The sequence below is a fragment of the Jaculus jaculus genome, chromosome 2 (genome assembly GCF_020740685.1).
Source record: "Jaculus jaculus isolate mJacJac1 chromosome 2, mJacJac1.mat.Y.cur, whole genome shotgun sequence".
In the NCBI taxonomy this organism is placed as follows: Eukaryota; Metazoa; Chordata; class Mammalia; order Rodentia; family Dipodidae; genus Jaculus; species Jaculus jaculus.
The window spans coordinates 31,799,011-32,027,695 of NC_059103.1; the positions used below are offsets into that span (position 1 = coordinate 31,799,011).

At 45.5% G+C, this 228,685-nt stretch overlaps 3 protein-coding genes, 4 non-coding genes and 1 pseudogene across 9 annotated transcripts; 3 read left to right on the forward strand and 5 right to left on the reverse strand.

Annotated features, from left to right (window-relative positions):
* The first annotated feature begins 4,638 nt into the window (after positions 1–4,638).
* Positions 4,639–4,745, forward strand: LOC123458996. The gene has a single exon (XR_006635928.1). It is a non-coding gene; the product is annotated as a U6 spliceosomal RNA (small nuclear RNA).
* Positions 4,746–5,528: 783 nt separating this feature from the next.
* Ubl5 (ubiquitin like 5) lies at positions 5,529–7,828 on the forward strand. Its single transcript, XM_004667439.2, has 5 exons — positions 5,529–5,675; positions 5,951–6,017; positions 6,196–6,279; positions 6,378–6,415; positions 7,679–7,828. Exons 2-5 carry the CDS (start codon positions 5,962–5,964, stop codon positions 7,720–7,722), a joined length of 222 nt encoding a protein of 73 aa, XP_004667496.1. The 5' UTR covers positions 5,529–5,675; positions 5,951–5,961; the 3' UTR covers positions 7,723–7,828.
* A 32,341-nt stretch (positions 7,829–40,169) lies between these two features.
* LOC101614911 lies at positions 40,170–41,236 on the reverse strand (annotated as a pseudogene).
* A 28,337-nt stretch (positions 41,237–69,573) lies between these two features.
* On the forward strand, positions 69,574–82,703 carry Pin1 (peptidylprolyl cis/trans isomerase, NIMA-interacting 1). The gene is made up of 4 exons (XM_004667440.2): positions 69,574–69,780; positions 73,124–73,336; positions 81,237–81,347; positions 82,164–82,703. Exons 1-4 carry the CDS (start codon positions 69,723–69,725, stop codon positions 82,271–82,273), a joined length of 492 nt encoding a protein of 163 aa, XP_004667497.2. The 5' UTR covers positions 69,574–69,722; the 3' UTR covers positions 82,274–82,703.
* Positions 82,704–86,914: 4,211 nt separating this feature from the next.
* Olfm2 (olfactomedin 2) lies at positions 86,915–199,392 on the reverse strand. Of its 3 annotated transcripts, XM_045144383.1 has the most exons (7): positions 199,274–199,342; positions 194,650–194,722; positions 94,769–94,918; positions 91,368–91,514; positions 90,636–90,855; positions 90,201–90,307; positions 86,915–87,963 (listed from the first exon to the last, which is right to left on the reverse strand). In XM_045144383.1, exons 3-7 carry the CDS (start codon positions 94,775–94,777, stop codon positions 87,286–87,288), a joined length of 1,161 nt encoding a protein of 386 aa, XP_045000318.1. In that variant the 5' UTR covers positions 94,778–94,918; positions 194,650–194,722; positions 199,274–199,342; the 3' UTR covers positions 86,915–87,285. The 3 variants fall into 3 exon arrangements, with proteins under 3 accessions (XP_045000318.1, XP_045000317.1, XP_004667498.1); XM_045144382.1 differs by lacking the exon at positions 194,650–194,722 and having other exon boundaries at positions 199,274–199,392; XM_004667441.3 differs by lacking the exons at positions 194,650–194,722; positions 199,274–199,342 and adding an exon at positions 178,367–178,603.
* LOC123459009 lies at positions 88,565–88,668 on the reverse strand. Its single transcript, XR_006635941.1, has one exon. It is a non-coding gene; the product is annotated as a U6 spliceosomal RNA (small nuclear RNA).
* Positions 182,706–182,832, reverse strand: LOC123459127. Its single transcript, XR_006636038.1, has one exon. It is a non-coding gene; the product is annotated as a small nucleolar RNA SNORA31 (small nucleolar RNA).
* On the reverse strand, positions 183,206–183,382 carry Trnaa-agc. Its single transcript has 2 exons — positions 183,347–183,382; positions 183,206–183,241 (listed from the first exon to the last, which is right to left on the reverse strand). It is a non-coding gene; the product is annotated as a tRNA-Ala (tRNA).
* Positions 199,393–228,685: the final 29,293 nt, after the last annotated feature.

Genomic DNA, 228,685 nt, shown 5'->3' on the forward strand with positions numbered 1-228,685 from the left:
CTATAGCTCCCCATAGTTTTCTATTGATAAATCTTAATAAAAGCTACGAGTAGGCTGGGCATGGTGGTGCATGCCTTTAGTCCCACCACTTGGGAAGCAGAGGTAAGGAGCATCACCATGCGTTTGAGGCCACCCTGAGACTGCATAGGACAGCCTGGACTAGAGTGAGATACTACCTCAAAAAACAAAACTAACAACAACAACAAAAGCTACAAGTACAGTTAGTACAGGGTTCTCTCTCCAGGGAACTCCCTCACCCTCCTGTAAATCATTTTGTGTGTTGCATGTTTGCTTCTTGTTTATCCAAACACCACTGGACAGTGTAGACAATGGAAGCTCCATCATGGAGGCCCCTAAACAGCCACATCACTGACAAGCCTCATCCCAGCCTAGTCAATGACCTCACCACAGCCACTTGGTGGAGCTCCCCAGGTCGGAATTACCCACACCCCATGCTCTTCCTTCAGCATCAGTGTGAGGGCTTGCTTACAGAGCATGAAAACCCCCAAAGCAGCCACACCATAGAGAAATTTCATCCCATCCTAGATGATGATCTCATGGAAGCTGCCTCATGGAGTCCCACTTTCTAGTTAAACTTCTACATCCTATATAATCTATCTTTCCCCAAGTCACTTGCAGGTGGGGGGAGGGCAGGTAAGGAACAGTTTTGATACCTACAGATGAAGGTCTTGTAATCTCCCCTTCCTCCATCTACCAGGGAGTTGTCAAGAGCTCCATTACCATTATCACAGACATTGAATCACAGGGTTATTCTGCTCCAAAGTTGTCATAGCCATCTGGCCAAACCATTCTTTACCTCAAGATGGCTTCATGCTATGCCATACAACATGCACAAAGTGGCAAATGTGTCTGAAGTTCCTCTGCAGGGGCAAAAGGCCCCATGTGCCCATTCTCTCACTCAAATTAAAAAATAAAAAAAAATTAAATAATAATTGATGAGCAGCTACAGGGCTAAAGAGGTGGTTCATTTGTTAAAGGTGCTTATTTGCAAAACCTGATGGCCTGGGCTTAATATGTGGGTACTGGGGAATCAAACATTAGGCATTGTAGGCAAGTGCCTTAACTGCTGAGCCATCTCTCCAGCACAGAAGACTCTGTTTTTTGAAAATGTTTTTTTTTTGGCAGGGTGTGGTGGCACACGCCTTTAATCCCAGAACTCAGGAGGCAGAGGTAGGAGGATCTCCATGAGTTTTGAGGCCACCCTGACACTACATAGTGAATTCCAGGTCAGCCTGGGCTAGAGCAAGACCATACCTCAAAACCTTGAAAGAAATTTTTATTTGCAAGCAGAGTGAAAATAAATATATATTTCTTGTTTTTTAATATTTAATTAATTTATTTAAGAGAGAGGAAGAGGCAGAAAGAGAGAGAAGAGAATGGATACGCCAGGGCCTCCAGCCACTGCAAACTAACTCCAGACCATGCGCCTCCTTGTGCATCTAGCTTACGTGGGTCCTGGGAAATCGAACCAGGGTGCTTAGACTTCTCAGGCAAATGCCTTAACTGCTAAGCCAGTTCCCCAGCCCTAAATAAAATATTTTTACTAAGGAGTAGTTACAGTTTGTTTAAGCATTTCCATACTGATGGGCATTCAAGTTGCTTCCAGATTTGCTACCAAAAACAATATTGCAGCTTTCTTATATATGTGTGTGTGCATGCATTTTTATTTTATCTTAAACTTTTTCTTGACAGTTTACATAATTATAGACAATAAACTATGATAATTTTCTTCCCTTCCCCACCCTCCCCCTCACAAATCCACCATCCATCATATTCCCTCCCCCTCTCAATTAATTTATCTTTAATATCAATGTTGTCATCTTTTTCTCCTATTATGAGGGTTATGTAGGTAGTCCTGGGTATGGCGACGTCATGGACATCCAGGCCATTTTTTATTTGCATAGGTTTAAACAGTGGTCTTTAAAAAAATTATTTTATTTATTTGATAGAAAGAGAAAAGAGCGAGAGAATGGGCATGACAGGGCCTTTAGCTGCTGCAAATGAACTCAACACATATGCCACCTTGTGCATCTGGCTTACATGGATCCTCGGGAGTCAAATCTGGGTCCTCTGGCTTTGTAGACAAATGCCTTAACCACTAAGCCATCTCTCCAGCTCCTATTTGTATAGGTTTAATTTGATGAGAAGCCAAAAGATGTGGAAAGCTTAATCTCAAATCAGTTCTAAGTCACTCCCCCCAGAAATTATAACAGCAATAAATTATTTTTAATACACAAACACAAAGGGAAAATCAGATACTGAAACTTAAAAAAAAGAAAAAAGCTGACAGAAAGCTGGAAGAAGCCATTCTGCATGTAGTTCAATGGGAGAAAGAGAAATCACCAGTAAAGATACTCAACAGTGGACACTGCAATCCTTATAATTGGCCAGCCAGGCCAAATGAGCCAATGGGTGCAATAGTGGCACATCTGTTATGGGGAAAACCAACTGCCCTCTAATTGGACTGGAGGACTGCTCCATGGGAGGAATATATCCCTGATACTGAAAACTTAAAACAGGGGTAGTCATGAGCCCTAGGGGTGTAACATCTGCTGTTGTCTGGACAAATGTATATACTATGCTTATCAAACTGCCCAGTAAGCACTTCTGTTAATGTTCACACCCTTATATTAATGCTACTCTCATTTGTGGTTGAGAATCTTCTCTTTTCAGATGGCAGTGACCTTGGGACAACTCAGAAGTTATCATGGTAATGGAAAGAAATGACCGTAGTGCTCAGTACTGCAATATCTGTATCACACCTTCCAAGGCTCAGGGTCTAATGCGGAAGAGGTGGCGGAAAGAATGTAAGAGCCAAAGGAAGGGCAGGACTCCATACAACATGCTCCCTCACAAAACAGCCTGGATATCCATGGCCTCACAATGCCTGACACTACCTGCACAAGACCATTATAAGAGCAGGAAAAGATCAAGACATCAAAAGTAAAAGAGAGACTGATTGAGATAGGGAGGGGGTATGATGGAGAGTGGAGTTTCAAAGAGGTAACTGGGGGGGGAGGGAGGGTATTACCATGGGGTATTTTTTATAATCATGGAAGTTGTTAATAAAAAAATAATAATAATAAAAATAAAATTTTAAAAAGCCTGGAAGCAGGGACTGATGGCACAGACTTGTAATCTCAGCTACTCAGGAGGCTGAGTCAGGAGGATTGCAATTTCAGGACCAGCCTGGGCAATTTTAAGTGACACTCTGTCTTGAAAAAGAAAAAGAAAAGACAGGCGTGGTGGTGCATGCCTTTAATTCCAGCACTTGGGAGTTAGAGGTAGGTGGACTGCTGTGAGTTCAAGGCCACCCTGAGACTACACAGTGAATTCCAGGTCAGCCTGGGCTACAGTGAGACCCTACCTTGAAAAAAAAAAAAAAAGGATCAGGAGTTCAAGTTCATCCTCAACTACATAGCAAGTTTGAAACCAACTTGAGCTACAAAAGACTATTTTATTGCTGGGAATGGTGGCACAGGCCTTTAATCCTAGCACTTGGGAGGCAGAGGTAGGAGAATTGCCAAGAGTTTGAGACCACCCTGAGACTACATCGTGAATTCCAGGTCAGCCTAAGCTAGAATGAGACCCTACCTCGAAAAACAAACAAACAAACAATTTATTGATTGATGAATAAGCGAAAGAGGCAGACAGATAAAAAATAGACACACCAGGGCCTCTAGCCACCGCAAACAAACTCCAGATGCATGTGCCACTCTGTGCTTTACGTGGGTACTATGAAATCAAACCCAGGTCATCAGGCTTTGCAAGCATGCAGCTTAACCACCCAGCCATCACTCCAGCCCCTACAGAAGACTCTTAAAAAAGGGGGGCTGGGCTTAGCAGTTAAGGTGTTTACTTGCAAAGCCAAAGGACCCAGGTTCAATTTCCCAGGACCCATGTAAGCTGGATGCACAAGGTGGCATATGAGTCTGGAGTTCATTTTCAGTGGCTGGAGACCCTGGTGTGCTCATTCTCTCTCTCCCTCTGCCTTTCCATCTGTCTTTCTTTTTTTTTTTTTTAATTAATTAATTTATTTATTTGAGAGCGACAGACACAGAGAGAAAGAGAGAGGGAGAGAGAGAGAATGGGCGCGCCAGGGCTTCCAGCCTCTGCAAACGAACTCCAGACGCGTGCGCCCCCTTGTGCATCTGGCTAACGTGGGACCTGGGGAACCGAGCCTCGAACCGGGGTCCTTAGGCTTCACAGGCAAGCGCTTAACCACTAAGCCATCTCTCCAGCCCCCATCTGTCTTTCAAATAAACAAAATAAAATTAAAATTAAAAAAAAGTAAGTGGGCTGGCGGGATGGCTTAGTGGTTAAGGCACTTGCCTACAAAGCCAAAGGGCCCAGGTTCAACTCCCCAGGACCCACGTAAGCCAGAAGCACAAGGTGGCGCATCATCTTGAGTTCAATTGCAGCAGCTGGACACCTTAGCCTGCCCATTCTTTCTGTCTCTCTCTCTCAAATAAATAAAAATTAAGCCTGGCGTGGTGAAGCATGCCTTTAATCCCAGCACTCAGGAGGCAGAGGTAGAAGGATCACTGTGAGTTGGAGGCCACCCTGAGACTACATAGTGAATTCCAGGCTAGAGACCCTACCTTGAAAAAAAAAAAAGTTCTCACTTCTGCAGCACAAATAATAAAATTGGAACAATACAGAGAAGATTAGCATGGCTCCTGCGGAATGATGACACACAAATTTGTGAAGCAGTCCATATTTAAAAAAAAAAAAAAAGCAACATCAGTTGTAGAGTATTTGCCTAGCACATGGGAGGCCCTGGATTCAATCCTCCATATCACAACTGATTTATTTTCTTAAAGCATTTTTTTTGTTTTTTGAGGTATAGTTTCACTCTAGCCTAGGCTGACCTGGAATTCACTAAGTCTCAGGCTGGCTTCAAACTCACAGTGATCCTCTAACTTCTCTGCCTCTGGAGTTCAGCCTGGGGGGTGGGGGTAAAAAAGTTAAGGCTTCTTTTCCGAATAAATCAATTTGCGCTCACCGAAGTGGAGGAATCCTGTCTGACAAGAACACATTGTTCAACACATCCTTTATCCTTTAGCAGAAGCTGCGGGTCTTAATTTAGAAAAGAGGACTTGTTCCATCAGCTCTCAGGAATGTGGATTCTGGTACACAGGGTTTTTGAAAATAAAGAAGTAAGTAACTTCTTTTGCCACTGTGCGGCTCCCGGCCCGCAGGCGGTGCGTTACGTGACCTCCGGGCCAGGACCGGACTTCGCCTGGGGTCGCATGCATACGCGACGCTCCAGGTAGAGATGCAAGCAAAGGTTCCGAGGCCCCGCGGTCAACGGCGGGACTCTGCACCAGGAGACTGTCGGGCTCCGGAATGGCATATCGTCCTCGCCCGTAGGACCTAGGGTCCTACGACAGCCTGCCCGTCGCTTCGGAGCCCACGGGACCCTCTCTCCACTCTGGCGTAAAGCAGGCATATCCTGCTTCACCTCATGATATCAAGCTTGTGCCTGCCCGGAACCCTGGATAACGTAACCCGGAACGACAGGCAGCCCGGACCTAAGGGCAGAGCCTTCCGGCCTCGCACTTCCGCTTCCTGTTTCTAGCTGTGTATTTCAGCCCTGGTCTTAACTCTCGACGTAGGAGGTTGTGGCCTTAGCAGTTTCGAGGAGATTCGAGGTGAGGAGTCATTCGGGAAGCGTCCTAGGTCATCTGCGCAGGGAGGGTAATCTGGGGAGCCCTGAGGCCGGCCTCGGGCGCCACAGGGCTGGGATGCTGCTGCCCGGGGTTCCCGCGACTGGGACAGGGGACTCGGGCCTGGTGAAGACTCGTGTTCGCTGTTTAGAGGAAGTTAACAGGGTCTGGGACCTGGGAGCAATTGTATCTGGGAATTCTGGTGCCTGGGGACACCCAGGAAACCCTGATTCTGTTGCCTTCCATCCCCTACTCTGTAGCTCCAGTCAGAATGATCGAGGTTGTTTGCAACGACCGTCTGGGAAAGAAAGTCCGCGTGAAGTGCAAGTATCCACCAAGGATTGACAGCCAGTGGTTTCTGCTTGGGTGCTTAGTAGGAGGCAGATAGTGTTGTTGAGTAATACTAGTTAAACGGACAGGGCAGATGCGGGCCTGTTAGAGTGTAAATAAGTTCAGCACTGGGATGTCATCTCCCTTCCATTTGCCTTAACTCCTCTGCCACCAGCACCGATGACACCATTGGGGACCTTAAGAAACTGATCGCGGCTCAAACTGGCACCCGTTGGAACAAGATTGTCCTTAAGAAGTGGTGAGTCTATTCATGATTGCGGGTTAGCTGAGGGTTCACCCTACTTTCAGAGGGAAAACCCTTCACCGGCCTCGTTCTGAAAGGTCTTTGTTTCATAGGTACACGATTTTTAAGGACCACGTGTCACTGGGAGACTGTATCCTTTGCTTGCATACCCAGCTTGGGTTCTGTGGTTCTATACTGAAGCCTGCAGGAAATTATGTATGTGAGGTGTTTGCCTTAGAATGTGGCGCGGAATAGGTGGTGGGAAAAAGACAGCCGTGTTTTGGTAAGGAAGGTGGTTGGTGAAAAACTTGGACTTGGTTTAGAAAGACTTAGACCTTTGGGTTCAAAATACTTATTAGGGCTGGGGAGGTAACCCACTTGGTACAGTACTTGCCACACAAGATTGAGGACCTGAACTTGATCTCCAATACCCACATAAAAATGCCAGGTATGGTGGTTACCTATAATCCCAGAGCTAAGGAGTTCACTGACCAGGCAGTCTAACCTAATTGATGAGCTTCACTCTGGTGAAAGACCCTGTCTCAAAGGGAAGTGGAGGGTGTTCTGATGATGACTCCTGAGCTTGTCCTCTGGCTTCCAATGCAAGTATACATGTGCCCCCACACACATACATACATGGTATTACAACTAAGTTCCACCTGAGTGTTGGGTAAGCAGTATGGATAGAGTGGGACTTAGGCATGACCGTGGTTCAAGGTTCATAAAGAGTATGAACAGGTGGGCTTGGTGGAGCACACCTTTAATCCCAGCACTTGAGGGGCAGAGGTAGAAGGATCACCATGAGTGCAAGGCCACCCTGAGACTACATAGTGAATTGTAGATCAGCATGGGCTAAAGTGAGACCCTACTTTGAAAAAAAAAATTCTGAACAAGTTTTTAAAAAATTTATTTATTGGTGCTGGGCATGATGGCTCATGCCTTTAATCCCAGCACTTGGGAGGAAGAGGTAGGAGGATTACCATGAGTTCGAGGCCACCCTGAGACTCCATAGTGAATTCCAGTTCAACCTAGGCTAGAGCAAGACCCTAAGTTGAAAAACAAAACAAAAAAAAAAAAAATTGAGAGAGTTAGAGAGAGACAGAATGGGCATGCCAGGGCCTCTTGCCACTGCAAATAAACTCCAGACACATGTGCCACCTTGTGCATCTGGCTTATGTTGGTCCTAGGGAATCGAACCTGGATCCTTTGGCTTTACAGGCAAGCATCTTAACTACTAAGGCATCCCTCCAGGCCCTGAAAATTTTTTGTACTTTGGGTTCACTCAGATCAAAATGGCCCAGTCCAAAATTGCTTTAGTCCAGGGCTAGGTCTTCAGCCACTAGGATACAGATATGAGTGGATGAGGGGTAGAGCTGGAGCCTTTAGTGATGATTCCTTAACACCTTTCCTTCAGATGAAATTCATGATGGAATGAACCTGGAGCTTTATTACCAATAGAGCAGAATTCTTTCTCCTGCCCTGCTTCCCACCCCCAGTCACACTGGTATGGATGCTTTTAACAGTCCACATGAATAAAAACTTAGATGCTGTTTTGTTGATGTCACCTCTGTGTGAGAGCTGTCAGAAGAGGAGAGTTGGTAGCTCGTTGTTACCTTGCTTCAGTACACAATTGCTAAGGGGGGACTCAAGATCTTCTGTAGGCTGGGTGTATGGCAGTCACATTTGTAATGCAGCACTTGGGAGGTGGAGGCAGGAGGATAAGATCAAAGTCATCTTCAGCTACACAGTTCCAAGCTAGCCTGAGCTATGTGAGACCACTGTTTTTTCCTCTTTCCTTTTTTGATATCTTTTCCTTCCATTCTTGCTTTCATTTGTTTGTTTGTTCTTTCTTTCTTTCCTTCCTTTTTTTTTTTTTTAAATTAGAGAGAAAGAGAATGGGCATGCCAGGGTCTCCAGCCACTGCAAACAAATTCCAGATGCATGTGCCATCTTGTGCGTCTGTCTTATGTGGGACTTGGAGAATCGAACCTGTATCCTTAGGTTTTGCAGGCAAGTGCCTTAACTGCTAAGCCATCTCTCCAGCCCTGGCTTCTTTTTTTGTTTTAGAGGTAGGGCTCACTCTGTCCTGGCTTGACTTGAACTCATGGTGATCTTCCTACCTCAGCCTCTCAAGTGCTGGGATTAAAGATGTGTATCACCATACCTGGCCCTTTTAGTTTTTAGTTTTTTTAAAAAATTTTATTTATTTATTTGAGAGTGACAGACAGACAGAGAGGGAGAATGGGTGCGCCAGGGCCTCCAACCACTGCAAATGAACTGCAGATGCGTGCACCCCCTTGTGCATTTGGCTAACGTCGGTCCTGGGGAATCGAGCCTTGAACCGGGGTCCTCAGGCTTCACAGGCAAACACTTAACTGCTAAGCCATCTCTCCAGCCTTTTTTTTTTTTTTTTTTTTAGGTAGGATGATACCCTCCAGGCTAGAAGGAGCTGGCCTCTTACTCTAACTCAGGCTGGCTTCAAACTCACATGGTGATTATGGTGGTTTGAATTAAGTGTCCCAGTAAACTCATGTATTCCGAATGCTAGGTCCCCAGCTGGGGGAAATTAGGGAATTGGAGCCTCCTGGAGGTGGTGTATTGTTGGAGGTGGGCTTTATGGGTGTTATACCCAGCTTCCCCTTGCCAGTGTTTGGCACACTTTCCTTCTGTTGTTGTCCACCCTCTGCTCATACCATGTTTTCCCCTGCTATCATGGAGCCTCACCTCAAGTTTGTAAACCAAAATAAACCCTTTTCTCCTCTAAGCTGCTTTTGGTCAGGTGCTTTGTGCCAGCAACATGAAGCTAACTGCAACAATGATCCTCCTATCTCAGTCTCCTAATTTCTGGGATTATAGGTGGTAAGGCACTGTGGTAGTTTGGATATCCCCCAATAGATACAGTTTTATTAAAGCTTCTTGGATTTCCAGCTTCCTGGCTGGAAGAGGTTCACTGTGGGTAGATCCAAGGGTCTGGCTCTAAGGTGTGTTGGATGAAGATCTGGAATTCCAGCCTAAGATATGCAGAGTGGTCAGAGTTCTGCCTGGGTTCCCTGCTGTTTGGCAGCAGGTGTTTGCTGTTGGTTTTGTTATTGGGTTTTCTCTTTTTTGCCTTCATGATACTTCTGCTGGATCTGTAAGCTTCAAGTAAATCCTATTCCTGCAATAAACTGGCTTGGAGGTTTATCCAAGCAATGTAAAGCTGACAACTACAGACACCATGCCTGTCTCATGAGACTGTATCTTTTGTTTTTATTATTGTTATCTTACTATTTATTTAATTTTTTATTAAAAACTCTCATGATTATAAACAATATCCCATGGTAATGCCCTCCCCCCCCACTTTGCCCTTTGAAACTCCATTCTCCATCATATCCCCTCCTCCTCTCAATCAGTCTCTCTTTTGTTTTGATGTCATGATCTTTTCCTCCTATATGATGGTCTTGTGTAGATAGTGTCAGGCACTGTGAAGTCATGAATATCCAGGCCATTTTGTGTCTGGAAGATCATGTTGTAAGGAGTCCTACCCTTCCTTTGACTCTTAAAATCTTTCTGCCACCTCTCCTGCAATGGACCATGAGCCTTGGAAGGTGTGATAGAGATATTGCAGTGCTGAGCACACCTCTGTCACTTCTTCCCAGCACTATGATGCCTTCTGAGTCATCCCAGGGTCACTGCCATCTGAAAAGAGAAGATTCTCTACCAAAAGTGAGAGTAGCATTAGTATATGGGTATAAACATTAAGAGAAGTGATTACTGGGCAGTTTGATGAGCATAGTATATACATTTAGCCAGACAGCAGCAGATGTTACACCCCTAGGACATATGACTACCTCTGTTGTAGGTTTTCAGTATCAGGGATGTATTCCCTCCCATGGAGTGAGCCTCCAGTCCAATTAGAGGGCAATTGGTGACAGGTGAGCCACTATCGCACCAGTTGGCTCATTTGGTCTAGCTGGCCAAATATAAGGCTTTGCAGTGTCCGCTGTTGAGTATCTTCACTGGTGATTTCTCTCTCCTACTGAACTGCATGCAGAATGGTTTCTTCCAGGTTTTTGTCAGCTGGTCTACATGGAGGAGGTTGTCAGCTCAATTCCAGCAGGATTTCTCAGTGACCTTGCAGCCCAAGTATGTGGAGTCTGCAGCAATAGGGTCTTACCATCTATTACTGCTGGGAAACCAAGGACCTTGGCAATGGCTTATAATGTTTTGGGGATATATACACACACATACACACACATACACACATATATATACATTTTGCCAGGTGTGGTGGTGCATGCCTTTAATTCCAGCACTTGAGAGGCAGACATAGGAGGATTACCATGAGTTTGAGGCCACCTTGAGGCTATATAGTGAATTCCAGGTCAGTCTGGGCTAGAGTGAGACCCTACCTTGGAAAAACAAAAACAAAAACAAAATTTTTTTTTAAATTCATTTACTTGAGGGAGGGGGGAGACAGAGTGTGGGCATGCCAAGGTCTCTTGCCACTGCAGACAAACTCCAGATACAAGTTCTACTTTGTGCATCTGGTTTTATGTAGATGCTGGGAATCAAACCTGGTCTGGCAGGCTTTGTAAGCAAGTTCCTTTAACTGCTGAGCCATCTCCCCCAGCCCCATGAAATATGAATTCTTCTTCTTTTTTTAAAAAATTTAATTTATTAGTTTTCTTTTCAGCAAATACAGGCAGTTTGGTACCATTGTTTAGGCTCATCCATGATCTACCCCCTCCCAATAGACCCTCCTTGTTGATGTAAATGGGTCGTGCATTGTGGAGTTAGTCCACAGTTATTGGTATGATAAATGTCTCTGCATATCGTGACTCTGACATTCTTCCCGCCCCCTCTTTTGCAAAATTTCCCTGAACCATGTTGGGTTCATTTTTGGTCTGCTTCATTGCTGAGGTTTTGGGGGCCTCTGAGGCTCTGGCTCTCTGATTTGGTAGGAGTTGATTTTTCTCTCTGTTGGTCTCCTTCCCCTTTGTGCTGGTATCCGGTTCATCAGGAAAACAGCACCCTTGCTTGTTTCGCCAATTTTCTTTAGTTTCAGTCGGGCCCCTTTTGAGGTATGTTGGGGCAGCTCTCTCCTTAGGATCTGCATCTATCTGAAAAAGAGAAGCAGATTCTCCCATGGAGAGTAAGTTAGCACCCATAAAATTGAGATAACACTTACTTTTTTTAAAAAAATTTTTATTTATTTGAGAGGGACAGACACAGAGAAATACAGATAGAGGGAGAGAGAATGGGTGCGCCAGGGCTTCCAGTCTCTGCAAACGAACTCCAGATGCATGCGCCCCCTTGTGCATCTGGCTAACGTGGGACCTGGGAGCCGAGCCTTGAACCGGGGTCCTTAGGCTTCACAGGCAAGTGCTTAACAGCTAAGCCATCTCTCCAGCCCAACACTTACTTTTTTGAAAGAGAGTTTAATAGGTGTAGGCCCTCTTGTAGCCCATGACTGATGGTAGCTTGATATTGGAGAGTGGGCTTATGTTTGGATATGGTTCTGACTTGTTTCCCAGCTCCAGCTATGGGTCTCATACCACTGAGGGGATCAGTTAGCCAAATCAAGAGCAGTTGGTTCCCAACCATGGCTGTGCGCCACCATTACACTTGTGTGAACATCACACCAGGTTATTTGTTGCTAATTAGGTTAGACCATGAGTTGCTTGGACAGATATTGGTCATTTTCCCCAGTCTCCCATGTAGCACCTTCTAGCACTAGACACGCTGACTGACTGGGGACTGACTCTCTACTGGCTTCCAACCATGCCGTTCCATTTTACGCGTCAGCTGCATATGGAGTCTTCAGCAATAGGGTCTTACCAGTGACCTTTGGTGGGTCATCAAGTACTCTGACAGAAGTCTGTCATTGTTTTAGGAAACCTTGTAGGTTTCTCTGATAAAAAGCTCATTGTGGATGATAGCCCCATGCTGGGAAGTGGGGGTTACAGGTCATTGCCCACAAAGAAAATGAGAAAAAACATAACTAATACACAAGAGTTAGAGAGGAGAGAGAGAGAAGGGGGAAGGGGAGAGGAAGGGAGGGAAGATGTAGAAGATTTAGGTTAGTCTTGATCCTACCCTCTCCAGTGTCTTGTGGTTCAGGTGTTTCCTATAAGGGTCTAGTGAAGGTTCAGCCATTTGGTCTGCCTTTTAGGAAGTAGAATTTTATGGGACCATTGCTGTTTGGGTTCAGATTAGTGTTTCCCACCCCTTTGATGCCCTCCTCTCCCTCCCCATTCATCCTAGTGTCTAGTCCAAGAGGTGCTTGCTGGGTATGTAAGGTATCTTGGGTAGATTCAGGATAGGTGTTGTAGATGAGTGAGACTATGTGTCGATTTTTTTTCTATGATTGGGTAAGTTCACTGAGAATGATCTGTTCCAGGTTCAACCATTTTTCCTCAAATTTCTTCGTGTCGTTTTTTCTTACTGCTGTATAGAATTCCATTGTATAGATATACCACATCTTAGTTATCCATTCTTCTAGTGATGGACATCTGGGTTGATTCCAGCTTTTAGCTATTACGAATTGAGCCACTACAAACATGGTTGAGCAAATCTCTGTGGCCTGTGGTTTGAAGGTTTTAGGGTAGATGCCCAGTAAGGGAATAACTGGGTCTGTTGGTATCTCTACAGTCAGTTTTCTCAGGAGTCTCCATATTGCTTTCCAAAGTGGTTGTACCATCCTACATTCCCACCAACAGTGGATGAGTGCTCCTACTTCTCCACATCCTCGCCAGCATTTATTTTCATTTGATTTCTTAATTTTTTTTTTAATTTTATATTTATTTATTTGAGAGCGACAGACACAGAGAGAAAGACAGAGGGAGAGAGAGAATGGGCGCGCCAGGGCTTCCAGCCTCTGCAAACGAACTCCAGATGCGTGCGCCCCCTTGTGCATCTGGCGTGCGCCCCCTTGTGCATCTGGCTAACGTGGGACCTGGGGAACCAAGCCTCAAACTGGGGTCCTTAGGCTTCACAAGCAAGCGCTTAACCGCTAAGCCATCTCTCCAGCCCTCATTTGATTTTTTGATGTTGGCTATCCTTATTGGGGTAAGGTGGAATCTCATACTTGTTTTAATTTGCATTTCTCTGATGATTAGGGATGATGAACATTTTCTTAAGTGTGTTTTTGCCATTTGTATATCTTCCTCTGTAAACTGCCTGTTCAACTCTGTGCCCCATTTTGTGAGTGGGGTGTTTGTCTTCTTATTGTTTAGAATTTCGACTTCTTTGTAGATTCTAGAGATTAGGCCTCTATCAGTTAGATAACCCACAAATATTTTCTCCCATTCTGTGGGTATTCTATTGGCTTTGCTTATTATATGCTTGTCTGTAAAGAAACTCTTCAGCTTCATATGATCCCATTGGTTGAGTGACTGTTTGAGAACATGAGCCACTGGGGTTTTGTTCAGGAAGTCTTTTTCCATTCCTATATCATCGAAAGTACTTCCTAAATTTTCTTCCAGTAGTCTTCGAGTTTCTGGTCTTATGTTGAGGTCTTTGATCCATTTGGATTTGAGTGTAGCGCATGGTGAAATGTTTGGATCAAGTTTTAGTTTCCTGCATGTGGTTATGTACTTTGTCCAGCACCATTTGTTGAAGTTGCTATCTTTTTTCCATCCTATATTGTTCAGGTCTTTGTCAAATATCAAGTAGCTATAGTTGCTTGACCCAAAATCCGGGTCCTCAAGTCTATTCCATTTGTCTATACTCCTGTTTTTATGCCAGTACCATGCTGTTTTTATTACTATGGCTTTGTCGTATAGCTTTGGATCAAGTATGGTGATGCCACCAGAGGTATTTCTTTTGCTGAGGATATGTTTGGATATGCGAGGCCTTCTGTTTTTCCATATGAAATTTGAGATCATTTTATCTATCTCTGTGAAGAACACTGTAGGGATTTTAATTGGAATTGCATTAAATCTATATACTGCCTTTGGTAGGATTGTCATCTTCACAATGTTAATTCTGCCTATCCAGGAGCATGGGAGGTCTTTCCATCTTCTCAAGTCCTCCTCAATTTCTTTTTTGAGAGTTTTTATATTTTCGTTGTATAGATCTTTTTCTTTCTTGGTTAACATTATTCCAAGGTATTTTTTTGTTGTTGTTGCTATTGAAAATGGGACTATGTCCCTTATTTCTTTTTCGGTGCCTTTGTCATTTGCATAAAGAAATACTACCATTTTTGTGCATTGATTTTGTATCCTGCTACTTTGCTATAGGAGTTAATCACCTTCAGGAGTTTTGGGATGGAGTCTGTCGGGTCTCTTACATATATAATCATGTCATCAGCGAATAGAGCTAACTTAATTTCTTCCTTTCCAAATTGCATCTCTTTTATTTCCTTCTTCTGTCTTATTGCTTGAGCTAGGACTTCCAGTACTATATTGAAAAGCAGAGGTGAGAGAGGACATCCCTGTCTTGTTCCTGATCTTAATGGGAATTCCTCCAGTCTCTCTCCATTAAGTATTATTTGGGCCTTTGGAGCTTTGTATATTGCCTTTATTATGTTAAGATGTGAACTGGCCATTCCGATTCTCTCCAATGTTTTGATCATGACGTGATGTTGTATCTTGTCAAAGGCCTTTTCTGCAACTATCGAAATGATCCTGTGGTTTTTATGTTTAAGCTTGTTTATGTGGTGTATTTCATTGACAGATTTTCACATGTTGAACCACTCTTGTGTTCCTGGGATAAATCCCACTTGGTCAAGGTGGATAATGCTTTTGATGTGTTGTTGGATTCAGTTTGCAAGTATTTTGTTCAGGATCTTTGCATTCTATGTTCGTTAGGGAAATAGGCTGGTAGTTTTTTGTTTTTTTTTTTTTTTTCTTGTGGCATCTCTACCTGGTTTTGGGGTTAGGGTGATACTAGCTTCATAGAAGGAGTTGGGTAGCTTTCCCTGTTCTTCAATTGTGTGGCACAGTTTTAGAAAGATTGGTTTGAGTTCTTCCATGAAAGTTTGATAAAATTCGGCTGGGAATCCATCTGGTCCTGGACTCTTTTTTTTGGGAAGTTTTTTTTACTTTTTCAATCTCCATGAGTGTGATGGGTTCATTGAGGTGATTAATCTGCTCTGAGTTTAACTTTGGTAGATGATATGCATCCAGGAATTTATCCATCTCCTCCACATTATCCAGTTTTGTGGAGTACAAGTTTTTGAAATAAGTCATGATGATTCTCCCCATTTCACTTATGTCTGTTGTGATCTCTCCTTTTTCATTTTGAATTTTGTTAATTTGGAGCCTCTCCTTTTTTTGCATGATCAAATTGGCCAGAGATTTGTCAATCTTGTTTATTTTTGAAAGAACCAGCTTTTTGTTTTGTCAATTGCCTTATTGTTTCCTTGGTTTCCAATTCATTAATTTCTGCTCTGATTTTAATTATTTCTTTCCTTCTGGAGCTCTTTGGGTTGGATTTTTCTTGTTTTTCCAGTGCCTTTAGGTGGATGGTTAGGCTATTTATTTGGGGTCTTTCTGTGTTTTTTATGAACGCATTGAGTGCTATGAATTTTTCCCTGAGGACTGCCGTCATTGTGTCCCATAAGTTTTGGTATGATGTGTTCTCATTGTCATTCAATTCCAGGAATTTTGCAATTTCATTTTTTATTTCATCCACTATCCATTGATTGTTTAAGAGTATGCTGTTCAGTTTCCAGGTGCTGTTGGGATTCTTGGTGGGTCTTTTGTTGTTGATTTCTAGCAATATAGCATTGTGACCTGATATCATGCAGGGAATTATGTCAATCTTCCTAAATATGTGGAGGCAGTCTTTGTGACCCAGTATATGCTCTATTTTAGAGAATGTTCCATGGGCTGCTGAGAAGAATGTGTAGTCTGTGGATTTGGGATGGAAAGTTCTGTAGATGTCCGTTAGGTCTAAGTTTTCTATGGTTTTGTCCAGCTCTCTTCCCTGTTGAGCTTCTGTTTGGATGATCTGTCTATTACTGATAATGGTGTGTTGAAGTCCCCAGTTATGATGGTGTTGGTGGTTATTTCAGTTTTATTGTCAAGTAGGTTTTGTTTTATGAACTGTGGTGCCCCTGTGTTGGGTGCATACAGATTTATGATTGTAATATCCTCTTGATGAATTGTTTCCTTGATAAGTAGGAAGTATCCTTCTTTGTCTTTTTTGATTGTTTTTGGTTTGAAGTCAATTTTATCTGATATTAATATAGCTACACCTGCTTGTTTCTTATTCCCTTTTGCTTGGAATATTGTTTTCCACCCTTTCACCCTAAGGAGGTTTTTGTCTTTAGTGGTAAGGTGGGTTTCTTGAAGGCAGCAGATTGAGGGGTCTAATATTTTGATCCACCCTGTTAGCTTGTGTCTCTTGATGGGTGAATTAAGGCCATTAATATTTAGGGTAATGACTGAGATTTGATTTGATCCCTGCCATGTTGTGGTGGTAGAGGTGTGTTGGTGTTTTCATAGAATTTGAAATCTTTTGTGTCTACAATGGGTTTGGTTGTTGTGATCTGCTTCTTGTAGGCATTTGTGTTTGGTTATTTGTTTCTTCTCTGTGGAGAATTTCCTGGAATACTTCCTGTGGGTTTTGTTTTGTGTTCATATAATTGTAAAGCTGAGTTTTGTCATGGAAAGTTTTTCTTTCACCATCTATTATGAGGGAGACTTTTGCTGGGTAGAGTAGTTTGGGTTGGAAGCCATAGTTTTTTAGAGTTTGGAGAGTTTCATTCCAGGCCCTTCTAGCTTTCAGGGTTTCCATTGAGAAGTCTGAAGTAATTCTGATGGGGTTTCCTTTGAAAGTGGTGTGCTATTTTTTCCCTTCTGCTTTTAGGATTTTCTCTTTGGTGTCAATGTTTAGAGTCTTAATGATAATGTCTTGGGGAGTTTCTCCTTTGGTCCAGTCTGTTTGGAGTTCTGTTCACTTCTTGTATCTTGATGGGCCTTTCTTTTAAGAGACTGGGGAAGTTTTCTTCAATTATTTTGTTAAATAAGTTCTCCATGCCTTTGGTCTGAACTACTACTTCTGGTATTCCAATGATTCTGATAATAGGATGTTTAAGTGTATCCCACAATTCCCTCATGTTCTGCTCACTGGAACTTTTAAACTACTGAAATTTTTGAACTCTCGAACTGTTTCTTCCATCCTGTCTTCCAGATCAGAATTTCTATCCTCCACTTCGCTGACTCTATTCTTGAGAGCCTCTAGAGAGTTTTGGGGTTGTTCAATTAAGTTTGCATTTCCTCCTACTTTCCTATGTATCACTTCCATCACTCTGTCCAGCTCCCTTTTTACCCCATTTTCTGATTTTCTTGATGATTCTTGGAATTCATCCTTGCATTTCTTTATGTTTTCATTTAGTGTGGCCAGCTGATTTTTAAGGTCCTCTTTTTTTCACTCTCTCTCAACTCTCTTAGCTCTCTTTCAATTCCTTCTAATGTCTTATATTGCTCTAGCTTAGTGATGGTAGCATCCACACAATTATCGGTCCTTTGTAGCTTTCCTGCAAGTTCTAGCAGTAGATTGGTCATTGTTGCATTGCTCATTGCTTCCACTTGAATGTTCTGATCCTAAACACTCTTCTATGTTTTAGTTAAATGTAATCCTTGTTGGACTGGGTGATCTATCTGTATTTTCTTGCTTTTTTTTTTTTTAATTTTTCATGTTATTTCTTTTGTGCTTGGTCTACCCATGTCAGTGTATGGGCAGGTAGGTGGGTGGAGCAGCCTGGGCTCTAGCTCAGTGGGAATCCAAGGCAGCCTGGGGCAGTTGCCTAGCATCCTGGGATTTTGCTCTCTCTTGCCAAAGCCACCTATCTACTGCCTGACAGGGGCGCCAAAGTTGCCTGAATTCTCACCCAGTAATGCACCAAAGCTGCCTGCCTTCGAGTTTGGAAGGGGACTGAGGTAGCAAGCCCTGAAGCTGCCCGAACTCTGGCTGGGAACACTGAGACCTGCAAACAGTGTGCGCTCTCCTGCCACAGGAGTGGAGGATGGGCAGCAACAGACAGGTAGGGGATGGCACCTGAGCTGGCTCTAGCGACTCAGTGTGGGCTTGTTTGGCCTTTGCTGTGGGACTGGGCCCACTGCACTAGCAATTGTAGTGCAGAGGCAACTTATGGCGGGCACGGGATCAGGGCACAGCGGAGGCTGGCCGGAGTGCACGCAGTCGGAGCACAGCAGCTGGGGGTCTGGCGGCCGCCTGATCACCGGGTCGGCGGTCCCCGCAGGTGTGCGAACCAAGTGCAGCGGGCTGGCACGTGTGATCAGAGCACAACAGCAGAGGTCCCCGTGGGTATGGAGATTCCCACGGGTGTGCAAACGGAGCACAGCAGTGGAGGTTCCAGCGGGTGTGCAAACAGAGCACAGCCGTGGAGGTCCCCGTGGGTGTGCGATCAGAGTACAGCGGGCTGGCAGGCACACGATTGGAGCACAGCCGCTTGGAGCGCAGGGTGCGGTGGCTGTATGGGGGGGTAGCCTACCCACCCGAGAGAGGATCTATGATTCCCTGTTTTTCCCCACTCTGTGCCCTCCCACTGGCAAGAAGACCCTGATAACCCTTAATTTCTTGCCTTTCTTTCCCTGGTATTTGCAGCACAGCTAGACAGTTGCCATCTTGGCCTTTTTTTTTTTTTTTTTTTTTTTTTTTTTTGAGGTAGGGTCTCACTCTACCTCAGGCTGACTTGGAATTCACTGTGTAGTCTCAGGGTGGCCTCGAACTCATGGTGATCCTCCTACCTCTGCCTCCTGAGTGCTGGGATTAAAGGCGTGCGCCACCATGCCCAGCTGAAATGAATTCTTAAGGCTGGGTGATAGCTCAATCCTACGGTCCTCAAAATTTACATAAACAAAAACTAGGTGTAATGGTAAACACTTGTAATCCCAGCACTGGGGAGAAGCTGGCTATAACACCTATAAGCCTGCAGCGAACAACATGGCTTCTCTAGCAAGGCTTCAGTTCCCAAACTGCCACCAGCTGAGGTCCTGGCATTCAAAACACATAAGTTTATGGGGGATGCCTAATTCATACATCACATTCTGCCCCTGCCCCATATTAGAAAAAGTGGGAAAGAAGCCAGAGAGAAGACTTAGATCAACAGCAGACACAGGCTTTATTTGGGTAAAGACAGAAGGGCTCTGACCAGTCATGTCAACAGCTCCTTCCCTTATGAAATATGGGGTTCTTATAGGGTGGTGGTGGGATCATATTAATTCTTTGGTTGCCGGCTGGTCCACCTTGCCTTAGGGCTTGAGGGAAGTGATATTCAGGTGGTTTGGGTCATTCCAGGAAAATGATAGTTGGGATGGATAGTATGGGTCACTCATGGGAAATAGAAAGTTACAATGAAATGGCAGTCACAGACCAGAAATGGGAGACATTCTAGTTCTAACAGCCCTCACAAACTGATGACCATCCATGATGCAAAATGTAATGCATTTGGTTCAATGTTAAAAGTCTCTATAGGGGACTGGAGAGATGGCTTAGCAGTTAAGCGCTTGCCTGTGAAGCCTACGGACCCCGGTTCGAGGCTCGATTCCCCAGGACCCACATTAGCCAGATGCACAAGGGGGCGCATACGTCTGGTGTGTGTTTGCAGTGGCTTGAGACCCTGGCACTTTCATTCTCCCTCTTTCTCTGTCAAATAAATAAATAAAAATAAAATATTAAAAGTCTCTGTAGTTTTTTGTTTGTTTTGTTTTGTTTTTGCTTTTTCAAGGTTGGGTCTCTAGCTCAGGCTGACCTGGAATTTACTATGTAGTCTCAGATTGGCCTCATACTCACAGGGATCCTCGTATCTCTGCCTCCCAAGAGCTGGGATTAAAGGTATGCACCACCATGCCTGGCTGTTTTTTTCTGAGGTAGGGTTTCGCTGTAGCCCAGGCTGACCAACAATTCACTATGTAGTCTCAGGGTAGACTCAAACTCATGGCAGTCGTCCTACCTCTTTCTTCTGAGTGCTGGGATTAAAGGCGTGCACTACCACTCCCAGCTCTCCATAGTATTTTCAATCCCAACACTGTTCAAATAGCCCCATAATCCAAGGTGTCTTAACTGTGAACTGTAAAACCAAAAATCGTAATGGCACAGAATAAACACATTATGAAAGATAGCCTTGGGTGTAGCAAGGAAAGATTGTGCCATTGCATGATCTAAAACAAACGTGGCAAACATCAAAACCTTAGCTCCAAGTCCAACATCTATAGCCAATGACAAAGTCTCTAAGGTTCCAATTCTGCCCCTCCAGCTGGCTGCTCACAGCTCAGAAAAACTCTGTTCCAAGCCAGCAGCTCTCCTTGGCAGTCATCCCACAGTCTTGGCATTCTAAACAACTTGGATCTCCATCGTAACCTACAGTTCATCTTCATAGCTCCATTCAGTGGCCTTCATGGGTCTCCATACAGGAATTTCAATCCTGCTTCACATTGCCACATCTCAGCGGCTCCTGGAACTATGCACACTTCATGACCTGCTGTGCAGGTAAGCACATTGACCACTAAGCCATCTCTCCAGCCCTGGTGTGTTACTTTTTTAAATTAATTTGAGAGAGAGACATATAGAGAGAATGGGCATGCTGGGGCCTCTAGCCACTGCAAACAAACTCCAGACGCATGTGTCACCTTGTGCATCCGGCTTTATGTGGGTACTGGGGAATCAAACCTAGGTCCTTAGGCTTTGCAGGCAAGTGCCTTAACCACTAAGCAATTTCTCCAGCCCTAGTCCATTACTTTTTCCCCCCTTTTAGTTTCTAACTAAATGTTGCTAAATTCTCAGGCCATAGGTAGGTAGAATGCAGTCAACCTTTATGCCAGTATCCCAGGGTTTTTTTGTTTTCCTTTTTGTGTTTTTGTTTTGTTTTGTTTTGTTTTGTTTTTTAGGTAGAGTTTCACTGTTGCCCAGGCAGACCTGATATTCACTATGTAGTCTCAAGGTAGCCTTGAACTCACGGTGATCCTCCTACTTCTTATTTCCCAAGTGCTGGGATTAAAGGCATGGGCCACCATGTTGGCCAGTATCCCAGTTCGAAAAAGTCCTCTCCTTCCCATTTGAAAATTTATAAGCCAGGCTTGAGAAATGGCTTAGTGGTTAAGGCACTTGACTATGAAACTTAAGGGCCCAGGTTCGACATCCCAGAACCCATGTAAGCCAGATGCACATGCATCTGGAGTTTGTTTGCATTCTCTCTCACTCTTTCTCCCTCCCTCCCTCCCTCCCTCCCCCCCCCCCCTCTCTCTCTCTCTCTCAGATAAATAAATGAATAAAAATAAAATTCTTTTAAGAGCTGGCTGTGGTGGTACATTCCTTTACTCCCAGCACTAGGGAGGCTGAGGTAGGAGGATCGCTGTGAGTTGGAGGCCACCCTGAGACTACATAATGAATACCAGGTCAGCCTGGGCTAGAGTGAAACCCTACCTAAAAAAAATAAATAAAAAATAAAAAAATTTTTAAGAAGGTTCATATCCAAGCTTTCACAGTCCACAATTATTTTATTTTTGGAGGGGGGTGGTCTTGAGGTAGGGTCTCACTCGAGTTCAGGCTGATCTGGAATAAACTATGTAGTCTCAGGGTGACCTCGAACTCATAGTGTTCTCCTACCTCTACTTCTCAAGTGCTGGTATTAAAGGTGTGCACTACCACACCTGGCCACATTCTTTATGTATTTAGCACTTTCAAAATAGCCCATTGAGCTCTGCTTACAGCACTGCAAGTCTTCTGCAGTCAAAAGTACCAAATCCTTCCATATTCTTCCCACAAACAAGTTCCAGAAGACCAAAAACTAGATGGTCAGACTCACTGCAGCAAAGGCACCACTCTTCATACCATAATCTGTATTAGGGTTCTCTAGGGGAACAGAACTGATAGAATGAATTAATAGTGGGCTAGAGAGATGCATTAGTGGTCAAGGCACTTGTCTACAAAGCCAAAGGTCTCGGGTTCGATTCCCCAGTATCCACATAAGTCAGATGTACAAGGTGGCACATATCTCTAGTTCATTTGCAGTGGTCGGAGGCCCTGGCATGCCCTTTCTCTATCTGCCCCTCCCCACCTCTCTCTCTCACACACACACATAAATAAATAAATACTTTAAAAGAAAAAGAATGAGGGGCTGGAGAGATGGCTTAGCAGTTAAGTGCTTGCCTATGAAGCCTAAGGACCCCAGTTCAAGGCTTGATTCCCTAGAACCCATGTTAGCCAGATGCACAAGGGGGCGCATGCATCTGGAGTTCATTTGCAGTGGCTGGAAGCCCTGGCGTGCCCATTTTCTCTCTATCTGCCTGCCTGCCCCCCCCTCTCTCTCTGTCACTCTTAAATAAATAAATAAAAATTGAACAAAAAATTATTTAAAAAAAGAAAGAAAAAGGGAATTTAGGCATGGTGGCAAATGACTTTACACCCAGCACTAGGGTGGCTGAGGTAGTAGAAGTCTGTCAGTTTGACGCCAGCCAGAGACTACATAGTGAATTCCAGTTCAGCCTGGGCTAGAGCGAAACCATACCTGAAAAAAAAGGGGGGGCGGAATTTATTGGGTTAGCTTCAGGCAGTCCAACAATACAACAATAGCCGTCTTCAGGCTTGAGAGTCAAGTAGCTGCTCAGTCCACATGGACGGATGCCTCAGCAGTCTAAATCCAACATTGAAGGTCTGAAGGATTCCTGGAGAGCCACTGGTCTTCAGTCCTTGTTGGAAGATTGAAGCAACTTGGTTCCACTGCCAATGAAGGATAGCCAAACAGGATAGATACAGATAGACACTAAGCAGCAAATAGCACAGGCAGCTAGGTGGGGAAAGAGGAACTGTTTCAGAGATTCCTTATATGTAGCCTACCACCAGGAGGGCTGTCCATTCTGGAGTAAGGACTTCTTCCTTCAGTTATTTCTGGAAGTAACCTCAGTGGCTTGCCCAAGAGGAATGTCTATGAATTCCTAATCTGATTTAGTTGACAACAGAACTTAACCATCACTAACCCTTGTATATCATACTTAATTTCCAATTGAAGATAGTAACAAGATCATAATTCAACTTAACATGCCATATACAACTGGAAACACACAATCCTCCCCAACCAATACATGACAAGGTCACTTGAAGGATGCTTTTTCTCTAATATCTAATAATTTAAATATAAATTCAGTATTGTCAATGTGTGATTTGCATTTTTGTTTTATAGATCATCTAGTGTGATATACCAGTTTTTATAATATTTAGATAATACTAATAACTATATTTAACCACCTATTAAAATATTTTACATTGGAAAAAAGTTTAAAAATACATAAATTCAACAGTTAACTACTTATATAATACTAATTGATATTAATTACATATTAGAGAAAAAGATAAAAATGTGTTTTTAAAAAAAATTTTTAAAAAATTTATGTATTTGAGAGCAACAGACACAGAGAGAAAGACAGATAGTGGGAGAGAGAGAGAATGGGCGCGCCGGGGCTTCTAGCCTGCAAACAAACTCCAGACACGTGCGCCCCCTTGTGCATCTGTCTAACGTGGGACCTGGGGAATCGAGCCTCAAACCGGGGTCCTTAGGCTTCACAGGCAAGCACTTAACCGCTAAGCCATCTCTCCAGCCCAAATAAAAACATCTTAATGTTGGTGTACATATGCAAACACTTTTAATACATGTTCTTTTATTTTTATTTAAATCATTTTTTAATTTACGTTTTGGGTTGTTTTGAGGTAGGCTCTCACTCTGGCCCAGGCTGATCTGGAATTAACTATGTAGTCTCAGGGTGGCCTTGAACTCATGGTGATCCTCCTACCTCTGCCTCCAGAGTACTGGGATTAAAGGTGCACACCACCATGCCCGCCTTTGTTCTTTGTTTTAAATTGGGAACATACTTTGTATGGACACATCATGTGTTGGTACCATCATTCCCCTCATCCCTGTCCCGAGTCCACCAAGGGCACACCTCAATGGGGTTGCTGGTACTCACCCTGGGCTTGTGGATTAAGCATTGCACAAGCACTCTTAATCAAGTAGGGCAGAAACACTCATGGGAATTCAGTCCTCATTTCTGTAACTGGTCATGTGGCCTTAGCTGTTATGTGTAACCAACTTCTATCCATTCTGTACTTCCTCCACCTTCAGCAAGCACCTCAGCAGGTCTTGGTTCTTTGCCTGGAGGAGTGACCCATGCCTTCATTCCTGAAGGATCTGGGCCATTTATAACAGTGCCTTGATTGGGTTGTTGCAATTGTCCATTGACTTGGATAATGGCATAGTAACACCAAGAGACTCTTCCTTAACATCATTGTGGAGGAGCAGTCAGATTTCTCCCTGGTAGTCTGGATCAATCACCCCTACTAACACTGTAACTCCTTTCTTAGCCTGTTCACTCAAGGGCATCAGGATCCCAAAGTGACCAGGAGGAGGTCTTAGCTTCAAGTTCAATGGAATGTGTTTTGTGCCTCCTGGCAAAAGCAGCTCCCCCCACCCCACCCCACCGAACCAAGACCTCTAGGCCAGCAGAGCATAATGTTGTGGGAACAGGAGCTAAAATGGGCTAATGGGTCATTTATTGTGATGGTAAGTGGAACCATTCCCATTTCCACCCCTTGATTCCTGGACTTGTGAATCCAGGCTATAGGAGAAACTAACCATATATAAGATGCCGATGCAGAACATATGCAGCCTGCTGGAGGACACTGCCCCAGCCCTCCAGACTATTGCCACCTAGTTGGTGCTATAACTATTCCTTTTTAAAAAAATATATTTATTTGAGAGAGAAAGAGGCAGAAAGAGAGAGAATGGATGTGCCAGGGCTTCCAGCCTCTGCAAACGAATTCCACATACATGTGTCCCCTTGTGCATCTGGCTTATGTGGGTCCTGGAGAGTTGAACCAGGATCCTTTGGCATTGCTGGCAAATGCCTTAACCACTAAGCCATCTCTCCAGCTCCTGTAATTTTCTTTAAAGGGCCATTTTACCCTTCTATCAAGCCAGCTGCTTCAGGATGGTGGGGCATGTGGTAAAACCAATAAATTTCATGATCATGAGCCCACTGCCACACTACCTTGGTTGTCAAGTGAGTTCTTTTCTCAGAAGCAATGTTTTGTGGAATACTGTGATGGCAGATAAGGCATTTTGTAAGCCCACAAATGATAGAGTTTTGTTGTTGTTGTTGTTTGTTTTGGTTTTTCAAGGTAGGGTCTCACTCTAGCCTAGGCTGACCTGGAATTCACTCTGTATTCTCAGGGTGATCTCAAACTCACGGTGATCCTCCTACCTCTGCCTCCCGAGTGCTGGGATTAAAGGCGTGTGCCACCATCCATAGCTCACAAATGGTAGTTTTGTCAGAAGTACTAGATACAGGAAAAGCAAATCCACTGTACCTGTCAGTCTCAGAGCTTTCAACCTCTTCCAAACAGATATTTCTTCAAAGGGGCTGTCAAGCCTCTCGTGTGGCTCAGACAACCTGGCTCCATGAGATGACACTTCCCACTGGCCAGCCCCCTGTGCCACAGAGGATATAAAACCCTTCCACCAGCAGCTTCTGTTTTCCTTCTGCCCCACTTCACCACAGGTGCATACATTCCCTTTAGTTTCCTGCTTCACTCCTAACTTGCAGATGTCTGTCTACCCCTACTTGTGCCCACTCAAATATATGTCTTCTGTCTGCCTCTTCCCCTTTCTCATCCCTTAGCCTGTAACATGTGGACCCACAGCCCTGGGTTGTCCTCTCTGTGGCTCCCTGGGGCCAATTTCCCGCAGGAACTCTACCATCGCTCAGCATCTCACCTCTCAACATCTCACCTCAATTGCAGGTATCCACCTCCCACTGAAGCACAAACATGTGGTCTACAACATCGGGCGCAATTTTGCTAGCACCAGCTGTACTTCCCTTGCAGGCTCCCACCCCAAAGTCAGAGCACCACTCTAATGTGGGGCCGATTAATAAAGTCCTTTGATTCATAACACCTATGTTTATGGTCTCTAACCCTCCTCTTTTTTTGTTTGTTTTTTGATGTAGGTTCTTGTTTTTTAAATTTTTTTATTGACAACATCCATAATTATAGACAATAAACCATGATAATTCCCTCTTCCTCTCACTTTCCCCTTCACAATTCCTTTTGCCATCATATACACTCCCCCTCTCAATCAGTGGCTTTTTTATTCTGGTGTCATCATCTTTTCCTCCTATACTGGTCTTGTATAAATAGTGTCAGGGACTGCAAGGTCATAGATATCCAGGCCAATTTCTGTCTGGAAGAGTGCATTATAAGGAGTCCTAGCCTTCCTTTGGCTCTTACATTCTTCCCACAACCTCTTCCAGAATGGATCCTGAGTCTTGGAAGATATGATAGAGATGTTTCAGTGCTGAGCACTCTTCTGTCACTTCTTAGCTCTATGGTGCCTTTTGAGGCATTCCAAAAGTCAAGGCCATCTGAAAAAAGAAGCTTTTCTAACCAGAAGTGAGAGTAGTATATAGGTATGAACATTAAGAAAAGTGCTTACCAAGCAGTTTGGTGAGCATGATAATGCATTTAGACAGACACCAGCAAATGTTTCACCACTAGGGTTCATGACTTTGCCCATCATAGGTTTTTCAGTATCAGGTATTACTATAATCCTTTCTAGATCCATCCATTTCCCTGAAAATTTCATAATTTCATTTTTCTTTACAGCTAAATAGAACTCTATTGTGTAAATGTACCACATCTTCATTTTCCATTCATCAGTTGAGAGACATCTAGGCTGGTTCCATTGCCTACCTACTGTGAATAAAGGGGCAATATACATGGTTGTACAAGTATCTCTAAGGTAGTGAGAAGAGTCCTTAGGATATATGCCTAGGAGTGATATAGCAGATTACATTCCCACCAACATTGTAGAAGGGTTCCTCTTTTTCAACATCCGTACCAACATTTATTTTCTTAATGATAGCCATTCTGACAGGAATGAGATGGAATATCAAGGGTTGTTTTTTTTTTTTTTAATTTGCACTTTTCTGATGGCTAAGGACATAGAACCCTTTTTTAGAACTTTATATGCCATCTGTATTTCTTCTTTTGAGAACTCTTTATTTAGTTCCATAGCTCATTTTTTAATTGGGATGTTTGATTTCTTATTAGTTTTTTGAGTTATTTGTATATACTGGATATTAATCCTCTGTCAGATGTATACCTGGCAAAGATTTTCACCCATTGTATAGGTTGTCTCTTTGCTCTATTCACAGTGTCCTTTACTGTATAAAGGCTTTGTAATTTCATGATTTCCCAGTGGTTGATTAGTGGTTTTATTTCCTGAGCAACTGGGGTTATATGTAGAAAGTCATTGCTTATGCTAATATGTTGAAGAGTTTCCCCTACTTTTACCTCTAGCAGTTTCAGAGTTTCAGGTCATATATTAAGATCCATGATCCATTTAGACTTGATTCTTATCAAGTTCTTGGAACTTTCAGGTTAATATGGTGTTGTAGGAACCATACCAAAGCAGTCTAGGGGAGAAAAAGAAAAAAGAAAAAAAAAAGCAAAATACAATCTTCTACTAAAAAGTGAGCTATAAAAGAAATTACCAATGACAGCAGAGAAGTAGGAGAGATCCAGATCGTCTAAAAGCAGGCAAAAGCGGCTCAAGCAGCAGTGACACCAGGTCCACAGGACCACAGACACCAGACTCGGCCTGAGCTGTAGGAAAAGCCAGGTGAGGGGATTCTACACTCACACCAGCCTGCTCACAAACTCAAGAAACGTGAAGAGAGGACTGCAGCAACCAACGGAGGAACAGCTCATGAAGAAGAGGATCATGTGGACCAGCAAGAGAACTAGAGCCACCATCCACAGCCTCCCCTCCCCAACTGCCAGTGCAAGTGCCAGCAAGTACGAGAGACCTCAGGAAAGGAGCGCACCTACACAGCACCCAGCACCAGTGACAGAGCAGTGACCCAGCCAGCCTACCTGAACACACAACACGGCAAAGAGGGACCCAAGCAGGAGCATGGCATAACTCAGATCAAAACAATCCCAGAACTTCTGGTTAAGATGGCGGCGTAGGTACCACGCCAAAGCAGCCTAGGGGGGGGAAAGACCAAAAAAACTCAGCAAAATACACACTTTTACTAAAAAGTGAGGTGTATAGGAAATTGAGGCGGCAGCGGAGAAGTAGAAGAGTTCCAGAGCATCCAGAGCCTGCACAGGCGGGAACAGCGGCTCCGGGGCGGCTCGGCCACCTGCCGCAGCCGCGGAGCAGCAGAAAGCCGCCGGACTCTCGGCTCGAGCCGCAGGACAAGCCAGGTGCGGGATTTTCCCCTCACACCGCGCTCTCCGCAACTCGGGAAACGTGACGGGAGAGCGGCAGCGAGCAACGGAGGGAAGAGCAGACCGCGAGGTAGAAGCACATGTGGAGAAGCGATACAACCAGAGCAGCCGCGGCTCCCTCCCCTCCCCCACCACCTGAACCCAGCTCCAGCGAACACAGCAGCGGCCCGGGACCGGCCACGCCAACTTGGGCTGACAGCAGGACCCAAGCAGGAGCAGAGTTCGGCAGCAACTTCAGCGGCTCCAGCACCGGTACCAGTGGCCCCAGCAGCAGCGGACCCAGGAGCGGCAGCGGCGGCAGATCCCGCAGCAGCGGCTTCGGGGTGAGCAGCGGCAGTGGACACGGCAGCGGCAGCGGCAGCTTCAGCAGCGGTGGTGGCTCCGGTGGTGGCAGCTACAACAGCAGCAGAGGCAGCAGCAGCGGCTCAGTTTGCCCCGTAGGAAAAGCAAGTGCCCAGCTCCAGAAATCAGAACAGCAGCCCGACGACCCAGGCAGCAACTTGACTGAGACCACAATCACCCAAGGTAACTGGGATTGCACCAGGGAAGGGTCTCACTTGGTCACAAGCTGACTTGGATACCTCAACAGACCAGAAATCTAAACCTCTTTGTTGATAGAGGATCTGGTCATTATAAGAACTACTCTTGCATACATACTCGGGGCTGTTTTTGATTGAATGTGTACAATGTTTAGTTAAATTTTAGAATCTACCAGTATTTTATTCCACTCAGCCTGCTTGAATACTCCTATAGCAGGGAAACTCAACCCCTAAGAACATCTTTGTAGATACTCTGAGAGTCTTAAGAGCCACACCTAATACCTTAAGGTCCTACCCTGAAAATATATTACATCAAATCAATTGATACAGCTAAGAATACACAGCTAGCTAGAAAATCCAAGCATTAACTTAATCCAAGATGCAAAAATATATACATTATAACACAAGAAACACTAAAAAGCAAGACGATATAAATCCACCTAAAAGTATTAATGCATCAGAAATGTCCTCCAGTGAGAAAGAGTTAGAGGAAATGCCTGAGAAAGAGTTCAAAAGAATAATTATAAATATGTTCAAAGAGGTCAAAGAACACATGAAAACAATCAAAGAGGAAATCAAAGAGGAAATCAAAGGAATCAAAGAAGAGGCAGGACACCAATTTAATGAAATAAAGAAGGCAATACAAGACATAAATAGGGAAATAGAAATAATAAAGAAAAACCAGTCAGAATTACTAGCAATGAAGAACACAGTTAATGAAATAAAAAACTCTGTAGAAAATCTCACCAGTAGGATGGATGAGGGAGAGGACAGAATATCTAAGCTAGAAGATCAGGTGGCAGACCTAATGCAGTCCAACAAAGAGAAAGACAAACTTATAGAAAAGTATGAGTGGGAATTTCAAGATATTCGGGACACTATGAAAAGATCCAATATAAGAATTCAGGGCATAGTAGAAGGAGAAGAACTCCACTCCAGAGGCATAGTAGGCATCTTCAACAAAATCATAGAGGAAAATTTTCCCCAAATTGGGAAAGAGGTGCCAATACAGATACAGGAAGCCTTTAGAACCCCAGCCAGACAAAACCCAGAAAGAAACTCTCCTCGCCACATTATACTCAAACTTCCAAACACACAAACCAAAGAAAAAATATTGAAAGCAGTTAGAGAGAAAAATCAAGTTACTTACAAAAGCAAGCCCATCAGGATTACAGCAGATTATTCAACACAAACTTTTAAAGCCAGAAGGGCTTGGAGTGATATATTCCAAGTTCTGAAAGATAACAACTGTCAACCAAGGTTACTTTATCCTGCAAAGTTATCCATCCAAATAGATGGAGAAATAAAGACATTCCATGACAAAAGCAGGTTAAAGGAGTATCTGAAGACAAAACCAGCTCTACAGAAAATACTTGATAGAATCCTCCATGCTGAACAAAAGGAAAAGCACACATATAAGGAACCTAGAAAAAACCAGCTATACTCAAATACCAGTTAACAGAAGAGAGCACAGGTAGAACAAGTAACACACACACACACACACACAAATGGCAAACATAAATACACACCTTTCAATAATATCTCTTAATATCAACGGTCTCAATGTCCCAACGAAAAGACATAGATTTGCAGACTGGGTTAAAAAGCAGGATCCTACAATTTGTTGTCTCCAAGAAACTCACCTTTCTACAAAGGATAGACATTATCTTAGGGTGAAAGGATGGAAGATGGTGTTTCAAGCAAATGGGCCTAGAAAACAAGCAGGGGTTGCTATCCTAATATCAGACAGGGTAGACTTTAGTCCGACGTTAGTCAAAAAAGATAAGGAAGGCCACTTTATATTGATTAAGGGCACACTCCAACAGGAGGACATTACAATCCTAAACATATATGCACCTAACATGGGGGCTCCCAAATTCGTCAAACAAACACTATTAGAACTAAGGTCACAGATAACACCAAACACAGTGGTGGTGGGTGACTTTAACACCCCACTCTCATCAATTGACAGGTCATCCAGGGAAAGAATAAACAGAGAGGCATCTGGACTAAATGAGGTCATAGAAGGAATGGACCTAACAGATATATACAGGACATTTCATCCAAAGGCTGCAGAATATACATTCTTTTCAGCAGCATATGGAACATTCTCTAAAATAGACCATATATTAGGACACAAAGCAAATCTTAACAAATTCAGGAAAATTGAAATAATTCCTTGCATTCTATCTGACCACAATGGAATTAAACTACAAATCAGTAGCAAGAAAGGCTATAGAGCATACACAAAATCATGGAAACTAAACAATACACTACTAAATGATGAGTGGGTCAATGAAGAAATCAAAAAGGAAATCAAAAAATTTATAGAGTCAAATGATAATGAGAACACAACATACCAAAATCTCTGGGACACAATGAAGGCAGTTCTAAGAGGGAAATTTATAGCCTTAAGTGCCTATATTAAGAAATTAGAAAGGTCGCAAGTAAACGACCTAATGCTTTGCCTTAAAGCCTTGGAAAAAGAAGAACAAGGCAAACCAAAAAGTAGTAGACGGGAAGAAATAATAAAGATTAGGGCAGAAATTAATGAAATAGAAACAAAAAGAACAATCCAAAGAATTAATGAAACAAAGAGTTGGTTCTTTGAAAGGATAAACAAGATTGATAAACCCTTAGCAAATCTGACCAAAAGAAAGAGAGAAGAGACACAAATTAATAAAATCAGAGATGAACAAGGTAACATCACAACAGATTCCAGAGAAATTCAAAAAATTATAGGGACATACTATAAAAGCATATACTCCACAAAGTATGAAAATCTGAAAGAAATGGATGATTTCCTTGATCTATATTACCTACCTAAATTAAATCAAAATGAGATTAATCACTTAAATAGACCTATAACAAACATGGAGATCCGAGCAGTTATCAATAATCTCCCAACTAAAAAAAGCCCAGGCCCGGATGGATTCACTGCTGAATTTTACCAGACTTTTAAGGAAGACCTAACACCATTGCTTCTTAAGCTTTTCCAGGAAATAGAAAAAGAAGGAATCCTACCAAACTCCTTCTATGAGGCCAGCATCACCCTGATACCAAAACCAGGCAAAGATAGAACAAAAAAAGAAAATTACAGACCAATCTCCCTCATGAACATAGATGCAAAAATTCTCAACAAAATATTGGCAATCAGAATACAAGAGTATATCAAAAACATCATTCACCCTGACCAAGTAGGCTTTATCTCAGAGATGCAGGGATGGTTCAACATACGCAAATCTATAAATGTAATGCATTACATAAATGGGTTGAAGGACAAAAATCACATGATCATCTCATTAGATGCAGAGAAAGCATTTGACAAAATCCAACATCCCTTCATGATAAAAGTCCTACAGAGACTGGGAATAGAAGGAACATATCTCAATATAATAAAGGCTATTTATGACAAGCCTACAGCCAACATATTACTAAATGGGGAAAAACTGGAAGCTTTTCAACTAAAATCAGGAACAAGACAAGGGTGTCCACTGTCTCCACTTCTATTTAATATAGTTTTGGAAGTCTTAGCCATAGCAATAAGGCAAGAGACACACATAAAAGGGATACAAATTGGAAAGGAAGAAATCAAGTTATCATTATTTGCAGATGACATGATTCTATACATAAAGGACCCTAAAGACTACTAGCAAGCTGTTAGAGCTGATCAAAACCTACAGCAATGTAGCAGGATACAAAATAAATACACAGAAATCAGTAGCCTTCGTATATGCTAACAACAAACACACAGAGGATGAAATCAGAGAATCACTCCCATTCACAATTGCATCAAAAAAAAATAAAATACCTTGGAATAAACCTAACCAAGGAAGTAAAGAATCTATACAATGAGAACTTTAAAACACTCAAGCGAGAAATTGCAGAAGACACTAGAAAGTGGAGAAACATCCCTTGTTCCTGGCTTGGAAGAATCAATATCGTGAAAATGGCAATCTTACCTAAAGCAATCTACACATTTAATGCAATACCTATCAAAATTCCAAAGGCTTTCTTCATGGAAATAGAAAAAACAATCCAAAAATTCATTTGGAATCACAAAAAACCTCGAATATCTAAAATAATACTGAGCAACAAAAAAGAGGCTGGTGGTATCACCATACCTGATTTTAACCTATACTACAGAGCCATAGTAACAAAAACAGCATGGTACTGGCACAAAAACAGACATGTAGATCAGTGGAACAGAATAGAGGACCCAGATGTAAGCCCAAGTAGCTATAGCCACCTGATATTCGATAAAAACGCCAAAAATACTCATTGGAGAAGAGACAGCCTTTTCAGCAAATGGTGTTTTGAAAACTGGATAAATATCTGCAGAAGGATAAAAATAGATTCTTCTCTCTCGCCATGCACAAGAATTAAGTCCAAATGGATTAAAGACCTTAACATCAGACCGGAAACTTTGAAACTGCTAGAGGAAAAAGTAGGGGAAACCCTTCAACATATTGGTCTTGGCAAAGACTTTCTGAATACAACCCCAATTGCTCAGGCAATAAAACCACAGATTAACCACTGGGACCTAATGAAATTACAAAGATTTTGCACTGCAAAGGACACAGTGAAAAAAGCAAAGAGGCAACCTACAGAATGGGAAAAAATCTTCGCCAGCTATATATCTGATAGAGGATTAATATCTAGGATATACAAAGAACTCAAAAAGTTAACCAATAAGGAATCAAACAAGCCAATCAAAAAATGGGTTAAGGAGCTAAATAGAGAGTTCTCAAAGGAAGAAATACGAATGGCATATAAGCATCTAAAAAAATGTTCTACGTCACTAGTCATCAGGGAAATGCAGATTAAAACTACATTGAGATTCCATCTCACTCCTGTCAGATTGGCCAACCATCATGAAAACAAATGATCATAAATGTTGGCGGGGATGTGGAAAAAAAGGAACCCTTCTGCACTGCTGGTGGGAATGCAATCTGGTCCAGCCATTGTGGAAAACAGTGTGGAGGTTCCTAAAGCAGCTAGAGATTGATCTACCATATGACCCAGCTATAGCACTCCTAGGCATATATCCAAAGGACTCATCTCATTTCCTTAGAAGTACATGCTCAACCATGTTTATTGCTGCTCAATTTATAATAGCTGGGAAATGGAACCAGCCTAGATGTCCCTCAACAGATGAGTGGATAATGAAGATGTGGTACATTTATACAATGGAGTTCTACTCAGCGGTAAAGAAAAATGAAGTTATGAAATTTGCAGAAAAATGGATGGACCTGGAAAGTATTATACTAAGTCAGGTAACCCAGACCCAGAAAGCCAAGCGCCACATGTTCTCTCTCATATGGGGATCCTAGCTACAGATGACTGGGCTTCTGTGTGAGAATGAAAATACTTAGTAGCAGAGGCCAGTAAGTTGAAAAGGAGACATAAAGGGTGGAGAAAGGAAGGGAGGAGGATACTTAATAGGTTGATATTGTATATATGTAATTACAATGATTGTAATGGGGAGGTAATATGATGGAGAATGGAATTTCAAACGGGAAAGTGTGGGGGTGGGGAGGGAGGGAATTACCATGGGATATATTTTATAATCATGGAAAATGTTAATAAAAATTTAAAAAAAAAAAAAAAAAAACAATCCCAAAAGGTAGCTGGGATTACACCAGGTCAGTACCCGCCAAATAAACCTGGTATATAGGCTTGAATCAAAGTACTAATTGCACCTTCCATGTCAGGATAAATTATATGTTAAATTGTTTTAGATAGTCAATTTTTTTATGTGTGTGTTTCCATATGAATTTTAGGATTTTTTTTTCCAATTTCTCTGAAGAATACCATTGGAATTTTAATGGGGATTTCATTAAATATGTAGATTGCTTTTGGTAAGATTGACATTTTCACAATACAGATTCTTCCAATCCAAGAACTTGAAATGTCTTCTTTGCAGTTTCTCACTTGAGTGTTTTATAGTTTTCATTGTAGGGATCCTTCACATCCTTGGCTAGGATTATTTCAATGTCCTTTTTTTTTTTTTTTTTTTTTTTTGGTTCTTTGAGGTAGGATCTCACTCTAGCCCAGGCTGACCTGGAATTCACTATGTAATCTCAGGTGGCCTCGAAGTCATGGCAGTCCTCCTACCTCTGCCTCCTAAATGCTGGGATTAAGTGTGTGCACCACCATGCCCAACAATTTTTTTTTTTTTTTGAGGCAATTGTGAATGGGAGAGAGTCTCTGATTTCATCTTCCACATGTTAATGTTGGTATATAGGAAAGCTACTGATCTCTGTGTGTCTATTTTGTATCCTGCTACATTGCTAAAATTGTTTATCACCTCTAACAGTATCCTGGTAGAGTCTTTATGGTCATTTATCTATAGAATCATATCATCTGCAAATAATGATAATTTGATTTCTTCCTTTCTAATTTGTATCCTGTTTATGAGTGCCTTTTGCCTTATTGCTATAGTTAAGACTTCAAGTACTATATCAAATAAAAATGGGGACAGTGGACACCTTTGTCTTGGTCCTGAATTTAGTGGAAAAGCTTCCAATTTTTCCCCATTTAGTATTATGTTGGCTGTAGGTTTGTCATAAATAGTTGATATATGTTCTTTCTATTCCCAGTTTCTGTAGCACTTTTACTATGAAAGGATGTTGGATTTTCTTGAGTGCTTTTTCTCCATCCATTGAGATACATATGAGTTTTGTCCCTCAGTCCATTTATATATTGTATTACATTTATCAATTTGCTTATGTTGACCATTCCTGCATCTCTGGGATAATGTCTACTTTGTCAGGGTGAATGATCTTTCTGATATATTCTTATATTCTGTGTGTCAATATTTTGTTGAAAATTTCTGGATCTGTGTTCAGGAGGGAGATTTTTCTGTAATTTTCTTTTTGTTGTTGTTCTTTTTGTGTAGTTTTTGGTATCTGGGTGATGCTGGCTTCATAGAGGGAGTTCTGTAGTATTCCTTCCTTTTCCATTTTATGGGAAAGTTTGAGAAGCACTGGTATTAGTTCTTCCATGAAAGTCTGGTAAAATTCACTTCTGAATCCATCAGGGCCTTTTTAGAAATATTTTTTGTTTATTTTTATTTATTTGTTTGAGAATGATAGAGAAAGAGACAGATAGAGAGAGAGAGAGAGAATGGGTGCGCCAGGGCCTCCAGCCACTGCAAACGAACTCCAGATACCTATGCCACCTTGTGCATCTGGCTTATGTGGGTCCTGAAGAATTGAGCCTTGAACCAGGGTCCTTAGACTTCACAGGCAAGTGCTTAACCACTAAGCCATCTCCCCAGCCCAGGGCCTTCTTTTTTTTTTTTTTTTTTTTTTTTGTAGTTGGAAGATTTTTTTTATAACTGTCTGGATCTCTGTACCTGTTATAGGTCTATTTACATGGCTTATCTCATCTTGATTTAATTTTCATAGGTCATATAAATCTAGGAAACCATCCATTTCCATAAGATTTTATATATTTGTTTATTTATTTTATTTTATTTATTTATTTATTTGAGAGCAACAGACACAGAGAGAAAGATAGAGGAAGAGAGAGAATGGGCACGCCAGGGCTTCCAGCCTCTGCAAACGAACTCCAGATGCGTGCGCCCCCTTGTGCATCTGGCTACCGTGGGACCTGGGGAACCGAGCCTCGAACCGGGGTCCTTAGGCTTCACAGGCAAGTGCTTAACCGCTAAGCCATCTCTCCAGCCCTCCATAAGATTTTCTAACATAGTAGAGTATATGTTCTTAAAGTATGTCCTTATGATTTTCTAGTATCTGTTGTAGTGGTGCCTTTTTCATCTCTAATTTTATTAATTTGTATCTCTTCTCTCTTTCTCTTTTTTTATTGAGAACTCCTGTAATTGTAAACATCTCATGGTAATTCCTTTCCTCCACCTCCTTTCCTCTTTGAAACTCCATTCTCCATCAAATTCCCTCCTCCTCTCAATCAGTCTCTCTTTTATTTTGATGTCATGATCTTTTTTTTTCTGCTATGATGGTCTTGTGTAGGTAGTGTCAGGCACTGTGAGGTCATGGATTTCCAGGCTATTTGGTGACTGGGGGAAGCACGTTGTAAGGAGTCCTACCCTTCCTTTGGCTCTTACAGTCTTTCCACCACCTCTTCCACAATGGATCTGAGCCTTGGAAGGTGTGATAGAGATATTTCAGTGCTGAGCACTCCTCTGTCACTTCTTCTCAGCACCATAGTGCCTTTTGAGTCATCTCAAGGTCATCTGAAAAGAGAAGGTTCTCTAACCAAAAGTGAGAGTAGCATTAATATATGGGTATGAACATTAAGAAAAGTTCTTATTGGTCAGCTTGGTGAGCATAGTATTTTAGCCAGACACCAGCTTTAGGGCTCATGACAGGCGTCTGTTGTAGGTTGTCAGTATCAGGGATGTATTCCCTCCCATGGAGCAGGCCTCTAGTCAAATTAGAGGGCAGTTTTGGTTTCCCCCTTCACAGACATGCCACTATTGAACCTGCTGATTCATTTGTCCTTGCAGTTGAGTATCTTCACTGGTGATTTCCCTCTCTCTGCCATTGAACTGCATGCAATGTGGCTTTTTCCAGCTTTCTGTTAGCTGGTCTACATGGAGGAGGTTTTCAGCTTAGTCCCAGCAGGATTTCTCAGTGGCCTTGCAGCCCAAGTATGTGGAGTCTTCAGCAATAGGGTCTTACCATGTATTCCTGGTGGGAAACCAAGGGCCTTGGCACCAGCCTGTAACATTTTGGGGTATAAGGGACCTCCCTGGCCAACAACTCACTGGAAGGTATCCCATGTCTGACACTGAAGTTTCTAGTAACAATCTGTGGCTCCTGGGTGTTACATTGTCCAAAAATGTAGGTTTCCATATGACTTATTTATGTCCTCTGATAATTTATTTACTTAATTAGTTTGTTTGTTTGTTTGTTTTTTTCCAAGATAGGGTTTTTCTCTAGCCTAGGCTGACCTGGAATTCACTATGTAGTATCAGGCTGGCCTCATGGCGATCCTTCTACCACTGCCTCCTGAGTGCTGGTATTAAAGGCATGTGTCACCATACCTGGCTTCTAATTTCTTAATATAGGCCCTTAAAGCTATAAATTTTCCTCTTAGGACTGGTTTCATTATGTTCCCAAATTTTTGGTATATTGTGTTTTCATTATTATTTGATCCTATGAATTTTTTGATTTCCTGGTTGATTTCTTAATGACCCAAGTGTCATTCCATAGTGTATTGTTTAGTCTCCATGATTTTGTGTATATGCTCTGTAGTTTTTCTTATTGCTGATTTGTAACTTAATCCCATTGCGATCAGATAGAGTACATGGAATTATTTCAGTTTTCCTGCTTTGTTTCCTAATATATGGTCTATTTTAGAGAATGTTCCATGTGCTGCTGAGAAAAAAAACGTATTCTGTAGCATTTTGGTGGAATGTTCTGTAGCTATATGTTAGGTCCATTTTTGTTGAGGAATGTCCTTATTTTTCTGTGTATTTGAATGGATAACTTTGCAGGATAAAGTAACCTTGGTTGACAGTTGTTATCTTTCAGAACTGGGAATATATCATTCCAAGCTCTTCTGGCTTTTAAAGTTTGTCTTGAGTAATTTGTTGTTATCCTGAATGGCTTGCCTTTATAAGTTACTTGTTTTTTTCTAAAACTGCATTCAATATATTTTCTTTGGTTTGTGTTTTTGGTAGTTTAATTGTAATATGGTGAGATGTTCTTTTCAGGTTTTGTCTCTTTGGTGTTCTAAAGGATTCCTGTATCTGCATTGGCATTTCTTTCCCAATTTGGGAGCAGTTTTTTTTCTGTGATTTTGTTGAAAATGCCTGCTAAACCTTGGGACTAAAATTCTTCTCCTTCTACAATACTCTGAATTCTTATGTTTGATCTTTTCATAGTGTTCCAAATATCTTGAAATTCCCCATCATACTTTCCCATTAGCTTGTCTTTCTCTTCCTGTACCAGATCTGCCACCTGGTGTTCCAGTTTAGATATTCTGTCCTCTCCTTCATCCATTCCACTGGTGAGACTTTCTACAGAGTTTTTTTTATTTGACTTACTGGGGTTTTTTGTTTGTTTATTTGTTTGTTTTGTTTTGGTTTTTGGTTTTCTGAGGTAGGGTCTCACTTGAGCTCAGGCTGACCGGAAATTCATTGTGTATATTCAGGGTGGCCTCAAACCCATGATAATCCTCCTACCTCTACCTCCCGAGTGCTAGCATTAAAGGCATGCTCCACCACACTGTTTTTCATTGCTAGTATTTCTGACGGGTTTTTCTTTATTATTTCTATTTCCTTATTCATGTATTATATTGACCTTCTTATTTCATTAAATTGGTTTCCTGTGTCTTTGATTCCTTTGATTTCTTTGAGCATAGTTTATAATCATTCTTTTGAAATCTTTCTGGGACATTTACTCTAAATCTGTCTGATGGGTGTATAATTTTTGATGGAATTATATTGTCTTGACTTTTTGTTTCTTATATTATAATGTAGATATTTTTGCATTTTGGATTAATTTGATGCCTGGGTTTTCTAATTATCTGCAGTATTCTTAGATGTATCAATCAATCAATCTGATGTTATATATATATTTAGAGTAGGAGCTTAAGATGCTAGGTTTCACTCTTTTTTTTTTTGCATTCTAATCCTATGTTTATTCAACAGTTTCTTTACACGAAGTACAAACTCAACCTCATCTAAAACGCTACAGAGTTACAAAACTCAAATTTATAGTACTGACTGTACAATGAAAGAAAGCAATGTACATGTTGCCAAGGTAACCTGCAAGGCCATCATGAATGGCAGGTGAAATGGGGGTGGAATAGGTTATCTTGTGGAGCTGGCTCACCAATTTCAAGGGGAAGGGAGACACAGGGCAGGGGTGTATGCATGAGTGCATGGACAGACAGAACCATTTATGGGACTTTCCAAGGTTGAACCCTAGAGGTTGAAGAAAGCTCAGCAGGGGCACAAGCAGGCCTAACAGAACAGCAGCTTGGTCCCTTTCCGCAGATGGTGCTTAGCAAGGGCTTGACCGGGTGGTCTGCGGAAAGACTGCTATCCTATGGAGGCTTGCTTAGCTCTGCCATTGAACGGACTCAGGGATCAGGATGGGAGAACTTTCTAGCCAGTGAACTATAGGGCATCTTTATGGGCACAGTCCTGAATCAAAAGTACTTCTGCAGCCAGAATCTACCCACAGAAAAAGAGGTCTGAACGGCTGCCTTTCAAGCCTCACAGGTGAGGGATCCTTCTCTACTGATCCACCTTTGGCCAGAGAAGGGACAAACTGGGATGGGTGGGACATAAGTTATGGCAGTGAGGGTCAATGGCCCTGTTTATTGAGAGGAGTTGGAGCTGGATCGGCTTCTGTGGTGGGCGGCCAGGAGAGCGGGACCGCCTGCGCACAGGGGACCTGCGCCTCGGGGAGTGGGACCTTCTCCTCATCCGAGGTGGTGACCTGCGCCACATAGGAGGTGATGGCAGCATTCTCCTGGGAGGGCTGAATCGCCGAGGGGGTGGCCTAGGCCAAGGGGCCAACACAGCAGTAGCAGTTATCTCCTGGCCATCAATTTGTCCTCCATCCATGTGTTTCAATGCCTTCTCGGCTTCATCTGGATTCTCAAATTCCACAAACGCATAGCCTTTGGACAGATGAGGATGCGTCCTTTCTACAGGCATGTCAATCATTTTAGTTTTCCCATACGTGGAAAGTACCTCCATAATGTGATCCTTTGTCACATTCCTGGTAAGCCTCCCTATGTGCACTTTGGTGGGTTTAGGGGACGGACTTCGCCTTTTCCTCTCTTTTTCATCTCTTTTGGGTGGTTTGGATTTAGAGCGGGAACGGCACAGGTTGTCATGCCTGCGACGAGAAGGGCGTGGGGAGCCAGAGGAGCTGCTGGGACTGGAGCTGCGGGATGTGCTGGAGCTTCCTGAGCGGCTGGATGCGGAGGAGGAGCTGGAGCCACTGCTTGAGCCAGTACTAGTGCTGGAGCTTGAGCTGGAGGTGGAGCTGGACCGAGACCTAGTGCTGGACTTTTTATTATTTTCTTTGACTCCTAGCAAGCTCTTCGTTTTCACTCCTGATAAATCCATTCTCCCCTTCTGAGGTGTTCAAAGCAGCAATGGCGGCCTCACTTATCTGAACTCTCACTTCTAACTTGAGCCTGAGAAAGGATCCCTAAGCGATTGCAATTTACACCAAAGAGCAGCTACGCCTAACGCAGGGCCCGCGGGCCGACCTGGGTCTCCGTTCGGCGATGGGACCAAGGGAAGAGACTGCGCTCCCAGCCGCCGAGTCCTGCAGGCCTGGGTCGCCCTTTCCGTCTGCCGGCCGCCGACACGACCACTTCCGGGCCGTGGTCTCCACGCCTCCCACTCCGCCCGCCCCGGGCCACACTCTTTCTTCTTGAAGCCTTTGCGACTTCTCCGGTGGGCCTCTGGTCATGCTGCGGGGCTGAGGAACCGACCAGCTCCACGATGCGCCCCGCCAGGCCGGGCACACTGTCCCCGGAGCTCGGATGCGGCCGGATTCCCTAGGTTTCACTCTTAAAAGACTCTCAGAGTAACCACAAAGTGACCCTAGGTGGTATGTTTGCCTGCTATTCTAGTAGGCTGGGTGGAACAAAATACAGGCAAATTCTAAAATTTAACTGAATGATATACACACCGAGTGAAAACTGGGACAGAGTATTTATACAAGAATAGATATTAAAACAAACAGATCCTCTAACACAGTCAAGTTCCCTAAGGATGTTTGTTGCCCCACACCCTTAATCTATCAACTGTGAGGCTGAGATTTCTGGTCTCTGGAGGGTTCCAAGGTCAACTTGTTACTGAGTGAGATCCTGCCCCAACAAACAACAGAAGAGGAGATAAAGGCTGTGTAAATCAGAAACCAACATGAAATTCCAGAATATAATATTTTTAGGCATGGAAAATCTGATCCATCAGATTCAACACAAATGTTACCCTGACATGGAAGGTACAATTAGCACTTTTGATGCAAGCCTATATACCAAGCTTTTTTGGTGGGTACTGACCTGGTGTAAGTATGTCCTGTTACCTGTTGGGATGGCTGTGGTCTCAGCTATGCTGTGCACACACTTGAGACCCTCTTTCCTGCGCTGTGGGCTCAGGTATGCTGGCTGGGTCAGTGGGTCTCTGCTCTGATCCCTGGTGCTGTGAGCTGGATAGGTGAGTTCTCTTCCCGGGTCTTTAGTGGTCACTGGCGTTTGTGCTGGCAGTGGGGGAAGGGAGGCTGTGGATGGTGACTGAAGTTGTACCACTGACTCCCACAATCTTCTTCAGGAGCAGCTGTTCAGCTGGTCCCTGCTTCATTCCCCTTCAAGTTTCTTGAGTTTGTAAGGAGGCTGGTATGAGTGGAAAATCCCCTCATCTGGCTTTTCCTGCTGCTCAGGCAGAACCTGGCGACCACAGACACATAACCCTGGTGCTCCTGTCTCTAGACACTCTGAATATCTCCTACTTCTCTGCTGTGGTTGGTAATTTCTTGTACCTCTTCACTTTTTAGTAAGAGTGTGTTTTTCTGGCTTTGTTTTGTTTTATTTTGTTTTGCTCCCCCCCCCCCCCCAGGCTGCTGTGGCATGGTTCCTATGCCACCATCTTAACCAGATGTCTGTTTTTTCTATTTCTGTGAAGAATCGCATTGGAATTTTGATGGGGATTGCATTAAATGTGTAGATTGCTTTTGGTAAGATTGACATTTTCACTATATTGATTCTCCCAATCCAAGAGCATGAAATATCTTTCCATTTCCTGGTGTCTTCTGCAGTTCCTGTCTTGAGTGTTTTGACATTTTCATTGTAGAGATCCTTCACTTATTAGGTTTATTCCAAGATACTTTATTTATTTATAGATTTTTTTTTTTTTACTTATTTATTAGAGATGGAGAGAGAGAGAGAATGGGCATTCTAGGGTCTCCAAACCACTGCAAATGAACTCCAGACACATGTGCCACCATGTGCATTTGGCTTAAGTAGGACCTGGAGAATCTAACCTGGGTCCTTAGGGTTCAAAGGCATGCACCCACCTTAACCGCTAAGCCATCTCTATAGCCCCTCCCCCTTTTTGAGGCATTGGTGAATGAGTGACTCTCCGATTTCATCCTTACCATGTTTGTTGTTAGTATATGGGTAAGCTACTGATTTCTGTGTGATTTTGTATCCCGCAATGTTGCTAAAAGTGTTTATCAGCTCTAATAGTTTGTTGGTACAGTCTTTAGGGTCCCTTATGTATAGAATCATATCATCTGCAAATAAGAATAATTTGATCTCTTCCTTTCCAATTTTTATCCCTTTTATGTGTGTTTCTTGCCTTATTGCTATAGCTAAAATTTCCAGTACTATATTAACTAAAAGTGGTGCTGGGCATGGTGACACACACCTTTAATCCTAGTACTTGGGAGGCAGAGATAGGAGGATCACCATGACTTCAAGGCCACCCCAAGACTACATAGTGAATTCCAGATCAGCCTGGGCTAGAGTGAAACCCTACCTCAAAAAACCAAAAATAAAAAAAATACAATATAACAAAAAATAGAAAAATAAAAGTGGTGACAATGGACTCCCTTGTCTTGTTCCTGATTTTAGTGGAAAAGCTTCAAGTTTTTCTCCACTAAGTATTATGTTGGCTGAAGGTTTGTCATAAATAGCGTTTATTATGTTGATATATGTTCCTTCTGTTCCCACTGTAGGATTTTATAATGAAGAAATGGTCAATTTTGTCAAATGCACTTTATGCATCTATTAGATGATTACATGATTTTTGTCCTTCAGTCGATTTATATAATGTTTTACTTTTATCAATGTGCATGTGTTGAATCATTCCTGCATCTGTGGGATAAAGCCTACTTGATCAGCATGAATGATCTTTCTGATATGTCCTTGTATTCTGTTTGCCAATATTTTGTTTTTATTTTTATTTATTTATTTGGCAGTGACAAAGAAAGAGTCAGAGAGAAATAGAGAGAATGGAAATGCCTAGGCCTCCAGAAACGTGCACCCCCTTGTGCAACTGGATAACATGGGTCCTGGGGAAATGAGCCTCAAACCAGTGTCCTTAGGCTTCACAGGCAAGCGCTTAACCACTAAGCCATCTCTCCAGCCCGTTTGCCAATATTTTGAGAATTTTTGCATCTGTGTGCATGAGGGAGATTTGTTTGTAATTTTCTTTTTTTGTTCTATCTTTGTCTGGTTTTGGTATCAGTGTGATGCTATCTTCATAGAAGAGTTGGGTAGGATTACTTCCTTTTGTACTTTATGGAAAAGTTTGAGAAGCATTGGTGTTAGTTCTTCCATAAAGGTTGGTAAAATTCAGCAGTGAATCCATCTGGACCTGGACTTATTTTAGTTGGGAGTTTTCTTTGATAACTGCTTGGATCTCCATACTTGTTATAGGTCTATTTAAGTGACTAATCTCATCTTGATTTAATTTAGGTAGATCATATAAATCAAGGAAATCATTCATTTCTTTAAGATTTTCAAACCTAGTGGAGTATATGTTCTTAAAGTATGTCCTTATGATTTTCTGAATTTCTCTGGTATCTGTTGTAATGGTGCTTTTTTCATCTGTAATTTTATTAATTTGTGTGTCTTCTCTTTTTCTTTTGGTCAGATTTGCTAAGGATTTATCAATCTTATTTATCCTTTCAAAGAACCAGCTCTTTGTTTCATTGATTCTTTGGAATTTTTTTGTTTCTATTTCATTAATTTCTGCCCTAATGTTTATTATTTCTTCCCATCTACTGATTTTTAGTTTGCCTTGTTTTTTTTCCAAGCCCTTTAAGATGAAGCATTAAGTTGTGTACTTGTGACTTTTCTAATTTCTTAATATAGGCACTTAAATCTATAAATTTCCCTCTTAGGATTGCCTTCATGTCCCAAAGGTTTTGGTATGTTGTGTGATTTGATTCTATGAATTTTTTTTTTTGTTGTTGTTGTTTTCAAGGTAGGGTCTCACTGTAGCCCAGGCTGACCTGGAATTCACTCTGTATTCTTAGGTTGGCCTTGAACTCATGATGATCCTCTTACCTCTGCATCCCGAGTGTTGGGATTAAAGGCATATGCCAACCACGCCTGGCTGATTCTATGAATTTTTTGATTTCCTTCTTGATTTCTTCATTGACACACTCATCATTTAGTAGTTTATTGTTTAGTTTCCATGATTTTGTGTGTGATCTATAGCTTTTCTTGCTGTTGCCTTCTAGTTTAATCTCATTGTGATCAGATAAAGTGCAAGGAATTATTTCAATTTTCCTGTATTTGTTAAGGTTTCCTTAGTGTTCTAATATATGAACTATTTTAGGGAATGTTCCACATGCTGCTAAAAAGAATGTGTATTCTGTAGCATTTAGGTAAAATGTTCTGTAGATATCTGTTAGGTCCATTTAGTCTATGACCTCATTTAATCCAGATGTTTCTTTATTATTTTCTGGGATAACCTGTCAACTGATGATAGTGGGGTGTTGAAGTCACTTACTAAAACTGTGTTTGGTGTTATGTGTGACCTTAATTCTAATAGTGTTTGTTTGATGAAATTGGGAACCCCCATGTTAGGTGCTTGTATGGATTGTAATATCCTCCAATTGGAGTGTTCCTTTAAGTAATGTAAAGTGGCCTTCTTTATCTTTCCTATCTAATGTTGGTATGAAACAACCCTCCTTCTTGTACCTGCCCACAAAACACTTGACAATAGTCAGAATATGTATCTATTCCAGTAAGGACAAAATGTTGCCCTTGTCATGGTGGAAGTGACCCAGTATAGTCAACCTGACACCAAGTTGATGGCTGGGCACCCCAATGAATGCTACCATATTTTGGACTCTGCCTTGGTCTCTGCTGCTGGCCAATTTAGCAGTCAGCAGCAGCCATAGCCAGGTCAGCCTGAGTTAATGGAAGTCCATGTTGTTGGACCCATGTATAACCTATATCCCTGACACCATGGCCACTTTGTTCATGGTTCTATTGAGCAATGACAGGGAAGGCTGAGGAAAAAGGTTGACCACTATCCACAGAATAGGACATCTTATCTACTTGATTATTAAAGTTGTTGACATCGATGAGGTCACCTTCTGATGGCATTCAGAGAGTTCTATCCACATACACCTTCCCCCAATGTCCTCACCAATTTTCTTTTTTTTTTAATCGTTTTTTTAAATTTTATTTACTTATTTATTGGAGAGAGAGAGAGAGAGAGAGAGGCAGATATATGTAGAGAGAATGGGTGTACCAGGGCCTCTAGCCACTGCAAATGAATGCACTACCTTGTAAAGCTGGCTTACATGGGTCCTTGAAACTAGGTCCTTTGGCTTTCCAGACAAGTGCCTTACGAGCTAAGCCATTTCTCCAGCCCTCACCAATTTTCTAATTGTGCTCCTTCCAAATCCTGGACCATCTAGCCAATCCATTGGCCACAGTCCATGAATCAGCATAACTACACATTTTGCAATTTTTCCTTCCAAGCAAATTGCACAAACATGTGTTGGAGACTGTTGCAGTCAGGTTCACATTGTTGGTAGAAATCACCCAACCAAGAGCAGCTTGTGAGGCTTACAGGCTCAAGGGGGAAGCTCCACGATGGCAGGGAAAATGACGGCATGAGCAGAGGGTGGACATCACCCCCTGGCCAACATAAGGTAGACAATAGCAACAGGAGAGTGTGCCAAACTTTGGCAAGGGGAAACTGGCTATAATACCTATAAACCTGCCCCCAACAATACACTCCCTCCAGGAGGTGTTAATTCCCTAATCTCCATCAGCTGGGAACCTAGCATTCAGATCACCTAAGTTTATGGGGGACACCTGAGACAAACCACCATATTCTGCTCCTAGCCCCCATTCTGCTTCTAACCCTCATAAATTTAGGACTCTGAGTAGCCTAGCTGGAGGGGCAGAATTGGGATGCCAGAGACTGATTGCTGGTTAGAATTATCAACTTGGAGATTTTTTACTGGCTGGAATTGTTGGACTTAAAGCTACAGAGTTTGATGTTTTCCTTGGTTGTTTTCAATCTTGTTGTGGTTGACTATTTCTTTGCTATGCCCAATGTCATCTTTTGCAGTGTGAATGCAGTGTGTTTATTCTGTGTCATTTTTTTTAGGTTATTTTTTGGTATTATGGCTCACTTAAAAGACCATGGATAATGGGATGTATGAATCTCATTGGGACTGATTAAAAAAAAATGGGGACTTTTAAAGTTGGACTGAATGCATTGTATTTTATATCATGGATGGTTATCAGCTTAGGGGGACCAAGGGTGGAATGCTAGGTTCCCAGATGATAGAGATTTGGGAATTAACACTGTAGGAGGCAGTTTATTGTTGGGGACGAGCCTATGGGTGGTATAGCCAGTTTCCTCTTGCCAGTGTTTGGCACACTGTGCTATTGCTATGGTCCACCTTATGTTGGCCAGGGGGTGATGTCTACCCTCTGCTCATGCCATCATTTTCCCTGCCATCATGGAGCTTCCCCTCCAGCCTGTAAGCCAAAATAAGCCTCTTTATTCCCCCAACAAGCTGCTCTTGGTTGGGTGATTTCTACCAGCAATGTGAACCTGACTGCAACAGAGACTGATTTCAAAGCAGGAGTTGGCCATTTGGACTATGCCTTTTTGTCCTGCATAGCTGGAGGAAGGGAGAAAGTGTTCCCAAGCAAACACTTCCAAGTATTCACAGGTGAACTGCTGACCCCACGTGATGGGTAGAGTCCAAAAGTTCCTCAACATATTGCCCATACAAGTCACACCATTTTCTGTTTCCTAAGTTCTTGTTTTGCTCTTGTTTTTAGGTCCTAATACTCTTATTTTTGCTCTTTAAATTCTTAATAAATCCCCAATGTATACTAACATAAGACATGGGCAAAAAAGTTATTGTATCTTAATAAGCCTTTCACATGTAAGCTTGTTAGTCATTTCCTTATATGTCTTTTTATAAAAGCACTGTGCAGGGCCTGAGAGGCAGAGTCATTACCCAGTAATGTCCTCTCCCCAGTGGCCTTTGTGCTCTAAGTCTGATGTGTCTCAATTAATTGGAGCCAATTCTCTTTCTCTGCATGCTGTCTGAGGCAAGTGTGTTGTCTAAAGTTCTTACCATTGTGAAATTTTTTCCTTCCCCACAGTCCTTCAGAGTTGTTCCAGAAAGGGGCTGTAATGCTGCGGCTGTCCAGTTCTGGGAGGTGCCCGTTTAACATGCTGAACCATCTGTAAACCATGCCCTAGTCCTCTCCTCCTCAGTCAGTTGAGCATAGGCCACCCCCCCCCCCGCCATGATGCTATAGGCACATGCTTGGGGACAGAAGTCATTGTCACTGGAGTAAGAAACACAGGCATTTGGGCAACTTCTTCATGTAACTTACCTGTGCCTTCAGCGCCTGCTTAAGCCCTATCACATATATGCCACTTCCACTTGATGATGGGCTGCCTCTGTGCACATCCAACTTTATGCCCATATGGGCCAGAGAATACCCAGGTCATAAGGGCAGCTCAGTAATTTGATGGCCCATTGTCAAGCATTCAGTTTCCACTAAGGCCCAATAGCAGGCCAAGATCTGTCTCTCAAAGAGAGAATAATTGTCTGCAGATGATAGCAGGGCCCTGCTCTAGAATTCCAAGGGCCTCTGCTGTAATTCACCTATGGTGGCCTTTCAAAGCTCCAAAAAGCTTTCCTGTCTTCCACCAACACCTCAAGTACAATGGGATCTGCCTAAACATCTGGCCCAAGTGGAAAAGTGGCCTATACATCATCCTGGACCTGTTGAAGCTTGTTCTGGACCCCATTGAAATCTAGCAGCTTTCCAAGTCACTTGGTGTATGGGATGGAATAACACACCCACATGAGGAATGTGCTGTCTCCAAAATCCAAATAGGCCCACTAGGCATTGTGCTTCTTTCTTGCTAGTAAGAGGGGCCAGCTGTAACAATGTATCTTTCACCTTAGAAGGAATAGCTCTGCAAGCCCCCCACCACTGAACTCTTAGAATTTTTTTTTAATTATTTATGAGACAGAGAAAGGAACACAGAGAAAATGGGCATGCCACAGCTTCTAGCCAATGCAAACAAGCTCCAGATGCATGTGCATCTGGCTTTGGGTGGGTACTGGGGACTTGAACCTGGGTCCTTTGGCTTTGTAGACAAGTACCTTATCTACTGAGCCATCTTCCCAACCATTCTAGAAAATTCACTGAAGTAGAAAGTCCTTGAATTTTGTTAGGCTTTAGTCCCCATCCCTTAATGTGAACTTAATCCAAACAGCATACTATCATCCATATAATGGACATACCCGACTGACACCGAGTGGAAGGGACAGGCGATCCAGATCCCTGCGAACTAAGCTATGACACAGGGCTGGAGAATTAATATAACCTTGAGGTAAAACAGTAAAGGTGTACTGCTGCTTTGCTGTCTGAAAGCAAATTGCTTCTGGTGGTCCTTATGGACAGATATGGAAAAGAAAGCATTTGCAAGATCAATAGCTGCATAATGGGTACTAGGAGATGTATTAGTCTGCTCAAGTAAGGAAACCACATCTGGTACAGTAGCTGCAATTGAAGTCAACACTTGATTGTTTCCAACCAAGAATTCAAAACATGAATTAATGAGGACACCTAATTCAAATCACCACATAGAGCCTCTCTAATCTTCAAGTGCCTTTATATAGGGGGCATTGTAATAATACCCACAATGCGAGAGAATGCAACTCAAACAGGAGGATATCTGGCAAATACTTCTTTCTCTCCCTCTCCCTCCCTCTCTCTCTCTCTCTCTTTATATAATTTTTTGACAACTTCCATAATTGTAAACAATATCCCATGGTAATTCCCTCCCTCCCCCCACTTTCCTCTTTGAACCTCCACTCTCCATCATATCCCCTCCCCCTCTCAATCAGTCTGTCTCTTTTTTTGATGTCATGGTCTTTTCCTCCTATTATGATGGTCTTGTGTAGGTTGTGTCAGGCACTGTGAGGTCATGGATATCCAGGACATTTTGTGTCTGGAGGAGCATGTTGTAAGCAGTCCTACCCTTCCTTTGGCTCTTACATTCTTTCCACCACTTATTTTGCAATGGACTCTGAGCCTTTGAAGGTGTAATAGAGATATTTCAGTGCTGAGCACTCCTCTGTCACTTCTTCTCAGCACCATGGTGCCTTCTGAGTCATTCCAAGGTCACTGCTATCTGAAAAGAGAAGCTTCTCTAACCAAAAGTGAGAATAGCATTAATACATGGGTATAAACATTAAGAGAAGTGCTTACTGGTCAGTTTGGTGAGCATAGTATATACATTTAGTCAGACAGCAGCAGATGTTACACCCCTAGGGCTCATGACTACCCCTGTTTTCAGTATCAGGGATGTATTCCCTCCCATGGAGCGAGCCTCCAAATTAGAGGGCAGTTGGTTTCCCCCATAACAGACATGCCACTATTGCACCTGCTGGCTCATTTGGCCTGGCTGGCCAAATATAAGGCTTTCAGTGTCCACTGTTGAGTATCTTCGCTGGTGATTTCTCTCTTCCATTGAACTGCATGCTGACATGGAGGAGGTTATCAGCTCAGCTCCAGCAGGATTTCTCAGTGCCTTTCAGCCCAAGTATGTGGAGTCTTCAGCACTAGGGTCTTGCCATCTATTCCTGGTGGAAAACCAAGGGCCTCAGAAATGGCCTGTAATGTTTTGGGGGTATCAGGGACCTCCCTGGCCAACAACTCACTGGTTATCTCATTTTTTTAACTCTACTTTATAAATAGACAGGAGGCCAAATGTCCCTACCTCTTTTCCCTTGGCTCTAAACACTGATGCTGGCCAGGCATGGTGGTTCTCACCTTTAATCCCAGCACTTGGCACTTGAGGCCATCTCAGACTACAGAGTGAATTCCAGATTAGCCTGGGCTAGAGTGAAACTCTACCTTGAAAAACCAAAACAAACAAAAAGCACTGATGCTGAATTTGGCTTTGTCTTCTTTAGTCTGGGCCCCAACTCACACTGAAGCCTTTTTCAGAGCCTGTCTATGATCATTTCCCTTCTCTGTGGACTCAGCTGTTCCTCAGTGCAGAAACACAGTGAAATTGAAGCCACTCCCAAAATCTTGAAAGGTAGAGACAGAAGGATTAGAAGTTCATGGTATAATCCCAGCACTCAGGAGGCAAAGGTAGGAGGATCACAATGAGTTCAAGGCCACCCTGAGACTACATAGTGAATTCCAGGTCAGCCTGGGTGAAAGACTGTACCTTTAAAAAAAAAAACAAAAACAGAACCACAAACATATTTGAGTGAATCTAGGAATTTTCTGAAATAGCAATCTGGAGTTTTCAGACAATGTAGATAATTACATGGTATACACAATATGCAGTTTGTTTTTTGTGCTTTATGTCCTGTACTGCTGTACAAATCTATCTCATTCACTTTTTAAAGAAAATATTTTATTATTTATTTATTTGATATGGAAAGACGGGAGAGGGAAAGAGAGAATGGCACCCCAGGGCCTCCAGCCACTGAAAATGAACTCCAGACATGTGCGCACCCTTGTGCGTCTGGCTAACGTGGGTCCTTTGGCTTTGCAGGCAAACACCTTAACTGCTAAGCTATCCTTCCAGCCCTCATTCACCTTTTAGCTTAAAATTTTATTAGCATCCTTATCTGGAATAATAGTTTTCATCATAACACACACACACACACATATATAGAATGTAATCTTTATCTATAATGTATTTTGATCATTTTTACCTACCCATTTATCTTTAATCCACATCCTCACTCCTGCTGATCCTCTTACAAATGTCTCCTTTCTACTTTTGTGTGTGTGTGTGTGTGTGTGTGTGTGTGTGTATTCTACTGAGTTTAATTAGGGTTGCTTACAGGAGAATGGGCATGGAGTTATTTCCTGGAGCACGCAACTTACCAGTGGCTTCACTACTCAATAAAGTGTTTCTCCATGATGTTGCACTTCTTTATTTCCAGCACTTTTGAGGCAGATGTAGGAAGATCCCCTGAGTCCAAGGCTATCCTGAGACCACATAGTGAATTCCAGGTCAGCCTAGGTAAAAGAAGAAGAAGAGGAGGAAGAAGAAGAAGAGGAAGAAGGAAGAAGAAAGAAGAAGGAGAAAAAGAAAGAAAAAATTTCTACTGAGCATGGTGGCACACACCTTTAATCCCCACACTTGGGAGGTAGAGGTAGGAGAATTGCCATGAGTTTGAGACCAGCCTGAGACTACACAGTGAATCTCAGGTCAGCAAGGGCTAAAGTGAAACCCTACTGTGTCTGGAGTGGAATGTGGGGTATCCTGCCACTCATTGCTATTTGATGAGCCAGAGTTTCTTTCTGATCCCTGAGCTTGCTGTTTGTTTGGTTTTTAATATTTTTATTTTTTATTTTATTTTTTTTTTCGAGTTATGGTCTCACTGTAGCCCAGGCTGACCTGGAACTCACTATGTGTGATCCTCCGAGTTCTGGGATTAAAGGCGTGCACTACCACGCCCGGCAATATTTTTATTTATTTGCAAAGAAATAGAGAATGAGAATGGGCACACTAGGGCCTCCTGCCACTGCAAAAGAACTCCAGATGCATGTGCCACTTTGTGTATCTGGCTTTACATTTGTACTGGGGAATTGAACTCAAGCCATCAGGCTTTGCAAGCAAGTGCCTTCAACCTTTTTGTTTTGTTTTTGTTTTGTTTTGTTTTGTTTTGTTTTGTTTTGTTTTGTGAAGTAGGGTCTCACTGTAGCCCAGGCTGACCTGGAATTCACTATGGAGTCTCAGGGTGACCTTGAACTCCTAGTGTTCCTCCTTCCTCTGCCTCCCAGTGCTGGGATTAAAGGTGTGTGCTACCACACCCAGCTTGCCTTTAACCATTTTTAAGAGCTCCAGAGATTCTTGTGTCTCTGCTCCCTTATAAGACTGCAGTTACAGATGCATGTGGTCATATCCAGCTATTTATGTGTATCCTAGGTATTGAACTCAAAGCTGTTTTTCAAGCTCCTCAGCCCCTCATGCTTGCATAGAAAGTGCTCTTAACTGCTGAGCCATCTATACAGCCCCCACCCTTTCTTTGAAAAGACTAAGTTTCCTCTTTAGCCTGGCTACCCTGTACTCATTATTTAGACCAGGCTGTCCTTGAACTCATAGCAGTCCTCCTGCCTCAGCCTCCATGAACTGGGATTATGGATGTGAACCACTGTGACCAGATGTGCTTGCTCTCTTGCCTTCTCATTTGCTTGGTGAAAGGTAGCCATCAAGATGTGAGCTAAATCATGGAGAGGCTACCAGCCCATACTAGTGAGGAACAGTTAAGCCTCATCCAACATGTCTTCTGTGACTGAATCCATACAGCAGCCCCGGTCACCAAGCTTATTCCACCCAAGCCTTCAAATGAGGTCACAACCACCCTTGTGACATCAGCCTGACTGCCTGGATTCTCAACCTATGTAAACCAGGAGAGTAAATGTCAACCCTATAACTTGTGGGGCAATTTGTTATGCAGCAGCATATAAGCCTTACTTCAACCAGTAACATATTCAGCATCATCCACTACCTGGTATGCTGCACTGAGGCTGAGGTGGGCGGAGGGCCTCTCTGCCTTATCCATCCCAATAATGCAAAACTATGACATAATTATGGTGCAGTAGAAAAGCACATCCTAGAACACAGCAAGAATGCTAGTAGGAAGCAATGTGGAACCAAAATTCTGAAGGTTTGTACTTAATGGCATTGTGCTAATGTACATTTCTTACTGTTTAATATGGGTATGTGTATGTATATGTATAGACCAGAGGACAACTGGGGGTGTCATCCTTAGGAATGTCATCCACTACCTTTGAGACAGGGTCTCTCATTAGCCTAGAGCTCACCAGTTACACTAGGCTGCCTGGCCAGCAAGCCCCAGGAATCCTCCTGCCTCTGCCTCCCCAGTACTGGGGTTATAGACTTGTGCCACCATGCCCAACACTTTAACTTAGGCTCTGGGGATTGAATTAAGGTCCTCATGTTTGTAAGGCAAACACTGACCTATCTCCCTGGGCTTGTTTATACCTGGAATTCACTGTAGTCCCAGACTAGCCTCCAACTCTCATCATTCTACCTCAACCTCCCAAATACTAAGACTGTAGGCATCAGCCCCTATGGCTGGTCCTTATATATGTTTTGGAGACAGGATCTTGTTATTTTACTTAGTCTGGCCTTGAATGTGAAATGTTCTGCCTCAGCCTCTGGACTACTGGGAATGCAGGTGGACTCCACTATGCCCATCTCTAATTTTTATTTTATTTTATTGGTTTTTCCATGTAGGGTCTCACATTAGGCCAGAATGACCTGAAATTCAGTATGTAATCTCAGGCTGCCCTCAGACTCACAGTGATCCTCCCACCTCTGCCTCCCTTCTCCTGAGTGCTGCAATCAAGCCATGCCAAGATGGGTTTATCAGTTTTGCCAGTGTTGACATTTTGAGTAAGGCAATTCATTTTTTCCTGTATGCTGCGGATTTGGGTTAATTTTTTTCACACTTTTTAAAATTGACAGCTTCCATAATTATAGACAATAAACCATGATAATTCCCTTCCCATCCCTTCCTCCCTTTCCCAAATCCACCCTCCATCATGTCCCCTCCCATTCACAATTAGTCTGTCTTTTATTTTTTTAAATATTTTATTTATTTATTTATATATTTGAGAAAGAGAAAGAGGCAAAGAAAGAGAGAAAGGGCATATCATGGCCTCTAGCCATTGTAAACAAACCAGCTGTTTGCAACACCTTGGGCATCTGGCTTTACATGGGTACTGGGGAATTGAACCTGGGTCCTTAGGTTTTGCAACTGCCTTAACCATTAAGCCATCACTCCAGCCATGTCCTTTTTATTTATATATTTATTTTGATTTTTCGAGGTAGGGTCTCACTCTGGTCCAGGCTGATCTAGGATTAACTATGTAGTCTTAGGGTGGCCTTGAACTCATGATGATCCTCCTACCTCTGCCTCCTCAGTGCTGGGATTAAAGGTGTGCGCAACCACGCCCAGCCTTCTCTTTCATTTTTATGCCATCTTTTCCTCCTATTATGAAGACCTCATAGTGTGAGGTCATGGATATCCAGGTCATTTTATGTCTGGAAGAATGCATTGTAAGCAGTCCTACCCTTCCTTTGGCTCTTATATTCTTTCCTCCACCTCTTCTGCAATGGACCCTGAACCTTGGAAGGTGTGACAGAGATGTATTGGTTCTAAACACTCCACTGTCACTTCTCAGCACTATGCTGCCTTTTGGGTCATCCCAATGGTTACCACCATCTGCAAAGAGAAACGTCTCTACCCAAAAGTGAGAGTAACCTTAATATATGGTTATGACCATTAAGAAAACTGCTTATTGGGCAGTTTGGTAACCATTGTGTATGCATTTATCCAGATACCAGCAGGCACCCCTAGGGCTTATGACCTCTCCAGCCACTGGCTTTTGACTAGGTTTTCAGTACCAAGCATGTATTCCCTCCCATGGAGCAAGCCTCCAGTCCAATTAGAGAGCAGCTGGTTTCTCCCATAACAGACATACCACTATTACACCAATTGGAACATTTGGCCTGGCTGGACATTCTTAAGGCTTGCAAAGTCCAATGCTATTTACTACTATTTATGCCTACTCTCTCCCATAGGGCTGCATGCAGTGTAGCTTTTTCCAGCTTTCTGTCAGCTGGTCTGCCTGAAGGAGGTTTTCAGCTCAGCTCCAGCTTGGTTTCTCAGGGACCTGCAACCCAAGCATGTGGACTCTTCAGCAATAGGGTCTTACCATATAATTCTGGTGGGAAACCAAGAGCCGTGGCAGTGGCCTGTGATGTTTTGGGGGCATCAGGGACTTCCCTGATCAACAGCTCTCTGGAAGGTATCCCATTCCTGGTACTGATTTTTTTTTTTTTTTTTTTTTACTAAAATCTCTGGTTTCTGGGTGTGCCATTATCCAAAAAGGTAGGTTTCCATACGGCTTATTTATAACATATTAATTTTGGGGTTTTTTTGAGGTAGGGTCTTGCTCTAGTCCAGGCTGACCTGGAATTCATGCCTGGCTTTAATGATCTTTTTGATGTATTCTTTTTTTAAAAAAATATTTTTATTTTTAAGCCATGTGTGGTGGCACATGCCTTTAATCCCAGCACTTGGGAGGCAGATTTAGGAGTTTCACCATGATTTCAAGGCCACCCTGAGACCACATAGTGAATTCCAGGTCAGCCTGAAATAGAGTAAGACCTTACCTTGAAAACAAAAACAAAAATTATTTATTTATTTATGAGTAGGAGAGAATGGGCATGCCAGGGCCTCTAGACAGTGCAGAGAAACTCCAGATGTAGGTGCCACCATATACATCTGGATTATGTGGGTTCTGGGAAATAAAACCTGAGTCCTTATGGTTCACAGGCAAGTGCCTTAACTGCTAAGCCATCTCTCTAGCCCTTGATGTATTCTTGTACTCCATTTAGCAATATTTTGTTGAAAAATTTTTCATCTATGTTCATGAGGAAGATCTGTAAATTTTCTTTTCCCTCCCTCCTTCCTTCCTTCCTTCCTTCAGGTCCTTCCTTCCTTTCTGTCTTTCTCTGTTCTGTCTTTGTCTGGTTTTGGTATCAGAGTATTGCTGGCTTCATAGAAGGACTTTGGAAGATGGAATCTTCTTTTTCTATTTTATGGAAAAGTTTGAGAAGTATTGATGTTAGTTCTACCGTGAAGGTCTGGTAGAATTCACTTATGAATCCATCTGGCACTGGAAATTTTTTAGTTGGGAGACTGTGTGTGGGTGGGACGCGGGGGGGGGGGGTATGGTTTTGCTGTAGCCCAGGCTGACCTGGAATTCACTATGTGGTTTCAGGGTGGCCTTGAACTCATTGTGATCCTCCTACCTCTGCCTCCCAAGTGCTGGGATTAAATGTGTGCACCACCATGTTCCAGCATGGTATCTGTTTTTTTTGTTTTTTTTTTAAATTTTTTATTTATTTATTTGAGAGCGACAGACACAGAGAGAAAGACAGATAGAGGGAGAGAGAGAGAATGGGCGCGCCAGGGCTTCCAGCCACTGCAAACGAACTCCAGACGCGTGCGCCCCATTGTGCATCTGGCTAACGTGGGACCTGGGGAACCGAGCCTCGAACCGGGGTCCTTAGGCTTCACAGGCAAGCGCTTAACCGCTAAGCCATCTCTCCAGCCCATTGTATCTGTTTTAATGGTGCCCTTTTTACCTCTAATTTTATTAATCTGTGTCTCTTATATATATATTTTTTTTCTTTTTGGCTTTTTGGGGTAGGATCTTGCTCTAGCCCAGGCTGATCTGGATTCTCAGGGTAGTCTCCATCTCATGTCAGTCATCCTACCTCTGCCTCCCAAGTGGTAGGATTAAAGATGTGTGCCACCTTGCCTGGCCTGTTCTCTTTTTCTTTTGGTCACATTTTCAAAGGGTTTATCAATCTTGTTTATCCTTTTAAAGAAAGAACTGGTTCCTTGTTTCATTGATTCTTTGTATTTGGGGGGTGTTATTCCATTAATTTCCACCCTAATCTTTATTATTTCTTTCCATCTACTGATTTTACTGATTTTTGGTTTGCCTTGTTCTTCTTTTTCCAAGACCTTAAGATGAAGCATTACATTGTTTACTTGTGACCTTTCTAATTTATTCTTTTTAATTTTTTTGTTTATTTTTATTTATTTATTTGAGAGCGACAGACAGAGAGAGAAAGAGGCAGAGAGAGAGAGGAGAGTGGGTGTGCCAGGGCTTCTAGCCACTGCAAATGAACTCCAGACACGTGCGCCCCCTTGTGCATCTGGCTAATGTGGGTCCTGGGGAATCGAGCATTGAACCAGGATCCTTAGGCTTCACAGGCAAGCGCTTAACCACTAAGCCATCTCTCCAGCCCTCTAATTTATTTTTTAAATATTTTATTTATTTACTTATTTTGGGGGGGGGCAGAGAGAGAGAGAGAATTGGCATGCCAGGACCTTCAGCCATTGAAACCAAACTCTAGACACATGTGCATCTGACTTACATGGTTACTGGGGAATCAAACCTGAGTTCTTATACTTCACAGGCAAGCACCTGAACTGCTAAGACACCTCTTCAGCCCTCTAATCTCTTAATATGGCTTCAAGCTAATAAATTTCCTTCTTAGGACTGCCTTCATTGTGTCCCATAGGTTTTTGGTATGTTGTGTTTTCATTATCATTTGATTCTATGAATTAATTTATATCATTTTGATTGCTTTAATGACCCAATCATCATTCAGTAGTGTACTTTTTCATTTCCATGCTCTATATTTTTTCTTGCTGTTTATTTGTAGTTTAATCCCATTGTGATCAGACAGAGTACAGGAATTATTTCAGTTTTCCTGTGTTTGTTAAGATTTGCTTTGTGTCCTAATATATGGCCTATTTTAGAGAATGTTCCACATGCTGCCAAGAAGAATGTGTATTCTGCATCATTTGGATGGAATGTTCTGTATATATCTGTTAGGTCCATTTGTTCTGTGGCCTCATTTAATCCAGATGCATCTCTCTTTATTTATTTATTTATTTTGCCAGGATTTCCTATCAATTGATGGGTGAGATACTGAAGTCATCCACTACAATTGTGCTTGATGGTTTTTGTGACCTTAAGTCTAGTAGTATTTGTTAGTGAAATTGGGAGCACCCATGTAGGTGCATATATGTTTAGAATTGTAATGTCCTATTAAACTGTTCCTTTAATCAATACAAAGTGACCTTCTTTATCTTTTCTAACTAATGTTGGTTTGAAGTCTATCCTGTCTGATATTAGGATAGGAACACCTGCTTGTTTCCTAGGCCTATTTGCTTGAAATACCATTTTCCATCCTTCCACCCAAAGATAGTATGTCCTTTATAGAGGGGTGAATTTTTGAGAGAGACAGAGAGAGTTGAAGAGAAAGAGAGAAAGAATTGGCATGTCAGGGCCTCTAGCCACTGCAGTCGAACTCCAGACATGTGTGCCGTCTTGTGTGCATGCACGATCTTGTGGGCATGTGTCAATTTGTGTCTCACATGGGTTCTGGGAAGTTGAACCTGGCTCCTTAGGCTTTGCAGGCAAGTGCCTTAACCACTAAGTCATCTCTCCAGCCCTGATTCTGCCTCTTGATCCAGTCTTCAAACCTATGTCTGTTGGTTGGGGCATTAAGGCCATTGATATTAAGAGTTATTATTAGGTCAAGCATGGTGGCACATGCTTTTACTCCCAGCACTTTGGAGGCAGAGGTAGCAAATCACTGTGAGTCTGAGGCCACCCTGAGAATATCTAGTGAATTCCAGGTCAGCCTGGGCTAGAGTGAGACCCTACCTTGAAAAACCACAAAAAAAAAAGAAGAAAGTTGTTATGGGGCTGGAGAAATGGCTTAGCAGTTAAGGCGCTTGCCTGTGAAGGCTAATGACCAAGGTTCAATTCCCCAATACCCAAGTAAGCCAGATAGATGCACAAATTAGCTCATGCATCTGGAGTTCATTTGCAGTGGTTGGAGGCCATGGAGAGCCCATTTTCTCTATTTGTCTATTTCTCTCCTCTTTCTCAAGTAAATAAATAATAATAAAGCTTTATTGAAAGATGTGTTCTTTCTTGCCATTTTCTTTTTTTGTAGTTCTTCCTGTGTTTCCTTTATCTCCTCTCTCTCTCTCTCTCTCTCTCTCTCTCTCTCTCTCTCCCTCTCTCTCTCTCTTTGTTTTTTTTGAGGTAGGGTCTCACTCTAGCCCAGGCTATCGTGGAATTCACTATGTAATCTCAAGATGGGCTTGAACTCATGGCAGTGCTCTTACTTCTGCTTCTCTAGTGCTGGGATTAAAGGCATGCAACACCACACCTGGCCCTTCTCTCTCCTCACTTCCCATCTCTTTTTGCTTCTTTCCCAGGCCAACCTGGAATTCACTATGTAGTCTCAGGGTGGCCTTGAATTCATGGTGATACTCCTACCTCTGCCTCCCTATTGTTGGGACTGGATTAAACATATGCACCACCAAGATCAGCTACTCTCTTTTATTAAGTATTATTTGAATATGGTTTGTTTTTTCCTCTTTTTTTTCATGTGTAGACTTTTATTTCTCTTCAGCATGAAGGACCCCGGGGCTGGAGAGATGGCTTAGCGGTTAAGGTGCGTGCCTGCGAAGCCTAAGGACCCAGGTTCAATTCTCCAGGTCCCACGTAGGCCAGATGCAGAAGGTGGTACATGTGTCTGTAGTTCGTTTGCAGTGGCTAGAGGCCCTGGTGTGCCCCTTCTCACCCTCTACCTCTTCCTCTCTCAAATAAATAAATAAATAAATAAATAAATAAATAAATAAATAAATAAATGTTAGAAAAAAAAACTAGGATCCCTTCAAGTATTTTCTGTAGAGCTGGTTTAGAGGTCATATATTCCTTTACCCTGTTATTTTTCTTTTCTTTTTTTGGGAAAGTCCTTATTTCTCTGTCAATTAATATGGATAGCTTTGCTGGATATAGTAATCTTGATTGACAATTGTTATCTTTCAGAGCTTGAAATGCAGTTTTTAATGTTTGTGTTGATGGCTGGAGAGATGGCTTATTGATTAAGGAGTTTGCCTGTGAGGCCTAAGGACCTAGGTTTGATTCCCCAGTACATGCATGAGCCAGATGCACATGGTGACACATGTACTTGGAATTTGTTTACACTGGCTCGAGGCTCTGGGGTACCCATTCTCTCTCGCTCGCATAAATATTTTGTTTTTTCGAGGTAGAGTTTCACACTAGTCCAGGCTGACCTGGAACTCACTATGTAGTCTCAGGGTGGCCTGGAACTCATGGTAGTCCTCCTACCTCTGCCTCCCGAGTGCTAGAATTAAAGGCATGCACCTCCATGCCTGGCTTAATAAATAATTTTTTAAAATAAAGTTTGTGTTGAATAATCTGCTATTATCCTGATGGGCTTGCCTATAAGGATGATTTGATAACTCTCTCTTACTGTTTTCAATTTATTTATTTAAAGAGAGAGAGAGGGCTGGAGAGATGGCTTAGCGGTTAAGTGCTTGCCTGTGAAGCCTCAGGGCCCCGGTTCGAGGCTCAATTTCCCAGGTCCCACGTTAGCCAGATGCACAAGGGGGCGCATGCGTCTGGAGTTCGTTTGCAGTGGCTAGAAGCCCTGGCGTGCCCATTCTCTCTCTCTCTCTCTCTCAAATAAATAAATAAAAGTAAACAAAAAAAAAAAAGAGAAAATGGGCATGCCAGAGACTGGCCACTGCAAATGAACTCCAGATGCATGTGCCATCATGTGCATCTGGCTTACATGGGTTCTGGGGGGTTGAACCTGGGTCCTTAAAGGCTTCACAGGTAAGTGTCTTAACCACTAAGCCATCTCTCCAGCCCTCAATATATTTTCTTTGATTTGTGGATTTAGTAGTGTTGCAGTCAGGTTCACATTGCTGATAGAAATCACCCAACCAGGAGCAGCCTGTGGGATAAAAGAGGTTTATTTTAGGTTACAGCCTCAAGGGGGAAGCTCCATGATAGCAGGGAATATGATGGCATGAGCAGAGGGTGGACATCACCCCCTGGCCAACATCAGGTGTACAATACCAACAGGAGAGTGTGCCAAACACTGGCAAGGGGAAATTGGCTATAACACCCATAAGCCTGCCTCCAAAAATATGCTCCTGCCAGGAGGCATTAATTTCCTAACCTCCATCAGCTGGGAACCTAGCATTCCAAACCACTAAGTTTATGGGGGACACCTGAATCAAACTAACACAAGTAGTTTAATTATAATTGGTGAGGAGATCTTTTTTCCTGGTTTTGTGTGCTTGGTGTTCTAAATGCTTCCTGTATCTGTACTGGAAACTCCCTTTGGGGGGAGAATTTTCTTTTATGATTTTGTTGAGAATATCTACTATGCCTTTGGAGTGAAATTCTTCTCCTTCAACTATACTCTAAATTATGTTTGATCTCTTCATAGTGTCCTGAACATCTATCTACCTATCTATCTTTCTTTCTTTCTTTCTTTCTTTCTTTCTTTCTTTCTTTCTTTCTTTCTTTCTTTCTTCCTTTCTTTTTTTTCGAGGTAGGGTCTCACTGTAGCCCAGGCTGACCTGGAATTCACTATGGAGTCTCAGGGTGGCCTCAAACTCAAGGCAATCCTCCCACCTCTGCCTCCTGAGTGCTGGGATTAAAGGCGTAAGCCACTACGCCCAGCAAACATCTTGAAATTTCCATTCTTATCTTCCTATTAGTTTGTTTTTCTCTCTGTTGGACTTGTCTTCTAGTTTAGATATTTTTTCCTCTCCTTGTTCCATTCTGTTGGTGAAACTTTCTACAGAGTGGCATTGAACTCATGGCAATCCTCATACCTCTGCCTCCTAATTGCTGGGATTAAAGGCATGTGCATCACACCCAGCTCTTTGATTTACTGTGTTTTTCCTTTTTAGTATTTCTGATTGGTATTTCTTCATTAGTTGTATTTCCTTTCTCATGTCTTTTATTGACCTCCTTATTTAATTAGGTTAGTTTCTTATATTCTCCTTCAAACATTCGTTTTCCTGTTTGATTCCTTTGAATATAGTTTTAATCATTATTTTCACTTTTTTTGGGGGGGGAGGGATGTTGAGGTAGGGCTTTACTCTAGTCCAGGCTGACCTGGAATTCACTACATAGTCTTGTGGAGGCCTCCAACTCATGGTGATCCTCCTACCTGTGCTACCAAAGTGCTAGGATTAAAGGCATGCATCACTACACCCAGCTATAAGCATGCTTTTGAGTTCTTTGTCAGGCATATCATCTAAATCAATCTCACTGGAGGTCATTTCTGATGGATTAACAATTTTTGATGAAATTATATTCTCTTGATTTTTTAAATATTTTATTTTTATTTATTTGTTTGACAGCAAAAAAGGGAGGGAGAGAGAGAGCCCACCAGGGCCTCCAGCCACTGTAAATGAACTCCAGACACATGTGCCCCTTTGTGCATCTGGCTAACATGGGTCCTGGGGAATTGAACCTGGGTCCTTTGGCTTTGCAGGCAAGCACCTTAACCACTAAGCCATCCCTCCCTGTCTTGATTTTTTTGTGTTTCTTGTACTATAATGTAGAAATTTTTGCATCGTGAGTTAATTGTATGCTTGATTTTTTTCTAATTATCTGCAGTATTCTTAGATATATAAATCATAAATTATTTACCATGGTAGGAGCCTAAGGTACCAGGTGTGCGACCCCCACCCCCACCCTGCCCGAGTAACAGCAAAAGTGCCTCTAGGTGTTGGATTTGCTTGCTATGCAAATACTCTTAGGCTGAGTGGAGAAAATAGAAACAATTGTAAAATTCAACAGTGTAATATATACAGTCAATGAAAACCAGCACAGAGTATTTGTACAAGAGTGGAGATTAAAGGCCAGGTATGGTGGTGCATGCCTCTAATCCCAGAATTCATGAAGTAAAGGTAGGAGGATTGAAGTGAGTTTGAGGCCACCCTCACACTACAAAGTGAATTTCAGGTCAGCCTGAGCTACAGTGAAACCCTACCTGGAAAAAAAAAAAAAGTAGAGATTAAAACAAACAGATAATCTAACAAAGCCAAAGTCCCTAAGGGTGTGTGTTGATTCACACCCTAATCTTGTTGAATGAGATGTGGAGATTTCTGGTCTGTAATGGGCTCCAGATCATCCTGGACTCAAGTGAGAACCTGCCCCCAAGAAAGACAGAAATAAGGCAAAAAGGCACTATAAATCAGCAAATATAAAAGCAACAAATGTCAACCCCAAAACACAATGCATTTAAGAATGGCAGAGCTGGGGCTGGAGAGATGGCTCAGCAGTGAAGGTGCTTGCCTGCAAAGCCTAATGACCTGGGTTCAATTCCTCATTGCCCATGTAAAGCCAGAGGCACAGTAGTGCATGCTTCTGGAGACCCTGACAAGCACATTCTCTTTCTCTCTTCTAACTCTCTGCTTGCAATTAAATAAAATAAAATAGAATGGCAAAGCTACAAAAGTACATCAGTCAAATCTAACACATAACCTGCCCTGACAGGAAGATACAATTAGCACTTCCAGTGCTGGCTTTGGAGCAGGTATTGACCCAGTACAAGTAGGCCCTGTTATCTTTTGGGATGGTTTCTGGCCTCATCTATGCTGAATACCTTCCTAGTTCCCTCCTTGTTGTGCTGAGGGCTCAGTTAGGCTGTTGGGTCAATAGATCTGCTGTTTAGATTGGCTGTGTTGAATGCTTTGTGGCTGAGGGGTTAGCTGTGATGCCTTAGTTCTGAATTCTCCATTTGTCCTGGTGCTGGAAGTTAGGGGAGAGAGGCTGTGAAGAGTGCCTTAAATTGCTCTGGAGCTGCTCAACTGGTCCTTGTTGTCTTCTCCTTCAAAAGCTGCTTAGCTGGTCCCTGCTGTCTTCTACTTCAGGCTTTTGGGGGGAAAAAAATTATTTTTTTATTTTATTTTTTTGGGGGGTGGCTGGTGTGAGTGCAGAGTCCCTTCAGTGAAGTTCTGCTCCTGCCAGCTCGGGCAGGACCAGGCTTGTAGCTCTTCCCAGTGAACTGCTGGAGCCAATTCTGGCTGGTGGTGTGGTTGCTAGAAGCTCTGGCTCTATCATACTTCTCTGCTGGGGTCAATAATTCTCACCATCAAGTTTCAGTAGAAGAGTGTATTGTGGTAATTTTTTTTTTTTTTTTTTTTTTTTTTTTTTTGCTTTCCCCCTACATTGCAAGCTGCTTCGGCATGGCTACTATGCCACCAACTTAACTGAAAGTCCTCTAGTTTTATTTTTAATGAGGCAGTGTCTCACTCTAGCCTGGACTGGCCTGCAGCTCACCCTGTAGCCCCAGGCTGGCATTAAACTCATGATGATCCTCCTTCCTTAGGATCCAGAGTGCTGGCATCAAATGTGTATACCACTATGCCTGGATCTTTGTTTTGTTTTGTGGTTGTTGTAGGCCTGGCTGGCCTTGAATATGCTGTGTACTCAGGTATAACCTTGAACTTCTGATTCTCTTGTCTCTACCTCTCAAGTGATGGGAATAAAGGTGTGTGCCACCACACACATAGCTAAATATAGGACTCTGCTCATAGTAGGCAAACACTCTACCACTATGCCACATCCCTAGGCCTCTGTGGAACAATTATTTTGAGGGATGCGCTATGCATTGACCAATATCAAGCAGCATCCATAGCTTCTATGGATCTAACTACCAGCAGCTTATCCCTCCACCAGTGTGTGACAGCCAAAAATATCGGTCCTATTGGGATCAAAACTGATCCTGATTGAGAAGTTCTCTTTTCTTTCTTTCTTTTTTCTCTCTCTCTCCTTTTTTAATTTTTCAACTAGGGTCTCACTCTAGCCCAGAGTGACCTGGAACTCTCTCTGTAGTTCCAGGCTGTGCCACCACACCTAGCTGCTCTTCTCTTATGTGAGATGCTAATATAAGAGGAGGCTGGGGCGTGGTAGTATTTACTCATCTGTAACCCACCACTAGGGAGTCTGGGCTGTATAGCAAGTTCCAAGTTAACCTACACTAAATTTTGAGACTATGATACCAGCAGTAGGTCCAGTGGGGCACAGGGGCAGGAGGATCTGCAAGTTCCAAGCCAACCTGGTCTACATATTGAGTTCCAGGACATCCAGGGATCTTTATCAAGACCTTGTCTCAAAAGACCAAAGCAAAACAAATACAAAATGAAGATAGGTAGGCTGAGGCAGGAGGATCAATACTTCTAGGACATCTTGGTATACTTTGTGAGTTCCAGGCTACCTGAACTACAACGGAAATTATGCTCAATCAGAAAAAAAAAATTATGTTGCCCCTGCTGTGGGATCAGCTCCTGGCGGAGCACCAGACCAGTGGACAGCTACCTGCTCTGCCCTTCATGACCACCCTATGCCCATTCCCAGGGTAATGGGATGTGCTCCTGCCCAGGCTGCTGCCTCCTTCTCCTCTTCCTCCTCTCCCTCTGGTGCCTCCAAAGCCCCTGACTCTGGACAAGAAGATCTTACACAAGTTTTATAAGAGACAAGAAATTCAGAAACTGAATGCTGATTATGGACTTGATGCCTGTCTCTACAACTAAGCTTTCATAAGCTTTACATCATGACCCAAAATCTATCACTATGATAAGAAAAAAGAGCCAACCACCTACCATGAGCTGCATCATCTCTGTCACATCTGTTGAAACCCAGAAGACATTGCAAAGGGATCAGCCATATGAGTACTGCTCTCACCACTAGCTTGACAGCCAGCTTGAAGGAGATGGTGATAGACACTGTGGTCACTCATCAAAGCAGAAATCCAGAGGCAGCAGAGAATTCAACCCCAAATCACATTGCCAACATGTATGCCAAGGCCCAAGGGACATGGTGGAAGAGGAATATCCTGGGGCATCCCCACCCCCCACAGAGACTGACTGAAGCCTTCATTACCCAACCCAAGTGGCTACCAATAACTCCACTGAGGAGGGACCTCAGTGGAATGGGGACAGGGAGAGAGGATTTAAGATATAACCTTTTAAAAAAATTTTTTTTAATTAACAACTTCCATGATTATAAAAAAATGCCCCATGGTAATACCCTCCCACCCCAGGTACCCCATTGAAACTCTACTCTCCATCATACCCCCTCCTTATCTCAATCAGTCTCTCTTTTACTTTTGATATCTTGATCTTTTCCTCCTCTTATAATGGTCTTATTATGCAGGAAGTATCAGGCACTGTGAGACCATGGATATCCAGGCCATTTTGTGTCTGGAGGGAGCATGTTGTATGGAGTCCTGCCCTTCCTTTGGCTCTTACATTCTTTCCGCCACCTCTTCCACATTAGACCCTGAGCCTTGGAAGGTTTGATACAGATATTGCAGTACTGAGCACTGCGGTCATTTCTTTCCATCACCATGATAACTTCTGAGTCATCCCAAGGTCACTGCCATCTGAAAAGATTCTCAACCAAAAGTGAGAGTAGCATTAATATAAGGGAGTGAACATTAACAGAAGTGCTTACTGGGCAGTTTGATAAGCATAGTATATACATTTGTCCAGACATCAACAGATGTTACACCCCTAGGGCTCATGACTACCCCTGTTTTAAGTTATCAGTATCAGGGTTGTATTCCCTTCCCATGGAGCAGGCCTCCAGTCCAATTAGAGGGCCAGTTGGTTTCCTCCATAACAGACATGCCACTATTGCACCCATTGGCTCATTTGGCCTGGCTGGCCAATTATAAGGATTGCAGTATCCACTGAAGAGTGTCTTCACTGGTGATTTCTCTTTCTCCTATTGAACTGCATGCAGAATGGCTTCTTCCAGCTTTCTGTCAGCTGGTCTACATGGAGGAGGTTATCAGCTCAGATCCAGCAAGATTTCTCAGTGGCCTTGCAGCCCAAGTGTGTGGAGTCTTCAGCACTAGGGTCTTACCATCTATTCCTGGTGGGAAACCAAGGGCCTCGACAATGGCCTATAATGTTTTGAGGGCATCAGGGATCTCCCTGGCCAACAACTCACTGGAAGATATCCCATCCCTGGTACTGAAAATTTTCTAGCAGCAATCTATGGCTCCTGAGTATTGCATTGTCCAAAAAAGTAGATTACATATGTTTTATTTATATCCTCTTAGATTATGATTACCTGTCCCTCCACCTTTCCTTTACTCAGTCTCTTCCCCAGACCTCATTTTGGGCCTTTTCATCCCCATTAATCTATTCTTCTACTTACATATATACAATACCATCCTATTAAGTAACTCCCTCCCTTCCTTTCTCTTCCCTTTCTATCTCTGTTCTAGCTTACTGGCCTCTGCTACTGAGTTTTTTCCTTCTCACACAGAAGCCCAGTCATCTGTAGCTAGGATCCACATATGAGAGAGAACATGCAACACTTGGCTTTCTGGGCCTGGGTTTCCTCACTTATTATAATCCTATCCAGATCCATCCCTTTTCCTACAATGTTGGGTTGGGGGCTGGAGATATGGCTTAGCAGTTAAGCGCTTGCCTGTGAAGCCTTAGGACCCAGGTTTGAGGCTGGATTCCCCAGGACCCAGGTAAGCCAGATGCACAAGGGGGCGCACGCATCTGGAGTTCGTTTGCAATGGGTGGAGGCCCTGGCGCCCATTCTCTCTCTCTCTCTCTGCCTCTTTCTCTCTCTGCCTCTTTCTAAAACAAAATTTAAAAAAATGTTGGGTTGGGGAGATACATCAGTGACTAAAGGTGCTTATTCTGCAAGTCTACTGACTGTAGTTCCGGTCCCCATGTAACGCAGCATGCACAGTGGTCCGTATGTCTGTAAACTCAACAGTGGGAGCAAGACAGCAGTGGGAGGCAGAGTCAGGAAAATGCCAAAGCTTGCAGGCCTTTTCAGTGGCAAAACAAAAGCAATTCTGTCTCAAGAGAGATGGAAATGGAGCACACACCTCTCTCTGTGGGTCTGTCCCCCCCCCCCCACACACACACAGTATGTGTTGTCATTTGTCTCCACTTTGCATCTGGATAAACTGAAGCATGGAGGCTAAGCAATTTCTTCATAGCAAGAGGTGGAGCTGGTCTTTGAACCCCAGCAGCCTGGGTCCAGGATGTGTTTCATACACCTCATGGTGCTTCTCCCATCCAAGTACTAAACAGGCCTGACTCTGTTTAACTCCCGAGATTGGGCGTGTTCAGGCTGGTGTGGCCATAGACTTATCATGCTTCTGAGCACGTTTCTTTTTATTTTATTTTATTTTATTTTTAATTTTTATTAGCATTTTCCATGGTTATAAAAAAATATTCCATGGTAATTCCCTCCCTCCCCCCCCCACACTTTCCCCTAAATTCCATTCTCCATCATATTACCTCCTCTGAGCACATTTCTTGAGTTCATGTCACTGAGCCTCGTTCTTTTTTAAACAGTCTCATTAAGGGTCCATACTATAGGTGAACTGTATCCCCGTTCAGTCTTGTCAACCATATTTATTTCATTTTTCCAGCTGTAGGCGCCCAGCCATCTCTTCACTGTGCCATGGGCTCCACAGACTTTAGTCCTCCTTGGTCCACCCCCACCACTTCCATTTCTTCATCTGAGTGGCATTGCTGTTCACTCAGGAGTGAGGAAGGAGCCAGATTGAGGAAAAATAAGTAGGTTCTAAAACATGAAAGTTCCCTATGCTTTGCAAATAATAAAAGGGACTGGGTTCGCGTGGAACATCTGGAGAAAACAGGTCGGAAAGGGAGCTTGGAGGAGCCAAATTTAGTCTTTGGGCATTTAGCTACTCATCACCATGGGAACTGCATTGCTATGGCAACAGCAAAGTGCAGTACTTGAGCACCAAGTCTGTTGCTGCTATTGCTTTTCCACACCAGCGAGTCGCTTCCGCCGGGCTTGGGGGACTCGGCGAACATCTCCAGAAGGCGAGATTGGCTGCCGCAGTAGCCAATCCGTAGACTCCACTGTGTCGCTGAAGAGCGCCGACTAGGTCGGGACCTTCTTGGCGCTCCGTAAAGGGCGTTTGAAAGGGCAAGTTGGCGTCCCTTCCCCTCCACTGCGGAACCTCGGGACGGAGGGCGTGGCTAGCGCGAGGCCGTTCGTGGGAGGCCCAGGTCAACCGTCGTGGTTCTACCTCCTCGCTTCTGCCCAATAGGAAGCCAGAGAGCCAACAGCCGACGGTTGAGTCGCCCAGTGAATGCCATCGCCAAGCCCTGTGGAGCCAATCAGCAGAGGCATTGGGAGGGCGCGTTCCGGCGCCCGCGGAGGCGAGCGGGCGCTGCGGCAGGAGCGAAGATGGCTGACGAGGAGAAGCTGCCGCCGGGCTGGGAGAAGCGCATGAGCCGCAGCTCAGGTGCGGCTGGGGGTCAGGGGCCGGAGGAGGGCGCGAGCTCGCCGCTTGGATGCGGTCCGGCTTCGCCACCCGCTCGGGTGGAGTCTCGGCACCCCCGGGTGGTCTCCCTCGGGGTGACGGCCCGCCCTGCGCGGGGACCGAAGGGCACTGAGGCAGGAGCCCGGGTGGTGGAGGCGCTGGGGCCTTCGCGGCACTGTCCTGGGGGCGGGGAGCGCGCTGCACGTGCGGCGGAAGTTCCCACTTCGGGGTTCGCCGCGGTGAAGATGCGGGAAAGGACCCGGCGGTCCCTCGGTCACGCCATGGTGCCGGCGCTCCGGGTGCTGCAGCCTTCTCTGAAGGCTGTAACTCTGGGAGCTACGTCGGTATCGCTTTCATTTCACAGCGAGGAAACTGAGGCCGGGGCACGTGGAACTCGTCCAAGATGGGGCATTTTGGGGACTGAAGGATGTTAGAGAACCCAGTGCGTGTCTACCATCCCCCACCTCCTTCCTGGCGTCACTGACAACGCCCAAGGAGCGTGCCTGTCATCTCTGATGACCGTGGTCACTCTCCAGAGCTAAGACTTATCACCGGCTCTGTTTTTACTTTTGGAACACAAACTAACCCGGCGTAGTGGCACGCGCCTTTAACACTCAGGAGGCTGAGGTAGGAGGATCTCTGTGAGTTCGAGGCCAGCCTCAGACCACATAATGAGTTAGTTCCAGGTCAGCCTGGAGCCTGGGCTGGAGCTAGACCCATCCTCAGACAAAAACAAAACTAAAGCCAAGCGTGATGGTGTACACCTTTCTTTAATCCCAGCACTCAAGGAGGATGAAGTAGGATTGCCAAGAGCTTGACGCCAGCCTGGGCTAGAGTGAGAACATGCTTCAAGACAACAAAAACCAGAGACGGTGTGGCCCAGGTTAGCCTTGAACTTAGGTGTAGGCAAGGCTGCCTTTGAACTCCCAATCTTAGTTTTCTGCCTCCATACTCCTCACTGCCTCAGTGATGTCATGCTCCCAGTAAATGCACCTTTCTACTTCTGCGACTTAGACAACTGAGGTAGAGGTTAAGAGCAGAGCATTGAGGTGCCTGCCATCATATGAGCCTGGAGCAGAGTAACCATGCACACAGGCAGCATTTCCTCTTGCTGCTATAAGTAGGCGGGGCCTCAGTTTTGTTGTCTGTACAGTGGAACAATGTAATAAAAAGCTGTCATATTCTGTCTTGTTTTTGAGATCGAGACAGGGTTCTGAGATTGTAGCACAAGCCGGTTTTAACTTGGTAGGTGGCAAAGGATGATCTTGAACTTTTGGTTTTGCTTGATGATGAAATAGGTAAGCCACCATGTCTGGTGCTGGGATGGAACCCATAGTTTCATGCATGCCCCCCCTTTTGAAAATTATTTATTTATTTGAGAACTGACGGGGGTGGGGGAGAGAATGGGTGCACCAGGGCTTCGGGCCACTGAAAATGAACTCCAGATACATGTGCCACTTGTGCATCTGGCTTATGTGGGGGAGTTGAGTTTTGAATCAGGGTCCTTAGGCTTCACAGGCAAGCACTTAACCACTAAGCCATCTCTCCAGCCCTGCCCCCTCCTTATTTTAAATTTTTTTTTGACATTTTTCTAGGCAGGGTCTCACTCTAGGCACAGTTGACCTGGAACTCACTCTGCAGTCTCAGGCTGGCCTTCAATTCACAGAGATCCTCCTATCTCTGCCTCCCAGGTGCTGGAGTTAAAGGTGTGTGCCATGCCCAGCTGCTGCCTTCCCTCCCCCCTTTAAAAACTATTTTCATTTATTTGAGAGTGTGTGTGTGTGAAAGCGCACATGTGTGCACAAGAGAAAGAGCACCAAAGAGCCTCTAGCCACTGCAGACAAACTCGAAATGTATGTGCTATATTTCTTTAAAATATTTTATTTTTATTTATTTATTTGAAAGAGAGAATGGGCACACCAGGGCCTCCAGCCACTGCAAACGAACCCCAGATGCATGTGCCCCCATGTGCATCTGGCTCACGTGGGTCCTGGAGAATGGAACCTGGGTCCTTCAGCTTTGCAGGCAAGCACCTTAACCACTAAGCCATTTCTCCAGCCCATATGTGCTACTATTTGCATCTGGCTTTATGTGTGTACTGGGGAATTGAACCCAAGTCAGTGGGCTTTGCAAGCAAGTGTGCCATTTCCTTATCCCTTTTGTTGTTGCTGCTGTTTTTCATTCGGAGTTTTACTCTACAGCCCAGGCTGGTCTGAAACTTGCTTTGTTGCCCAGATTGTTCTCAAACAATCTTTCTACCTAAGTCTCCTGAGATTACAGGTGTGTACCACCATGCCCGGCTGTCATGCTCTTAATGGAAACCAGGTTCATGTGTGGATTTATTCAGTCCTTACAGCAGCCCTACAGCAGGTATTACACCCCCATTGTGCCTGCTCAGGGAAGGTAATTCATAGAATAGGTAACTTAGCCAGTTTGAACCTAGGAGGCCTAGTATGCCTTGAGCCATTCCCTGCTCTCAACTGCTCCTGCTCTGTCACAGGGATTGAAGTTGTCTTGTTATTGCTGCTTTAGTGCCTGTTTGGCTCCACCTAGAGTATTAGCTGTCAGGGACTGTCTATTTGCTGTGACCAAGTGCAACTTAAGGAAGGAAAGGGTCAGGCTGGAAAGATGGCTTAGCAGTAAGGGGCTTGCCTGTGAATCCTAAGGACCCATGTTCAACTCTCCAGATCCCATGTAAGCTTGACACACAAAGGTGAGGCAAGCACAAGGTTGCACATGCCCACTAGGTGGTGCAAACATCTGGAGTTTGATTGCAATGGCCGAGGCCCTGGCATGCCAATTCTTTCTCTTTCTCAAATAAAAAACATAAAATAATTTAAAAAAAAGAAAGTAAGTAAAGGGTCAAATTTGATTTACAGTTCAAAGGCATATTTTCCATCATGGTGGGAAAGGCATGGCAGCAGGAGCCAGACCCCAGTTGGTCACATTACACCCATTGTCAGGAAGCAGAAGGTGAACAGGAAGTGGGGCCAGGCTATAAAACCTCAAGGGCTGCCCTCAGTGGCCCACTTACTCTAGCAAGGCTCTATCTGCTAAAGGTTCCACAACCTTCTCAAACAGTGCCACCAGTTGGGGACCAAGTGTTCAAACACATGAGCCTGTGAGGACATTTCACATTTAAACCACGGCATCCTTGTTGGCCCGTGTCTCCAGAGCCTGTGGCACAGAGTGGATGGGAAGTAGGTTTGCTGAGTGAAGGCATCTTTGCAGCCAGTCCTTTATCCTGACTTCTGGTCTAGTCAGGCCTCAGGTTGGTATCCCCTAGCACAGCCCTATCTGAATTTTTTCCTGTTCTCCCTTCCAGGCCGGGTGTACTATTTCAATCACATCACTAATGCCAGCCAGTGGGAGCGGCCCAGTGGCAACAGTAGCATTGGCAGCAAAAACGGGCAGGGAGAGCCTACTAGGGTACGCTGCTCACACCTGCTGGTGAAACACAGCCAGTCAAGGCGGCCCTCATCCTGGCGGCAGGAGAAGATCACTCGGACCAAGGAGGAGGCCTTGGAGTTGATAAATGGTGAGTAGAGTAGAGTAGGGGACAGGGGCTTGCGAAGGGGTTCCCTCCCAGATTGCAAGAGAGGGCCTTGTAGAACTAAAACCAGACCCTCTATCCCAGGTGTTCAATTGTCAGGTGTGGAATTGAGTTATACATAGAAGTCCTGTGTTTGGGCTGGGGATGTTTGGGTAGCATGCATGAAGTCCTAGCTAGGTTTAATCTCCAGCGTCACAAGAAACCAGGCGGGTATAGTGGGCATGTGCCTATAATTCCAGCACTTGGGAAATTCAAGGATACATGGTGATTTGGGGGCCAGTCTGGGCTATCTATGTCCCTGTCTCCAACCAGGGGCTAGAGAGATGACTTGCCATACAATCATGTGGACCTGAGTCCAGATCCCCAGCACCCACATAAAAATTGAGCATGACAATATGTACCTGTCATCCCATCTCTGAGGAGGTGGAGATAGGAAGATCCCTAGGGCTTGCTGGCTAGCTAATCTAGCTAAATTGGCAAGTTCTAGGCTCCGTGTGAGACCCTATCTAAAGAGTGGAGACTGACTGAGGAAGATACTCAGTGACCTCCACACACAAGCATACTCATATGCACATGTGTAGCCACATGCATACACACATGCATACAAAAGTGTCTCAACTGTTGTGGTGGCACACACCTTTAATCCCAGCACTTGGGAGGCAAGAGGTAGGAGGATTGCTGTGAGTTCAAGGCCAATGTGAAATTACATAGTGAATTCTAAGTCAGTTAGAGTGAGACCCTACCCCCAAAAAACAAAGTAACAAAAAGATTTCAAGACAGGGCTCCTTTACCTGTTCTTTCTGCTTGCCATTTGTTTTGAGCCAGGTGGGAGCAGAGGATTGGCACACCTTAGTTTAGATAGTAGCAGTGTCTTGTGAGCTCTGTCACCTTGAAATTCATGTCACCTCCCTGAGACTTTGTTTTCTCCACTACAAAATGGGCATCATGATATTCCTGCCTCTGAGGGCTGTTGTAGATATTCATTTAGGTGAGACAGTGCATGACTCAGTAACCTCAGACAGTGGGAGCAGTTCTGAACTATACTGTCATCAAGGGCCTGAGGCATATGTGAGTGAATCTGGAGGAAGGCCAGAGACTGTCAAGTATACGACCAGCCAGCAGAGTGGGTGAGTTAACTGTCTCCTACTCTCTTCTGTGTTTCTTTTATAATGTAGAGCAGGGTTTGCACATTTTCTTCCTTTTGTGTTTTGCTTTTTGTGACACATCCCGCCCCCCCCCCCCTTGCTGAAGAATGAATCCTAGGCAAGCGCTCATCCACTAAGCTAAATCCCCAACCCCATATTTGAGACAGGATTTCATGTAGCCTAGGCTGGCCTCAAACTCCCACTGTAACCAAGGATGATGTTGAACTCCTTGTCTTTTTACCTTCACCTCCTGAGTGCTGCACTTACAGTGTATCTGCCACCAGTGCCTGGTTTATGTGGTACTGGGGAATCAAACTCAGGGCTTTATGCATGCTAGGGAAGCAGTCTGTCCACTGAGCTATATCCTCAGCCTTTTGTTGCTGTTCTGTTTTATTTTTTGTTGTTGCTTGGGTTTGGTTTTTCAAAGTAGTCTTACTCTGACTTAAGCTGACTTAAAATTTACTATGTAGTCTCAGGGTGGCCTTGAACTCACAACTAACCTAACTCTGCCTCCCAAGTGCTGAGTAAAGGTGTGTGCCACCACACCTGTCTCCCCCTGCCCCCCCCTTTTTTTTTTAAATGTTGTAGTGCTTGGCAATGAAACCCAGGCTTTGTACATGCTAGGTGAGTATTTTGCAGCTGAGCTACATCCCCAGAGCTTGTTTATTTGTTTTGGGGTTTTTTTTTGAGGTGGTTTCATAAACTCCTTATTAATATGCCACAAGGTGCCAGAGACCATATATAAGTGTGGTCAGGGCTTTGTGATGGTACAACTTTACTAAATGAAGATGGCATGGTGGTGGACATCTTTAGTCCTAGCATTTGGGAGGCTAAAGTAGGAAGATTGCCATGAGTTCAAGGCCAGACTGGGACTACAGAGTGAGTTCCAGGTAAGCCTGGGCTAGTGTGAGACCCTATCTCAAAAAGCCAACAACAAAGTTGGGTGTGGTATTGCCCACTTGTAATCCTTGCTGAGAAGATGGCAACAGACAGATTCCTAGGCTTGCTTGCTAGCATTCTAGCCTAATTGGTGAGCTCTAGGTTCAGGTTCAGCCCTGTCTCTTTAAAAAAAAAAAAAAAAACAGAGTTGATGGTGCCTGGGGAACAACACCTGAGATTGTCCTCTGGCCTCCACATGCATGCACACATGTGTACTCACACACACACAAATTGGTTTCTCAGTCTCCCTGGTCATACCTAAGATGTTCTGAAGCAACATTTGGGCTGGTTGCTACCATCTTAGCAGGGATAGGAAGCATTTCCATACTTCCAGGAAGTTTTTAATCATACATGTGGTTCTTTCTTCTGTCAGAGTCCTCCTGGATTGCTCCTTCCCCATGCAAGCAATGACCAGGCAGTTGGGTCCTGTTTGACTCTTCCAGGACTTGGCTGTGTGTTCTTGGACAAATCACTTAATGTCTCAGAGCTCCAGTCTTTTTCTTGTAAAGATGAGCGTTACAGTAATAGGACCCAGCTCATAGAATAGTCAAGATTCTGGTCTGAAGTCCTAAGACTGAGCAAGAGTGCTGGTCATGGTGGCACAGTCTTGCTGAGCCATCTCCCTAGCCCGTGTCTTTCTTTTTTCATGTGGGTCATGGGGAATCGAACCTAGGTCCTTTGGCTTTGCAGACAAGTGTCTTAATCGCTAAGCCATCCTCCATCCTGATGTCTTTTTTTTGTTTGTTTTTGAGATGAGGTCCTATGTTGCATAGGCTGGTCTTGAATTCCCTTAGCTTTCTGAGTACTTGAAGCTACAGGCAGACACCATTCTTCTTGGTCATGTCTCTTAGTTTTTTGAGGTAGGGTCTCATTATAGCTAGCCCAGGGTAACCTGGTATTCACTATGTAGTCTCAGGCTGGTCATGAATTCATAGTGATCCTCCTACCTCAGCCTTCCAAGTGCTGGGATTAAAGGCATGTGCCACCATGCCCAGCTTACATGTCTCTTTTTAAAAAAATATTTCACCTATTTTATTTTTTTGAGAGAGAGAGAAAGAATGAGTGCACCAGGGCCTCTAGCCACTGCAAACGAGCTCCAGAAGCATGTGCCACCTTGTGCATCTGGCTTACATGGGTCCTTGGGAAGCAAGCCTGGGTCCTTAGGCTTTGTAGGCAAGTGCCTTAACTGCCAAGCCATTTCCAGCCCATGTCTCTTTTTCTAAATTTAGGGTTTTTTTTTGTTTTTCTTGAGCTAGGGTCTCATGTAGTCCAGTCTGGCCTTGAACTAGCTATGCTCTAATCCTCCTACCTCCATCTCCCAAGAGCAGGATTACATGTGTGGGCCATGTGGGATTGAACCCAGGGCTTTGTGCATGCTAGGCAAGCACTCTACCAATTGAGTCACAGCCCTAGCCCTGTGTCTCTTCTTATAAGGACACTAATCCTATAATTTCATTGCCCCACTCTTCATGACTTCATTCAACCTTAATTGGTTCTAGTGTTCCCATCTAGTTACCTGTAGTCATACTCGGAACGAGGGCTTCAATATAATGCTTTTGGGATAATAGCATAGAGCTTTAGCAAAACAGTGCTGAGGTGGAGGATTCTATTACCCCATCTTTTTTTTTCTGTTTTATTTATTTGAGAGGGACAGAGAGAGAATGAGGCTGAGAGAGAGAGAATGGGCGCATCAGGACCTGATGCCACTGCAAACGGACTCCAGACGCTTGCACCCCCTTGTCCATCTGGCTAACGTGGGTCCTGGGGAATTGAGCCTCAAACCGGGGTCCTTAGGCTGCACAGGCAAGCGCTTAACCACTAAGCCATCTCTCCAGCCTTCTATTACCCCATCTTATAGGTCAGGCCAGTGAGGCTCCTAGTGGTAAAATGACCTGTCTAGACATCAGGAAATTGGCAGGGTTCAGGGAAGGTCAAATGGGTCAGAACCCAGTAGTTGGAGTTCAGGGATACGCTAAGGCCAGCCTCAAGCTACTAGAGACAGGCACTTGCCTGCTGAGATGGCCATCTTGAGGGCTCCTAAACACCCTGAAATGGGAGGACCCTGCTCCAGGCCAGGAGCTCTGGAGAAGCTGCCCGTCTCCTGGCTGCAGTACTGTTGGCCAAGTTGACAGGTGCCATCTTGGGGAGGACATAGTCACCATTGCTGAGGCCTCAGTTCCTCCTGAAGGAGACCCAGAAAGTCTGGTCTCAGGTCTGAGCCCTGAGGTTCAGATTAAAAAAGTAAGAGAAGAGAAAGTTCAGTCATGAAAGTGCTTGCCTCAGAATCATGAGGACCTGAGTTCAATCCTCAGAACACAGACAAGAAAAGCAGGGTATGGTGATGTGTACTTTTAACCCCAGCAATGGGGAGGTGGAGACAAGAGGGTCCCTAAGACTTTCTGGCTAGCTAGCCTAGCCTAATTAGGGTGAGCTCCAGGCCAGTGGGAGATCTTGTCTCAAAAAAGGTGGACAAGCAGGGCGTGGTGGCGCACACCTTTAATCCCAGCACTCGGGAGGCAGAGGTAGGAGGATTGCCATGAGTTCATGGCTACCCTGAGATGACAGAGCTAATTCCAGGTCAGCCTGGACCAGAGTGAGACCCTACCTCGAAAAACCAAAAAAAAAAAAAAAAAAAACAGTGGACAGATGGTGGAGCACACCTTTAATCCCAGTCCCCGGGAGGCAAAGGTGAAGGATCCTGTGAGTTTGAGGCCACCTCTGAGATTACATAGTGGTCAGCCTGGGCTAGAGAGCCTACCTCAAAAAAAAAATGTGGGCAGCACCTGAAGGACAATACCCGAGGGTTGTCCTCTGGCCTCTACACACTTGTGCATATGTGTACACATGCATTTGTATGCACACACACCCACACAAGGCAAGAGATATCAGTGTCTCTACCTAAAGACTAGTGAGGCGCCCCCTTCCCCTCCTACCCCACTGCCTGTTTCTGTCTCATTCATTCATGAATTCTTTGAGCACAAGAAACACCTGTCTTGTGCACAGTTACAAGTGTTGGGGGACTGTGATGAACAAGGGTACCTTGATCCCTGTCCTCGACAGATGCACAAACAGGACAATGGTTATTGTAGGGCTTAGGGAGGCAAGGTGGGGATGGGCATGCCAGGGCCTTTTGCCACTGCAAATGAACTCCAGACACTGTGGACCCCTTTGTGCATCTGGCTTTATATGGCTACTGGAGAATCAAACCTGTGCAGGCAGGCTTTGCAAACAAGCATGTTTAACCATTGAGCAATCTCTCCAGCCCCATTTTGGTTTTTGAGACAGGGTCTTACTAGGTTGTTCTGGCTGGCCTCAGACTTGTGGCAGTGTTGCTTCTGCTTTCCAGTACTGGGATTACAGGTGTGTGCCATCCCTCCCGGCTAAAAGGTGGACTTTTGTGTGTGATACTTGGGATTGAATTTGGGAATTCATGCATGCTAGGCAAACACTGTAGTGCTGAGCTATGTTCTCAGTCTTTGTTTTTGTTTTGTTTGTTTTTAAGACAAATTTTTTATATGGCCCAGGCTGTTATAACTCACAATCTTCCTGCCTCAGTCCCCCCAGTGCTAGAACTGGAGATGTGTGCCACCAAGACCAGCACTTACTAAGGGCTTTTTTATTTTTATTTATTTATTTATTTATTTATTTATTTATTTATTTTTGAGGCAAGGTCTCTAGCCCAGGCTGGCCTTGAACTTACAGAAAACTTACAGAAATTTTCCTACATCAGCCTTCCAAATGTTGGGATGGTAGGTATAGCTTATGTACTGTGAGAGAATCCTGGGCTACCTAATTTTACAGTTCCCTGTGGCCCTGGCTACACCAAAATTACACTGGGTCTGGGACAGGACTGGATCTAGAGGTAGGCAGGGTTCTTGTCTAATGTCTTATGATCCACACAGAATAACACTGAGGAACCCAATGCTGTGCATGTAGGGGGTGGGGATACACACACTCTAGGGGTCTAGGAAGATGAATTAGGTAGGGTGGTTCAGTCACAGTCATTAATGGGTACATATCATGCAAAGGGTCCCCAAACTGTGTTGTAGGGGTGTCTTAACCACTGGACTGGGTTTCAGGAACAGAAGTCATTATACTGTGCAGGACAGACTGTGTGGCCTGTATGCCTCTGACAGATGCCAGGTGGTGCTTTCTGGTGGTGGCCAGATTTGTCCACAATGCCAGGGTCAGGCAGAGCAAAGAGGAGTAGGACAACCTACTGGAAGGGAGAATGGTGACAGCATATGTAACAGGGGCCTGCTGGCCCAGTGACCAGCAGACCAGGAGGCCTCATGGAGAGACTAGAGAGTGACTTCGGTGCTCTCTCAGCCATGCTGTTCCCACTGCAGTGCAGAGCCAGATAGTGGACTATGGTGGTATAGCTGCCCTACAGGAACCTCAGGCCTGGTGCTTCTGGAAAGTTTGACACTCTGAGGCAGGGTGCCTGACCTTCATATTGGGAAAGAATGTAATCATGGAACATGTTTATGGAGAGACTGAGGCAGGAGAATCATAAATTTGAGGCCAGCCTAGGTTACATAGTGAGACTCCATCTCGGGGGGGTGGGCTGTGGGAGATAGTTCAGTGGATAAAGTGTTTGCTGCGCAAGCATGAGGACCTGAGTTTGAATCCCAAGCACCCTTGTAAATGGTTGTGGAGTTCACACCTGTAATTCAGGTGCTAGGGAGGCAAAGACAGGTGAGTCTCCAGGGCTTGCTAGCTAGCTAGTCTGACCAGAGTGGGGAGCTCTAGGTTCTGTGAGAGGCCTTTTCTCAAAAAAAAGTGGAGGGGCTGAAGGGATGGCTTAGCAGTTAGGGTGTTTGCCTGCAAAGCCAAAGGACCTAGGTTTGACCCACATAAGCAAGGGGGCACATGTGTCTGGAGTTTTTTGCAATGGCTAGAGGCTCTGGTGTGCCCATTCTGTCTTCACCCCCCCCACACCTTTCTCTGTCAAATAAATAAATAGAAATATTTTAAAGAATAAGGTGGAAAGACATTCACCTCTGGCCTCTACATGTATACAGAAACATGCATGTACACACACACATACAAAAACATATGCACATTACACATATATACATACCAAAAGACAAAGAAAAAGGAATTGTTCCATGGACAGAGCCCTTTGGAGAACAGCTACTGAGCTAGTTGGAAAGGGAAAGCTAGATGGGGTCCAGCATCCTGTGAGTGTCTGTCACAGGCTCCTTCCACCTGGTCCCTGCACAAATATTTGTACATACACAGTCACCCTTGCATGCTCACACACGTTTGTGTGCAGGGGCTGGAACACCTCCCATGTAGCCCCTCCTTAGGGCCTTTTCAAAATATCCCAGTGGGCTGTCTCCTATGTCCTACGGATGGGATCCCTGAGTCCCAATGCTAAGGACTGGCTACATGCTTGCCTCCTGCCCATCTTCAGAACCCAGGACCCCCCAGGGCTGAATTGTGCAGCCTTCTGCTGTGGGGTCCTTCTATTTGTCCAGGGCCACTTAAAGAGGTCACATTGTGTTGTATTTTAGGAAGAAAGTGACTCACATGTTAACATCACAAGTGTTTGTAGATGACTGACGGGCTTGTGGAAGTACATCATGGATGTGTGTGATAAGGAGACAGCTGTGACAGCTCAGGCATGAAGGTGTGGGGCGAAGGTGTCATGGATGCATGGCCACATACCTTTGTGAGGAGCGTGGGCACACTGGCCTGGGAAGACTTACTCAGCTTCCTAGGAGTGACCTACCCTCCCTGTGTCCAGTGTCCTGCCCGTGTCTCTGATGTGGAACTCTCCCATTGTGTCCCTGCAGGCTACATCCAGAAGATCAAGTCAGGAGAGGAGGACTTTGAATCTCTGGCATCTCAGTTCAGTGACTGCAGCTCGGCCAAGGCCAGGGGAGACCTGGGTGCCTTCAGCAGAGGTGGGCAGGGATGGGCAGCATTAAGATTGGATAGGGGCAGGGAAGGCTGCTCTGCCCTGGAGCCGTGAACTCTGCTACACAGGCCTTATTGGTCCAGCAGGTGGCAGCATAGCCTCTCTGTAGCTGGAGGGGGCCATCCTTAAGGAGTGGTGCAGGACTTTCTCCCTGGTCTGTTTCCTCCTGGAGTCATGGGTCCCTGAGAAATCTAGAGCCTGTCCCCCAGAATCCTGCTCACCCATCCTTACAAATGGGAAAATGGGCTGGGGAGATGCAGTCAGATCAGATCAGAGTGTAGGCCTGTCAGACCAGGGCTGGGGAATGGAGAGACAAAGGAGACTAATGTCTCCCTTCTCCTTTTTTCCTCCTCTTCCCCTACCCCCTGCTCTTCCTACTTCTTTGTCTCCTCCTCCTCCTCCTCTTTTCCTTCTCTTCCATGGTCAGGGCATACTGAGACTTGGTTGGGGGTATGATGTACAGGTGCCTGCCAAGGAGAGAGACCCAAGTCTCAGCTGCCATACCTGAAGCCTGCAGGACAGATGATGTGCAGGGTGTGGGAACCCAAGGGGAGAAGTTCATCATGGAGCTGCAGTAGAGCAGCTCTGCCTACCATCCCTCATGCTGTCTTCCTGCTTCCCAGGGCCTCCTTAATGGCCCTGCCATCAGCAGCTGTGCTACAGCTCTGCTCACACTGTGACAGGGCTATAAACCCACTGATGGATGAGTGTGAGGCTGGGCACAGGCAGGAGCCCCATCTGCTGGTGTATGCTGCCTGTGCCTGACCCATCCCCCTACTGCCTTCCCTCCGTGTGCTCACAGGTCAGATGCAGAAGCCCTTTGAGGACGCCTCATTTGCACTGAGGACGGGGGAGATGAGTGGCCCAGTGTTCACAGATTCTGGCATCCATATCATCCTGCGCACAGAGTGAGGGCTGTCTGCTGTCCATCCGTCCGCCCCCCCTGCTGAGGGCCTGCAGGGGCGCTGGCCTCAGCTTCCCGCCATGGATGGCCAGTAGGTGCCCCTCCCTGCTACTGTCACACAGTATTTATTGTTCCCAAAATGGCTGGGAGGGGGGCTCTTCGAGATAGGGGCTCTGGGCTTCCTGCTCCCTATCTACCTGCAGTTGGGGCTGTCCTTGCCAGACTTCTGAAGAAAATGATTTCAGAAGGGCAGTGGGGTGGGAGGCCTCAGGCCTGGGGAGTGGGGTAACCTATCCCCCAGGTCCCAGAGGCTGGCAGAAGGACCTTGGTTCTTGTTCATTAAGCTCTGTTAAGTTGCAAAAAGCAAATATGCAGTGATGCATGGGCCTCAGGGTGCAGTGCAGTGCCCAGTGCCCTCCATTAAACCTGGAATTACAACTCATTGTCTCATTTTCTCCACTGGGGCATAGGGAGTGGCTCATTGTGAGGAAAGATCTTGCCCTAAAAGCCCTTCTTCTGAGCAGGGGAGATGGCTCAGTGGGTGAGGGGCTTGCTGTACAAGCAAGAAGACTTAAGTTTATATCCCCAGAACCCATGTAAGTTACAGGACACAGCAGTGTGCTGACACAGGAAGATCCTTGGGCTCAATCAATGTGTGAGCTTTGGGGTTCAGACCACCTCACATAAGGTGGAGGCGGGGGGTAGACACCCAAGTCAAATCAACCTCTGGCCTTCATACAGACATGCAAAAAATAAAAGCCTCCCTTTTTCCTGGGTCTTGGGTGTCCTGGCAGAATTCTTCCCAGCAATCCCAACCTTGGGTATGTCACACCCCCTGGGGGTGTTCATAGATTCAGGGCCTTCCCACCTAGCAGGTGGGGACCCTGAGTAGTGCCAGGCCCAGCACCCATGGAGCTGGGTATGCCTCAATACACCCCACTCCCTGCACATAAACACTGCTCTTGAGTGAGAACAAATCCTGCCAAGCATCCTACTAGTGCTGCCAGGTCACCCCTGGGTGCAGCCACTAGACCACACACCCTTCAGATGCTGTTTCCATGGCAGCAGAGGAACCCTGGACTGGAAGGGAGAGATTCTCTGCTCCTAGGAGGCAGGAATACTGGCAGAAGGACTGGGTTGGCCTAGTGGTGACTGGAAGGAGGAGATAATGTCACTTCCTTATAGCTGACTGGGCTCAGAATTGAATCAGAGTCTGTGGGTATCCCCACTTACTCTGTTCTCCTTCACCTAATGGGGACTAGTCTCAATGGTAGGGATGGCCACAGCTGGCAGGGCTTGACCTGAGCAAAATAAAGCTAGACCCCAAGGTAGCCCCTCCTCCACCCAGACTGTCTCATAAACAATCACCTGAGCCTTCTCCCATCTGGCAATTTCTGGAGCACTCTCTCAGCAGCCGCCTGCCAGAGCGTTTGTCAATAGGAAGATTTAATGGGTTTCTTCCTGGCTCAGTGTGCAGGCTAGGAGAACAGGCTGCACATCCAGCAGAATGTACTGTGTGGCCCCTAGGGCTATCAAGCAGGCGGGCAACAGCCCATAGAAAACAGTTGAGTGGGATGGCATCCCTCTGGGGTAGTTGGGAACAAGAAAGCCTTGTGGGTTCTCCAAGGAGAGAAGAGGGACCCATTGTAGCATGCCACACAGAGGGCCCTGGAAAGTTACCCCAGGGCTTCCCCTGAGACTGAAGCCTACCTGGGAGGGGCAGGCATTACCAAAGTAACCCAGTAATGACTGAAATATTATTGGTCTCTGGACATCCCTGCATGCACCTACGTTTGAGTCTCTCTCTCTCTCTCTCTCTCTCTCTCTCTCTCTGTGTGTGTGTGTGTGTGTGTGTGTGTGTGTGTGTGTACACGTACACACGTATGTGTCTGTCCTTCGTGGTGCTGGGAGTCCCCTGTCAAGGGTACATTTCTTTGGAAGCTCATCTCCCTTTCCCTTATCACCTTGCAGCTCCAATACCCAAGTAAGTGTTACTGTTAGAAAAATATGCCCTGGGAGCCCACGACTTGCCTCAGCTGCTTCATGCTCATGTTCCCACCCCCCCAACCCCCCCGGCTTGCTGGGAACTGAAATGCCCAGTCATAAATCCTAGACCTTTGTGATAGCAACAGTATAGTCATGTCTCTGGCTCTCACTCTCTTTCCTTCCTCCCAGACCAGACTTAGGGGAACCATGGTTACTGCCACTAAGGAGTTGCTACTCATCCTTGTTTAGAACAAAAACCATAAATATGAAGTCTAGGGAGCTCAGAGCAACTCTCACCGTGTGTCTCCTCTCTGTGTGAAAGAGACAGTGTGATGATTACAATGCCAGGTGTCCTGGACCTTAGTGTGAGGACTCAGTGTCCAAATGTGACAGGCACATCCACACCAGCCCTGTCCCTGGCATGAGAACGTGAGTCTCTAGGTCCAAGGGTATTTTAGACAAAGACTGGAACACACCAGCCCTTCAGTCCTCACTTTGCTTTTGATATCTGAGACCATGAACCACCCCATACCCTTGTTCCAAGAACTGCCTCACCCAGACTGGGGCCCTGGACCCCCAAGTGCTAGGATGGCCTGCAGTCATCACCATGTCTGACTATCTTTGCTTTTTTAGCAAGTGTGGAACAAAGTGCTTCTCCATGTGCTAATCCAGGAATCTGTTTTTCCTTTTGATGTCATACTTGTTCACTCATGTGGAAATTAATTGCTCTTCCTGAGGATTTCTTTGGAAATTGGTTTCAAATGAGGACATTAGGCAGCCCCATTCATTATGCATGGGTTTCTTTCCCAATATGGCCCCTGCGCCTGAGTTCCCGGAGATGGCAGCAACAATCAGAGATGATTTAATCGTGGAAGCCATTAATTAGATATGGTGACAGCAGCTTCATGGTGACCTCAGCAGGGCCAGGGAGGGGCCAGAGGGCTTTATATGATGTTCTGCCTTGGGTGGCATGGGGGCTGAGGCTAGCTTCTACCACCTGCTCCCCACCTCCATTTCAGAAGACAGTCATCCGTGGAGTGACCCTCCTCATCCGTCTTGCTGTCCTACCAACTGACATGTTACACCTCGCTGTTCCCCAGCCTGTCCCACGCAGTCATATCTGGCTGACATAAAGCCCCTTAGGCAGGGGAGATGGCTCAGTACCACACAAGCACCCAAACCACCCAAAAGAAAGCTGGGCATGGTATCACACACCTGTAATTCCAACTCTAGGGAGGCAGAGTCAGATGAATTCCTGGGGCTTGTTGGGTAGCTTGTCCAACTAAATCAAAAAACAAGGTGGGGGCTGGAGAGATGGCTTAGTGGTTAAGGCATTTGCCTGCATAACTGAAGGTCCCAGGTTCAATTTCCCAGGACACACATTAGCCAGATGCACAAGAGGGTGCATGCATCTGGAGTTCCTTTGCAGTGGCTGGAGGCCATGGCATGCCCATTCTCTCTGTCTCTCCCCCCTCCCCTCTTTCTCTGTCAAATGAACAGATAAAAATAAAACAAGGTGGCGTGCTGGGGAGAAGGCTTAGCATTTAAGGCGCTTGTCTGCAAAGGCAAAGGATCCAGGTTCAATTCCCCAGGACCCATGTAAGCCAGATGCACAAGGTGGCACATGCATCTGGATTTCATTTGCAGTGCCTAGAGGCCCTGGCACTCCCATTCTCTCCCCCCCCCATAAGTAAATAAAAGTAAAATATATTTTAAAAAATAAGGTGGGGGCTAGAGAGATGGCTCAGTGATTAAAGGCCTTTGCTTGCAAAGTTTGCCATTACAGGTTTGATACCCCAGTACCCACATAAAGCTAGAGACCCTGGAGTGCTCATTTTCTCTCATTTAAAAAAAAAACAATGGAGGAAGACACCTGATGACAAACTCTGGCCTCTGCATGGATGCATACACACATGCACCCACACCCACATGTGAACACACACAGACGTGCAAAACAAGCATCCTCACCCTGTCTGTCCCTTGCTGTGACTACCAGTCTCCTTTGGCCAGGGTGCTAGACTACTGAACATCTGGCCTCCTTATTTTGCTAACCTCTTCCTGACTCTCATACCACCTTCCTTCCTGCCTCCAATACTCTTGTCTTTGACCTCCAGGGCCCATCCTGTCCCAGCCCCCTTGCAAGCAAACAGACTCCAGGCATGGACAACTGATACCCAGTCCAAGTGCACCTTTAGGCTATTTTGAGGCCTTTCTTATTAACAGACATGAGTTGTTTAAAAATGATTTCTGAAATTACAAAGCCAAAAAGAGAAGAAAGGATAAATTTAGGACCCTAACCTCTTATGCCCAGATTCTTAAAATCAGCCAAATTGTTTAAAACCCATTAAAACATTGCCAAGACAGCTAAGCGATGCCCAGTGTGATCAGTGAGTAAAAAGCCAGCAACAGGAAATAATCACTTGAGGCCAATTTTCATCATTAATAGAACTCTGTTGTTTTGATCCAATTGCTTTGAAAGAATTTGCTTTTGATCAAAACACCTTTGGATGGCATCTCCTCACCCAGCCCCCTGGAGAAGTGGGGATAGTTCCAGGCACCCTCCACAGGGTGGTGAGGGGATGATTACTTTAGGCCCAGGAAAAGGGGCTCAGTGGAAACGGGTTTCCACCTTGACCACCAATGGACACACAGCACCCCAAACATCAAATGTCAAAGGTCCCATTTATTCCAGCAACCCAGAAATAAAACGTGTAAATAAAAAAGATCCATGCACTCAATTCCAAGGGTAGGTGGGGAACAAGGCAGAGTAGTGGGTGGGAAGAGAGAAAGGGAGGAAAGGAGAGAGAGAAACTGGAAGGTGAGATCAGTAAAAAGAAGCATCAATAAAAAGAAAGACCAAGAACCACTCAAAGGCAGAGAACAATGAGGAAGAGACAAAATTTTAGAGAATACATTGACAGAAATACAGGGGCCAAGAAAAAGCTGAGCAGGAAGTAAAGAGGAGAGAGCAGGAAGTAGAGGCATGACAAACACAAGGAGACACAGGCAGCGTGGGAGGGATCCCCATTTTGGGCTAGGGGTCCCCCGCAGTGCTGATGACATGGAAGAGTGTGACATTGTAGAGCACCTGGTGGCCATTGTTCCAGGTGTACAGGGCCCGCTCCCGGGGGTTGTAATCCAGCATGGAGATGTGGGAGTACTGGTTGTGGAAGGGCACATCTGTGTACTCATAACTGGATGTGTTGGTGAAGTAGGCAAAGTAGACCTTGGCCCCAGCCAGGTGGGAATTGGTCACGTAGAGCACGCCACAGATCATGAAGGCCTCCCCAGCGCTCCGCTTAGGGTAGCCGGTGTCCCAGGACCTCACAACCTCCAGGGTGTGCGGGTCCAGCCGGCTGACCACAATGTTGCCCGCGTTCTGGTTGGTGGTATACACGGCCCAGAGCCCGCTCTCGTCCACCATGAAGTCCATGTCCGAAAAGCCACCCCAGGAGTAGGGGAAAGTGTTGTTGTAGCCAGCCCCAGGCAGGCTCCTTTGCACCAGCACAGAGCGTGATCGAAAGTGGTACTTGACCACCACGTTACTCTGGTACTTGTTGTAGAACAGGGACCCGTTGTACACCACATGGCCCGTGCCTGCCCATGGCTGGGGCAGCAGATGCTGGATAAAGTTCTGGCCTTTGATGAAGTCTCCTAGAGTTCGGAACTCCAGGACTCTGCGGCCCTTGTAATAGCCATCCATGTACCAAACCTATAAGAGTAGCCTCTGGTTACCAGATGGACCACCACCAATGACCCCCACAGGTTCTGGTAACCTCATGAAATCAGCCTCAGTCACTATGGATCACTAAGATATCATGATTGGTCCTAGTCCCAGACTCTGAGTGAATGGTAGTGATCACAAAGGATCAGTAAACACTGGATTCCCTGGAACTGATGGATAGCATGAATTCACTGGTCTTAGGACCTTATACAGAGATTAGAAATTAGATGGATTACTGGGTAGCGATTGTGCTGTTGCCATGTTAATTAGCATTTGTGAAAACCCTTATATTGAACTAATACTTAACTTCAATATTGACTATATCACGACCATTTTTGTGTGTGGGTGTGCATTCATGTGTGTACACATGCATGTGGAGACCAGAGGACAACCTTGGGTGCCATCCTCAGGAATGCTGCCCACCTTCTTTGAGATGGAGTCTCTCAGTGGTCTGTAGCTCACCAATTAGGCGAGACTGCCCTGTGAGTCCCAGCATCCTCCTGACTCCATCTCCCCAGCACTGGGATTACAGGGGCATGCCACCACACCCAGCATTTTTTTCTTTTCTTTCCTTTTTTTTTTTTCTTAATAAAATATGGAACGCTTCACAAATTTGCATATCATTGCACAGGGGCCATGCTAATCTTCTCTGTATCTTTCCAATTTTAGTATATGTGCTGCTGAAGTGAGCATCACACACAGCATTTTTATGTGGATTCTGGGACAGAACTCAGGGCCTCATACTTGCAAGTCAAGCACTTGATCGATGGAACTATCTCCCCAACCCAGTATCATCACCGTCTTGAGGACAAGGAATTTAGAAACAGATATTTAGGAACCTACCCAAGCTTCCCCAGCTAACAAATGCTAGGACTTGGGCTGGAGAGATGGCTCAGCGATTAAAGGCACTCACTTGCAAAGCATGACAGTCTGGGTTGGATTCCCCAGTACCCGTGTAAGGCCAAATGCACAAAATGGCATATGCATCTGGAGTTAATTTGCAGTGGCAGGAAGCCCTGGTGCTCCCATTCTCTCTTCCTGTCTGCCTCTTTCTCTCTGTCAAAAAACAAATACATTTTTTTTGTTTGTTTTGGTTTTTTGAAGTAGGATCTCACTCTAGCCCAGGCTGACCTGGAATTCACTATGTTATCTCAGGATGGCCTCGAACTCATGGTGATCCTCATACCTCTTCCTTCCGAGTGCTGGGATTACAGGCATACACCACCATGCCCGGCACATAAAACATTTTTAAAAATATTTTATTTATTTTTATTTATTTAGCAGAGGAAGAGAGAGAATATGGGCATGCAAGGCCTCCAGTCACTGCAATTGAACCCAGACAGATGTGCACCCCCTTGTGCATCTGGCTAACATAGGTCCTGGGGAATTGAACCTGAGTCCTTGGGCTTTGCAGGCAAACACCTGAACTGCTAAGCCATCCCTCCAACCCCATAAAAATATGTTTAAAAGAGAAATGTTGGAACCATAATGTTAAGTACAATTCTAAACCAACAAACTGATGGGACTACCTTAATCCTGGGAAGTTCATTTTCTTGGCAGTGATTGCAAATTACCACCTGTGCTTTGTCACACTTAGTGACCAGCATCAGCCACTGGGAAGGTCACTGTTGTGAAGCAGTCACTAAGTGGTTCACATAGGGTTCTTGTGGGTCTAGTTGATGGGCATTTGTGATGATGGCAGCCACTGGAAGACTGAAGGCCACAAAAGTGATCAGGGGCTCTTGTCTCTAAGGACTTGGGAAAGGTACTGGTCACTGGGGAGTTATTTGATGGCCACTGGTCAGTCAGGCCCCTTAGAACCATGTTTCAGTCAATGATCGATGAATTGCATGATGGTGGTCCCATAGGACATCACACATGATATCATAGCCCTCTTCATTTGTGCAAGCATTTTCCGTGATGTCTGCACATGACAACGTCACCGCAGAGTGTGTGCCCCATTGTTCAGTGGCACATGACTGACTGTACCCAGTAACCATTATTCTCTACTTACCCATAAGAAGCCAGTGGACTTTGGGCCTCACAAGGCTAGAGGATCCTTAGTCACTTGGTCACTCGGCACTTAAGGAGAGGCTACAAGGACTCTGGAGACCTGGGACTTTAGGTTATAATGCCATTCATGTGGACTTCATGGGCACTTGTGGGTAGTCACCAGCTGTGTCCCTCCCAGGATCTGACCCTTTGGGGTAGACACTGTCACTCACCCGACTATCCGCACTGGGGGCCATTGTGTCAGTCATCCAGGAGCCGAAGCGGGATCCCATGGCCCGAATGGTGATGGGGTTACTGACACCTGTTAGTTTCCCGCAACCTGGGAGGCAGGAACAGCAAGATGGAGGGTAGCATGTGTGAAAATCCCGGGGAGGTAGAGGACTGATCATATTGGGAAGGGCTAGGAACAGGGGTGAGGAAGGATGCTCAGTTCTGATCCCAGCACAGAACCAGGTTGGGGAAGAAGGCTTGAAAGTCAAAGGCCAAGATCACTTCCAAATTTGATGCCCAGGTTTGAACTTGGGTATAGAGTTAAGAGTGAAAGTTTAGAGGTTAGACAACAAAACTGTTCCTTGGGTCAGAGTACAGTGGTGATTGTTAGGGTTGGATGTGAAAGTCAAGGGTCATGTTCAAGGGTGAAGGCATACCCAGCTTCTGGGCACAGGCATGGAGCCTGGCCTCCAGGGCCATCACGCGCTGCTGCAGGTCCTCATACCCATAGGCTCCCATCTCCTCCTGGATGGCTGCTAGGCTGCTGGACAGGTTCCTCACCTCCTCCCTCAGACGCACAATGGTCCGTGTATCAGCCTTGTACTGTTCCAGTACCGAGCTCAGAGGCAGCAGCTCCGTCATCCTGTCCTTAAGTTCCTGCCCACCAAGGTAGAATGGCTGCCAACACCCACCCTGACCCTCAGCCCATAAATCCACCCTGTTGGATGGTATGGCCTTACCTGACCCAAAAACCTAGCAAACTCCTTGTTTATTCCCAGACACAACCCCACCCTTGGAACTAGTTAGCACCAATCCCAACCATTTTTTGATTTGTGTGTGGGTGTGTGTGCATAGGCATATGTATGTATAAGAGCACATGTGTGCAGAGGTCAAGCTCAATGTTGAATATCTTACTCTCCATTTTGTTCTTTAAGATAGGGTCTCTTACTGAACCTAGAATTTATCAGTTTGGCTAGACTAGCTGGCCAGTGAGCTCCAGGGATCCTCCTATCTCTGCCTCCCCAGCATTCGGATTACAGGCACACACAACTATACTCAGCATTCCAAACTCAGGTGTTTACTTATGCAACAAGTGTTTTACCCGCTGAGCCATCTCCCAGCCCCACAACCATCCTCTTCACCTCTGACCTGAACCCAGAAGGACCCACCTGGAAGCTTTTGGCTGAGACAGACCCATCAGCAGCCCGCAGCCTTGCATCCAGGCTCCGCATGAGGGTCTCCATGCTGCGCACATACTGGAGATCCCGAAAGGTCCGTAACTCAAGGACCTCCATGGACTGGGAGACATTCTGTACCTAGGATAGGGACAGGCCTGGAGACCAAAACTCCTCCCAAATGAACCAAAGACAAGTTTGGGTGGGATAAGAGGCCATGCAAACACCTGCCAATCTTCCGCTTACCCAATCTCACTCCTCCTAAGAGCAGATCCATTGGCACCCCTGTTACCTCCTTCCAGTCTCCTAGCTTCTACCCTTGCCCCCGTATTAAGTTCTCCACACAGTGAAGCAGAAGGAACTTTGCAAAATGAAGATCAGAGCCAGGCATGTTGGTGCATGCCTGTCATCCCAGCACTTGAGTGGTACAGATAAGAGGATCAGAAGTACAAGACAGTCTCTACTACATAGAGTTTGAGGCCAGCCTAAGCTATACCTGTCTCAAAAAAAAAAAAAAGACAAAAGACTGATCCTTCTACCTCAGCCTCTGCTCCCCACCCCACCCCCTGCCCACTGAGTTTTGGGATTAAAGGTGTGCCCCTTTTGACATTTCTAACCTCTAGAAAGTGGAATGACCCAGACTTTCCCTTAGAGGTTCAAGGACATTGTTACCTCTAAACTGCCTCAGAGACATGATATCTTTTCTGCTTTTTTAGTACTTAATTTGATATATTCCAGATTCATATTGCACTGGTTTTGCCTCAGTCCCAGAATCAGTCTTCTTGAGTTTCTCCAGTTCTGTTGGTCGAGGATGATGCTAGAGACTAGAATGGGAGTACTCTTACTCTCATTCCAGAAAAAGGTATATTCATTGCCACTGGCATGTCTTTGTTTCTAGGCTCTTGCAGTGAATAGAACTAAGAAATACAAGCATGCAATACATAATACAAATGCACACATACATAGATCTATGTATGTAAAGACGTAATTATGCATATACACATAATTTACATATATGTACATATTTTAGAAATCACGAGTTCACAGCAACATTTCAATGCATTCTATTCCAGGGGTCCTTTTTCTTAACTTTCTCCCTATTAAGAGTTGTTCTTCTTTTTACAGTGTAAACTCTGGCTTTTAAGGGTAATCTTTGTAGCCAGGCATGGTGTCACATGCTTTTAATCCCAGCAGAGGAAGGAGGCAGAGGTAGGAGGATCACTGTAAATTTGAGGCCAGCCTCAGACTGTATAGTGAATTCCAGATCAGCTTGGGATAGAGCAAGACCCTATCTCAAAAATACCAAAATAATAATAATAATAAAAACCCATGGAAGACTGAGATCTCTTCCTTCTGTGAGAGCTGATTTTAACCATCACATCACCTGCTTTCCCTCTATACTCATACCATTCCTTTTCTTCCTTACCTTTTTCTCTTTCCTCCCTTCTTTCCCTTCCTCCCTCTCTCCCTTCCTTCTTCCCTTCCTCCGCCCTCCCTTCTTCTCTCCTTCCCTCCCTCCCTCCCTTCCTTCCAACTGAGCTACATTCTCAGCCCCTCCCTGCCTTTTTGAGATAGGGCCTCATATCCCAGGCTTGCCTCACACTCACTACATAACTGAGGATGACCTTCAACTCCTGATTCTCCTGCCTCCACCCCTCATGTGCTAGAATCACAGGCATGTACCACCATGCCCAACTTCCAATATTTCATCAATACTTCCTAGGAACACATGCCTGTGGGGAGCTGGGAAGACAGGAAAATGCTAGTGGTAGTGTCTAAGTCTCTCCCATGTGAGCTTAGGCCCCACTGTGCATGCACCATTCAGCCTTTATTGAGTATGCTAAGAAGATACTCTGTGCTCTTTGGGGATCTCACCCTCCATCCCTCTAGGCTCTTACAATGATATTTTCTCTTAGCCAGCTAAGGTGCTGCATGCTTGTAACTCCAACTCTCTCTCGGGAAGCTGAGGCAGGAATATTGCCTTGAGTCTGGGGCCAGCCTGAGCTGCATAGTGAGATGCTCTCCACAAACAGGAAAACTCCTTCCTTCTCAGGTTGTCTCTATTCAATATTCCCCAAAGGATGTTTTAGCTCATTTTCATCTCTAATGCAGGCGACCTCCTTCCTCATTGAATAAAGGGAGGAAGCTGAGGCTTGGGTTCACAGAGGAGAGTGTCAGTACCAGTATACCCCACCAGTGACACCCAAGATCCTATTCTGCCCCCCCCCCCCATTGGAACCACTTCCTGACAGCTGGGGACAGGCAAATGGTACATTTTTTTTTTGCTATTATTATTCTTATTGTTTGTGTGTGTGTGGTGTATACATGTGTATGTGCTCTTGTGGCACTCCATATTTTTGCCTCCAGCAGGAGTCACTCACCTGTGGTAGCCAGAGTGGAACACAAGTTGCCCCTCTCCATCTCTCTTCTGCCTGGTCTTGTTTTGAGTCAGTCTCCTTTTACTGATTCTGGGGCTAGTGAGACTCTAAAGATTCTCTGGTCTCTGCTCTCCTGGGGACTGGGATTATAGGGACACATGGCCACACCCAGTTGTTTTATGTGGGATCTGGAGATTTGAACTTGGACAATCTCAGCACCCCTAGGCCCTCATGTTTGCACAGGAAGCACACCTGAATGCTGAGCCATCTCTCCAGCCCATGTGCTGCATTCTGACTGTGCATATTTTATGGTGGGGCTAGGGTTGTGGCTCAGTGTGTAGAGTGCTTGTTTAGCAAGCAGGAAGCTTTGGGTTCCATCTCTAGCACCACATATACTGAGTATGGTAGTACATGCCTGTAATCCCAGTACTTGAGAGGAAGAGGCAGAAGGATCAGGAGTCTAAAATCATCCTCAGCTACATAGTGAGTTCAAGGGCAGTCTAGGATACAGGAGACCCTGCTTTAAAAAAGAAAAGCAAGGGCTAGGGAGATACTTAAGTTGGTAAAGTGTTTGTCTTGCAAGCATAAAGATCTGAATTTGATCCCCAAAGCCTCTACAGAAAAGATGAGTGTGTTGGCGTGTGCCTGTAATTCCAGCGCTGGAGAGGAAGAGACAGAGGATCTCTGAGGCTTACTGGCAAGCTAGTCTAGTTGAATCCATGAGCTCCAAATTTCCTGAGGACCCCTGTCTCACAAAATAAGGTGGAGAGAGATTGAGGAAGATAGCCAGCATCCATCTCTGGCTTCACATGCATGCATGTGCACATGTGTACATGCATCCTATTTGCATGCACACCACATGCACATGAACACACATACACATACATGCAAAAAAAGAAAGAAAGTAAAACAGAATCCACCTGGCCAGATCAGCTAGGACCAACCACGTGGAAAGTACAGAGCACAGAACCAGAATAATGTCACAGTCTTCCCTAGGTGCACCTGGTAGGTCCTCACCTTCTCCATGAGCTGCCGCAGCTCCCGGCTCCGGCCATCACGGGCACAGGTGCTCTGAGCGGGGATCACAGCTGTGCAGATGCATTTTCCATCAGGTGCCTGGGCCGAGGTGTACAGCTGCCAGCCCTCTTCCGGGCTCTGGAACAGAGTCTGTTGAAGAGACAGCATGGTCAGAGAACAGGAACCCAATGGTTTTCTCCCACTTTTTTTTTTTTTTTTTGTGTGTGTGTGTGTGTGTGTGCAGATACATGTATCCCATGTGCATACATTTGGAGACCAGAAGAAGACATCATGTGTATTCCTCTATTGCCCTTTTGCCTTATTTTCTTGAGATAGGGTCTCTCACTGAACCTGGAACTCACTATTGTTAGGTTAGACTGACTGACCAGCAGCTTCAGTGGGTTACAAGGATATATGGCCACACCCAGCTTTTTATGTTTATGTGTTTGTTTGTTTATTTATTTGTTTGTTTGTTTGAGGTAGGGTCTCACTCTAGCTCCGGCTGACCTGGAATTCACTATGTAGTGTCAGGGTGACCTCGAACTTTTGGCTATCCTCCTTACGTCTGCCTCCTGAGTGCTGGGATTAAAGTGCACCACCATGTCCGGCTTTATGTTTTTCAAGGTAGGGTCTCACTATAGCCCAGGCTGACCTGGAATTCACCATGTAGTCTTAGGCTGGCCTCAAACTCACGGCTATTCTACTACATTTGCCTCTCAAGTGCTGGGATTAAAGGTGTGTGCGGCCATGCCGGCCATACCCAGTTTTTTTATGTGGGAGCCTTATGCTTCCATAGCAAGCACCCTTACCTGCAGAGCCATCACTCTAGCCCCTCATACCTCAATCTTGCTGAGAGAGAAAGGGATGGTGGCTGGAAATGGCAGGTGCACTTTGCCAATGCATAGAACATTCTAGATACTCACCCTCACTCCTCAAGGGGCACATTTTTACAGATGAGAAGACTGAACTTCAGAAAGATTAGGGAACACATCAAAGAACTATGTGACTGGAGCTTACCTCAGCTGGAAATTCATTGTCATATATATATTGCAAATGCCATAACCCCATTAGAACATAGGTCCTGGGGTTGGGTTGTGGTCCAGTGGGTAAAGAGCCTGCCTAGCATGCATGTGGTCCTGGGTTCCATCTTCAGTACCACATAAAAGTGGGTGTGAGGCTGGAGAGATGGTTCAGTGGTTAAAGCAATTGCCTACGAAGCCTAAGGACCCATGTTGAACTCCCCAAATCCAACATAAGCCAGATGCACAAGGTGACACATATGCAAGGTCACACATGCGCACTAAGTGGTTCATGCGTTCAAAGTTCAATTACAGTGGCTGGAGGCCCTGATGCACCAATTCTCTCGCTCTTGCTCTTGCTCTCACTCTCTCTCATAGAAAAGAAGGCCACTCTGTTGGGCATGCCTCAAAAAAAAAAAAAAAAAACTGGATGTGGTGGCACACACCTGTCATCCCAGCACCCAGGAGGTGGAAGCAGGAGGATAGAAGTTCAAGTCATCCTTGGCTACATTGGGAGTTTAAGGACAGCCTGGGCTACATGAGAATAGAGAATACTGGGACTAGGGAGATGGCTCAGCCATAAAAGACACTTGCTTGCAAGGCCTGTCAGCTTGAGTTCAAATCCCCAGCATTCACATGGTACATAGTGTGATTCATGTGTCTGGTATTCATTTGCAGGGGCAAGAGATCCTGGCATGCCACACACATGCAAGCAAATAGATGATGATAGATAGATATACAGACAGATAGATATAGATAGATGGCAAAGATCCACTCATATAACAATCCCCAGACCTAGATCTCACCCTCTGTTGGCCCATGTGATACAATGAGCTCTGTGTACATCTCAGTGGCACCTTTTTGTCACTGCTTTTCACTTGGAGATGCCCAAAGAAGGTATTGACCACCATGCAACTGATAGCTCACAAAGATTTCCCCAGTTCTTAGATAAATAAAAGACATCATCCTTGGGGAACATCATGGAAGGAGTGGATTGAATGCAAGAGCCAAAGAACAAGGAGGAGTGCTGTGGGACACTGCATCCTGGGTCATCACACTCATGAACTCATAGCAGCTGTGGTGACCTGCATAAGACTGGGCCCATCAACATTTCATCATGGATGGGGAAGGGATACAAGAGCCCTACCCCTCCCTGAGGAGCTGTTATTACTTAATAGTTGCTAGGGAGAGGCAGAGACATGTTATTTTGGTGGTACAGTCATTGGTAAATTGCCCTTGCTCCAGTATCTATGTTCATGCAAGCAACCCTAATTAAAATCAGGGGTCACAAAAAGACATGAAAGTGGGAGGGATTGATTGGGAAGAAGACGAAGGAGTTCACAGGGAGTAGGGAAGGGAAGACAGGGTGATGGGAGTAAATAGGATCACACTAGACTGCAATACATCAGTAAAATTGTCAAAAAAATAAATAAAAATACATTTTTTAAAAGACATTGCCTTCAGATACCTTCTAAATTAAACTGTAAGTAAGTTTATGGTGCTCAGATAATCCTGCCATATTTCCCAAGCCATGAACCATGGCAATCTTACCAAGTACACTAGTGCCTTGTGAAAAGTTTGTGAACTGTTGGGTAAAACAAATTTTTCCTTTTCGTTTTGAAAGTCAGCATTTTTATTTCACTTATTTATTTGAGAGAGAATGTGAGAGAGAAACAGGTAGGTAGAGTGAGAGAATGGGCACACCAGGGCCTCTAGACACTATAAACGAATTCCAGATGCGTGCGCCATCTTGTGCATCTGGCTTTATGTGGGTACTGGGCAATCAAACCTGGGTCCTTAGGTTTTGCATTCAAATGCCTTAACTGCTGAGCCATCTCTCCAGCCCAAGTTTCTTTTTAAAAAATGTTTATCCAAGCAGGATGTGGTGGCACACACCTTTAATCCCAGCACTCAGGAGGCAGAGGTAGGAGGATCATCATGAGTTCAAGGCCACCCTAAGACTATAAAGTGAATTCCAGGTCAGCCTGGGCTACAGTGAGACTGTACCTCAAAATTAAAATGTTTATCTACTTATTTGTGTGTATGTGTGGGTACATGAGCCATGGTGTGCATGTGGAGGTCAGAGGACAACTTGGAGGTGTTTGTGCCCCACCTTCTTTGAGACAAACTTTTGTTGCTGCAAAGGAAATCCAGACTAGTTGGCCTGGGTGCTCGAAGCTTCAGATTCTCCTGGATCTGCCTCCCATTATTGTAAGTACATTGTGATCGCAGATTTAAATGCCACTTTGCATCTGGCCTATGTGGGTGCAGGAGAATAGGACCCAGGTTCGTAGGCTTTACAAGCAAGTGCCTATAACAGTTAAGCCATCTCCCCACCCCAAAAGCAGGTGTTTTTTTTTTATTGTAAGACTTATCAGAGCCTTGGATATATTTTGTAAATATTATTTATTTATTTATTTGCAGAAAGAGAGAGATTGAATGAGAATGGGAGTGCCAGAGCTTCTAGCCACTGCAAACAAAGTCCAGTTGCATGTGCCACTTTGTACATCTGGCTTTACTTGGTGTGGTAGTTAAATGAATGCCCCCAATAGATTCAGGAGTTTATTAAAACGTCTTGGATTTCCAGCCACTTGGCTGGAGGAAGTGTCACTGGGATGTTCAGCCCTAAAGTGTGGAGGTGAATTTGACATTCCAATCTAAAGATATGCAAACTGCCTAGTTCCACTTGGAGTTGCTGAAGTGTGCTGTGCAGTGTGGCTTTTGGCTTGTGCCTTTCTCTCTCTGCTTGGACCTGTGAAAGCAGGCCAGCTTCTTCTGCCATTATGGAACTTCCCCTGGATCTGTAAGCTTCAATAAATATCCCTCCCTCCATAGCTGTGCCTGGTCTGGAAGTTCATCTCAGTCACCTAAAGCTATCTGCTACACTTGTGTAGTGGGGAATCAAATCTGGGCCATTAGGCTTTGCAGGCAAGCACTTTAACCACTAAGCCATTTCTCCAGCCCAGAGCCTTGAATGTATTATTGCGCACTTATCAAAGAATGTCAGACAACCATTGTTTCCCAATATATTAAAAAATATACAGCAGAGCTGGAGAGTTGGTTTGACTCTCCAGATGCAGCCAGATGTAAGCCAGATGCACAAGGGGCATGTGTCTGGAGTTTGTTTGCAGTGGCTGAAGGACTTGGTATACCCATTTTCTCCCCCCCCCCTCAAATAAATGAATAAAATATATTTTAAAAATTATCCAACAGGAATACATTCTGTCCCATGCATAGGGGCTGTGATAGGACTGATGAAGAAAGATGGGAGAACCACTGGTCATTGTCCATGGAGTTTTCAGGGGGACAAAAGTTAGATATGGATTCCTAATGCTACTTCTAGGACCCTATACTATAGAGAATGTGTTGAAGAAACAGAACAGGGAGGAACAGAGGCTTCCTCAAGTTGAGGTCTTAAAGAAGGGGACTGGACACTTGAGAGCTGAATTTGGACAAGGAAAGGGGATAGTGGAAGGAACAGGTTTTTTCCCCTCAGATTTTAGACAGGATATCATATAACCCAGGATGTCTTCCAACTCTCTATGTACTCAAGGATGACCTTGAACTCATAATCCTCCTGCCTCCACCTCCTAAGTGCTAAAATTACAGAGATTTGCCACCACATCTGGTTTATGCGATGCTGGAGATGGAACTCAGAACTTTGTGCATGCTAGGCAGTCACTCTACCCACTGAGCCACACCCTCAGCCCCCAGGGTGAATTCTTACAGACACAGAAAAAATTCTGATGAAAGTACAAGTGTTTTACAGAGAAACAAGCAGCACAGAAATCCATCATTTACATGGCATTATGATCACCAGCTGAAACTGTTATGGGAGCTGAGGCAGAGATGAGCCAGACCCAGAATTACGACTAATTGAGGAGAGCCCTCATCCCGCCACACCCACTACCTTTTCCTCTTCCCACTCAGTAAGTCTTCTGTTAAAATGTAAGCAAATGATATAATAAGATAAATGAGTTCCACTCCTCCACTAATTTATAAAAATATAAACCATTCATAAATGTCTGAAACTATCACAATGAATCATTCTTTGTGTTTTATATACATCATGCCTAAATTGAGGGAATCCCCTTTTTGTGTGTATGTGGGTGGACACTAATGTTGCAGGTGCATATGCACACATATGCGAATGTATGTGGAAGACAAAAGTTGACATCAGGTGTCTTCCTCAGTCCACCTTATTCTCTGAGACAGGCTCTCTTACTTAAGCTGCAGTTCAAGCCAGGCATGGTGGCATACACCTTTAATCCCAGCACTCAGGAAGCAGAGGTAGGAGGATCATCATGAGTTTCAGGGCACCCTGAGACTACATAGTGAATTCCAGGTCAGCCTGGGTTAGAGTGAGACCCTACCTTGGAAAAAAAAAAAAAAAAAGACTTCAGCAGTTTGGCTCAACTGACCAGTTAGCAAGCCCTAGGGATCCTCCTGTCTCTGCCTCCCCAACACTGGTATTAAAGGCACGTGTCACCATACCACTACCATGACAGACATTTCACCTAGGTTCTCCATTGCACTGGGAACCCTTCTTTACAAGTCCATCTGCCTCTCCTTGAGGGATCTCCCTTTCTCAGCCTTCTTTGTACCCAGATGTGAACTGGGTAGAGCCAATGCACACTTACTTCCACAACACCCAGGCTGTCCCATCACAGAGTGCTCCCCTTGGGAGTTGCAGTCCACTATTCCTTTGCACTCAGGAAATATGCTCCCAATGTTCTGAACATGGACCCCCAGATTCTAGTGGTCCAAAGTAGCTGTTCTACCTCTCCCATGACAGAACTCTTTCTTTTAGAAGAAATCTGTATACTTTATTTACTTAGGTGTGGAAATACACAATGGATGGGGAGCTATCATTAATCCTAATCACAAATTACCAAGCTACAATTGATCAGGAAGGAGACTCATCATTAAATCTTTGAGATTGTAGTTCTCACAAAACCTCCTTTAAAAACATTTTATTATTCATTTATTTGACAGAGAGAGAAAGAAGAGGGAGGGAGAGAGAGAGAGAGAGAGAGAGAACCGGCATGCCAGGGCCTCTAGCTGTTACAAATGAACTCCAGATGCATGTGCCACCTTGTGCATCTGGCTTACATGGATCCTGAGGAATGGAACCTGGATCCTTTGGCTTTGTAGGCAGGAGCCTTAACCGCTAAGCCATCTCTCCAATCCTTTTGGTTTTTAGGATTTTTTGAAGTAGGGTCTCACTGTAGCCCAGGCTGACCTATAATTCACTATGTAGTCTCAGGGTAGCCTCAAACTCACAGGGATCCTCCTGAGTGCTGGGATTAAAGGTATGTGCCACCACGCCCCACTAGAACTTGCCTTTAAGATACTGGTTCCAGCCTACTTTTGGGCTTTTCTCCCTTCCAAGTGCTAACCACGAACAACCCTGTTTAGCTTCTGAGATCAGACCATATAGAGTGGTATGGCCATAGCTTCTGGCTTTTTCTGACAGCCAGAAAGACTTGTGGGCTAGTGTGATGAGAAAGTCTTTTGACCATATCCAGACAGGCTGGCTCAAGGCTCTGGATTTTTAGTTCGGTCATCACTGTGGTTGGCTAGTGTGAGAGGCAGACTAGAGGTAAGTTTTCAGGGGACAGCACTGTAGGCAACCTGCTAAGCACTAGCCTAAAGAAAGGAGGGCAGGGAGTAGGACCTACTTCAGGTTGATGCCTGGAGTTGGGAGGAGGGCATAGAAAGAGGCAACAACAGACCAGGAAGACACTCAAATCTCTTTTACTGGGACTTGGGGGCTGGGAAAGCGGGCCTCAAGGTGGGGCCAGGAGCCTCACTGTATAGTCTGGTCATTGGCGCTGCCTCCTGAGTCTTGAGGCTTCATATCTCTGGAAGCATCGGAGGGGCTGAAGAAGGGCTCGTTGTGCAGGGCTTTGAAGGTGTCATTGGCTCGGAAGGCCAGGCCCGCTGTGGTTGGGGCCTGTGGCTTTGCTGTCTGGCTGGTGAAACGTCACTTGCCCAGCATTTTCTCATCACCAAGGAGCTGGTCATCCTTGTACAGCTGCTGCTCGTCAGGCAGCTGCTTGAGGATGCCCTCTACGATGCGCTTCAGCTCAAACTGTGCCCTACTCCTTGGTGACTGTGAAAACGGCAGTCTGCCTCTTCCCCCAGAACTCTTTATTTGCATGTGTGTGTGATTTGTATGTTGGTGTATATGTATTTTCATATGTGGTGTGTACGAGTGCACATGCGCGTGTGTGTGCATGCATGTGGAAGTCAATGGTCAACCATTGGCATCTCCAGTCCCTCTCCACCAGAAGGTCTCTCACTGAACATGGTGCTCATTGATTGATATGAGCCAGCCAGCATGCCCCAAGGAGGCTGCTGTCTCTACCTACTCAGTGCTGGGATTACAGCAGCCCACTGCCAAACCTGGTTTTTATGTGTGTCCTGGGATCCAAACTCAGGTCCTCATCCCTGCACAGCAAACATTTTACCCAGTGGGCCCTCTCCCAAGTGCCAAGTGCTTTTTTTCCCCTTCTTTCTTGTGATAGGGTTTCATGTACCTCAGACTGACCTCTTGAACTCTTTTTTTTTTTAATTTTTGTTCATTTTTATTTATTTATTTGAGAATGACAGAGAGAGAAAGAGGCAGAGAGAGAGAGAGAGAGAGAGAATGGGCACACCAGGGCTTCCAGCCACTGCAAAGAAACTCCAGACACGTGTGCCACCTTGTGCATCTGGCTAACGTGGGTCCTGGAGAATCGAGCCTTGAACCGGGGTCCTTAGGCTTCACAGGCAAGCGCTTAACCGCTAAGCCATCTCTCCAGCCGTCCCTCTTGAACTCTTGATCTTCTTGCCTCTACCTACCTCAGACTCCTTTTCTTTTTTTTTTTTTTTTCAAAGTAGGGTTTCACTCTAGCCCAGGCTGACCCTGGAATTCACTATTTCAGGCTGGCCTTGAACTCATATCTTAGCAATCCTCCTACCTCTGCCTCAATTAAAGGGGAATAAAGGCAAGTACCATGCCTGGCTCTTTTGCTTTTTGAGAGTATATCTCAACTATGTAGCTCCAGATGGCCTTGAACTCGAGGTCCTCCTGCCTCAGCCTTCTGAGTGTTGGGATTGCAGGTGTGTGATGCCTGTCTGGCTCCCATGAAAGAACTAAAGTGCCTCGTCCACAGGCCTCCCTGTAGAGTCACAGGGGCTGGGCCAAGGTGGTCCAGAGTGTAGTCTTCACCCTTACTGCTCCCCATGGGATTTTTCTGGGAACTTCTGCTAGCTCAACACAGCTGACCCATACTGAGTTAGTTTCAGAAACCACCATGCTTATTGTGTTCTGAGAATGCACAGTAAAACCTTGAGTAGTGTTGCAGGCCTGTACTTAGGAGGCAGAAGCAATAGGATCAGCATCCTTGGCTCCATAGTGAGTTCAAGGTCTGCCTTGAGACTGTCTCAAAAAGAAAATAAGGGTTGGGAAGATGGCTCTGAGAGTAAAGAGCTTGCTGCACAAGTGTGAGCACCTGAGTTTGGCTCTCCAGGCCCCACATAAAAGCTGGAAGCTGTGGCTAGCCTCTGTGGTCCCAGTGTGCCTATGAGAGATGGGGGATGGAAACAAGAAAATCCTTCTGCCTCAAACAAGGTGAAGACTGACCCCAAAAGGTGTCCTCTAAACTCCACATACATGCAGTGGCACTCATGTGCCCACACTCACATCTTACACACACACACGCACACACACACACATATGTGTGTGTGTATTTAATAGCCAGGTGTGGTGGTGAATGCCTTTAACCCCCACACTGGGGAGACAGAGGTAGGAGGATCACTGTGACTTTGAGGCCACCCTGAGACTATATAGTGAATTCTAGGTCAGCCTGGGCTAGAGTGAGACCCTACCTTGGAAAGCCAAAATAAATAATAATAAATAAAAATTTAAAAACAGGCATAATAGTTGTATCAAACCTGTGCCCATCCTGTTAGACCTTACATCTCTAAGTGATTTACAATAGTTAATACAGTGTGAAAGCTATGGACATTATTCTCATACTGAACTGCTTAGGAAACAATGACAAGCAAAAAAAAAAAAGTATGAGTTGGGCATGGTTGTGTATATCCGTCATCCCAACACTTGGGAGATAGAGACAGGAGGATCAGATATTCAAGGTCATTCTCAGCTACATAATGGCCAGCCTGAGATACATGAGAGCCTATCTCAAAGCAAAATAAAACACCAACCATCCAATCAAGTACATACACCTTCAGTATAGACACAGATTTTCCCATCAACATCTGTTTAATTTTGACATGTGTGTATGTATAATGTATGTATACATGTGTGCAGATGCATCGGCTCAGTGTACACATGTGGACAGATGCATTTGTTCAGTGCACACACATGTGGAGGCCAAAGGAGGTGTCCTCTATCACTCTTCCAAGTTGTTTTCTTGGCAGATTCTCTCACTGAGCCTGGAGCTGCAAATTTCAGTCAGACTCCTATCTACAGCCTGAGCAGGACTAGGGATACAGGTGTGTGTGGCTGCCATGTCCAGATTTTTTTCTTTTTGGGTTTTTTTTTTTTTTTTTTTTTTTTTTTTTTTTTTTTTTTTTGGTTTTTCGAGGTAGGGTCTCACTCTGGCTCAGGCTGACCTGGAATTCGCCATGGAGTCTCAGGGTGTCCTCGAACTCTCGGTGTTCCTCCTACCTCTGCCTCCCAAGTGCTGGGATTAAAGGCGTGCACCACCACGCCTGGCCCTCTTTTTGGTTTTTTTGAGGTAATACCTAGTTTTTTTGTTTGTTTTTTGAGGCAGTGTTCCACTCTAGCCCAGGCTTCACTTTGTTGCCCAAATTGGCCTTGAACTCATGGTGATCCTCCCACCTCGGCCTCCAGAGTACTGAGATTAAATAACTAAATAAATAACATATATGTATTTAAAGGTGTACACCATCACACCTGGATCACTCCTAGATTTTTACATAGGTACTGAGTATCAAACTCAAGCCCTCATATTTACTCAGCAAGTTCTCTTACCTGCTAGGTTATCTCCCCAGCCCCATCCTCCAATATTTTCCTTCCACAGAACCTACGGATCCAGAGTCCATGGCAGAACCCCAGTGTGTGTGTGTGTGTGTGTGTGTGTGTGTGTGTGTGTGTGTGTGTGTGCGTGCGCGCGCGCGCCACCATGTAACATGCCTGTCTCTAATCTTGTGTTAAGCCCTGCACCTCTTTGCATGCTAGGCAAGTGCTCTATCACTGAACTACATCCCAGCACTCTTTTTAAAACTTTTATTGAAAATTTCTATATGTATAGACAATATACTATGTGGTAGTTTGATTCAGCTGCTCCCCATAAACTTAGGTGTTCTGAATGCTAGGTTCCCAGCTGATGGAGATTTGGGAATTAATGCCTCCTGGAGGGAGTGTATTGTTGGGGGCTGGCTTATGGGTGTTATAGCCAGTTTCCCCATGCCAGTATTTGGCACACTCTCCTTGCTGTTGTCTACCTTATGTTGGCCAGGGGGTGATGTCCACCCTCTGCTCATGCCATCATTTTCCCCTGCCATCATGGTGCTTCCCCTTGAGCCTGTAAGCCCAAATAAACCTCTTTTTCCCACAAGCTGCTCTTAGTTGGATGATTTCTACCAGCAATGTGAACCGGACTGCAACATACTATGACCATAATCCCCTCCCTTTGCCCAGCACTTTTTATTTTTATTTTTCATTTTTTTGGTTTTTTGAAGTAGGGTTTTACTGCAGCTCAGACTGACCTGGAATTCACTGTGTAGTCTCAAGGTGGCCTCAAACTCACAGTGATCTTCCTACCTCTGCCTCTCAAGTGCTGTGATTTAAGGCATAGGCCACCACGCCCAGCTTATTTTTATTTTTTAATTAATTGATTAATTTATTTATTTTGTGTGTGGATATGTGTGCAGGCAGGTAGGTGGTCAATGTCAGATGTCTCTCTCAATCACTTTCCACCTTACTTTTTTGTTTGTGCACGCACATGGCACAATGTGTGTGTAGAAGCCAGAGGACAATCTCAAGCTGTTGGTACTCTCCTTCCATCTTTGAGACAGAGTCTCATTGTTTTGCAGCTATGTGCTTGAGATTAACTGGCCTACAAGCTTCTGGATTAAACTGTCTCCAACTTCCATTGTTATAGGCATGTTGGGATCACAGACACATGTGCCAGTTTGTGTCTGGCTTTACTTGGGTGCTGGAAGGGATCAAACTTGGGTAGCCAGGCTTGCAAGCAAACACTTTAACCGAGCCATCTCCCCACATCCTCATCTTATTGTTATTATTTGAGATAGAGTCTCTCACTGAGCCTGGAACTCACTGGCTTGGCTACAATAGTTAGCCAACAAGCCCTAGGGAGCCTTCAGCTTTACCTCCCCAGTACTGGGGTTATTGACACACACTGTCACATGGGTACTAGAGATCTGAACACAGGTCCTCATGCTTGTGTAACAAGCACTTTACTGAATGGCCATCTCCCCAGCACCCTCTTTTAATTTTTTTTTAAACTGGTCCCACTGAGTTGCTTACAATGGCCTTGAACTCCCTCGGTAGCCAGGGAAGCTGGGATTAAAGGTGTGGGCCACCAGACTCGGCCAGAAGTCTAACATTAGACAAGAAGAATTACCCACAAAGGCTTCCTCTTGGATCTGGAAGAATGCACGCAATTAGCTTAGCCTCCTTGCAGAACAAATCCAATTCTTTAAAAATAACATAAATCCAAACAATGAACATGAGCCCAAATGTCCCTGCCTGTCCTCCCATTGCTCTGGTCCCTAAGCAATTAGGACAGAACTCCCTCCAACGATTCCCATTTGTACAAAACCAAAGCAGCCCAGTTGAACATAATTAACATCTCCTGCTTGCATTTCCCTGCATGTCTTTTGAAGCAAACAAGGCATTTTCTCCCAGCATATGTAATTTTGAATTGTAAAAGAGAGGCTAGATTTAAGTGGCATGAAGAGAAGGCCTCTGTGGCTTTCCTAAAATAATTGTCTGCGTTGCCTGCACCTTGCCAGAATGTTCTCTGCAGCAGAGTAATTAAATGCCTGGGGTTTGGCTGGAAAGTCTCTCTGAACATTAAGATTTTGGGTTTTGCCCTGCAGGTTTAAGTTCAAATATTCAGTCAAGTTCACATCCCTGGGAGCTACTGGAATGTCCTAGAAGGTTCAATGTTTGAGACCCCAAGGGCATTTTTCTCCTAGACTGGGGCCTACCTTGGAACCAAAGTGGTGAATGCTTAAAAAAAAAAAAGATTTTATTCATGAGGTGGGGTGGAGAGAATGGGCACGTCAGGGCCTCCATCCACTTGTGCATCTGGCTTACATGTGTACTGGGGAATCAAACCTGGGTTCTTAGGCTTCACAGGCAAGCACTTTAACCGCTAAGCCATCTCTCCTGTCAATGCTTTTTCAAATTTACTTATTTGGAGGCAGGATCTCACTCTAGCTCAAACTGAGTGGAAATTCATCCTGTAGTTCAGGCTGGCCTTGAACTTGTAGGTAGTTTTTAGCCTGTTGAGGCAAAAGCATTCTGTTTGTAGACACTCTGTGATCCTGCTGACACTATGTTTTGAGAAGACACCTGTGCCCGATCCCAGAATGCTGGAGCAGTGCTTGGTGGGATCTGTGATCCAGCTGTCAGGGAGTGATGGTATTCCTCTATACCCTCCAGTTACCCGTGTTTTCTGCTTCTGAGATGAAGTTGCTACTTACTTTGTTTTTTAATAAGCCATTGTATATAAAAACTCTGCATGAACCCTGTACACATAGCTGTTCTAACAAAAATCTTAATCCCTGGCATTTGCCATTCAGGACCCACAACAGGTTCAGCACCTACAGGGTGGTGCCAGCAGAACTCGTGATGATTCTTGCCTCAGCCTCCTGAGTGATCCAACATGCCTGGTTTTTAATTTTTTATTTTGGCATGTAGGTGTGTGTGTAGTATGTGTGCTGTGTAAGTATGTGTAGTGTATGCAGATGCATATGCCCCCTATGCACATGAGCAGATGCCAGGGAAGGATGACGAATATTCTCTTCTATTGCTCTTCTGGGTTTTTTTCCTTGAGACTGAGTGTCTCATTAAATCCAGAGCTGCTGGCTCAGAACGGATGATCCAGGAGCCCCAGAGACCTCCAAACCCCAAGGACTTGGTGTTAAAAGTGTGCATGGCCATGCCTGGATTTTTACATGGTTGCTGGAGTTGGAACTCAGGCCTTCTCAGGTCCTTATATTTGTAAAACTACCTATAGCACAATTTCTCCAGCCCCTCAAAGTTATGAATTCTTTGAGGTCACAGCCTGGAAGATAAAGTGGCCTAGAGAAAGATTTAAAAGGGCAAATGTGTGACACAGAAAACTACTGTGAGATTACCTATGTCACCTCATGTCTGCCAAGTGCAGCACAAAATCCCACCACTCTCTCTTGTAGGGTTCTGGTTTTGATTTTAATATTCCTGCTAATGGGCTCTAAGAAGGTAAACAGTGTGCTCAAGTAACACTCTTCAAATCATCTTTGGTGAGCAGGGAATTTGCAAATAGTTTTGCTGAAGCTGCACCAGGTTGCCTAACATATCCAGAACAAACTAGTCTGGGAAACACAAGGAAGCTCCTCAACACAGGGCCCAAGATCATGTCTTTTGCAAACTGCCTACTTCTTGGCTCAAAACAATTCCAAATAAAGTGCTTGAACATCTTCACTATCAAGCCTCCTGCTTTTCCTGGCTTTAACTCAAAACATGTAACCTTTCCCTTCCTTTACCTATCTTTCCTTTAGACACTGGCCAAAATCCTAACACTGACACTGTGGACTTTCTTACTGTTTTCTCAATAAATTTCCTTTGCTTTACTCAGAAAAAATATTCTATTGGACTGAGGACAAAGCTCAGCAATAGGGCTGAGCAATGAGGACTGAGGGTGTGGCTCTGAGGGTGTGGATCAAGGTAGAGCTCCTGCCTAGAATCCACACTGAGGGCTGAGGGCGTGGCTCCCAGGTAGAGCTCCTGCTTAGAATCCACAGTGAGGGCTGGGGTCATGACTCAGAGGTACAGCTCCTATCTAGAATCCACAGAGACGGCTGGGGGTGTGGCTCAGGGGTAGAGCTGCTGCCTAGAAACCACAGTGAGGACTGGGGGTGAGGCTCAGAGGTAAGGCTCCTGTCTAGAATCCACAGTGAGGGCTGGGGGCATGGCTAAGGGGTAGAGCTCCTGCCTAGAGTCCACAGTGACCGCTGGGGGCGTGGATCTTGGGTAGAGCTGCTGTCTAGAATCCACAGTGAGGGCTGGGGGGCGTGGCACAGGTGTAGAGCTCCTGCCTGTAATCCAATGAGGGCTGAGGGCGTGGGTCAGGGGTAGAGCTCAACCTAAAATCCACAGTGAGGGCTGGGGACATGGCTCAGGGGTAGAGCTCCTGTCTAGAATCCACAGTGAGGGCTGTGGGTGTGGCTCAGAGGTAGAGCTCTTGTCTAGAATCCAGTGAGGGCTGAGGGCATGGGTCAGGGTTAGAGCTCCTGTCTAGAATCCACAGTGAGGGCTGGAGCGTGGGTTGGGGGAGGGGGAGAGCTTCTGCCTAGAATCTACAGTGAAGGCTGGAGCATGGCTCAGGGTTAGAGCTCCTGCCTAGAATCCACAGTGAGGGCTGGGGGCGTGGCTCAGGGGTAGAGCTCCTGCCTAGAATCCACAGTGAGGCCTGGGGGCGTGGCTCAGAGGTAGAGCTCCTGTCTAGATTCCACAGTGAGGACTGAGGGCCTGGCTCAGGGTTAGAGCTCCTGCCTAGAATCCATAGTGAGGGCTGGGGGCATGCCTCAGAGGTAGAGCTCCTGTGTAGAATCCAGTGAGGGCTGGGGGCATGTGTCAGCAGTAGAGTTCCTGCCTAGAATCTATAGTAAGGGGCTGGGCTCAGGACTGGCCTAGCAAGTACTAGATTTAGGTTTCTTCCCCAAAGCTGCAAAAAGTCAGAAAATAAAAGGTTCCTGGGCCCAAGGGATTGAGACAGAATCCTATGGTGGCAGTCACCTACTGAACTCTGGGCATGGAAGGATTAGCCTACTGGAAGAGAGCAAGCAGCTGACTCTTAATATAATGAAGATGAAATTGCATTTTAAAGTGGGTAATTTAATCAGGAAGCAGAGGTGGTTTGGGGCTTCTATATTTATTTGTACCTTGCCTTGTTACAGGGAATCATCTAAGTGGCTTACAGGGATATGTAAAATACTACATGATAGCTCCAATTAAAGATGGGAGCAGAGTCAGACACTCTAGGAGGGCTGGTTGCCAATCCATACTGGAGGTGTTCAGATTTCTGTTCTTGTATTTCATCCAACCAGTCGAAAGCTAAGAATCCTTCCCATGGAAACTGTATAAATCAGATGATCAAGTCTGGGGCTGCAATAAAGATGCTCATTAGAACACTACTTAAAAGTGGAGTTAGGACCTTTTCCCTCAAATTATCTGATAATAGTGGGAATGACTTGAAAATATAAGATGCATCTACAGGATGGCATATTACACAGACATTAAAAATTGCGATTGACCCACCAAACTGTCCTATAAATGCTCACATTTATGCTCATATAGTAATGTAACTCTCTCTTTTGGTTAGAGAAACTTCTCTTTTCAGATGGTGGTGACCACTAGGCTGTCTCAAAACACACCATAGTGCTAAGAAGTGACTGTGATGTGTCAGCACTGAAACATCTTTATCACACCTTCACCAGACTCAGGGGTCATTGCAGAAAAGGTGGCAGAAAGCATGTAAGAGCCAAGGAAAAGGAAAAATATTAACAATGCCGTCATCCAGACAGAAAGTGGTCTTGATATTCATGACCTCACAGAGGCTGGTGCTACTTACACAAGACTTGCAAAATGGAGTGGGGGGCAATGATGGTATCAAAGTGGAGGAGAGACTAATTGGAAAGAAGAAGGGATTCACTGTGTAGAGGGAGGGGGAAAGGAAGATGATGAGAGGGGATTATGGTCACTGTATATTGTCTGTATTTTTGGAAGTTGTCAATAAATAGTTCAAAAAATTGGGACTGAGGAAAGATAGAGATTAACAAAAACAAAAGTCATGAAAAATCCATATGGAAACCTACTTTTAAGAAAAAGTGTAATATTTTAAAAAGAGAGTTTGAGCAGAAGTATCCTGAGTGGGTGGATAATGCTGCTCCCAGAAGCCATAAGATGTTATAGGAAAATCTCAGTGCCAGGAATGAGATACCTGCCAGTGAGTTCTTGGTAAAACAGGTTTACAAGGCCTCCCAAAACAATGAAGACCATTGCCAGTGCTCTTGGTTACCTGCCAGAAATAGATGGTAAGACCTTACTGTTGAAAATACTACATAATTCAGTTGCACAACACTGAGAAATGAAGTGGGCACTGAGTTGGAAGCCCCCTCCATGCTGGCTACTTGTCATAGTGCTGGACAAACTGCTAGTACTCTAAACAAATGACAAGCTAGAAAGATAGGTCCAGTAGTGCAATGCTGGCATGTCTGTTATAGGGGTAACCAAAGCTCTCTGATTGGATCTAAAGCCCACTCCACAGAAGGGAATTCATGTCTATACTTAAAACTTAGTCAAAAAGTCTGTGTTCTATAAAAAGTAAAAGTCTGGGAAGGTCATAGGTAGCCTTGGGGGGTGGGGGGGCTACTATTGTTGTTTAGATAAATGGGTATAAGTGCCCATCAAATTGCCTGTCTGCTAAATATTTATGTTGATGCCCATAAATTGGTGCTTAATGCTGCTCTCATCTTTGGTCAGAAAAGCTTTTTTGCATTTGGTGGTAACTATTGAAGAGACTCAAAACTTGACAAAATGCTGTGAATAACTGACATTTGAGTAGTCAGTACCAAATAAAACATCTCTATCACCACTTCCAAGGCTCAGGAAACATTATGGAAGAGGCAGCAGAAAAAATGTAAGAGCCAGAGGATGGAGAGGAGTGCTTTGGAACAATGTCGCTGGACATGAGGTGGTCATTGCATTTATGACCTCACAGAGATTACCATTACCTGCACAAGACCTACATAATATTGGGTCCATCCGCATTCCATCATAATGGAGGAGGAAGGTAAAAAACCCCAAACCTTCAAAGTAGAAGAATGGTTGGAAAGTAAGGTTCAGTCCCAGCACCCATGTCAAAAGCCAGGCATTCCTGTGCACACCTATAACCCCAGTGCTAAGGGATACAGAGACAGGAGAATTGTTGGGGCTCACTAGTCAGCCACCCTAATTGAACCAGCAGCTGCATGTAAAACTGTGTCAAAAAATAAAGCAGGGCTGGAGAGATGGCTTAGTGGTTAAGCGCTTGCCTGTGAAGCCTAAGGACCCCGGTTCGAGGCTCGGTTCCCCAGGTCCCACGTTAGCCAGATGCACAAGGGGGCGCACGCATCTGGAGTTCATTTGCAGAGGCTGGAAGCCCTGGCGCGCCCATTCTCTCCCTCCCCCTCTATCTGTCTTTCTCTCTGTGTCTGTCTCTCTCAAATAAATAAATGAAAAATTTAAAAAAAAATAAAGTATAATGCTACCAGGGTGGGAAAGGATATTTTTGGTTTTCCCTGGGCCTGTGGGCTTTTCCATGGCCCTCAGACCATGTGGATGTTTCCACTCCTCCCCTTTGCTTCTCAGACTTTCCCTTTCCCCACTTAACCTCCCCTGAAATGGCATAAATGCAATGATTTATAAAAAGCCTCCTTCTCGGGGCTGGAGAGGTGGCTTAGCAGTTAAGTGATTGCCTGTGAAGCCTAAGGACCCCAGTTTAAGGCTTGATTCCCCAGGACCCACCTAAGCCAGATGCACAAGGGGGTGCACATGTCTGGAGTTTGTTTGCAGTGGCTGGAGGCCCTGGCATGCCCATTCTCTCTCTCTCCCTCTTTCTCTCTGTCTGTCACTCTCAAATAATTTTTTTAAAGAAAAAAAAAAGCATAAGAGTATTAGAGGCCTCCACACACGTGTGCGAAGGTGCTCCCATACATCATATATACACATAAGAAAAAAGTTGGTGGTGGGGACATGGCTTAGTTGGCATGAAACCCTGGACTTGATGCCCAGCACCATATAAATTGGGCATGGTGGTGCACATCTGTAATTCCAACACTTGGGAGGTGGAAGCAGAAGGATCAGGAGTTCTGCTACATGGTGAATTTGAGGCCAGACTGGGCTACCTGAGGCACTAAATCAATCAATTAATCAATCAATCAATAAGGAACTTAGACACTGGAGCTATGGCCCATGGGAGCCCACTTAGCCAGCATGCATAAACACTGCAAAAAATAAAATAAGCTTATATATATTGTGGTGCTAGAAGTGGAACCTAGGTCTTCTGAATACTAGACAAGTGTTCTACTATTGAACAACATACTGCTGATTGGAAGTTCATCTCCTTTCTCTTTGTTTTTCTTGGGTGGGTGTTTTATTTATTTATTTATTTAGTGGTAGGGTCTCACTCTAACCCAAGATGACCTGAATTTACTATGTAGTCTCAGGGTAACCTCAAACTCACGGCAATCCTTGTACCTCACCCGCTCAAGTGCTGGGATTAAAGGCTTGAGCCACCATGCCCAGCCTAAGTTCATCTTTCTCAAGATTTAAAAAATTTTTAGAATGAGCAAGTGTCACTGAGTCATACCCCAGCCCATTGTTCTTGTTAAGGTTCTTCTAAAATCCCTTTTTAAAAGAAAATATTGGGGGCTGGAGAGATGGCTTAGCAGTTGAGTGCTTGCCTGTGAAGCCTAAGGACCCTGGTTCTAGGCTCGGTTCCCCAGGTCCCACGTTAGCCAGATGCACAAGGGGGCGCACGCATCTGGAGTTCGTTTGCAGAGGCTGGAAGCCCTGGCGCACCCATTCTGTCTCTCTATCTGTCTTTTTCTCTGTGTCTGTCACTCTCAAATAAATAAATAAAAATTTAAAAAGTATATATGTATAAAAAAAGAAAATATTGGATCTGGGGATATTGCTCAGTGGTTAAAGGCACTTGCTTGCAAAGCTAATAAACCCAGGGTTGGATTACCTACTACCTATGTAAAGCCAGGTGCACAAAGTGGCACATATGCATGGAGTTCATCTGTTAGAGGCCCTGACACATCCATTCTTTCTCTCAAATAACTACATAAATAATTTTTATTTATTTTTTGTTTTGTTTTGTTTTTCGAGATAGGGGCTCCTCTAGCCCAGGCTGACTTGGAATTCACTATGTAGTCTCAGGATGGCCTCGAACTCATGGCAATTGTTGCAGTTAGGTTCGCAGTGCTGGCAGAAATCACCCAACCAAGAGCAGTTTATAGGAATAAAGGTTTATTTGGGCTTACTGACTTGAGGGGAAGCTCCACGATGGCAAGGGAAATGACAACATGAGCAGAGGGTGGGCATCACCCCCTCGTCAACATCAGATGGACAACAGCAATAGGAGAGTGTACCAAACACTGGCAAGGAGACACTGACTATAATACCCATAAGCCCACTGCCAACAATACCCTCCTTCCAGGAGGCATTCATTTCTAAAATCCATCAGCTGGAAACCTAGCATTCAGAACACCTAAGTTTATGGGGGACACTTGAATCAAACCACCACAGTGATCCTCCTCTCTCTACCTCCCAAGTGCTGGGATTAAAGGCATGTGCCACCATGCCCAGCTTAATTTTTTAATAATATTTATTTATTTTGTGGGGTGGGGGCATGCCAGAGCCTCTTGTGTCTACAAACCAATGTCACTTTTTGTATCTGGCTTACATGGGTGGCTTGAGAATTGAATCCAGTCCAGCCAACTTTGCAATCAACCACCTTTAACAGCTGAGTATCTTACCAGCCCTAAAAACCATTTAAATTTTTTTTTTGAGGCAAAGTGTCATTCTAATCCAGGCTGACCTGCAACTCACTTTGTAGCCCAGGCTGGTCTTGAGCTCATGGCAGTATTCCTACCTCAGACTCCCAAGTACTGGAATTAAAGATGTGAGCCCTGGAGACTACATAGTGAATTCCATGTCAGCCTGAACCCTACCCTGAAAGACCAAAAAAAGGGGCGGGGGTGTGGAGAGATGGTTTAGTGGTGCCTACAAAGCCAAAGGACTCAAGTTCAATTCCCCAGGACTCACATAAGCCAGATCCACAAAGTGGTGCATCAGTCTGGAGTTTGTGGTGACTGAAAGCCCTGGCATACCCATTCACTCTTTTTCTCTCGGCCTCCCATAACATAATACACACACACACACACACACATACACACACACACACACACACATTGCCAGGTGTGGTGATGCACACCTTTAATCCTGAGGTAGGAGGATGGCTGGGATGCCAGCCTGAAGCTATATAGTGAATTCTAGGTAGCCTGGACTAAAGCAAGACCCTACCTCAAAAACAAAAAAAGTTAGCCTGGGCTACAGTGAGAAAAAAAATGTGAACCTATTTTGTTTTTGTTTTGTTTGAGGCAAGGTCTCATGTAGCCTAGAATGGCTTCCAACTTACTCTGTAGCTGAGGATGACCTTGAACTTATGATCCTCCTGCCTGTACCTCTGGAGTACTGGGATCACAGGTGTTCACCACCATGCCTGGTTAGAACCAGGGCTTCATGCATGCTAGGCAAGCACTTTACCAACTTGGCTATATGTCAGCATTAGAGCATGTTTAAACTTTTTTTCCTTTTCCTTTTTGTCAAGGGAGTAAGGGGAGAAACACAAAAGTGGGAACATAAGTCACAGCCAGAAATGAGACAAGAAAAACTCATCTTTTAGCCCTACCAGTCAGCATATGGCTGGGTGAGAAATTTGGCTCTGAGCTCTTTAGCAGCTACCTCCAAAAGAGAACACTGGTCATTTCTGCAGTTCCTAGTGTCCTGAAACAAAAGTACACCAGATGCTTTGGAGAGGCTCAACTATTTTTGGTGCTGCGAACAGACAGGGATTTCTCCCACGGCTCCCAAAAAGGACTCTGTGATGTCACCCACATCTTTCCGGACAAAATCCATCCTCACGATAGAAACAATTCTATCCCTCTGCATCTTCCTTCTTTCCTTTCCCTTTCTTCTTCACTTCTCTTCCCCACTTATCCCTTCTCTTCTCATTCTGCTTCTCTCCCTCCTTTTCTCTTCTTTCCCTCCCTCCTTCCCACTCCCCTTTTCATCTCTCTCTTTCTGTTTCTCTTCTTTCTTCCAGACAGGCTCTCATGTAGCTAAGAATAGCCTCAAACTCCGTATGTAGCTGAGGATGACCTTGATCACCCGGTCCTCCTGCCACCACCTCCTAAGTGCTAGGATTTCAGGCATGTGCCACTATGCTTGGGTTTTTGTTGTTCTGGGGATCAAAACTAAGTTGTTGTGTATGTGAGATAAGCACTACCAACTAAACTGCCTTTCTTGCCTCTTTTTTTAAATTCTTTTTTGTGTGTATGCATCTGTGTTTTTGGGGTTTTTGTTTGTTTGTTTGTTTGTTTTTGTTTTTTGAGGTAGGGTCTCACTCTGGCTCAGGCTGACCTGGAATTCACTGTGTAGTCTCAGGGTGGCCTTGAACTCAAGGCGATCCTCCTACCTCTGCCTCCCAAGTGCTGGGATTAAAGGTGTGCACCACCACACCCAGACAATCGCTATGATTTTTGAGGCTAGTCTGATACTACAGAGTGAATTCCAGGTCATGAGAGCCTGCTCCCAAACCCAAACAGCAGCAACAAGAAAACAAAAACAAAAAATCTATCCCTTCAACTATCCATCTTTGTATGTCCATCCATCCACACAGTTGTATATTCATTCATTCATTTGTTAATTTATCTACCCATCCCCCTTCATCAATTTGTATATCTATTCATCCAACCATTAATTAAACCATCTAACTAACCATCCTATCATCTATCCACTCATCCATTTGTATATTCATTAATTCATTTATTCATGTCTACATATCCATCTGTTCATTTATTCATTAGTCCACCTACCCCTCCATCCCATCACACATCAACCTGTTCATTGATTTATCCATTCTGTCATTCACCTATCAGTCACTCATCTATCCATCTGTCTGTCCACTCATTTATTCCTTCATTCACCTGTCTAGCACTCACCAATCCACTTATTTATTCATTCAACATGCCATTCATTCATTTAGCCATGCATGCATGCCCCATCCATCCATCTGTCCATCCATCCATCCATCCCACTTACTTATTCACTCCCTCTAACAAAATCAACCCATCTTGCCCTTAAGAGCTATGCAGATTGACCACACAATTATAGCCTCTTGCCTTATAGATCCATCAAGGCATAGATTGGCATGGTAGGGCATACCTGTAATCCCAGCGTGTAGGCAGAAGGATCAGGAGTTCAAGGTCAGTCTTAGCTACAAAGCCAGCCCAAGGCCAGCAGGGGCTACATGAGACCCTGTTCAGAAAACCAAACCCACAAACACCAGAGCCAACAGGCCTTAGCATAAGGCTCTCTGAGAGAGACACCCCTGAACTCATGACCAGTCATGACCAGTCCTTTCATTCAGTGCTGTTTAAGGGTCTGACATCACAGGGCCAACATGGCCTCCCCAAAAATCACAAAATAGGGACTAAGGAGATGGCTCAGTGGGTAAAGTACTTGCTACTCAGGCATGACAACTTGAATTTGGATCCCAGAACTCATGTAAATGTTGAGCAGGTATGACAGCCCGCCTGTAACCTCAGCACTGAGGAGAGAGATGGAGTCCCTGGACAAGCTGGCTAGCTAGACAAGCTGAATGGGCAAGCTCTGGGTTCAAGTGAGAAACCCTGTCTCAGGAAGTAAGGTGACATCCAATGTCAACTTCTAACCTCTACATATGTGTGTACATGTATGTGTGCCTGCAAACACGTGTGCCCACAGTGAGCATGCCCACCTGCATGCACACATGTGCATGTGTGCTCACACTATGAACATGCACACATAATCACACATGTGCAAGTGTGCCTGCATACATATGTGTACCCACACTGTGATCATGCATACATACATGCAAAAATCATAAAACATCTTTTTTTGGGAAAGGAGGACTTTCCCTCCTCAGAGTGTTCAGGCCAGGCCAGGGAAGATGTGGAAAAGATTTGCTTGGCCAAGGATTTCCAAGGCAAGCTGTTCCCTTGGCATGGAACCCAGGCTGAAAGTACCAGGGATCCCAGCAGTCAGCTAAAAGATGAGGGTTCATGGACCAATGTCTGCATGAAGGCTACCTACTCTGATGTCAGTAGGCATCCAACAAGCTTGCTTTGAGATATTATAAGATCTTGTCAACTTGATGATGAGATTTAGTCACCATGGAAACAAACCTCTGGCCTTATCTGTGAGGAACTTTCTAGATTAGGTTGATTGAGGTGAGCTAACCCTAACCCTAAATGTTGGTGGAACCATTCTCAGGCTGTATGAAAAGAAGGATTGGAGCTGAGATGGGTCAGTGTGCATGAAGGGGCCTGATAGCAACCAAGTTTGCTTTCCTACCACCCATGTAAACAGCTGGGTACGGCTCTGCACATCTATAACCCTGTCCTGTCGGGGAGCAGAGACTGGAGAACTGCTGGGACTTGTGAAAACTGCAGCTCCATTTTCAGAGGGACTCCATCACAAGGAAACATGTGGGTGAGCAATAGAGAAAGGACAACTAATATTCTGCCTCTGAGTGCATCTGAATATACACATGCACACGCACACCACTTACTACACACACACAACACAAACTACACACACATCACATATTCACATACTCCACATACTACACCACTCCTACAAAAGGAGAACGCTGTTGAGCACCAGAACTCATAACTCTCTCCTTCCCGACCATGGACGCAATGGGACCAGCTGCATCAAGCGCCTGCTGCCACACCTTCCCTGCCACGATGGACTGTGACCTCAAACATTAAGCCAAAATAAACCCTTCCTTCCTTAAGTTGCTTTTGTCAGGCATTTTTGTCACAGCAAAGAGACAAGTAGCATGCCCCTGGTGCTTAATCATAGCTCTTTTGGGGGATGCCCTTCTGGAAGGAACCTACTTAAACATCCTGGGTCTCACAGGCCTTCCAAGCTCTTTGTCACCTTAGGGACTTTGCTGCCCCTCCCCACATTCATCTGGGCAAACAATATTAGCTGGCACCATAGTGGACATACAGAGATGGGCACATGCCAGAGTTTCAGGATTCAAAGGCTGAGCCAACAGGATTTGTGGAAAGATTAATATGAGGTGGAGGAATAAAGCAACTGTGGTGGTTTGATGCAGGCATCCCCCATAAACTTTGGTATTCTGAATGCTAGGTTCCCAGCTGTTGGAGATTTGGGAGTTAACACCTCCTGGAGAGAGTGTATTGTTGGGGGCAGGCTTATGGCTGTTATAGCCAGTCTCCCCTTGCCAGTGTTTGGCACACTGTCCTGTTCTTGCTGTCCCCTTATATTGGCCAAAATAAACCTTTTTTTCCTCACAAGCTGCTCTTGGTTGTGTGATTTCTGCCAGTAATGTGAACCTGACTGCAACAGCAACCATGAGAATGAGGGCAACACTGGGAAGTCCAAGTGATGGGTGCATATATCCATCTGCTGAGATGAAGAAGGCTGAGGTAGGAGTCTGAAGCACTGGAGGGAGAATAGACTTGGCTGGGGATAGAGATCAAGATGGATGGATGAAGCCACACAGGTGGGTGAAGGAGAAGACACAATGACAGGGAGATGGGTTAGGGATGTGGCTTAGTGAATAGCATGCTTGCTTAGCATGCATGAACCCCTGACTTACTCTCACCATATAAACCAGGCATGGTAGTGAATACCTGTCATGCAGTGCCTGTCTCAGCACTGGGGAGGTGGAGGTAGAAGGATTAAGAGTTTAGCCCACCCTCACTACATATGGGAGTCTGAGATCAGCCTGGGTTATATGAGATCCTTTCTCAAACAAAAACAACAAAACATGTGCTTGCTGCACAAGCATGAGGACCTGAGCTTGGATCCCCAGAACCCATGTAAAAGCTTGGTAGGGTTTTGTGCACCTGTAATCCCAACACTTGAGAGATGGAGATAAAGGATTTCTGGAGGACTTGCTGGCTAGCTAGTCTAGCAAAACTGATGAGCTCCAGTCCAGATTTAGTATGACTTAGCGGTTAAGGCACTTGCCTGCAAAGCCTAAGGACCCAGGTTCAATTCTCCAGGTCACACATAAGCCAGGTACACAAGGTGTTGCATGCATCTGGAGTTCATTTTCAGTGGCTAAAGGCCCTGGTATGTCCATTCTCTCTGTCTCAAACAAAAAAAAAAAAAATAGGGGATGGATAGATTGCTTAGTGGTTAAGGCGGTTGCCTACAAAGCCAAAGGACTCTGGTTTGATTTCCCAGGACCCACATAAGCCAGCTGCACAAGGGGGCACATGTATCTGGAGATCTTTTGCAGTGGCTGGAGGCCCTAGTGCACCCATTCTCTCCCTCTCTCTTTCTACCAAATAAATAAAATATATTTAAAAAAAAAAAAAAAAAACAAGGTATGAGCCAGGCATGATGGTGCACACCTTCAATCCCAGCACTCAGGAGGCAGAGGTAGGAGAATCTCCATGAGTTTGAGGCCATTCTGGGACTACAGAGTGAGTTCCTGGTAAGCCTGGGCTACAGTGAGACCCTACTTTGAAAAAACAAACAACAACAAAAGGCATGGCCTGGAGAAATGACTCAGTGGTTAAAGGCACTTACTTGCAAAGAGTGATGGCTCAGGTTTGATTCCCCAGTATCCACATAAAGCCAGATGCACAAGGTGGCACATGTGTCTAACGTTCATTTGCAGTGGCAGGAGGCCCTGGTATGACCACACCCTCTCTGTGTCTCTCTTTCATAAATAAATACATAAATAAAAATTTTAAAATAAGGTAGAGAGTGACTGAGGAAGACATCTTAAATAGATCTCTGGCCCCCATGTTCATGTATACATGTCTATGCATACAAAAACACAGGAGTGCCCACATATGTACATGCATATCACATACATGAAACAGTCCTCTCCATAGACATGGAACCAACCCTTGTGCCCTCTGTGATTTGTCCCCCCGATTTCAGACCTGCAGATCCCAGTACCCTAAGAATACCACCCAAATGCCACATGGAGATGTTTATTAGCCTTTGTAGGCTAGCTTCATTGAACTCTGTTGTGGTGGTTTGATTCAGGTGTCCCCCATAAACTTAGGTGTTCTGAATGCTAGGTTCCCAGCTGATGGATATTTGGGAATTAATGCCTCCTGGAGGGAGTGTATTGTTGGGGGTGGGCTTATGGACTTTATAGCCAGTTTCCCCATGCCAGTGTTGGGCACACCCTCCTGTTGCTGTGGTCCACCTTATGTTGGCCAGGGGGTGATGTCCACCCTCTGCTCATGACATCGTTTTTCCCTGCCATCATGGAGCTTCCCCTTGAGCCTGTAAACCAAAATAAATCTCTTTTTCCCAGAAGCTGCTCTTGGTTGGGTGATTTCTACCAGCACTGTGAACCGGACTGCAACAGTAAAGTGGTACCGAGGAGTGGGATTGTTGCTAGACACCTGATTGTGTGGCTTTGGCCTCTTGGAGCTGATTTTCAAGAGGAATGTGGGAGGATTTGAAACCTAGGCATGAGATGCCTTGCAGTGCTGTAAGTACAGCTTGATGGACTATCCTGGTCTGAGCTGCAAGACCTGAATGCAATAAGAACTATGGACTGTGAGGTTTGGCTTATGAAGGTGAGAAAGAGCTTTGCTTGGACTGGGCTAGCAGTTTGTGTGAGAAGCTTGCTCTTATGCCCATGTCCTAAGAAGTTGTGCAGGGTTGCTTTGCGTAGAAATGAACTGGTGTATGCAGAGGGATATGGCACAGAAAGAAAAATCTTTGGGTGAACTGTTGCCGGTTCAGCTGCAACTGAGAGATTGCAACCTTTGAGACTGGGCTAGCTGACCTGTGCCGGGGCAACAAGAAGAATGTAGACTCTTTTGAAGGGGCCTGAGTGCTCAAGGAGTCCTGTTCTTCAAAGTCTGCTTTAATCCCCCCTGGATTAACAAATTGGCACCCTACCTGGTATTGTGGAGTATAAGAAATACTGGAAAGAGGGTCATTGAGTTTACAACACAGTCTTGTGTTTTGGAAATAGCCATGGGCAGTGTGAAGCAGGTTTGCTGGTTGCCTGCATAGAGACCCCATGGGGCCTTGAGGATGAACCGTGGCTTTCAGTGGAGACCCAGTGGAGATGCCGGGACCATGAGATGGCTGCCAAGCAGCTGCCGGCCCCGATGAAGTTTCCCAGGACTGTGAGTAGCCTAGCTGGAGGGGCGGAATTGGAATGCCAGAGACTTGTTGCTGGTTAGAATAATCGGACTTGAAGATTTGCCACTGGTTAGAGTTGCTGGACTTGAAGCTACAGAGTTTGATATTTGCCCTGGTTGTTTTAAATCTTGTATTGGTTGAATGTTTCTTTGCTATGCCCAATGCCAACTTTTGCAGTGTGAATATTTATTCTGTGCCATTATGGGTTTCTTGAGGTTATTTTTTGGTATTATGGCTCAGTTAAAAGATCTTGGACTATGGGGATGAACATCATTGGGATTGATAAAAACTATGAGACTTTTAAAGTCAGACTGAATGCATTGTATTTTACATCATGTATGGATATCAGTTTATGGGGGCCAGAGGCGGAATGTGGTGGTTTGAATCAGGTGTCCCCCATAAACTTAGGTGTTCTGAATGCTAGGTTCCCAGCTGATGGATATTTGAAAATTAATGCCTCCTGGAGGGAGTGTATTGTTGGGGGTGGGCTTATGGGCTTTATAGCCAGTTTCTCCATGTCAGTGTTGGGCACACCCTCCTGTTGCTGTGGTCCACCTTGTGTTGGCCAGGGGGGGATGTCCACCCTCTGCTCATGACATCATTTTCCCCTGCCATCGTGGAGCTTCCCCTTGAGCCTGTAAGCCAAAATAAATCTCTTTTTCCCAGAAGTTGCTCTTGGTTGAGTGATTTCTACCAGCAATGTGAACCGGACTGCAACATCTGTGCTTCACAAATTGTCCACACACCTTTGGGTTTTGTTGTTTGAAATTTTGAGACGGGGCCTTAGGTAGCTCAGGCTGTACTTAAGCTCACTAGGTAGCCAAGGCTGACCTGGAATTTCTGATCCTCCTAACTCTACTCCCCAAGTGAAGGAATTATAGACATGAACTGAGAGGGGGTACAATTAGGGTGACTGGGCCCCTGAAGGTAAAAAGGGCAGAAAAGTTTGCACTTGCTATAAAGATAATCTGACTTCACATCTCTTTGCCTAGCTCCCTAGACCTATTTTTCCACAAACAACCAGGACACCTGCTGGGAGAAAGGTCTTTCATAGTATTTAAACATTGTGGTAGGCCAAGTTCAGCCTCTGAAACTTGGTTCCAGAGCTAACCTCTTCCTGAGACAGCCCCTAGTCTTAACTAACCAGCTGTTGCTCTCGCTCACCTGAGCCAGAAGACAGCCCACCTCCACTAAAAGGTTATAAATACCTTTGCAAGGGGAGGGCAGGCTCTCTGACCACTTGGAACTTCTAGTTGTGGGTTTTTCCCTCCACTGAGCCTGGGTTGTCTCTGCCCAGGCCCAAGCCCAGCCTGGAGGGCCCCCTAACCCTTACACTCCCCTAGCTCCTTTGTCCCCTCCAGCTCCCCACTTGGCAGGAGCTCCTTGAACTTTCTTTTTACTTTTCTTTCCATGCTTTTTTCCAGGCCCACCACATGGGATCTCTAGCCACACAGGTGCCTTTCCTTGGCTCTGTACTTCCCTCAATAAGTCTAATAATTTAATAATTATCCCCAGTCTTTTTTATTCAATTCTTTGATTAAAATTAGAAACTAACCTAGGGTTTGGCATTCAAGGATTTTCCTGGACCCCTAGCACCCTATTACCGAACCACCAAGGTTCTGCTTCCAGACCTTTGTTATGTCGCATTCTTCACCCAGGGCACCTTCCTGTCCCCCTTTCATGAGGGGAGCATGCTCAGCAGAGTGGGGGTTGCTTGATTCTTGGTTGGGTCCTGTTCTGTCTTGGGTAGGGCATGCATGTGTCCCTAAAGGTTCATGTGGTGAAAGCTTCATCCTCAAGGTGGTAGCCATCATGAAGTGCAGAACTTTTAAGAAGTGGAGCCATGTACAGATATCATGTCATCGTGGTATTCCCCACAGAAGGGACTAATGCTGGGATCAAGGAGTGACTTTATTCCACAACAGTGGGTCATTATAGCAACTGAGGAGATGGCTCAGCTGGTAGGAATCCTTGCTGCACAAGAATAAGGCCTTGAGTTTGATCCCCAGAAGCTACATAAAAAAATCCAGGCCTGGCCATGCAAGCCAGTGCTTGAGGAAGACAGACAGGAGGGCCTCTGGAGCTCACAGCAACTCCAGATTCAGTGAGAGACCCTGTCTCAGAAAAAGAAGGGTAAGAGTGACAGAGGATGCCCTCTGCATGCATGTGCACTATGCATACACATCTGCCACACATACTACATATGCACATACAGAAAAAGAAAAGAAAATGAGAAAAAGAATGGATCATTATTTTTATTTTTATTTTTTTAAATTTTTTATTTATTTATTTGAGAGCAACAGACACAGAGAGAAAGACAGATAGAGGGAGAGAGAGAGAATGAGCGCGCCAGGGCTTCCAGCCACTGCAAACGAACTCCAGACGCATGTGCCCCCTTGTGCATCTGGCTAACGTGGGACCTGGGGAACCGAGCCTAGAACTGGGGTCCTTAGGCTTCACAGGCAAGAGCTTAACCGCTAAGCCATCTCTCCAGCCCTGGATCATTATTTTTTTTAAAAAAAAGAGTGAGTTTAGGGCTGGAAAGATGGCTTAGCAGTTAAGGCTCTTGCCGGCAAAGCTGAAGGACCCATGTTTGACTCTCCAGATCCCAACTTAGCTAGATGCACAGAGGTGAGACAAGCACAAGGTCACACATGTCCACCAGGGGCACAAGTGTCTGGATTTCCATGTCATCACCATTCTGGAGCATGTTAAAATGTTAAAAAATCATATGAAAAAAACAGTAAATGAGGGGTCCAGGAACCAGACTGGTTGTTGCAGTTGCCTTCTCATTGATGGGACAAATATCTAGCCAGAAGCAGCCTATGGGAGGAAGGGGTTTATTTCAGGCTTACAGATTCCAGGTAAAGTTTCATAATGGCAAAAGAGGTTGAGGTTGGCTCACTTCATGTATCCATAGCAAAGAGACAACAGCCAGTGCCAGCAAGCATGAACTGACTTTGAAGATAGACCTAAGGCTATACTCAAGATCCACACCCCTATGACATGCCTCCTCCAGCAGGGCTGCACCTGCTGAAGACTAAATAGGAAGCTTAATAAAATATACTCAAGGCTATGGGGGACATACATTTACATTCAAACCACCATATTTGCTCTTTATATAAAACAACACACTTTGAGGGCTGGGAGATGGCTGTCAGTAAAGTGCTGACTGTTCAAGCATGAGGTCCTCAGTTCAGATCCCCAGAACCCACATATTGTTGGGTGTGGAGGTATGTGCCTGTAATCCCAGTACTGGGGAGGTGGAGAAATAAGGCTCCCCAGGACAAGCTGGCCAGCTCAACTAGCCAAAGTGGTGAGCTGTGGGTTCAGTTAGACCCTGTCTCAAGAAATAAGGTGGAGAGTGACGAGCTGAGGAAGACACCTGATGTTGACTTCTGGCCTCCATACACACATGTACGCACATGTATGATACCTACCTGAGTGTGCACATGCACATAAAAGACCTTAACAATTGCTGGGGAGAGGAGGTTCTGGCCCACTGAGCTGCCCACAAGTTGTCTGAGGAACACCATTGATCCAGTTTTCCCACATCACCTGAGCTTCTCAGTGATGTAGTTGCCTTTGAGTCTCTCATGTCCTGCAAGCAACCTCTCTCCCACACTCCTCTAAGTTATCCCATTACATGCATTGGTTTAAGCCTAAAACGAACAAAGAAAAATCTTCTGTCAGAAAATGACTAGGGTCCTGAGGTACTAAGATACCTTCATTGATCTCTTCTGAGAATGACAAGCCCAGTGACATAATGACCTCTCAGGGGGCCTCACACTTACAGGTTCCACCACCTCAACACTGGGGTCCAACCTGCCGGCAGTTGAACTCTGAATGCACTCAAACCACATCAAAAGCATATTGTCATCTAAAAGTTGAACTTGCCATCACTGGGGCCTCACAGTAGTGTACTGTGTGAATTAGTATGCATTCAGAGCCAATCACAGTGCCTGGCACATAATACCCACCCAATCACAGGGGACCTTTTTTTTTTTTTTTTTGGTTTTTCAAGGTACGGTCTCACTCTAGCCCAGGCTGACCTGGAATTCACTATGGAGTCTCAGGGTGGCCTCGAACTCATGGCAATCCTTCTACCTCTGCCTCCTGAGTGCTGGGATTAAAGGCGTGTGCCACCACGCCCGGCATTTTTCAATTTTTTTTTTAATCAGAAACTTCCATGATTATAAAAAATATCCCATGGTAATGCCCTCCCTCATGGGGGACTATTTTTATCAACACAGAACTGGTACTGTGCCAGAATTGTGCCAGGTTCTTTGTGTATTTTCCCCCTAATAAAGTATTTTTAAATAATTTTAGGCTTACAGGACAATCCCACCGAAAGCACAAGGTGCTCCCACAGGCCCTCCCTCCATCTCCCCTGTTGTTAACATCTTATGTAACCACAACGTGTTTATCACAACTAAAAACCCCTATTACTACTAACTAAATGGAGCCTCTATTCGAACTTCCTCAGTTTTCCCACTCATGTGCTTATTTTGGTCCAGAATCCAATTCAAGTTCCCACGTTGTGTTGAATCATCACATCTTAGTCTCCTCTGGTCTGTCACATTGTCTCAGGCTTCTTTCTCATGACCTTGATGGTTTTGATAGACTGCACCAGCAGTCTGTTTTTGTTTTGGTGGCGCACAGGACAAAACACGGTGCTTCTTCCAGGCACAGCAAGTGTTGTACACAGAGCCCCTGCCTAGAATCCACAGTGAGGGCTGGGGGCGTGGCTCAGGGGTAGAGCTCCTGCCTGGAATCCACAGTGAGGGCTGAGGGTGTGGCTCAGGGGTAGAGCTCCTGTCTAGAATCCACAGTGAGCTGGGGGCGTGGCTCAGGGGTAGAGCTCCTGTCTAGAATCCACAGTGAGGGCTGGGGGCGTGGCTCAGGGGTAGAGCTCCTGTCTAGAATCCACAGTGAGGGCTGGGGGCGTGGCTCAGGGGTAGAGCTCCTGTCTAGAATCCACAGTGCGGGCTGGGGGCGTGGCTCAGGGGTAGAGTTCCTGCCTAGAATCCACAGTGAGGGCTGGGGGCATGGCTCAGGGGTAGAGCTCCTGCCTAGAATCCACAGTGAGCATCGGGGCGTGGCTCAGAGGTAGAGCTCCTGCCTAGAATCCACAGTGAGGGCTGGGGGCGTGGCTCAGGGGTAGAGCTCCTGTCTAGAATCCACAGTGAGGGCTGGGGGCGTGGCTCAAGGGTAAAGCTCCTGTCCAGAATCCACAGTGAAGGCTGGGGCGTGGCTCAGGGGTAGAGCTCCTGCCTAGAATCCACAGTGAGGGCTGGGGGCGTGGCTCAGGGGTAGAGCTCTTGCCTAGAGTCCACAGTGAGGGTTGGGGGCGTGGCTCAAGGGTAGAGCTCCTGCCTAGAGCCCACAGTGAGATCTGGGGGCATGGCTCAGGGGTAGAGCTCCTGTCTAGAATCCAGTGAGGGTTGGGGGAGTGGCTCAGGGGTAGAGCTCCTGTCTAGAATCCACAGTGGGGTCTGAGGGCGTGGCTCATGGGTAGAGCTCCTGCCTAGGATCCACAGTAAAGGATGGAGGTGTGGCTTAGTGGCAAAGCACTTTTAAACCAAGGAGCCCCTGGTGCCTTTAGTATGACAGGAGAGGCAGAATTCCCCACATCTCTCTTATCCCCTTATCCTCTGAGGTTTTTCCCAGCACAAAGCCCACTCCCTGACCTGCAGTAGCTACTGAGGAGAGAAGTTCCTGAAAGAATGAATCTATGAGTTGCAATCATTTGGTTCTTCATTCTTCTGTTCAGTAGGTTCTGTTGGCCTCCCTGCCAGAGGCTAAATCTAGAAAAGTTCACTGAGACATAAAAGCCCTTCTCATTTCAGAAAGATTCCATTTTGATCCTTTTTTGTAGACATCAAGGATTCATTTCTTTAATATTTAGATGCTTTTGAACGAAGACAAGCTGCTACATTTGCATCAGACATGTCATATCTCAAGGCAAGTAGGCAAGATCTTTCTAGCAAGATATTTCTTCCCTCCCAGTTTGTCATGTGATTTGTCTGCTTTTCTCAGGCCTCTGGTGAGGGCGAGGGCTGAAGGGAAGGTTCTGGGATGATCCACAGGCTCTGAGGAACCCTCTGCCACAGTCCAGGGAAGCTTTATGGGGATGCCAAGTGGCCTGGGAGCTGGTGCATGGGGGTGGCAGGTGCTGGAGCCTAGTGAAGTTTAATACCTGTTTCTCTGAGAGGCTTCCTGTTGGCCACAAGTCTCTGATGGGCACACAGAGCATGTTCCCTCTGATGCGAACTCCTGCCAACACAGGCTTGAAGGCCTCACTGTGCTTATTTTCCGCTGGGGAGGGCAGCTGCCCAGGCTCCCGGCTGTGGGAAGACATGGAGCCCAGTTCAATCTCTCACCTGAAGCTTGTCAGAAGTAAAAATGAGCTTTTTAGACACTTCTCTAGACTTAAATTCTTGGCTAGGAATTCAATTTCTAGCCAGGGCATAAATCTGGCCCCATCAGCACCTGTGGTGGGGGCTGGGCCTGCACTGCCCTGCTGGGATGAAGTTCTGAATCAATCTGTAGCCATGGGCAGAAAGATCATCGTGGGGGACATTTATCTCTGTGGCTGGCTGAGGCATTTTTGTACAGATAGCCAGGAATGCCCATCCATAAAATGGAGGTGTATGCCATGAGGATGTGAGGCAGGGTGGAAGGAGCAAAACTCTGGAGGCTAGCCACTGAGGCTGGGAGGTGTTGGAAAATCAATCTGCCAGCTACTAACATCACAAGGACAGCCAGGTGCCAGGTCTACCTTGGAACAGATTTCCATGGACTCCTGCTATGCCCCTGGTTCCCTGAGAATAAGAGAGAGAAAGAGAGTGTGTGTGTGTTTGGGTGTGTGTGTGTGTTTCAGACAGTGTTTCACCCTGTAACCCAGGCTGTCCTTGAACTCTCCATCCTCCAGCCTCAGCTTTCCTTTACATTATTGGTGTTGGAACCACAACCCCTCCCCTGAGCACTCTACACAAGCAGACTGCTGAGCTCCTCACTGTGGGTTCTAGGCAGGAGCTTACCACTGGGCCATGCCCCCGTCCTCTCCATGGGAGATTCTAGTCAAGTACTCCTCCACTTGAGCTACAGTCCTAGGCATGGCAAATTAATTTGGGTATCCAAATCATTGATCACTTGGTAATGGAACACAGTCTAGGGTTTCAAAAAATGAGTCTTATAGGCATTCCATTTCTTCAGATGACTTCATGGATCAGTCCCCTGGGCTCAAAGGTCTGGGCTATGCTGTGAAACCTTGGACTGGTGACTTAACGATACTGTGCTCAGTTTGCCCAGCTGTAATAGGAAGCCAAGAATACTATCAATTTTCTGAAGTTTATTATCTATTTCTGTGTCTGTGTATGCATGCATGTATGTGTCATGGTGCCTATGTAGAGGTCACAGAACAACCTTGAGGTGCCTATGTTCTTTGCACCTTCCTGGAGATAGGGCCTCTTGTCCCTGCAGACAAACACCAGACTAGCTGGCCTGAGAACTTTGGATTCTCCTGACTCTGTCTCTCATTGTCATAGGCATGTTGGGATCACAGACACATGTGCCACTCTGTATCTGGGAAGGATGGAACTAAGGTTAGCAGGCTTGCAGCTTTAACAGCTGAGTGGTCTCTCCAGTCCCTGCTGTTTATATTTTTAAGAGGCATTACCAGGCTGGAGAGATGGCGTAGTGGTTAAGCACTTGCCTGTGAAACCTAAGGACCCCAGTTCGAGGCTCGGTTCCCCAGGACCCACATTAGCCAGATGCACAAGGGGGCGCACGCGTCTGAAGTTCATTTGTAGTGGCTGGAGGCCCTGGCACGCCCATTCTCTCCCTCTCTCTCTCTCTCTCTCTGTCTGCCTCTTTCTCTCTCTGTCTGTTGCTCTCAAATAAATAAATAAAAATAAACAAAAAAAAAAAAGAGGCATTACCTGTTGAGTGTAGTGGAACACACCTATCATTCAAACACTTGGGAGGCATAGGTAAGAAGATCACAAGTTTGAGGCTAGGGGGCTGGAGAGATGGCTCAGTGGTTAAAAGTGCTTGCTTGTAAACCCAGACAGCCCAAGTTCTAGTGACACATATATCTGGAGTTTTGTTTTCAATAAATGGAGGCCTTGCTGAGTCATATGCTCTCTTTCAAATAAATAAAAATATTTTTTAAAAGTTTTAGGTGGGTGTGGCAGCTCACACTCGGGAGGCAGAGGTAGGAGGAGGAACACCATGGGTTTGAGGCAACTCTGAGACTACATAGTGAATTCCAGGTCAGCCTGGACTAGGGTGAGACCCTACCTTGAAAAACCAAAGGAAAAAAAAAGAAAAGAAAAGTTTGAGGACAGCCTGGGCTACATAGCAAGATCCTATCTCAAAAGAAACAAACATACACACACAAAAAAAAACCCCAGGACAAAACCAACCAAGCAAAAAAGCTTCACCTATGCATGTAAAGTGTAAATGTAACATAATTGATTTTGGAATGAAAATAAGTGGATGAGTTCTGACTTAGCTTAAGTATTGGCACTGTATTATGGTGAACAAGTTGTTAACTGTCTTTGAGACTTGGAGCTCTCATTTCCTACACAAGGAAAACAGAGGTAGATGAAGGCTATGTTGACGTTTTGAGGGTGCAGGGAGCTAATAGCTTCCGTGTGTATTTACATCTGTTGCTTGTTGTTCAGCATGAGCTCCTGAGATGCCATCAGCTGTTTTTCTTACAAAGGCAGACAGGAGGGCTGGAGAGATGGCTTAGCGGTTAAGCGCTTACCTGTGAAGCCTAAGGACCCCGGTTCGAGGCTTGGTTCCCCAGGTCCCACGTTAGCCAGATGCACAAGGGGGCGCACGCGTCTGGAGTTCGTTTGCAGAGGCTGGAAGCCCTGGCGCGCCCATTCTCTCTCTCTCTCCCTCTATCTGTCTTTCTCTCTGTGTCTGTCGCTCTCAAATAAATAAATAAATAATTTAAAAAAAAAAAAAACAAAGGCAGACAGGAAAGCCAGTGACGCAGCATCCCCAAATTCACACATGAGCCAGGAAGAAAGACAAATGAAGAGGCAATTAAAGAAGAGTGTGGCCGGGCATGATGGCGCACGCCTTTAATCCCAGCACTCGGGAGGCAGAGGTAGGAGGACTGTCGTGAGTTCGAGGCCACCCTGAGATTCCATAGTGAATTTCAGGTCAGCCTGGGCTGGAGTAAGACCCTACCTCGAAAAAAAAAAAAAAAAAAAAAGAGTGTGATAAGTCCCTTATGAGGAAGCACAGGGTGGCAAATGAGCAGAGCTTGTGTAGGGATAGCACTGGCGAAGCAATAGGTAAGCTGACTGGATGGGTGAACCAGAATCTATAGGGTGGGGAATGCAGGATTCTAGGCAGAGGAAACAGCAGATGAAAGCCTGGTGTGTAGAGACTATCTGCTCAGCTCAGGTGTGTTTACTGAGCATCTATTAAGTGCCAGGTATGGCCCTTGGCTTGGGAGTGCAGCCATCTTTGAGATCCCTGCCCTTATCAAGGTTTCATCCTATCAGGAAGAAGTGCCATGCTCAGAGGATTCTAAAAGTTGCTCAGCAACAAGTTAAATATCGAACTGACAGGGCTGGAATGTCCTCTGCATGTGACCTCACCCCTGCCACCAGATCTAATCTCTCTACTGCCCATTGGGCTCTGTGTTCTAGGAGAGTCACACCTGTGTGTGAGTCTGTTCTGGTTATGAAAATACCTAGGGCTGGTTAATTCTGAGGATAAAAACCCATGATCCATTGGATCAGGCATAATTTTTTTTGACAGGATTTCCTTGTGTATCTCAGGCTAGCACTGTGCTCACTATGTAGCTCAGGTTAACTTTGAACACATGGCAATTTTCCTGCCTCCAAAGAATTGCAGACTCATGCTCAAGATTTTAAAACAACTTACTTAAAAAGAAAGCTGGCATGTGGTGGTGCACACCTTTAATGCCAGCACTTGGGAGGCAGAGGTAGGAGGATTGCCATGAGTTAGAGGCCACCCTGAGACTTCATAGTGAATTCCAGGTGTCAGCTTGAGCTAGAGTGAGACCCTACCTCGAAAAAAATTGAAAAACCAAAAGAGAGAGAGAGAGAGAAGGCTGGGTTTGGAGAAATTGCTCAGTGGTTAAGGTGCTTGCCTGCAAAGCCCAAAAACCAAAGTTCAATTCCCCAGTGCCCACATAGAGCCAGATACAAAGTGGCTCATGTATCTGTAATCCCAACATGGCTGTGGCAATAGGAGGTGAAGTCCGGAGAATCCAAAGCTCGCGGTCAGCTAGACTGGTGCCCACACAGCAGCGAAGACACTATGACTTAGGAAGCTGAGGCAGGAAGGCCATGAGTTTGAGGCCAATCTGGGCTCCATAATGAGACCCTGTCTCAAAAACTAAAAGCAAGACAAAGACACCCCTAGAACAATGCAGATGCTGTGCATCATTTAGGCCCTAAACTTAAGACATAATGACAAGAAAAAGTCATAATAATGCATTTAGGAGAACTACAAATGTCAAAGCCAACCTACATAGAAAATGTATGAGTCTAGACAGGAGCACAGAGGGATGGAGGAAGATTGAGGCCATAGGAATGGCAGAAGCTATGCCCGTATGTGCCCACATTGCACTTCGTTCACGAGTAGTTCTCGGCAGGAAAATCCAAACTGCATGTGGAATTTTCTAGAATTTATGACTTTTTATTTATTGATTTAGTTTTTGGTGCTTCTAATGAGCATGAAACACAGGTTTTGCACATGCTAGACAATTGTTCTGAGGGTGGGGAGACAGTTCAGCAGTTAAAGGCGCTTGCTCATAAAGCCTGCCAGCTTGTGTTGGCTGGGGTTTGATTCCCGGGCATCCACATAAAGACAATTGTTCTACCACTGACTCACACCCCCAGCCCTCACTGTGGATTCTAGGCAGGATACCTACTGCTGAGCCATGCCTCCAGCCCATTTTTTTTCCTGATATTTGTGGGTGTGTTTTATCTCTTTTCTTTAAAAAAAATATTTAATATTTATTTATTTATGAGAGAAAGAGAGAGACATAGAGAGAATGGACATTCCAGGGTCTCTAGTCACTGCAAATGAACTCCAGACACATGTGCCAGCTTATGTTTGGCTTACGTGGGTTCTGGGGAATCAAACTTGGGTCCTTAGGCTTCACAGGCAAGTGCCTTAATTGCTAAGCCATGTCTCCAGCCCTCTCTCTTTTCTTTCTATCTTTATTTTTCTTTTGAGTCAAGGTCTCATAAAGCCCAGGCTGACCTTGAACTTATTACCCTCCTGTCTCAGCTATCAGAGTGCTGGGATTACAGGCATTTGCCCTGGCCCATTCTGATGACTGTGAAAGTGTAGTTTAGTTGACTGTGAAGATAGAACCTGAATTTTTTCCCTTTCACAGGTTCTTTCTCTAAATAGGGCCCCATTCTGGAATCTTAAGATTAAAATTTTGAAAGATGATCTGAGAGCTTGTTTGGAGGTTCTAGCGGAGCTGCTCGTACACCCTTGACTGAAGACCACTCCTCCTCTACATAGAGCAGGGAAGGCCGTCCTCTTGCAACGAGCACGCAGCTTCAGGAGCAGTGAGGCAGGAATGGGACATCTGCCTAGCCAGCCAGATCAGCCAAATCAACCCTGGCGATCAATAGGGTGACAGATGTCCCAGCCAGATCGCCCTCACATCCTCAAAGCTGATTTGAAAGGCATGGGGGCGGGGAACCACACCTCCGCCCATAACTGAGCTGAGCTGAAGAAAGCAAAGAAACCCACCAGGACCTACAGCACGCTGGGAGGAGGACTGTTGCAGCCTTTAGAGGCCTTTCAGAGAAATGGGTCTCAAAGACAGAAAACAGCTCCAACTGTTTGGAGGGAAGGGAGTCAGACACTGGGTCCTGGGAGCCTTTTGTTACAGAGAATGGGCCACTTGAAGGGAATTCGATCATGGGGGAGAGGGGGAGCAGCTGCTTCCAGGCAAGGCCGCTAGAGAAGGCCTTGGCTCCCTTCCTTCCTGGCAGGATGAGAGCCAGCCCCAGCCTCAATTGTTTTGCCAGGTGGCAGTGTGGCCTGCAAGGCCTTCAATCAATCATCATGCATTGTGGCCTTGGGCACCTGTGTCCTTCCGGCTTAAGGAGCCTTGGCAGGCATTTCCAGCCTCAGCTTTCACTAAAGGCCAGCTCTGCACATGGTAATGACCATGATCACCAAGTCTGTGCCAGACACACACCACGCATGTACAAGGGCACGGTGCCGCTTAGCCCTGTGGCCTTGAGTAAGTGGTATGAACCGCATCATGTCTCCCATGGTTTCCCATCTGTAAATGAGACTGCCCACTGTCTCAGGTGTGGGGTGTCCCAAATGTAAGGTCAAATGGTAGACTACTCTGGGAACTGACCATGCTAGATGGTCCCAGGGAGGAAGGAGGAGGCAGGTGGCTGAAGAGAGATGGTGACAGTAAAGCAATGCAGATGGTAACTGTCAGAAGATGTCACCACCTCGAGGCAAGATAGAAAGACAGAGAAGTTGGGGGGACATGAGAAGAGAAAGGAGTCCCCTCACCCTGAAGTCTGCAGAAGCCTCTCCAGAGTCACCCTGTAATCTCATTTATCAAAAAGAGAGGAAAGAAAAGGGGGGGCATTCTTAGAAACCTTTTGAGTTGCAACTTGAGATCCACCAAAATGACATCTATGGCGAATGCTCACACACCTAATTGTGACTCTCCCTTGAAGAGACTGCAGCTATTCTTGTGAAACACCATGGGAGCTAGACAGTTCTTTGGCTAGGCAGACATATAGGGGAAAGGGCCCTTGGTAGGTGACTATTCTAACCCAAGATGGTGAAGGAGGTGACCCCACTTTCTTCTTTTTCCTGGGTTGGGTGAATTTTCCTGCTCAGGCTTTCTGGGACCTGCACAATACTAGATGGACCATGGACCAATCAGCACCTTCACCTTCATTTAACAGTGAGCTTCCTTTATTTGATGGAAGTCCAGCTCCCACCAGGACTGCGGATTTTCCAGCTCTGGAATCTCCTCCTCTCAGAGAAGTCTGTTCTCTCTGCTTTGTTTACCTCTTACTTTGAAACAAACTTTATTCTTTTAAACACTTTCCTGCCTTTTGCTTCTTTAAAAAATTTTTATTTTATTTATTTGAAGGGGGAGGGGGGAGAGAATGGGCATGCCAGGGTCTCCAGCCACTGCAAACAAACTCCAGGTGCATGTACCACCTTGTGCATCTGGCTTACGTGGGTACTGAGGAATAGGACCTGGATCCTTAGGTTTCACAGGCAAACCGCTAAGCCATCTCTCCAGCCCTGCCTTTTAATTCTTTAATTGGCAGAAAAAGACATGATACTGTCTAGGTTTTAAAGAGGTCACAGACATAAGGTAGTGTAACTCTGGAGTCCAATGACTTGGATTCAAATCTTGGCTCTTACACTTTCTGTTTATCTCAGGCAAGTGATTGAACTTCTCTGTACCTCACTTTTCACATCTGCAAAGTGGGAATGACAATGCTGCCCTTTAGGGCCACAAGAGAATTGCATAAGCTATTCTGTTCTGCCAGTGGGCAGTGTTTCTCTCCTGGCTCCCAAGAGGATCTGGGAGGAGGGCTTTGTCTCTCACAGCTAATGAATCCAGAAGGGCTGTCAGCTCTGTCCAGGGAGTATCAGTGCCAAGTTGGCCCAATGTTCCTTGAGAGAGCTGAGAACAGGTGCTGGTGTCAAACATCCATGCCTTAATTGGCACAAATGCTTGGCGCCCCCATGAATCTCCTCACTGGGGACAGGGGTTGGGTAGGAGATGTCCTTTGGGTTCTGCCTAAATTTCCTGAGATGAGATGTGCTCTCCCCTGAGCAGCTGTGAAGTCTTTGGGGTACATCACACTCTGGAGATGCTGGGGGAGTGCCAAACCCACTGGAGCAGTGTAAGACTCCAGTACCTGCAGGAAAACCCATCCATGAGCTCACAGTGGGGTAAGTACAGCGCAAGTTCTCTTCTGAAGTGCCCCTGCCCCTGTGGATAAGGCCCAACATGGAACTGATTGAGGTAAATTTCTCATGCAGCCCAGGCTACACTTGAACTTGCTGTGTAGCTGAGGTGACCTTCAATTTTCTTTCCTTTTATTTTATTTATTTATTATTTTTGATTAACAACTTCCATGATTATAAACAATACCTCATGGTAATGCCCTCAATCCCCCGACTTTTCCCTTTGAAACTCCATTTTCCATCATATCCCCTCCTCCTCTCAATCAGTCTCTTTTTATTTTGATGTCGCCTTCAATTACATTTCCTAAGTGGTGGGGTTACAGGTGTACACCACCAACCCAGGTTCATGCAGTGCTGGAAGTCAAACACAGGCAGGGCTTCATACATGCTAGACAAGCACTCTACCCACTGAACAACATCCTCAGCCATGTGTGTTGTTATAGTATACATGTAGATAATACTTGTGCTTTAAGCATGTTAAGACAGCCCTCTACCGCCCCCAGTCCTCACTGTGCATTCTAGGCAGGAGCTCTACCCCTGAGCCATGCCCCCAGCCCTAACTGTGGATTCTAGGCAGGAACTCTACCCCTGAGCCAGGCCCCCAGCCCTCACTGGGGATTCTAGGCAGGAGCTCTACCCCTGAGCCACACCCCCAGCCCTCACTGTGGATTCTAGGCAGGAACTCTACCACTGATCCAGGCCCCTAGCTCTCACTGTGGATTCCAGACAGGAGCTCTACCCCTGAGCCACGCCCCAAACCCTCCCTGTGGACTCTAGGCAGGAGCTTTACCCCTGCTCCAAGTACCCAGCCCTCACTGTGGATTCCAGGCAGGAGCTCTACCCCTGAGACACGCCCCCAGCCCTCACTGTGGATTCTAGGCAGGAGCTCTACCCGAGCCTGGCCCCCAGCCCTCGCTGTGTATTCTAAGCAGGAGGAGCTCTACCCCTGAGCCACACCCTCAGCCCTCACTGTGGATTCTAGACAGGAGCTCTACCTCTGAGCCACACCCAGCCCTTACTGTGTATTCTAGGCAGGAGGAGTTCTACCCCTGAGCCAGGTCCCCAGCACTCACTGTGGATTCTACAAAGGAGCTCTACCCCTGAGCCACGCCCCCAGCCCTCAGTGTGGATTCTAGACAGGAGCTCTACCCCTGAGCCACGCCCTCAGCCCTCACTGCGTATTCTAGGCAGGAGGAGCTCTATCCCTGAGCCACGCCCCCAGCCCTCAGTGTGGATTCTAGACAGGAACTCTACCCATGAGCCAGGCCCCCAGCCCTCACTGTGGATTCTAGGAAGGAACTCTACCCATGAGCCAGGCCCCCAGCTCTCACTGTGGATTCTAGGCTGGAGCTCTACCTCTGAGCCACACCCCGATGCTCACTGTGGATTCTAGGCAGGAGCTCTACCCCTGAGCCATGCCCCCAGCCCTCACTGTGGATTCTAGACAGAAGCTCTACCCCTGAGCCACGCCCCCAGCCCTCACTGTGGATTCTAGACAGGAGCTCTACCCCTGAGCCACTCCCTCACCCCTCACTGTGGACTCTAGGCAGCAGCTCTACCCCTGGACCACGCCCCCAGCCCTCATTGTGGATTCTAGGCAGGAACTCTACCCCTGATCCACGCCCCCAGCCCTCACTGTGGATTCTAGACAGGAGCTCTACCCCTGAGCCAGGCCCCCAGCCCTCACTGTGGATTCTAGGCAGGAACTCTACCCATGAGCCAGGCCCCCAGCCCTCACTGTGGATTCTAGGCAGGAACTCTACCCCTGATCCACGCCCCCAGCCCTCACTGTGGATTCTAGACAGGAGCTCTACCCCTGAGCCACGCCCCAGCCCTTACTGTGGATTCTAGGCAGGAGCTCTACCCCTGAGCCATGTCCCCAGCTTCACTGTGGATTCTAGGCAGGAGCTCTACCCCTGAGCCATGCCCCCAGCCTCACTGTGAATTCTAGGCAGGACCTCTACCCCTGAGCCAGGCCCCCAGCCACACTGTGGATTCTAGGCAGGAGCTCTACCCGTGAGCCACGCCCCCAGCCTCACTGTGGATTCTAGGCAGGAGCTCTACCCCTGAGCCACGCCCCCAGCCCTCACTGTGGACTCTAGGCAGGAGCTCTACCCTGAGCCATGCCCCCAGCCCTCACTAGTAGATTCTAGGCAGGAGCTCTATCCCTGAGCCACACCCCCAGCCCTCACTGTGGACTCTAGGCAGGAGCTCTAACCCTGAGCCACGCCCCCAGCCATCACTGTGGATTCTAGACAGGAGCTCTACCCCTGGGCCACGCCCCCAGCCCTCACTGTGCATTCTAGGCAGCTCTACCCCTGAGCCACGCCCCCAGCCTCACTGTAGATTCTAGGCAGGAGCTCTACCCCTGAGCCACACCCCCAGCCTCACTGTGGATTCTAGGCAGGAGCTCTACGCCTGAGCCAGGCCCCCAGCCTTCACTCTGGATTCTAGGCATATAATATAACACCAAACCACAATCCTAGCTACAATTATGCAGATTTTAAAAAATAAAAAGGACTGTGGAGATGGCTCAGGTGCTCACCTTGCAAGTAGGAGAACTTTAGTACAGATCCCCAGAACCCAGATAGAATGTTGGAGGTAAAGCACATCTGTAGTCCCAGAGCTGGGGATGCAGTGATCCCTGGGGTTCAGTGGCTAATCCAGTTCTGCAGAATCAAAAAGATAGCCTATCCTGAAGAATGTACTACGTGTGTGCCACACCCATACAAATATTCATTTACACACACGCATGCACACCACCCACAAATAGCAAACAGGCTGGGCATGTGGTAGAGCACTAAAAAAGAAAAAGAAATTCTATAAGACTGCTCATAGTCATTATGCTGTTAGGGAAACTGAGGCTCAGAGAAGGGAAGTACTGGAGTTGGATCATAGGTCATGAAGGGACCTCATGAGTTGGGAGCTATATGTGATTGTGTGCAACTGTGCATGTGTCTGCTGGTGTACATGCGTGTGGCTTCCCTGGTCCAAATGCAGATGGAGAGGGCTGTATGGATATACTTATGTTTACCCTATATGGCCTCGTGCATAAGAGAGGCCAACAATGGCAGGTGTGAATGCATGTCTGTGTGCTCAGCTGGATATGAATCTGTGCCCACAAACAGAAGAATGTAAAATTGTGTGCCCACAGTGAGGTTGTGTGCACACACACGTGTGTGTGGAAGGGCAGCTCTGGGAGACTGTTGGTGCTAGAACTGGACTTGAAGAATTCAGTGGGAGCGGGAAGAACCCCATCAGCATGGGCCTGTTATTTATAGACGGATCCTGGTTCATAAATTTCAAATGTTTTTTTTAATCTCCCTTGCTGCTAAGCCTTTATAAATATTCATGAGTTTCCTACCTTGGAATATTTGAGTAGTCAGGAGGAGGAGTGGGGCTTGCTGCATGAGAGCAAGGAGAAGGTCCCCGGTGGCAGTGGGGACCAGAGTCTCTCTGGGTTTGCTCTCTTTCCTCTGGGTTTCTCTTCCAGACTGCACTTGGTGAGATGAGGAAGGTGTCCTGCCAGTACAGCATTTGTTAGAGACTGAGTAGTATCCTTCTCTTGTGTCTGTAGAAAAATCTCACCCACTCTGGGAGCAGAGAAGGTGTCCGTGCTGTTTGCTCAGCCCCAGCTGAAGCTCTCTATGACAATCGTTACCCTGGAATCCCAGGCTTGGAAGGAATAGGGAATGTGTCATAATGCAAGGGGGCTCCAGGGGCAAACCACAGAAAGGTATGTGTGGCTTCCACCTTCATCACTTGATAGGAATGGATTGTAAGTCTGGTCCATATGGGGAGATATAAAGCACGTGTGTGGAGGGGAGAGGGAAAGAGAGAGAAAGAGCAGGGGGGAACTGTAACAGAACCATTAACAAATCTTCCAGTTCTTTTCTCTTGGGCATGTTTTAGGACTATATTTCCTCAGTGTCACTGTGATTTCCTTTCATTAATTTTTTGCATGTGTATGTATAAAGTATGTGTGGTGTGTGATGTGTTATGTATGTGTGTGTAGATGTGTGTGCCCTGTGCACAGGCCATAGGAGAACATTGGGTGCCTTTCTCTATTTGCTTACCCACCTGCTCCTTTAAGACAGAGTCTCTCACTTAACCAGGACCTGCTGTTTTAGCAGTTTTTCAGTCAGCAAGCTGCAGGGATTCTCTGACCTTCACTCATTGCAGGACTTGAGTTATAGATGTGGTGGCCACACCCAGCTGTTTACCTGAGTGCTTAGAGGATCAAACTCAGGCAGTCTCAGGACTTCATGCTTGTGCAGCAAGTGTCCTTAATGACTGAGCCATTTTCCCAGCCATTCATGTGACATTCTTTAATCAATGCCTTAGGAGTGGAAGTGACTTCCACAAGAAAGCTTTAAGAGCAAGTATGTACTACATTCTTGCTTCAACCATTGGAGAAGTGTGGAGACATCAGCAGGGATCCCTGAGTAACAGAAGCCAAAGACCATTTGTTGTACTATTCTACTGAGAAGTGGGAATTCTTCTGTTACACAGCCTGGACTAGCCTATGTTGACTAGCACAGATCCTGGGAGTATGTGAGACTGAGGTGTCATATGTCAACGTGAATAAGAATATGCATGTGTATATAGACTTATGGTGTGAACATCTATGGGATATGAAACTATCAGATAAGTGTGTATAAAGGGGCCTGGAGATATGGCTCAGCAGTAAGGCACTTGCCTGCAAAGCCTAATGACCCAAGTTCAATTCCCCAGTGCCCACATAAAACCAGATGCACAACATGGTACATGCATCTGGAGGCTATTTGCAGCAGCTGGAGGCCCTGACATGCCTATTCTCTCTGTCTGTCTCCTTTCTCTCTCTCAATCTCTCTCCCTCTCTCTCCCTTTCTCTCTCTCTCTCTCTCTCTCTCTCTCTGTCTGCTTGCAAACAAATCAATAATATTTTTAAAACTTTTTCTTTTATTTGTTTGAGAGACAGAGAGAAAGAGAAGAAGAAAGAGGCAGATAGAGAGATGGGCATGTCAGGGCCTTCAGCTGCTGCAAACAAACTCTAGACACATGTGCCACCTTGTGCATCTGGCTTATGTGGGTCCTGGGGAATTGAACCTGGATCCTTTGGCTTTGCAGGTAAGCACCTTAACCACTGAACCATCTCTCTAGCCCAGTAAATTTTATATATATATATATATATATATATATATATATATATATATATATATATATATATGTATGTATGTATGTATATGTATATGTATATGTATATGTATATGTATATGTATATGTATATGTATATGTATATGTATATGTATTTGTTTTGTTTTGTTTTGTTTTTCGTGGTAGGGTCTCACTGTAGCTCAGGCTGACCTGGAACTCACTATGTAGTCTCAGGGTGGCCTCAAACTTGCAGTGATCCTCCTACCTCTGCCTCCTGAGTGCTGGAATTAAAGGTGTGTGTCTCCACACCCAGCTTGTAAATAATATTTTTAAAAAGGGGAATGAGACATCAAAATAAAAGAGAGACTGATTGAGAGGGGGAGGGGATATGACGGAGAATGAAGTTTCAAAGGGGAAGTGGGGGGAGGGAGGGCATTACCATGCGATATTGTCTACAATCATGGAAGTTGTTAATAAAAAAACTGGGAGGGGGATGATTACTTTGGCTCATGGGTTTAGCAGTCTTAGCCCATGGTTTCTTGACTGGATGCTTTGGGGCTGAGGTAAGGCCAAACATGGTAGCAGAAGCATGTGGTGAAGAGAAGCTGCTCATTTATAGAAGCCGAGAAACAAAGAGATGGAGGGCAAGGGACCGTATCTACCCTTTGAGCCCCACCCCACCAGTGACCGACTTCCTCCAACAACGACCACCTCCTAACAGCCCAGTCAGCTATGAATTCATTTTGGATGAGGTTGGTGCCCTCATGACTCAGTGGTCACTCAGTGGCACCATCTGCTGGGGACCAAGCCTTTAGCACATGAGTCTTTGGGGAGGCACTTATCCAGACTCTTAACAGTGTGGTGTACCTGTGCATGCATATCTGTTGGGGATAAATGTGAATCCAAGCCAAGGGTTTATGCCTGTAATCCTCTCACTTTGATTGTGGAAGCAGGAGCATCAGGAGTCAAGGCTAGCCTCACTACATAGCAAATTCAAGGGTAGCCTGGTCTACATGAGACTGTCTCAACAGCCTCCCCCCCAAAAACAACCAAGTGCTCAACAGTTTGGGAGAAGTGAATCAACAAGTAGAAAGGGAAAGCATATTCTCACTCAACTTCCCCAAGATAAACCCATTTTCTGGTTCTAGCTTCATGGTTTTTACTCTTATCTAGCTCAAGACGTGAGTTCAACCCTGGTCTACCTCAGGACTCAGATCAGCCCTTGTCCAAGGTACTGACCTTGGACTGTTCTGGTCTATCACAAGTCCATAGTGTCACTCTGATCTACTTGAACTTGAAGTTGGTCCTCTTCTCCCATGTCTCCAAGGACCAGGCCGATTTTGTGTCTGTCCTTAGACTCATGTTCAGTCCTTATCTAGCCAGGTCTTATGCTTGACTGGAATCAGCTTGAAGGAATTAGCTACAGAGATTGCTAAGACATTGAGGATGTTTGTCTGAGGACTTTGGATCCAAACTGAACACAGTCTATCTCAGTATATAGGTCCACCAGGTGATAAACCCACTGCCACACTGTCCTATTCCCAGGCACTCATGGAACACTTCCTCAAATGCTCAGTGTCTCTTGCATAAATACTCACCACACATGACTGCTGTGTCCCAGGATAAATGAGGGAAAAGGGATTTAATGCAATTGTCTGAAATTCATGTAATTGGATTTGATGGGTCTTTTCCAAGGATTATTATAAGGCTTTCTATTATTTATTTATTTAAGAGAGAGGGAGGGGAGGCAGATTGAGAGAATGGGCATGCCAGGGCCTCCAGCCACTGCAAACGAACTCCAGACGCATGAACCTCCTTCTGCATCTAGTTTTACATGGGTTCTGGGAAATCAAACCTGGGTCTTTAAGCTTCGCAGACAAGTGCCACAACTACTAAGCCAGCTCTCCAGCCCAAAGCCTTTCACTCTTTATTTTGTTTTGTTTTGTTTTGTTTTGTTTTGTTTTGTTTTGTTTTGTTTTGTTTTGTCAAAGTAGAGGCTCACTCTAGCCCAGACTAACCTGGAATTCATTATGCAATCTCAGGGTGATCCTCCTACCTCTGCCTCCCAAGTACTAGGATAAATGGCTGGCTTACAAGGCTTTCTGGAAGAATGATTCAAAATTCCACTAATCTTCAAGACTTATGGGTTTTAGCTAGATGTGGTGGTGTAGGCCAACGTGGAAGTGCAGTCCTTCAGATAGAGGCAGGACAATTATAAGCATGAGACCAGCCTGGGCTATATAAGTAAGTTTGAGGCTAGCCTGGGCTGCAATAAGACTCTGTCTGAAAATATATATGTGGAGAGGAAAGACAAAAGTAAGTAATGGGAGGGGTTTATGATTAAAATCCATTATATACATACATGAAACTTGTTAATTTAAAAGTTAAAAATAAAATAAAAATTTACAAGTAGCAGCTAGGGAGATCCTTCAGTGGGTAAAGTGCTTTCTGTGCAAACATGAGGACTGGAGTTCAGATGTTCAGCATTCCCATAAAAATGCTGGGTGTGGTGGAACTGGCCTATGACCCCAGCACTGGGGAGGGGGCAACAGAAGTATCCCCGAGGCTCACTGGCCAGCCAGCCTAACGGAATCAATGAGTCCAGGTTCAGCAAGGAACCGTGTCTCAAAGAGTATGGTGAAGTGCAATAGAAGGGCACCCCAACACTGACTTCTGTCCTCCAAGTGCAACATATGCCAGAAAAGAAAGAAGGAGGGAAGGAAGGAAAGAAAGAAGGGAGGACCTTAGCTCAATGTGATGGTACACTCTTGTAACCCTGGCACTTTAAAAGTGAAGGCAGGAGGATCATGAGTTTGAGGATGTCCTGGGCTACATAGTGAGTTCAAGGCTAGCCTGGGCTACATGAGACCATATTTCCAAAAAACGTGAGTGGGTAACTACAGCTCTGACTTAATGAGTGGATTAATTATTTATCATTACTCCATTATTTGGCTTTGTTATAAAAGTGAGCTCTCTCTAGTCAGCTTGCTCTGCCTCATCACATCATGATAAAGCTGGGGCCATCCCCATTGCTGATAGGTGCTGGCACCCTGCTCTTGGACCTTCCAGCTTGCTGAACTGTGAACTAAATAAACCTCTCATATTACTTATTTGTTTTTTGCAGGACTGGAGATTGAACCCAGGGCCTTGGGTATAATATGCAGGCACTGTACCAATCCCAATAAACCTTAGTTCTTCATAAATTGCCCATGTGGTCATCAGTGATAGCAACAGAAAAAGTTTCCTCCTCCCTCATTGCCTTCCCTCTCCTGATTCATCTTCCCTCACCTCATATTCAAATGTTCCCTTATAGGACAGTCTGGCCTAAATGCTGCTGGCATTCGGGGCAGGTAACTCAATAATTCTGTGCCAGGGATGAGTCCTACATCTCCAGCTATGACAAAAAAATATCTCCAAACATGGAGCTTGGGGAGATGGTACGATGGGTAAAATGCTTGCTGTACAAGCAGGAGGACCTGAGTTCAAATCTCTAGCACCCATGTAAAAACCAAGTGTGATCCCAGGTCTGAGGAGACAGAGACAGGAGTAACCCTGAAACTTCCTGGATAGTTATGATAGTTAATCTCTGATTATCAACTTGACAGGACTTATAATCACCATGGAAATAAATCTCTGGGGATATCTTTGAAGGATTGTTTAGATTAGGTTGAGGTGGGAGGACACCTCAGTGTCAGCCAAAATAAACCCTTCCTCCCTGAAACTGATTTTTGTCAGGTATTTTGTTCCAGCAATGAGAAGGAAACTAATAGTCTAGCCCTATTGGTGAGTTCTAGGTTCAGTGTCTCAAAAACTATGGAAGCCCGGTGTGGTGACACATCTTTTAATTCTAGCACTCAGGATACTAAGGTAGGAGGATCACTATTGGTTCAAACAGTCATGGCTACAGTGAGACCCTGCCTCAAAAAAGCCCTAGACAGGGGCTGGAGAAATGGCTTAGCAGTTAAGGCACTTGCCTATGAAACCTAAGGACACAGGTTCCATTCCCCAGGACCCACGTAAGCCAGATGCACATGGTGGTGCATTTGCCTAGAGTTCATTTTCAGTGGCTAGAGGTCCTGGAACACCTATTCTTTCTCTATCTGCCCTCCACAAATAAACTTTAAGAAACCAGTCTGGACAGAAGGTGGACAAAACTTAACCTTAGAATCATGAACTCTGGCCGGGCGTGCCACACGCCTTTAATCCCAGCACTCGGGAGGCAAAGGTGGGAGGCTCACCATGAGTTCAAGCCACCATAAGACTACAGAGTGAATTTCAGGTCAGCCTGGGCTAGAGTGAAACCCTACCTCAAAAATAAAAAATAGCGCCGGGCGTGGTGGCGCACGCCTTTAATCCCAGCACTCGGGAGGCAGAGGTAGGAGGATCACTGTGAGTTCGAGGCCACCCTGAGATGACAGAGTTAATTCCAGGTCAGCCTGGACCAGAGTGAGAACCTACCTCGTAAAACCAAAAAAAATAAAAAAAATTTAAAAATAAATAAATAAAAAATAAATTCATGGACTCTGGCCATTAAATCCCCAGGCCTAGAATTGGGTTGCCCCCCCCCCACACACAGTGAGCTGAAGGCTAGGGAGACCCATGAGATCCCCAAAACAAAGTAGGCCATTGCCAAAACACCTTATTACCTGCCAGAGCTAAAAGATAAGACCCTATTGGCTGAAGACACCACTGGCTTTAGGCACAGGACACTGGGATATCATTCTGGAACTGAAGGGGAAGCTACCTCCCACCTGGCCAGCCCTCACAGTGCTGGACAATGGTCACCATAGCATGAATAAGCAGGGTACCCTGCAGACCATGAAATCAACCAGTTGGTCAAGAAGTACACACTTTCTGGACATGGAAGTGCATGCCTTTAATCCCAGCATTTGGGAGGCACAGGTAGAAGGATCGACATGAGTTTGAGGCCACCCTGAGATTAATTCCAGGTTAGCCTGGGCTATAGAAAGATGTTACCTTGAAAAAACAAAACAAAACAAAAACCAAATAGAAAGGGAAAGACACACACACACACACACACCTGTGCAATAGTGGCACGCCTCTGTGGGTAACCAACTGTTCTCTGATTGGATATGAAGCCTGCTCAGTGGGACAGAACTTGTATCTAGCACTGAAAACCAAGTCAGAATCCCACTGTCAGAACAGTCATAGACTCTAGAGAATGCTCCACTGCTCTCTGAAAAAGAAGAGTGGACCTGAACACCAAAACACCCCTCAAATTTGTATACTCCCTTTAAGAGTAAGCTGCTCTCACTATTATTTGGAGAATCTGCTTGATTTTACAGATAGCAGAGAAAATGGAGGACAATCAAGACCCATTGATGAGACAAGAAGTTAGCTGAATGTCCACCAAGAGATGTGCCACCTCTTCTACATCTGCCAGGGCCCAGGAGAAATTGCAGGGGAAGTGATGACATGTTCATATTGCTAGCTGACAACCAGCCCCAGGTTGATGGTGACAAACACAGTGATCAATCAAAACCAATAAAAACAGAAATCCAGGGACTATAGAGGACTCAACACTGAATCAGCCTGCCAACAGACCTGCTACAGCTCAGGAAACATTGTAGAAGAGGGGCTGGAAAGATCGTTAAAAATCACATGGTGGGTAGGAATATCCAAGGCATGGTCCCCCACTACCCCACAGAGACTGACTGAGGCCTTCATGACCCTTCACTGAATACCATAACCCACTGAGGAGGGTCTCCAGGGTAACAGGAGCTGGGGTGAGGGGATAAGAGAGAATAACTTGTTATATTAATATAAAATAAAAACTATATTAAAATCCTAAATAAATAAATGAAAAGCAACTGAGGAAGACATTTGTCAATCTCTAGCCTCCATGTGCACACACATATAAACATATATATATATATATATATATATATATATATATATATATATATACACACACACACACACCACACACACACAGGTGGTGGCATGGTTTTAGAATCTTAGCACTGAAAAGGCAGAGACAGGAAAATTGGATACCTAGAGGTCTCTGGCTAACTAGTCTGGTCTGACTGGTGAGTTGTAAGCCAGTAAGAGACCCTATCTCAAAAAGTAGATGGTGATACCTGAAGTTGTCCACTAGCCTACATATACACACAAACACATATGCATGTATACCCACATCCACAAACACACACATAAATGTCTCCAGACATGACCAACTGTCCCCTGACATCAGAGCTGAGTGAGACCAGCTGTTGTCATCTTAGGCCAGGGCTCTCTCTTTCCTTGTCTTTCTCTAAGGGTACCCTATACAGCTTCTATGAATTGACATATGCATACAGATGTGTCCCCAAAACTCCAAGGCTCATCTTCACCTGACTGCTGTCATCCCCACCCCCAGATGTCTCTAAAGCATTTCGTTCCCAACACACCCAAGATGAAAGGCAGTCTTGCTGTTGAACCCAGTTCTGGTCCGATTTTTTTCCATGTCTCCATCTCTCCAGATCACTAATTATCTTTGTATGTATGAGTGTGTGTTGTGTTCATGTGTTTGAATGTGGTATGCACATGCCAGAGTTCACATATGGAGGTCAGAGGACAACTTTTGGGGTGTTGGTACTCACATTATACCTCATTTTTTAAAAAAATTAATTTATTTTGGGAGAAGAGAGAGACAGCATGGACACGCTAGGGCTTCCAGCCATTGCAAATGAATTCCAGATGCATGTGCCACTTTGTACATCTGGCTTTACTTGGGTACTGGGGAATAAAACCCAGACTAGGAGGCTTTACAACAAGCACCTTTAGCTGCTGAGCCATCTCCCCAGCCCCCTTTCTTTATTCATTTATTTGATAGAGAAGGAGGGAGAGAAAGAGAGAATGGGCATGCCAGGGCTTCCAGCCACTGCAAACAAACTCCAGACGCGTGCGCCCCCCCCCCCCCCCCGGTGCATCTGGCTAACATGGGTCCTAGTAATCGAACCTGGGTCCTTTGGCTTTGCCGGCAAATACCTTAACCACTAAGCCACCCCTCAAGCCTCCCTTTGTTTTTTAATTCATGTGGGGAGTGTATGTGCACATGGAGGGCAGAAGATAAAGTGCCATTCTCAGCAGCACTGTTCATTTTTTTTTTTTTTTGACAATGCTCTCACTGACCTGGAGCTTACTAATTAGCCTATTGTAGTTAAACAGTGAGCTCCAGGGATCCTCCTGTTTCTGCCTCCCCACCTGTGGGATTACAGGTTCTGGGAACTGAATTCAGGTCCTCATGCTTGTAAAACTAGAGCTTCATCCACTGAGCCATCTCCCCAACCCTTCCTGCTAAATATTATATTTATCCCCTGGGCTGGAGAGACTGCTTAGTGGTTAACTCATTTACCTGCAGAGCCAAAGGACCCTGGTTCAATTCTCTAGGACCCATGTAAGCCAGATGCACAAGGGGGCACATGCATCTGGAGTTCGTCTGCAATGGCTGGTGGCCCTGGCATGCCCATTCTCTCTCTCTGCCTCTTTCACACTCATGAATAAATAAATAAATAAATGTATGTTATATTTATTCCCAAGTCTACTCCTGTCAGACATAGGCAGGGCCCTGGTTTAAAGCAAACCTAAGCTGTCTGACACAAAGGCCCCAGGCTATGGAGGGGTTGAAGCAGCCTGAACTGCTGGTCATATCCTGGGGACTGGACCAGCAAGGGAGCTCCTCCCCCCCATTCTCAGGTGTGGCAGCGAGGTAGGATCCTTCCCCCATTCTTGGGGGATGCAATGAGCCTGGACCCCCCCCCCCCCAACAAAATCTTGGACACTGAGATCGGCAAGAAGTAAGGCCACTCCCTGTCCAAGCATGGGATACCTGGACATTCAGATAAGACTTAGGCTTTGCCCATAACCCTGAGGCCTTTGGCCAGTGGCCTAGAAAACTCCTTATGCAGTACCAGCCAGCACCTTTGCACACCTTCTCTTTGCCATTGCCTATGTGCTGGAACAAATGTTCCTATATTAGGCCTAGGCTAGCAACCTTTAAACCCACGAATCCCCTTAGGGTCCTCTCCCGGCCTTCAACTGCTAATAAATCCATTTCCCTGACAATAAACCAAGAGCTGTTCACCGAAACTATATCCTGAAAGTCTTTACTTTCACGTGCTCACCACCCTGGCTGCCTGGGCACCTTTGGAGGAACCGTGGCCAGCCCTGGAGCGAGGACCCAGGAACCCACATACTCCACCAAGAAGTCAACTTGGGGCTGGAGAGATGGCTTAGCATATAAGGCACTTGTCTGCAAAGACAAATGACCTGAGTTCGAGTCCCTAGTACCCGCAAAAAGCCAGATGCATAAAGTTGCACATACATCTGGAGTTCATTTGCAGTGGTTAGAGGCCCTGGTGTGCTCATTCTCTCTGTCTCTCTCCTCTCTCCCTCAATCTCTCTCTCTCTCTCTCTCTCTCTGCTTGCAAATAAATAAATAAAGATAAGAGAGAAGTCAGCTTGACTATGGTGCTCATATCTTCTTAGATTTCAAATGTAATTCTCCAGGTCTATCTTGATTCAATGGTCCAGAAATCCTTGAAATTCAGAAAGTCCATCTGATCTACCTCAGTCTACCCTTTCTCTTGTCCAACTGTTCTATACATGGATGCCCCAGGGCTTTTACCAAGACACATGTGACCATACCATCCTCTGAACCAAAACCCATATGTGGGTTCCTCTATTCATAGGGTTTAGATAAAACACCCCAGCATAATCCCAAGACCCTGTGGTCTGCCTATCCTTATCTCTTTGCTTTCATTCTATACTAATGTTCTCTGCTTTCATTCCATACTGACTTTCTACCCCAAGGTCTCCTTTAGTCATTCTGCAGACTTCCTCTCACTGTAGGATATTTGCACAAGCCATTCCCTTTGCTCAGAGTGCTCTCTGCATCTGCTCTCAGCTCTTGCTTCCTCAAACTTCCCATGTTGGATCACATCTTATTAGAAGTGTCTGTGGCATCAAGAATCTTGTCCTTAAAGAGGTAACCACAACTGCCATTAAAATTTATTTGGGGAACTCCATTGTGAATATCAGCAATCTCACTCAGGAGGGCCCTCAGTGGAGTGGGGGCAGAGAGGAAGAAAATGATGGTACCAACGTATGATATGTCCATACAAAGTTTCTATTTAATAAAGAGAGGGGGGATTTAAAAAAAAAAAAGGATTTATTTGTGGGGCTGGAAAAATGGCTCAGAGGTTAAATGTGCTTGCTTGGAAAGTTTGCCCATCGGAGTTCAATTTCCATAAAGTCAGACACAAAATGTCATGCAAGCATGTGGCATTTATTTGTGGCAGCAAGATACCCTGGGGCACATGCACACACACATACACACACACACACACACACACACACACACGTGAAATTTTAAAAAAGGAAAAAGTATTTATTTGTGAGTTTTTGATCAACACCTATCTTCCCATTACACATGGACTGTCATATAAGCCAACATGTCTGTTGGTTTATAATCTTATTTCCTGTAATGATCACATAAGAAAATTTCAAAGGAGGCTGGGGAGATGGCTCAGTGGGTAAAGCACTTGCCATGCAAGCATGAGTTTAATCTCTTGCACTCCATGAAAAAGCCAAGCATGGTAGCTTGTGCCTGTAATTCCTGCACTGGGGTGGCTGAGACAGGAGGATTCCTGGGGTTTGCTGGCTGGCTAATCTGGCCAAATCAGTGAGCTCTGGGTTCAGGAAGAGACTTTGTCTCAAAAACATAAGGTGGGGGCTGGAAAGATGGCTTAGTGACTAAGGCAACTGCCTGTGAAGCCCAAGGACCCACATAAGCCAGATGCACAGGGGACACAAGCATCTAGAGTTCAATTACAGTGGCTAGAGGCCTGTCACATCCATTCTCACTTTATCTGCCTTTCTCTCTCTCTGTCAAATAAAGAAAATGAAATATTTAAAAAAAAATAAGGTGGGCTGGAGAGATGGCCTAGCAGTTAAGTCATTTGCCTGCAAAGCCAAAGGATCCTGGATCAATTCTCCAGAACACACATAAGCCAGATGCACAAGGGGACACATGCATCTGAAGTTTGTTTGTAGTGGCTAGAGGCCCTGGCATGCCCATTCTTTCTCTCTGTCTCTATCCCCACCCCAGTTTGCCTCTTTCTCTCAAACAAGTAAGTTGTATTTTGGTGTTGACTATTTTGCCTTTGATGTTTCCTGATTTTTAGGACCTTTGTCTTTTTTTTTTTTTTTTTTCTGTCATTATTGGAGGCAGGGACTGACTGGCTCCAAGCTAATTTGGAACCCGTTTCAGACTAGAAATCTCAACTTCATAGTTGACAGGATTAAGGGTGTGGGGCAACACACACCCTTAGGGACTTTGGCTTTACTAGATTATCTTTTTAGTTTAATCCCCATGCTTGTATAAATACTCTATGTTAGTTTTGATTGAATGTCTATATTTCTCAGTTGAATTTTAGAATTTGCCAGTAATTTTCTTTACCAGGTCTACTACAATCCTTGAATAGCAGGCAAACTCAATACCTAGGGTCACTTCTGCTGTTTCTCTTGGAGTGTAAGAGCTACATGTGACACCTTAAACTGCTACATTGAATATATATAAAGTTGGGTTTACACAGCTAAGAATACTACAAATAATTAGAAAACCTAAGCATCAAATTAACTCAAGATGCAAAAATCTCTACATTATAATACAGAAATACAAAATATCAAGACAATACAACCCCACCAAAAATTTAAAATCCATCAGAAATGACCTCCAATGAGACTGCTTTACATGAAATGCCTGACAAAGATTTCAAAAAGCAAAAAAAGATTATATTAATATTCAAAGGAATCAAAGAATAAAACCAACTCCTGAAGGAATCCCAAGAAAACACAGGAAACCAACTTAATGAAATAAGTAGGTTAATGCAAAACATAAGTAATGAAATAGAAATAATGAAAAACTACCAATCACAAATATTAAAAATGAAAAACAGAATAAGTCAAATGGAAAACCCTGTAGAATGTCTCATCAGTAGAATGGATGAAGGAGGAAACAGAATATCTAAACTAGAAGACCAGGTGACAGATCTGATACAGGCCAACAAAGAGAAAGATAAACAAATAGAAAGGTATGAATGGGAATTTCTAGACATTTGGGACACTATGAAGAGATCAACATACGAATTCAGGTCATAGTAGAAGAAGAAGACATTTACTACAAAGGTTCAACAGGTATTTTTAACAAAATCATAGAAGAAAACTTCCCCTAAGTAGGTAAAGTGATGCCAATACAGATACAGGAAGCCTATAGAATGCCAAACAGACAAAATCAGGAAAGTATCTTTCACTATCCATCATATTAGAATTAAACTACAAAACACACAAACCAAAGAAAATATATTGAAAGCAGTTAGAGAGAAAAATCAACTCACATACAAAGGCAAGCCTATCAGAATAACAGTAGATTACTCCACACAAATTTAAAAGCCAGAAGGGCTTGGAATGATGTATTCCAAGTTCTGAAGGATAACAACTGTCAGCCAAGGTTACTTTACCCTGCAAAGGTATCCATTCAAATAGACAGAGAAATAAGGATATTCCACAAGAAAAGTAAGCTAAAGGAATATTTGAAGACAAAACCAGCTCTACAGAAAGTACTTGAAAGGGTCCTCCATGGCAAAGAGAAAGAAAAGCACATATAAGGAATCTGGAAAAAAAAACAAAGCATACTCAAATACTAGTTAATACAAGAGAGTAAAACTGGAAGAACTACAAAACAAAAAAAAATGGCAAAAATAAATATACACATTTTAATAATAACTCTTTTTTGTTGGTTTTTTTTTTTGTTGTTTTATTTTGTTTTGTTTTTTGTTTTTCGAGGTAGGGTCTCACTCTGGCTCAGGCTGACCTGAAATTCACTATGTAGTCTCAGGGTGGCCTTGAACTCACAGTGATCCTCCTACCTCTGCCTCCCGAGTGCTGGGATTAAAGGCGTGTGCCACCATGCCCAGCTAATAATAACTCTTAATATAAAGGGCCTCAATGCCCCAACCAACAGACATGGTTTTGCAGACTGGGTTAAAAAGCACAATCCTTCAACTTATTGCCTCCAAGAAACTCACTTTTCTACAAAAGATGGACATGATCTTAGGGTGAAAGTTTGGAAAACAGTGTTTCAAGCAAAAGGGCCTAGAAAACAAGCAGGGGTTGCTACCCTAATATCTGACAAGGTAGACTTCAGTCCAACAGTAGTTAGGAAAGATAAGGAAAGTCAATTTATATTGATTAAAGGAACACTCCAACAGTAGGACATTACAATCCTAAACATATTTGCACCTAACATGGGGGCTCCCAAATTCATCAAACAAACGCTATTAGAACTAAGGTCACAGATAACACCAAAAACAGTGGTAGTGAGTGACTTCAATACCCCAATCTCATCAAGTAACAGGTCATCCCACCAAAAAAAATAAACAGAGATGCATCTGGAATAAATGAGGTCATAGAACAAATGGACCTAGCAGATATATATAGGACATTTCTTCCAAATTCTGCAGAATACACATTCTTTTCAGCAGCACATGGAACATTCTCTAAAATAGACCATATATTAAGATACAAAACAAATCTTAACCAATATAGGAAAACTGAAATGATTCCTTGCACTCTATCTGATCACGATGGGATCAAACTACAAATCAATAGTAAGAAACACTATAGAACATACACAAAATCATGGAAACTAAACACTACACTACTAAATGATGAATGGGTCAATGAAGAAATCAAAAAGGAAATCAAAATTTCATAGAATCAAATGATAATGAGAACACAATGGGACACAATGAAGACAGTCCTAAGAGAGAAATTTATAGCTTCCAGTGCCTATATTAAGAAATTAGAAAGGTCACAAGTAAAGAACTTAATACTTCATCATAAGGCCTTGGGAAAAGAAGGACAAGGCAAACCAAAACTCAGTAGATGGAAAGAAATAATAAAGATTAGGACAGAAATTAAAGAAATAGAAACAAAAAAATCCTAAGATTCAATGAAACAAGGAATCGGCTCTTTGAAAGAATAAACAAGATTGATAATCCATTAGCAAATCTGACCAAAAATTAGAAGAGACACAAATTAATAAGATTAGGAGGACAAAAATCACATAATCATATCATTAGATGCAGAAAAAGCATTTGACAAAATCCAACATCCCTTCATGATAATAGTCCTACAGAGACTGGAAATAGAAGGAACATATCTCAACATAATAAAGGCTGTTTATGACAAACCTACAGCCAACATAATATTAAACGGATAAAAACTTGAAGCTTTTCCACTAAAAGCAGGAACAGTACAAGAATGTCCACTGTTCCCAGTTTTATGTAATATAGTATTGGAAGTCTTAGCCATAGCAATACGGCAAGAGACACACATAAAAGGAATACAAATTGGAAAGGAAGAAATTAAAGTATCATTACTTGCAAATGATATGATTCTATATATAAATGACCCTAAAGACTCTACCAGCAAAATACTGGAGCTGATAAACACTTATAGCAATGTAGCAGGATACCAAATAAACACACAGAAATCAGTAGCCTTCTTATATGCTAACAACAAACATAAGAGGATGAAATTAGAGAATCACTCCCATTCACAATTGCACCAGAAAAAAAAAGATAGTATGTTGGAATAAACCTAACCAAGGAACTGAAGGATCTCCACAATGAAAACTTTAAAACACTCAAGTGAGAAATTGCAGAAGACACTAGGAAATGGAAATACATCCCTTGTTCTTGGATCAGAAAAATCAATATTGTGAAAATGGCAACCTTACCAAAAGCAATCTACACATTTAATGCGATCCCCATCAAAATTCCAATGGCAATCTTCCTGGAAATAGAAAAAACAACTATCCAAAAATTCATTTGGAAACACAAAAAACCTTGAATATCTAAAATAATTTTGACCAACAAAAATAAGGCTGGTAGTATCACCATACCTGATTTTAACCTACTTTACAAAGCCATAGAAACAAAAACAGCATGGTACTGGCACAAAAATGAACATGTAGATCATGAAACAAAATAGAGAACCCAGATGTAAGTTTTGGTAGCTACAGCCACCTTATCTTTGACAAAAAAGGCCAAATACTCATTGGGGAAAGACAGCCTCTTCAGCAAATGGTGCTGAGAAAACTGGATATGTATCTGCAAAGGATGAAAATAGGTCCTTGCACAAGGATTAAGTCCAAATGATCAAAGACCTTGATATCAGACCCAAAACTCTGAAACTGCCAGAGGAAAAAGGAGGGAAAACCCATCAACATATTAGTCTTGGCAAAGACTTTCTGAATATAGCCCCAATTGCTCAGGAAATAAAACCACAGATCAACCACTGGGACCTCATGAAGTTACAAAGCTTTTGTACAGCAAAGGACACTGTGAATAGAGCAAAGATGCAACCTACAGAATGGGAGAAAATCTTTTCTAGATATATACCTGACAGAGGATTAATATCCAAAATATACAAGGAACTCAAAAAACTGAACAATAAGGAATCAAACAACCCCATTACAAAATGGGCTGTGTGGGCTGGAGGAATAGCTTAGCGGTTAAGGCATTTGCCTGCAAAGCCAAAGGACCCAGGTTTGATTCCCCAGGACCCACATTAGCCAGATGCACAAAGGGGCACATGTGTCTGGAGTTCATTTGCAGTGGCTGGAGACCCTAGCGTGCCCGTTCTCTCAATCTCATTCTCTCTCTCTCCTTCTGTCCCTCCCTCCCTCCTTCCCTCTTTCTCTGTCAAATGAATAAATAAATAAATAAAAATATGTTTTTTTAAAAAAATGAGCTATGTAACTAGATAGAGTTCTCAAAGGAAGAAACACAGATAGCATATAAACATCTAAAAAAAATGTTCTACATCCCTAGCCATCAGGGAATGCAGATTAAAACTACGTTGACATTCCATCTCACTCCTGTCAGAATGGCTAACATCTTGAAAACAAATGACGATAAATGTTGGTGAGGATGTGGAAAAGGAGGGACCCTTCTACACTGTTGGTGGGAACGCAATTTGGTCCAGTCATTGTGGAAATCAATGTGGAAGTTCCTGAGATAGTTAAAAATAGACCATGACCCAGCTATAGCACTCCTAGGCATATATCCTAAGGACTCATCTCATTACCTTAAAGATACTTTCTCAACCATGTTTATTGCCATTCTATTCACAATAGCTAGGAAATTGAACCAGTCTAGATGTCCCTTAACTGATGAGTAGAGAATGAAAATGTGGTACATTTATACAATGGTATACAGCGGTTAAAAAAAATGAAGTTATGAAAGTTGCAGGAAAATGGATGGATTTGGAAAGGATTATACTTAATGAGGTAACAGCTCAGAAAGCCAAACATCACACGTTCTCTCTCATATGTGGGTCCTAGCTACAAATGATTGGACTTCTATGTAAGTAGGAAGAAAACTCAGTAGCAGAGGCCAGTAAACTAGAAAGGGGATAAAAGGGAATAGAAAGGGAAGGGGGACTTAATAGGATGGTATTGCATATATATAAGTAGAAGAATAGATTAATGGGGGTGGGAAGGCCTAAGTAAGGTCAAGAAGTGATTGAGTAAATGAAAGATGGAAGGAGGGCTAATCAAAATCTTAAAGGTTATAAATAAATCATATGGAACCCTACTTTTTTTTGAACAATGGGACACCTAGAAGCCATAGATTGTTACTAGAAAATTTTCAGTGCCAGGGATGGGATACCTTCCAGTGGGTTGTTGGCCAGGAGGTCACTAATGTACCCAAAACAGTACAGATCATTGCTGAGGCCCTTGGTTTCCCACCAGGAATAGATGGTAAGACCCTATTGCTGAAGACTCCACATACTTGGGCTACAAAGTCACTGAGAAATCCTGCTGGAATTGAGCTGATAACCTCCTCCATGTAGACCAGCTGACAGAAAGCTGGAAAAAGCTATGCTGCATGCATGGGAAAGACGGAAATCACCAATGGAGATACACAACAGTGAACATTGCAAGCCTTAAATTTGGCCAGTCATGCCAAATGAGCCATTGGGGCAATCGTGGCACATCTGTTATGGGAGAAACCAACCACCCTCTAATTTGACTAGAGGCCTGTTCCATGGGAGGGAATACATCCCTGATTCAACAGGGGTAGTCATCAACCCTAGGGGTGTATCGTCTGCTGGTGTATTGCTATGTTCACCAAAGTACCCAGTAAGCACTTCTCTTAATGTTCATACCCATATATTAATGCAACTCTTACTTTTGGTTAGAGAAGCTTGTCTTTTCAGATGGCAGTGGTCTTGGGATGACTCAGAAGGCACCATGGTGCTGAGAAGTGGCAGAGAAGTGCTGAGCATTGAAATATCTCTATCACACCTTCCAATGCTCAGGGTCCATTGCGGAAGAGGTGGCAGAAAGAAGGTAAGAGCCAAAGGAAGGGCAGGACTCTTTACAATGTGCTCCTCCAGACACAAAAGGCCTGGATATCCATGACCTCACAGTGCCTGACACTACCTATACAAGACCATCATAATAGGAGGAAAAGATGCTGACATCAAAATAAAAAAGGGACTGAATGAGAGGAGGAATAGGTATTATGGAGAGTGTAGTTTCAAAGGGGAGAGTAGGGGGAGAGAGTAAATTACCATGGGTTATTATATGCAATTATTAAAGTTTTCAATAAAAAATAAAGTTTTAAAAAAGTAAGGACAAAAGGAATGGTAGGACTTCTTACAGTACACTCTTCCTGGCCCCAAATGGCCTGGATTTGCATGACATCACAGTGCCTGGCACTACCTACACAAGACCCTCCTATTATAATAGGAGGAAAAGAGGATGACATCAAAATAAGACTAATTGGGGGGGTGATACAATGAAGAGTGTAGTTGCAAAAGGGAAAGTAAGGGGGAAGGGAATTATCATGGTTTATTGTCTATAATTATGGAAGTTGTCAATTAAAAAAATTTAAGCCAACATAATACCAAATGGGGAAAAACTTGAAGCTTTTCCATCAAAATCAGGAACAAAACAAGGGTGTCCACTGTCCCCAGTTTTATTATGTAATATAGTACTGGAAGTCTTAGCCATGGCACTAAGGCAAGAGACACACATAAAAGGGATAAAAATTGGAAAAGAAGAGGTCAAGTTATCATTATTTGCAGATGACATGATTCTATATATAAAGTACCCTAAAGACTCTACCAACAAATTGTTAGAGCAGATAAAAAAGTTACAGCCATGTAGCAGGATACAAAATAAATACACAGAAATCATTAGCCTTCATATATGCTAACAACAAACACACAGAGGCTGCAATCAGAGAATCACTCCCACTCACAATTGCATCAAAATAAATATATAAATAAATAAAGTACCTTGGAATAAACCTAACTAAGGAAGTGAAGGATCTCTACAATGAAAACTTTAGCACACTCAAGTGAGAAATTGGAAAAACATCTCTTGTTCTTGGATCAGAAGAATCAATATTATGAAAATTGCAATCTTACCAAAAGCAATCTACACATTTAATGTAATCCCCATCAAAATTCCAATAGCATTCTTCACAGAAATAGAAAAACAATCCAAAAATTCATCTGTAAGCCAAAAAAATCTCAAATATCTAAAACAATTTTAAGCAACAAAAATAAGGCTAGTGTTATAACCATGTCTGATTTTAACCTATACTACAGAGCCATAGTAACAAAAACAGCATGGTACTGGCACAAAAAAAGGCATGTAGATCCATGGAACATAATAGAGGACACAGATGTAAGTTTTGGTAGCTACATCCACCTGATATTTGACAAAAATGCCAAAAATACTCATTGGAGAAAAGACAACCTCTTCAGCCAATGGTGCTGGGAAAACTGCATATGTATCTGTAGAAGGATGAAAATAGATCCTTATCTTTCTCCATTAGAAGAATTAAGTCCAAATGGATCAAAGACCTTAATATCAGACCTGAAACTGCTAGAGGAAAAAGTAGGAGAAACTCTTCAACATATTGGTCTTGACAAAGACTTTCTGAACATAACCCTAATTGCTCAGGCAATAAAACCACACATTGACCACTGGAACCTCATGAAATTACAAAGCTTTTGTACAGCAAAGGGCACTGTGAATAGAGTAAAGATGCAACCTACAGAATGGGAGAAAACCTTTGCCAGTGATACATCTAACAGAGGATTAATATCCAGGATATACAAAGAATTCAAAAAACTAAAAAATAAGAAATCAAACAGCCCAATTAAAAATGGGCTAAGGAACTAAATACAAAGTTCTCAAAAGAAGAAATACAGATAGCATATAAACATCTAAAAAGATGTTCTACCTCCCTAGCCATCAAGGAAATGCAGATTAAAACTACATTGACATTCCATCTCACTCCAGTCAGATTGGCTACCATCAATGACAACAAATGACCATAAATGCTAGTGAGGATGCGGAAAAACAGGAACCCTTCTACACTGTTGGTGGGAATGCAATCTGGTCGAGCCATTGTGGAAATCAGTGTGGAGGTTCCTAAGACAGCTAAAAATAGATCTACCATATGACCCAGATATAGCACTCCTAGGCATATATCCTAAGGACTGGTCTTACTACCTTAGAGATACTTGCTCATCCATGTTTATTGCCACTCTATTCACAATAGCTAGGAAATGGAACCAGCCTAGACATCCCTCAACTGATGAGTGGATAATGAAGATGTGGCACATTTACACAATGTAGTTCTACTAAGCATTAAAGAAAACCAAAGTTATGAAATTTGCTGGAAAATGGATGGATTTGGAAAGGATTATACTAAGTGAGGTAACCCAGACCCAGAAAGCCAAACATCACACATTCTCTCATATGTAGATCCTAGCTACAAATAATTGGACTTCTGTGTGAATAGGAAGAAAACTCAGTAGCACAGGCCAGTAAGCTAGAAGGGAGATATAAAGGGAATATAAAGGAAGGGAGAGGGGGACTTAATAGGCTGGTATTGTATATATATAAGTAGAAGAATAGGTTAATGGAGGTGAAAAGGCCTAAGTGAGGTCAGGGGAAGAGATTGAGTAAAGGAAAGATGGAAGGAGAGGTTATCAAAATCTAAGAGGAGGGCTGGAGAGATTGTTTAGTGGTTAAGGCATTTGCCTGCAAAGCCAAAGGACTCAGGTTCAATTCCCAAGGATCCACATAAGCCAGATGCACAAGGGGGCACATGCATCTGGAGTTCTTTCTTTCTCTGCCTCTTTCTCTCTTTCTCAAATAAAAATAAAATTAAAATAAATTATTTTAAAAACCTAAGAGGATATAAATAAGTCATATGGAAACCTACTCCTTTGGACAATGGAACAGTCATGAGCCATAGATTGTTACTAGAAAATTTTCAGTGCCAGGGATGGGATACCTTTCATTGAGTTTTTGTCAGGGAGGTCCCTGATGGCCCCAAAACATTACAGGCCATTGCCAAGGCCCTTGGTTTCCCACCATAAATAGATGGTAAGCCCCTATTGCTATTGCTAAAGACTCCATATACTTGGGCTGCAAGGTCACTGAGAAATCCTACTGGAACTGAGCTGAAAATCTCCTCCATGTAGACCAGCTGACAGAAAGCTGAAAAAAGCCATGCTGCATGCAGCTCAATGGGAGAGAAAGAAATCACCAGTGAATATGCCCCAGTAGAAACTGCAAGCCTTACATTTGGCCAGCCAGGCCAAATGAGCCAAAGAGTGCAAAAGTGGCACACCTGTTATGGGAGAAACCAACTGCCCTCTTATTTGACTGGAGGCTCGTTCCATGGGAGGGAATCCATCCATGATAATGAAAACCTACAAAAGGGGTATTCATGAGCCCTAGGGGTATAACATCTTCTACTGTATGGCTAAATGTATATACTATGCTCATCAAACTGCCCAGTAAGCACTTCTCTTAATGTTCATACCCATATATTAATGCTACTCTCACTTTTTCATTAGAAAACTTTCTCTTTTCAGATGGCAGTGACCTTGGGTTGACTCAGAAGGCATACAGTGCTGAGAAAAAGTGACAGAGGAGTGCTCGGCACTGCAATATCTCTATCACACCTTCCAAGACTCAAGGTCCACTGCGGAAGAGGTGGCAGAAAGAACGTAAGACCCAAAGGAAGGGTAGGACTCCTTACAACGTGCTCCTCCAGACATAAAATGACCTGGATATCCATGACCTCACAGTGCCTGACACTACGTACACAAGGCCATCATAATTGGAGGAAAAGATGATGACATCAAAATAAAAGAATGGGGGAGGGGATATGAGGGAGAATGGAGTTTCAAAGGGGAAAGTGGGGGGAGAAGGGAATTACCATGGGATATTGTTTACAACCATGGAAGTTGTTACTTTATAAAAAATAAATAAATATTTTTTTAAAAGATGTCTTAAAGGTAGTTGTTGGGCTGGGATGTAGCTCAGTGGTGGAATATATGCTTAGCATGTGGTGAGACCCTGAGTTCCAACTCCAGCACGGCAAACCAAACCAAACAAAAACTTGAGTAAGTACATGAATGGGCCAAAGGCCCAGCTTCATTTAGGACTAATGTTGAGCGACATGACTTGGCATCAGAAGTTTTCTATGACCTCTCAGGCTAAGGTCCTGGTCATGGCAAATTCAGAGCAAAGAACAAAGGGTGTGAGATGCCAAGAAGAGAATCATGTCATAGTAGCAGGAGGTCATAAGCAAAAGTGCCCAGTAGAAAAAAGCTTCTCCAAAAGGAGTCAGACTTGATGATGGTGAAAGCCCATAATACAACCACCATGGGGCAGAGGCAGGAGGAAGAGTCTCAGGCCAGCCTGGGCTACAGTCCTAGACCCTGCCCTTCTCCAAACAAGGGCTAGGCTGAGATGGCTGAGTGGTCAAAGGTGCTTGCTTACAAAGCTTGCCAGCCCGAATTAAGTTCTCTGGTTATCCACATAAAGCTTGACGGGCATTCACTTGCAGCTGCAAGAGACCCTGATGTGTGCGTGTGATGAATTAATTTTTGTTTTTGTTTTTGTTTTTTGCTGTAGGGATTTCACTCTAGCTCAGGCAGACCTGGAATTCACTATGTAGTCTCAGGGTGGCCTTGAACTCAAGGCGATCCTCCTACCTCTGTCTCCCAAGTGCTAGGATTAAAGGTGTGTGCCACCACACCTGGCTTTGTTTTCTTCTCTTTTTATTTGAGGTAGGGACTCATTCTAGAACAAGTTGACTTGGAACTTACTCTGTAGCTCCAGGCTGTCCTCTAACTCACAGTAATCCTCCTACCTCAGCCTCCTGAGTGCTAGGATTAAAGGTATGTACCATCATGCCCCGCAAATTAATTAATTTTTCAAAAGCCCCAAGAGCTGGGGCTTGGATCAGAAGTAGAGGTCCTCCCTAGAATCCACAGTGAGGGCTGGGGCTCAGGGGTAGAGCTCCTATCTAGAATCCACAGTGAGGGCTGGGGTCTTGGCTCAGGGGTAGAGCTCCTGTCTAGAATCCACAGTGAGGGCTGGGGGCGTGGCTCAGGGGTAGAGCTCCTATCTAGAATCCACAGTGAGGGCTAGGGGTGTGGCTCAGGGGTAGAACTCTGCCTAGAATCCACAGTGAGGGCTGGGGGCGTGGCTCAGGGGTAAAGCTCCTGCCTAGAATCCACAGTGAGGGATGGGGGAATGGCTCAGAGGTAGAGCACTGGCCCTGGTGTTCATCCAAGCATATCTTCCCTCCAAATATTCTTGGGAAACACTGACTTTCTATACAGCATGGAACAGGGTCAAGCCATTGTCTTCCTGACTAAGCCTGCCTGATGCCTGCTCAGCTTCCTATTTTACAAATTCTTCTATGCCTTGTACTTCACTCCATCCGCCAACCTTTGACACTGTTCTGTTTCTCCTTTCCCATCTTCACATATCATATTCATCAGCAGGTCTTGACTCTGCCTCCAAGACATCCACCAGTATGCTCAATGCTCAGCATGCTGGATATTTCCATCTTAGCCCACATGATCCTGGGCCTTGTTTGGACAGTTACAGTGGCTTCCTTCCTGGTATTCCAATGTCTACCCTCTCCAGCAGCTACAGAGATCTTTTCTTATTTTATAATTTTTATTTATATATATATATATATATATATATATATATATATATATATATATATATATATGTAATGAGGACGGGGTGCACCAGGGTCTCTTGCTGGTGCAAATGAATGCCAGATACATGACCACTTTGGGTCTGGCTTTACGTGGGTGCTGGGGAATTGAAGTCCAACCAGGAAGCTTTGCAAGGAAGAACCTTTAATGCTAAGCCATCTCCCCAGTTATCTATCTGTAGACTGGTTCTCATGTAACCCAGGGTGACCCCAAACTCACTATGTAGCTGAGGATGACATTGAACTCTTCATCTTCCTGCTTCCACTTCCAGAGTGCTGGGACCACAGGTACATACCACCACACTGGTTTATGTGGTGCGGGGATTGAGTTCAGGGCTATGTTCATGTCAGGCAAGCACTCTACCAATTGAGCTACATCCCTAGACCAGGCAGCTCTGTAAATTTCTTGATGGTGTTTATTACATGTTACATGCTTTTTTGTGTCTCTAGTATAATACACACACAAAATTAAAGCTGACAAAATATTCACAGTTGTGAGCTGGGTGTGGTAGCGTCCGTCTTTAATCCCAGCACTCAGAAGGTTGAGGTAGGAGGATTGCCATGAATTCAAGGCCACCCGGAGACTACAATTCCAGATCAGCCCAAGCTAGAGTGAGACCCAACCTGGAAAAAAAATATTCAGTTATGTCTCAGCTTCTACAACAGAATCTGATTCTGGGCAATCAATCAGAAATTGTTGAGTGAACAAAATAATGAGTGAATGGACGAGTGACCACTTCTATCATTTCTTCTATCTCCAGTGCTCCTTTCAGGAGGACGGTCTGAATGTAAATCCACCTAAACAGGGGTAGTCTTGGAGAAGGAGTTGGCCATAATAAAAGTGTGAAAAAGGCATTACAAGTGCAAACTTCCCAAATGTCCTGAGGTGGGAATAAACTTGCTGTGTCAACCAGAGGAGGGGAGCACATGAATTCATATAGGAAGCTGTATCCAGGGCTTCAAGGCCTCAGGGGTCTAGTCTCCACTAGCTGGTACAAAATGAAATCACCTGTGTGGTTTGAATGTGCATTTCCCCCCACAGATTAATGTTTGAACACTTGGTTCTCAGCCAAGCATGGTAGCATATGCCTTTAATCCCAGCACTGGGGAGGCAGAGATAGGAGGATCGCTGTGAGTTCAAGGCCACCTTGAGACTACATATTGAATTCCAGGTCAACATGGGCTGGAGTGAAACCCTACCTTGTGGGGGGTGGGGGAGAAAAAAAAACCCAAGATCAGAGAAAAAGAATGTGAGCAACATGGGGGGGGGGGGAAACTTGTTTCTCAACTGGTAGAACTGATTTGGAAAGGCTGTGGAATCTTTAGGAGGGAGAGCCTTCCTTGCTGGAGGAAGTGGGTCACTTGGGGTGGACCTTGGGATTCCATAATCGGATCCCACTTCCTATCTACTCTGCTTCCTAGCTGCACAGACACAATGTGACCAGCCACCTTCCACTCTTGCTGCCATCTATGTCTTCCCACTGTGATGGAAGACCATATCCTCCCAAACTGTAAGCAGAAATAACTCCTTGCTTCCTTAAGTTGCTTCTTGTCAGGTATTCAGTCAGAGCAACAAAGAAAGTAACACACAGCCAATTCACCAGGGTGGGAAAATGAAAGTGGAGCAGAGTCAAAGTGATTAACTGCTGCAGTTCTAGAGGTTGGGGGAAGGGCTTAGTGAGTAAAGCGCTTGCCTCAAAAGCATGAGGACCTGAGTTTTGAGACCTTGCATACATACAAAAAAAAGCCATGTGTGGCTGAGCACTTATAATCCTAGCACTGGAGAATGTGAAGATAGGAGGATCCCTGGAGCTTTCTGGCTAGCCAGCCTAGACTAATTTGTGAGTTCTGGGTTCAGTGAGAGACCCTGCCCTACAAAAAGTGCATAGTAAGCCAGGTGTGGGAGGCGGAGGTAGGAGAATCACCATGAGTTCAAGGCCACCCTGAGACTACACAGTGAATTCCAGGTCAGCCTAGATTAGAGCAAGACCCTACCTCGAAAAACCAAAACCAACAACAACAAAAAAAAAAGTTCATAGTGCCTTCAGACCACATCAGAGGTTGTCTTCTGGTGTCCACATACACACATATACATGTGCATGTATACCTACAGACACATACCCATACAAACATACACACACACAGTAAAACTGGGTCCATCCATTTCTAATTTCTAAATTCATTTGTGTCTTCTGCTTGTATCTATGACCCAAACATTATTTTTTGTACTTTTTCTTGTTTGTCTGTTTGGTGTTTTTTGTTTTTGTTTTTTTTTGACACAGTGTCTCAGATAGCCCAGGTTGGCCTAGACATTGCTATATAGCTGAGGATGCCTCCGATCCTCCTGCCTCTGTCTCCTGAGTACTGGGATGACAGATATGCATCATCATGTTTGGCTTCACCTGAACATTCCCATCCCAGTCTCAATCAGGAATGACATCTGTATACAGTCTGTCACATGCCCTCTTAGGTCCCCCCAGCTAACTCATTAGAATTGAGGTCAATTCCAAAACATTCTTGCAGAATTTATGCTTTACTAGTAAGCTTGGTGTTCTGCTGAGGTCATATGCTACTTACAAGGGCTAATGGAACAGCCTGTCCAGGAGGAATGGAGATGCCTGTGATCCTGAAATAGAGAATGCACACCCAGAAAGAAGTAATTCCTCTTCCTTTCCCTACACCACATCTCAGCAAACATCTAACTACAGAACCAAATCACAGGCCATGACAAGTTTGTTTTAAACTTTTATTTTTATTGGTTTTTGTTTGGTGTGTGGGTGTGTTTGTGTATTTTTGCTCATATGTGCGCATATGCAAATGCTGATGGAGGCCAGAGGCAGCATCTTCGACCACTTCCTACTTTATTATGTGAGGTAGGGGGTCTTACTGAATGAACCTGGAGCTCACTGATCTAGCGAGAGTAGCTAGCTAGTAAGCCCTAAGGGTCCTCCTGACTTTGCCTTCCTAGCACTGGGTTTACAGGCACACACCACTGAGCCTGGATCTTCTGTGTGTGCTGGGGATCTGAACTCAGGGTTTTAGTGCTTACACAGCCAACACTTTACCCAATGAACCACCTCCCTAGACCCCAAGATAGGATGATGACAGTACTACCCAGTTACCACACTGAAAGCCACATCTCCAGATGCCACTTCACTGTGACAGACTCTATACTGAGGGCCACATTTCTAGATGTCACTAAACTAAGGTCACATCACTGTGAGGGGCTGTACACTTAGGGCACGTCCATAGATGTCACTGTACTAAAGGCTATGTCACTGTGACGGGTTCTACACTGAGGTTGCATCTCCAGGTGTCACTACTGAAGGCCATGTCACTGTGATGGGCTCGACACTGAGGGTTGGTTCTCCAGATGTCACCGTAACTAAAGGCCGTGTCACTGTGATGGGCTCCATAGTGAGAGCTATGTCTCCAGATGTCACTGTACAATGGGCTCCACACTGACGGCTGGGTCACCAGTTGTCATAATGAAGGCTTCATCTGCATGTATAGACTTGTCATACTAAGGCTTTTTGAGGTTCACACTCAGGACCTCATCATCATGCCTGTCCTTACCTGAAGACTGACTCACCCTTTTAATCACACCCCAGAGCCCCAGTCTTTGGTTAGGCATTATCCTAGTGGCTTTATAAATAGGAAGTAAATAGAAAAGAGAAGCATATAGTCATGGAGAACAGTAGAGCCCAAAGCCATGCACTGGGGAAAGAAAGTCACAAAAGATGAAGAAGTGAACAGTACATCAAGAGGAGGAACTCTAGGCCAGAGATGGTGGTGCACACCTGACATACCAGTACTCAGGAGGCTGAGATGGAGAATTACCATGAGCTTGAGGCCAGCCTGCAGCTACAGAGTAAATTCCAGGTCAGCCTGAGCTAAAATGAAGCCCTGCCTTAAAAAAAAAAATAGGGAGCTGGAGAGATGGCTTAGTGGTTAAGGTATTTACCTGCAAAGCCAAAGGATCTGGGTTTGATTCCCCAGGGCCCATGTAAGCCAGATGCACAAGGTGGTGCATGTGTCAAGAGTTTGTTTGCAGTGGCTGGAGGCCCTGGTACACTCATTCGCTCCCTCCCTCCCTCTCTCTCTCTCTCCCCCCACCCTCTCTCTCTCTCTCTCTCTCTCTCTGTGTGTGTGTGTGTGTGTGTGTGTGTGTGTGTGTGTGTGTCTGCTTCTTTCCCTCTTGCTCTCTCAAATACATTAATTAACTGAAATTAAAGAGGTAATATCCTACAGAGCATTGGAAAACATGTTTATAAACCCAGCAGGATTGCAAATTCAAGGCCACTCTGAGCTACATAGGGAGACTGTGTCTCAAAAAAGCAAAAACAGAGCTGGGCATGGTGGCACACATCTTTAATCCCAGCACTTGGGAGGCAGAAGTAGGAGGATCACCATTAGTTCGAGGCTACCCTGAGACTACATAGTGAATTCCAGGTCAGCCTGGGCTAGAGTGAGACCCTACCAAAAAACAAACAAACAAACAAAAAAGGCAAAAACAGGGCTGGAGAGATGGCCTAGTGGTTGAGGCACTTGCCTGCAAAGACTAATGACTTGGGTACAATTCCCTAGTACCCACATGAAGCCAGATGCAAAATGGGCACATGCATCTGGAGTTTGTTTGTAGTGGCTACAGGCCCTAGTATGTCCATTCTTGTTCTCTCTATATATTCTCTTTGTCTCTCTCTTCTTGCAAATAAATAAATTTTTAAAACTTACTGGGCTGGAGAGATGGCTCAGTGTTAAAGTACTTGCCTGTGAAGCCTAAGGACTCAGGTTTGATTCTCCAGTACCCACATAAGTCAGATGTTCATGGTAGCATATGTGTCTGGAGTTGATTTGCAGTGGCTAGAGGCCCTGGAATGCCCATTCTTTCTCTCTCTCATAAATAAATGAAAACAAAATATAAAAATAGATTTTTAAACAGCATAAACAAAACTGGAGATCTACCCTTGTGACCCACCAGTGTTGCAGGATCTGAAGATTTGATGCATTTATTTGGCAACCCTCACTGAATCTCTTGGAAGCTATAGACTAGGTGAATCCTGTCTTTGCCCTCCGTGTACAGGGCCCTGCCAAGCCCTTAGAGAGAGATGCTTTACTTGCTATCACAAGAATTCACAGACACACAGTGATGGCAGGAGAGACTCTCATACATTGTATACATACTGAAGCACCTTATGCATGCCACACTGCAACTCAACACACTCAGACACACCTGGCAATGCTCAGCCATCCCACATGAGAGACACACTCTGACACACTTCAAGTCCCATCAGCTCTCCATGCTGATGATCTCGGGTTCCCCATGCACAAAAGTGCGTGCCTACCAGGAGACATGCTCAAACATACCCTGACACACAGGGGCAGTCTTCTGCAGACACACATGTGCCCAAGCATGCTCTGGGGTTCAGACAGGTCTCCATCTTCTGCCTGAGTGTACACATCCTGGCCACCTTTTCCTCCTGGGTGAATTGATGGGGCAGCTGGGATGCAGACTTTGATGAATTAAACATCCAGACAGGCTGAGCTCTGCTCTCTGCCACCCGCTCATTAGCTGGTTCCCTCCCAGGAGGCTGCGGGACTGCAGGGTGGGGGAGAGGGCAGGCAAAGTGGCTCACTTAATTAATGACTCCTAATTGAGATATCTGTGCAAATATCCTTTTAGTGAAGGACATGGTTCCATCCATTTCCTGGGGATTTGTCACCTCTGTCTCGGGCCCTGGAGTGTGGCAGAGATGGCAAGAAAAAGAAGGCTGTAGCTGGCACCTTGGTTGTGCTTCTGGTAATGACTGGTGCTGAGGGCCAAGTGGAGACAGGTAGAGTCTTAACCACAGGGATGGAGACATTGTTCTAGAATGGCAGGGAAAGTGGGAACAGAGAAAACAGAGGCAAAGACATACTGAGAGAGACACAGGCAGGGAAACTTCAAAATAGGGAGGACCAGAAGTAGGGACAGATGGACTCACGGTCTGGGCAGACAAATGTCCCTCTGCCTTTTTCTGCCTCACTTGCCTGGCCTCCCCATCTCCTGGGCACATGCTACCCCATTTGCCACCCACCTGCAGGCAGCAGCAGCAACAATCTCGCCTGATTCTCATGGCCCTCACCCCTCCTTCCACCATCATGCCTGCAATCATCTCCCTTGTTCAAAATGAGCTTTGGCAGCTGGAGCCAGACAGCTGTCCCATCGTGGAGCCAGTGCACAGTGGTAGCAGGGAGAGAGGCAATGGGGGGTGGAGAGAAGGTTGGGTGCCCACTTCCAGCTCCTATCAGAGAGGGTCCAAACACCTCAGACCCTCTCTGCTTCTCCTGCCCACTCATATAATCCTCCCTAACACACAACCCAGGTCTCCAAATGTCTCCGGAGTATAAGGTTTCTAGCTTGTTTCTACTTCTCCTTCTCCCCCTCACAACCCCAATCAAGGTCCTGTGGTCTTAGGGAGAGTGAATCCCATACAGCCATAGAGAGATAGCCATGACAGAGATACAGAGGTAGAGGCATGTGGAGACAAAGGCAGGGACACACGAGATGACGAGACACATTCAGAGATTAAGAGTGTGTTAGATCCCAAAATACAGAGGCAGTCACCCACAGGAACCCAATGGCTGTTCAGAGTGTTTATGACATGTCATGGTACACAGTGAAGATGAGGAGAAACAGGCTAGGGAGATGTTCAGCGCAAAAAGCATTTGTCATGCAAGCATGGGAACTTCTGTTCCAATCCCTAGAACACACCTAAAGGCAGATGCTGTAGCACCTGTGTTTGTAATCCCAGCATGCCTAGGGTGAGAAGGAAGCAGAGACAGGACAATCACCCTGAAGCTGGCAGGCCGACTAGCAGGGTGAACAGCATACATGAGAGGCCCTGCCTCAAATACAATGGAAGGAGAACCGATACCCAGAGTTGTCCTGTGACCTCAATGTACAATCCATGGTGTCTGTATGCTCACACTCACATGAGTATGTATGTGTGCAGAGAAAGCTAATAAACCAGGCATGGTGGAGTACAGACAGATCCAGCTACCATTTGAAAAGCTGAGGCAGGAGGCTATCTTCAGCCTAAGAGTTCAGGCCCAGGCTGGGGGACATAAAGACTCTTGCAGAGAGATGGGGAGGGAGGGAGAAAGAGAAAGAGGGAGAGAAGATGAGACAGAGATGGGTAGGTGTAAAAGGCTTGAAAGTAGAGTGATATCTGCAGAGAAAAACAAAGACAGGACCAAGGCAGACTCTATCCCATTGTCAATGCCTGTTTCTTCCTGCCCAACCTCCCAGTGGCAGCCTACATACCCCCACACACATACACACACATACATACACACTCAACTCACAGTAAACTGTTACAAACTGACTTGGCTTCCCCCAGACAGCTACTCTTCTTTGCCCAGCCAGGTAGGTGCTTGCTAAGAGGAGCTGGCTTCTTTTCTTTTCCTTCTTGCTTCCGTTCCTCTTTCCCTCTTTTTCTCCTTCTCTCCCTCTCTCCTTCTGTAACTCTCACCTTCCCTCCCTTTTCCCACTCTCTTTTTTAAGTTATATTTTTATTTATTCATTTGAAAGAAAGAGAGAGACAGAGATAGAGACAAAAAGAAAGAGAAAGAAAGTGCAAGAGCGCCAGGGCCTATTGTCACTACATACACTATTTTGTGCATCTGGATTGCATGGGTACTGGGGAACTGAACACAGGCTGAACAGCTTTGAAAACAAGCAACTTTACTTGATGAGCCATCTCCCCAGCCAGTTTTTGTTTTGCTTTGTTGTTTTTGAGACAGGTCCCATGGAGCCCAAGTTGCTCTGAAACTCTCTATGTAGTCAAGATTGGTCTTGAACACTTATTTATTTATTTATTTTCCCACATGGTAGGGTCTTGCTCTAGCATAGGCTGACCTGGAATTCACTCTGTAGTCTCGGGCTGGCCTTGAACACATGGTGATCCTCCTAGTTCTGCTTTCTGAGTGCCAGGCCTTGAAATCTTGATCCTCGTATGTCCACCTTGAGTATTGGGATTATAGATGTGCACCACCACATGGCAGAAAAGGCAAGTGCTCCCTAGGTAGCCCACCCTGGCCTTCAACTTGTGGCAATCTTCTTGCTTCTGACTCCCAAGTGCTGTTATTACAGGCATGTGCCACCATATAGAAAAATGGATTTCCTGACAATTGAATATGTAGAAAACCATAATTTGGGCTGGGGAGATGGTTCAATGTGTAAAGTACTTGCCTAGCAAGCAGGAGGACCAGAGATTGGTTTCCCAGCACCCACATATCAGTAAGGTGTGGTGATGCACATCTGTAATTCACACACACACACAGACACACACACTTGTGAAAAACACAAAGAAAGGAGAAGGAAAACACAATGGTCAGCCTTGTCTGCTTTCTCCCTGCTCCAGTTTTCTAGTCTGTGATAATCAAGATGAAATCCAAGTGCCTCAGGCCAAATTCCCTGGTGCTCTTGGATCTCACAGACACTCAACATAGCCCATCCCAGAGCCTTTGTACCCACAACATTACTATTATCCCTTTTCTCCAGGCCTTTCTTTTTGCTGCTCCTGCAATTAGTTGATTTCCCTGCACTTTAAGACTCCATTCATGGGCTATGGACACGGCTCAACAGTTGGAGGTGCTTTCTTGCAAAGCCTGCTGGCCTGGGTTCAATTCCCCAACACCCACATAAAACCAGGTACAAAAGGTCCTCCTAATTGAAAGAAAGCACTTGACTGACTTACCCATCTCTCCAGCCCCACACCTCCTTTTCTTGAGACAATGTTCTGCTGTGCAGACCAGGCCAGCCTCAAACTCCTGATAATTCTGCTCTAGCTTCCTGAGTGTTGAGATTATAGGAGTACAACATTACACTTGGCTATCTTTATTTTTCCTCATGGACCATGTACTAGGCAAGTGTTTCTACTGCTGAACTACGTTCCTGGAGCCTTTCACTGTGGATTCTAGGTAGAAGCTCTACCTGTGAGCCACACCCCCACCTCACTGTGGATTCTAGGCAGGAGCTCTACCCCTGAGCCACGCCCCCAGCCTCACTGTGGATTCTAGACAGGAGCTCTACCCCTGAGCCACGCCCCCAGCCCTCAATGTGCATTCTAGACAGGAGCTCTACCCCTGAGCCACGCCCCCAGCCCTCACTGTGGATTCTAGACAGGAGCTCTACCCCTGAGCCACGCCCCCAGCCCTCACTGTGGATTCTAGAAAGGGACTGCACTACTAAACAACATCCTCAGCCCTTATTTTTTTGTAGTCCATATTCAAACTGCAAAGCAGGTGCTCAACCCATTTTTCTTCACATTCCAGGGAATTTGAGCAGAAGTAAAGCAACTCACAACTGAGCTATATTCAAAGGAGGTTAAAGTGCACAATAAACCTATATCTGTCCCTCCTTGGCCTTGACTCTGGCCCAGCTTCCATCATCCCCTATCTGGTGAAGTGTTGTCCCCTCTGCCCTGCTCTCCTGACTTCCAATCTTGTGCCCCAGAAGTTTCAAGAGGAAACTATGAACTCCAAGGAAAGTCTCATCCTTCCACTGCTAGGTCATCCAAGTGTTCATCTAGCAGGTACTTATTGAGCACCTCCTGTGTGCTCCTAGGTGAGGTGCTGGGGCTACAACACTCAACAAATGCTGATTTAGAGTCAAGTGTGAGGGTGCAGGCCTGTAGCCCAGCACACAGGAGGCTGGCATAGGAGGATCATAAATTCAAGGCCAGCCTGGTATATGCAGTGAGTTCCAACCAAGCCTACGCTACATGAGACCCTGTGTCACAAAACCAAAGCCACAATAGCAACAACAAAGTGCAGTAGAGAAGAATAAAGCACAGAGGGAGGATGGGGCAGAGCTGCAGGTTAAATCCAAAGCGTTTCACCTAATCCGGGAGCACTCTCAATCCAAATAGCTCCCCATCATTGAGGAGCCCATCCTTTCTAGAACACTTGCAATCTCCTTGTGTAGATCCTTCAGTATATGTGCTACCTCCCACTTCTTTTTGTTGTTGTTGTTGTTTATTTTTATTTATTTGAGAGGGACAGAGAGAGAGAGAGAGAGAGAGAGAGAGAGAGAGAGAGAGAAAATGGGCTCACCAGGGTCTCCAGCAACTGCAAAGGAACTCAAGATGCATGTGCCACCTTGTGCATCTGGCTTACATGAGTCCTGGGAAATTGAGCTCGAACTGGGTCTTTAGGCTTCACAAGCAAGCGCTTAACCACTAAGCCATCTCTCCAGCCCACCTCCCACTTCTTCCTACACTATTAGTACTCTAAGAGTCTTTCTTTCTTTCTTTCTTTCTCTCTCTCTCTCTCTCTCTCTCTCTCTCTCTCTCTCTTTTTCTTTCTTTTTATGAGGTAGGGTCTCATTCTAGCCCAGGCTGACCTGGAATTCACTATGTAGTCTCAGGGTGGCCTCCAACTCACGGCGATCCTCCTACCTCTGCCTCCCAAGTGCTGGGATTAAAGGCATGCACCACCATGCCCAGCTCAAATATTTATTTTCTGTGTGTGTATGCGCATGTGGTATGTATACATGTTTGCATGCACATGCACATGTGTGTGTGCATAGAGGCTGCAGTGCTGCAGGGATCTCCTTGTCTCCACCTCCCCAGCACTGGGATCACAGGTGCACACTCTCATATCTGACTTTTAAAAGGATGCTACAGATTTGAGCTCAGGTAAGCACATGACAAATGCCTTATTCATCAAGCCATCTCCTCATCCCCAAGGACAAAGTTTTTTGTATATTGTGGTCAGTGTTGGGTGCTTGGTGTGTACAAGGTGCCGTGCATGTGTGTGTGTGTGTGTGCACGCGCACGTGCACGTGCACGCGTGCACATGCTGTAGTTCTGGGGATGGAACCCATGGCTTTGCACACTCTACCATTAAGCTACACCCTCAATCCAATAAGGTTTTTATTGTTTTTCGAGGTAGGGTCTTGCTTTAGCCCAGGCTGACCTGGAATTCATTATGTAGTCTCAGGGTGGCCTTGAACTCTCAGCGATCCTCCTACCTCTGCCTCCTGAGTGCTGGGATTAAAGGCGTGCGCCACCATACCAATACATATTTTTTAAAATAAATGAGTGAATTATTAGAGACACCTTCTCTGTGAATTTTTATTTAAGTTGAGTGGGAGGAATTAGCAGAGTGGGGCTTTATTTGACCACTTCTCTTCCATGGTCCCAGTCATAAGAGAATCCTATTTCGCACATAGCCATGTGAGACTTCGAGCCAGGGGACTGTGATTAAAAGCACTACACATTACTTCTGGGGAAGAACCTTACTGACTGACTGGTGGGGGTTGTTGTGTCATCTCCTCTTCCCTGCCACCATGATGGTGTCACAAGAGATCTCCCTCATTGTGGATCCCAGGACAGAGCCTGCCCACTATGGTGACACAAAGATGGATATATCTCAAAAGCAAGAAATAAACCTGATCTGCAGTAAGCTGCTAGGAGTTGAGGGTGCTTGTTAACATGACATCATGTGACCTCTTGGGATTTTCCACCCTGGCTGCTCAATAAAACTAACATCAAAGGTGTGGACAGCTTGCAGAAATGGCTCAATGGGTAAAGCCCTTGTCCACAAACATGAGGACCAGAGTTCAGATCCACAGTACCCATGTAAATGCCAGGTGGCTACGCCAAGTGCCTGTCATCACAGCACACTGAAGGCAGAGATATGGGATCCCCAGAGCAAGCTGACCAGCTAGACCAGCTGAATCAGTGAGTCCTAGGGTCAAGTGAGAGAACATCCTCAGAAGGTAACATGAAGAGGGTCAACCTCTGGCTTCCACACACACGTGCCCCTCTCCTCACACACAAAGGAAAGCCAAAGATTCTGAGTCACAGGGTGAGGAGCCCCATTGCTTAGGTCTCTACAACCCTCAGACTCTCCAACATTGATGCTCGAACCCTGTCCTCCAGTCCCTCTTTACTGAGCCCCTACTGTGTACCTGCTCATTTCCATTTGCTATTCCAAGTCCTCAGGATGGGTGGATGGAAGGATAAAAGGATGGCTATAAAGATGGATGAATAGATAGAATATAGAATGGAAGGCTGTAGAGATGGCTTAGCAGTTAAGGTGTTTGCCTGCAAAGCCAAAGGATGCTGGTTCAATTCTCCAGGCCCCACGTAAGCCAGATGCACAAGGGGACACATGCATCTGGAGTGCGTTTGCAGTGGCTATAGACCCTGGCATACCCATTATCTCTCTCTAAATAAATAAATTAAATATTTTTAAAGAAACTGGAGTTTAAAGAGATTAAATGATTCCCCCAAGGCCATACAGCTTCAGGGCCCGAATTCAAACATAGATATATCTGACCCAAAATCCTACCACTAACAGAGCATCATCTGTCCTGACAGGCAGTTTTCTGGAAGTTTTCAAATTCATATGTGCTTGGCATAGAAGAGGCACTTGGTAGTATTGGAATGGATGGACATGTTGGTGTTGGAAGAATGGGTGCATGGAGGGTAGATAAGAAATGGTTGAATAATTGATAGTTGAAGAAAAGAGAGATTGGTGGGTGTATGAATATATATGGAAGGATGGGAGGATAGATCCACTTCAGGGCACTGGATGGATGGATGGATGGGTGTAAATACATATGAAAAGAAGGAATGAAAAATGGATAGGTGGGTAGATGGGGGAGAGAGGGAGAGAAAGACAGAAGGTTAGATGAAAGGATGAGTGTAAAGATGGCTAGATGAAAGGAAGAAAGTATGACTTGCTGAGTAGAAGAAAGGGTGTATAGAAGGAAGGGCAGATGGAAGAAAGGGTAGATGGATGAAATGATAGAAAGATGGATGGAAGGTTGGATAGATGGAAGGAAGGATAGATAGATGGAAATCTGAACAGTAGTTCTCTGTTGCCTGAGTTCTCTGAGGAGGAATTATCATTCTATTTCATAGATAAGGAGCTGTAGCTCACAGATGCATTCAGCAGCCCAGAGTCACAGAGCAAATTGGAAGAAAAATCTAGATTATTATATAGATTTAGAATACTCTTGTGACTTAAAAAATATTTATTTGTAGGAGAGAGAGAGAGAATGAGGGAGAGGGAATGGGTATGCCAGGGCCTCCTGCCACTGCAAATGAGCTTTACATGCATGAGTCACTTTATGCATCTAGCTTTATGTACTGGGGAATTGAACCCAGGCCTTCAGGCTTTGCAAACAGGTACCTTTAACTGCTGAGCCATCTCCCAGCCCAACCAACTTTCTTTCTTTCTTTCCTTCTTTCTTTCTTTTTTTCTTTCTTTCTTTTGAGATAGGGTGTCACACTGTAGCCATGACAGGTTGGAACTCATGGCTATCCTCTTGCCTTAGCTTCCCAAGTGCTGGGATTACAGGTATGTACTACTACATCCAAGACCCTTTCTTGAGCACCCTCAGGTCACAGTCACTTCCAAGGATCCACCCTAACACCTTTAGCATCTCACACATACTATGCACACATTCCCCATATGCTTGTATTTATACACACACACTTGTACATAACATACATACCCATTTACACAGACTCTAATTCTTAGATGGGGGAGGGGAATCCTTGTGATTCCAACAACAATATCTCTGTCCCGGCCTCTGATGGCAACAGCAAGAAGGCTATGTCATAACCATGTATACAAACTTGCATGTGCACATGTAATCAGACAACACACCCCAAACCACAGTCGACATGCAGATGCAGATGCAGTCAGATGCTTCACACCCACACAGTCACCTGGAGGCACACCCACACATAGGATCGGATGTGTCCTTCCATGGGAGAGCACAAGTCACCCATATGTCAGCAATGCGCTAAGCTTTCTCCTCCTAGCTTCCGAAACCACATGAACAGACACACACCAGGGTACACCCACGCAATGTCCCTTGAGGGGAGAGATATGGTGTCACCCAGTGGCTGTAAGTCTGAGGGTGGGGGTCTGAGAGCGTACACCTGTGTAAGGCACAGTACAACCTCTGGCCAGGGGCTGGCCAAAACCTGGCACCGTGTACCATGACCCCACCTTCCTCCGATCCTACTTGCCTGTAACCCTTGTAAGCTTTTGTCTTCCATGTGAGGGGCGAGAAGGAAGGGTTATGATGGTCCTTGGGGACTTCACTGGAGATGGGATGTGGAGAAGTTGGGACAACACAGCATGGAAAGAGAGAGTCGGAAACATGGTTTGGGGGAGTCTTCCTAAAACAATGACGATTGGAGGAACTCCCAGCGGGTAAAGGGGGGCAGGGAGAAGCTGAAGAGACTGGAACAGAAGATCCCTGTCCGCTCTCTTCGGGACAACAGGACCGTCGTGATTAACCCTAATGATTGTGCCTCCCAGCGGAGCCCCCTGGTGGGGGAGGAGAGAGGATAAAAGCGACCAAGGGGAGGAAGGCAGGTAGTCTAGGCTACTGGTCCTGCTCAACCCCCTCCCCCGCGGCTCTGGTCCTCCTTTGGAGGTGAGTGAGTTAGGGACCAGATCAGATATTCAGCACTTGGGAAGGTGAAGGGTCCTGGGGAAGAGTGCAAAGGAGAAAAAGACCCAAAGCCAGAGTGCCAGAAATCTAGATCCACAGAGTCAAAACAGGACACAGTAACACTTGGACACAAGCAAGCAGAGTCCCTGAAACTAGGGAACACTCAGAGACTCTCTCAAGACGCCCCCAGCCACCCCAGGCGGCAGAACCTCTAGGGAACCTTCTCAGCCTCCCCAAATCTCCTAGCTGCACCCCACTCAGCACAGGATCGGGAGAAATTCTGCAGCCCTGGCCGCCTCCACCCCAGGCTGGAGCCAGTTTAGTACCTCGATGGCACTCCTCTCCCCTCATTGATGCTGCCAATGAAAGGCCACGATCAAAACCAGAGTATCGCTGGGCTTCGAGGGGCGCGCGCTCAGGGGTCCCTGTACCTGCGTCCAGCCCCAGACCCACTGAGACCACATCCTCCAGGGAGGACACCCCTTCGTCCCTGATGCCTGCCACTTTGCGGGATACAACTTTGGAGATACAGGGGTGCCCCTGGGGGCTGCAGAGGTGGCAGTGGGTACCACGCCCCCTCCCCTCCCACCTGGAGCACCCCCACGCGTGACAGTCACTCACGATTTTCTCCGAGGAGCCCGCGCGGGACACGGTGCTGTTGAGCCCCACAAGCGAGGGCAGCGTCTGCGACATCCAGTTGGTGACCATGGCCATGGTGCTCAGCACGGCCCCGATCTTAAGGAGAGGAACCGACATCGTCGCGCCCCGGTCTCATGCATGCATGCCCTGTCACCATCCAGGCAGGTGCTCTGTGCCTAGGCTCCCCACCCAGATGCCCACCGCCCCTCCCAGGGAACTGGGGGGAGGATGGGGCGAGGAGTGGTCGGGGCTGGGATGGGGGGACACTCGGGGCCGCGGGCTGCGGCTTATAAGGCGCGGGCTCGGCCACCCCCTCCCGCGTCTCCGCGCCGGGCACTTCCAGCCACTGTGACGTCACGGCGCCGGCCCGGAGCCTGCAGGGGGGGGCGGGGGGCTCCCATGGGAGCCCACCTTCCCATTTCCCGTGTCACCTCCTCTAGTGATGGGGGACCACCCCACCCCCTCCTCCAGCGCCGCGGCATCCCCGGCCCCGCCCCCAGCGGAGTCCCGGTTCCCCTTCAGCACGCCCCACCTCAGTGGCACTCGCCGGGCCACCTTGAGAGCACCCTGAAACCCCCTTAATTAAACGGGAACACCCCAGTCCATCTTCCCCAACCAAAGCTGCCGGGGGGGCGGGAGCACATCTCCCCACCCACCTGCCACTGTGGGGACCCAGAGCCTGGGAAAACTAGCGAAGCTGGTGCGGGGGGGCGTGGGCAGCGCACGACGCTCCTGCCCACCGGCACATTTATTGCTTCTCGGGGACCCGAGACCACGGAAAGGGTCCCTTGGTGCTCTCCGGGCGAGAAAGCCAGCCCAGAGTGGTGGGTCTCCAGCCAGCCCGCAGACCCGATCGCCTGGCTGGGGGTGAGGGGCGCGGGTCACGTGGGCAGCCCGGAGGGTTTCCCGGGCGCGTCCCCCGGGCCGCGGGGGCCAGGCCGCGAGGGGCAGGCGAGCCCGCAGCGAGGGGACGCGCAACTTGAACTCGGGGAACGGGGCACTTGTGCTCGGGACCTTCTCGCGTCCCCGGGTCGGCCCGGGCGGGTCCCTCGGGCTCGGAGGAGGTGGCGCAGTGCACGCGCCCACCCCGCGACCCACGCACTCCTGCCGCAGCCGGCGCCCAGCGGGTTCGAATCTGCACTCACGCCCCCTCCCGGCGTCCCCGCGTCACCTCGCGCCGCCGCCGTCGCCCTGGGCCCTCGGCCGCCGCCGTCTGGAGGCGGCGATGACTCAGGCCTTTCCCCGCCCAGGGAGACTTGAGGGCGGAAAGGCAGGCTCCCCACAGTCTCCTTTCGAAAATCAGGTTGTGCCCTAAGTCACCCTCCAGCGAGGATTGCCCGGGTATGCCTCAGTTTCCTCGCCTGCAAAGTGGTTCTGAGAAGTGGTGGATCTAATGTCCCGAATAGCCTGAAGACTTCCTGAGCAACTACTAAACCCCAGACAGTATGGCAAAAATGCCTGCCCTCTGGGAGCTGAGCCCTGCTAAAGTGGACAGGCAGGGCGTAGAGGAAAGGCGAGGGATGTAGCTACTGGCAATGTGCTTGCCTAGATGTGTGAAGCACTGGCTCCAATTCTTATTTATTTATTTATTTAGAGACAGAAAGAGGCAGAGAGAGAGAGAATGAGCGCACCAGGGCCTCTAGCCACCTCAAATGAACTCCAGATATATGCACCACCTTGTGCAGTTGGCTTACTTGGGCTCTGGGGAATCGAACCTGGATCCTTAGGCTTCACAGGCAAGGGCCTTAACCTCTAAAGCCATCTCTACAATTCCCTGGCTCCCATTCTCAGAAACACTCAAAAAAAAAAAAAGTGGGGCTGGAGAGATGGCTTAGCGGTTAAGCGCTTGCCTGTGAAGCCTAAGGACCCCGGTTCGAGGCTCGATTCCCCAGGACTCACGTTAGCCAGATGCACAAGGGGGCATACGCGTCTGGAGTTCGTTTGCAGTGGCTGGAGGACCTGGTGTGCCCATTCTCTCTCTCTCTGTCTGTCTCTCTCTGCTTCTTCTGCCTCTTTCTCTCTCTGTCTGTCGCTCTCAAATAAATAATTTTTTTAAAGTGACACAAGAAATAGAGAACGAAAATAAAATGTAGATAGTCCATCAGGATGAAGGGGATTCTGACTAAGGGAGGGCACATCTTAAACAAGCTAATGAGGAAGGGAGTAGTTAAGCCTGACCAGAAGAAAGTGAAGGGAGGCAGCTGTTTGGATATTTAGGGGAAGCATGTTAAATATTATTTATTTATTTATTTGCAAGGAGAGAGAGAGAGCAAGAGAGCGAGAGCACACACCAGGGCCTCTAGCTACTGCAAACAAACTCCAGGTGCATCTGTAGTTTACGTGGCTTTATGTAGGGAATCAGGATGTCAGGCTTTGTAAGCAAGTGCTTTAACTGCTAAGCCATCTCTCCAGCCCTTGGGGAAGCATTTTAAGCTAACGGAAAGCAAGAGCAAAGGCACTGGGCAGACAGAGACAGCTTGGAACAGAATGAGCCATTCTCCTGCCTAAAGACCTTTGCAATTGAGGTTCCTTCGACCTAACACTGTTACCAAAAGGCCAATGAGGTTGGCTCCTGTACCTCACTCATGTCTGTTATTGTGTTTGCTAGCATCATACCCTGCCTTTCTCCAAAAACTACAATTCCCAGGTTCCTTTGCACACTGGCTTCCTGATAGGCACATCTATTGGGAAGCCCTGACAGGAGACTGAAGAGTAGGGTATCTCTCGGCTTGGGATGAAGGGTGTTTCCTGCCTGGGAAACGCTCTTCTCACATAAGAGCTCTTTATCATCACACCCACATCTTCTGAATTCTCTGATCATCCTGGTTGACTTGTCAACCACTCCATTTTGTTCTTAGGCAATTCCCCAAAATAAATGTCCTCTCAAACTTACCTCTAACCCTAACCATAACCCTACCCCTAAACCTAACTCGAAACTCTAAGCCTACCAGCAAAATAACCCTAACTCTAAACCTACCCCATCCCTAACGCTAACCCCAACCCTAACACTAACTCAAAAATTAACCTACACCTAACCCTAAACCCTAGTCTAACCTTAACCTAAGACTAACCCCATCCCTAACCCTTAACCCTAGAAAAAAATAAATAAAAGGAAAATCAATAAATAAATAAATACCCTGTTAATGATACCTGAAGCTGTTTGTTCCCTGACTGGATCCTGAGTGAAGGGTGCAGCTATTGTTTTCATGCTCCTCTGTTTGCATGTATGTATGTGTATAGTATGTGCATTGTGTGTATGGCAAGATGTGTGTGGTGTATCCACAAGTGTGAGCATATGGTATACCCCATCACCGCAGAGGGCAGAAAAGAATGGTGGTGTCCTCTGTTGTCACTTGTTTCATTGAGCCAGAGTCTCTCACTGACTCCTGAAATGTGGATTTTAGTCAGACTGGCTAACCAGCAAGCCCAGTGGTTCTCTGCTCCCCACAGCACTGGGTTGACAGGCAATTGTGGCCATGCCCACCTGCTATGTGGGTGTTGGAAAATCAAACTCTGGGCAAATCAGGCCCTTATGTTTGTGAGAAAAGTGTTCTTTACCCACCACTGAGCCATCTCCCCAGCTCCTTGTTTTGTAAGTGTGAGTGAGTGTGTGTGTGTGCACGTGTGCATGCATGCATGTGTGTTTCTGGGGGTTTTTTGGTTTATTTTTATTTACTTATTTGAGAGCAACAGACAGGGGGTGGGGGTGGGGAGAGAGAGCCATAGAGGGAAGGAGGGAGGGAGGGAATGAGAGCGCCAGGGCACTGCAAAGAACTCCAGATGTGCATCCACTTGTGCATCTGGCTAACGTGGGTCCTGGGGAATTGAACCTCGAACCGGGCTCCTTAGGCTTCACAGGCAAGTGCTTAACCACTAAGCCATCTCTTTAGCCCTGTGTGTTTCTTTGTGAGGTAGTGTCTCACTATAGCCACGGTTGACCTGGAATTCACAATGTTATCCAGGCTGGCCTCAAACTCACAGTAATCCTCCTGCTCCAGCTAGTCTCCTGAGTCCTAGGATTATAGGTTTGAGCCACCATACCCGACTATCTGTTTATTCTTAGTTTAGTTTATTTTCTGTTCTGAGGATGGAACCCGGAGCATGCTAAGCAAGCCCTTTACCATTGAGCTATACCTTCAGCTCCAGTATGACCCTATTTCCAGAACCAACAACTAACTCCCCTACCACCCTATCCACAGCTGGAGCCCTTTACCTTATCATTGTTTTTAACAAGATTAGCATGTACTTTTTTTTTCATGGTCCATTATCTTCCCCTAGACTGTCTCCAACATGTTTGTATTTTTTCTTTTTTTTACCATACTGATGTACTCCCCCATTCAATCTAGGCTGCCATACCGACAGACAGAAAGCGCAGGGATTCTTTACTTTTGCATCCTAGTGCAAACCAAAAGAACCACAAACTGTTCCCGGTCTATCAGTGGATGCAGATGTTTGCATTTTTTCATATCTACATATTCAGAACCTAGGACAGTGCTTGGCACAGCACATAAGTGCCCAATAAACTATTTTCTGGTTCTTCTTTTTTGTTTTGGTGTGCATGTATAGTGTGTGAGCACACATGGTGTGTGTGTGTGTGTGCGCGCGCGCGCGTGTGCGTGTGCGTGTGCGTGTGCAGAGGCCTGGGGAAGATGCCAGGGGTCCCGTTGCTCTTTTGCCTCATTCTCTAACACGAGCTCTCACTGAGCCTGGAGGTCACTGCTTTTTGGTTTGGCTGGCTGACCACCAAGTCCCAGTGATTCTCCTGTTTCCACCTCTTTAGTGCTGGGGTTACAAGCATGTGTGGTCACACCTAGCTCTTTATATGGGTGCTGAGGATCGAACTCAGGTCCTCATGCTTGTGCAGCAAGCACTCATCCATGGAGCCATCTCCCAGACCCAAACTGTTCCTAATTTGATTATTACTACTGTGCTGGGTGGGAATGAAACCCAAGGCTTTGTTCATGCTAGGCAAGCACTCTACCACTGAGCTACACCCCCAACCCCAAGAAATTCTTCATTATTTCCATGCTTTTTTCTTTACTTAAACATTTTTAATTGACAACTTCCATAATTGTAGACAATAATCCATGGTAATTCCCTCCCTCCCCCTCCCCCACTTTCCCCTTTGCAACTCCACTCTCCATCATATCCCCTCCCCCTCTCAATCAGTCTCTCTTTTATTTTGATGTCATGATCTTTTCCTGCTATTATGATGGTCTTGTGTATGTAGTGTCAGGCACTGTGAGGTCATGGCTATCCAGGCCACATTGTCTGGAGGAGCACGTTGTAAGGAGTCCTACCCATCCTTTGGCTCTTACATTCTTTCCACCACCTCTTCTGCAATGGACCCTGAGCCTTGGAAGGTGTGATAGAGATATTTCAGAACTGAGCACTCTTCTGTCACTTCTTCTCAATCCTTGCTTTTTTTTATTTTTTAGAAAGAGCATGTCAGAGAAAATTAGTGCACCAGGGCCTCAGCCACTGCAATCAAACTCCAGACACTTGCACCTTCTAGTAGGCATATGCAACCTTGTGCTTGCCTCACCTTTGTGCATCTGGCTTACATAGGATTTGGAGAGTCAAACATGGGTCCGTAGGCTTCTCAGGCAAGCACCTTAACTGCTAAGCCATCTCTCCAGCCCTACTTGCTTTTTTTTTTTTTTTTTTTTTTTTTTGAGACAAGGTCTCATGCAGCCCAGGCTGGCTTTGAACTCTCTATGTGGCTGAAGATGACCTCAAACTCCTAATCCTCCTACTTCTCCTAAGAGCTGAGGTGACAGGCATGTGCCACCAGCAAGTAATTATTTTTTTGTGGGGGGGGGCGTGGAGCAGGGTCTCACTCTAGTCCTGGCTGGCTTTGAAATCACAGTGATCCTCAAACCTCTGCCTCCCAAGTGCTCAGCTCCCATACTAAGCTTAGTAATTGTTCTTGGCTGATTGATTAAATGTGCCTGTCACTCAAAGCACATCTGTAGCCCACATTTCCACCCAAAGTTCCAATTCCTACAAGCATCCACCCACTTCACACTTCCACTCGTATGTTTCATAGGACCAATAACACATGACACCCACTGGAAGAGTGTCAGAGCTGGGAATGGGTGGCACTTGGTTTGTGGAGCACTAACCTAGCACACAAGGGGCTAGGCCTCCATCCCAAGACTGCACAAACTGGATGTGGCAGTGCATGCCTATAATCCCAGTACTGGGGAGCTGGAGACAGGAGGATCACAAGTTCAACGTCAGGCTCAAGTATATAGCAAGCTCAAGGCCAACTGGGGCTACACGAGACCCTTTGTACAAAAGAGAGTATGAAGTATTGGTGAGAATGTGGGGAAACCGGCGCCCACTTACATGGCTACTAGAGTTAGAAAATGTCACTACCATTTTGAGAAAGAGTTTATCAATTTCTGGAAAAGTTAAGCAGAAACCGACCTCATTCTATCTACCCAGAAGAAATCAAAGCATGCATCCACAGAAAGACATGTACATGAATATTCATAGCAGCATTTTTCATAATGAATGAAACCATCTGCCTGCCACCCGATGAAGGGATAAGCAAATGGGGGGACATCAACACAGTGGGAGGCTTTCAACTGTCAAAAGGGAAGGGACTACTGGTATCTGCTACGATGTGCTTGGACCTCAGAAATATTCTGGTAAGTAAAAGAAGCCAGACAGAAAGACCACATGTTTTATGATCCATTTATACAATATGTCCAGAAAAAGGCAAATCAATAGATATGTAAATAAGATTAGTGAATGCCTGGAAGTGACAGTGGCCTGAGGGGAAGGAGCATAAAGGTAGGGAGTCACCCAGGGGTGGTGGAAATGTCCTAAGCCTGGACTGAGGGTGCTGGCTGTATAACTCCTACGTGGCTGAAGTGCACATCCGAGCAGGTGAAGTTGGGGATGTGTAAACCATACCTCATAAACAAATTTTGTTTTGTTTGCTTTTTTGTTTTGTATGTATGTTTTGTTTTTGTTGTTGTTTTGAGACAGGGTCTCATGTAAACCCAGGCTAGTCTTCTACTCACCAGAATGACCAAGGATGGCCTTGAACTCCTGAACCTACTGCCTTTACTTCCTGAGTGCTGGGATTACAGACATGTGCCTGGTTTACGTGGTGCTGGCGGCTAAGCCCAGGGCTTCATGCACAGAAGGCATGCATTCTACCACCAAGCCACATTCAAAGCCTCAAATAAGCTTTGCACATAGACCTCACAGAGTCTGGGTTGTGCATTCTCCTGGATTGCTTGAACATGGTAGAAGTTGTGAGACAAACTAGGCTTCCATCTTGGGGGTGAAGGAGTGGCAATGCTTGGCTCCATAAAAATGTAGCTACATCTTTCACAGCCACTGTGATGCTGAGTGCTTATCTCCCAGACTTTGAGAGGTAGAGGCAGGGGGATCAGGAGCTCACATTCAGCTACAAGCGAGTATGAGGCCAGCCTGGGTTGCATGAGACCCTGTCTTAAGAAACAACAGAAACCAACCTAAAACCAATCAAAATGACTATGTATATATCTACAGGCTCACCGAGCACACATCCACAGTTGTAACTATGACTGCCTGCTTTGGCCAAGGTCCACCACAGTCCATCCCTCTGAAATCAGCACCCAGATGTGGCCAGCTACAGCTCAAATATATTTTATGTGTGGGTACAAGTGGGTGAGCATGTGCTTGTGTTGGGGGGGGGGGAGGATAGGTGCGTGTGTGAGACTGCATATGTTCACACATGGTGTGTGTGTGTGCGTGTGTGTGTGTGTGTGTGTGTGTGTGGAAGTCCAGGACAACTTCAAGTGTTGTTCCTCAGATGCCATCTGCCTCTATCTTGTGTGAGTGTATGTATATTTATACTCACATGTGTCTGAGTGTGTGTGCACAAATGCCGAGGCCAGAGGTTGGCATCAGGTGCCTCCTTTACTGAAACAAGCTCTCGCATAGAACTTGTCAATTTGGCTAGTCTAGCTAGCTAGCATGCTTCAGGGATCTCTTTCCTGTCTCCATCTCTCAAGTGCAACTAATGTCTGTGTGGGTGCTAGGGATCCAAACTTCCATCCTCACACTTGCATGGGAAATGCTTTACTCACTGAGGCATGACCTGAAGCTCAGCAAGCAGGATAAACTGGCCAGTCCACAAGTACCAGGGGTCGCCTAGCCCCAGTGCTGGGTTATAAGTCTTGTCACCACACTTGGCTTTTAAAACATGTGTATTTGTGGACTGGAGAGATGGCTTAGCAATTAAGGTGCTTGTCTGCAAAACCTAATGACCCAAATTTGATTCCTCAGGGCCCACGTAAAGCCAGATGCACAAAGTGTCACATGCATCGGGAATTCGTTTACAGTGGCTTTCAGCCCTGATCCACCCATTCTGCCTGACTCTCTTCTCTCTCTCTGCTTGTAAATAAATAAATAAATAAATAAATAAATAAATAAATAAATAAATGCTTTTAAAACTGTGTATTTGTGTGTGTAGTATATCTGTGCACATGTGTGTGTAGGCCAGAGGCCAATGTCTGGGGGTCTTTCTCAATTGCTTTCCACCTTATCTTTTTGAGCCAGGGTCTTTCACTGAACCTACAGCTCATTGATTGGGCTAGACTAGCTAGCCAGCAAGCCCCAAGGATTCCGTTTCTGTCTGGGATTATAAGCATGTGCCATCACCTCTAATATTTTTACATGGATTCTGGGGATTGGACTCAGGTCCTCCATGCTTGCATAGCAAGCATATTACCCACTGAGCCACGTCCCCAATTCAAATATTTTTTTGTTTTGTTTTGTTTTCTTTTCTTTTTTAAAAAAATTTTTTTTTTAATTTTTATTAACATTTTCCATGATTATAAAATATATCCCATGGTAATTCCCTCCCTCCCCTCTTTTTTTTTTTTGAGGTAGGGTCTCCTTGTAGCCCAGCCTGATCTGGAATTCACTATGTAGTCTCAGGCTGGTCTTGTGATAATCCTCCTACCTCTACCTCCTGAATTCTGAGATTAAAGATGTGAACCACCACGCCCAGCTCCAACATTATTTATTTATTTATTTAAGAGAGAGAGAGAGAGAGATAGAGAGAGAGATAGTTCATGTGCCAGGGCCTCAGTCACTACAATCAAACTCCAGACATCTGCACCTTATGCGAATGTGTGCTTGCCTCACTTTTGTGTATCTGGCTTACATGGGATCTGCAGAGTCAGACCTGGGTCCTTAGGCTTTGCAGGCAAACATCTTAACGTCTAAGCCATCTCTCCAGCCCTCAAACATATTTTAATAGAAATTTAAACCTAAGCCAGGTGTAGTGGTGCACACCTTTAATCCCAGCACTCAGGAGGCAGAGGTAGGGGGATTGCAGAGAGTTCAAGGCCACCCTGAGAATACAAAGTGAATTCCAGGTCAGCCTGGGCTGGAGTGAGACCCTACTTCGAAAAACCAAAAAAAGAAACTTAAATCTACAATGAACATGTAGAACATGTACAGACTTCTTTTCTGGTCCTTAGTACCTAAGCAATACAGTATGACCATTATTTACATAGCACTAACACTGTCAGGAATTCTAAAACATCTAGAGATGATTTAAAGTCAGCAGGAGTATGCCTGTAGGTTCAATGCAAGAGCACAGTGCTATTGTACAGAAGGGACTTGCAATGGCAGATTTTGGTAACCATGGAAGGCCTTGGAACCCATCCCCTGCAGACTGTCCTTGGTCTCCAGCTGAGCCATCTCCCTAGGGACACCATTTGTTTGGAGACAGGATTAAAATCACATAAACTGCATGGCAGAACCAGGTCTCAATCAGGGTGGGAGGAGACAGAGTCTCACTCTAGCTGAGGCTGACATGGAGCTCCTGACCAACCTGTCTCCACCTCCTGAAAGCTGGGATGATAGATGTGTGCCACCAATGCTGGCAGTGGGACCATGGCTTTGTGCATTCTAGGTAAGCACTCTATCAGCCGCGTCATATTTCTTTGCATTAATCTTGAATTTCTTAAAATATTGCATTAAAATGGCCTCTTTGGGTTTAGGGAAATAGTTGAATGGGTAAAGTGTTTGCTGAGTAAACTTGAGGGCCTGAGTCTGTGCCCCCAGCAGCCAGGTAGATGCTGAGCCCGGCGGCACATTCCTGCCATCCCAGCACTGGTGAAAGGGACACAGGAGGATTCCTGGGGCCCACTGGCCAGCTAGCCTAGCTGAAGGTTCAGTGAGACCCTGCCTCAAAAAAATTAAGGTGGAGAGTAACTGAGGAAGACACTAGACACAGACATCTGGCCTCCACACACATGCACACACATGCACTTGCACTAGTACGCACATGAACAGGCACATACCCTCCCCCCCCCACACACAGAAAGATTACTTATCTTTTCTAGTGAGTTTTTGGTATCTTTCACTTCAGGCAAGAGCTTTACTTGTCCTAGGACACCATACACACACACACACGCACGCACGCACGCACCCACGCTCTGGATAGACTTCCACACACCCCTACTCACCGTTCCTGCACAAACCTGATTTCACCACAAGGTGTCGCTCTAGCTCCTTAATTTTAAACCCAGCCTCTAGCACAAGCTCTTCCTACCTTTTTCCTAAATGTCTTAAGAATTTGGAATCTCTGTCCACCTGAGTCTGAAACTATTCAATGGAAAATTCTAGAAGTAATTAGCTCATACGTTTTTGTTTGTTTGTTTTTCTGTGACAGGCCCTCACTTTATCGCCTCAAATTCACAATAGGCCTCCTGCATCTGTTCAGTGGTGCTGGGATAACAGGCATGCACTCCATACCCAGCTGTGGCAATTTATAAGTTTATTTTATTTTATCTGTTTGTTGGAGTACAGGCTGAGCTGGGATTCATTCTGCAGTCTCAGGCTGGATTCAAACTCACAGAGATCCTCCTACCTCGGCCTCTGGGGTGCTGGGATCAAAGGTGTGTGTGTGATCACACCCAGCCTGTTTGTATTTTTTTGTTGCTGTGGTTTGTTTTCTTTTTCGAGGTAGGTTCTCACTGTAGCTCAGGCTGACCTGAAATTCACTCTGTAGTCTCAGGGTGGCCTTGAACTCATGGTGGTCCTAACTCTCCCTCCTATTTTCCTTTTTTTTTTTTTTTTTTTTTTTTTGAGGTAGGGTCTCCTTGTAGCCCAGGCTGACCTGGAATTCACTATGTAGTCTCAGGCTGGTCTTGAACCCATGATGATCCTCCTACCTTTGTGTGGTGGTTTGATTCAGGTGTCCCCCATAAACTTAGGTGTTCTGGATGCTAGGCTCCTCAGCTGATGGCAATTTGGAAATTAATGCCTCCTGGAGGAGTGTATTGTTGGGGGTGGGCTTATGGGTGTTATAGCCAGTGTCCCCTTGCCAGTGTTTGGTACACTCTCCTCTTGCTATTGTCCACCTTATATGGGCCAGGGGTTGATTCCACACTCATGCCATCGTTTTCCTCTGCCATCATGGAGCTTCCTCTCAAGCCTATAAGCCAAAATAAGCCTCTTTTTCCCACAAGCTGGTTGGTTGGGTGATTTCTACCAGCAATGTGTACCTAACTACAACAGTAAAGTGGTACCAAGGAGTGGGATTGCTGCTAAACATCTGATTGTGTGGCTTTAGCCTCTTGGAGCTGATTTTCAAGAGGAATGTGGAAGGATTTGAAACCTTGGTCTAAGAGACGCCTTTCAGTGCTGTAAGTACAGCTTGATGGACTATTCTGGTCAGAGTCGAAAGGCCTGAATTCAGTAAGAACTATGGACTGTGAGGTGTGGCTTGTGAGGATAAGAAAGAGCTTTGCCTGAACTGGGCTAGCACTTTATGTGAGATGCTTGCAATTATGTCTATGTCCTGAAAACTTGTGCAGGGTTGCTTTGTGTAAAAATGAACTGGTGTGAGCAGAAAGATATGGCACAGAAAAAATGAAATCTTTGGGCCTAAATTGCTGCCCATTCACCTGCAAATTCTTTGAGAGATTACAACCATTGAGATTGGGCCAGTTGATCTGCACTGGGACAACATGAAGAATGTAGACTCTTTTGAAGGGGCCTGAGTGCTCAAGGAGTGTCCTGTTCTTCAAAGTCTGCTTTATTCCCCCTGGATTAACAAATTAGCACCCTACCTGGTATTGTGGAGTATAAGAAATGCAGGAAAGAGAGGATCATTGAGTTTGCAACATGGTCTTGTGTTTTAGAAATGGCCATGGGCAGTGTGAAGCAGGTTTGCTGGATGCCTGCATGGAAACCCCATGGGGCCATGAGGATGAACCATGGCTTGCAGTGGAGACCCAGTGGAGCTGCAGGGACCACGAGATGGCTGCTAAGGAATGCTGCTGGCCCTGGATGAAGTTTTCCAGGACTTGAGTAGCCTAGCTGGTGGGGCGGAATTGGAATGCCAGAGACTCATTGCTGGTTAGAATTATGGACTTGGAGATTTGTCACTGGCTACAGTTGCTGGACTTGAAGCTACAGTTTGATGTTTGCCCTGGTTGTTTTAAATCTTGTATTGGTTGACTATTTCTTGGCTATGCCCAATGCCATCTTTTGCAGTGTGAATGTTTATTCTGTGCCATTGTGGGTTTTTTTTTTGAGGTTATTTTTTGGTGTTATGGCTCAGTTAAAAGACCTTGGATTATGGGAATGTATTGCCATGCCAACTCCAGTGGAGTCTGCGTGACCTGTTCACCAGGCCGAGGTGAAAGCTTCAAGGAAGAAATCCTCCTGGAAGGACGTGCATTCTCCAGGCTTGTAGTGCCTTTTGCTGCTCTCTAATAGCTGTTTTCTTCATCCCTACTGTTCTGTTCCTGACATATGACAGCAGCATGATGTTCTTTCACAATTTAGTAAAAATTAGATATGGAAGAGTCTCCAAAAATTGAGTCACCTGATGGTGTGATGCTTCCTCCAAAGACCCCGCTGTTGTTCCAAGCCATAGTCCAAATTCCGAGGACCAGAACCAATCGATGAACCATTACCTTATACAGGAGTGTATAGGAATGGTGATACGCTAGTAAACAATGGTAGGAAGCATGTTTCTTGGTATTCTTTAACTTTTGTGGACAGACTTGCTAGGTTGAAGCCACCTTGGTACTTGCTTACAAAAGCACAAAGAGAAAGCATTAGGAAACAACTGGGATCCAATTATGAGAAGGCAGGCTTTGATACACCTACATTTTTATGGCATGGTTCAAGAAAAAAAATATATGAGAGTTACGAAGTCACCCTGTTAGAACTTTTGTTAAAAATACTTGATGCTTGAAGCAGGCTGTTCATAGAAATTGTACCACATGAATAAACAAAGGCTAAGCTTATGCAGCCAGAATTGTATATAACCTGATGCTCAATATCAATAAAATATACTCAGATACATTAACCTTGTGTGTGTGTCTGTTTGTCACTTCGCTGACTCCTTGCCCACCTCCCAAGGTCCTGTTTCCCCTCAGACAGGTGGTCCCAGCTTTGCCAGTCCATGGCAATGTATGAACATCGTTAGGACTGATAAAAACTATGGGGACTTTTGAAGATAGATTGAATGCGTTGCATTTTACATCATGGATGGTTAACGGTTTATGGGGGCAGGAGCAGAATGTGGTGGTTTGATTCAGGTGTCCCCATAAAACTGGGTGTTCTGGAGGTTAGGTTCCCCAGCTGATGGCAATTGAAAATTAAAGCCTCATGGAGGAGTGTATTGTTGGGGGCGGGCTTATGGTTGTTATAGCCAGTTTCCCTGTGCCAGTGTTGGGCACACTCTTCTGTTCCTGTTGTCCACCTTATGTGAGCCAGGGGGTGATGTCCACCCTCTGCTCATGCCATTGTTTACCCTGCCATCGTGGAGCTTCCCCTTGAGCCTGTAAGCCAAAATAAACCTCTTTTATCCCACAAGCTGCTCTTAGATGGGTTATTTCTACCAGCAATATGAACCTGACTGCAATACTCTGCCTCCTGAATGCTGGGATTAAAGGCATGTACCACCACATCTGGCTCCTGTTTGTATTTTGTTTTATGGGACAGAGTCTCATGTAGCCCAGGCTGAACTTGATCCCCTGCCTCTGCCTCCCAAATGCTAGGATTCCAGGCATGCATCACCATGTCCAGTTTTGTTGTGGTGCTGGAGATTGAGCCCAGAGCCTTGTGCATGTGAGGTAGAAACTACCAACTGAGCTATGTCCCCTGCCTAAAGTTCATAAATTTTAAATTGCACACCATTCTTAGTGATGTGAGATCTTACTCCATGCTGCGGTCCTGTCTGGAGCATGAACTATCCCATTGTGCAGTGTTTCCACACGCTAGATTCTATCCTCCCTCTAGTCCTCAGATCTGCCGCTGTAGCACTTCAGTCCTTAGATTCTGATGCTATTCCAGAATGGTCCCAAAGCAGGAGAGAAGGGATGTGAAAGGCATCCTGGTCCTAAAACATGAAAGGGATGTATCCATACAAACTTTCTACTTAATAAAAAAAAAAAAATCCAAGCTAGAGAGATGGCTTAGCAGTTAAGACACTTGCCTGAAAAGCCTAAGTACCTATTTTTGACTCCCCAGATCCCACGTAAGCCAGACACACAAGGTGGCACATGCACAAGGTTACACATGCACACAAGGTGGTGCACATGTCTGGAGTACAATTGCAGTGGCTGGAGGCTCTGGAATGTCAGTTCTCTCTCTCATAAAAAATTCCATGCTGGAGAGATGGCTCAGCAGTTAAAGCACGTGCCTGAAAAGCCTAAGGACTTGAGTTTGATTCCCCAGTACCTATATAACACCAGGTGTACAAGATGATGCATGTGTCTGGAGTTTGTTTGCAGTGGCTAGAGGCCCCTGTCACACCCATTCTCTCTCTTTCTATTTGCCTCTTTCTCTCCCTCTCCCCTCTTCCTCTCTAATAAACAAATAAATATAATATTTTAAAAGATCTGTGCTAAAGGACATGTCACAACAAATTTAGCATCTTAATACTTTAAGCACTATTTAATATTGTTAAGTATGCTTGGCTGTATGAATTACAAATATAGTTTTCCTGCTATGGGTCACCTTCTTACTTTTAAATTGCTTCCCTTATACAGATGAGTTTGACTTGATACTCACACTTGTGTATTTTTTATTATTATTATAGTGCTCTCGCTCGCTCTCTCTCTCTCTCTCTCTCTCTCTCTCTCTCTCTCTCTATTTAAGAGAGGGTTTCACTTTAGCCCAGATTGACCTGGAATTCTCTATGTAGTCTCAGGGTGGCCTTGAACTCACAGCAAGCCTCCTACTTCTGCCTCCCAAGTGCTGGGAATAAAGGCATGCACCACCACGCCTGACTTAGTTCTCTTTTTTTAAGGTCATATTAAATCAAAACTATTACCCATATTAATGGAACATAGGTTTTCCCTTATATTTTGTATAGACGTTTTAAGGTGTCACATCTTATGATTAAGCCATTAATCAATCCATTTTGAATTGTTTCTTTTAAAATAAAAACATGGAAGGGCAGATGAACCCTAATGCTATGTAGGGCTCAGAGGAAGAAACACTATATGTAGTTAAATGCCATCTTAGGTACCTGGCATGTGCTGGGGGTCTTACAACACATCTCCCCCAAAATCAAATATCCTCCTGCCTCAGGGTCTCAAATTCTGGGATTCTGGACTTTAACCATTCAGGGTTCAAGAAGGAGACTCTGTATGTGAGGGGTCTATCCATCCAGTCATTCCACAGGTACTTGCTAATCATCTACTGTGTGTCAAATTGTTTTGGGCACCAGGGAGGTAACAATGGCTTCCCAGTAGAGTGGGAATCATGGGAAGGTGATGGCAAACACAGCACAGAGGAACAGCTCAGAGAGGAGCGGCAGCAGTTGGGGGTGGAGTGAGATTACTGGTCACAGCAGGCTGCCCAGAGGAAGTGACATCTAAGCAACAGGGAGGGACTCACAGGATTGTTTGGGGGAGTATCCCAGGCAAAGAGAAGGGAATGGTGGGTACAAAGGTCTGAGGGCATATGATCCAATCTGAACTATTCCTCTCACTCTGCGGGAACCCCAGCAAAGTAGTGACCCCAAACCCAGATTGTGCTAAAGGTAAAGGTAAGATGGTTATGGTAACACATGCCTGTAAATCCAGCACTTGGGAGATGGAGACAGGAAGACTGGGAGTTCAAGGTCATCCTCAGCTACACAGAGAGTTCAAGGCCAGCCTGGGATCCACGAGAGCCTATCAATAAATAAATAAATAGGAGGCTCAGTTGCCATGCAAACATGAGGACCTGAGTTCAGACCCCTAGTGTGCGCATAAAATACTGGGCATAGTGATGCATACCTGTGATCCCAGCACAGGGGAGGTGGAGACAGGGCATCTGTGGGGCTTGCTGGTTGTGCCTGTGTCCCCAGTCCTGCAAGGGGACAAGACAGAGGAATCACTGGTGCTTGATGACTGAAAGACCAGAACAGCACTGGGCCTTTCTCACTGGCTGAAAGAAACTCAACTCTGGGTTGAGTAAGAGACTCAGTCTATCTCAAATGATAAGCAACAGGAGACCCCAAAGTTCTCCTCTGGCCTCTGTGTGCATGCACACAGGGCATGAACATCTGCACACCTTTCTCTTTCTCTCTCTCTCTCTCTCTCTCTCTCTCTCTCACACACACACACACACACACACAGAGAGAGAGAGAGAGAGAGAGACAGAGACAGAGACAGAGAGATGCTAAGAGGAGTTAATTAATAGATTTTCTGGGAGGACTTTCCAAGTGTCAAGAAGGTGGCAACTCTTCCAAAGTGGAGGTAGAGGAGACACACTGATAACATCATGTTGTTTAAGAAATATACACTGCCGAAGATCGAGAACATCCTAGACAAACCTTCCTGTTCTCCAATCAAATCCAAACCCTTGCCCAAAGCTCACAAGTCTTTCTGGGGTTCTGCATTTCTGGGCTTCTCTGAGCTCATCAAACCCCAAGTTCTTCCTTGCTTGCTCCTCTTGGGCGACACCAGGCTCCCCTCTGCCCCTCAAACCTCAGGGCCTTTGCACTTGCTGTCCCTTTGCCTTGTCGGCTCTTCTCCCACAATGCTTCCTCTCTCACCTCCCTCAAACATCACCTCAAATGCCACTTCTCGGAGACACCTCCTGACTACATTGGTTCAAATAGTCCTCATCTCCATTCTTTTTTTAAAAAAACTTTTATTTATTTATTTATTTGAGAGAGAGGGAACGCGGCAGATAGCCTGAGAGATAATGGGCACATCAGGGCCTCCAGCCACTGCAAATGAACTCCAGATGCATGTGCCACCATGTGCATCTGGCTTTATGTGGGTATTGGGGAGTCAAATCTGGGTCCTTAGGCTTCACAGGCAAGTGCCTTAACCATGAAGCCATCTCTCCAGCCCCTCATCTCCATTCTTTAATCTCCTTGTGGTTTGAATAAGGTGTCCCTCATAACTCATGTGCTCTGAATGCTTCATCCCCCAGTTGATGCAATTTTGGAGTGCAGCCTTGCTGGAGGAGGTGTGTTGCTGGGGGTGGACTTTGGGGTTTATTAGCCCTAGCTTGTCAGTGCTAGTTTAGCACACTTTACTGCTGCTGTTGGCCAGGGGGTGATGTCCACCCTCTGCTCATGCCATGGTTTTCCCCTGCCATCATGGAGATTCCCCTTGAGTCTGTAAGCCAAAATAAACCCTTCCCTCCCACAAGCTGCTTTTGGTCAGGTGCTTTATGACAGCAATGTGAAGCTAAATGTGGTGTGTGTGTGTGCGTGTGTGTGCACGCGCACGCACGTGCATGCTATGTCTACATGTGTACATATGCATGTGGGCACATGTGTGTGGAAGCCAGAGGCTGACGTCAGTCTCTCTCTACCTCTGTTTACTGAGGACCCAGAGCTCACTGACTTGACTACTCTAACTAGCCAGCTTTCCCTGTTTCTGCGTCCTACCAATGGGATTACAGGCCAGCCACCGTGCCTTCCAGCATGTACATAGGTGCTGGGGATCTAAGCTCTGGTTCTCAGTGTGATGGTTTACATTGACTGTGAACTTGACAGGACCAATCATCACCTAGGGCACGCCAATGAGCGATTCTTTAGATTAGCCTAAGTGAAAGGGCAAAAGCCACCTTAACTATGGGTGGCACCATTCCATGCTTGGGTAAAAAGGGGAGAGCTAGCTGAGCACTGTCACCTGTCACTCTCTGCTTCCTCGCTGAGGACTGAATACGACCAGCTTCAGGCCCCAGCTGCCCCGCAACGACTGACTGCAACGGCAGCTGTTAGCTGAAATGAACCCTTTTCTCATAAACTGATTTTGCCAGGTGTTTTGTTCCAGCACTGAGAAGGTAACTAATACAGCAGCAAGTGCTCTATCCACTGAGCAATCTCCACTATCCCAAGGTCCCCCTCTTTTTTGAATCAGGGTCGACGCAGATTGACCTTAAACTTGGTATGCAACCAATGATGACCACAAATTCCTGATCCTCTGCCAACACACCTGGCTTCCTCTTTGTTATTCTCCGTGTAATTGCAGGTATTATACATTGATGTAGTTGATAATGCTGTGTTATGTATTTATGTGGTTTTCTCTGCCTCTTGTACCTGAAGGTCAGCTCCAGGAAAGCAGAGGCCCACTTGCCTAATGGAATCTGGTGGTGAGTGAATTAATGAGTAAATGATTTCTAAGAAAGATCCACATGGGACCCCAGGGCTCTTTAGAACCTCGGAAGGGTTGTCTGAGAAGAGATGGAAGAGGAAGAGAGGGTCAGAGCCTCCTCTCTCCAAACCCTCCTCCACATTCCTGTCCAACTAGGCCCAGATGGATTAGCAACCTGCTGTTTTACCGGCATGCAGTGCCCCTTCGTGGCCATCTTGAGGTACTGCAGATTACTGCCAGACTTACTCCAAATGACATTTGCTAAATGGCATTTGGCCACCTCATCACCGATCTCGAGTAGTCCCGCCCCCAAGCAGCCTTGTTTAGCTGTCTTCATTAATATACAGATTAGTCTCGCCCCATGAATACTCTTGTTAGCTTTGCCTCAAGTAGCCCGCCTCCCTGAACACACATGTTAGCCCCGCCCCCACAAGTACACAGGTTAGCCCCGCCCCCCAAGCCTCTCCCCACTCCCCCCCCAGCCCAGAGATCCAAAGGACTTGGGCCTCCCTCCCAGCAAACCCGCCAAAGAACAAGAAAACCCGGAGGGTGACTCCAAGGATACTTAGAAACCAAATTCACTTCCATTTCTGGTTCATTTTTTTCCAGCAATTTCTCTAGGCTTTCATCTGTCTAGCTCCCTCCCCTCCTGTTTCTCTTATGTTCCCCTTTGTTCCTTTCGGGGCTCCCATGTTGACCACCTACTGTGTGCACTGGACACATCCCTTACCTACCCAGCGCATGGGTGCTGAGATGAGAAAAGAGCAGAGGACCCCACACACAATCTCTGCTCGTGGAAGTCCTCCTATGGAGCTAGCCCCTAACCTCCATGCTCCCAGCACCTCCAGGGAAATGGGCATTGCATCTCATTCCCTGCCTTGGTAAAGAAAGGAGAGTCAAATTCGTTTTCTTTCTGAGCTTCCACCTGGAAACTCTGCCTAGTCATGTCTACACAGGCAGTGTCTACAACCATGGAGTGGATTACCTAACAAGGAAGATAAATGTGTAGGCTCACAAACAGAGCTGTGTTGGTTCACTCCAATCTCTGCCACATCTGAGCTATCTGGGCTTGAACAAGTGACTTAACTTTGCTGTACCTCGGCTTTCTCATCTATAAAATGAGGGTAACAATAGCACCCACAAACAATGTGTTTAGAATATTAAACACCTCAGTTCCTCCTGTGCTTGAAGCCGCCCTAAGCTCCTGAGTGCGTGCTATCATTGCAGTGCTTGTTTCATTATTTTGGCTACTTCCCCCTGAACCCCTCCAGATCTGAGGACTTAGGGGTGTTCCCACATCCTGAGATGGAGGAGGAATGAAATTTCTCAGTAGCGGAAGGGAGCTTGAACCCTCTAGTTTCACAAGGCTCCCCATGCCTGCCCAAAACATGGGGTACCACAGGAAGACAGCTACTTCCCACCAGAACACGAGTCCCGCGGTGTGCAAGGAGTCACCATACGCTAGCGGTGGACGCATATACACCCACACCTCCTTTTGAGAGTGATTTACTCAAAGGTTCTTACCTGACCACACACCTGACCACACACACGTTTTGGATCACACCAGTCATCTGGACGGTCTTTAGGGACAGTGTCACACCCAGTCCTTGAGATAACGCACAGCTGTGAAGCTGTCACCACGATCAACACCCTCAGTCACACTGAGGAACCCAGAGACACACAACTCAACTGTCGCTGGGCCCTGTGGTCACAGATCCCGGTTGTCACCACAAACTCACGTATTAACACTCTCCCGGTCACGCCCAACTCACTCACAATTAGGCACACAGTCATAAACTCCCCTTGATCACACCCAGCCACAGCACAAAGACACATATTTCCCCTGCACGGGGAATAGTACCTCACACGCGTCCCTGTCAGTCACTTACACATGTCCAGCCCCCTTCCCCACTCTGGGGGTGCAGGTGACCAGGGAGGGCTGGCCTTTCAGCTAAGCACCTGGGCCAAATGGGGAAGTGTCAGGTAGGTGACACTCCAAGCCCCCCTGAAGTTTCCCCCTCCGAACCCACTATGAGATGGCGGGGTGTGGACTCATGATCAAGAAGGGGAGGAGAACCCCAAAGCGAGGGTCCTGTTGTCCCCCAAATCTTAGCTTTAAGTTGTATTTCAAGACCCCCCTTCAATCAAGGCTCCCCTAAAGCCAGGATGTCTCAGTTGGGCTGTGATCCTCACCACCCTGCAGTTTTGGGAGTGGGGGACCCCAAGTCTCGTTTCTCCGGAATCCCTGAAAGCCTTCCAGCAACACCCCGCGTCCCCGCACCCACACCTGCCCGCGGGGCCCTACCTGTCCCGCGAGGCCTGAGCACAGCAGCAGCAGCAGCAGCGGCGGCGGCGGCGGCGACAGCGGGGGAACCGAGAACGACAACATGACGCCCCCCGCCCGCCCAGCAAGAGCCTCGGCTTGGGGACCGCCACCCAGCGCGACCCCGCCCGCCCGGCTGGGGCGACCCCGAGCGCCACCTCCCCCGCCTCGCCGGCGGCCGGGATTCCTCCCCACCCCGGCCCCGCGCCCAGCCTTTGTTGCGGGCTCCGCCCCCGGCCCCGCCCCCAGCTGGGCTCCCAGTGACAGCCCGGCAGAGTAGGGGAGGGATGTGGGAGGTGGGAGCTGGCGTGGGCAAGGGAGCCCAGGTGACCAGACCCAGGGGCTCCTCCTAAAACCCACCCCACCCCCGGGTCACGTGCTTGCCAATTTCGCCCTGCCAGACTTTTCACGCCGTGAAGATGGCTGAGTGGGGGAGAAGGGGAGGCGTCAGGGGTGGGGGGTGTAGGAGGAAAGCCGAGTAGCAAAAGAGATTCTGAGGGTCCCTTTAAATACTTCAGCAATCAGCAGGGAAACTGAGGCAGGGCATAGGAATTGGAAGTGTGGAAGTGGGAATGTAGGATGGGGAGAAGACGGGGCACAGGGCCTGTCCCAGGCAAAAGCAACGTACAGAAGTGAGCACCTGTCATCCCAGCACTCTGGAGGCCGAGGCAGGAGGATTGCCACTTTGAGGCCAGCTTGGGTTACAAAGTGGGACTCTTAAAAATCAACTCCTGTGATGGCCAGTCCTGGTGTCTGAGTGATTCCTAGGGCCCAGCAAAGGGACCAAAAGGGACCAAGTCTCCAGGTCAGCGACATTGGATGCCTTCCCTCTTCTGCCTTTGGGAGATGCGGATTGGCATGTGTTGGGTTAGAAAACTAAGTCCAGCCTGAGGCTGGAATGGGTGATTTTGGGGTATGTTGGCTAAGGATTGAAACGTCTAGCTTTAAACTGTTAATAAAATATTCTCATAGAAAAAAAAAAATCAACTCCTACCAAATCAGAGAGCCAGAGACCCAGAGGCCCCCAACACCTCATCACTGAAGCAGACCAAAAATGAACCCAACATGGCTCAGGGAAATTTTGCAGAAGAGGGGCGGTAAGAATGTCAGAGCCACATGTTGGGTTATGATTTGCAGAGACATTTATCCTACCCCTGTGGGCTAACTCCACAATGCATGACCCATATACCTCAACAATGAGGGGCCAAGAGGAGGGGGTAGGTCACGGATGAGCCTAATAATGGTACCAAACTGACTGTATTTGCTGAATACAAAACTAATTAATATTTTTTTTTAAAGTTTTTAGCTAAAAAACAAGCAAGGGCTGGAGAGATGGCTTAACAGTTAAGGCACTTGCCTGTGAAGCTAAGGACCGAGCTTTGATTCCCCAGAATCCAGGTTAGCCAGATGCACAAGGTGGCGCATGCATCTGGAGTTCATTTGCAGTGGCTGGAAGTCCTGGTGCACCCACTTTCTCCTCCCCCTCTCTCTCTCCCCCTCTTTGTGTGTATGTGCCCATTCTTGCCATCTGCACCCATTTTCTCTAGTTGCCTCTTTCTCTCAAATAAATAAAATAAAACTTAAAAAAGTATTTTTAAAACATTTTTTCAAAACTCCCCAAAAACAATCAAAGAGAGCCAGACAAGGGAGCTCACCTGTAACTTGAGAAAGATGGAGGCAGAAGAGGAGTTCAAGGTCATTCTTTGCTATATAGCAAAGCTTCAAGCCAGTCTGGGATTCATGTGACCCTGGAGCAAGAGGTGCGAATGAACCAACAGTTAAAGGCACTTCCTTGCAAAGCCTGTTCCACATGACCCCAAGCAAGCATCCAATTACAGCAGCAAGAGACCCCGGCACACCCGTACAATAAATAAATAAGGGTGGGTCTCCAACACAGGGCGTTTTTAGCATTTCACCTCCCTCTCAGGCCACCCATTTCCCACAGGTCCTCCTCTGGAAGCGACCCCTCCCTGCCACTCTGAGGCAGCCCCTCTCCTAGGTCCTGTTTCAGTGGCTCTTAATGACAAGCTAGATCCTAACAGAATCAAACTATTAACAATGCCTCCTCACCAAAGATTTGCATATAAATGGAGTCTTGTCCTGCCTTTTGGGGGTGTGACTCTGTCTCCTTTGTCTGCCTCTCAACATTCCCCATAAAAGTCCCCAGCCTCCTTGCCTTCCTACAATTTCTCAATGACATTTGGCTGGGTGGGGGGAGGCGGGGGGGGGGGAGTGAGTAAATCAGATTATGGAGAAATTGGACATAAAAAATGGAGCGCTGCCAACGTGGTGGCCTACGCCTTTAATCCTAGCACTTGGGAGGCAGAGGTAGGAGGATCAGGTTCGAGGCCAACCTGAGACTACATAATGAATTCCAGGTCAGCCTGGGCCAGAGTGAGACCTTACCTCAAAAAAATAAAATAAAATAAAGAAGGGCTGGAGAGATGGCTTAGTGTTTAAGGTACTTGCCTGCAAAACCTAAGGACCCAGGTTTGATTCTCCAGAACCCAGGTAAGCCAGATGCACACGGTGGCGCATGTGTCTGGAGTTTGTTTGCAGTGGCTGGAGGCCCTGATGTGCCCATTCTCTCTCACTCTATCTGCCTCTTTCCCTATCTCTCAAGTAAATAAATAAAATTTTTAAAAATTTTAGAAAATAGTGGTAGACAGCTGCATCCTTCATATTCTATTGTGTGCCAGTAACTATATTGGTGATAGTTTTTTGTGTGTGTGAGTGTGCACACATGCCTGTGGTGTGCACATGTAAACAATGTGTATGATCACAGTTTGCACAGTGTGCATACGTATATCATGTGTATGCATGTTGGTGTGTGTGTGCACACATGCGTACATGTGGAGGCCAGAGGGCCATTTCTCAAGTATACTGACTGTCTTAGCAGTATACTCAGAAGTAGGAGGATTACCATAAGTTCAAGGCCAGCCTGACCTACAGAGTGAGTTTCAGGTCAACCTAAGCTAGAGTGAGACCCTGACAAAGGAAAAAAAGGAAGGAAGGAAAGAAGGAAGGAAGGAAGGAAGGGAAGGAGGGAGGGAGGGAGAGAGGAAGAAAGGAAGGAAGGAAGGAAGGAAGGAAGGAAGGAAGGAAGGAAGGAAGGAAGGAGGGAGAAAAGCAAAGCAAAAGAGAAGAGAAAGGAAAGGAAAGGAAAGGAAAGGAAAGGAAAGGAAAGGAAAGGAAAGGAAAGGAAAGGAAAGGAAAGGAAGGAAAAAGAAAAGAAAAAAAGAGGGCCTCAGGGCCTGGAGCTCACCAGTTAGACTAGACTGGCTGACCAGCAAGGATTCTCCTGTCTTGGGCTTCTCAGAGTTGGGGTTACAGGCATGGGTTGCCATAGCTGCCTTTTTGCATGGGTTTGGGGATCAAACCAGGCAAGTATTTTACTCACTGAGACTCTCCCCCACCCTCCCCCACCCCCGTCAGGCTTGGCGATAGTTTTTTTTTTTTTTTTTTTTTCTAGAACAAGAGGAAAAGCATAGTGTCTAACAGTTCTGGCTGTGTCATTTCTTCCTCACCTAAAGTTTTCCTGTCTATTAAGCCTGTTTGTGGCTGGAGAGATTGTTCAGCAAATAAGTGCACTTACTATACACATGAGAGCCTGAGAGGGCTTGAGATTGCCTGAGTCTCATTCCTCAGAAACTGTGTAAACATCTGGACATGGCCATGCACATCTGTAACCCCAGTCCTGTGGGGCGCAGAGATAGAAAAACCAAGAATCACTGGGGCTCAAGAAAACTGCAGCTCTGCATTGAGAAATTCAGTCTCAAGGAAACACTCAGATGAGTGATATAGAGGCAAGACACCTGACTTTCTGACCTCCACAAATACACAAGCACATGCATTTTTAAAAAATTTTTTTCTCAATTTTTATTAACATTTTCCATGATTATAAAAAAAAATCACATGGTAATACCCTCCCCCCACTTTCCCCTTTCAAATTCCATTCTCCATCATATCCCCTCCCCATCTCAATCAGCCTCTCTTTTATTTTGATGTCATGATCTTTTCCTCCTCTTATGATGATCTTGTGTAGGTAGTGTCAGGCACTGTGAGGTCATGGATATCCAGGCCATTTTATGTCTGGAGGGAGCACGTTGTAAGGAGTCCTACCCTTCCTTTGGCTCTTACATTCTTTCCGCCACCTCTTCTGCATTAGACCCTGAGCCTTGGAAGGTGTGATCGAGATGTTACTCAGTACTCCAGTCCCTTCTTTCCAGCACTATGATACCTTCTGAGTCATCCTAAGGTCACTGCCATCTAAAAAGAGAAGATTCTCTACCCAAAGTGAGAGTAGCGTTAATATAAGAGTTTGATAAGTATAGTATATACATTTTTCCAAACATCAGTAGATGTTACACCCCTAGGGCTCATGACTACCCCTGTTTTAAGTTTTCAGTATCAGGGATATATTTCCCCCTATGGAGCAGGCCTCCAGTCCAATTGGAGGGCAGTTGGTTTCCACCATGACAGACGTGCCACTATTGCACCCATTGGCTCATTTGGCCTGGCTGGCCAATTATAAGTCTTGCAGTGTCTACTGTTGAGTATCTTCACTGGTGGTATCTCTTTCTCCCACTGAAGTACATGTAGAATGGCTTCTTCCAGCTTTCTGTCAGCTGGTCTACATGGAGGAGGTTATCAGCTCAGTTCCAGCAGGATTTCTCAGTGGCCTTGCAGCCCAGGTATGTGTAGTCTTCAGCAATAGGGTCTCACCATCTATTCCTGTTGGGAAACCAAGGGCCTTGGCAATGGCCTATAATGTTTTGGGGGCATCAGGGACCTCCCTGGCAAGCACATACATTTCTGCACATACACATGCATGCACCACACCCACACATCACACCACACATACCACACACACACACAGGTAAAAACAAAAACTTGTTTCCTCCCAATATCCAGCCATTGCTTAGTCCCGGCTGTATTACCAGAGTATTTGACCCTGAGGACAGGATAGTCCTGAGACAGACTCTGAGCCTCAGATAGCATCTTAGGAGCTGGGGAGGGGAGATGGCTCCATGGGTAAAGCACGTGACACCCAAGTCTGAATTCTTCAGTTCAATTCCCACAGTCCCTAGTAAAGCTGGAAGCCCTGGTAGGCTTCTGCAATCCCTAACATTCATAGTAAGATGGGAAGCAGAAGCAGGAGAATTTCCTGGAAGCTTGTGGTAAGTGCAGCAAAGAAAGTAGCAGAGTGAGATCCAGAGAGAAAACCTGCCTCAAATGAGGTGGAAAGATGAGGGCTGACCTGGAAGTTGTCCTCTGACCTCCACATGCACACTGTAGCAGGAGCCTGGGACACACACACACATGCATGTGTGCATGCACACACACACACACACACACTGTGGCATAGGCCTGGAACACAAAAACCCAGGAGCCCACACATTCATACACACACACATACACACACTGTGGCATGGGCCTGGAACACACATACATATGCAAACAAACACAAGAACCCACGCAGTTATGCATGCGTACACGCATACACATCTTAGCCACTCCTCTATCACTTGGCTCTTTTGGGCTGGGGGGTGGTTCAGGTCTGCTATGTGGTGGGTGTGTACAATGTAAGAGTGAGTGTTTTCATGAGGTTCAGGTTTAAGGACTGTGTGTTGATTACTTTTCTCATCCATGGGACAAAATGCCACATGAAATTTTAAAAAGAGAAGGTATATTTTGGCTCATGGTTTAGATTATAGCCCGTCCTAGTGGGTGTGATGGTTAATCTTTTCAATTTGACAGGATCTAGAATCACCATGGAAACAAACCTTTAGGCATGTCAATAAGGGGATTATCTTGATGAGGTTAATAAGGGGGAAGACCCACCCTCACTGTGGGTGGCACATTCCAGGAACTGGGATCCTGAACTGCATAAAAAGGAAAAAGAAAGCTGAGCACCAGTCTTCATTGCTCTCTGCCTCCTGACTATGGATGTGATGCAGCCAACTGCTTCCTGCTCTTGCCACTGTGCCTTCCCTTTCATGATGGACTGTAACCCTGAACTGTAAGCATAAGTCAACCCTTCCTTCCTCAAGTTGCTTCTTGTCACAGCAACAGGACAGCAACTACTACAGTGGGGAAGGCATGGTGGTGGGAGTGAGTGGTGAAAACTTCTCACATCTTGGCTGATTAAGTACAGAGAACCAAGGAGATACTGACTTCAAGGCCCACCTACAATGATTCATTTCTACTAAGTAGCCCAAAGCCTCCCCGAACACCACACCGGTTGGAGACAAGGTATTCAATCATAAGCCCATACATCCAGACCATAACAAGTGTCCTCCCTGGACACTGTTGGGGCCACCTGTGCTAGATTGCTAAGCTTTAGTCCATATGCCTTCAGATACCCTCCTCACTGCTTTGAATGTCTCTAGACCTCTGTGGTCTCAGCCCCAGTAGGTGGTCCCCACCTTGGCTCACCTCCTGCCAAGCTCTAAGACTTTGCCTAGTACTTCCTCCCTTCAACCTTCAGGAAGATGGCAGCTTGATCCCTTAGAGCCCTGAAATGGGGTGTTAAGGGTTCAAGAAAGTCCTTGAGGGCTGGAGAGATGGCTTAGCGGTTAAGCGCTTGCCTATGAAGCCTAAGGACCCCGGTTCGAGGCTCGGTTCCCCAGGACCCACGTTAGCCAGATGCACAAGGGGGCCCACGCGTCTGGAGTTTGTTTGCAGAGACTGGAAGCCCTGGCGCGCCCATTCTCTCTCTCTCCCTCTATCTGTCTTTCTCTCTGTGTCTGTCGCTCTCAAATAAGTAAATAAATAAAAAATGAACAAAAAATATTTAAAAAAAAATATTTAAAAAAAAAAGAAAGTCCTTGAACCCTAAAACCTAGGTTCATGTCTACTTTTAACCAATAATTGAATAAAATAGGACTGAGTAGGATAATTATTAAATTGTAATGTTTATTGAGGGCAGTACAGAACCAAGGGGAAGAAAATGAATATGCCCAGGTGGTCCAAAAGCCCATGTGGTGGACTGTAAAAACCAGAAAAGGAAAGTAAGAGAGGAAAGAAATGCAGTTAAATAGAGCTCCTGCCATGTAGAGGGCAGGAGGGGCTAAAGAGCCCGTGTGGGAGGAGGAGTCAGGGTTCCCCCTCATCTCTCCAGGAGCTGGACGTTCATGAGTGGCCTCAAACTGACAGCGATCCTCCTACCTGGGCTTCCCAAGTGCTGGGAATAAAGCTGTGAGCCACCAAGCCCAGCATTTTTTGTTTGTTTTAGTTTTAGTTTAGTTTTTGTTTTGTTTTGTTTTGTTTTGTATTTTTGCTTTTATTGAGGCTGGGTCTCACTATAGCCCATAGCAACCTGGAACTCTCTGTGTAGCCAAGACTGACCTTAAAGTCATGAAAACCCTTCTACTTCAGCACTCCCAAATGCACTGAGCCACCATGCCCAGCTCGTTTTCTTAAGAAAAAAAAAAAAAAAGACATAAGAGTTAAGAGCTATAATTCACACTCATACAATTAACCATTTATGTATACATGCCAATGACATATAGTAATGATAATGAATAATATTCCATTCTCTTCTTCCTAATCCTTTTTTATTTGCATGTGTTTGTGTGGGCATGCTGGCCTCTCTTACTGCTGTGAACAAATTCCCATCTGGTTTTATGTAGGCAACTAGGGAACCAAACCTAGGCTGGCAGGCTTTGCATGGAAGTGCCTGTAGCCACGGAGCCATCTCCCCGGCCCCTGCTCAATGTCTTTTTTTTTTTTTTATTAACATTTTCCATGATTATAAAATATATCCCATGGTAATTCCCTCCCTCCCCACCCCCACACTTTCCCATTTGAAATTCCATTCTCCATCATATTGCCTCCCCATTACAATCATTGTACTTACATATATACAGTATCAACCTATTAAGTATCCTCCTCCCTTCCTTTCTCTACCTGCTCAGTGTCTTGAAAGGTGTGCTTTAGTGGCTGTGCTGCTTACTTTCCTTCTTGCTGGGACAAAAGCAACTTTAAGAAGGGAAGTTTTACTTTGTCCATGGTTTGACGGTACAGCCCCTTATGATGGGAAAGGTATGGGGTCGGGAGGGAGAGCAACTGGTTATATTGTGTCCACAGTCAGGAAGCAGAGCAACAAATGCTCTCCATTTCTCTTTTTTTGTTAGGGGATGAGTCCCAAGCTCCCAAGGGTCATGCTCTGGCCCAAGCTGACCTGGAACACACTCTGTAGTCCCAGGCTGGCCTCACATTTACAGCAATCCTTCTTCCTCTACCTCCTCAGTGCTAGGATTAAAGGTGTGAGCTACCACGCTCAGCTCTTTTTAAAACAAATATTATTTATTCATTTATTTGCAAACAGAGAGCGATATAGAGAAGAGAGGCAGAGAGAATGGGTGTTCCAGGGTCTCCAGCTGCTGCAAATGAATTCCAGACACATGCGCTATTTTGTGCATCTAGCTTTATGTGGGTACTAGGGAATCAAACCTGGGTTATTAGGCTTCACAGGCAAGTGCCTTAACTGCTGAGCTACCACTCCAGTTCTCATTTTTCCTTTTACTTGTTTTACTTTTATTTTTTATTTTTCAGTTTTTCGAGGTAGGGTCTTGCTCTAACCCAGGCTGACTGGGAATTGACAAGGTAGTCTCAGAGTGGCCTTGATCTTACAGTGATCCTCCTACCTCTGCCTCCCAAATGCTAGAATTAAAGGCATGCACCACCACACCTGGCATCTTTTTTTTTTCATTTTAATTGAATGTATATGTAATATATTTTTATCACAATCGCTTCCTGTCTCCTGTCGATTATCTTCCACTGAACTCCTTCTTCCCAACTAGTTCTTCTTCTCCTTTTATGTCATGTATGTGAGTGTTCCAATGAGTTTAATTGGAGTTGATTGTCTGAGCATAGGTGAAGGGTTATTTTCCAGAGCATAAGTAACTTACCAGTGGCTATATGGCCTCATAAAATGTCTCCGTCACCCACATAAACCATTAGCTGTCCATAACTAGTCAGGGCGGGACGGGGCCTCGTGCCTTCTGTCTCTATCACTGATGGCAGTGGGCTCAAAATATGCAGGTAATGACAGCTGCTGTGAGGTCATGGGTGAAACAGCCATGACATGTCTGAAAGACAATGTCCCATATCACTCTGCCCCATCCTCTGGCTCTTACTTTCACTCCTGCCCTTCTTTGCAGTGTCCCTGAGCCTTGGGGGGTACAGATGCCTCATGCAGAATTGAGCACAACACATTTTTTTTAAAATTTTTTATTTATTTATTTGAGAGCGACAGACACAGAGAGAAAGACAGATAGAGAGAGAGAGAATGGGCGCGCCAGGGCTTCCAGCCTCTGCAAACGAACTTCAGACGCGTGCGCCCCTTGTGCATCTGGCTAACGTGGGACCTGGGGAACCGAGCCTCGAACCGGGGTCCTTAGGCTTCATAGGCAAGCACTTAACTGCTAAGCCATCTCTCCAGCCCAACACATTTCTTTTTATTCCATCCATGACCTCAGCCCATGGAATGGTGCTGACCACAGTTACTGTGGGCCTTCTCACCTCAGCCTCCCTTAGGCATTCCCTCACAGTGGTTAGTCCTCAGGAAGGAAAGAAGGCTTAGGGTGTGAGCACTGTGTAAGTCTCAGGGAGCTCCTGAAATTCACAGGCCTTCCCTAAGGACATATAGAATCAGAGCTGCTCAGAGAAGAGAGACTCTCCCAGACAAGCTGCCTGCAAGCTGAGCTGTGCCATGAGATTTTTGAGCCATCACCTATGTGGGGTGGGCTTTTCAGAGATGCAGCTACCTGTGAGTCATGCACACTCTTGTAAATAAACTCTCACTCTTGTAATCAAGCCTAGTAAAAACTTACTGCTTCACTAAGCTTGACTTGGGTGGAATCCTTTCTTTGGTCTGTGGTTAGTGCCCCATCTGAGGTGAATGCATATTTGTTCATGTCTCCCAAGAGAGGTGAACATAGCCCCTAAGTACAAAACCCAGACAAGAATGCAAATGAGGGTACTAAACATGTAATTCTATATCCTTGCTGTTTCATAGATGTCTTGTGATGTGTTTTTTTTCCTTAAGGAATGTGTACATGTGGAGGTCACAGGATATGATGTGTACGTGTGTGTGTACCTGAAGAGGCCACAGGACAGCTTTGGGTATCAACCCCCGGAACACTATCCACCTTTTCAGAGATTCTTGTTGGCTGTAACTCACTGATTAGGCTAGACTGGCTGGCCAGCAAGCCCCAGGGGTGCTCCTGCCTCCACCTTCCCAGCACTGGGGTTAGAAGCACATGTCATCATATTCAGCATTTTTTTTTTTTAATGTGGGCACTGAGGATTGCATTTAGGTCCTTATTATGCTTTTGAGGCAAACACTTTGCAGACTAAGCCATTTCCTCCAGCCTTTGATGATGTATTTATTTTTGAAGTTGACAGCTCCCAGTATGTGGCTTCCCACCTTCTTGATAAGAATTATAAACTCATTGGTGGGCCACATGAGAGGTGATGTTGTGTGACAAATACCTAGGCTTCACCTGGTACTCCAGTTCCCAGCCTTCCTCAATTTGGTAACTACTAACTACCCTGCCATCTTAGTTCACTTTCTGGTGCTATAACACAATACCTGAGGCTGAGTTAAAGAATAGAGGTCTGTTAAATACACAGTTCTGGAGGTTCAAAGATATGGAACCTACACTCTGGTAAGAACCTCATGATGGGTGGCCTTATAATGGTGAGTGTGTGTGTGTGTGTGTGTGTGTGTGTGTGTGCGTGTGTGTGTGTGTAAGAGACCACAAAGAAAGATAGGCAGCTAGAAAGATGCTAGAGCCAGGCTTCTTCTTGTTATAACAGCAGCACACTATTGTGGGAACTAACCAAAGGTCACATAAAAACTATACTAATCCATACCAAGGGCAGTGGCCACTAGTGGCCACAATCAGCCCTGACTTTTGAGCATATGTACATGTGTGTGGTTTGCATGCAAGTGCGGGTACATGCATCAGGTCTGTGCATGTGAGCACGGAGGTCAGTGGATCTTTTGTGTGCTGGCCTCTGGCCTTTCACCTCCTCCAAGGCAGAGTCTCTTGTTCTGGTGGCTGCGTTCGCTGGGCTCGTGGGCCTGTGAATTCCTGAGCAGTTGTCCTGTCTTTGCCTCCCTCTCACTGTCAGTGCGCCAGTCTTACAGAAGGCTGCCACGGTTTCCATCTTTCATGCCTTGAATGGCAAGTGCTTTATCCACTGAGCCAGCTCCTCAGCCTGTCTCACACTAGCCCAGGCTGACCTAGAACTCACTTTGTAATCTCAGGCTGGCCTCGAACTCACAGTGATCCTTCTACTTCTGCCTCCTGAGTGCTGAGAATAAAGGTGTGCACCACTATGCCCAGCCAAAATACTTTATTTATTTTATTTATTATTGAGGCAGGAGAGAATGGGTACTCCAGGGCCTCCGCCTCCAGCCACTGCAAATGAACTTCAGAAGTATGCACCACCTTATGTATCTGGCTTACATGGGTCCTGGGGAATTCAATCTCAGTCCTTTGGCTTTGTAGGCAAGTGCCTTAACCACTAAGCCATCTCTCCACCCATCCATCACGTACCTTTTGAGATAGGGTCTCTCACTGAATCTAGAGCTGAGCAATTCAGCTAGACTAGTTGGCCAACAAACCCTGAGGATCCTCTGTCTCCACCTTTCCAGCACTGGGATGACAGGCATGCCTGCTCACAGCATTGTTTTCCCTTTCAATTGACAGCTTCCATCCTTACAGACAATAAACCATAATTCCCTCCCTCCCCTACCTTCCCCTTCCCAAATCTACACTCCATCATATCCCCTTCCTCTCTCCATTAGTCTGTCTTTTATTTTGATATCATCATCTTTTCCTCCTGTTATGAGGGTCTTGTGAAGACAGTGTCAGGTACTGCGAGGTCATGGATATTGAGGCCAGTGGGTCTGGTCAACTGCATTGTAAGCAGTCCTACCCTTCCTTCAGCTCTTATATTCTTTTTTTTTTTTAGGTTGTCAAATATACAGTTATTAGTATTATCTAAATATCGTTATAAAAACTGGTATCTCACATTAGATCATCTATAAAACAGAAACACAAATCACACATTGACAATAACCTTTGAAATCTAAGAATTGCCCCCCAGTCAATAATACAAATCATGAATACTCTAAAGAGAGAAAACTAGAGACATTATTTAGACACTGAAATCAAAGTAACCACACCAAATACATTCACTTGTCAAGTATAAGAAAGTCAGCGCTGCTTTTTCAGTCACGAGTGACAACTTTGGGGCATTTCACCAGCTGCTGTAAATTGTCCAGTAGTATTAGGTCCCACAGTAAAGTGTCTGTGCATGCCTGTTCATCTGCCTGCGGGTACACCCTACACCCCACTTTAGACTATTTTACTTCATTATTCAACTATTGCTCTTGCAAGTGAATACCTGGCCAAAGTGTGACCCCAATGACAAAATTTCAAAATTAAAAAAACAAAAGCTGGGCTGGAGAGATGGCTTAGCGGTTAAGTGCTTGCCTGTGAAGCCTAAGGACCCCAGTTCGAGGCTTGGTTCCCCAGGTCCCACGTTAGCCAGATGCACAAGGGGGCGCACGCGTCTGAAGTTCGTTTGCAGAGGCTGGAAGCCCTGGCGCGCCCATTCTCTCTCTCTCCCTCTATCTGTCTTTCTCTCTCTGTCGCTCTCAAATAAATAAATAAATAAAATAATAAAAATATTAAAAATAAATAAATAAAAATTAAAAAAAAAGCTTCCAACTAACTACTGATTTAATTGTACGAATACCATCTCCTCTTACTGGAGGTTTTCCAAATAGGCAGCAAAAATTTAAAAACTGACAAAATGAAAAAGTGACGCCAGTCAGCTCTTATATTCTTTCTGCCACCTCTTCTGCAATGGACCCTGAGCCTTGGAAGGTCATACCCAGCATTTTATGTGAGTGCTAGGGATCCAGACTTGGGTCCTCATCCTTGAGTGATAAACACTTTACTCACCAAGCCACCTACCCAGTCCCAAACCCTTCTCTTAAAGGGCCTACCACCTGTCAACATACAGAGGATCAAGCTTCCAGTATGGGAAGACTTTGGGGAGGGGACACTCCAACTACACCCAAAGTGAGGCACCTGCTCTTGGGTCTTGTTTCTCACAACTTGTACACACACGTACAGAGAGAGAGAGAGAGAGAGAGAACATGTGTTCCCTTTATCTGTTGGGTAAGAATCTTGCCATGCATGTGGCCCTAATACCCAAAGCCATGCATGACTAAATACTCAACACTCCCTCCAGACCACACCAGGAACTTCCTTTAATCACAACCATGTCCCTTCTTGAGCTCCAACTAAGCACTCAGGTGCTACATCAGCTCACATATGCCTTCCTCGAATTGTCTGTCTCCCCCCACTCCCTCTCAATCCCTCTCTTTCCCTTTCCTGACATACTGGAACTCAAACCAGGGACCTCACACATGCTAGCCAAGTGCTCTGCCACTGAGATATGCCTCAAGCTCTGGTTTACAGGCATCCTGGGGAATTAAACCTGGGTCCTTTGGCTTCACAAGCAAACGTCTTAACTGCTAAGCCATCTCTCTAGCCCCAATTTTTTTTTTTTTTTTTTTGAGACAGGGTCTTACTCTAGCCCAGGCTGGCCTCAAACTCATGGTGCGCCTCCTCTCTCAGCCTCTGAAGTGCTGGGATTAAAAGCATGAGACACTATATTTAGTTCCCGAATTCCAGGAGCCCTTGAGAGCCCTGTGAGGCAGGGGTTATTCCCAGTTTAGGAATGAAGAAGCAGGAGCTGGGAAGAGGTCTTGGTGGTAAAGAGCTTGCCTGACAAGCACAAGGACCTGAATTCAATCCCCAGAATCAAGTAGCAATGCCAGGCATGGTGGTGCTTACCTGTAATCCCTGTACAGCGGAGGCAGACACACGAGGATCCCTGCAGCTTGCCGGCTGGCCTGCCTAGCTGAATTGGAGAGTCCAGGGTTAAGTGACAGATCTTATCTCAAAGAAAGTGGATGGTGCTCCTGGGAATGACACCTGAGGTTGTTCTCTTGTGCGCGCGCACGCGCGCGCACACACACACACACACACACACACACACACACACACACGTGACCAGCACCTGTATTTACATTAAAAAAAGAGGCATTTGAGGGAGGTTTGGGTTCTGCTCAGACCCTCAGGCTTGCCACAGATCAATTCCTGCTCAGCTTCACTCTTTCCTCCCCTGGGACACTTGTCACTGTACAGCTACTGCCACCATGGGGTTCTGTACCTTGCCAGAGTCACACACATGCATGTACTTAATGACCCAGTTATGGGATGGGAACTTGACCCAAGTTGTCCCAGAAGAATCTCAAGAAAACTTGGCATGTGCACACAACATAGATACAACCCTGCAGAGGGGCACAACTGTTCCCCAGAACTCAAGAGGAGGGGCAAGGAAGATCAGGAGTTCAAATTCGTCCTTGGCTGCATAAGTGCATTTGATGCCAGCTTGGGCTATGTGAGACCCTAATCTCAGAACAAAATCAAACTAAAACTAAACACCTGTGATTAGGCATGGTGGCTCATGTATGTGATACCAGAACTTAGGATGCTTAGGCAGGAGGATTGCCACAAATTCAAACCCAGCCTGCTCTCTATGGGGGACATACATTTACATCCAAACCACCACAGACCATATCTCACAAACAAAACAAACCCAACTGGGCTAGGGGCATGGTTCAGCAGGTAAGAGTGCTTGCTGCACAGTGTGAGGAGTTCAGTCCCCAGTACCTGTAGCCCCAGAACTAAGGGGAGAAAGGACGGAGGGTGCCTGGCCCTGGTCAGCCAGTCTGAGTAGGAGTTTCCGGTTCGGTGACAGACCCTTTCTCAGGGAAATAAGGAGGATGAAGGATGGAGAAAAGCCGATGTCCTCCTCTGGCCTCTTCACACATGCTACACATGGGGTGCACACATCTGCATGTGCACACGCACACACACACAATAAAAAACCAACAAAAAGAAAAAATTCATAAGAACAAAACAAACAATAACCTATAAGACACAGGGTTAACACATAAACACTTGCACAGACACACATGGGAGCCACAGTTAACACACACACACACCAGGACTGGTTACACTGACACCCTCTGACACACAGTTGCCACTGGGGCTGCATGGGACTGTGGCTGGAGGAGGGGCACTGCGGCCACAGTGACTCAGGGGCCTCTGTGGGGAGGAGGAGGAGGGCAGGCAGGGGGCCAGCACATGTGGTTCACATCACAGGCCTGGGAATTGAGGCCTGAGCTGGCGGGACAAGAAGACCCAGTAACACTTCCCAGACCTGCCAAGACTGGAAGAGCAAGGCCCCGAGCTGAGGTCACACTGGCCGGAACTTGGCTCAAAACCACGGCAGCTCCTACTGCTGTGGAGGCTAACCTGAACCAAGCTGGCTCAGCAGCAGGCCTGGCATGGGTTTCACAAGGGACTAAAATGGGCCCAGCGAGGCTGGGCTGCTTGCCTGAGGTCACACAGCCAGAAAGTGGTGGAGGTGGAATTAACTCTACCTCAGGCAACTGTGCAGCCAAGGCCCCCACCCCCGAGGTAGACGCAAGGACGCCTTCATGTGATCTACAAGCAGAGACCCAGCCTGCATGGGACTTGTGGCTACATGTAAGGACAGCATGCCTATCCCAGCACTTGGGAGCCTGATACAGGAGGATTAAGAGATCCAGGGTAGGCTTAGGCTACATAGTGAGACAATGCTTCAAGAAACCAAAAATCAAGGGGTTGGGGATGGAGCTCCATTGGTCAGCTTGTCTAGTGTTCACAAGGCTCTGAGCTCCACCCCGAGCACCACATCAATGGGGTGTGGTGTACTTGCCACAGTCCCAGCACTCGAGAGGAAGAGTAGGAGGATCTTTGGCTACATAGCAAGTGTGAGGCCAGCCGTGGCTACAAGAGAAACTTCTCAAAAACAAAGCAAGGGGAGCTAACTCACTGGGTTAAATACTTTTTTTCATAAGCACAAGGCCCCAAGTTTGATCCCCAGAACCCACGCAACAATGCCAGGCATGATAGCACACACTTGCCCTCCCAGCATGGGGAGGCAGAGACAGAAGATGCCTGGAGGCCCCTGGCCTGTGAGTCCAGCCTGATTGGTGAGTTCCAGACCCATGAGAGACTCTGTCTCAAAGAAGGTGGAGGTCGTTCCTGAGGATGACATGTGGAGGTGTTGGCCTCCGTAGTGCAAACGTACACATGGAAAGAGAGAGCAAGCGCCTGGGACACGCACAGAGGACTGGGGTCTCTGAGTGTCTTTGGGGCACTACTAGCAAGGCACGGCAGGGGGGTCAGAGAGCAGATGCAAAGGCCCTGAAGTCACGAGGTGCAGAGAGCTAGTTCTCTTGTGAGAGACAGTGATCCCAGAATGAGTTGGCAGACAAGCTGTATTCATCCTGGAGACTGTGGTACTTTGAAGGTATGTCCCCATAGATTCTGTTTTATTAACGCTTGTAATTTGGGTCTCCAGCCCCCTTGCTGGGGGCAGAGTTGCTGGGGCAGATCCTAGAGCCCAGCCCTAAGGTGTGTGTAGGGGCAGATACGATTTCTAGCGCAGAGCTGTGCAGAGCAATCTGTGCTGTGGCAGGGTCCCCACTGCCTGTTGCCTCAGGTGTTTGCTGTGTCCCGGCTTGGATGTATGGAGGCGGCTTCTTTCACCTCTGATGGATCCCCTGGATCTGTGAGCTTGAGAGGAGTCCCTTCCCCAAAAACTGTGTCTGGTTTGCATGTTCATTCCAGAAACATTGATTTGACTACAATGGAGGCCAACTAGGAGCCTTAGACAAGTGGTGAAAAGACAAGGACATGAGCTTTGTGACCAGCATGTGCCCAGGACAGTCAAAGATGGGTCTTTCATAGTGTCAAGAATTGCTTTTGTTTCTAGACAAGGTCTAGCCCAGGATGGCCTCAGGCTCATAATCCTGCCTGCCAAGTGTGAGATGACAATCATGCACTAATATACCCTATACTCTATATGTATTTTTTTTTCTGAGCTCTTAATTTTATATTTTGGCAAAACATAACACTTTCTTGACCATGTTAAAGTGTATTTCAATGTGATTAAGTACATGTACAAGATTTTACAACTTCACCACATATCTCTAGAAGGTTTTCATTATCTTGTCTTGAAAATTCTATATGTATTTTTATGATAACAACAATTTTATTACATTTACCATGTGACGCCTGTTATTTTAATGTTTTGTTAATTCTAGGGTTGTAACCCATAACCTTTGCACATGCTGGGCAAATGCTGTACCACAGAACTGCACCCTAGCTATATTTTTTTATTTGTTCGTTTATTTTTTGTTTGTTGACATAGGGTTTCATTATGTAGCCCAGGCTGGCTTGAACTAGCAAAAATCCTCATGCTTCTGCCTCCTGAGTGTTGGAATTACATGTGAGCACCACTATACTTGGTTTTTTAAAAACAGAACCACCTGATATACAAACACACATACATACACACATATACATACACACACATCATCATCATCCTCCGTTGGCATCTGAGGAGGGGGGTCAGTTCCAGGACCATTCAGATACCAAGATCAAAGGTTTTTTTATTATTAAATTATTAGATTTATTGAGGGAAGTACAGAGCCAAGGAAAGGCACCCACGAGGCTAGAGATCCCACATGGAGGGCATGGAAAAGCCACAGAAAGAGAAGAGAGAAAAGAAAGTTCAAAGAGCTCCTGCCATGTGGGGAGCTGGAGGGCATAAAGGAGCCCATGGGAGAGTAAGGGCCAGGGGGCCCTCCCAGCTGGGACTGGAAGTTTCCAAGTGGTCAGAGAGCCTGCCCACCCCTTGCAAAGGTATTTATAACAGTAGGGTGGTGGGCTGTCTTCTGGCTCAGGTGAATTGGAGGTCCAGCTGGTTGGTTAGGACTAGGGGCTGTCTCAGGAAGAGGCTAGCCCTGGCACCAAGTTCCAGGGACTGAACTTGACCAACCACAATGTCAAATCCTATGAAAGACCTCCCTCCCAGGAGGGGTCCTAGTTGTTTGTGGAAAAACAGGTCTGGGGAACTAGGCAAGAGATAAGAAGTCAGGTCATCTTTGATTTCTAACAAATACAAACTTTCCTGCCTTTTTTCCTTCAGAGGTCCAATCCCCCTAATTCTATTTCCCCTTATTCCCCCCTCTCTTGAGAAGACACTCTAATTGCCTTTAGAGGAAAAGGGATGATGATGTCAGCTGATGAATTATTTCCTGCTGAATGAGGCATGGAGATGTAGCAGTTAGAGTGTTTCCCAGAGAGGGCAACTATTCTAGAGGACCTTGAAAGTGTATTGGTGGAGTGCAAAAAAGTAGTCTTGAAAGAAAATGTTGAGGAGAAAAGAATAAAAGTAAGGAGTTAATGAGAAGTGAGCACCCAGCAATCTGGTCACCTTTAGGGTTTTCCTTCTTGTGGACTTGTAGACCTTGGGGAGTGTTTGAGGGAGCCCAGGTAGATGGAGTTGGATGGTCTCAGACCACGAAGGATGTTTAAATCAGCTACATAAAATGGCATAGTGTCTGAACATCTTCCAGTACATCCTTCAGTAGACTTTAAATCATCTCCAGATGATAGAATATGTAATGCAATGTAAATGCTTTGTAAATATCATCAGATGGTAATCCTGACAAGAAAAAAGTTCATGTGTAATACCCATGGATCATTTGGCATTTTTTTCCTGTAGGTATTCATCTCTAGCTGGCTGTGTGTTGCAGTCAGGTTCACATTGCTGTAAACACCCAACCAAGAGCTGCTTGTGGGAAAAAAAGGCTTATTTTGGCTTGCAGGGTCAAGGGAAAGCTCCATGATGGCATGAGCAGAGGGTGGACATCACCCCCTGGCCAACATCAGGTAGACAAGAGCAACAGAAGAGTGTGCCAAACACTGGCAAGAGGAAGCTAGTTATAACTTCCATATGCCCACCCCCAACAATACACAGCCTTCAGGAAACTTTAATTCCCAAATTGCCCCCAGCTAACAACCTACAATGCAGAACACGCAAGTTGATGGGGCACTCATGAATCAAACCACCACAATACAGATGTAGAAACTCCAGATACAGAGGGCTAACATCTATGTTTCTCCTTTTGCTTTTGTGTTCATTTTCTGTTTTGTGGGAGGGTTGGTTGTCATTGTTATTATTATTATTATTGTTGCAAAGCAAAGGAGATTTACTGGGAAAACAGTGAGAAAGTCCAGAGTGTCAGGGCAAGCATATTTAGGATTTGAGCCAAGATCCAAAGAAGAAATAGAAAGGGAAAAGGAAAGGTTATGCTTGAGTTAGAACTCAACAGTAGACAGGTCCAGCAGTGAGCATATGCAAGTATGTGTGTGTTACATGTTTTTGTTTTTGTATTTATTTATTTTTGTTTGTTTTATTTTTCAAAGTAGGGTTTCACTATGGATGGCCTCAAATTCATGGTGATCCTCCTACCTCTGCCTCCTGAGTGCTGGGATTAATGGTGTATGCCACCATGCCTGGCCTCTGTATTTATTTTTTTGAAGCCAGGTTTCATTCTAGGTCAGATGACCTGGAACTTGCTCTGTAACCTAGGTTGGCCTCCCAACTGTTGGGATTAAAAGGCATAAATTGGTTGATGGGAAGGGTTTGGCCCTCCCTATTGTATAATAAAGGACTGAAGTTTAAAAAAAAAAAGGTAAGACTCACCTAGGTAGCTTATTTTTTTTTTTTTTTAATTTAGTACTACGTTCATTTATGGCCTGTCAACTGCACTACAAAGTTAAAACAGTGGAGTGAGGTAGCCATGCCTGATATCCCAACACTTGGGAGGCTGAGGTAGGAGGATTTCTATGAGTTTGAGACCAGCTTGGGCAACACAGTGAGTTTCAGGCCAGCCAGGGCTACATAGCAAGACCCTTTTTCAAAGCAAATAACAAAAAAAGAAAGGGAGGGAAGGAAGGAAAGAGACTGGGGAGATGGCTCAGCTGTTAAGCCTGCCAGTCCCGGACCCAGGTAAAGCCAGATGCACAAAGTGGTACATGCATCTGGAGTTTGTTTGCAGCAGCAAAAGGCCCTGGCAATCTCTGTCTCTTGCAAATGAATCAATCAATATTTTTAAAAGATATAAAATAAAGGAAGGCAGGTGTTGCAGTCCAGTTCACATTGCTGGTAGAAATCACCCAAATACGAGCAGTTTGTGGGAAAAAGAGGTTTATTTTGCCTTACAGGCTCGAGGGGAAACTCCATGATGGCAGGGAAAACAATGGCATGAGCAGAGGGTGGACATCACCCCCTGGCCAACATAAGGTGGGCCACAGCAACAGGAGGGTGTGACAAACACTGGCAAGGGGAAACTGGCTATAGCACTCATAAGGCCTCCCCCAACCATACACTCCTCCAGGAGGCATTAATTCCCAACTCTCCATCAGCTGGGAACCTAGCATTCAGAACACCTGAGTTTATGGGGGACACCTGAATCAAACCACCACCTTCTGCCCCTGGCCCCCATAAACTGTTATGATACCCATACATAATGTAAAATGCAATGCATTCTTCTAACTTTAAAAGTCCCATAATTTTTATCAATTCCAATAATGTTAATACATCCCCATAGTTCAAGATTTTTTTAACTGAGCCATAATACCAAAAAATAACCTCAAAAAACCCACAATGGCACAGAATAAATATTTACACTGCAAAAGATGGCATTGGGCATAGCAAAGAAGCATTCAACCAATATAAGATTTAAAACAACCAGGGCAAACATCAAACTCTGTAGCTTCAAGTCCAGCAACTCTAGCCAATGACAAATCTTCAAGTCCGATAATTCTAACCAGCAACAGACAAGTCTCTGGCATTTCAATTCCACACCTTCAGCTAGGCTACTCACAGTCCTGGAAAACTTCATCGGGGCCGGCAGCTCTCCTTGGCAGCCATCTCATGGTCCCGGCATCTCCACTGGGTCTCCACTGCAAGCCACGGTTCATCCTCATGGCCCCATGGGGTTTCCATGCAAGCATCCAGCAAACCTGCTTCATACTGCCCATGGCTATTTCCAAAACACAAGACTGTGTTGCAAACTCAATGACCCTCTTTCCAGCATTTCTTATACTCCATGATACCAGGTAGGGCCAATTTTTTAATCCAGGAGGGAATAAAGCAGACTTTGAAGAACAGGACACTCCTTGAGCACTCAGACCCCTTCAAGAGTCTATATTCTTCCTATTGCCCCAGCGCAGGTCAGCTAGCCCAGTCTCAAAGGTTGTAATCTCTAAGTTGCAGCTGAACCGGCAACAGTTCACCCAAAGAGTTTTCTTTCTGTGCCATATCCATCTGCTCACACCAGTTCATTTCTACGCAAAGCAACCCTGCACAACTTCTCAGGACATGGGCATAAGAGCAAGCTTCTCATACAAACTGCTAGCCCAGCACAGGCAAAGCTCACAGTCCATAGTTCTTACTGCCTTCAGGTCTTTCAGCTCTGACCAGAATAGTCCATCAAGCTGTACTTACAGCACTGCAAGGCATCTTTTAAACCAAGTTTTCAACTCCTTCCACATTCCTCTTGAAAATCAGCTCCAAAAGGCCAAAGCCACATAGTCAGGTGTCTAGCAGCAATCCCACTCCTCGGTACCACTTTACTGTTGCAGTCTGGTTCACATTGCTGGTAGAAATCACCCAAATAAGAGCAGCTTGTGGGAAAAAGAGGTTTATTTTGCCTTATAGGCTCAAGGGGAAGCTCCATAATGGCAGGGAAAACAATGGCATGAGCAGAGGGTGGACATCACCCCCTGGCCAACATAAGGTAGACCACAACAACAGAAGGGTGTGCCAAACACTGGCAAGGGGAAACTGGCTATAAAACCCATAAGCCCGCCGCCAACAATACACTCCCTCCAGGAAGCATTAATTCCCAAATCTCCATCAGCTGGGGACTTAGCATTCACAACCTTAAGTTTATTGGGGACACATGAATCAAACCACCACAGCAGGGAAGGAATAAATAACAGGCTAGGCATGGTGGCATACACTTATAATTTCAGCATTGGCATGGTGGCACACACTTGAAATCACAGCATTTAGGAAGCGGAGGCAGGAGCACCTGGAGCTCAAGGTCATCCTCAGATACCTAGATAAAGGCCAGTGCAGGCCACATGAGAACTTTTCGTGAACAAATAACAATAAATACAAATTTTAAAAAGCTACAAAAGGGGCTGGGGAGAAGCTCAGGGGGGACGTGCTTGCCACACAGCATTACAACTGACATTGGAGCCCTAGTGCCCATCATAGCTGGGCGCATCAGCATGCACTTACAACCCCAGTTCTAGGGCAATGGAACCAGGGCTTTCCGACCAGCTAGTCTAGTTGAATCAGTGAAGTCAGGGTTCACTGAGAGAGCCTGCCTCAAAAAATAAGGTGGAGGGCTAGAAAGAAGGCTTAGCAATTAAGAGCATTTGCTCTAGGACCTGAGATTGCTAAATTCGACTGGCAGAGATAGAATTTCTGGAGCTCGCTGACCAGTGGCAGCTCTGGGTTAAGGAAGAAAATTTTGTCTCAAAGAAATATGCCAATGAATGCAAAGAGTTCACCCAGCATCTTCCTCTGGCCTCTGCACACACATGCGTGGGGCGTGGACATATGCATACACACATGCATACACACCACACAGATAGAGAAGAAGACTGAGGTAGTTTTCTTTTACAGGTAGTTAGTTTGAGACACAGGCCCACAAGAACATGGGGACAAGACTAAAGGGAAGTCCAGTCTGATTCAAGATGACCAGAGACAGCTTCCTGGGTCTTCCTCCTTCCGTGTTTACAGGTTTACCTTCCCCTTCCCCTCTGGGCTCTTTCTGAGTCTGCTCTCCTCACTGTCAATGGCCAACCAACCAATCAAGATAATTGTATAATGACCTGCTCAGGGCACTGCCTCCGGTTTCCTGAGCAAACAGGAAAGAGACACTTCCCACAGACTGGGGGGATAAAGTCCTGGGGGCCTGCCATCACTCACCTGGTTAAGAGACCACGCCGCCGCACCGGCAGTCCTGCTACAGAGGTAGGAATAACTATGCCCTTAATAAGACAAGCACTTAAGCCAGCCCCCTCTTTCTTTTCTTTGGCTGTGAGCAGGAATCCTAAGCTAGCTTGACCTGACACTGGGCTTTTCCACTTTTATATTCCCAGCTCCAAGCCCCTTTCTCTCTTATGGGAAATGCTCCCATTCTCAGTAGTCTTTTTCTGGATTTTCCCTAACAAAATACTAAGAAAGTCATGAAAAACTTGAGAGCCTTATACACCTAAACTGAGAGGCCCCATCATTCTTAAAGTCCTGCAGTAACACCAGACACATACCGTACACATATATATACACAAAGAAAAACCTGATGTGGAGAACAGAGGAAAGCACCTGACGTCGATTTGTGTACTCCACATGTACATGCATACACATGTATACATACCTACCCACACAAACACACATGTGTGCATACCACACACACCAAAAAATGCTAAAAAAAAAAAAATAAGTGGATCAGGTAGACGGGGATAAGAAAGACATGTATCCTTGGTTGTGTATTTGGCTGTGATGTGAGATGGTGTAAAATTTCCCAGCTCCGCCCCCCCTTCCCTCCCCCCCCCCCCCCCCCCCCGCAAGCCATTTCTGCATAAAGCCACAGGCAGCAGCTATGCTGGCTGCCCCACCCCCAGCTCAGAAACAGTGAGCATCAGTAAGGGCTCAAAAAGCTCTAGCAGTGTGATTAATTATGGCTGCTGAATATGCAAATCAGCTTGGGGGTTTCCCAGTAGCCACCTGGGCTCTGGAAGGATACTGAATAAATACAAGAAGCTGAGCTAGGACCAGAATTCCCTCCTTACACCTTTGTCAATTAACCTGAAATTTACAAGGTCAAATTTTTCATTCATTAAGGAGCTTTGGGCTAATTAAAGCATCCTCATTAAGCTATACACTAATGGTCCCTTTTCTTCAAAAGGCACACCCAGGGGATAGGGTGGAATTGCAAAACCAATATAGGAAGATCTGCTTTGGAACTAGGGCTGTTGGGGGGAGGGATAGCCACCTCCACTCTCTGACTCAGTTTCCTTCCTGCCTCCTCTGTGTGGTGTGATGGTTAAGAACAATGGGAGGACTGGGAAGATGGCTCAGTAGATAAAGTACTTGCCAACAAGCATGAGGACCTGTTTGGATCCCCAGAACCCACATAAAAGCCAGGCACTGTAACAAGCATCCCCAGTGTGCCTGTGGTGAGAATTACTTGGAAGCCCGCTGGCCAGCTGGCCTGGCCAACAGAGAACAGTGAACACAAACAGTGAACAGTGGATGAGACCCTGCCTCAAACAGGTGCAAGGTGAGGACTGACTGAAGTTGTCCTCAGACCCCCACACATATGCATGCCTGCACACACATGAACACACACACCAAAAAAAAGGAAGAAGGGAACATACATGAAGTGCCAAGCCCAAGAGTGAGATTTTATTTTATTTTAAAATGTTATTTTTGAGATAAATTCTCATGTAGCCTAAGCTAACTTCAAATTCACTTTGTAGCTGAGAATGAATTTGAACTCCTCACCCATCTGCCCCTAGCTCCTCAATACTGGGACTGCAGGTATGTGCCACAAGACCCACACATTTTATTTTATTTTATTTATTTTGCTTATTTTATTTTTGAGATAGGGTGTTGGTGTGTGGCTCCACTTCTGGGATAAAATGATCCCTCTGCCTCAGCCTCCTGAGTCACTAGGACTACAGGTAAGGGCCATCACTCTCCGCTTCAAGGATGTGACTTTAAAAACAATGATGTTGCTGGGCGCAGTGGTGCACGCCTTTAATCCCAGCACTTGGGAGGCAGAGGTAGGAGAATCACCATGAGTTCCAGGCCACCCTGAGACTACACAGTGAATTCCAGGTCAGCTTGAGAGTGAGACCCTACCTCAAAAAACAAACAAACAAAAAAGTTATGGGGATGAGCAGATGGCTCAGCAGTTAAAGGTGCAAAGCCTGATGACAGGCTTTGATTCCCCCAAAGCCTATGTAAAGCCAGATGCACAAAGCGGTGCACGTGCCTGGAGGCCCTGGCACACTCATATTCACTTGCTGTCTGTTTATCTCTTGCTCTCTTCTCTCTTATACACACATAAATAAATAAATACAAAGTTAGGGCTGGAGAGATAGCTTAGTGGTTGAGGCACTTGCCTGCAAAGCTTGAGGACCCATGTTCACCTCTCCAGGTCCCACGTAAGCACAAAGTGACACAAGCGCTCAAGTCTGCACAAGTGCAAAGGTGGCACACATGTCTGGAGTTTAATTGCAATGGCTGGAGACCCTTACACATCAATTCTCTCTCTCTTTTGCATTAAAAAAGGGCAGTCTGTTGGGTTTGCCTCAAAAAATGTTTTTTTTTTTTTTTTTTTTTTTTTCCCAGGGGGAAGCACACACTTTTAATCCCAGCACTTGGAAGACAGATGTAGAAGGATTATCATGAGTTCAAGGCCACTCTGAGAGTACATAGTGAATTATTACCCATCAGCCTAGGCTAGAATGACACCCTACCTCAAAAAAAAAAAAAAGAATTAAAAAATATTTTTTTAATGATGGTGAAAGTTACCCTAGTGAGAGATTGGCTTTTTGTTCAGCAAATTGGGTATGTGTGTGTGTGGCACAGGGATCAGACTCAGGCTAGAAATCAATCCACAGCCAGGCTATACTCCCAGTCCCAGGGCAAACATCTGACAGACAGTACCTGACACATTGCACCCATAAAGTGGCAACTGCAGTCATTTTGTTTTGCTTTGAGGCAGGGCATCTTTCTAACCCAGCACTCTGTAGCCCAGGTTGACCTTGAACTCATAGTGATCATGCCGGGCCTACAGTCATTATTATTATTTAAATTATTTATTTGAGGGGGGCACTCCAGGGCCTCCAGCCACTGCAACCGAACTCCAGACGCATGTGCCTCTTTGTGCATCTGGCTTACGTGGGTCCCAGGGAATCAAACGGGGGTCCTTTGGCTTTGCAGATGAATACCTTAACCACTAAAACATCTCTCCAGCCATATAGTCATTATCAATTGTGGTGGTTGAGTGCTTATCCTTCAGGGAAATGCACATCAAAACTACAGAGGCACATGCTTTTGATCCTAGCACTCGTGAGGCAGAGGTAGGAGAATTGCTGTGAGTCCAAGGCCAGCCTGAGACTACATAGTGAATTCCAGGTCAGCCTGGGCTAGAGTGAAACCCTACCTCGATAAAACCAGGCCTGAGGAGATGGCTTAGAGGTTAAGGTGCTTGCCTGAAAAGCCTAAGGACCCAGGTTTACTTCCCCAATACCCATGTAAGCCAGATGCACAAGTTGGCACATGTGTCTGATGCACCCATTTTCTCTATCTGCCTCTTCTCCTCTCTCCCAAATAAACAAATAACTAAAGTATGAAAATATTTTAAATAAAACTATAGAGACTCCATCTCCTGGTAAGCCTTCCTGCTTAAGCAGCAAGTGCTCATCTCTGCTGAAGACCCAAACTCTGGGGCTGGGGAGATGGCACAGCAAGTAAGAGTGCTTGCTATGCAAGCAGAAGGACCTGAGTCCGACCCCCAGCACCACATAAAATGTGGGGTAGGGCCATGCATGCTGGCAACCACTGTGTTAAGAGAAGCAAAGACAGGAAGATCATCTGAGCTCCCTAGTTAGCCAGTTTAGCTGCAAGTTCAGTGAGAAACTCCTGCCTTAAGGAGTGGAAGAATGATAGAGGAAGACTTCAGTCATACTCTTCTGGCACACATGTGCAGAAGGCACACGTATCTGCACACACATGTGCACACCACACACAGACACACACACACACCAAATCTGCTTCATACTGGCTAGTCTTCTGCTTTTTTTTTTCTGTGTTGAAGCCATGAATCCTGAGTCAAGGTCCACAAAAATTAAGAGAACTCCTCAGGCTGCTGAGGTGGCAGTGTGGAGCTGTGTCTCTGTTCCCACATCACTCACAGTTATAGTGGAACTAATCATGGGTCCTGTGGTCATGGAGATATGGCTTCTAAGGAGAACGCAAGTGACAGGCCAGTGACAGTGAGTCTCTATTGGCAACCTGATTGGATCAGGGATCAAGCAGGAGACTGGCCTCTATGGCAGGTCTGTGAGGACATTTCCTGAAAGAGCAGACAGCCCTTGCAGCAACCAATATATGAAGATCTAGCCCAGAGTATGCAGCCCTTTCCAGAAATCAGTGCTTTGGCCAACCTGACCTGGCTTACTGCAGGTGCATCTACCAGGCTGCTGCTGTCCTGTGCTGACATGGGGATACGGCCTCATCAGCCTTCCAGGGTGGACTAAGGACCAGTGGCTCTCCCAGAATCTTCCAGGTCTTCAGCACCACATTGGAACTGATAAGGCGTCAGCTTGTGGAGCAGAGAATGGTAGCTAATACCTTTCAGACTTTCAGCCTGCAATAGCCATTGTTGGTCTGTCCAGCCTGTATCCTGTAAACTGATCTAAGAAATCCCCTTCACTGTAGAAAGAAAGGAAGAAAGATAGATAGATAGATAGAGATAGAGATAGAGATAGAGATAGAGATAGAGGTAGAGGTAGAGATAGAGATAGAGATAGAGATAGAGATAGAGATAGAGATAGAGATAGAGATAGAGATAGAGATAGAGATAGAGATAGAGATAGAGATAGAGATAGAGATAGAGATAGAGATAGAGATGATATAGATATCTTCTATTGGTTCTGCTCCTCTGGAGAACCCTAACTAATAAACCAAGTGAATGGTTCCTTGTAAGAAAGTGACATAAAGTGGGGTTTTTTTTTTTGTTATTGTTCTTTTGGGTTGTTTTTTGAGACAAGATCTCATATAGCCCCAGCTGACTTGGAACTCATTATGTAGCACAAGGCAGCCTCCAACTGATGGTAATCCTTCTACCTCAGCCTCCCAAGTGCTGGGATTAAAGGCATGAGCTAGCCTTTGGTGGAGCACGCCTTTAATCCCAGCACTTGGGAGGCATAGAAAGGAGGATTGCGTGAGTTTGAGGCCACCCTGAGACTACATAATGAATTCCAGGTCAGCCTGGACTAGGACTACCTTTAAAAAAAAAAGGTATTAGCTACCATGCTCTGCTTAAAATTTTTTTTGGGGGGGTATGGGAAGGGTGTTGAGGTCGGTTCTCACTCTCCCCCAAGCTGACCTAGAATTTTCTCTGTAGCCCCAGCTGGCTTTGAACTCATGATAATCCTTTAACCTCAATGTGACTTGCACAAGGTAGGCAAATGTTCTGCCACTGAGCTATATCCCTAGCCTGACCCTAAGCTTCTCATCCCCCAGCCTCCACCTCCCAAATGCTTGGATCACAGGTGCCTACCACCACAGAGTCTCATGCAGGGCTGGGAATAGAACCCAGAGCTTCTTGCATTCTAGGAAAGCATTATACCAACTAAGCTTCTGCTCTAGCTATGATAAATTTGATCTTAAACAGCCTGAACTTCAAGCAAGGAGGGAAGGCAAAGAAACACGACAGTAATATTCAATATTAACTTTTTGTAAAAAATTTTATTTCCTTATTTTAAGAGAGAGAGAGAGAGAAGTAGATAGACACAATGGGTACACCAGAGCTTCCAGCCACTGCAAACAAATTCCAGATGCATGTGCCATGAACTCCAGTGCTTACATGGGCACTGGGGAAGTGAATCTTGGTCCTTAGGCTTTGCAGGAAAGTGCCTTAACCATAAGCCATCTCTCCAGCCCCAATATTAACTTTTTCTATGGGTATATGTGCTGTGCATGCATATATGGATATGTATGGACACGTGTGTGTGCACATGGAAGCCAGAATTAGACATTGGGTGAGTTTCCTCTGTCACACTCCACTGATGTTTATTCATGCATTGATGTGTATGTGTGTGCATATGGGCACGCATGCCCCGGCAGATATGTGGAGGTCAGAGAACAACTTTGAGGAGTCTGGGCTCCATCTTCTTTGAGATCGAGTCTCTTGCCACTAAAAATGAATATGATACCAGCTGGCCTTTGAGCTTCAGCGGCTCCTGGTTCTGCCTCCCTCTGTCCTAAGCACATTGGGATCACAGACACATGTGTCACTTTGAATCTGGCTTTCTGTGGGTTCTGGGCAACTGGAAGGCTTTATAAGCAAGAGCCATTTCCAGTGCTACCCCTTCATTTAATTTTTGAGACAAGGTGTCTTATTAGCCTGGCACTCACTGACTTGCTAGACTGGATAGCCAGTAAGCCCTGGGGATTCTCCTGCTTCCCAACTTTCCAGTGGTGGGGTTAAAGGTGTGCAACACAAGACTGGGACTTTATGTGTTAGGGAGCCAAACTCAGGTCATCACATTTGGGCAGCAAGGACTTTATACACCA

What these genes read in the sequence shown, in the direction of transcription:
- Ubl5 (XM_004667439.2), top strand. Translation starts at nt 5,962, where the DNA reads ATGATCGAGGTTGTTTGCAACGACCGTCTGGGAAAGAAAGTCCGCGTG. An exon ending in AAGATTGTCCTTAAGAAGTG is followed by an intron (nt 6,280 to 6,377) that starts GTGAGTCTATTC and finishes TTTGTTTCATAG; the next exon opens with GTACACGATTTTTAAGGACC. An exon ending in CCACGTGTCACTGGGAGACT is followed by an intron (nt 6,416 to 7,678) that starts GTATCCTTTGCT and finishes CCTTTCCTTCAG; the next exon opens with ATGAAATTCATGATGGAATG.
- Pin1 (XM_004667440.2), top strand. Translation starts at nt 69,723, where the DNA reads ATGGCTGACGAGGAGAAGCTGCCGCCGGGCTGGGAGAAGCGCATGAGC. An exon ending in GCGCATGAGCCGCAGCTCAG is followed by an intron (nt 69,781 to 73,123) that starts GTGCGGCTGGGG and finishes TCTCCCTTCCAG; the next exon opens with GCCGGGTGTACTATTTCAAT. An exon ending in GGCCTTGGAGTTGATAAATG is followed by an intron (nt 73,337 to 81,236) that starts GTGAGTAGAGTA and finishes GTGTCCCTGCAG; the next exon opens with GCTACATCCAGAAGATCAAG.
- Olfm2 (XM_004667441.3), bottom strand. Translation starts at nt 178,501, where the DNA reads ATGTCGGTTCCTCTCCTTAAGATCGGGGCCGTGCTGAGCACCATGGCC. An exon ending in TGCGGCAGCTCATGGAGAAG is followed by an intron (nt 91,515 to 94,768) that starts GTGAGGACCTAC and finishes TCCCTATCCTAG; the next exon opens with GTACAGAATGTCTCCCAGTC. An exon ending in CCCCCAGTGCGGATAGTCGG is followed by an intron (nt 87,964 to 90,200) that starts GTGAGTGACAGT and finishes CTACTCTTATAG; the next exon opens with GTTTGGTACATGGATGGCTA.